The sequence below is a fragment of the Vulpes vulpes genome, chromosome 12, assembly GCF_048418805.1.
Source record: "Vulpes vulpes isolate BD-2025 chromosome 12, VulVul3, whole genome shotgun sequence".
NCBI classification, from domain to species: domain Eukaryota; kingdom Metazoa; phylum Chordata; class Mammalia; order Carnivora; family Canidae; genus Vulpes; species Vulpes vulpes.
Window position 1 is genome coordinate 120,537,004 of NC_132791.1, and position 288,358 is coordinate 120,825,361.

At 43.1% G+C, this 288,358-nt stretch overlaps 5 protein-coding genes and 2 non-coding genes across 22 annotated transcripts; 4 read left to right on the forward strand and 3 right to left on the reverse strand.

The window, feature by feature from the left end:
• Positions 1-12,445: 12,445 nt before the first annotated feature.
• HTR3B (5-hydroxytryptamine receptor 3B) lies at positions 12,446-70,977 on the reverse strand. 4 transcript variants are annotated; one of them, XM_026006890.2, is made up of 11 exons: positions 70,233-70,977; positions 65,120-65,222; positions 64,569-64,689; positions 47,708-47,868; positions 28,957-29,001; positions 28,527-28,636; positions 27,927-28,096; positions 27,247-27,404; positions 18,474-18,684; positions 18,157-18,339; positions 12,446-17,045 (listed from the first exon to the last, which is right to left on the reverse strand). In XM_026006890.2, exons 3-11 carry the CDS (start codon positions 64,600-64,602, stop codon positions 16,795-16,797), a joined length of 1,323 nt encoding a protein of 440 aa, XP_025862675.2. In that variant the 5' UTR covers positions 64,603-64,689; positions 65,120-65,222; positions 70,233-70,977; the 3' UTR covers positions 12,446-16,794. The 4 variants fall into 4 exon arrangements, with proteins under 4 accessions (XP_025862675.2, XP_025862673.2, XP_025862672.2 ...); XM_026006888.2 differs by having other exon boundaries at positions 70,123-70,977; XM_026006887.2 differs by lacking the exon at positions 70,233-70,977 and adding an exon at positions 69,711-70,017.
• LOC112926004 (U6 spliceosomal RNA) lies at positions 17,680-17,783 on the reverse strand. The gene has a single exon (XR_003236233.1). It is a non-coding gene; the product is annotated as a U6 spliceosomal RNA (small nuclear RNA).
• A 157-nt stretch (positions 70,978-71,134) lies between the features above and the next one.
• Positions 71,135-135,503, forward strand: USP28 (ubiquitin specific peptidase 28). Of its 13 annotated transcripts, none has more exons than XM_072729766.1 (26): positions 71,135-71,350; positions 90,354-90,431; positions 91,679-91,811; positions 100,286-100,391; positions 101,340-101,499; positions 106,346-106,432; positions 107,143-107,280; positions 108,143-108,216; positions 109,100-109,179; positions 110,593-110,741; positions 112,545-112,672; positions 115,529-115,624; positions 119,205-119,384; positions 120,923-121,143; positions 122,291-122,361; positions 123,716-123,944; positions 126,161-126,355; positions 126,970-127,109; positions 127,269-127,454; positions 128,523-128,618; positions 129,327-129,505; positions 129,625-129,703; positions 130,729-130,808; positions 131,363-131,486; positions 132,973-133,168; positions 134,259-135,503. In XM_072729766.1, the coding sequence occupies exons 1-26, from the start codon at positions 71,294-71,296 to the stop codon at positions 134,432-134,434; spliced, it is 3,438 nt and encodes a 1,145-aa protein (XP_072585867.1). In that variant the 5' UTR covers positions 71,135-71,293; the 3' UTR covers positions 134,435-135,503. The 13 variants fall into 13 exon arrangements, with proteins under 13 accessions (XP_072585867.1, XP_072585868.1, XP_072585871.1 ...); XM_072729767.1 differs by having other exon boundaries at positions 109,103-109,179; XM_072729772.1 differs by lacking the exon at positions 132,973-133,168 and having other exon boundaries at positions 71,177-71,350.
• A 2,774-nt stretch (positions 135,504-138,277) lies between these two features.
• LOC112926005 (U6 spliceosomal RNA) lies at positions 138,278-138,380 on the forward strand. Its single transcript, XR_003236234.1, has one exon. It is a non-coding gene; the product is annotated as a U6 spliceosomal RNA (small nuclear RNA).
• An 8,464-nt stretch (positions 138,381-146,844) lies between these two features.
• On the reverse strand, positions 146,845-147,531 carry CLDN25 (claudin 25). Its single transcript, XM_026006739.1, has one exon. It carries the CDS (start codon positions 147,529-147,531, stop codon positions 146,845-146,847), a length of 687 nt encoding a protein of 228 aa, XP_025862524.1.
• Positions 147,532-151,342: 3,811 nt separating this feature from the next.
• Positions 151,343-186,638, forward strand: ZW10 (zw10 kinetochore protein). The gene is made up of 16 exons (XM_026006877.2): positions 151,343-151,598; positions 155,054-155,188; positions 160,285-160,386; positions 160,581-160,658; positions 160,817-160,976; positions 162,255-162,407; positions 162,856-163,047; positions 172,798-172,961; positions 173,534-173,716; positions 177,359-177,597; positions 179,831-179,902; positions 180,518-180,687; positions 181,532-181,662; positions 182,568-182,699; positions 183,506-183,708; positions 186,029-186,638. The coding sequence occupies exons 1-16, from the start codon at positions 151,494-151,496 to the stop codon at positions 186,147-186,149; spliced, it is 2,340 nt and encodes a 779-aa protein (XP_025862662.1). The 5' UTR covers positions 151,343-151,493; the 3' UTR covers positions 186,150-186,638.
• Positions 183,678-219,616, forward strand: TMPRSS5 (transmembrane serine protease 5). The gene is given in 15 exon segments (XM_072729778.1): positions 183,678-183,708; positions 205,494-205,555; positions 209,278-209,401; positions 209,719-209,817; positions 210,332-210,454; positions 211,544-211,676; positions 212,043-212,156; positions 212,904-212,947; positions 213,641-213,718; positions 213,721-213,802; positions 214,772-214,950; positions 216,960-217,058; positions 217,535-217,677; positions 217,927-218,079; positions 219,012-219,616. Coding segments are annotated over 13 exon segments (1,374 nt in total). The 5' UTR covers positions 183,678-183,708; positions 205,494-205,555; positions 209,278-209,283; the 3' UTR covers positions 219,021-219,616.
• The last annotated feature ends 68,742 nt before the right edge of the window (positions 219,617-288,358 follow it).

A 288,358-nucleotide genomic window follows, 5' to 3' on the forward strand; every position in this document is an offset into this window, starting at 1 on the left:
TGCACGCCCCCTCCCAGATATTCCAAGACCCGCTCCCTCTTCCCCACGACACAGTTATAAAAATCATTAATTCATGTGTCATGAAAAAAACACAGACACGAGTCAGACTTGACCTGAAAGCTCGGTGGCTCGTTTTACCAGTCGTACGAGGACCCTGGTCAAGACACCTAATGTGGCCAACCTGAGTTTTCTGGAGCTGAGAGTGGGGATAACACACGTATCCCCCCCGGGGGCTCGGGGGGCCTTAAGGAGCGAGGAAGCCAGGGCACGAGCACAGCACCCCGCACATAGCAGAGACTCAGAAGCTATTAGTTTTCCTTCCCATTATAAACAAAAGGGATCAATAGAATGCATAAATAAATGAAGTAATGGCTTGCGAACTCTCTAGAAGAGTTAAATACAGCAACGGAACCTGGACTGGACGGGGTGGCTTTGGAGCAGCTGGCCTGCAGCCCCAGCGGGGAGCTGGGAGATGGGGAGGGAACTGGGAGGCAATGGTGCGTCTGTGAGCCTGGCTGCCATCACCTGCCCCCAACGTCGACGCCCTGTGCCCCTTCTGCACGGGGTTGTCACCGTCTCACGCCCAACGCCGTCGGTGTGTAGATCTTGTTTATCATCTGTTTCCCCCACTAGAATGTGAGCTCCGTGGAGCTGTACTCAGGTGTAACTGAGAAATAAAATTGTGTACATCTGAAGTGTGCAAAGTGGTGATTGGATACACATATGCATTGTGAAATGATGACTACCATCCAGTTGAGGAGCATATCCCCCTTCACAACATTATCTTTTTGTGTCTGTGAGAAGGCTTAAGGTGTACTCTCTTAGCAAATGTCAGGTATACAATACAGTGCTGTTGCCTGTAACCACCAGGCTCTACACTAGATCCTCAGGACTTGTTCATCTTGTAACTAAACGTTTGGACCCCTGAACAATGTCTCCCCAGCCCCCCAACCCCAGCCCCCGGCAGCCACCATCTAGTCTATTCTCTGCTTCATGAATTTAACTTTTTTTTTTTTTTGATCCCACACAGAGTGATACCATACAGTATTTGTCTGTACTGTCTGGCTTATATCACTTGACATAATCCCCTCCAGGTGCATCACATTGCAAATGGCAGGATTACCTCTTTTAACGACAGAATAATAAATACTGCATTGTATGTATAGACCATATTTTCTTTGTCCATTCATCCATTGATGGACACTTAGGTTGTTTCCAATCTTACTTACTGTGAATAGTCCTGCAAGGAACATGGGAGTGCAGATATCTCTTCAAGTAGTTATTATACCCAGAAGTGGGATTTCTGGATCATAGGGTAGCTCTATTTTAAATTTTTCTTTAAAGATTTTATTTATTTATTCATGAAACACACACACACACACACAGAGAGAGAGAGAGAGAGAGAGAGGCAGAGACACAGGCAGAGGGAGAAGCAGGCTCCATGCAGGGAGCCCGACGTGGGACTTGATCCCGGGTCTCCAGGATCATGGCCTGGGCCAAAGGCAGGCGCAAAAGCACTGAGCCACCAGGAATCCCCATTTTAAATTTTTTGAGGAACCTCCATACTGTTTTCCACAGTGACACAACTGATTTACATTCCCACCCACAATGCACGAGGGCTCCCCTTTGTCCGCATTCTCACAAATATTAATTTTTTTCTTTTTTGATAACAGTCATTCTAGCAGGTCTGGAGTTATACGTCATTGTGGTTTAGATCTGCATTGCTCTGGTGATTAGTGAGGTTGAAAACGTTTTCATGTACCTGTTGGCCATTTGAATATCTTTTTTAGGAAAATGTCCATTCAGGTCCTTTGCCCATTTTAAAGTCAGATTATTATTATTATTATTATTATTATTATTATTACTATTATTTTGCTAGTGAGTTGTATGGGTCCTTTATGTATTTTGTACCTGGAAATTTCATCAGATAGATGGTTTATGGGTATTTTTTTCCCATTTTGTTGGTTGCCTTTCAATTTGTTGAGGGTTACCTTTTCCGTGCAGAAGACTTTTAGTTTGATGTACCCCTATTTGTTTAGTTTTGCCTTTGCTGATTGTGTTTTTGGTATTATATCCAGAAAATCATTGCCAAGGCCAATGCCAAGGAGCTTTTGCCCTATGTTTACTTCTAGGATTTTTATGGCTTCAAGCCTTACATTGAAGTCCTTAATGCATCTCAATTTAATTTTGTGAGTGATGTAGGGAAGGGGCCCAGTTTGGCATGTGGATAGCTAGTTTCCCTAACACCATTTATTGAAGAGATGGTCCTTTAGGAGCAGAGGTTTTTATTTGTTTTGTAGATTGTCGAATTTCTGGAACCTAGAGGAGTGCCCACCACATAGTAGATGCTCAATTAATATTTGTGTGTAAACAAATGAGTGGCATTAGTAGAAGGGAAGAAAAATGGGGCCAGTTAGCAAAAGTCATCTCTGCTCTGGAGCTCTCCTGACCTTCCTGGAGCGGGGGTTGGGGGGGCAGGTAGCTGTCAACTGAGGTTATGAGGATGCTGCCAGCCTGGTGCTGGGATCCTTGATCACCTCCTCTGGTTCTGGGGATATATTGAGCACACTGCAATGGTCCTACCGTGGGCACAGCTCTGGTCTGTTACTCTCTTGGGCAGTGACACAGGGCGGCTTGGCTGGCTACCAAGTGGCTTGGAAAGTAATGCATTTCTTGGAATGGGGACCACCTGGGTCCCTGAGGTGCCACTAACTGGAGAGAGGAAATGCTCTGTGACATAGAGCCTATGGTCCTGTGTGAATAGATGGAGAGATGGACAATGGGGAGAGGGCAGGCATGGGAGAAACTCCAGCATTGTTCCTAACAAGAGTGAGGCAGTGAGACCCCACAGGACTCAGGCTAAGGAGTGATCTTCCCACACCACCCAGTAGAGAGGCAGGACCCAACAAGGAGGTCACATGGCCCTCCTACTTCAGGGGCCACTGTCTCATTCCTCTCGACATTTATGAGAAAACAATCTGCCTAAAGCGAGGTCTTCAACACATCTCAGCAGACACAACCTGTCCTTGTGTCAACGTCCTCCAGAGTTAGAGACACCAGGCTCCCTTTGGCCTTAGAAACTGTCTAGTCCAGCCTCCGTCTGGCACCCAAATCTCTATGACATCTCCCACCAATGGTCTCTCAGCTTTTGCTTGCACACCTCCAGTGATGAGGAGATCTTTCATGACAATCCATTTCATTTTTGCAGAGGTCTTTCTCATCCTGTTCCCCAAATGTTTTTCTCTAAAACTTCTGCCCACCCAGTGCTATCCTTTGGGATATTCAAAAGTCTAATTCTTCATCGATACCAGGCCTTCCACCATCATGCCTTCTCTTGTACAGGCCAAACCCTTCACGTCTGTCAGCAGAGTGGATCAGGAAGGATGTGGACAGGGAGAGAAGAGGCTGTGGATGACTCACCTTGGAATCTGCAGGTGTGTGCCATCTGCCGGGGGACTGAGCATGCTTGGTGGAGTCCCCTGAATGGATGGATGAGTGAGTGAATCAGTGCAAGCTTCTCAATCTGTAAGTGAGGAATGTGAATCTCAGAGAGGCTAAGTGACCTCAGCAAAAGCCCTGCAATCCCCAACCCTGGAACTAGCTCCTAGTTCAGAGGACTTTCCAGAGTTCTATACTGGAGTGTTCAGAGACGTTGTTTTACTGTATCTTCTCTCTTTTCAGGTTTGGCCTGGTTAGCGCCACAGAAGTAGCCCACTTGGATCCTGTTCCTTCTCTGTGCTCACTTGCTGTGGCCCTCCCACCATTCTGTCCACTCCATCTAGAACCTTTGCTCTCGATCTTTCCTCTCCCCAGAGCTCCATTTTCCCAAGCGTCCACTTGGCTAATTTCTCCTCACCTCCTTCAGGGCGGACACAACCTGTCCTGTTCAATGAGACCTCACCTGTTCAATGAGACCAATGCTGACTAATCCACTTAGTACTCTCACCAGCCTGCTCCCACCTGGGCACACCTGACCCCTCTTACCTGGCCTTATTTTTCCTTTTGTTCTATAGTTCTATCACCTCCTAACATTCTATGTGATTGACTTATGATGATTCCTTATTGTCTGTCTCCATTGATAGAATGTCAGTGCCATGAAAGCAGGGAGCTTTGGGGGTTTTGTCCACTGTTATATTCCAAGTACCCAGAATAGTGCCTGACACCTAGTAGGGGATCAATAAATATTTATTGAATGAATCTCCTACTTGGGAGAACCTGGTAGGGCCCCAGGTTTGAATCAGCTCCCACAGGACACAGTAGGTGCTGAATGCGTATTTGTTTTTTTTTTTAAGATTTTATTTATTTATTCATGAGACACACACACACACAGAGAGAGAGAGAGAGAGAGAGAGAGAGAGAGAGAGGCAGAGACACAGGCAGAAGGAGAAGCAGGCTCCATGTGGGGAGCCTGACGTGGGACTGGATCCCGGGTCTCCAGGATCACGCCCTGGCCTGAAGGTGGTGCTAAACTGTTGAGCCACCCGGCTGCCCACATATTTGTTAATACATGGATTAATTGATTATATGACAAGTCTTTGCTGCTCTGTAGCACTGTGTATCATGTGCTGCCTACATGGTTGATGGGACAGATGTGTCACAGGCCCTTCTGGCGTTGCCCTACAGGTCCCACCATGGCCAGGGCTTAGAGGATGCCCCATGAGAGATCTGTGGAGTGCAGCTGGTTCATGGTTGCTCTTTGGCTTTCCAACCCAACAGATGCCGCATGTGGTAGGCTGGGTCATGGCCCCAAAGAGCCTCAGGTCCTAACCCCTGGAACCTGTGAATGTTACCTTACACGGCAAAAGGGAGTTTGCAGAGGTGACTGTGTTAAGGATCTTGAAATGGAGGGATTATTCTGAATTATCCTGATTGCCCTACATGGAATCACAAGAGTCCTTTTAAGAGAGAGGCAGAGGAGGTTTAATGATAGAAGAGGAGAAAGCCATGTGGAGTCAGGAGGCAGAAACCAGAGATGAGCTTGGAAGGTGAAGGAAGGAGCCCTGACCCAACACGCTCTGGTAGCCCCTAGAAGGTGAAAGAGGCAAGGAAACGATTCTCACTTTAGAAACTCCCAGAAGAACCAGTCCTTCCAACATCTTGATTTTCACCCAGTGACCCTGATTTTGGACTTCTGACCTCCAGGACTGTAAGAGAACAAATTTGTGTTGTTTTAAGCCAATAAGTTTGTGGTGATTTGTTATGGCAGCCCCAGAAATCTAATACACATCATTCTATAGGCAGCTCCCTGCTTCACTGCCACCAGCATAAACCTCAGGTATGCTTTTCACATCACCCACACCGCAGACCCTGGGAGACCGAGGTTAGGGTAGGGGGAACGCCACAACGTCCGGGTGATTTCACCCCGGTAGCCTTGTGTGGTTCCCAGTAGAGCCACCCATTTCCTCCTCTAGAGCTCTCCAAATGCTGTAAATAGGCCCTGAAGCATCTTGCTGGCCTAGAGTAGCTTTTCAGAGCGGACCTTTCAATCTCCTGCTTCCAAGTATTTAATTAGTCCTAAATGAAGAGTCCTCCAAAAGCGTACAGCACTTTTGCACATTTGCTGACATAATCGCATTTGCTGTTGCCTCTGATCATCATCCTGGAAATGTTCCTTTCCTTCTGGCTCCCCCGGAGGTGGTTTTATGGGCACTGAGAGCCACAGTGTTTTTCAAAGCATGAACCCTTGTCTCCTGGGAACTTCTGAATTCTATAGCGAGATTTGTCATTCCACAGAGTAATGGCTGAGTTGATCAGTCCAGAGTATTTCTGAACCCCACACATGATCACCATGTTTCTATGTTCCCAGGCTTGGGATTCTTGTGGACTATGTCCTGTAGTCAGCATGACCATCCTGAAAGGTAGAATTGTTATTCCTTCCTTATAGATGAGGACACTGGGGTTCACTCTACTGTGGGAACCCATCAAGCATAAGGATTAGAAACTGGATATGGTTGTCATTAGTGTTATGCTACAAATATTCTGGCTATCTCCTTCTCTGGGTAGTTGGAAAGATTGCCATTACTGGCGACATGGTGGTTGAGTGGGTTGCATGATGAGGACAATGGAACAATGAGTTAGTTTGTGAGTAGAAGAGAGAGGTATGTCTTCCAGGCCTATCGTGACCCTTTGAGGTCCTTTCCCTCTGCCAAGGTGACTGACAGTGTCCCAGATAGAAGCTGTTCCATCGGTCTGGGTTTCAGAGAGAGGACATGGCCCAGAACTGGAGCTGACCTATGATGGGCACCCAACATGCTGTAAGCCACTAAGATTTGGGGGTCCTGGGTCACCATAGCATAACCTAGCCTCTCCCAACTAACCCAGTTCCAGTGTCAGCTCTGTGACTTTCTAGCTCCATGGCCTTGTATGAGTCCATTAGCTTCTCCAGGGCTTGGCTGGATGGAATCTAGCACAGAGTTCTGGGGATGAATGAGATAAGATGAGTAAGATGCTTAGTATTAGGGCAGCTCCAGTGGTGCAGCGGTTTAGCGTCGCCTGCAGCCCGGGGTGTGATCCTGGAGACCCGGGATCGAGTCCCACGTCAGGCTCCCTGCATGGAGCCTGCTTCTCCCTCTGCCTGTGTCTCTGCCTCTCTCTCTTTCTCTCTCCTCTCTCTGTCTCTATGAATAAATAAATAAATAAATAAATAAATAAATAAATAAATAATCTTACAAAAAAGATGCTTAGTATTATGTCTGTCATGTAGTAAGTGCTCAGTAAATGAAAGTTGTAGTCACTATTGTTACTACTGTTATTATTATAAATGAAATTAATTATCCCGAGTCCCTGAGTTAGGAATGGTTGGTAGGGTGTGAGAAGAGGAAGGCACCATACTTTTTTGAGCAACTATTATGTCTTTTATGCCTTCAGAGTCTTCATTCTGAATGTTGGACATCAAAATCCCTGTATTTCAGATGAGTAAACTGAGGTTCAGAGGATTATTTAAGTTGTCCAGCATCATTAAGTGGTGGAACCAGAATTTGAATTTATGTTTGGGTGACTTTCTCCCTATTATCTTCTTTATCTTCCTTGAAAGAGAACTCACCCACCCTCTGGCTCTTTTGGTGGGAATGCAAACTGGTACAACCACTCCGGAAAACAGTATGGAGGTCCTCAAAAAGTTAAAAATAGAGCTACCTTACGACCCAGCAATTGTGCTACTAGGCATTTACCCACAGAATTCAAAAATACTAATTCAAACTGATACATGTATGCCAACGTTTATTGGAGCATTATCTCTAATAGCCCAATTATGGAAGCAGCCCAAGTGTCCATCGATTGATGAACGGATAAAGAAGATGTGAGATATATATATATATATATATGTATATGAGAGTGAGTATAATATTAATCAGCCATAAAAAGAATGAAATCTTGCTATTTGCAGCAACATGGATGGAGCTAGAGAATATTATGCTAAGTGAAATAAGTAAGTCACCAGTCAGAGAAAGATAAATACCATGTGATTTCACTCATATGTGGAATTTAAGAAACAAAACAAACAAGCAAAGGAAAAAGAGAGAGAGAGAGAGCAAGACAAATCAAGAAACAGATTCTTAACTCTAGAGAGCAAACTGATGGTCACCAGAGGGGAGGTGGGGCATGGGGATGAGGGAAACAGGTGATGGGGATGAAGGAGCGTACTTGTCTTGATGAGTACCAGGTGATATATGCAAGTATTGAGTCACTATATTGTACACTAATATAACACTGTATGGTTACTCACTGGAATTAAAATAAAAACTTAAAGGAAGAATTCCCCCAGTGCCAGGCACATGTTACCCCCTTAAGCCCCACCTCCCCCACTCCACCCTCCAGCCAGCCCCATCACTTTCCCACATCAGCTCGGCTTGTCAAGGGCTCCAAGATGCCAGCCTTCTGCAGCCTCCTCCTCGAATCTGGACCGTGCGCATCCTGATTTGACCTGCAGGAGCCCAGTCTCATTTGGGATCCCTCCCCTGCCTTCACCTGCTTCTCTTTGCCTGGCCAGGGGAGCACATGGGGTTCTCAGGATTCTAGCCTAAGACAGCTTGCGTACCTTCTAACCCCAGGGCACTGGGGCTGGGGCCTCCTGCCCAGCAGGATAAGATCTCAAGGGAAGCACACTGCACTGGGAAATAGAAGAGCCTACATCTCCTCTGGGCTCTACATTGAGAATAATAGTCTCTTACCTTTGTAGCTTCAACCCCCAGGAGCTCATTTAGCTCTGCTATGCTCCTGTGACAGGGAGGCCAGCTGCTACTACCACCATCTCTCCAAACACAGAGATACTAAATCCACCTAGATCCCGAATTTTTGGATGCTCTGTGAGGTAATCCTGAGTTCAAATCCTACTCTTTCATCTACTCATTGTGTGATATCAGGCAAGCCACTTAACCTGTGTGGCCTCAGTTCCTGTATTTATTTATCCTACTGTAAAAACTAAATTGGATACAATATGAGAAGTCCTCATTTGTAGAGTGACACACAGTAAGTGCCCCACAGCTAGTGGCTATCCGTAATCAGCATCATTACCATCATCTTTATCATTATCTAGGGTTTATTGTTATCCTGTCCCAGCCTCATCTGCAAAACAAGAGTTTGAAACAAGCTGGTCTAGTTCCCCTCCAACTTTGAGTGACCACCTCAAACACACACGCACATGTGCATGTACATAAAGGCACACACACATGCAAGCACATATGCTGCCCAACGAGGCAAAACAAGGGGCCCCAAGCCCACAAAGCCAAAATGACAAGCCTGGGCTTCCTCCGTGTCAAGTTCAGGTGGCAGGGACAGTGCCATGGTGGCTGAAAGGCAAGAGGGTAGGGAGCAAGGGGAGGTGGCCAGAAGGAACAGCAGGCTGGAGAGACCGGGGGCCTTGAGGGGAGCCCCAGAGCCTTCCCCCACTCCCCGCAGGCCTGGAAGCAGTGCCCCATAAAACCTAATGGATATGTGAAGTATCAGCATAAGGGAAGGTCTGGGAGGCAGAGAGAGCTCTCATCCCTCCCAGGAACCAGGGCTGAGACACAGTGGCGGAGTGACAGGCCACTTGCAGCCTTGGGGACCTGGCTGAGCAGACAGTGTAGGCTCCACCGAGTGGAGGGGGGCAGGAGCTGTGACAGCAGCATGGCTTACCCTGTCACCTGGGTTCCTCCCCTCCCCACCCCCATACCTAGGGCTTTGCTGGGAGAAAGCGACAAAGCCTTCCCCCACTGTAGCCTGGCTTTCCGGGAAACGGGCGTGCCTGGCCCTTCACCTGTATTCTGTGTCCCCAGTGCTCTGTGCCGGGCTTATCCTGGACCCAGGAAGGATGACCGTGCTGGGGTCCCTCCAGCCTCAGGGCCATCTCACTGGATGCAACAAGCTCTGGGGAGAGGCAAAGCTTTGGATCAAAGAGCTACATCTCTCTGGGAGGCTACTTTGTTAGAGGAGGCTCCTCCCTGAGAAGAGGGAGTCACACGACTGAAGTCCCTTGAGATACCATGGCCTGGACCCAGCAGGCAGGAGGGCTCGGCGGTTTGCCCTGTGCCCCGGGTGGGTTCCAGGGGAAAGGGGTCGCCAGAGCATTGCTGCCGGCAGCCTGGCCCTCCAGAAAAGAGGGTGTCTGCTGTCAGGGGAAGGAGGGCCCTTCATTCCCTTCTCCCCTTGGATGGCACACACAGAGCCATCTCCGCCATCTGCCCACAGCCTATAATTCAGCCGCCCAGCTGCACCGAGTGCTTGACTGCTCTGATTGCGGGGAGGCCAGATTACTGAGTGAGCGGGGTGATTGGCAGGTGCCCTGCGGGCCCAGCTGCCCAGGGAGCAGAGGCGGGCTCCACGTGACGCCGAGCTGCCCACGAACCCCAGCTCCCAGGCCTGCCGTGAGGCCCCCTCCAGGAACTCCCATGTGTCCCTGACCATCATTCTTAAGTCCGGGCTTCTGCAACTGCAGTGTGCAGACAGGTCCCCTGGGATCAGGTGAGAATTCAGGTTCCTGATTCAGTAGGTCTGAGAGGAACCAAGATTCTGCATTTCTAACAGCTCCCATGCTGCTGAGAATGCTGATGCAGAGACTATACACCGAGTAGGAGATGTTTAGAGTTTATGTAGCTTGTGTGTGTGTGTGTGTGTGTGTGTGTGTGTGTGTATAATCTCAATCTGTCTGGGCTCTGGTAACAGCCCTGCGGAAAGGTGGTGAATAATAATGATGACGATGATGTTGATAATTGCTATCACTCTTCATGCCTCCGGTGCAAGGTGCTGTGCTTAGCACTTTATAAATCTTACCTCATTCACTCCTTACAACACCTCGGTGATAGCGTTCTTGTTTCAGAATTTACAGATGAGAAGAAAAACCTGACATTCTGAGCTAACTCAGTTACTTGCCCCAGGTCGTGAACCTCACGAGTGGTAGCATTAGAATTCAAGCTCATCTCTTCTATGGCAGCCCCCTCCTCTAGCCACATACAAGGTTAGCAAAGATGAGCCTCTTTTAAGAAGCCAGGGTCAAGGGTGCAAGCTCTGGAGTTAGCGGGTGCCTGACTCTAGCAGGATCCCCAAAAGCATGGAGTCTGGAGCCAGGCTGCTTATACTTGAATCCTAGCATTGCCACTTGCTAGCTTAGAGATCTCAGACAACGTACTTAACCTCCCTGTGCTTTTAGCTTCTTCAGCTGTGAAGCAGCAATGATAATACTAGGGTTATTATGAGGATTATATACACCATGAGGTCTCATTACACATACATATCTTGTAATATATATAATCTTCACAATAACCCTGGTATCTATCTATCTATCTATCTATCATCTATCTATCATCTATCTAATGAGATTACCTAGAGAGAGCAGTTAGAGAGTGTCTGGTGCAGATATGAGTGATGTTGAGCACTAGGGAAATGGGAATATTGATACAATAGAAACTATTACTTAACCAAGTTTTTATTAGCATGTGCTGGACACTTTTCTAAGCATTTGACATATGGTCACTCATAATTCTCCTAGGAATGCTATAAACTAGGTGTAATATTAATCATATTTTATGGACAAGGAAACTGAAGGCACAGAGTTCAAATGACTTGCCCAAATCACACTGCTAAGTAGTGGTAGAGAGGAATTTGAACCTTGTGTGGTTCACCCAACATATGCTGCCACACTAACTGTTTACTATGTGTCAGGCCCTGTGGTAGGTACTGGAGCACAGCAGTGAGCACGATAGACTCCCTGCTCTCCTGGGGCCGACACTCTCCGGTCCTAGAATACTATCACCTCAGCACTCTGCACAGTACTTGGCACATGACAAAGCCTCAATAAACATTAGCTCTGCTTCTCCTCTTACCCTCCTCTCTCTCCTGGGGCAGCCATCACCAATGGATCACTGCCTTCTTTCCCACAGAACCCACTTAGGGCCCCCAAAGCTGTCTCAAGACAGCACTCCAGGCAGCCTCTACCAAACCTTTGGGTTTGCACGGAGGACAAAACCATGTCAGCTCTGAGCAACCATCCTCTAACAGAACAAATGAATGCTTCGGACTCCAAAGCCCATGCTGTCCACCCCCTTGGGAGGAAGCCACAAGGTTCAGAGACAGGGGTGCCGAAGGCTTGTACAGGAAAGAGCTGAGAAGCTGAGATTAGTCAGGGAGGTGGGGAGAAAAAAATGCCCACAGCACCTCAACTCTCTTGCTCTTGGCCTGGAGGTCTCCAGAGAGGAGGTCCTGAGCAGGTTGACCAGGAGCAGGGTCTGATCAGGGTCTGGCCAACCATGTGCAGACCTGGTCCCTAGGGACACTGAGTATCACTGATAATCCCATGAGGCCCAGGTCTTTGGAGGCTGGCACTAGGCTGGGGGAATGATAGAGGGGCCAAGGCAAAGTGGAAACAAGGGGCTCCCCCCCAATCTGGAATCTGTTGCCTGCCACAGAGCCCGCCCACTGCCCAGCAGTGCATTCCCACCCCTGCAGAAAGCCTCACTGCAATGCCTGCTTTATGGCCTCTGCCAAATGAAGCACAAACTTAACTACATCACCCCCCCGACAGGACAGGGGAGGGGGCTGGAGGTGGCACACTGGGCTGCCTCAGCCCCCTAATCTAATCACTGGCGTGGGTCATTTCAATTACGGACACCAGAGTGTGGTGGGGGACCTGGCTGCTCATAAAAGCCTCCATGCTGTTGCTCAGCTAATTATGAAGCTCTTACTGTCTCAGCAGGTAAATAACTCAGGACTGAAAGGTTCGGGCTGCTGAGATGGAGCATGAGCCAGGGAACAGGACAGGGAGATGCCTGGGATGGGAGCCCGGGCACAGATGGGGTCGCAGGGAGGGAGGCACAGCCGTCCTGGAGGGAACAGGAGAACTGGGGTCTCTGCCCTGGGACGATCACCCAACATCCAGGAATTGGGGGAGGAATTCCCTACCTTAAACACAAGATTGAAGTTTTCTAGAAACCTTAGCGCCACACCGTTGGATAAAAATTTCAGCTCCACCTCCTTTTGCTAACCTTGTCTTTTTTATTTTTTTTTAAAGATTTTATTTATTTATTCATAAGAGACACAGAAGTAGAGGCAGAGACAGAGGCAGAGGGAGAAGCAGGCTCCTCACAGGGAGCCTGATGTGGGACTCGATCCCAGGACCCCGGGATCATGCCCTGAGCCCAAGGCAGATGCTCAGCTCAACTGCTGAGCCGCCCATGCGTCCCTAACCCTGCCTTTATGTGTATATTTAGATCCTTGGGAAGGGAGAGGGCCCCGGGGAGCCAGGGGCAGTTCCGTGCTGGCTGTCCCTGGGGTTGGAGCTGTGATCTCTTTGGTTTGCCTCCTGGTCTGACCTGTCCAGGCTCAAAGCTGGAGCACAGAAGCTGGCCAGGTCATGGAGGTGTAAGGCGAGGGGCTCAGCTTCCTCCACCACAACAGCTCCTCCCCTGGAGGACACGCAGGGAGCCAGAGCCCCCGGCTATGGGCTGTGCACGGGGCGGCAGGCAGGCTGTGGGGGAGCACGGCAGCAGCTCTGGAAGCTATTCTGAGATCCAATGACATATAAAATAGAGGGCTGCCTGTCTAGCCTGGGTGCTTAGCTCAGCCTTTACTCTCGACGTCAGCGAAGTCCCCAAAATTGGAGCTGCGATTTCTTGGTGAGTTCTGAAACTACCTTAGATTCTGGGAAACGGCAGATGGTCGGAGCATTCACAGCTGGGAGAATCCCATTTTTGCTCTGTTCCTCAGTTTCCTTCCTCTGTGAAACAGGAATCGTGAAACTTCTAAGCATTTGGAGGAGCCGAGCTGAAGCTGCTCTGTAAATAACGGCTGCGGGCGCCTTGTCTTCCTCCCTCTGCACAGGGCCTCTGGGCCCTGGCTGCCAGGTCGAGGTCACGGCCACTCGGTGCTTGGACGGAGGTCCAAGGCTTCCCTCCTCAAGGGCTGACCCTTCCAAGCAGACATAAAGAACCTGAAGACGTTCTCCGGGGAGGAAGCGAAGGGGGGCTGCATGGAGAGTGGAAGCCCCACCACCCACGGCCCCTGCTAGAAGGCCTGCGATGGCTTCAGTCCTTGGCCTGTGGATCCTGGAATGAGGGCGCCTGCAGGGAGAACCAGAGCCCGTAACTGGACTCTGACTGAAGTACTGGAACAAGGACCTCACACCACAGACTTAGGACGAGAATCCATCTGTTGACAGCAGGCAGGTCTTGTTGTTATTTTGGGATGTATCATCTATTTTTCAAAGTACCACTAAATACATGGCTTCACTCTGATCCTCAGAGTTCTGTGATTTGGGTAGAGTGAGTCGGAGCAACCCCAATGCCAAATAGGGTAATTGAAGCTCTGAGAAGTTAGCTCCAGGTCCCCTGGCTAGATAGTGATAGAGCCAGGACCCAAACCAGGTGCCTTCTCCAGGGACAGCTGGAAAGGAAGGAGACTTGGTAGTGAGGAGCTCACGGCAGGCCTTTGCCCCTCTAATAACCAGGGAAGTGAAGAGCAATCTAGCAGGTGGTGGCAGCAGGTAGAGGCAGAGGAGGCCAGGAACAGAAAGGAGGAAGTGAGGAGGGAAACAGGTGGAGGTTTGCATGGACACTTCCTGTTCACAAACTTCTTATGTTCCTCATTTCATTAACAGCAGCAGTGGAATTTCATGGACAATTGGCGTTGAGCACTAACTGGGAGGTAATGAGAGAGGGAGGATGCAGGTAAAGGCTGTTTGAATTTAAATTCTTTTTCTTTAGGGGGAAGGGGGGGTAGGTTTTTTTTAAAGGCAATTTTAGCGCCGCAAAAAGTTCCTAGCAAACAGCTTTGGACTTTTGAGTCCTCCACTGACAGCATTAGGAGTGCTGATTCTCGCTCAGCCTACTGTGGTCTACCCAGCAAGCTCCCCATGGCTGCCCTGACAGCGGACAGAGGGACGCAGGAGGACAGGGAGTCTGATCTTGGGGCGACTCTCCCCTCAGACCTGGGAAGACACACGAGAAATGTGTCCAACATCAGCAGTGAGCTAGGATGAATTGCTCTGCGATGGTTATTGCACAGCTGCCATGAGCAAAACTCTGTGTGGACCCGGGCAGAGATGGGACAGAAACTAGAATTAGAAAACAGGGTGACTCTTCCAGGAGTATGTGGTCTGTGTGACAGGTGATGCGCATACACATGTACACACACCCCACACATGTACACATACCCAACAACACACACCCCAACACACACATATCCACACATACACAGCACACATGTACACACATACCCCACATCACACACCTCTGTACACACACGCATATAAATGCACATGCACAGCACACATGTACACACAACACACTCATGTACACACAACCACAACACACACCTACATACACATGTGTATACACCACATGTAGACATGCATCCCACATCACACACACACCTGCGTACACACATGCATACACACGTACATACCCCACAACACATACACCTATGTACACACACTCCACACACGTAGGTACACATAAACATAGGAGGCCATAAAATATTCAAAGGAGGAAGGATATAGAAGAGGATAATACCAAAGATAGAGAGAAAGGGACAGAGTCATGAGATGATCAGAGGAAGAAGGTGGGGGAAGGCTGTTCTGAGCAGGGTCCTTAGACGGAGTGGCACACAGATTGGTGAAACAAAAGAATATGTCAACTAGCAGCAGAGGTTTGGGTGGAATGGCAAGCCGGTTAGGCTAGATGGAAACCTCCATAAAAAGAAGCAATGCGAAATGAAGAAAGTCGAAATAAGAGGAAGGAAAATTTGTGGAAGACTTGAGCTCTAACCTTAGAATTCAAGCTATGGGGCCACGGGAACTGTCATAAGATAAGCTAGTTGGTGCAGATTTGGCTACTAGAGAGTAAGAGCCAGAAGTTGGTGAGTCACCCAAGTGCCCTGTCATTAGGGCTCTTCTGTCTTAACAAATAAATGTGGGCATAGAGGGAAGGTACAGGACCATTGGGACTGTCATGGTTAGTTTTGTGTGTGAATTTGGCTAGGCCACAGGACCTAGATATTTGGTTAAACATCATTCTAGGTGTTTCTGTGAAGGTATTTTTAATATGAGATTAACATTTAAATCAGTAAACTTGGGTAAAACAGATTCCCTTCCAGAATGAGCCTCATCCGATTAGTTGAAAGCCTCAGGAATAAGCGGGAATCCTGCCAGCAGACACTCCTGTCTCTACTTTGGACTCAAACTGTAACTACTCCATGGGTCCTGGCCTGCCAGCCTACCTGCAGATTTTGGACTTGTCAAGCGTCCACAGCCATGAGAGTATTATGGTGTTACCCACCCTCAAATTCATGTTGAGGTCTTAACCCCCAGTACCTCAGAATGCATATCTGGAGTAGGGCCTTTAGAGAGGTGATTCAGGTTAGGTGAGGTTATTAATGTGGGCCCTAATCCAATAGTTGGTGTCTTCGTAAAAGGAGGAAATTCGGATACAGATATGAACATGCACAGAGGTAAGGCCGTGTGAGAACACAGGGACAAGGCAGCCATCTGTGGGTCAAGGACAGAGGCCTCAGAAGAAGCCAACTCTGTTGACACCTTGATCTCAGACTTCCAGCCTCCAGAGCTGTGAGAAAAGGTATTTCTGTTAAAGCCACAAAGTCTATGGTGTTTTGTTATGGCAGCCCTTGTAGACTAATAAAACGATAGTGGATTATAATCTCCTTGAACCCAAGGACCATGCATGAAGCCTATCACCCAGCTCAGGGCCTTACACATAGTGTGTGTTGGCTAAATGTTGTGCTAGATTGGGTGTGATGGGCTTGTTACCCGGCTTCTCTCCAACAGTGATGTGGTGCAGGGGAAGAGACGCTCATCTGAGACACCGGGAACAAGAGCTTCAGGAAACAGATGTGCCTTGAATCTTGCACCCTGCTTTGTACAAGATTGTCCTTAGGAATCAAGTCAAGTGAAGAATGACATATTTTGTATTCTCTGGTCTGCCTAACATAACACCTAGGACTTAACTGACACTCAGTAAACTGAGTCATTCAGTTTACTGAATGACCAAGATAGAACTGGGAGATGAAGTGATCTTACACTTAAAAAACAAAAAACAAAAAAACCTAAACTGTCAAAACATGTATGTATGTAATGTACCTAGACATTTTCTGAAAGAAATTGCTAATGGCGGTCAGTTTTGGGGAGTGGAATAGAATAAAAAGGCAAGCTTTCTTTTCACTGTATACCATGAGATTTCTGGACATTTTTGTCATGAATACATTCATCCTAGGTCATTCAGTACCTCAGCAGGTGTGAACACCTGCACTGCAACAAGAGGTGAGGAGCTTTTTAACCCATTATGCTCCATTCCCTCCTCTCCACAAAACCCATTAGCCTGCCCTGAGTCTCCACGAGCTGCCCCACAGGGCCCAGAGGGAGCACAGGGTGATGGCATAGAGCCCCAGCATGATGGTGTAGGCTTGAAAGAGCAGTCGGTCAAAACGTTCCAGGAGGGCCAGCCATTTAACCTCCTGTTGGTCTGACTGGTCCCAGGTTTGGAAGTAGGCGCTGATGGATTTAAGCTGGAACCAGACTTCCTCCAGGGTTCCTGTTGGGGCCAGATGCTCTCGACAGATGGGCTCTGTGTGAGAGAGGAAAACATCCTAGGTGAGCCAAGGGCTCCCAAAACCCCCTGGGCTTCCCACTGGAGCCAATGGAAGCCAGTGGAAGCCTTGGTAAGCTGCTTACCAAGGAAGGTTTGTGGGCAAAACAGGGTGGCAGATTGGGTTGGGGTTGGGGCCTCCCCCCTACCTGCTGACGGGAGGATAGGCTGTGCAGAAGGAAGCAGAGCTGTGTTGTGCAGAAAGGACATCTAGGCTAGATCCATCCAGGAGATTTTCCGAGCTGGGGGCCAGCCCCACTGACTCAGTTGGAGCTTTAGGGACTGGGATGATTATTTTTGTTTAATTGTGATATATTTTACATATGACATTATATTTCAGGTGTACAGCATAATAATTATATATATACCAAAATTATGTCTTGAACATAACCCTGGCACAGCAGGTGGGTGGTAGGTAGAAGGTCCCCAGGTCCATAAGCATTAGGAAAATGCTGGGAACCAGCAGACTCACGACATAGATGAATGTACATATATACCAATACATCAGAATAAGTCTGGTTAACCTCCACTACCACACAGTTACACACTTTTTTTTTTCTTGTGATGAGAACGTTTAGGATATACTCTCTTTAGCAACTTTCAAGTATACAGTAAAAATACAGAATGCTTCACAAGTTTGCCTATCATCCTTGCACAGGGGTCATGCTAACCTCTGTATTGTTCCGATTTTAGTATGTGTGCTGCCAAAGCGAGCAGTGGGGTAATTCCTACATTGGTTCCCATTAAGCAACAGGGATCCAAATGCATACAAGCATGTGTGCACACACACCAGTACTCTATGATTCTGGGGCCAGTCGCTCGGTCACTTTAGCTAACCGGTTAAAACTGGAAAATACAAACAAAAACAAGCAAAGTCAACTGAAGGTCTGACCTCTGAGCTAAAGTGCGGCTTTCTGGAAAGCCAGCAGGTCTCCAGAGAAGTAAGATAAATGCATCACAGAAGCAAGGAAGCAAGTGTTTCAAACTTTTTGCACAGCAGGACACATGGCCTGGTGCTCCACTAATGGGACCCGGTGCAGAGAGTGTGATAGAGCAAGCCTGGGTAGGGACCTTGAGGTTTCTCACTAACCTGGGACCCCAGCAAGCTGGGCTCTGGGATCTACTCTAGGCCCATCGACATCAGTGTCCCCTTGAAGGCAGAAGAGGGGCCGCTCCTGCCCGCTGTTCCGCTCATCATGGAGCAATTTGACCAACAGGATGGACTTAAATAAGCTGATAACCAGGAAAGCCATACTGACTGTGAAGAAGACCCCTGAGGGAAGGAACCAGAGGAGGTGGAATTAGCCAGAATGTCTGGGGCTCTCCTGCCCCTGATCTGAAATGCAACATCAGGTCTGTGACAGGAATGATGGAAGTTGGGTGTCTGGTGTCCCCGTGGGTGCTTACCAATCAGAGGGGTGCTCACTGCACTCCTTGGCATCTCATCAGACATGTTGACCCTGAAGACGGTGTAGCCTACCAGTACGCTGGTCTTGAACATAATCCTGGCCCGGCAGGTGGGTGGTAGGTAGAAGCTCCCCAGGTCCACAAGCATTAGGAAGATGCTGGGAATCAGCAGGCTCACGATGTAGACCAGCGGGCGCCTGCGAATCACCACCTGGCCAGGGACAAGGCGTCTACTGAAGAGAAGGTCTGCACTGAGGGGCTAAAATCCAAAGCCAGGGACATCTGGGTGGCTTAGTGGTTGAGTGTCTGCCTTCAGGTCAGGGTGTGACCCTAGGGTCCTAAGATCGAGTCCTGCATCAGGCTCCCTGCAGAGAGTCTGTGTCTTCCTCTGCCTGTGTCTCTGCCTCTCTCTCTGTCACTCTCATGAATAAGTAAATAAAATCTTTTTAAAAACTAAATAAAAGTTAAAAAAATAGAATCCATAGACATCCCAACATTTTTGCATAATGTGAAAAGACCGTAGGTTAGAAAAAGATTTTGTGGTTTAGAAAATAGAAAAAAAAAAAAAAACCCTTTAAGCTTTTATGTGGAACTAACATTACTAATTATAAGAAGAAGCATCAGCATCTATTTGTTTGCCACCGGCCATGTGCCAGGCACTAGCCTAAGTGTCTCCTGTGTCCTGTCCTGTTCAATCCTCACACCCACTTGAAGGGCTGGGCATTAGTATCTCCATTCTACAGACAAGGAAACTGAGGTTCACAGAGATTAAACTGCTTGTTTAAACTCACATAGCCAGCGAGTAACTGTTTTAAATCCAGGTCTTACACTAAGATCTTTCTCCTTATGCCACTTATGCAACATCTGGCACTGTTCTCGGCTTACCCTGACTTCCTCTGTGGAATGTGAGCACCTCAGCACTTGTGTGTCCGTCAGAGTTTGGGCAGGAACAAATGGCACCCCTGGGAGATCTGAGGAGAGCTTAGCAAAGAGACCGCTTACAAGGTGTGGGCAGGCAGAGGGCAACCACAAGAAGGAGGGTGGTGCCCTGGATGTTTGAGAGGACTGACTGAGTTATCCTTACCCTTAGCCCTGATGGGGCCCAGGGCTGGGAATGTGACTAGAACCTGAGGAGAGAGAGCCCACACAGGATCTGGGGCTCCCTCTTGGGGGCACAGCCAGCCTGGTGGTGATTCCACAGGGAGAAAGATGGAGAGATAACCATCTTACTCTCCCTCCCCCTCCTCCTGCCAATCCATTCCCTCTTCCTACTGGTCAATGAGGCTGCAGCTCATCTCCAGAAGCACAGGGCAGCAGAGGGGCCAAAGTGGATCTAAGCAGGGGGAACAATGAAGATGCCCAGCAGCATGGCCAGGTATACAGAGCTGCTGAGTGGGGTTTTCAGCTGGGGATATGAGACTCAAAGTTGCTCTGCTACTGCCATTTTTTGTATGCCTCACTTCTCTGGGATGGTGGTAGGAAATGTCTTTAATAAACACAAACTATTTTCATCAGGGAATGACAGGACTGCTTCCCGTAACACTTTGAGGGCAAGAGCAGCAATGATGAAAAAAATCCCTCATGGGGCCAAAAATAATCCCTATTTTATAGTGGGTATTCAGGACATGTCTACTGAACAAATGAAGGTTCTGAGCCCTTTTCTGTGGGATCTGGGAACAAAATAGTGTCTGGAGTCTCCCATTTCTCTGATTCACTACACAACTGAATGCTTTCTAGGTGTCCAATTAACATGTGAGATGCTTTGACACATGTGACGTGGTTTATTTAATTTTCACTGTGAGCTTCTTGGCAGGTCATGGAACACGGCCATTCTAGAGTCGAAAAAATAAAGCTCGGTTCCTGAAGTAAGTTGAGTAAATGGCAGAGCTGGGCTGTGCCCGGTTCTCTTCCACCACAGAGTCGCTACAACTCTTGATCTGACCAGACATCAAAGCTGAGTTCTTCTCCCTCATCTTTGCCTCCTGCTGTGTGAGGCAAGCAGATAGGGAGAAGCCCAGGCAGAGGCCAGGTGGTGGGAAGAGCTTGGTTGAGACCAGATATCTAGCGCCTTGCAGAAGAGAACGGGGTGGGGGCTCCTCAGCCACTAAGTCTGGGAGCATATCCCGACTCTGTGGAGCTCGGCAGGTCAGAGCTGTTTGGAGGATTATAGTCTATTAGGCATAACTGGGCGCAAATATCTGAACAAAAGCAACACTCAGGCTTTGTAATAATTCAGTTAAAACACATTTCTACCAAAGCATGGTCAACAAGGAAAACAACAACAAAATGACCTGTCGTCCACTTCAGCCTCTCAAGCTGTCTTCATCATGCCATGACAGAGATGGCAGTGGTTAGCTGGGGATGGTAGGACGGGAGTCAAGTGGTCAGAGTCCACTAGGGTCTTTGTGGTGTGCCCGGCGGGGTGGTGGGGGGTGACCAGGACTCCCCTAGACTTCCTGGCAGATATGACATGAAGAGGTTGGAAAGGGTAAGAACACCACCCTAAAGAATGTCCAAGTAGCCACGATGGTTAAGCAGAAACAGCCCAGACTTAGTCAAGAGAATCAAGCTCCAGAGGCCTTCAATTCCAAGTGCCCTGATATGTGCCAGTTTAAGTGATCCTGGGTATATGCCTTGATTTTTCACTTTTTAAAAGCACTTTATTGGGAAGGCCGTAGGGTGTAGGTGGTTGAGCATCCAGCTCTTGGTTTTGACTTGGGTCTTGATTTCAGTGTCATGAGATTGGGCCCTGCACTGGGCTCCGCACTGGGCTGCGCACTGGGCGTGGGGTCTGCTTGCGATTCCTTCTCTCCCTGTGCCCTTCCTCTCTCCCTCTAAAATAAATAAATAAATCTTTTAAAAAGAACATTTAAAAAATTAAAAAGCACCTTGCTTTTGCTTGCTGAACATCTTGGCTACCATTGAGATGGGCTGTTGTACTGTGTCAATAACGCTCCTGTGTAATGAGCACATGGTTAGGTGGTTCCTCTCTACCCAGAGGCTCATGTAGAGAATGAACATAAACCTGGGCCAGAACCAAAGATTGCTCCCAGTTTTACCAGACCATGTGCCCCCCATGGTGCCAGGGAAGAAGTGTGGCAAGAGCCAAGGGACTGGGAGAGGGAGGCTGGCTCTGGGAGCATGCGGCTTGGGAAGGTACACAGGGCCCAGCACTTAGAAGGGCCTGGCGCTTGGTTGCATGCTCTGCTGGTGCCATTTTGAAACTCATAATTTTTTAACAGGGAGCCCCACATTTTCATTTTGTACTGGGCCCCACCAGCCAGGCAGCCAGTGCTATCAGGAGAATATGTGTCCCTGGAGATCAGCAGTGGCCAAAGGGGAAGGGAGACATGTAGCTACAAGGATACACAGCTCCTCGACATAAAGTAGCAATCTCCCCCGCCTGTGTTTGGCTCATAAAATTATACAGCTAAATAGACCCCTCTTTGGTTTTTTTTTTTTTTTTCAAGAACAAAGGACCTTCCTTTTTACTTAGTTTGACTTAGGGGAAATATTACTTATGGACTAGACTAATTTTCTCTACAAGCCCAGTACAGCCTAAAGAAATTCTTATTTTATCATATAGCTTTCAGAAATGGCTTGTTTTCGCATCTCGTTTGATCCTCAAATCCCTTTATTGTCTTGTTCAAGAGACATTAATTGAGCATGAACAGAGGGTCAAGTACTTTTTTTAAGTATTGGAATTAGAATAGTTAATAGGATAGGTTTCTGCCCCTCCCCATCCCATGGAATCTGCAACCAGACTCTGGTGGTTGGATGTTTTAGTCTGCAGATGGAAGACTGTCCCAGAATGGACTATACCCAGAGCCTGTACCTGATTTAGATGAAGGGATTTGGGACCTTCTGAGTTTATATTTAGATTATATTTTGGTCTCAGAGTGGTGCATGAAATAGGTTAAGACATTTAGGGATGCTAGGATAGGGTGAATGCATTTTGCACATGTGATGAACAAGAATTTTGGGGAGCCAGAGGGCAGTGGACTGTAATGGGTTGAATAATGGCCCCAAGAACTAATGTCCTTCCTGGAAGGTAAGAATGTGACCTTATTTGGAAATGGGATCACTGTAGATATAATTAATTGGTTCAGATGAGGTCTTATTACTCCAGGAGGTGGACCCTTATTCCAAAATAACTGGTGTCCTCATGAGAAGAAGAGAAGAGATACACAAAGGAGAATGCCACACGAGGATGGGGACAGAGACTGGAGTGATACATCTACAAGCCAAGGATTGCTGGCAGCCACCAAAACCTAGGAGAGAGGCATGGAACAGGGTCTCCCTCAGGGTTCCCAGAAGGAACTAATGCTGACACCCCGATTTCTAGGCTCCAAAACTGTGAGAGAATGAATTAGTTTTAAGGTACCAGTTTGTGGTACTTTGTTATGGAAGCCCTAGGAAACTATTATAGGCAACTCGCTCAGTAACACACAGTGGACAAATGCCAAAGAATGGACTGGAATATGCTACATTATGTTGATTTGTGAGCTACATATAGGATTAGCATGTAGTTTCTGGAGTCAGACTGCCTGGGTTCAAGCCCAAGCTCCATAGTTACCCTATACACTTTGAGCAAGTGACCTAGACTTGGGCAAGTTAACTTCTCTGTACTCTAGTTCATCCATTTGTACGATTTGTACTCAGAGCATCAATCTCATAGGCACGTGAGGTTGACACGTACAAACTCTTAAAATGGTGCCTGGTGTCAAGTAAATGCTCGGTTTTGTGGTTATTGTTACAATGTCTCCCTAGGCAGCATTTTGAGGAGCCCTGTTTTACTTATGCTTGTGTCCTCGGTGGGTTCACTGAGACTAGTACATGATAAGAGCTCAAAAGATATTTGCTGAGTTATACTGGAGTCCATGAGTACTGCTACTTTTAGTTTCAGTAGGGTGAGAGTGTGGAGTTAGCACAAATGGGGGTTCCCCTCATGAGGTCAGTCCTCCAAGGGCTACCTCTTTGCAGGTCATGCCAGAGACAGTAACTGCCTGCGGATACTGGGGAGGAAAGTACGTCACCAGATTGGTGAGACACTGCTCTCTGCGGAACTGCCCCTACCTGGAGCCCATCACTTCTAATGGACTAAGGGAGCTGGTGCCTTTAAATTCCACAGAAAGGGAAGAAAAAGCACTTTAGTTTCAGTCCGTGTTCTCCATTAGACACCCTTCAGGTGTTAGCAATATTATGCCACAATTTCATTATCCATTAAAGCCAGGTAATAATAAGTACACAAAGGTATTTGGAGCCTATTGATGTTAATGAAAGAGATCAATCTAATTCAGAATGTGTGTGTGGAGAGCTCCTTGGAGATGGAATAGGCCCCAAGGTTAGCCTCTAATTGCCTCCTTGATGGTAGACCCCACCAGTACTCAATTTTGCATGACCGTCTTTATGACATAGCTGGAACTTTTGACGCCCAGACTCACGCTTCATACAGACGCCTATCTTCCTTCTCTCCCAAGCCCCTCCCAACATTCCCAACTCAGAAAGAATGGGAAAGTTACTGCCATCTAAGTAAGATCCTTGCACAGGAGGGAGAGTTTCTTGGGTCTGGACCATGGGTCAGGCTCAATTAGCAGAAAGTTCATGATTCCAGGGATACTTGAGTGACCCTAGAGAGATATCTAGAACCCTAAATTCTCTTTCTTTTCTGTCTCTCTCCCTCTCTCAATCTGGTGGAGCTCAGAAAGATCTTCTATCAAGTTTATGAGCTGCATTCAATAGATTGCTCAACAAAACCACTCTAGAAAGGACAACTATGTTAGAGAAAGAGGATAGACAAGGCACCTCTCTTTCTCCAGTGCCCTTCTGCATTTTTCTAGGACTCCCCTGCATGGCCCCCACCTCCCGCCTACATGAACACTTCACTCAGTGTGAGGATAGCTTAGTGTTGGGCTCACTTTACTTCCCACAGTTGTCCACCCTCTTACATCCAAAATGAATTCTCACATTTTTATTCCTACGTCCTCCCACTTCTACCCTCATTCTTAAAAAAAAAAAAAAAAAAAAAAAAAAAAAAAAAATTCAAACCTAAAACCCAAAACCCAAAAAACAAAAAGCTGCCATACAGAAATCAAATCCTCACCCTGCTGTTTCTGGGAACCAGCACCTCCGATAATGTATTGGAGGTAACCTCCCCTCCTATGGCTATTGGATTGGGAGCTGGGCTGCACACAGCCATCTCTGTAGGCAGAAGTGCCTGTGCTCTGGGCCCCCTGTGGAATGCAGCCGGACTCCAAAGTGTTAGCTGTGCCCTCTGATAAATAATGTGTGTCCTGGAGCCAGCAGATATGATTGCACATTCGCTGGAACCAACAAGGCATTCTGAGCATTTGATTTCATATCAGGGGCAGCAGTATACATCAGGCCCAGAGTGACAAACATATTTGGAACAGATCATTCTTCCTCCTGCCTGCCCCCACTTGTCTTCAACCCTCCGCTGGGCAGCCTGGACTAGGAAACAGCACATGATTAGTTTAAGAGGGAGATGGCCCTTTGCTGTCAGGACCCTAGTAGACCCAATGTTGGCATGGAACCAGGTTCTGAATTTCACATCATTGTCCAAGGGCTACTGAAGGACACCAGGATACTTGAGTTGTTGACTTCAGAGTATGATGATTGGTATGGAGTAAAAGAACATAAGCCTAGCCATGGTACACATAGCAGGCATGGGGAGGCATGGAGGCTGAGAGAGGTCAAAGGAGACAGAGGACTGAGATAGTCACTGAATCTACTTTAAGTCTTTTCAAAGTTGTAGAGCTGCTGCTGAGCCTAGCTCCCTGCCCTGGGAAACATGATCTGTGACTATTCAGGCTTCTTTCCCTACCCTGTTCCAGAGGGCCAGGGTGGAAGCCAGCCCTGCTAGAGAATCCACATTAGCCCCAGGGCAAAGGGACCCAGGGGAAAGCTCCAAAAGCATGAAATCCTATCAATGCCCACCTCTAGCATGCCTCAGTATGACCCTGTACATGGAGATGAAGTATGACAGTGAATGGAACAGAAGAATGGGATCACCGTTCCTGACATGCAGAGAAGCTTCTCCTTTCCTTAAATAATCTGTTATGTCTCTGTTCATCATATTTAAAATGGAGCTACTACAGAGAAAACCTTTTGCCACTACTGAGAGGACAAATTAATATTCAGGGTAAGGGGTGACATGTAGCCACAAATAGTGGCTGCGTTATGGAGAGTGTGTGTGCATGCATGTGTGTGTGTGTGTGCGTGTGCGTGCGCGTACTCCTTTATCTGTCCCATCTCTTGCCTGTGTTTGTCTCCGTCGTGCAGTGTAGGTAATGGTGTGTGCAGCGCTCTCTGGAGTGCTTGGTAGGTGACTATGTTCCACCTTGCACGTGCTACTCCCTCACATTTCCCTTTAATGCTCTCCATTATTCGGGCTGCATTAATAATGTTTGTGGGCTGATATCTTTAAAATTAATGAGGTGTTTACTCTTAGCCAAGAAACTCATTGAAATTAAAAAAGCTTTCTTTTCTTCCCCTCCTTTTCTCTTGCTTAAAAAAAAAAAAAAAAAAAGGTGGACAAACAAGCCACAATGCCAGCTTTGTTAAAATCCAAGCAGAACAGGGAAACACCCAAACCCCACCACCAAGAAGGTGTGAGTTGTGATTAGTTAGTTATCCATTGAGTCAGGTTCAAACCACAGCTATTTCTGGGAGGCCCTGATTTAACAAGAGCTTCACTAGAAAACTGCATGGGACACCTATTAACAATGGAGGGGCAATCTGTGGCCTCAATAATAGCTTATTTCAATACCACCCTCTCTTAGCATAGAATTATCCAGCATAACCATAGCACCTAGTCTAGTCTGAATTTTCCTTCTTATTCAAAGGGTTTGTTTCCAGAATTCATCCTGTGTATGACCCTGACTTGTCTATAGTCTCTGTTTTTCAATCAAACATCATCGGGCATGAAGGACTTTTCCCCACCCAACTACCACCACCACTAGCTGACTTGGTGCAGAAAAGCAGAAATTAATACTAATCATGGGTCTACCAGTTGCATGAACTTGCTGCAAACCACTTATCAGAACAGTTTGCCAGAAAGGCCAGGGAAGGAAGGGTGGCTGCCTCTGGAGTGTAAAACATTAGGCTTCACTGTCCTGCACCCCACCTCCTAAGCTCCTGCTGGAACAAATTTCTCCATGACAATGCAGCCAAGAATATCCCTGGTGGTGCAACTGAGAAGTCTGGCTTCTCAATGAGTCCTTTTTGAGCAGTTGTTCTCTCTGATTCAGAAACCACCATAGTCTCTGAGGACCCTGTAGGTTATCTGTTAACTAATTGCTCAAGATAGTCCAGTTAATAACGATAATCTTATAAATTTGTATCTGGGATTAATAATTTACTTAGTTAAAAACAGAACAATAATGTTGAAGAGACACTCTTCTCCCAATTTTTTGTTGTTGTTGTATGTGGGTTTTCTTTTTTCCCTCTCTGTAGCAATTAGGAATGAGGATGTTAGTATGTACTGAAGGCTTGAGGATGTCTGCTATGGTGGGTGGCTCAGGTGCCTGAAAATCATTCTTTCTATACCCACATACAGAAGTCCTGCATCTGTGACTAAATCTCTGGGCTGTGAAATGCCTTAACACAAGGGGATGTCCAGAGCCTCCAGAATCATCTGTTCTCCGAGGTAATGAGTGAGAATATGCAACAGAGCAGTGACTCCTCAGCCCAGCATGGCAAGCCTAAGCCTGCAGGGAAGTGGCCAGCGGGATCAGGGAGGAGAAGGACCTACATTAAACTGAATCTGCGCAAAATCTCCAGCGCTGCTCTGCAGGATGTTGTATGTTGAGGACACAGAAAGAAGTTCCCACTCACTGTCATTCAAGAATTCTTTCTTGTCTTGCTTAATGTCTTCTCTGCTCCTCAGGAAGGCCAGGTTGACATCTTCCACTGAAAACAACATAAACAAGTGACTTCCCCACAGAGAGAGGCACCGGTAATAGCCCCCTTTCCCAACTTCCAGTTTAAATTCTTCCCTTTCTTTGCTCCTGCCGCCACGTGCACAATCTCCCTGAGATGGGGTTCCATACAACCATTATGAATGAGGGATAGATATGTGGAATAAAACCTTTCTAGCAGCGAAACAAACAAACAACCTAACCGTGAATTTACAGTTTGTACTCCATTATCCGTAGAATGATAGTGCTGGTCCTGACTTCTATAACCTTCTTGATGGCAGCAGAGGGTGAATATGGTATTCCCAAACCAACAGCAGCAATGAGCTATGTATCTGGGCACAGCACTGTACTTTGTCTGAATTACAACAGAAACCAAGTAACTATAAGAAGATATTTAGGTTCTTGTCACTTCTGTGCAAGAATAAAATAAGCCTCATAGACAGAATCTCACCTATGTGTGCCAACCCAGCACGAGTGTGTCTCCCACCAGCAGACTAGGCCTGTCGTGGTTTACCTGTGTGCAGGATGCTACTGAAGGTCAGGCTGCAGTTCTGGATGTCAAACGGAAAAGCGTATGTCTCTAAACTGCATGTAGTAACGACCTGCATAGGCTTAGAGTTCTTAATGGTCCCAGAAGAGTTCACATAGACATATGGAAGGTCAGGTGACCCCTCAACGTCCACCCTATGAGAAACACAGGAGAGCTTGCTGTTACAGAGAGGGCCTTCGTCATTTCAATCCACAAACGGAACTTATTATGAGATGGTAGTGACCATGATATCCAGAACTAGCCTAGAAGTGCAAAGACAGATTCACATTTCCCATGATAGAATTCACCCTGGCAAAGATGGATTCAGGAATGCCTCAAAAGTTAATTTACTTGCTACTCTTGCAACACAGGCATAACCCATGGGTAACCTCAAGCATTTGTTGTAATCAAATCTCTATCTATCTTAAATGATGTCAACCCATGGTCCTTCTAACTTGAATATTCCCAACACTGTGATTCTCTTCAAGTTGAGAAACAAAAAATAGCAACAATGACCAAAACAGCAATGGACCTGAATAGTCCAAGCAGCTTAAACCCCATGGAAATACACCCCGGAACACTTACAATTCATTAATGATGATGTCAGGGGCCCAGATGTCACTTAGAGGTAGAGAAATCTCTCTAATCTCATCAAACATGCTGGGGTTCCAGGATAAAAACTCATCATCCCAAACCTGTTAGCAGTAGCCAGAACAGAAATTTATTAAAAGGGGGAAATGTCAAGCTCACCAAAGAACCGAAGAGGGATTTGGATGAATAACCCAACTGATCTGCTTGTTGGCACTATTAGGGGAGAGGACTTTCCTTCCAGCTCCTAAAGATGGTGCCCCAACCAGAAAACATGGCTATGTATCTTACACAGATTCTAATAAATTAGGTCTGCTGCAGAAGCTAACTTGCAAACACAAAGAAAATATCTATTCCTTAGAATAATTATATTTTGCAACAGATTAAGATCAAGAGTCCAGCATGTATGGAAGGAAACATCATTTACCTCTTGGTACCATATACTTGTCTTTAATTTTTGGTTCTGTGCATCCTGCAAAGCAAAAAGAAAATGGGTACCAAATATTAGAATGTCAATAAATCAAAGTCCAATTCAACAGTATGATAACTCAGAGAAAGAAAATCAAATATAACTAAAAATGTTGATGTTAAAAGCACCTCCTTAACTGTTTAAATCTGAGTATTCTTGGCTCCTATTTATTACACACGTCTGTCATTACAAACTTTGCTATAGCATCTCTGACAAAATGGTGCTATGACTACACCTGACATCTTGAATGATTTGCTAATCCCTTTCCACCCCAATTAGTTATTCTGCCATTAATCAAATTAAAAAATGACATGTAGCCTTAGCCAACTCTGGGCTAAAAAGATGAGACCAAGCTTTTATTTGTAATCAAGATATTATTCATAATATTTTAATGAGTGTTATCTCAACTGCTCTTGGCAGCCATTCCTGTGAAGTTACCTTATGTTTAGATTTCTCTGCTTATCAAACAGACTGAATGAGCTTAATGTAAATGAAGTGCATTTTTGGTGATATAAATAGATGTGATTTCTCTATGTCTGCAATGAGTCAGTAAATTTTTTTAAAAGGCCCCAAAGAATAACAACCAAAAAAAGAACCCATTCCTTACTAACTTTTTTTCATATCTACTTTAGTAAAGCGCATTCTAAAACTACTATGTTCTTAGGAATTAAGAGGAATATCTCACACCATGTACAAACATTAACTCATTAACTCAAAATGGACTGTTTTGAACCTAAATGTAGGAGCTAAAACTATAAAACTCTTAGAAGAAAACATAGGAGGGGTGCCTGGGTGGCTCAGTTGGTTGGGCAGCTGACTCTTGGTTTCGGCTCAGGTCATGATCTTGGTTGGAGTCTGAGGATTGAGCCCCTCACTGGGAAGTCTGCTTGAAGGTTCTCTCTCCTTCTTCCTCTGCCCTTCCCCCCACTCAAGTGTGCCGGCTCTTTCTGTCTCAAATAAACAAATCTTTTTTTTCTTTTTTTCTTTTTAAAAAAAGAAAACATAGAAGTAAATCTTTGTGACTTGAATTGGGCAGTCAACTCTTAGTTTGGACACCATAACCACATGAAACCAAAGAACACATAAATGGGATTTCATCAAAATGAAAAACTTTTGTGCTTTAAAGGACACATCAAGAAGTAAAAAGACAACCCACAGAATGGAGATAATATCTGCAGATCATATATCTGATACGGAGTTAGTATCCAGAATATACAAAGAATTTCTACAAATTAAAACAAAACAATGACCCTACTTCAAAATGGATCTTCCTTCAAAGTGGATATACAAATGGCGAATAAGCATATGAAAAGATGTTCAACATCACTGCTGTGGATCAAATTAGGTTATTATGTCCTTCCAAAATTCATATATGACTAAATTTGGAGATGGGACTTTGTTTTTTTTTTAAGATTTTATTTATTTATTCATGATAGACATAAAGACAGAGAGAGAGAGAGGCAGACACAGGCAGAGGCAGAAGCAGGCTCTATGCCAGGAGCCCAATGCAGGACTTGGTCTGGGGACTCCCAGATCACTCCCTGGGCCAAAGGCAGGTGCCAAACCGCTGAGCCACCCAGGGATCCCTGGAGATGGGACTTTGAAGAGGTAGCTAAAATTAAATGAAAGCACCATCTATTAGGATTGATGGCCTTAGAAGAAGAGGAAGACAGAATGATCCCTTTCTCTCCCCCGTGTGGGTATACAGGAAGAAGGCAGCTATCTGTAAGCCAGGAAGAGAGCTCTCACCAGGAATATAATTGGCTAGAACTTTGATCTTGGACTTCCCAGCCTCTAGAACTGTGAAAAATAGAGTCTGTGGTATTTGTGACGGCAGTCCAAGCTGACTTATACAATCACTAATCATTAGGGAAATGCAAATTAAAGCCACAGTGAAATACCACTTTACTCTCATTAAGATGGCTGCTAAAACAAAACCAAAAAAAAAAAAATCAAACAAAAACAGAAAATAAGTGTTAGTGAAGATGTAAAGAAATTGAAATCCTTGTGCACTACTGGTGGGAATATAAAATGGTACAGCTGCTATGGAAAACAGTGGCAGTTCCTAAAAAATTAAAAATAGAATTACCATATGGTCTAGCAATTCCATTCTTTGGTATAAATCCAAAAGAACTGAAAGCAAAGGCTCAGTTATTTGTACACCCATGTTCACAGCACCATTATTCACAATAGCCAAGGGGTGGAAGCAACCCAAGTGTCCATCAAAGATGAATACATAAGCAAAATGTGGCATATACATACAACGTAATATTATTCAGCCTTAAAAGAGATGGAAATTCTGACCCATGCTACAGCATGAATGAACCTTGAGGCGACACCACTTCCTTCCAAGTTTTACCAGCTGAGAGATTCTGAAATAGATCATGTTTTTTACAATCAGCATTATTTAGTTAGATTTGATTTTCTTCCTCTAAGCTCTCATACTGTTGAACTAGGCTTTGATTTACTAACATTGTAAGATGTGATGTCTCCCCCCACTAAAGCACAAAGGGCTCAGTTCTAGGCTTAGTGGCCATCAATGAGGGGTCCCCCCAAATAGGGGGGTAAATCAAGTTCAAAATACAGTTTGTATTACTGGGAAATATAAGTTTTAACTATTCTTTCACAACAAATATATTTTTAGAACTGTGAAACATCCTGACCATTTTTTAAAAATCTCTGTCATGCCAAGTCCTGAATGTATCACTGACTCAGTCATGTGGCTGGGGATACTATTATTTTATCCAGTTGATTGTTATTAACTGCCATGTTGATGCCTTAGCTCATTTTCCTCTTCCTGCCCATTGCTTTGTCATATTACATGTAACAAGTGTTAAGAATTTATCCCCAATATATTGGGGGGGGGGGTGTCTGGGAGCATTTGTCATTCAGCCCTAAAGAACACAATGTCAAAAAGGAGTTTGAAACTAAAACTGAAATCTTTTTTTTTTTTTTTTTTGTCAAAGGAAACAAGTTTCTCAATGCCAGCTGGTGAACATAATTGGTTCTCTGGTGGCATTATTCACAGCTTTTCCCTCTGTGTATCTCTCTCTCTCTTTTTTTTTCTTTAGATACCTTCCATCTTGCTTGTTAAAAGCAAAGGATATTTCAGAGAATTGGAATTCATTAGTCTTCCTAACAGAGGGAGTCTATTTAGATCTAAATTGGTGGTTAGCAAATATACAGATAATTCCCGCACATTCTTATTTATCTTTCCCAGTTCCAAAGACTATAGAAACAGATGCCTCAACGTCTGGCTGGGAGGCTCTAGTCAATGGACTGGAATACAAAGGTATCTGGGATTCGGAATTGACAAAACTCAATAGAAACAAATTGAAACTCTTCACTGTTGAGTAGACTATCTCTATAATCAGATTTCCCTAAGGTACTCATAATACTCAGAAATTCTAAGACGAGACTGTAGTCTTTCATATAAACAAAACAGGAGGCAAAACATTATAATGGGAGCGAGGTGCCATGGTGAAAGCAGGGCTGAAAGCTCTTCACTCCAAACAAAAGTTGCCAGAAGCTCAGCTGCTGGCAGATGTACCCAACAAGTTATCTATTCTTGTCCGATCCTGTGCAGGATTTCATCAAGTCTTTCAGAACTGGCCCCACCTCCACAATGAACTTTAGACTCAGCCCTGCTGAATGTAATGGAGACATTTGCGAAGCATATTAGACTATTTTAATCAATTAATTGCTTGATGGGTATCTATCCAGTATGTTTGAAGTAAGATATGCTGCACTGCATATTATGGGGAATATGAATATTAGTAAGCCCGTCCTTCCCGCAGGCAGCTTATTAGTAAATTAGTGCATGTGACATCTTAACAAATAGCTCTGTGTGTTACGAGATATGTAGACTTCAGTGGATTTAAAGGAAGGAGACATTGCTGTCAGCTTGCAGATATGAGGGAAATCTCTTTTGGGAGCTGAGATTTGAAGTACTGTTATATTTTGCAGATGGAGAATGAAGACAAAGACTTCCTGTGGAGGAAAGAGCGTACAGGCAAGAGACAACAAGGGGTTGGTTTCTTTGCAGTATTGAGGAGATGAGGCTAAGGTAGTAGACAGGGATAAAACTACAGGGATGGGCTATGAGATTTTTCCAGATTTCTGAAGGAAAGTCAGCCATATCCAATAAGACACATTTACTGTCATAACGTATTCTAGTAAGAAATCAGGCTATGGGCACCTGGGTGGCTCAGCTCAGGTCATGATCCTGGGGTCCTGAGATCGAGTTCTGCATCTTGCTTCTCCCTCTGCCTATGTCTCTGTCTCTCTGTGTGTCTCTCATAAATATATAAATAAATCCTTTTAAAAATTAGTATATTCCATGATAGTGGAGAAAAACATATCTTTGAAAAAATAATGGTGTTCTCCTTAATGACCAGAAAGAATCTGGTTTTATTTTCATTTATCAGGATAGAAAGAAACAGATTTTTAAAAATTCAATTTGACACAGTTGTCCTAAGGGAAAATATTAATATAGAAACTTTACTTCTTTTCTATATTTATCTCCAAATAATCCTCTGGAGGAAAGTGAAGTATGGGGTAGAAAGAGGGAGAATGAGGATTGACCTAGGGTGGTCTTATTCCTTTATCCAAAGTTGATCATCAGCATGTCCTGGGGCTTTGCATGACATGGCTCACATCATGTGTCTTTATTCAGACCATGCTATTCCCATTGTACTATGTCTGTAAGCACTGCAGGCATGAAAAACCACTGACAAGTAGCAAGGACTAATATCTCTTAAGTACATGAAGATACAGCTCCAGGAAATTTACTCTCAAAAATTTTAGTTCAATATCCAATTACAGAGGAAATTTAAGGAAGTTTTCTGTTGAAGCTTTATGTAATACCAGGCCTTTGGAGTCGGGTGGATATTTCCTGGCATTTAATTAAACAGTTTCCAGAATCTTAAATCTAGAACTTTTGCTAAAACTGAGATTTGTGTGTGTGTGTGTGTGTGTGTGCATATCATTTAAAGTTCCTGTTTACAAAGAAATAATGATTAGGGATTTATTTATCTAAGCTGGAGGAAAGTGATGTTAAAATAATTTGTGGGGCGCCTGGGTGGCTCAGTGGGTTAAGCCGTTGGCTCTTGATTTCAGCTCAGGTCATATCTCAGGGTTGCGGCCAATGTCGGGCTCTGTGCCCAGCAGGGAGTCTGCTTGAAGATTCTCTCTCCCTCCCTCTCCTTCTGCCTCTCCCCCTGCTCATGCACATGCTCACTTGCTCCCCCAAGTGAATAAATCTTAAAAAAACAAAACAAAAAAACTTGTTGTGTCAATTATACTTTTAGTTTCAACTTTTTTTTTATCAATTACAATGCCTAATTCTCAGTAAAAAAATCAGAGTCTATGATTCACAACACAGCATTAGACAGTGACATAGGAAAATATCTCCATTTCAATAAAAATAAATTATTAACTTATTTTAACTAAATACATTAAAATAGTAACATATTATGTATGTAAATGTAAAATTGAAGACAAAAAATAATACAAAGGACATAGGAGCAGGTAAATGGAATTTTACTGTTGTAAGATTTGTACAGTTTATGCGAAGGGTAATAACAATAATTCTAAGTACACTGTATGAAGTGAGTGATGGTTATAGAAATCCCTAAAATAACATCTAAAATATAATACAGAGGGATACTGAAAAGCCAACAGAAGAACTAAAGTGAAAAATTTTTTTAAATGTTTAATTTACTTAAAATAAGGCAAGAGAAAAGGAAAAGAACAGCAACAACAAAAACAGATGGGACAATTAGAAAAGAAATAGCAAGATGGTATTGGTAAATGGACAAGATGGTTCAATTAAAATGTATAGATTGACAGGTTACAATTTTTTTAAAAGTGCAATGCCCTGGAATCCTACTCAGCAATAAAACCAATGAACTCAAGAACTGCACAACATGGGGGAATCTGAAGGGAATTACACTGAATGAAAAAACCTATCCCAGAGGTTACTGTATTGCATGTTTGCATTTATAGAATCTTCTCAAAATAACACAATTACAAAGATGAAGGAAAGATTTGTTGGTTGCCAGTGGTTAGAGACAGGGGACAGGGACAGGGGTGCGGCTATAAAAGAGCAGAACCAGGCAGCTCTACGGTAATGACTGTGTAGCTCCATTTGTGGTAGTGGTGGTCACACAAAGCTACATATATGATAAAGTTAACACATACACACACACATGAATATATGTAAAATTGGAGAAATCTGAATAAGTTCTATGGATTGAACCAATGTTAATTTTCTAGTATAGGTACTATACGACACTTGCCTAACATGTTAACATTGGGGGATATTGGGTGAAGGGTTCGGAACCTCCCTGTAAATTTATTTGCAACTTCCTGTACATTTATAATTATTGAAAAATTAAAGTTAAAAAAGGAAAGCAAGAACCGACTATATGCTGTCTCCAAGGAATGACTTTGAATATGTCACACAGAGACTGAAAAGTCTCTTCTTCTTCCATGTAAAAAGGAAGCATGAGAAAAACTTTAAGGAAAAGATTTTAGCAGACATGAAGAGGGGTATTTCATAATGATAGAAGGATCTGTTCATCCAGAGGACATGTAACTCTAAATGTATACTCACCTAATAACAGAGGAGAGAAATAGACAAAGCACAGTTATAATTGGGGATTTTAATACTCCTAACTATGAAATTAGTAGAATGACAAAAATTTAAAGAGTTAGGGAAGATTTTGATAATACTATTGAACACATTTGTCAAATTGACATTTATGGGATAGTACACCCTTCTATTCAACTGGAAGTCTGAGCCAGTGCAACAATGAAAGGAAATACAGGTATGAAGAATGGAGATAAAGAAGCAAAACTGTCATTATTCACAGACAACATGACCTTCTACATAGAAAATCTGCAAGAATCTACAGAAAGGCCTCTAAAACTGGATAAGAGATGGTAAGGTCCCAGGATCCAAGGCCAATACATGCAAATCAACTGTATTTTTGTATGCTAGCCATAAACAGCTTCATTTAAAAATACCATTTATAATAGTACCAAAAGTGTGAAATGCTTAGGGATACATTTAACCAAATATGTGTAAAACACTGACAACTACAAAATATTAGTAGGAGGAATTAAAGAACTAAATAAACAGAGAGATAAAATGTGCTCATGGATGGCAAGACTAAGATTAAGATCACCTTAATCCAAATTCATCTATAGATTTAATGTAATCCCAATAAAAACTCCAGCACTTCTTAAAAATAGAAATTGATTCTAAAGTTTATATGAGAGGGGAGGGCAAGATGGTGGAAGAGTAGGTGCCTCAACTTGCCTGGCCCCACCAACTTACCTAGATTACTTTCAAATCATCCTGAAAACCTACCATTTTGACCTGAGATTTGAAGAGAGAACATCTGGAATGCTACAGAGAGAAGGATTTTTGCTTCTAACAAGAATCATCTAGGGTGAAATTTACTTAGGTCGTGGTTGATATTCTTGATGCAGCCCACTCATACAGCCACTCTGCACTGAGCAAAATGACTATAAAGAAGAACTCACCACAAAAGAAAGAATCAGAAACAGTACTCTGTGCCAGAGTTAAAAAAATTTGGATTACAATTCGATGTCAGAAAGCCAGTTCAGAAGCACAGTTATGAAGCTACTGGTGGCTCTGGAAAAAAGCATAAAGGAATCAAGAGACTTCATGACTGCATAATTTACATCTAATCAGGCCAAAATTAAAAATCAATTAAATGAGATGCAATCCAAACTGGAGGTCTTAACAATGAGGATTAATGAGGTAGAAGAAAGACTGAGTGACATAGAAGACAAGTTGATGGCAAGGAAAGAAGCTGAGGAAAAAAGGGAAAAACAATTAAAAGACCATGAGGGAAAAAAAGACCATGAGGAAAGGATAAGGGAAATAAATGACAGCCTCAGAAGGAAAAATCTACATATAATTGGGGTTCCAGAGGGTGCCAAGAGGGCCAGAGGGCCAGAAAGCATACTTGAACAAATTAGAGCTGAAAACTTCCCCAATTTGGGGAGGGAAACAGGTATTCAGATTCAGGAGATAGAGAGGTCCCCCCCCTAAAATCAATAAAAACCATTCAACACCTTGACATTTTTTTTTTTAATGATAGTCACAGAGAGAGAGAGAGAGAGGCAGAGACACAGACAGAGGGAGAAGCAGGCTCCATGCACCAGGAGCCCAACGTGGGATTCGATCCCGGGTCTCCAGGATCGCGCCCTGGGCCAAAGGCAGGCGCCAAACCGCTGCGCCACCCAGGGATCCCAACACCTTGACATTTAATAGTGAAACTTGCAAATTCCAAAGATAAAGAGAAAATCCTTAAAGCAGCAAGAGACAACAGATCCCTAACTTATATGGGGAGAAATATTAGATTAATAGAAGACCTCTCCACAGAGATCTGGCAGGCCAGAAAGGGTTGGAAGGATATATTCAGGGTCCTAAATGAGAAGAACATGCACCCAAGAATACTTTATCCAGCAAGGCTCTCAATGAGAATAGAAAGAGAGATAAAGAGCTTCCAAGATAGGCAGAAACTGAAAGAACATGTGACCACCAAACCAGCTCTGCAAGAAATATTAAGGGGGACTCTGTAAAAGAATGAGGAATCCCAAAGAAATAATCCACAAAAACAGGGACTGAATAGGTATTATGATGACACTAAATTAATATCTTTCAATACTAACTCTGAATATGAATGGGCTAAATGACCCCATCAAAAGGTGCAGGGTTTCAGACTGTATAGAAAAGCAAGACCCATCTATTTGCTGTCTACAAGAGACTCATTTTAGACCTAAGGACACCTACAGCCTGAAAATGAAAGGTTGGAGAACCATTTACCATTCAAACGGTCCTCAAAAGAAAGCAGAGGTAGCAATCCTCATATCAGATAAATTAAAGTTTATCCCAAAGACTGTAGTAAGAGATGAAGAGGGACACTATATCATACTTAAAGGATCTATCCAACAAGAGGACCTAACAATCATGAATACTCATGCCCCTAATGTGGGAGCTACCAAGTATATCAATCAATTAATAACCAAAATAAAGACATACTTATATAATAATACACTAATATTGGGAGACTTCAACATGGCACTTTCTGCAAATGACAGATATTCTAAGCACATCATCACCAAAGAAACAAGAGCTTTAAATGATACACTGGACCAGATGGATTTCACAGATATTTACAGAACTTTACATCCAAATGCAACTGAATACGTATTCTTCTCAAGTGCACATGGAACTTTCTCCAGAATAGACCACGTACTGGGTCACAAATCAGGTCTCAACCGATACCAAAAGATTGGGATCGTCCCCTGCATATTTTCAGACCATAGTGCTTTGAAACTTGAACTCAATCACAAGAAGAAATTTGGAAGAAACTCAAACATGTGGAGGTTAAAGACCATCCTGCTAAAAGATGAAAGTATCAATCAGGAAATTAGAGAAGAAGTAAAAAATTCATGGAAACTAAGGAAAATGAAGAGACAACCATTCAAAATCTTTGGGATACAGCAAAAGCAGTCCTAAGAGGGAAATGCATCACAATACAAGCATACCTCAAAAAATTGGAAAAAACTCAAATACACAAGCTAACCTCGCACCTAACGGAACTGCAGAAAGAACAGGAAATAAAACTTACACCAAGCAGAAGAAGAGAGTTAATAAAGATTTGAGCAGAACTCAATGAAACAGAGACCAGAACAGATCTACAGATCTACAGAGCTGTAGAACAGATCAACAAAACCAGGAGTTGGTTCTTTGAAAGAATTAATAAGATAGATAAACCATTAGCCAGCCTTATTAAAAACAAAAGAGAAAAGACTAAAATTAATAAAATCATGAATGGAAAAGGGAGAGATCACAACTAATACCAAGGAAATACAAACATTTAAAAAACATTATGAGAAGCTATACACCAATAAATTAGGCAATCTAGAAGAAATGGACACATTTCTAGAAAACCACAAACTACCAAAACTGGAACAGGAAGAAATAGAAAACCTGAACAGGCCAATAACCAGGGAGGAAATTGAAGCAGTCATCAAAAACCTCCCAAGACACAAAAGTCCAGGGCCAGATGGCTTCCCAGGGGAATTCTATTAAACATTTAAAGAAAAAACAATACCTATTCTACTAAAGCTGTTCTGAAAGATAGAAAGGGATGGAATACTTCCAAACTTGTTTTATGAGGCCAGCATCACCTTAATTCCAAAACCAGACAAAGACCCCATGAAAAAGGAGAATTATAGACCAATATCCCTGATGAACACAGATGCAAAAATTGGCAAGGATCCAACAGTACACTAAGAAGATTATTTACCATGACCAAGTGGGATTTATCCCTGGGATGCAAGGCTGGTTCAACACTCATAAAGCAATCAACGTGATATATCGTATCAACGAGAGAAAAAACAAGAACCATATGATCCTCTCTATAGATGCAGAGAGAGCATTTGACAAAATACAGCATCCATTCCTGATCAAAACTCTTCAGAGTGTAGGGATAGAGGGAACTTTCCTCGACATCTTAAAAGCCATCTACAAAAAGCCCACAGCAAATATCATTCTCAATGGGGAAGCACTGGGAGCCTTTCCCCTAAGATCAGGAACACAACAGGGATGTCCACTCTCACCACTGCTATTTAACATAGTACTAGAAGCCCTAGCCTCAGCAATCAGACAACAAAAAGAAATAAAAGGCATTCAAATTGGCAAAGAGGTCAAACTCTCCCTCTTTGCAGATGACATGATACTGCACATAGAAAACCCAAAGGACTCCACCCCAAGATTGCTAGAACTCATTTTTAAAAAAGATTTTATTTATTTATTCATGATAGTCACACACAGAGAGCGAGAGGCAGAGACACAGGCAGAGGGAGAAGCAGGCTCCATGCAGGGAGCCCAACGTGGGATTCGATTTCGGGTCTCCAGGATCACACCCTGGGCCAAAGGCACGCACTAAACCGCTGTGCCACCCAGGGATTCCGATTGCTAGAACTCATACAGCAATTTGGCAGTGTGGCAGGATACAAAATCAACACCCAAAAATCAGTGGCATTTCTATACGCTAACAATGAAACTGAAGAAAGAGAAATGAAGGAGTCAATTCCACTTACAATTGCACCCAAAAGCATAAGATACCTAGGAATAAACCTAACCAAAGAGGTAAAGGATCTATGCCCCCTAAAAACTACAGAACACTTCCGAAAGAAATTAAGGAAGACACAAAGAGATGGAAAAATATTCCATGCTCATGGATTGGAAGAATTAATATTGGGAAAATGTCAATGCTACCCAGGGCAATTTACATATTTAATGCAATCCCTATCAAAATACCATGGACTTTCTTCGGAGATTTGGAACAAATAATCTTAAGATTTGTGTGGAATCAGAAAAGACCCTGAATAGCCAGGGGAATATTGAAAAAGAAAACCGGAGCCGGGGGCATCACAATGCCGATTTCAAGTTGTACTACAAAGCTGTGATCATCAAGACAGTATGGTACTGGCACAAAAACAGACACATAGATCAATGAAACAGAATAGAGAACTCAGAAATGGGCCCTCAACTCTATGATCCACTAATATTCGACAAAGCAGGAAAGACTATCCACTGGAAAATGGACAGTCTCTTCAATAAATGGTGCTGGGAAAATTGGGCATCCACATGCAGAAGAATGAAACTAGACCATTCTCTTACACCATACACAAAGATAAACTCAAAATGGATGAAAGATCTAAATGTAAAACAAGAATCCATCAAAATCCTAGAGGAGAACACAGGCAACACCCTTTTTGAACTTGGCCACAGCAACTTCTTGCAAGATACATCTATAAAGGCAAGAGAAACAAAAGCAAAAATGAACTATTGGGACTTAATCAAGATAAAAAGCATCTGCACAGCAAAAGAAACAGTCAACAAAACTGAAATACAACCTACAGAATGGGAGAAGATATTTGCAAATGACATGTCAGATAAAGGGCTAGTATTCAAGATCTATAAAGAACTTATTAAACTCAACAGCAAAGAAACAAACAATCCAAACATGAAATGGGCAAAAGACATGAAGAGAAATTTCACCAAAGAAGACACAGACATGGCCAACAAGCACATGAGAAAATGCTCCGCATCACTTGCCATCAGGGAAATACAAATCAAAACCACAGTGAGATACCACCTCACACCAATGAGAATGGGAAAAATTAACAAGACAGGAAACAACAAATGTTGGAAAGGGGAACCCTCTTGCACTGTTGGTGGGAATGTGAACTGGTACAGCCACTCTGGAAAACTGTGTGGAGGGTCCTCAAAGAGTTAAAAATAGAACTGCCCCACGACCCAGCAATTGCACTGCTGGGGATTTACCCCAAAGATACAGATGCAGTGAAACGCTGGGACACCTGCACCCCAATGTTTGTAGCAGCAATGTCCACAATAGCCAAACTGTGGAAGGAGCCTCAGTGTCCATCGAAAGATGGATGGATAAAGAAGATGTGGTCTATATATACAATGGAATATTACTCAGCCATTAGAAACGACAAATACTCATCATTTGCTTCAACATGGATGAAACTGGAGGGTATTATGCTGAGTGAAGTAAGTCTATTGGAGAAGGACAAAGATTATATGGTTTCACTCATACAGGGAATATAAAAAATAGTGAAGGGGATTAAAGGGGGAGGAGAGAAAATGAATGGGAAATATCAGTGAGGGTGATAGGACATGAGAGACTCCTAACTCTGGCAAATAAACAAGGGGTAGTGGAAAGGGAGGTAGGCAGGGGGATGGGGTGACTTTGTGATGGGCACTGAGTGGGGCACTTCACAGGATGAGCACTGGGTGTTATGCTATATGTTGGCAAATCTAACTCCAATAAAAAATATACAAAAATTAAAATAAATGCATAAATACATAAATTACATAAATAAAGTTTATACGAAAAGGCAAAGGACCTAGAAGAGTCAAAATGATTTTAAAACAGAAGAAAAAGGTTAGAAGACATACTCTAATTTCAAGACCTCTGTAATGCTGCAGTATTTGAGACAGTGTACTGGTGTCAGAGACACATTGATTAGTTGGCTAGGATAGAGTTCAGAAATAGACCCAAAATAAATAAAGAACTCGTGCAACTCAGTAAGATAATAAGCAGCACTTTTTAAAAAATCGGGGAAAGATTTGAGCACTTACCAAAAAAAGGTATCAATTGGCAAATTAGCACACAAAAAGATAGGCAATGCCATTAGTCTTAGGTGAAATACAAGTTAAAAACCACAGTGAGCTATCACCACAAATCTATTAAAACGGTTAAAATTTAGAAAGACTAACAATAGCAAGTGTTGACAATCATATAGAGGAACTGAAACTCAAAATGATGCAACCACTTTGGGAAACAGTTTGGCGGTTTCTTATAAAGTTAAACACAGGTTTATCATACATATAACTCAGCAATCCTCCATCTAAGTATTTATCCAAGAGACGTGAAAACATATGCAGATGTGTATAGTGGTTTTGCTCATGATTTTGCCCACATTGGAAATAACCCACATGTCCAACACCTGATAAAAACATAAACCAATTGCAGTACACACACCTGCACAATGGAATGTTACTGACTCTATGGCAAAACATATGTAATTTCCAAGGCATTATGCCACATGAAAGAAGCCAAAACAAAGGGTAAAATACTATAGGATTCCATTTATGTGGCTTTCTGGAAAAGCAAAACTATAGTGAGAAAGATAAGATCACTGATTGCATTGGTATTGGGGGTAGGGGGAAGCAATCAGTCTTAGTAAGATGTTTCATTTTACTCATGTCTTGATTTTAAAATAATGCAAAATTTTATAGGATATAGTTAAATCAGTACTTAAAGGAAAGTTTACAGCTATAAATGCTAAAATTAGAAGAGAAAGGCATAAAATCAATGATCTTAGCTTCCACTTTAAGAAACTAGGTAAAGAAAGACAAATTAAAAGAAAGAAATTAAATAAAGAGCAGAATGTCAAGGACGCCTGGTGGCTCAGTGGTTGGGCCTTCAGCCCAGGGCGTGATCTGGAGACCTGGGATGAAGTCCCATATTGGGATCCCTGCATGGAGCCTGCTTCTCTCTCTGCCTGTCTCTGCCTCTCTCTCTCTGTGTCTCCCATGAATAAATAAATAAAATCTTTTTAAAAAGAGCAGATATCACAATGGAATATTACTCAGCAATTAGAAACGACAAATACCCACCATTTGCTTCAACGTGGATGGAACTGGAGGGTATTATGCTGAGTGAAATAAGTCAATCGGAGAAGGACAAACAGTGTATGTTCTCATTCATTTGGGGAATATGAATAATAGTGAAAGGGAATATAAAGGAAGGGAAAAGAAATGTTGGGAAATATCAGGAAGGGAGACAGAACATAAAGACTCCTAACTCGGGGAAACGAACTAGGGGTGGTGGAAGGGGAGGAGGGCGGGTGTTGGAGGGGAATGGGTGACGGGCACTGAGGTGGACACTTGACGGGATGAGCACTGGGTGTTTTTCTGTATGTTGGTAAATTGAACACCAATAAAAATTAATTAAAAAAAAACAAAATAAATCTTTAAAAAATGTTTAAAAAAAAAGAGCAGATATCAGTGAAATAAACAGATAAAATTCAACATGAATATTTGGTTCTTTGAAAAAATAAGTCAAATTGATAAAAGTTTCACAATATTGAACAAGAGAAAACACAATTTACCCACATGAGGAATGGAAAAGGCAATATTATAAACAAATAAATTTGAAAATTTGGATAAATAGATAAATTCCTTGAAAAATACAAATTACTAAAAGCAACACAAGAAGAAATAGAAAATTTAAACATTCTTATACATATTGATGAAATTGAATTGACATTTGAATATCTTCTCACTAAGAAAACTCTAATCCTATCTAGATGGTTGTACTAATGAATTCTATCAAACATTAAGAAAGAAAAATATCAATATTACACAACTCCGTCAGAAAATTGAAAAGGAAAGATGTTTTAGCAGTTTTTAAAGACCAACATAACCCTAACACCAAGAGAGACATGTACATTACAAGAAATAAAAGCTATTGCCCAATACTCTTCATTAACATAGATGCAATCTATATTAAGCAGGTATTTGAATCCAGAAATATATAAAAAGGATAATATGTCAAGATTAAACGGAGTTTATCCTAGGAATGCAAGGACACTTTAACATTTGAAAATCAATCAAAATAATTTACCCTATTAACTGCATAAAACAGAAAAATTATCTGATCGTTCAAATAGATGGAAAAAAAACATTAGAGGTAATTAAATATACATTCATGATTTAAAAAAACAAAATAAAACTCTTAGTTTACAAGAAATAGGAAGGAACTTCTTCAACCTGATAAAGAACATCAACAAAAAATAGCTATAGTTAACATTATACCTAACAGTGAAAATTTTTCCCAAGAATGGGAATAAACAAGGATGTCTGCTCTCACCATTTCTGTTAAATTGTAGGAGGGATCTTAGGTGATACAATATGACGATGAAAAAATAAAGAGTAAAAACAGATCAGAAAGGAAGAAGTAGGGCCCCTGGGTGGCTCAGTCCGTTAAGCATCTGCCTTTGGCTCAGGTCATGATCCCAGGGTTCTGGATCAAGTCCTGCATCAGGCTCTGTACAGGGAGCCTGCTTCTCCCTCTGCCTGCGTCTCTGCCCCTCTCTCTGCGTCTCTCATGAATAAATGAATAAATCTTAAAAAAAAAAAAAAGAAAGGAAGAAGTAAAAGTATCTTCAATTGACACGATTGTATATGAAGACAATATTCATCTATAAAAAACTACTAAAATTAATAAGTGAACTTAGCAAGGCCACAGTATATGAAGTCAATATGAAAAATTAATATTTCCCTATTATAATGACAAATAAGTACAAAATAAAAAATTTCAAGTAATATTTATAGCAGCATCAAAAGCACTTTGGGATTCATTTAATAGAAATATATGTAAAGCTTCTACATTGAAAATTATAAAACACTGCTGAAGACCGAAAAAAATAGAGAGACATGACATAATCAAGAACTAGAATATTTGATATTATTAAGATGTCAATTCTCCCCTAAATTAGTCTGTAGACTCCATACTATTCTAGGCAAACTCCCAGCAGTTTTTTTTTAAAGATAGAAACTACACCAATTAAAAAATAAATGTATTATTAAAAAATAAATAAATAAATAAATAAATAAATGAATAAATAAAAAGATAGAAATTGACAAGCTGATTATAAAATTTGCGTAGAAATGCAGAGGACTTACACCGCCTGATTTCAAGAGAAATAGCCTGACACTTATCCGGCAGTTGAATTTTCAACCAAGGCACCAATCAATTCAATGGTGAATTGGTGCCTTTTCAAAAAAACTGCTGAGATGACTCCTGTCTGAATGCAGACAAAAACAAAAACAAAATACAAAAACAACAACAAAAACTTTGACTCATACCTCACACCATCACAAAGATTAATTCTTACTAGAGCATGGAACTAAATCTAAGGAGCTAAAAACTATAAATCTTTAGACAGAAAATATAGGAAAATAACTTCTGTGGACCTGGAGTCATGAAGATGTCTTAGTCAGTACCCAAAGAGCACTAAGCACAACTAAGGAATTGATTTTTTTTTTTTTAAAATGATAGTCACACACACAGAGAGAGAGAGAGGCAGAGACACAGGCAGAGGGAGAAGCAGGCTCCATGCACAGGGGGCCCGACGTGGGATTCGATCCCGGGTCTCCAGGATCGTGCTAAGGAATTGATTTTAAATGGACTTCATTAAATTTTAAAATTTCTATTCATCATAAGACCCACTAAAATAATTAGTACACAAGCCAAAGGCTGGTGATAAATATTTGCAATGTATACATATGAAAACATAGAAACAATGCCCACGAGTCTATAGGGAAAGGACTTAAAAAGGTACTTCACAAAGAAAGATACGTAAGTAGCCAATAAGCACACAAAAAAGAATTCTTGGTCACTAGCCATCAGAGAAACTTGAAGTAAAACCTCAATGAAATACTATTGCATCCTCAACAGAATGGCTAAAATTTAAGAAGACGGATAACACCAAATATTGATGAGGATGTGGAGCAATGGGAACTCTCGTAGCTGACTCATAGGAGTGTAAAATATACAACCACTTTGTAAATCAGTCTGGCAGTTTCTCAATAAGGGTACACCTGTCTCGGCCAGTTATTCCACTTCTAGGTTTTACCAAAGAAAAATAAAAACATGCGCATAAACAGACTTGTATAGTAATGTTCATAGTAGCTTTATTAATAACATCCCAATACTGGAAACCAAATGCCTAGCAACATGAGAATGGATCAACAGAGGTGCCTGGGTGGCTCAGTTGGTTAAGTGTCCAAATTTTGGTTTTTGGCTCAGGTCATGATTTCAGGGTCGTGAGATCCCCATGTTCGGCTCTGTGCTGGGCATGGAGCCTGCTTAAGATTCTCTCTCCCTCTCCCTCTGGCCCTCTAGTCCTCCTCCCACCTGGCTCACCTTCCCTCCTTTCTCTAAAAACAAAGAAAAAGAATGGATAAACAAATCATGGTATAACCATAACCAAATACTATTCATCAATTAAAAAAATACTACTGATTAACACAACAACATGACTGAACCTCAAAACACGATGCTGAATGAAAAATACAGACAAAATAGAGGACATACAATAAAATCTCATTCATATGAAATTCTAGAACCGGCAAAAATAATTTATGGTGAAAGCAATTGGAACAGTGGTTATCCCTGTGGATGGAGGGATGGGGATTGGCTGAGAAGTCAATGAAGGACCTTCTTAGGGTGATGGAAATATTGGTTATATTGATAGAGGGGTGAATTTTCTGGGTGCACCCAGTGCACTATATACTTAAGATCTCTGCATTGCAACATATGTATATTATAACTCAATTAGAAAAAAAAAGTTTTGAGTAGTAAATTGAAAAAAAATATTAAACCACATTAACAAACAAGTTCAGTAGAGTCAGTTTTTAAGAAAAATCTAAATAAATCTGGAAACTACTGATACTGAAGGCTTTACAATGAAGAAAAAAGAAGAGGAAGCAGGAATAAGCCATCATTTCCTGAAGGTGTCCTAAGACCTCTGCTAACTGCTTTCCATGGAGTCTCTCATCTAATTCCCACAACAACCCACTTTCTAGATATAGAAGGAAAGACAGCTTTATGAACAAATCTTCCCTTACCATCCTTAGCAAACACATCGGGTATACACTCTAGCACTAGGGCACTTTTTTCTCTTTTTCTCAATTTCAGGCAGTAAGTGGTAGATGTTTTTCTTAAATCTACAGCTATCACTAAGAAATATAAGCCACAGGAAAAATAATTACCTATTATCATTTTTGGTTTCAGCAAACTCATAAAATAGTACAGTGATCTATGACCACAGGTCTTAAAACCTCTGAATTCCATGGAACTCCTGTTTTGAGACGATCTGCCTCTCACATCGCAAGTCGAGGGCTAGGCAGCATGATTTACCTAATAAATATTTTACCTCCTGCTCACTGCTAACACGAGTCTAGCACAACTTCCCCACCAGCTCAATTGGGCTCCTGCGTTAACAGCAGGTGGTTTTACAAAGGGGAAACAGGAATTGGAAAGGGTAAGGTGGTCCTTACCACATCCAATACGGCATGGACAAGCACGTTCAGGTGTACCGTGGTGGCCACGGTCCAGTCGTGAACTGGCCTCACTTTCTTGTGATGTTTCTGTAATAGCTGCTTCGTGAGACGATACAGAGCAGAATTCCTGGAATGAGGCGTATCTATGGCTAGGATTTCTGAAAAACAAAACTGTCATTGTGAGAATGAAAATAAGAGGAGCTTAGCATCTTTAGGAGATCTCAGACTGTTCAGGACTTGGTGGCTCTTAGCAGAGCATAGTGTTCAGCTTATCCCCAATCTGCTAAAGTTCACAGCCAGCTGGTGGGCTTTTTGGCAGACACTTATTTAAAGTAAGCTGATGACCTAAGTGCCCAATAGAGACATCGCATTGTAAAGATAAATAAATCAACCCCGTCTCCAAGGATCCAAACTGCACCTACAATTCTGTTTTCACAGCAATCACGTGTCTTGGAGACAGAATCCTTTATTTCTGTATCACCCCCTCCTAAAACACAGGAAAAAAAAAAACTACCCTGTACACTTAGCCAAAAATGATCTCCTCCTTGGATTTTTCCATTCATAACTCAACAGTTAAATAGGAAACCCAAGCAGAAATGGGGGCAAACCAGCGAGTCCAGAGATCTGTGAGGATTCCTAAATAATGGAATTAATGAGATTTCAATGCATACTCTTCTCCTCAAAAAAATTTTTTTTTCTTTTCTCACTCAACCATCTTTAAATAAAATGCACTTGTCAGAAAATGAGATCTTCGTTTTGGGAAAACTCTTTCTGGTTTCAGAGAACAACCATTGTTTTTTTGTGTGTGGGTTATTTTTTATTTTTTTATTTTTTTGTTATGACCTGGGAAACCTGATTTGTAGAAGAGCAGTGATTGGTGTTGAGGTAGGGGCGGCCAGGGGAAAAGAAGCAAGAGAAACGAGCACCAACAATTGGAAGTGACAAATTTGTGAGGGCTTCCTCTGAATTGCAAAAAGATATTTTGCTCACAAACCCTGCCAGCTCCTGGGGGATTCAAAGCTTCGCTAAGTCATTGGACTGAAGCAAATTGCACACCTCCTGCCACAGTGCGTGAGGGAAATCTATCTGTAGTGTCCTGTGCGTGAATTCACCTCACCTCTCAGTGGTTTTGATGGTTATTTTGATGAGCTGCTGAAGGTGTGCAGGATCCAGCAGGAAACTGTAAATGAGATATCTTCTCTCTCTGCGACAGGCCTGTTTATACCCATTTCTTTATGAACGATGTCATGTCACCTGCCGCCACAGGCAGCAATTTCTATGATTTATCAATGTCAGTGTGACCAAAATGCTAACAACGACGCTGGAGGTGCAATTGCAGACTCATCGTGGGCAGTGGAATATTCACTTTCATTACCACCAGAACTGTGAAGCTAATGAGCATTTTAACTCCCTAACTATTCACCCAAGAAGATGCCTAAAATGGCATCAGCTATTCAGGCGTGCAGGACTAAGGTAGGTGGCTTGCATCAGGCATCATTTTTAGGTTTTTTTGTGAACCACAATCGTCAAAAAATGTGCTGTGAAGCTCTCTACCTGAGACCATTTCTTACTGGTGTACCCCAGGGGAGAGAAGTCAGGAGGAGCACAAAGCAAAGCTTGTCTGGTGCTTTTCCTGTGAACTTTGCTTTGGGCAACTTTACTTTCACCTCGCTTGGAAGCTCCCAATTCAAGTCCCAGTTGGGGAAACACCAAAATGTGCGCGTTTCGATATAGGAAACTATCTGAGACAGAGTTAAAAAACATAATTCTGAGAAATGAATGTGTTTTCTCTATACCCTCTGCTCATAAAGACTCAAATTCCCTACCGCTATCTTTTCTAGGAAACAATCCATAGGTCCCCTTAGGGTGAACATTTTTTTCCAGATCATGTCAAAGTCTTTGGGTAAAAAGAGAAAGTCCTAGAGTCTAGGACTAGGAACGACAGAGAAACAGGCAATGGTAAGAGGAAAAATAAGAAAGGAAATGCAAGTATGCTTAAATAAACTATAAGGGTAGAGAGTTCTTTGTTTCAAATGGGAAGAAATAATAAATTACATTTCTACTATGAATGCAAATTTGCCTGAGGAGAAAGATCAATTACAGGAGAGAGATTAAGGATTTAAGTGACCATTAATTAACAGTAAATTATGCCCCTTGAAAGCTAATGTGACATTCACACAAGCACTAAATGACTCACAGTTCAGTGATGTTTCAACAGACACTGATGGGAGCTATCCACAGACCCAGGAAAGATTCCTCGTTAGCACTGCCTCTATGGATGCGAATAATTGGCTCCAAATAATTCACTGGTAAGATTTCTGGAAAGTAGCATGTGTTAGGGACTGAGCTATGAAGTACTTTTAAGAGAAGAGAGACTACAAAAAAGATCAGAATACAATAGAATTATTCTTTTGTTTGCCTTGTTTCAACAAATTCTATCCTAAAGTGTTCTGGCACTCTCATGAAAAGAGCTGTTCTCACTTTAGTATGTCATCTTTAGGATTATAAAAGAGTTATACATATACCTGATAAGTTACAAGGAAATTGAGATTTAGGTGTGTGATCTATTGAATTCCCAAATCTGACTGAGTACATGCTGTATGCCACACACTGGGCTAAGAGCATTTTACGCGAATTATCTCATTTGGGTTTCACAACAATAGCCTTACGAGAGAGGTACTCTCCAGCCCTATGAAGAGTCACTTTACTACAGGTGAGGGACTATAGGTTTAGTGAGGCTAGTACCACCCAAACTCATACAGCCAGCAAATGAAGAAGCTGAAATTTAAACATAACTGCTCTGGATCCAAAGCCCATGACATTACACCGACCTGGCTCCCTGAGAATATTAGGGACAGCAGTGAGTAGCCCTTCAAAAGAAAGATTGGCATGTTGCATGGTGTACATCACTGGGCAAAAACAGCCCATTGTTATTTTTTTTGTGTATGTGTGTTTTCAGGTCAAAGATATCTTCTGTTTGCATTGTACTTTATACTTTCACAATGCTATCTTATTTGATCTTCGTGATATACAAAATAAACATTTAACTTACAGGAAAACTGAATCTCTAGAAGATTAATTGACTTGCTCAGGGTCACATGGCTGGTGAGTGGTGCAGCAGAAACTAAACGGGTGTCCTAATCTGGGCCTCTTGCCCGGGACACTACCTTCAGGCAGCGGCCTTGAATTGGTGATTGGTTTAGTGCTCCTGTATTTACAAATCATCTGGATATTAACCCAGCAAAAATTCCAAAGGGCAGATTTTTCTGCAACACATGTTCCCAGTATGATTTATGGTCAAGTGCTGATTACTAGACACCATTAATACACATTTTCTGTCACATTTAGAACAAAAACCAAGCATAATACAAAACATTAGAAAGAGACCTCATTAAGAAGAATTTCTTCCTTTTCCTTACCTTTATTTTTCTATTTTATCTTACTTAGCTTAATGTTCACAATTATTTTCTGCTAAGAAACCCATTTGGCATTTAATGAAATTTCCTGTTTTCATTTTTATAATTAAGATATGCTTTTATCCTTTCTGTTCAATATTCAGGATTTTTCTACTTTAACGATAAGTGGCTATTTTTCTTCTCCACCCAATAAAAAATCAATTCCAGCTGCTGGGTTACCAAATTCCTTCCTCATCTCCATAATTGACTCATTCCACTTCCAGTTATATTTTAAAACACAGAAACTCCTAGATATGAGCTCTAGGAGGCCTCTCAAGAAAGTGGGGGTTTTAGGGGAACACCAGAATAAGCATATATTCTCGACCTATATATGTTTTTAAAGAATCAATTGGATCCTAATGCCAATGGCCCAATTCAGTAGAGTTAATGTTGGCACCACAAAAGCTTAGCTCTAGAAATTTGAAGTATTTTAAGGGGAATTGCACACTCAAAACATGCAAGTTTCTAGTACTTGTCTTTAGAGATATACTCATTATCTATATAGACTTTGTTCAGCTGGGTGAAACCCCTGATACCAAAACGATATCTAGGTGTCTTAGCCATGCTGTATCCAAGAGACTCTTTCTCTGGGCTACTGAAAGCTTATAACAAAGCCAAGACTATTTTGGATAATAAAAATATATTGTTCACACATAAAAGCAAATATGAAAAAGAATGCCCCAAACTATCAGGGTAAATTGCCGCAAAGAGAGCTTGATTTCTAAAGGAGCAGAGATTTTATCAAACAATTATAATATTTCAGACCGTATTTTCAGCCGTGTGTAAAGAGTCCCACTGTGTGACTCTGTTTATATATATGTAACTGTAATTGTAGGAGCAAAGACATAACAAATCACTGGGCTCCACGTAGCCTCACAGGACTGGCATTTTACAGATGATAAATAAAAAAGAACACTTGTAAGGAGTTATACAGCACAATATAGAAAAATATTGTCTTTCACTTCTAAGAATTAATATTCAGTGCCTAATATAAATCATTAAAAGGACCCACCTGAGGCAGCCACCAGGATGAAGGGCCACAGAGGAGCCATGGCACCTGCCAGTGTTCCCGGGCACAGCCCAAAGAGAAGAAATGCAAACTTGCCTATCGGATGGACTGCCACTCAATTTTCCCTAAAGGGGCTCCTCTTCACTTCATTCTTCTGTTTGCCAGTATATGCTGTCCTTGCTGGTGCTATTTTGTAAATAATAACAGGACCAAAGGCAATGCCAGCACCACACAAACGTTTTGGAATCAATGCCATTGCGATACCCCTTAACTTCTCCATTTGGTTCTGCCCCAGGATCAGATCATGGCCAACATTTCAATTTCCCTGACAGGAGATAGCTAAGTGAATAATGTAATCTAAGAGGAGCCCCTAAGGAGAGGAAATTCCACACTAATATGATTTCCTTTACAGCCTTTACCTAAGGCAGTGCTCTTGCTGACATTCAGGACACTAATTTCATTAATAATTGAGATCTAAATAGCTGTTCTAAATCAGACTTATGCAGCTACATCTTCAGCATTTGACCGTGGTTATTGGACTCTGGAATTACACAAAGCTAATGGAAACCTGGTATTGTCTAATGAAGAACAACTGCTAACAATACAGTGGGAAAAGTGCTTTTTGTTTTTCCTAAGCCCCTTTAATTAAAAGAAACATTGATTTTTGATAAATGAGAGTGCTTTCTTAAATTGTCAATGTGTATAATTCAGAAAGTAACTACGTATGAGAGGATGCTCCCAGGCTTACTGAAGATGAGAGGCACTGAAGTTTAACATCATTCGATAAATTTTTTTTTCACTTTTTGATTGAGTACCCATCCACTCTTCATTATTAAGGAATAAGAGGCATGATTCTATATAAGTCTATGCACCATGGGTAGACTTCCAGCTGCTCTAGAAACAGAAACTAAATTTCATACCATTTCCAGCATCTGTCTCTTTACTACAAGTGGGATTGAGATGAGTTTCACAGAGCAATGTGAGTGAAAAAGTGCATACCTAACCCCTGTTCTCTTGCCTATTCAGTCCTCTTGTTTAGAATCTATGATGCTCTCATCTTAATTTTCATCTACCAGTAAAATGTAGCCTGATCAGTTTCCTACTGTTGGTGACAGGAGTTACAAATATGGAAAGGGAGAAAACTAGGACAAACCCTGTGGTGCTGAGTTGGTTTTGGAAGTACTGGTGTGAACTCATGATTCTCAATACATGTAGCTAAATATAGAAATAAACACAGGGATCCCTGGGTGGCGCAGCAGTTTGGCGCCTGCCTTTGGCCCAGGGCGCGACCCTGGAGACCCGGGATCAAATCCCACATCAGGCTCCCAGCATGGAGCCTGCTTCTCCCTCTGCCTGTGTCTCTGCCTCTCTCTGTGTGACTATCGTAAAAACAAAAACAAAAACAAAAACAAAAACAAACAAAAAAATAAATAAATAAACACAGAGTGTAAATGTGTGTGTACACATTTCTTTACATGTATATATCTCTAGCTATGTCCACCAGTGGGTCTGGGGCAGAGACACCCCAGTATCAATGAGTGTATCCAACACCCAGCACTTAGTTTCTAAATAACATACAGACCTAAAAGTAAGAAATGGAGAAATAAATGATCTCAGGGATTGACAGGGGAAGTTCAAGAAGAGCCTAGCTAGAAAGTATAATAGGGACATGATCAAAGGGCATGATCATCTTGAAGGGTCTTCCGCTAGCCAAATCTGGGACAATTCAAACATCAGAATCAATATGATGGTGAAGAATTATAACTCACTAAATAAAGTACTAATCCACAAGCCCATGCTGATTTAGATAAATGAATGGAAAGAAGAAATGGCGTTTTCTTATGTTAGAATGCCAACCAACAAATGTAGAAGGTATGCTAATATCCTTGCAGTAACAATTCACTCAAGAAACATCGATGTCTGATAAAAACTAGTTGGTGAAAGTTTGATGAGAAACAGGAGACTTACACAAGATACTTATTAATCACAATGATTTTTAAAAAACTTTCCATGGAGAAATCTGGCAGACAACACCTTAATCAAACAATGAAAATTAACATTACCAATCATGGGAGTTGTATGCAACGAGATAGGAGGAATTGAGAAGACAGCTGCACTTCTGTTATCATCCTGCCAAAAATTCAAAATTTGAATCCAACCAGGAGGAAATACTAGACAACCCCATATTGTGGTACACTACAAAAAAGGCATATAGTCTTCAAAAATGTTGAGGTTATGAAAGTTAAGGAAAGACCGAGAGACTATATCACACAAAAGCAGATTAAAGACACATGATAACTCCGTGCAACGTGTGATTTCGGCTTGGATCCTGTTGTTACAAAAGAACATCTTGGGGAGAATTCGTAAAACTCTAACTGGGGCCTGTAGATTAGATGGTAATGAGGTGGTAATGCTAATTCCCTGACTTTGATGGAATTGAGATCATGTAATGTTCTTGTTTGTAAGAATCACACACTAAGTACTCACAGGTGACAGAGCATCCTGTTGGCAGTCTATTCTCAAATGGTTGGGGGCGGTTCATTCTGCTAGTCTTCCAGTCTTGCTGTGTGTTTAAAAATATTTCAGAAAAAAAAATGAAAAGAAATCTAACCTGGCAGAGGAAATTTGATACAAAGTTATGGAAAGTTTATTTGAGAAATATCCTTTAAAGAGGATGGTCAGATAAATGGGGGTTTATCAAGAGAGAAGGTCACCAAGGATTGATCTGGCCATCACCAGCACTGTCCAGGCAGCATATCTACGTACACAGCCCTTTTTATGGGAAGGCAACACAGAAGCTTGCCTTCATGCAAAGGTTTAATCGAGATGATGATCAACATTATATTCTTGCCACGCATTTTAGTAAGCCACTGCTCTAAGTCAAACCTTCTGGGACATGCTTCCCCTCCCTTTTCTTCTCACTTCCTCATATACCCATCTGTTACTGGAAGGCCATTACTAATGATGTGTAATACAGGTACATTACGACCTTCATTAGCTAATTTAACAACAGTCTGGTGATCCTGCCCATTACAGCTCTTTATTGGCTGATGAATTCTGCCAAGATGGGAAAGGTTATGTGTGAGTGACTTGTCTTCAAAATAGTTTATATACACACGCTTCCCGATCTTTCTTGATCGCCCTGCTCTGCACCACCAGATGGCTCAGATATTTCTTTTTTCTTTTTTTTTTTTGGCTCAGATATTTCTTTTTCCAACCTTACCGTCCTGTCCTGTCTACATGTAGTTTGTTTACTTAGTGCCTTTAGATTTGATATCTCTTCCCCCATTAAACCTTTAATTTTTCATGAAAACTGTCTCTTCTCCTTAATGTAGTACTTTTTACTCACATTGTTTCTTTTTTTTTAAAAAAAGATTTTATTTATTTATGCATGAGAGAGAGAGAGAGAGAGAGGCAGAGAGAGAGAGAGAGAGAGAGAGAGAGGCAGAGACATAGGCAGAGGGAGAAGCAGGCTCCCTATGGGGACCCTGATTTGGGACTCAATCCCAGGACCCCAGGATCACGACCTGAGCCAAAGGTAGATGTTCAACCACTGAGGCACCCAGGTGCCCCGCTCCCATTCACATTGTTTCTTATAATCCATTACTCAAAGATCTCACCACCACCACCACCCTGCCCTTAGCTTCTTAGGAAGGATGAATGTGAGGTGAACCCCATTCAAGCTGTTTAAGGAGATCAGTGTATTCAAATAAAAAATTGGAATTGTCAGGAACTGGATGTCAGCATCCAGGCTTCTTAAATATCAGCTGGGAAAAGAAAGACTTATTAATCTGAGGTTTGAATGTGTTATTTCCCGAACATGGTCTAGACCAGACCTACCATTAAGAGAGTAGAGATGTATTTCTTTCAGAAGCCCCTTGCCACATTCCCATGAGCCCTTGCACTTTGTTTCTCCATTATTCCCAAGTAAGATATGACACTTTTAGCTGGACCAGTGTCTTTTGGAAGAAGGAGGGGGAAAGGGCTTATTATGCAAACATAATAAGGAAGTGTTTATTATGCAAACAGCAACTGAGTTATGTGTCCTTTAAGACTACTAAATAGTTTTTAATTACTGCTATATCAGTAAATCCCATAAATATGCAAATGCAATTAGTTCACAAAATAGACCTTAAATATCTTTATTCCTCTCCAACAAAGTTCTTTGAAGTTAATCGCTAACTCTCTTTGTTCACTCCCTTGGCAGTGGTGCTAAAATTGACAGGAATTTTGACAGATGTACATATTTGGGGGAAACCAAATTTTCTGAGCACATCTGGTCAGGCTGGAGGAGAAAAGTAGAAATGGACATACTAGCCAAAATCAAATATTTAATGAATAGAGTCCCACATGAAATTTCTTTTCTCCATAGCATTATCCTCTGAAATAAATATTAAGGTAACCACTGGGGCACCACTTCAAGTCCAAAGCTATACTCTACATTTTCTTCTGGTTCAGCATTTCATTTTTTTATAATGATACACAATTTTTCCTGGTCCTTAAAAATGAATGAATGAATGAATGAATGAATGAATGAAAAAAAAAAACAGAGGAACAGTATCCCTCATGACTCTGACCCTTCATGGTTTTCCAAAGAACATGGGTGAAAGTTTCCAGGCTTTGGAGTCTGATACATCGCATTTTCCCTCCCAGCTCCACCATTTGCTAGATGCTCATGGCCTTGGTCAAGTTGCTTACTGTTTCTAAGCTTTAGTTTTCACATCTATATAAAGGGTAGAACAGGCTCTATTTAGCTTTCTATGGCAACATAACAAATTACCACACACTTGGCAGCTTAAACCAAAACTCATTTATGAGCTCATGGTTCTGTAGTTCAGAAACCCAGGCATAGCTTGAATGGATTCTCTGCTCAGGGTCTTAGAAGGTGGAATCATGGTGGTATACTGGAGCTGGCTCCTACTGCATCAAAAGAGCCAACTCTGTGTTTAGTGACATCAGGTTAGTAGCTTGAAATCAGCCATGATGGGAATGTCTGCCATGCTTGGAAATCAGCAAACACTACCGATCAGGGCTCCCCCCACCAGCTGGCCACTGGACATCTGCTAGTGCACCATGGCCCACTCCCTGAACCTCCAGGCCTCATAGAGACCTCCTATATTATAGCATTTATTTGAGTATATTTGACTATTTGTTTTTTTTTTTTTAATTAAGACTATTTGTTTACTTTCCTATTTCTTCAGAATCCTGTGACTTCCCTGAAGATAGAGTACTGTGCCTTATTCATCTTTGTTATCTCCAGCACGGAGCTTGGAACCTAGTTTGTACTCACTAAACATGTGAGAAGGGGCAGCCCGAGTGGCTCAGTGGTTTAGCACCACCTTCTGCCCAGGGCCTGATCCTGGAAACCCGGGATTGAGCCCCACGTCAGGCTCCCTGCATGGAGCCTGCTTCTCCCTCTGCCTGTGTCTCTGCCTCTCTCTCTCTCTCTCTCTGTGTGTTTCTCATGAATAAATAAATAAAATATTTTTTAAAAAAATAAATAAACATGTGAGAAGGATGGAAGAAAGAGAAAGAGGGAAGAATTAACAAGTGGGCAGAAAAGAAGTTTGGTTTATGCAAGAAAGAGGACACCAAAAAGGACAAGCTTTTTCACAACCACATCCAGATGCCACTTTCACACCATCTCACAAAGGACGGGTGGGATCTTTGCGGCAAGATTGCTTTTATTTGGTTTGCTCCAGAACCAGCTAACAAGCAGTGCAAAGGATAAATGTGGGACACAGACACAGATAGTTCATGCTTCTTTGGTGGTCTCAGACGATAAAGTTCAGGGTTCTTGTAAATTACCTGGGGTAAGATGTCCCCACCAAAAAAACTGGAGGAACATGGAATCATGGGTTTGTTGTTCCTCTTCATACTTCTGGCCTACATCAGTTCCAGGACAATGTGTCACATGTAAGGCAAGTAGCCTTCCTCAGCGATCCATGCTGTCCAAGCCTTCTGTACAGATTATGGGCCTTGAAATCTTGCTATGCCAGCTCTGGGAATCTTTCCTGATGTGGCTCATGGCGGACCCAGGGCTTCTCCATTTAGGCCCATTTAGAACTTTCCTGTGGAGAGGCCATGGTCAACCACAGCAGCCAGTATGATTTTCTCACTCAGGCCTAAATTTTTGGATATTTCTAATTGTGCTGTGGACTTAAGATGGGGCAAGGGCTTCGATCCAGTAGAGCTTGTTCTATTTACTTACCCATTCACTTGCTCACTATGTGGGGAACTGTGGTTGACACTGGGGAATACAAAGTTAAGAAAGTTCAAGGAACTTGGAACAGAGGTGATAGATAAGAAACACTTAGAATGCAATGAGATGAACACTAGCAAGCCAATGAGTGAACTGGCGACAATGGAAGCAAAAACGTGAGCCAGACTTGGGGTGGGGTAAAGACAGGTTTTTCATAAATACCACTTGTGTTGGGAAAAGGCAGTCAAGTTGGTTAAGGGCATGGAGAGCGGAGCTTCTAGCAGAAGGACTAGGGTATGAAAAGGCAGGATGGTATCTTTCCAGGGGCTGCAAACCTCACTCTATAAAACTGGGGGGCAGAAGGAACACAGGTTTCTACATGAATCTGTTGTCTTCTGAATTGCAATTCCAATTGCCCAAATAAGTGCCTGTTGCTTTAAAAATAAATAAATAAAAATAATATTAGGGAGAAGATAATTCTAGACTCACGAGATGCATGGATTAACAAACTCATGTTGCAGAGTGGTGAGGGGGGGGGATAAACAGGAAAGAGAAATACTGTATAAGTCCGCATAAGTGCCATTATTATAAAGCTGTCTCCAAATGGCCTGTAGCAATTATTCTAAAATGCACAACAGCTGTATTTGTCCCCTTTCTGCCATTGCTGAAATTTACACTGTCATTGGTCCAGGAGGAAGGCTTGGCACTAATAATAGGCTGGCTGACGATGGCTGGAGTGTGACAGACCTTTAGTTAGAACCCTTAAAGACGGAGAGGAGCGGGGGAAATGAAAAGCACAGTGGAAACCAAAGCAGATGTAGTCAGAGCACCGCCTCGTGGCAGCCACCGCACCTGCAGCCTCAGAGAACTCGGACCTACCGGGTGTTTTATTGCACCGCGAGCTTTTCCAGGATTCCTCCAAAGTCTTGTCACACCTCTACTCACTAGTCTTCTTTCTTTGCTCTAAAGGTTCCTCTTCAGGTTCCCCAACACCAACCCACCTGATCTACTGTCAGCAAATGCCTAACTTTCTAACTACTCTTGCTTCTCCAAACTCTTGGTCCCTAGGAGTACCCAAATTTTCCAGTGACTCAGTAGTTACTGTAGGTAACCTCCCTACTTTCCCTACTTTCTTCCTAAGAGTGTAAATAAATAAAGCCTTGGTTCTCCACTCCTGGGAAGTTATAAACAGTATTACTCAAAACCATATAGGATTTTGATGTGCGAAAGTTTTGCCTTTTCTAGAATGTCATTTGGTGAGAACCATACAGTATGTAGCCTTCTCAGAATCAGACCTATAAATACAGAGAACAAATGGATGGTTGCCAGAGGAGTGGGGGGTGGAGGGCTGGGCAAAACAAGTGACAGGGAGTGGGAGATACAGGCTTCTAGTTACGGAATGAACAGGTCACAGTATAAGGAATATAGTTAATGATGTAATAGTGACATATCAGGACACATGATAGCCTCACTTGTGGTGAATGTAGCATAATGTGTAAACTTCTTGCATCACTATGTTGTACATGTGAACCTAATGTACCATTGTGTGTCAACTGCACTCAAATTTAAAAAATAAAATAAAACCATACTTAGTTTCCTCTAAGCACTGGGTTAGTGGCATTGCACAAATTTTGATGTCTTGTATATTCATTACTTTTCTAATTTCTCTTGTGATTTTTCTTGCCTTATAGGTTATTTAGAAGTTGTTTATTTTAAACATTTGGGATGTTTTTCAAGATATTGTATAGATCTTCCTTGACTTATGATGGGGTTATATTTCCATAAACCATATAGTTGGAAATACCATTAACTGGAAAATGCACTTAATACACCCAACCTCTCAAACATCATAGCTTAGTCTAGCTGACCTGAGGCAGGCTTAGAACACGTACATTAGCCTGCAGTAGGAGAAAATCATCTAACACAAAACCTAGTTTATAATAAAGTGTTTAGTACTTCACGTAATTTCACTATCCTGAAAGTGAAAACCAGAATGATTTTTGTATGGGTACAACCCATTATAAAATGATTATAAGTGGATCAGTTGTTGACTCTTGTGATCTGACTGGAGACATTGCTGAAATTTACAGCTCACTGGGGCTGCCCAGCATCATAAGAGAGAATCAGACTGCAAAGCAGTAGCCCAGGAAAAGACAAAATTTCAAAGTATAGTTTCTAATGAATGTGTATCACTTTCACACCATCAGAGGGCTGAAAAAATCGTAAGTGGAATCATCACAAGTTGGGGACTATATATATTGTTCTTGATTTTTTATTTTTATTTTTTTAAAATTTTTATTTATTTATGATAGAGAGAGAGAGAGAGAGGCAGAGACATAGGCAGAGGGAGAAGCAGGCTCCATGCACCGGGAGCCTGACGTGGGATTCAATCCCGGGTCTCCAGGATTGCGCCCTGGGCCAAAGGCAGGTGTTAAACCGCTGCGCCACCCAGGGATCCCCTGTTCTTGATTTTTTAATTTTGTTGTGGTTGAAGAACATATTCTATGATTTCAATAATTTTATTTTGATTGAGACGTGTCTTATGGGTTGGGATATGATTTGTTGTAAAAGCACCATGTATACTTGAAGGGAATGTGTATTTCACTATTGTTGGATGTAACATTCTGCAAATATCACTTAGATCAAGGTGATGTATAGCATTGCTGAGATTATATTTTCATTATTTCTTTCTTTCTCTGGCTCCCCACTTCCTGTGGGGTGCTACAGTCTTCTATTGTGGAATTGTCTGTTTCTTCTTTTATTCTTCCAATTTTTGCTTCATGTGTTTTTGAAGCTGTGTTATTAGGCACATACACATTTATGGTTATTATATCTTCCTGACGAATCAATGCTTTTGTCATTACAAAATGAACCTCCTTGTTTCTGATAATACTCTTTGCATTGGTCTATTTTGTCTGATACTAATAACCACTCTAGCTTTTTTATACTAACTGTTTACACAGTGTCTTAGTTCGTTTGGACTGCTGTAACAGGATACAGACTGGGTGGCTTATAAAGAACAGAAACTTATTTCTCACAGCTCTGGAGGCTGGAAGTCTGAAGATCAGGATGTGAGCAGGATCAAGTTCTGGTGAGGATCTCCTCTGGGTTGCAGAATGCTGACTTCTTGTGTCCTCAGATAATGGAAAGAGGACTAAGGAGCTCTCTGGGGTGTCTTAGAAGGGCACTAATCCCATCACAAGGGCTCCATCCTCAGGACCTAATCACCCCCAGGACTCATCTCCTACTAAAATCACATTGGGGGGCAGCCCCGGTGGCGCAGTGGTTTAGTGCTGCCTGCAGCCCAGGGCGTGATCCTGGGGACCCTGGATCGAGTCCCACGTTAGGCTCTCTGCATGGAGCCTGCTTCTCCCTCTGCCTGTGTCTCTGCCTCTCTCTCTCTCTCTCTCTCTCTCTCTCTGTCTGTCTCTGTCTCAATGAATAAATAAATAAAATCTTTAAAAAAATAAAATAAAATCACATTGGGGGGTAAAATTTCAATATATGGGGATGCCTGGATGGTTCAGTGGTTGAGTGTTTGCCTCCAGCTCAGGTTGTGGCTCCAGGGTCCTGGGATTGAGTTCTGCATCAGGCTCCCCACAGGGAACCTGCTTCTCCCTCTGCCTATGTCTCTGCCTCTCTCTCTGCATCTCTCATAAATAAATAAATAAAATATTTACATAATATTAAAAATAAAATAAATAAAATTTCAATATATGGATTTGGGGGAACAGAAACTTTCAGTCCATGGCACATGGTATGTCCTCTATTTCAGCCTACATGTGCCTTTATATTTTGAGTGCGTTTCTTGCATATAGCATACCTGGGTTTTCCTTTTAGTTTTGTGTTGTCAATTTTTGCCTTTAAATTGCAATATTTGATCCACTAATATTTATTTATTTATTTTTTCTTTTTTTTTCGCCGCCCGCCGCCCACCGCCCGCCGCCGCCCGCCCTCGATCCACTAATATTTAAAGTAGCTATTGATATAGCTGGATTTAAACATCCCATTTTATAGTTTGTTCTCTATATTCTTCTGTTTTTTTATTCCTCCTTTTCTGTCTCCTTTTGGATTTTTTGATTTTTAATATCCATGAAAGATTACCTATTAGCTTTTTAGCTATGCTTTTTGCACAGTTTGCTTAGTGGGTACACTAGGAATTAAAATAAACATTCTTAACTTCTCATAGTCTACTTTTAGAGTGACTACTGTATGTTCCCATAAAATGTAGTAATCCTGCAATTATTTGGTTCCATTTACTAGCCCTGCCATCATTTATGCTCTAGTTGTCATCTGCATTACACCTAAATACACACCACAAGATAACGTTATCGTTTTTCTATTACACAATGTGTACCTTACTACAAAGCCAATTCAATGACTTTCTAATTTCAGAGACTGAGTGTTTAAGTTTGAAATTTTTTTCATTTTGTTCTTGTTGATATTTTATAATTATCCAGTGAGGTTTTTCTCTTTTTTCATTTGTTATGAGTATGTTTTCCTTTACTCCACAGAGGGTAGTTATCATAGATCCTTTAATGTTCTTGTCTGATTAATCCTAACATCCTGGTCTGGCTTCTCTGTCTTTTCTCCTGATAATGGGTCATATTTTCCTGGTTCTTTATACATCATGTAATTTTGGATTATAACCTGCATATTATGTTTTACTGAGACTCTGAATTCTGTTATGTCTAAAGGGTATAGGAGGTGTATGTATGTGCGTGTGTGTGTGTAAAATCTTCCTACGATGAATGTCGAAGCTTTTGTGGTTTAGAAGTGAATTTGGTGAGACTCAAGCTGCAAGCTGTCTCATGTAGGCAACAGCTCAGAGCTCATCTGATTTCTTTTGTCCTTTTTGCAGTGCTCTGTGTCTATGGAAGAATGTCAGCCAGAGACTTGGAGAGGGTCTGCAGAAAAACCTAGGGATCCTTTTCTCTACCTCTCTCCTTTTCACAATCCCCCTTCTCACTTTGGGGTGACTGTATTTGTCTTAACTTCTAGTTTTTGGTTCTTCAGGCTGTGAGCCTGGTTGGTCTTCTAGGAGCACTTCAACCACCTCATGTCATGCTGTGACTATGGCATGTTCATGTTCCCTGAACGATGCTGCAAAACCAGGGCACACACCCCTTGTCAGACCTTTTGTGTTCTGACTCTGTTTTGTTTTTCTTTTTTAAGATTTATTTACTTACTTTAGAGAGTGAGCGAGCATGTGCAAGCAGGGGGAGGGGCAGAGGAAGAGGGAGAGAGAAAATCTTCAGCAGACTCCCACTGATGTGGAGTCCAATGCGGAGCTTGATCTCAAGACACTGAGATCATGGCCTGAGCCAAAATCAAGAGTCGGACACTCAACAGACTGAGCCACCCAGGCGCCCTCAGTGGGATTTTTCTTTTTTTGAGGTAGACTCCACCCCCAGCATGGAGCCCAACGTGGGCCTGAGCCCTCAACCCCAAAATCAAGACCTGACCTGAACTGATATCAGGAGTCAGACACTTAATCACCTGAGCCACCCAGGTGGCCCCAGATTTTTAGTTTTTATGATAACCAACTCAGAGATTCCCAATTAATGTATGTATGTGGGTGAGAAAGCCAAAAGATGTATCATAGCTTTCCAAGTATGGTTAAATACTGAGAATGAATTCCTAGCCAAGAAAAGAAACAAAAATGTCACTTCTGTTAAACTTTTGTTTCAAGAAGCCTCCCCCCAGGAATCTCAAGAATCTATTCTGAACCTAAATGTAGGTTTACTTGGTAATGTCACAGAGTGATAGAAAAGGAGCTCTTTATCCTATCCAGTTTTTTAGTTTTTGTAGAAATCAAAACTTATTTGTCACTTCTAATGTTGAAAATATTTTCATCAGGTTCTCCCAACTAGCTTATAACCAGATCGTGTACTATTCACCATAATCAAATCAGTGTTGTCATTGTCCGATTTTCTTTGTCTTTGTCTTGCCAATTAAATGATGAGATTTAGCATACAACTATAATTGTTGGGATCACTGCTTATCTTTTTTTTTTTGCTTATCTTTTCATAAAGTGGGAATAAAAGCTGAGAATCCTCTGCCTCAAATAACATGACTAATACTTTTAAGCTAAGTACTTTTCTAAATCTTGTGTACTCCCTGGTAGGTAGAGCACTTTGATTTGCACAGACCAACTCTGTGAACTGCCTGCTCAGAGAATACAATACTTGCCTGCACTCTGTAAAGCAATGGACATTCCCTCCATAGGGTTGCAGCTCCTCACAAAAATGGCTGAAGAGTCCAGAAGGTCTATTCAGCACACCGTTCCTTTAGTTTCAAGTTTCTTCTTACTCTGGAGAAGTAGAGGAGACAATAAATACTGCAACAAAGAACTGCTTCAGAATGTTAAAGTTCTTACTGTCAACATCCCCACATCTAAAATTCTAAACTCTCTTCTCCCATGGGGACAAGAAAACCCTATTCGACTTCTGCCCCTTTGACAGAGACCTTCAAAGATTTTCCTTCCTTTTAACTCTACATTGTCTCCAACTCTCCAGGAATGGCTCTCAGGCCCCTCTAAGTCTTAAATGCCATAGAAGTTGGCTTACAAAACTGAAAAAGCTAGAGTCCCTTAAGGCCATGGAACTGCAGGCAGTGATCCCACCCACTTTCAATGCAGTACTCTCTACTCCCTTTGGCTATGCTCTTTATAAACAGATTAGCCAATTCTTGTTATTGAGGCATATTTATCAGACTTGACTAGATTTGCATTTTAGCTATACCTCAAGACTTTGGGATGTACTATGGTGAGATTCTCCAGGCATTCCTTATGTTCAAGATAAACTGTTCCATAAGTAGGATGACCATACAATTTATTATCCAAACCTAGAGATTTGAGAAAGGAGAAGTTACTAATAATCATGCTGAGAAAACAGGGGTAAACCATAATTGCCCCAAGCAAACTGGGGCCAGTGTTACTCTGCGAATAACTCCTTTTTGATGGAGTGCCAAGACTCCTATTGTCTTACTCAACTTTCTCTGTCTTTGTCAACTCCATTCAAGTGGCACCTCCTCAGAAAAATCTTTAGAGGCTGTTTCTTCTACTTATCTTATTTTTGACCTCAGCCTATAGAAAGAAAGCTAGAGTACTTAGCTTAGAATCATAATTCTGTCTTTATTAGTAGAAAAATCTTGGGCAAAGTATTTAACCTTTCTGAAGTGGTTTCCTCATTTGTAAACAAGATATTAATAATAATAGCACTTACTTCATAGGGTATTATGAGGATGAGTTCATGAATGCAAAGCACTCAGAACACCACCTAGTCTATAAATGCTCTGGATAGTTATTACTTCCTCTTAAAATGTTCTCTTTTCTTCCAGAGTTAAGTATCAGATCAGTAAAAACATTTGCATTTCTGAAGGCAAGTTTGTATTAATTACTTTTGCCTCATCTATTTTTTTCAAATTCCGATATTTTGAGGAGAAAGATTTTTCGCTTCAGTGGCGTTCTGGGTGAAAAATTAAGTCATCTTGAGTTCCAATTTATGCTCTAGTGCTTGCTGCATTATACAAGTTTCTATTTGCTTTTCCTGGGTAGCTTTCTGGCTTTTATCTTAAAGCTTATTTCTGGTTTCTGTAGGAAGCCATGACTTTGACACAGAAGTCTTTCCCCAAATCTAGAAGCTAAAAGGGAAAATGTTTTATAAAATGACTTTCTAACTCATTGGACATCACCTAAAATCTAGATTTTTGGCACACTTTGCATAAAATGGAATGGTAATATTTTTCATTTGTTTTATCTTGAAGATAGTCAATTTATAATTTCTACTTATTAAGACAAAATGTTAAATCTCTGCCTAATGCATCAGCCAGCATAAAAAAGTAATCTTTGTAAAACTACAGAGACTTGTGTTTTTCAGTATTTCCTGTGGGCAGAGAAATGTTATTAGAATGAAGATGATATATGCTTTTGATCTTAATTTTAGAATGGTCTTTTTTTTAAAAAAGATTTTTAATTTATTTATTAGAGAGAGAGAGAATCAGGCAGAGGGAGAAGCAGGCTCCATGCAGGGAGCCTGACATGGGACTTGATCCAGGGTCTCCAGGATCACACCCTGGGCGGAAGGCGGTGCTAAAAAACCGCTAAGCCACCAGGGTTGCCCTAGAATGGTCTTTCAATGTTTAGTTAATAAAATGTATGTAAGATGACATGACAAACCCTCATATATCTACCACTTGATTTATGAAAATAGGGCATTGCTAATATCCATAAGTTCCCCTACACGCCCCTTCTTCATACCATCCCTTCATTTCCCTTTCCTCAGTGCTTCTATCCCAAATTTTGTGTTTATAACATTCAGGCTTTTATTAGTAGTTTAACCATGTGTTATGTCCCTCGACAATATATTGACAGTTTTAATAACATGTACAAATGAAATATTGTATGCCATTCTTCTGTGATTTGCTTTTTATTCTACAACACTATGTTCCTGAGATTCATCCATGATATTGCATAGCTGTAATTCATTTTAACTGTTGTATAAAGTTCCATTTAACGGCTACAAAAAAAAAATTGATCAATTTTACTGTTAATATATTTGTCAATATATCGATATATATTTATCAGTATGTCAATATATAATGATTCCTATTTCATCTGCTATTAGAAGTGTTACGACATTTCTGTACGTATATCCTGGTAACGATGTTCAAGAATTTTTTTTTAAGGTTTTATTTATGAGAGACACAAAGAGAAGGCAGAGACATAGGCTGAGGGAGAAGCAGGCTCCCTGCAGGGAGCCTGATGTGGGACTTGACCCCAAGGCCCCGAGATCATGACCTAAGCCAAAGGCAGAGGCTCAACCACTGAGCCACCCGAGCACCCCTATTCAAGAATTTTTCTAGGATATTACTTAGGATGTGCTGGCTGTGTGGCATGCGCAACTTCAGATTTTAGTAGTTGATGTCTAAGTTGTTTTCCAAAGTGGTTGTGCTAGTTTACACTACCAAAGAGTATTCTCTCGTGGCTCCGTATTGTCAACACTTGTGATTGTGGTATTTTAAGATTTTTGTCAATTGTATGCATGGCGTGGTATCTTTGTGGTTTTAATTCCTGTGTTCCTGATTATCAGTGAGTTTAGCATCTTTTCATACACTTGGCTTTCCTTTTCTGTGAAGTACCTATGTAAGCCTTTGGCTCTTTCTTCAATTGCATTGCCTGTGTCTTTTGTAAGGGTTTTTCACCTAGTTTAGTTCAGTGGTTCTCAACTGGAGGAGAATTTGCTATTTAAGAAACATTTAGCAATGTCTATAGATGTTTTGATGGTCACAAGCGGGTAGTGCAGAGCCACTGGCATCTAGTAGGGAGAGGCCAGAGATAATGCTAAAACATCCTACAAGGCACAGGACAGCCCCCAAAACAAAGAAGTCTCTGCCCCAATATGGTACCAGTACCAAGGTTTAAAAATTTTATTCTAGATACTAAAATGTTACATGTGTTGCAAATATTTTCTCCCAATTTGTGGATATTTTATTCTTTTTCATGGTACCTTTTGATGAAATTCTTAATTTTAACATAATTGAAGTTATTGATCTTTTATGGACTCTATGTCTCTGATTTAAGAAAGTCCCCCATCTTCAAAATATATCTTCCAATTGAGAGTTTTAAAATTTAATTTTGTTTTTTTACCTTCAAGTCTTTAATCCACCTAAAACTGATTTCTATTTATGATGTAAGAGTCCAAATTAATTTTTATATGGATAACTGGCTGTCTAAGCACCATTTGTTAAAAGTCTTACACCCACTGGTCTGCAATGCTGTCAAAAATCAAGTTTGCAGGAATGGGTTTATTTCTTGTTCTTTTATTATCACCTTTCAATCTGGAGGCTAAAGTTATTTTCACCTTCCTATAAAAGAAAAACCGAATCCCACGAGTTAAAGGTTTTCACGAATTCTGAAGAAAACAGATCTTAAAAGGTTTTTTGGGGGGTTGTTTTGTTTTCATTTTTGTAGTGTTTGTTTTTATTTTCTAGAGAAATGAAAAGAAGGGGACCTGAATTATTTTGAGTAGCAAGGCCAAATACCTCAAAACTGGAAATGAACTCACTTCACTGAAAGCTTTTTTTTAAAGATTTTATTTATTCATGAGACACAGAGAGAGAGAGAGGCAGAGACACAGGCAGAGGGAGAAGCAGGCTCCATGCAGGGAATCTGATGTGGGACTCGATCCTGGAACCCCAGGATCAGGCCCTAGGCCAAAGGTGGCACTAAACCGCTGAGCCACCCCAGGATCCCTGAAAGTTTTGATCCTAGAAACCACATTTGCCTACGGTACATTTCAGGAAGGCTAGAAATGCATTTACTTTTCAAGTAGCCAAAGGGAGGCATTTCTGGAACACTTTCTTAACGCCTGTAATTTAACCTTGCATATCATCTAATTGTTTAATTCAGGGGCTATAACAAATATTCATACTCTTTGCAAAATTAGTGAGAAAGGCCATTTTCCCAACTGATAAGAAACTTGCCAGTAAGGCTATTTCTGACTCAGTCTTTCCTGGAAAGGAATCCATAGCGCAAAGAAGAGTCGTACCTGACTGTCAGCCCCAGCCTTCAGATCCAGTTCCTTCAAAGCCAGTGGCAAGCACCAGTTACACAGAGAGGCAGAGAAGAAACAGAAGTAGACATATCCTTCTGCCCCTTTATTCTCTTCCTCACTTACTCTTCATTCTCATTTATCCCACACAAGCTCCACACAAGTATTCAGTAACATCGAAACGGGATCATTTTATTATAATACAAACTATATTCTGGCTTTGAGGTAAGTCAGAAGCAGAACTATAAATTCACTGACTCAGAAAAAGTAACTTGGCATGGGGACCGAAGATTTCCAGAAAAAGAAAAAAAATTCAGTTTCTCCTTTAGGGAAATACCTGGAAAACGATTCTCTTTTTAAAATATGTCAATTACTTGCTATTGCTCCTTATTTTTTCCCCAAACACTCTTGAAATGATTATCAACTAATGATGTAATTATTCTGGAGCCTTCACATGTGCGTTGTAAGGAGTGAGCCGGGATTTTCTGTGGTGAGGGCACATGTTCCATGATGTCTACTTTTGACATTTGATCACCATGAAACTCACCGATTGATGGCCAAGCACTGACTTAGACTGTTCATCAAATACTCTGGTAGAACGGGGTGTCTCTAGCTGATTACCCTGTCCAACATCAGGGGGTAGTTAAACCCCAGGAGGCTGAGAGGGTTTATCAGATCTAGAGACCTCAAAGTGATTATATAAAATTTATTAGATCTGGACTTCTGTTTAGAACCACACAGCAGAGAGACGCTTAACCAAAATTCAGAGACCTTTATTTACCAAATGGCCTGTATATAGCTCTTTCAGGAATACAGGAGGTCTCTGGTGGGTCTTTTAAGGAAATTTTCATGAATAAGTTATGTTTCCACTCCCATTTGCTCACATTAAATCGGCGACTTCCTACGATGAATGTGCAAAGACAAACAGGAGTTGCCCCGGAGACATGGCAAAGACATACAGAAATAGAGCTTCCCAGTCATTTAGAGGTATGTAGTGCTGTGAATACACCAGGCTGAGAAATCAACTTGTTTTGCAATGACCCCTGAGTTGAGGCCAAGCACAGCTTTTGATTATTCATGGGGGGGGGGGGGGGGGGGAAGGCCAAGACATAAACATAAAAGTTCTGCAACCATCCACGCACGCACAGTCAGCCCGGTGACTGCGTTAGATTCTGATCCCTCTGCCGGTTTACCTGCCAGGGGAAGGGGCACCTGTGCGCGTCCAGGTAGGACGAGCTGGCGGGTCTGCTCCCGGGCGCTGCAGCTGCGCCGTACCGCGTGCTCGCGCCTTAGCCGTGCTCACCTGCAGACTCGGAAGCCCCGGCGGGGGGGGGGGGGGGGGGGGGGGCCGGTGCTCCCCTGCAGACTCGGAAGCCCCGGCGGGGGGGGGGGCCGGTGCTCACCTGCAGACTCGGAAGCCCCGGTGCTCACCTGCAGACTCGGAAGCCCCGGTGCTCCCCTGCAGACTCGGAAGCCCCGGCGGGGGGGGTGGCCGGTGCTCACCTGCAGACTCGGAAGCCCCGGTGCTCACCTGCAGACTCGGAAGCCCCGGCGGGGGGGGGGGCCGGTGCTCCCCTGCAGACTCGGAAGCCCCGGCGGGGGGGGCCGCCACGACCGCAGCGCCCGCCACGCCAGGAGCACGGGAACGGCCGCCCCCATCTCTAATGCCCGCCCAGGACAGGGTCTCACCCGCCGCACACGTTTGGGGCAGCCGAGGCGGAGGTGCCACCGCACTGTGGCCGTGATACACGGCAATAAACGAGGTTCACGGCCAGTAGCCGCATTTCCACCCAGTTGTAGGCAACACGGTCTCAGGTGTGGCGGCTGCGGGGGGCGGGGCGCCCCCGAGCTCTGAATCCGCGTTACGGCGCTGGCCTCCACGGCCGCGAGCCGCGGGGCAGAACTGGGGCCGGGGGCGCGGGCACCCCAGCTCGAGCCCCGCGCACGGGTGGGCCCTGGGGGCAGGGGGGAGAGGCAGGCTCGGGAGCAAGGCCCCCCGCGCCCTCCCGCCACCCGCGCCGGCCGCCAGCGCCCCGGGGCGGCGCCGCTGCCCGTCGGGCGCGGGCGGGGCCGGGTCACGTGGCCCGCGCGGGGTCAGAGCCCGGCGTGCGCGGGAGCACGCTCAGCCGCTCGGGCCCGGGCCTCGGGTGCGCGCGCAGGCCGGGGGCGGGGCTTGTGGGCCGGGCGTCGGGCGCGCTCGGGGGGCGGGGCCCGGGCGGGGCGGGGCGGAGGGCGGAGGGCGGGGCGGGGCTTCCTCCTCCTCCTTTTCCTCCTCCTCCGCCTCCGCCTCCTCCTCCTCCTGCGAGGCTGGGCTGGCGGCGGCGGCGGCGGGAGCCGGATGACCCGCGGAGGGGCGCCTCGGCCATGACTGCGGAGCTGCAGCAGGACGACGCGGCTGGAGCCGCCGACCGACACGGCTCGGTGGGCCCGGCGGCGGCGGCGGGGGGGGGGGCCGCGGGCCGCGGGGCAGGCGGGGGCGGCGGAGGGCGCCGGGGCGGCCGGCGGGGCGGGGCGGGGCGGGGGCGGCGGAGGGCGCCGGGCGGGGGTCTGAGGTCCTCGCGGGGCTCCGGGGCCGGGGCGAGCTCCAGTTCGGGAACCGTAGGGGCTTCGCGGAGCCGGTTCCGCGGGGCGGGACGTGGGGCTGTGTGCGTCGGCGATGCTCGGGGGCGCTCCTGGGCCCCGACCTGGGTGGGGGCTTCCGAAGGGGGCGGCTGGCTGGGGGGGCGGCGTGCAGCCTGGACTCCCCTTTGTGGCCGCCGGAAAAGTGTCGGAAGCAGACCGAGGCGAGCCGACACACAGCCGGGATGGGCCGACACCTTGCGAAAGAGCGGGGGTCCCGCTGGCCACTCCCCACCTTCCCTTGCCCCCCCACCCCGGCCTCTTCTCTCTTCTTTTTTTGAGTGAACTTGAGAGCCGCCCCCCCGCCCCCCCCCGCACTCATCAGTGGAGTCTTAGGGAGGGAGGAGGGACAGAGCGATGAATAGAAGGTATTCTCATAAATGCCTTCTTGTTCCTGTTATCTAGGAAGATCGAAATCAATACAAGGATTTCTGGGCTCAGTCGGTGAGAGTGGAACACTGGTTTGGGGAGAGAAATCAAAAGGCTGGTAATGCCGCGTGTAGGAGCTTGGTGAAGTGAGCCATTTGAGAACCTCTTCTAACGTTACTTTGGAAAAGTTACAACTTAACACCACCTCCTCACCCCCCCCCCCCCCAACTGCTGTGCTTTTTCGAGACCGAATGGGAGACCTGTGCCAAGTATTCCAGCCAGAGTCTGGAAAGGAGGAAATTCCGTAAAAAAATATTTACAAGGCAAAACTGTCAGACACCTCCACGTGGGGAACCTTTTGTGCCTGTTTATTCTTCTCCTGCACACGGGAGACCCCCGGGGCTGGAGGAGCGCACACATTTCCTTTTATCATCTCCTCCAGGTCCTGGGCTCCAAAATGAAAGTAACATGGATGGTACTTCACGTGCTTCTGATTTCTAATGGAGATGCTATTGTTAGGAGTCCCCAGATACCTATTGGGATCTGAGGCAGGGTTTTCCCCTGGTTTCACAGATCATTTCTGTTTGTTTTTTAGGACACTGACTTCGAAACAGGTGGGGAAAATCTTTTGAGTTTTGAGACAGTTGTGTTGATTTAGAGAAGAGGCTATTTTAAGGGAGGGTAGGTCATATTTAAATTTGTCCGCAGCCATGTGCCTGTTCATCAACGGGCATCTTCGTTTACCTCTGCCACAGTTTAAGTAGTGACCCCTCTCTCAGCACTCTGAGAGTCTGTATGCGAGGTGTTTGATGAGCACTTGTATGTAAGTCATAGCTATTTTGGGAAAACTTGGAACCCGGTTGGCTGTGGCTGGCTGGAGCACCCCTGACTCCTGGCCACCTGCAGAGTGATGACATTCACTGTTCTTTCCAGTGATTCGCCCCATAGAGACAGATGATAAGCTTGGAATGCTTGATAATGTTTGCCCCTTTTGTTTTTGCTAATGAAAATGCTTGAAATCAGCAGGCTAGGTTGAAGGAATCTCATTTAGGGAAAGTACCTTTCACATCGTAGAGGAAAGGTTTTAATAACTTCCTCATCTTGAGGAGTTTCTTGTTAGAATGGACTCTGTTTGGGATTCTCTGAAAAGCAGAGAATCTTTAATTCTGCGTTTCCCTTAAAGCATCTTTAATTGTTCTAGTTGAGAGGAGCTATCCTCCCCTGACACTCACAAGCTATTTAAAACCTAGAATGCTTCTCCTCCCTTACTGGTCAGTTGTCCACGGGACAGGCAACCCTTTATAGCCTCCCAAGAATTTTAGTGAGAAAAATGCAGCACCTTTGGAATATGTTCTCAGTATGTACTAGAGTCTGAAAGAGAATACTTTGTGATATTGCTAAATACCGCATACTGCAGACTGATACTCCAATATCTACAGAGATTTCTTCCAGACAGGTTTCTGTGTTGTTGTTGTTTTAAAATTTATTTATTTATTCATGAGAGACACACAGAGAGGGGTTACGGGCAGAGACACAGGCAGAGGGAGAAGCAGGCTCCATGCAGGGAGCCCGATGTGGGACTCAATCCCCGGTCTCCAGGATCAAGCCCTGGGCTGAAAGCGGTGCTAAACCGCTGAGCCACCCAGGTATTCCCAGATTTCTGTGTTTTAATCAGTTCTTGACTTAGATAAAAACCAGCAGCACCATTTACTGTTTTTCTAGGATAAACAACTTGAAGTCAGGTTGGTTCTTATAAACCTGTCATCCCTGGCAGCTGTACTAGGATTCATCACATGCTCCTTACCACTAACTGGAGCCCTATGAAAACCTGCCAGTTTCAGTAAAAAGTTAATGTCCTTTTTGCTTTCTCTTGACTTATTGGCTTTTCATTCACGTTTACCTTGTCTCATTAGTTGTGATTTTTGGAACATCAGTCAGTCTTGGTTGGCTTTCACAATTTTAAGGCCTCTTCAGCTACAGTCTCTGCTCACACAATGAGTACAATATTTATGAAAAGCATTGACAAGTACCGCCTCACCAGGCAAGATCTTTCCATGTGTTATATTTCATTGAAGAAATTTAAGCAGTAGCCAAGTGAAGCAGATGTTTTTTTAAGGAAAATAATGATGCTGGTAATAGTAGGAGCTAATGCTAATTGAGCATGTACTGTGTGCCAGACCCTGTGCTCAGCGCTTAACATATACTATCTCAGTACTTAAAACAACTCCATGAAGTTTTCTTTTTTTTTTTTTTTAATATTTTATTTATTTATTCATGAGAGACACACACAGAGAGGCAGAGAAAGAAGCAGGCTCCATGCAGGGAGCCCAATGTGGGACTCGATCCCCGGTCTCCAGGATCAGGCCCTGGGCTGAAGGCAGGCGCTAAACCGCTGAGCCACCCGGGCTGCCCTTCATGAAGTTTTCATACAGGAAGGCTTATATTTGCTAAATAATTTGCCCAAGATCACTCACCTAATAAATCAAGGAATTCTGAGAGACCAATGTAGCCTTGATCCTACTTTTTAGTCAATGAGCCTGTTGTCATAGGTCAGAGCCTTTTACTGTCCAGAACTCTCCTGATGTTTTAAACTTTGAATCTTCTCTGCATTCTTCCTAAACATATAGCTGCTTTTCTACTTGGCTGAGCCTGCTACTGTCCAAAGAGATGAGTGGAGGGTTTTGTTTTTATAAGGAGGTATCTTATATATTTTTTGCTTTTTGTTTTTCCTCTTCAGCATCTCTTTTTCTCGTGGTGTAAGAGGTAAACCCTCCCCTTCCTCATTTCTTAGAGATGAATCTAGATCTGTGGTGTCTGGAGAGCTTTTTATTTGTGACTGCTGGAGGAGGATGCTACTGACCTCAATGGGTGGAAGCCAGGAATGCTGCCAAACATTCTGTGATGTGCAGGGTAGCCCCCCAAAACAAAGAGTTATCTGGCCCAAAATGTCAGTAATGCTGAGCTTGAGAAACCCTGATCTAGGTGATGTCTCTCCCTGCTCTTCTAAATTATCTCACATTTCCTTTATTCTAGCTTAAGCGCCAGACACCTTCATTGTCTTCTATTCTCTTGTTGCTCAAAATACCGTCTGTGGACCAGCAGCACCTGCATCACCCAGGAGTTTGGAAATGGTAGAGATTTGTGTGTGCGAGAGCCAGCTTGCACTGTCTTTCCAGCTGAATGGGTTCATCTCTTCCCAACTCTGTGTCCAGCGACCTCATGTTGGTAGCTTGAAATCATCACGGTGGAAATATTTATACCAAGGAAATCAAGAGGCTCCACAAATCAGCACACCACTGTTGGGGCCTCCACTCTAGACCGCTTGCATCGAGGCTTACCTTTTGGTAGCATCCCTGGGTGATAACTTGGAGAAACTCTGTCCTGCTGTGCAGAATTCCCATTTTCCATTCATCTATGGCGCTGTGTCCCAGAGTTTCTCAGTCCACCTGTTTCTTTTTTTAAATGTTTTCTCAGTCACATTTTGATTTCAGGTCACTGTGGAAAACTCAGAAAACACAGACCCTTGCAAGATTAGCTCTTGGCTAAGAGAGGAGGCACAGCCCCCAGACCGAGGCAAATTGGTTCCCAGATTGCACCGCAAAGCTTGTGGTGGCAGCAGCCGTGGTGGCAGGAACCCAGTTAGGAGGTGCCTGTGGGGACCTGTCCAGGCTCCAGGGAGAAAAGGGCTGATTGCCCAGAGGCCTGCAGAGAGGCTGACCAGGCAGCAGAAGGTTAGATTGTAGGGCAATGACTGTTTTTATGGGATCAGCATTCCCCAGGCCACCCAAGGAGAGCCTTGCCAGTAGTAGGCTTTTAGTATTTGTCTCTTGGGAACGAAAGGGATCTCTCGGAGGTGACCAGTGACTAACCACCCTCTGGTGAAATCTGTGGCATTACAGAAGTAGTTCTTTTGCCCATTCCACCTTGGTTATTCAAGTATCAATTGAAGCCTCATTCTCCTGCTTTTGTATGTGATGATTCCTCACTTCCACTGTTTGGCTGATGGTTATTTTGGCGTTTGACTTTACTCCTACTTACTATCAGTTGTAGTAACCAGACACTGGTTTTATATATATATATATATAAACTTCTAAAAACTTCTAGTGTGTATTTTTTAATCATTTGCCACAGTCTTATCACAGAAATACTGTCATTTGCCCTCACTTCCAAACGGCTACATCATTTTTACAACTTTCTTAGGAAAATTAGCCCTGGAAAAGATGTCTGAGTTTATCGTCTTCATCTTAAAAACACAGTAATGGGTTTAGGGAGTTGATTTAGTGTTGATCTCATAACCTAAGACAAAATTCTGGCCTAAGGCTTCAGTTCCAGGACCTCTTCTACCTTGCCTCTCATTTAAGGGCTAACCTGTTAGCTTTCTTTTTATTAACTTCTTCCCAATCTGCATGGGTAATCCCAGCTTGCAAGTGATTTCTCCCCCTCTCTTTGCAAATGCTTATTAAATAGTTCTGCTTGTGTATCCGCTTCCTTGGTAATAACCATGTGCTGTATAGTGACTTTTGTCACAGAGCATGGAAATATATACCTGTCATAATAGTATCTGCCATATGCCAGTTATGGCCCTAAGCACTTCTTGGTGTGTTTTGTGTATTTACAAAAACTGCAAGTTATGAATTATTATGTCTTATTACCAATGAGGATACTCAGACTCGGCTCCTAATATAGCTTGTAAAGGCCTAATGTGAGATTTGAAACCAAAGTCTCTTAGCCTTCGTATTGCAGATGGGAAATGTGGCTTACTTACTCAAGGTTAAATGGTAAGTAGCCGGACTGGGACTTCAAACCACTCTACCACATCCTACCTGGAAACACATGCCTTTCTAAAACCAAACTTTTCAACTGTCACTGGACGGAGGGATGACATGCTTTAGGGTATGTTCTCATTGAACCCACAGAGCAACCTTGTAAAGTAAGATTTAGTAGGAGGAAGTAGAAGTTGCTACGTTGTACAGCTAGTAAGTGATCTCACCAAAACCAAAGCGCAGGTAGTCCCCTCCCAATCTCTAGGCGGGTTCTGTGGGACAGGCAGGTCACAATATTTGACATTTCTATATTTTTTTCATTTTACTAACAAATCCTGTACGCATTACTTCGTTTGATGGTGGTACCAGGGCCGTCACAGCTTATAGTGTACTTTATTTTCCAGATGTGGACATTGATACCCTGGAAAGCTGAGATGTCCACAGAGGCTAATGTGTGTTGGGATCTGGTGTATGTAGCGCTATCCCCAATGTCTGGGCTTTCTACATAAAAATGGAGGTCAAAATACCAGACAGATAAAGCCAAATCAAAGATCTGCGGGAGTAGGGGCACCTGGGTGGCTCAGTGAAGCATCCAACTGGGTTTCCGCTCAGATCATAATATCAGGGTCCTGGGTTTGAGCCTTGCTTCAGGCTCTGTGCTCCTTGGGGAGTCTGCTTGAGGATTCTCTCTCTCCCTTCCCCTCTGCCTCTCCCTCTGTTCTCATGCTGTCTCTCTCAAGTAAATGAATAAACTTAAAATCTGTATGAGTAAGTGCTGGCAGCATGCTATATAATGGTTGGTGGTCAGTTTAAACTGGAGGTATCCCAAACAAATGTTTTCTCTGTAATATTCTTGTCCAAGTTAGTACTTCCCTGCTGTCCTCTTTCATTTTTGGTGTGTGTGTGCCTGTGCAAGGACAGATCTCTCTTGATTTCATTCAATTGAAGTGAAATTCACGTAATCTAAAGTGTTTAATTAAAAAAAAATTTTTTTTTAAGAGAATAGAAGCTGGTGGGAGGTGCAGGGAGAGGGAAAGAGACAATCTTTTTTTTTTTCTATTTAAGATTTGTATTTGTTTTAGAGACTGTGAGACTGAACGAGCATGCACATGGGTGGGTAGGAGGGAGAGAGAATCTCAAGTGGACTCCACACTGAGCACAGAGCCTGCCACAGGACTTGATCTCACAACCCTGAGATTGTGCCCTGAGCCAAAACCAAGAATTGGTCACTTAGCCAACAGAATCACCCAGACATCCTGGGAAAAAGAGAATTTTTTAAAAAAATTTTATTTATTTATTCATGACACAGAGAGAGAGAGAGAGAGAGACAGGCAGAGACACAGGCAGAGGGAGAAGCAGGCCCCATGCAGGGAGCCCGATGTGAGACTCGATCCCGGGTCTCCAGGATCACACCCTGGACTGAAGACGGCGCCAAACTGCTGGGCCACCGGGGCTGCCCCCAAAAAGAGAATCTTAAGCAGGTTCCACGTTCAGCGCAAAGCCCGGCAGGGTTCAGTCTCACAACCCTGAGATCATGACCTGAGCAGAAATCAAGAGTCAGATGCTTAAACTTACTGAGCCATCAAGGCACCCCCAAATTAACTATTTTATTTTATTTTTTATTTATTTTTTTTAAAGATTTTATTTATTTATTCATAGACACACACAGAGGGAGAGAGGCAGAGACACAGGCAGAGGGAGAAGCAGGCTCCATGCAGGGAACCCCATGTGGGACTCGATCCCCGGTCTCCAGGATCACATCCCAGGCTGCAGGCGGCACCAAACCACTGCGCCACTGGGGCTGCCCCCCAAATTAACTATTTTAAAGTATACTGTCCAGTGACATTTAATATACATATTCACAATATTGTGACCTCTCTGTAATTCTAAAAACATTTCAAAACCCATATCCACAAAGCAGTTACACCTTTCTTCACCCAGCCCCTGGCAACACTGATCCTGCGCTGTCTGTTCATTTACTTATTCTCGATATCCCACATAAATGGAGTCATATGATATGTGACCTTTTGTGTCTGGCTTCTTTTACTTAGTATAATGTTTTCAAGTTTCACCCATGTTGTAGCATCTATCAGTACTTCATTCCTTATAATGCCTGAATAATACTACAATCTGTGTATTTACTACATTTTATCCATTTTTCCTTTGGTGGACGTTTGAGTTGTATCCAACTTTTGGCTCTTATGATTAGTGCTGCTGTGAACATGTGTGTACAAACATTTGAGTACCTGTTTCCAGCTCTTTTGGGTGTATTCCTAGAAGTAGAATTGCTGGGTCATATGGTAATTCTGTCTTTAACTTTTTGGGGAACTGCCAAATTGTTTTCCACAGCAGGTGTACCATTTTACATTCCCACCAGCAATGCACAAGGGTTTTGATGTCTCCACCTCCATCCTCTCCAAATACTTATTATTTTCCATTTTTGTTTTGTTTTGTTTTGTAACAGCTATCCTCGTATGTGAAGGGGCATCTCATTGTAATTTTGATGTGCATTTTCCAAATGGCTCATGTTGAGCATCTTTTCATATGATTATTGGCATCTTCTTTGGAGAAATGTCTGTTCAGGTCCTTTGCCCATTTTTGAATTGCATGTGTTTGTCTTTGGTTGTTTGAATTGTTGAGTTGTAATATAATCTGGATATTAGACCTTTATCAGATTTATGATCTGGAAATATTTTCTCCCATCCTGTGGGTTGTCTTTCATTTTCTTGATAATGTTGTTTGATGCACAAAACTTTTTAATTGTGGTGAAGTCCTGCTTACCTATTTTTTTCTGTTCATGCTTTTGGTGCCATATCTAAGAATCCATTGCCAAATCCAAGATCATGAAGATTTGCCTCTATGTTTTCTTTTAAGAGGCTTGTTGTTTTAGCTCGCATACTTAGGTTGCTGATCCATTTTGAGTTAGGTTCTGTGTATTGTGGAGGTAGGCGTCCAACCTGATTCTTTTTTTTTTTTTTTTTTAAGATTTTATTTATTTATTCGTGAGAGACACAGATAGAGAGAAAAAAAGGTAGAGACACAGGCAAAGGGAGAGAAGCAGGCTCCATGAAGGGAGCCTGACATGGGATTTGATTCCTGGTCTCCAGGATGACGCCCTGGGCCAATGGTGGCGCTAAACCAGTGAGCCACCCAGGCTGCCCCAACTTGATTCTTTTGCATGTGAATGTCTACTTGCCCTATCATTTTTTGATGAGACCATTTTTTCCCCATCAAATGATCTTGGCACCCTTACCAGACCATAGATGTAGATTTTTCTAAATTCTCAATTCTAATTCATTGATGTCTATGTCTTGTGCAGTGTTAAATTGGCAAGATTACTGTAGCTTTTTTTTTTTTTTTTAAGGATTTTATTGAGAGAGTGAGAGAGAGCATTGGTGGGAAGGCAGAGGGAAAAAGCAGGCCCCCTGCTGAGCAGGGAGCCTGATGTGGGGCTCCATCCCAGGACCCTTGGATCTTGACCTGAGCTAAAGGTAGGTGCTCAACCAACTGAGCCACCAGGCGCCAATTACTGTAGCTTTTAAATAACTTTTGAAATCTAAACATGTGAGTGCTCTGACTTTGTTCTTCATCAATATTGTTTTGGCTAGTCAGGGCCCATTGAAATTCCTTGTGAATTTGAGCTTTTCCATTTCTCCAGAAATGGCTGTTAGAATTTTGACAGAGATTGCATTGAATTTGTAGATTATAATATTACTATCCTAATAATATTAAGTCTTCTGCGATCATTAATTTTGGGTATCAACCTGACTGGGAACCAAGGTACCCAGATATTTGGTCAAATGTTATTCGAGGTGTGTCTGTGAGGGTGCTTTTAAATAAGATAACATTTGAACTGTAGACTGAGTAAAGCAGATTGCCCTCCCTAATGTTTGTAGGCCTCATCCAATCACTTAAAAACCTGAATAGAACAAAAAAGGCTGAGTAAGAGGGAATGTCACCTACCTGACTGTTCAACTGGGCCATTGGCCTTCTGCCTTTAGACTGGAACTACATCTCCAGCTTTCTTGGGTTTACAACTTGCCAACTGAAGATCCTCGGACTTAATCAGCCTCCATAATTGCAAGAGCCAGTTCCTTATAATAAATGACTTCTTGGGGCACCTGGATGGCTCAGTGGTTGAGCTTCTGCCTTTGGCTCAGGTCATTATCCTGGGGTCCTGGGATTGAGTCCCTCATCAGGTCCCCACAGGGAACCTGCTTCTCCCTCTGCTTGTGTGTGTGTGTGTGTGTGTATGTGTGTGTGTGTGTCTTGAGAAAATAAATAAAGTCTTTAAATTAAATAAATAACTCCCCACCCCCACCCCAACAGAAACTAGGAATACAGGGTTTCTTTACACACACACACACACACACACACATACATACATACACACACACACACACACACCCTCCCTCTTCTTTTTTCTGTAGAACCTTGACTAATCCAGTCTTCTGGTGCATCAGCCTGAATATCTTTCCATTTATTTAGGTTTCCTTTAACTTTTTTTTACAGTGCTTCACACTTTTCAGAGTACAAGTCTTTCACCTGTTTGGTAAAATTTATTACTAGGTATTTTATATTTTTCCAAATACTATTATAAATGGAATTGTTTTTCTAATTTCCTTTTCAGATTGCTCATTGCTGCTGTATGGAAACCATTGATTTTCACCTATTGATCTTTTATCAACTTTACTGAATGTGTTTATCAGCTCTAGTAACTCCTGTGGATTCTTTGGGGTTTTATATATCCTGTCATCTATGAATAGAGATAATTTTACTTTTTCTTTTCCAATTCTGACACCTTTTACTTGCCTAATTGCTCTGGCCAGGATTTCCAGTATGCTGTTGAATAGCATTGCTAACAGTGGGCATCCTTGTCTTGTTCCTGATTTCAGGGGACTGGCATTTGGTCTTTCACTGTTGAGTATGATGTTATCTGTGAGTTTTAATTTTTTGTTTTTGTTTTAATAAAGATCCTTTGTCATATTAAGGAAATTCTCTTCTGTCCTTAGTTTTCTGATGGTTTTTATCATGAGAACATGTTGAATTTTGTCAAATGCTTTTCCTACATCTGTCAAGGTGATCAGGTGTTTTGACCCTTCATCTTGGTAGTGTGGTGTATTATACTGGTTGGTTTTCCCACCGGCGGCTTTTTATGTCATTGCCAGCAGCTTTCTCTCAGGCATCCAGTTTCAAATATTTGACTAAAACTTTATTTCTCCATTCTCTGAGATGTTCCCGAAGGTGTCCTACCTTTTCATTTCTCCTCCCAGCATCCTCCTTATCTCACACCTGTTTATTCGTTGTCTTCTCATGCTTGAACTTTCTTTCCCTAGTCCTTATCTCTCTTTGAACTAGATGTTCAGGCGCGCGAGATCAATCCTCTTAAAGCACCATCATTTTCCCTCATATTTCTGCGCTATCCAGGGTCATGTGATGATTTTCCATTGTTCATCAGATCAAGGCCAAACTCCTGCTTTTAGAGCCTTTCCTAACCCGTTCTCACATCACCCTCTCACGTCCCTCCTGTTTATCACAAATAGAAACTGCACTCCGAGTCCTACCTAATAATAACTTTTAATCTTGGTGTTAGATTTGTGACACTATAAGCATGTAAATTTGATTCCTATATCTTTACCCTTATTTTGCTAGTTTCTCAACCTTTGCGATATGTTGCTAAAAGTGGTATTTTCTTTGATTTGTGAAGATGCATTCCATATGTCCTTACTGTAAAAACTTCCCAGCTTCATTTCTTATAGTTGGCTGGAGCATGTATTCAAAGAAATGAAAAAGTATTGCTTTAATGTGTTCAACAGCATGAAAAAAGCAAGTTGCAGGACATGATGTCCAGTATGAAAAGATATATTCATGTGCAGGGGGGCCACTTCTAGAAAGATATATCAGAAACTATTGATAGTGGTTACTCCTGGGAAGTGGAGCTAGGATAGAGAGGAGACAGAAGTTCCTTTTCGCTGTATATCCTTTTGTGCTATTGGATTTGTTTAGTGCATTCGAAAAAGAGATGAGAAACAATTAGTTCCTTTTTTTTCCTGGCATTTAATTCTAGTGTCAGCCCCTTCTTTGCCATATAAGAGCGGCAACATCTTAAAAGCTGTTTTAAAATTTTTAATTTTTAAAATTTTTAAATTTTATTTTAATTTTTTAAAGATTTTATTTAATTATTCATGAGAGACACAGAGGCAGAGACATAGGCAGAGGGAGAAGCAGGCTCCCTCCAGGAAGCGTGATGTGGGACTTGATCCTGGGACCCTGGGATCACAACCTGAGCCAAAGGCAGACACTCAACCACTGAACCATCCAGGTTCCCCACATTTTTTATTTTTAATTTATTTATTTTAGAGAGAGAGAGAGAGAGAGACCACAAGCAGGGGAAAAGCAGAAGGACAGAGAAAGAATCTTATGCAGGCTTCACGCTGGTCGCAGGGCTGGATCTCAACAACCCTGAGATCACAACCTGAGCCGAAATCAAGAGCTCCACCGACTGAGCCAGCCAGGGGCCCCCTTCTTAAAAGCTTTTAATGCTTTTTGAAAACTTTAGGTCAGTTGATGAACTGAAACAGTCCTTTTCACTGTGTACCTACTTTTCACATCATTGAAGTAAGTTATCAAGTAGCCTTATTTCTGGGGGTTTAGTTTTTACCCACCAAAAACTGCTGTCATTTTTAGAGAGTCCTAGCCTTCTGGCGTGTTGTGAGTAAATTGGAGTTGTTGGAATAAACATGGATTTATTGCTAAAAGGAAAACAACATGAGGGCTTCCATGGCTGGTCCTTATTTTGTGGGAGGTGGAAGAATCATTAGGGCAGTCTCTGAATGCATTTCAGACCCTGATATCCAGACTAGATTTCTGGAGTTGCTGCTGTATAGTGTCTTTGATTCCTAAAGCTGTTCTTTTTGGTTTCCTTGGCTACTTAAGTTTCGTTTTAAAATTGGAAGAACAGATCTTTAATTTTGGAGGGAATTCTATTGGGCAGACTCACAAGGAACTTAGGTACTCTTTGGAGTAAAAGAACATTTATCAGTTCGCTAAGTTTCAAATTTAGAAATGTCTTTGGGAGAATAGACAATTAAAGTCAGGAAATGTGATGTCAGAATGATAATAGTATCTCCATTTGAAGGTATGGAATAGTCTATAAAGCTCCTCATCATGATGCTAAACTTGGTGTTTTAGAGATAAAACTCTTAATTAGTAATCTCACAAATTTGCCTCATCTGATCAAAGAATTTGATTTTAGTTGTAGTTAGTGTTTGTTATAAAACTCGATGCTGTAATGTTTTTGTTATGTGATTAGTCCTGCTCACTGCTTTTATGAGATGAATTATTCTCTTTGCTCTAAGAAAACTTCAGTTCTGGGGTGCCTGGGGAAGTCGGTTGAGTGTCTGCCTTCAGCTCGGGTCATGATCTTGGGGTCCTGGAGTTGAGCCCTGTGTCTCCTTCTGCTCCCGTGCCTGCCCCTCCCCCTGCTTGTATTCTTTCTCTCTCTCTCTGTCAAATAAATAAATACAATCTTTTATAAAAAAGAAAAAAGAAGGAAAAGAAAACTTCTGTCCTGAGAAGTGGACTGGATTGAACCAAAATCACTGAGTAGCTGAGATCAGGAAGCTTGAGTTTCTTCTTTCTAGAGATTTGTGTATACCTGTCTTTTTTCACTGCCTCTGGGCAAGAAAAGAGAGTCCTTTTTGTTTTAGTGAAAACAATGTGAATTTAGCCAAGGAAATAAAAACCTGTCGGCTCTTGCCAGTTATTTGACTTCATTATGCCTGGAGCACAGGCTTTGTCTTGTCTCCTGTTGGGTGTGTACTATGTATATAATGCCGTAGTTATGGTGAAGTTAATATTTAAATCAGCTTCTTGTGAAGTACCCGGAAAAACTAAGTTTGATACAGTAGGACTCTAATAAGCTTAATATGTCTGTTACTGTAAAAGGAATACTTAACATATAGCACTTTTTAGGATTTGGATTGAGGGTCCTACATAGAACATAGGTTTGGCTAAACATTCATGAGACTTGAGTCATACCATAGCTGTTATTTGTGTGTATCAGTAGTGTGGCTTAATCCTTGGGGAATTTATTCCAGCTTGTAATAGTCATCTGTGATTTGTCTTTTTGAAAAATCTTATTTATTTTTTTGAGAGAGGGGGAGAGAGAAAGAGCGCGCGTACACGCACGCTAGCAGGGGGAGGAGCAAAGGGAAAGAGAACCCTCAGCTGACTCCAGGCTGAGTGGGGAGCACAGCATGGGGCTCGATCTCATGACCCTGAGCCAAAATTAAGAGTCTATGCTTGGGCAGCCTGGGTCGCTCAGTGGTTTAGCCCTGCCTTCAGCCCAGGACCTGATCCTGGAGACCCAGGATCGAGTCCCACGTCAGGCTCCTTGCATGGAGCCTGCTTCTCCCTCTGCCTGTGTTTCTACTTCTCTCTGTTTCTGTGTCTCTCATGAATAAATAAACTCTTTGGGGAAAAAAAAGCGTCTATGCTTAACTGACTGAGCCACCCAGGTGTCCCTGATTTGTCTTTTAAGACATTTGATGACAAAATAAGTTTTGTAAACTCTGGTTTCCTGGTCTGCACAATGAAGAGGATGATTCCTACCGTTTTGGGTTCGTACAAGGATTACAGGTATGCAGGGCACCTAAGGTTCCTGACACAGAGAAGGTGTTTGTATGTTCGTCCCAACTGTTACCATCACTGTCCTTCAAATTAAGTAGGATGTTGTATGATTCTTGCCTTTTACATGGGCAAGAATTTCCCGTTTGAAACATTAAGAGGACCACATGATAAGAAATATCAGGTAGAGATGGTGAAGTCCCCTCCTTCATGGGAGATTAGAAAGAGAGAGAATAGTGGGAACCAGAGTTCTTGGGGATGACTTTATTTTTATTTTATTTTATTTATGATAGTCACAGAGAGAGAGGCAGAGACACAGGCAGAGGGAGAAGCAGGCTCCATGCACCGGGAGCCCGACGTGGGATTCGATCCCGGGTCTCCAGGATCGCGCCCTGGGCCAAAGGCAGGCGCCAAACCACTGCGCCACCCAGGGATCCCTTGGGGATGACTTTAAAGGGGAGGTAGGATGAATAAAGCCTTTGACTGGGTTGCCAGAATGTAGGAGGCATTTTTGGAGGTAATAGAAGGAACGCCTGACAGCATGAGAGCGGGTGCATTCGTGAGGTAAGGAAATGAGTAGGAGAAAAGGTTCAGCGGGTTAAGGGTAGAATCAGATAATGGTTTTCCAATAGCAGGATCAGAGATTTGGATCTGAATTAACATGTAGAGTATTATTCTTAGAGTCGTGCAAAATGATTTTACATAGTTGTCATCTGTGCCTAGTAGCTTTTAAAAAAGGGAAACCAAAAGTTTATTTTCCTTCCGCGTGTATTATTCTAGATGTATTAATGTTCCACTGTTTATCTATTACAAAGTGGAGAAAGGGGAGTGGAGCTTTAATCCACAGCCAAATATAAGGATTGGTGAATTGTTTAACAGTTGAATACTGTATTTCATTGATTTACTTTTATTTGGCATTCTGAGATCTCTGAAATGGAGACATTCCTTCCATTTACTACCTGCCAGCAGCAGATATGATATACTTAATCGTTGTCTGCATGTGTATGGGCTTGGTCATAGCTGTTCCTACTGTCATGACAGGTGAGTTACAGGTACCGTTGGTACCACATGGTTAGTTTACTTTTCAATTTAAAAGATCATACTGTGATTTAACATTTAGGTGGGAAAAAAAAAACTGGGTGAAGAAAGGCATAGAAGCAGAACAGCAGGGTATAAATTTGATTTTACCTGAGGCAAAATATCTGTCACTGGAGGAATGAGCACAGTGTCAGATTTTCGTGCAAAGCTACAATCAAGTGTTTTATGTGACCTAAGAACGGAAAATAGCCTAGGTATATTAGTTTCGTTACTGAGAAACATGCAAAAGAATTGCCTGTCACGTGCTGGGCAGTGTCCCTGGGAGCAGAGGAAACTGCTATATTTCTCAACATAAATGAACTGTAGAACTGCAGGAAGCTGGTGTGACCACTTCATGTGTCTCCTAGGACCATCGTGAAGGCCTCGTGTCCTAGTTTTAAGTGGCCACAGTTTTTCTCCTTAGTGGCACAATAGATAAGTGTGCTCCTTATAACTGATGGCCCCTTAGATTCATTCAGAAATAGCATTTACTTCAGAGGCAGTACTTTGCTGGTGGTAGCTGCTTTAGAACTGATTGTACTATTGTGTTATCAAAGCTGTGATTGTTGAAGGCAGGCTTGTGATCATAGGGAGCTTGGGAAGATGCAGAGACCAAGATCAAAATACAGGAATAAAATCATTACCTGGCTTTGCATTAAATAGAAGCTCTTGCCTATTTTCCTGTCTTCTCAGATACAGCTGGGCATAGAGTAGCATGTAGACTCTGGAGCCCAGGGGCCTAGAGTCAGATCCCAGTTCCAGCCCTTAACTAGTGATAATCTTGTGTACGGGACCTCCCCATGCCTGTTCTGTGTTACACGGGCTTAACACCTATCCCAGTCTTGTTACAAAGGGGAAATTAGTTAACTTAGTTAATACAGACGAAGCATTTTTAACAGCACCTGGCTGAAAGTAAGCAGTATATGTTAGCTGCCATTTTGGACTGGAATTATTTTCTATGAACCCTAGGTGTCATTTGGTACCCAGAGTAGTTTGAGATGTGAAGGTATGGTTATCAATCCCATTGCTACCTCACTGGTTCCATTTAGGTTAATAATGCTACTCACTTGCTTCTCCCAAGTATTGACAGTCCCTGACTTATGATAGATCTACTCTACAATGGTACAGAAGTAAAAACCCTACTTTGCATTTAGAATTTTGATCTTTTCTCAGGCTAGCAGCGCTGTGTGATATGCTCCTCTCTGGAGATGCTGGGCAGGGCACACAGCCATGCTGTCTTGGGGGTCAGTGACCAGTAATACACTGCCAACGCTTCTGCACCCCTACAACCATTCTGGTTTTCACTTTTAGGACAGTATTCGATATATCACATGACAAACTCGATGCTTTATTATAAAATAGGCTTTGTGTTAGATAATTTTTCTTTCACTGCAGGCTGATGTTCAGTGTTCTGAGTCATCTAAGGTCAGCTAGGTAGGCTGGGTTAGGTGTATTAAGTGGATTTTCCACTTAATGATATTTTCAACTTACAATGGGTTTACTGGCATGTGACCCATCATAAGTTGAGGAAGGTCTATATCATCCCACCCTTTTTGGGGCATGTTAGTTTTGATTTTTTAAAAAGATTTTATTTATTCATGAGAGACACAAAGAGAGAGGCAGAGATGTAGGCAGAAGCAGGCTCCCTGCAGAGAGCCCAATGCGGGACTCACTCCATCCTAGGACCCTGGGATCACAACCGGAGCCAAAAGCAGACACTCAACTGCTGAGCCACCCAGGTGCCCCTTGATTATGATTTTTTGGACAATTGTGTATGATTGAGATTAATATAGATTCACACACTTTTACACAATAAAATAAAATGGAATTAGAATTCGTTTGGAAGAAAAATCGTATTTATTTTTTTTTAAGTTTTATTTTTATTATTTTTAGAGAGAGTACATGCACATGCAGGAGGAGAGCCAGAGGGAGGGGGAGAATCTCAAGCAGACTCTGTGCTGAGCAGGGAGCCTGACTTGGAGTTCGATCTCAGGACCCTGAGATCATGAACTGAGCTGAAATCAGGAGTTGGATGTTTAACTGTCTGAGCCAACCAGGTGCCCCCCAAAAAACTTTTTAATACATTATTTTTCTAAAAATGCCCTGATTAGTTTCCAGCATTTGCCCAGGGTAAATCTGGACACTTTTTAGTGTGAGAGCTCTCCCAGTGTGTAGGCAATGACTCCCTTTGACAAGACTCTACCCTCCAAGACTGCTGGTCTCAGCAGAGTCGGCTTCCATTTCTAGCCTGTGACCATGGCCCATGACTAGAGCAGAAAGGCTGTTGATGCTTTTCTGAGCACTGTGCAGGGCTGTTTCAGTTATTTATTTCTTGTTGTGTGATATTTAAGTGTTGCATTGGGCCCTCAGCTGTTGAAAAACATAGGATCCTATTTCTGTTACAGCTGACAGTGAACATGGACTGTGTATCACTCACTGAAAGGTAGTTGATGAGAAGCATCAAGGATTGAATTGGAGCTTAATTCTAGAATAACCTTAGGCATGTTTATAAATTTGATTTCCTCTCAAACTTGAACTATTTTTCTTTTTTTAAAAAATAATTATTTGAGAGAGAGAGAGAGCATAAGCAGGGGTTGCAGCAGAGGGAGAGAGAGAAGCAGGCTCCCTACAAAGCAGGGAGCCCAACTCCAGGCTCGATCCCAGGACCCTAAGATCATGACCTGAGCCGAAGGCAGATGTGTAACCCACTGAGCCACCAGGCGCCCCCTGAACTATTTTGTTTTCAATAATCATCTAAAAGAATTGGGCCAGCCAATTTTTTATATTTACATTGAGCTTGCTTGTAAAAAAAAAACCCAGGTGTTCTGTGCAAAACACGATGGAAATGTTCCATTAAAGACTTGAGAGCTGCAAAGGGGTTATATACTGATCTTGTGGTAGCTGAAAGTTAACAAGATAGGTTTTTCCATGATTCAGATTAACGAAGAGAAAGTATTCCATTTTTTATTCCTTCTGGAATTTTTAGTATAATTCAGAAAATCTTAGTTTTGTCCATGCTTCTTTTTAAGCAATCAAACCTGTAGTTTTAAATATGATGTCGGTGGTATCATTTGTTAATTATATGATTAGAAATTTATTGTCAGTGAAAAATGACACACAAAAATGGCATGTGCAGTGAAGCTTAAAATAGCACATCTTCACATCCATGCAAATTCCCTGGACTCCTTATATGACCTAGTTATGTGTTACTCAGAAAGAAAAAAACCTCAGGCACTTTCAGCTAGTACAAGGGCTAAATATTACATTTAAATATTTTATATACTTACTAGTTTTATTGTTTATTCATATTTTTTCCACAGGTGCCAAAAGCATTTTTTTATGATTAAGCTTTTATTTGTTTTTTAAAGATTTTTTATTTATTTATTCATAAGAGGCAGAGACATAGGCAGAGGGAGAAGCAGGCTCCTTGCCGGGAGCCTGATGCAGGACTCCAATCCAGGGAACTGGGATCACGACCTGAGCCAAAGGCAGATGCTCAACCACTGAGCCACCCAGGTGTCCCTCATGATTAAGCTATTAAAAGAGTAATAGATTTGGCATTTTATTTATTTATTTTTTAAAAATTTTATTTATTTTTTGTTTGAGAGAGCACACAACCAGGGATAGGGGGTGGGGGATGAGAGAAGGAGAGAGAATCTCAAGCAGACTCTGTACTGAGTGCGGATCCCAATGTGGGGCTCGTTCCCACAACCCTGAGATTGTGACCCAAGCTGAAATCAAGAGCCAGATCCTCTACGGACTGAACCACTCAGGCACTCCAAGATTTGGCATTTTAGAATGTGTCTGACAGTACCTTCTTGTTTGGAGCTCGTCAGTTCCTTAAAATAAAATACTCCAGTCTTAGGCCTGATTAGCCAGGCGGCTTGTACTAAAATTCTTTAAATGTATCCAGGTTCGCTTTCTGACTGACCTGTGTGTGTTTTTTTTTGTTTGTTTCTCAAATACAGAGCTGCCAAATGCTGTTAAACCAACTAAGAGAAATCACAGGCATTCAGGACCCCTCCTTTCTTCATGAAGCTCTGAAGGTTAGTTTCAAGGCCGCTGTTAGCCAACAGGCTTTAAAACAGTTGTCCAATATCATAGTTCTGTCAGGGCAAGCTATTTTTATGCCAAAATGAAAGTGCATATAGGAACAGAAGCTCTACAGGACAGATGACCCAGTATCTTCAATGTGTCAATTATAAGGTTTGGGGGATGTTGGGGGTGGGAGACTTAACTTGGGGGGACCCCACAGGTCAGAAGAGATTTAAGAAATATATCAGCCAATTCATTGTAGCCTTTATGTGGATCTTGACTCAAACACGCTAAAAAAAATCTTTGAGTTAGGCAAATTTGAGCTGGTGATTTGATATTAAAACACTGATGAAGTATGGTAATAGCTTTGTGGGTTATGTTTTTGAAAAGGTACATTCTGATGTACTGATGAGATGCTTAGGATTTGCTTCAAAATGTCTGAGAGAGAGAAAAAAAAATGTCTGAGAGAGGTTAAACAGAATAGAATAGTTAAAACCAGACTAACCATAACTTGATAATTGTTGAAGCCAAGTGATGGGTGTCTGGAGTTCAGTTAGACATTCCCTCTGCCTCTACCATTGTATATGTTAGAAGGTTGTCCTAATACAAAGTTTTTTTTTTTTTTTTTAAGATTTTATTTATTTTTTCATGAGAGACACACAGAGGCAGAGACACAGGCAGAGGGAGAAGCTGGCTCCCTGCAGGGAGCCCAATGTGGGACATGATCCCAGGACTCTGGGATCATGACCTGAGCCGAAGGCAGATGCTCAACCACTGAACCACCCAGGCATCCCTGTCCTATTAAAAATTAAAAACAAATAGAAATACAGTCACCACCCTGGAATATGGTAACTGCTTGGCATGTTTATTGAAGAGGCTGACTTCATTTAGAATCTCTGTTTTCATTGCCGACCTGCTTTTGACACATCATGCCTTAGCTAGTCTGTGAAATTGGCAGTAGTAGCATCCAGAGCGGTGAGAACAAATCTCCAGCAAGATTTCATTCTTGTTTGCTTGTTGTGGGAAATCAGGGCGCAGCAACAACCCTCTTGTAACCAGGAGTTTGGTATATGCTTTGAGCATGGTATACTCACTATCCAACACCATACTGTCTTTCTTTGACTTTCTACCCTAGAATTACGCCCTGACATACTCAGTCACTCGGGTAGTAAGGAGTTGAACCAAAAAACAAACTCACCATTTATTTTAAATGCTGAGGTGCTTTACTTTTGAAATTTCTGTTTTTCCCTTTCTTTAGGCCAGTAATGGTGACATCACCCAAGCCGTCAGCCTTCTCACTGAGGAAAGAGTTAAAGAGCCCAGTCAGGACACGGTTGCTACAGAACCATCTGAAGTAGAGGGGAGTGCTGCCAACAAAGAAGTATTAGCAAGTAGGTATATGCTGTCTTAGTCCTGCTGTGAACTAGCAGAAAATATGTGTATTTCCTATCAATGCATCAACTCTTTCAGAATAATGCTAATAATAGCTAATTATTGGACCATCGTTATCTGTTAGGCACAATGCTAAGCAATTACATGGATTCATTCATTCATTCATTCATTCTGCATTTATTTAATGAGTACCTACTATGTGCTAAGCACTCTGTATGGCACTGGAAATAAACAGAAGCAGAAGAACCCCAGTTTTCATGTAGCTTATTTTCTCACGGAAGGGATCAACAAGTCGGTGAGTTATATAGCTTATAAAAATGACGAATACCATAGAGAAAAGTAGAGGATGGAATGGAAGAAATGAAAAAAGGAGCACCAGTAATTGGATTTTTACCAGGTGGGGCCTTCTGAGAAGATACAAGGGAGATGAGAGAGTGAATCAGTGAGGTCCTAAGACTGATATATACACCATCTGCTCAAGGACAGCAAGGAGGCCAGAGCTTAGGCTTTAGTGAGTAAGAGGTGAGGCTGTGGAGGGACCAGGAGGCATGGCCTGCAGAGCCTTCATGCACACTTGGCTTTCCCTTTAGCTAGAGGCTAGCCAGTGGAGATCTTGGAGCAGAGGAACAATGTCCACTGGTTTCCATTTTCTAAAGGTCATTCTGACAGCTCTGTTCAGAACAGAACTGCAGGGGTGAGGTCGTGAACATGGGTCAGAGCGGGGAGCCCCAGACAGTCAGGAGGTTTTGCGGGTTCTGGCGCCGTGGGCCAGGGAGTAGTGGTGGGGAGGGTGAGGGGCACCTGCTGAAGGGGCTATACTTACCATGGAATAAGTGGCATGAGAAAGAGAGGACTTAAAGATAGCTGCAGGGTTTTTTTTCCTAAGCAATGAAAATGCTGGAGTTATACTAAGCACCCTGGGAATGACTGCCGCTAGAGCAGATGGGTGGCAGATGAAAAGAATGCTGAGTTTGAGGCACCTGCCAGACATCAGGTGGAGTGTCGGAAAGGCAGTGGGGATCCAAGTATGCAGCTCAGGGGAGAGATCCGGCTACAGAGAGAGAAGACTTGGAATCATAAACCTGTGACTGGGATGTGAAGGAGACTGGGTGAGCTTTTGGAGGGTGCATGGGAGGGAATGGGTTCAGTGACTAATCATTGGACACTCCCAGTGATCAGAGGCCGGGGCAGGTGGACAGTGTCCAGGGAGGTCAGAGAAAGACCAGGAGAGCTGGGAGAGCTGGGAGAATGGGACTCTGAAAGCCAAGGAGACTTCCAGGAGGAGGGAGCCATCAGGGCAGATGGAGTTGATGGATAATTGGACTTTTTGCAGTTTTGAGCTACTCTGAATAATGCTGCTAAGAGTATCCTTGTATATATATTTCAGTGCAAATAGTGATTCTTTTCAATCAACATTTTTCATTTTTAAAGAGTTTTAAAGTTTAATTTAGAGAGGGGGGAGGGGCAGAGGGAGAGGGAGACAGGGAATCCCAAGCAAGCTCTTGGGTGAGTGTGGAGTGCGACATTGGGCTCCATCTCACAGCCCTGAGATGGTGACCAAGCCAAAACCAAAAGTTAGACACTTAACCCACTGAAGCACCCAGGCATCCCAACATTTTTCTTTTTTTTTTTTTAAGGCAATTTTTTTTTAAATTTTATTTATTTGACATGACAGACACACAGAGAAAGAGGCAGAGACACAGGCAGAGGGAGAAGCAGGCTCCATGCAGGAAGCCTGACGTGGGACTCGATCCAGGATCTCCAGGATCACACCCCAGGCTGAAGGTGGTGCTAAACCACTGGGCCACCGGGGCTGCCCCTTTTTTCTTTTTAAATTTTATTTATACATTTTTCTTTTTGAAACTCCTTTCTGTTGAAGTTTATAACTAGTTCCTCTACTTTCACTGCTGTGTAGTATTTTATGGGTGAATATGCTACAATTTTATGTATTTGTTTATTGACTTGGGGTAGTTTCCTTTTTTTAAAAAAATATATTTATTGCTATTATAAAAAAAGGCTGCTGTGAGCCATTTGATTCATGTTTCTATTACATGTATGCAAGGGCTTCTTTATTTTTTAATTTTTTTATTTTTATTTTTATTTTTTTTTTGCAAGGGCTTCTTTAATTTATGTACCTAGGAGTGTAATTGATGGGTAGTAAAATACGCTTGTCTTCAATTTTATGGGCAATATTTTCCAAAATGATTCTTTTAACTATTTATTACAATCCCACTAACAGGATTTGGCAATAACTATTGCTCTCAAACTTGTTACTCTATAAAATCATTGCCCATATTTTTGATATAAAATGTCTTGTGAATTTTCAATGAATTTTTTTTTTACATTGGTAATGAGATTGAGCATCTTTTTCCTTCTGACCATTCATGTTTCCTTGTGAGACATGTGACTATGCATGACATGTCTCCTTCACATGCTCACCCAGTCTCCTTCACATCCCAGTCACAGGTTTCTTTGTGTCTTCTGCCTCAATTTTTCTATTTGCTTGCTTTTTTCTAATTGATTCCTGATATTATCTTACTGATAATAAGATACATCTCTTGATACTGACCTTATACATAAGTGATATTAACCCATTCTTTTGGATTTATGTGTTGCATACATCTTTTCCCTATCGGTGACTTGTGTTTTCACACTATGGTGATGTACTAAATTATAACTAAATAGCTAAATTTTATTGTAGATACATTTATGTCTTTTTCTGTGATTTGTGTTTTTTAAGAACTCCTTCTATACCCTGAAGTCATAGGATATTAAAATTGTGATGGTTTGATTTTCACATTCTTTAACTTATTTAAAGTGGGGGAGGGGGCAAGGCATACAGTAAGGATAGGGTTTGATTCCTCATTCCCCTTACCCTCCCATACAGCTACTCAGTTATCCTGGTGCTTTTTATTAAGAAAGCTTTATTTGACCACGATCTGTAGTATCAGCTATGCATCACATTGGATTTTCATGTTTCCCATTCTATTTCTTTTTCTTTTTTTTTTAAAACAGATTCTTTTTTTTTTTTTTAATTTTTATTTATTTATGATAGTCACAGAGAGAGAGAGAGAGAGAGAGAGAGGCAGAGACATAGGCAGAGGGAGAAGCAGGCTCCATGCACCCGGAGCCAGATGTGGGATTTGATCCCGGGTCTCCAGGATCGCGCCCTGGGCCAAAGGCAGGCGCCAAACCGCTGCGCCACCCAGGGATCCCTTCCCATTCTGTTTCATTGAGTATCAGAGAGACCATAAGCAAGGGAGAGTCAAAGGCAGAGGGAAAGAGAGGGAGAGGCAGCCTTCTTGCTGAGCAGGGAACCAGACTCTATCCCAGGACACTGGGACCATGACCTGAGCCGAAGGCAGATGCTTAACCATCTGAGCCACCCAGGCACCACGAGTATCTGTTTTTAATTCTTTGGGTTATGTACCCATGAATGGGATTACTGGGGCATATAACGGTCCTGTGTTTAACTTTCTTGTTTTAATATTTCTAAAAGGGGACTACTTTCATAGCTGCAACATTGTCACCCTTTAAAAATGAGTAATTCTTTAATCTGGCTCAAATACCAATGTAGAAATCTCCCTGATTGTCTCAGTAACAATATGTTTGCAGTTGGCTTGTGAAAATAATGATTCAGATGACATTGAAGCATTAAATATGTTTGAATGTCTTTTAAGAGACTCTTTATCAATAATCCCCCCTTTTTTCTTGCAGTTTAAGGTCCAAAGAAATTAAATCCTTTGTTCTGTCATATTTTACATGTTCTGAAATTTGGTGATTTCATTCCTATTTTATTTTTCTTTTTTTTTTTTTTTTTTAATTAATTTTTTTTTTATTTATTCACGATAGGCACACAGTGAGAGAGAGAGAGAGAGGCAGAGACACAGGCAGAGGGAGAAGCAGGCTCCATGCACCGGGAGCCTGATGTGGGATTCGATCCCGGGTCTCCAGGATCGCGCCCTGGGCCAAAGGCAGGCGCTAAACCGCTGCGCCACCCAGGGATCCCCCCTATTTTATTTTTCAATGGATTTTCCTGTCCCTTGTCTTTCCTATAGACTTAGATGCTTAATTGGCATGACTGTGTTACAGATAGTGTTGCGTGTATAGTCTATCTTCTGTTTTGTCATATCGAAGAAGCAAGCTCCGTCCCATTGCCCTCTTTTTATGTCTTTAAAATCGTTAGTGTGTTCAGAATATTATCAGCTATATTTGTTTATAAAATCCCCCACCTACTATTTTTTGCAGCCATTGGTGTTTATTGCTGAGATTCTTTATTTTATTGGAGATTTCAAAATGGTAATATTCTATCATCACTTCATAATTTATTAGTTGGGATTCTCTTTCTTAGTTGTAAAAAACAAATGATATAAAATTTACCATCTTAGCCATTCTTAAATGTGCAGTTCAGTAGTGTTAAATATATTCATATTGTTGTGAAATCTATCTCCAGAACTTTTTCATTGCAAAACTAAATTCTGTATCCATTCAACAGTAATTTCTCATTCCTTTCTCCCTTCAGCTCCTGGCAGCCACCATTTCACTTTGTATGATTTCGACTACTCTGAATGAATACCTCCTTTAAGTGGAATCTTTTGTGACTAGTTACTTCACGCAGCATGATGTCCTCGAGGTTCATATTGTAGCACGTCAGAATTTCCTTCCTATTTAAGGCTGAATTGTACTCTGTTGTATCTATGTACTACTTTTTTTTGACCCATTTATTCATCGGTGGATATTTGGGCTGTTTTCACTAGTTGGCTGTTTGAAATAGTGCTTCTGTGAACATGGGTGTGTAAATACCTCTTTGAGACCCCGCTTTCATTTCTTTTGGATGCATACCCAGAAGTGACATTGCTGGCTCATGTGGTGGCTCTATTTTTATTTCTTTGACAAACCTCAGTACTGTTTTCCAGAGCAGTTGCCGCACCATTTTACAATCTCACTAGTGGTGCACAAGCATTCCAGAGTTTCACCACATCTTCACCAACACTAGTTATTTTGTATGGTGTTTTTTGTTTTTTGTTTTTTGTTTTAATAGTCATCCTGATGAGTTTGCGGTAATACCTCATTGTGGCTTCAATTTGCAGTTTCTTTGATGATTAGTGATATTGAACATCTTTTCATCTGCTTGGTGGCCATTTGCATGTTATCTTTGGAGAAACATCTATTCAAGTCCTTTACCTATTTTTTAATTGGGTTATTTTATTATTTTGTTGTTGTTACTGAGTTGTAGGAATTCTTTATATATTCTAGATATTAATCCTTTCATCAGCTATTTGATGGGCAAATATTTTCTCCCATTCTGTAGGTTGCTTTTTTATTCTATTGGCTGTAACCTTTCATGCATAAAAAATTTTTAAGTTTGATTTAGTCCCATTTGTCCGTTTTTGTTTTTGTTCTGGGGCTTTTGGTTTCATATCCAAGAAATCATTGCTAAGTCCAGTGTCCTGAAGCTTTGTATGTTTATCATTTTGAAGGACTGCCAAACTCAGTTCTTCAAACTTCCATAGCAGTTGTACCATTTTGTAGTCAACAACACATAAGGGTTCTAGTTTCTCCAAATCCTTATCAACACTTGTTACTTTTCCTGTTTTGTTTTTTGTTTTTGATAGTAGCCATCATAATGGGTGCAGACTGATACCTGATTGTGGCTTTGATTTGCATTTCCTTAATGGCTAATGACGTTGAGCATCTTTACATGTATTTATTGGCCATTTGTATATCTTCTTTGGAGAAATATCTATTCAGATTCTTTGCCCATTTTTAATATTGGGCTATTTTTTTATTGTGTTGCAGGAGTTTTTATTTTATTTTATTTTTTTAAAGGTTTGGCTGAGCATGAACCTCAATCTTTTTTTTTTTTTCTTAAATTTTTATTTATTTATGATAGTCACACACACACACAGAGAGAGAGAGAGGCAGAGACACAGGCAGAGGGAGAAGCAGGCTCCATGCACCGGGAGCCCGACATGGGACTCGATCCCGGGTCTCCAGGATCGCGCCCTGGGCCAAAGGCAGGCGCCAAACCGCTGCGCCACCCAGGGATCCCGTTGCAGGAGTTTTTAAACCATATTCCATATGTAGGTGTCTTAGCAGATACATGATTTATAAAAATTCTGTGAGTTATCTTTTCATTTTTTTGATGGTGTCCTTTGAAGCCTAAATGTTTTTCATATTGATGATGTCAAATTTATCTATTTTTCTGTGGTTGTTTATCCATTGCCAATGTAAAGTGTTTTCCTGTTTTATTTTTCAATGGATTTTCCTGTCCCTTGTCTTTCCTATAGATTTAGATGCTTAATTGGCGTGACTGTGTTACAGATAGTGTTGCGTGTATAGTCTATTTTGTCATATCGAAGAAGCAAGTTCCATCCCATTGCCCTCTTCTTATGTCTTTAAAATTGTTAGTGTGTTCAGAATATTATCAGCTGTATTATAATTATATTATATAATATAAGGTATTATATATGTGTATATATTATATTATAATATTAATATTAATATTAATATTAGTGACAGCCTTTGGCTGTCGTCATCATTTCTAAGACACCATTGTGTAATCCAAGATCACGAAAATTTGCACCTCTGTTTTAAGAGTTGATCTTGAGGGCCTGTTTCACTTTGAGTTCATCTTTGTAAAGGGTGGGAGGTAGGAGTTAAAAGTCACTATTTTGCATGTGACTATCCAGTTGTCCCAGTGCCATTTGTTGAAGAGATATTTTTTCCCTGTGGAATTGTCTTGGCACCTGTGTCAAAAAATAAATCCGCCATTGGGGCACCTGTGTGGCTCAGTCAATTGAGCATCTGATCTCAGCTCAGGTCTTGATCTCAGGATGGTGAGTTCAAGCTCTGCATTGGACTCCGTGGTGGGCAGATTGTGTACATTTAAAAAAAAAAATCAACTGACCATAAATAGGAGGGCTTATTTCTGGACTCTTAGTTCTTTTTTTCCATTGATCTATATGCCTGTTCTAATGCCAGAAGCATACACTCTTGATTACTGCAGGTTTATGTTCTTTGTGAGTTTTTTCCTTTTTAAATTAAATATTCTTCATTGCTCATATGTAGAAGTTCACTTAACTTTTGTACATTGATCTTTTAGCTCATCACCTCTTATTATTTATAGCTATTTTCTGTAGATTATTTTGGATTTCCTTCATTGGTGATTATTATCTGTGAGTTATGACAGCTGTGTTTCTTATTTTCTGATCCTTCTCTATATTTTTTTAAGTTTTATTTATTTATTTGAGAGAGAGACGACGGAGGGGTAGAGGCAGAGGGAGAAGAGCACAGAGCTTGATGCAGGGCCTGATACCATGACCTTAAGATCATGACCTGAGCAAAACCAAGAGTTGGACGCTTAAGTGACTAAGCCACCTAGGCGCCCTGTTTCTTTTATTTTCTTATTGAACTAGCCAGAACATTCAGAACCCTGCTGAGTAAAAGTCATGGTGGTAGACATTTTTGTCTCAGTCTTGGTTTTATTTTATTTTATTTTTTATTTTGAAAAGATTTTATTTATTTATTCATGGGGGGGCAGAGGGAGAAGCAGGCTCCATGCAGAGAGCCCGATGGGGGACTCGATCCTGGGACTCTAGGATTAGGCCCTGGGCCGAAGGCAGGCGGTTAGCCGCTGAGCCACCCAGAGATCCCCACAGTCTTGGATTTAAGTGGTTTTACCTTTGGTTTTACCTTTCACAGTTAAGTATAAAGTTTGCTGTGAGATTTTCATGGCTACTTTTTCTAAGCCTAAGAATATTCTCTTTTCTTTTCAGTTGGCTTGGGTTTTTATTCCTGAATAGTGGGTGAATGTTGTTATTAAATACATTTTCTGTATCTGGTAAGGATGATGATTCCTCTAAGCATATCCTGCTGGTCTGTTTTCTCATGTTAACTCAGTATTGCATTCTGCAGTGAACTCAACTTGGTCTTAATATCTGATTTTTGAGGTACATTATTGGATTTTATTTGCTAATACCATGTTTCTCTTTTTACATCTGTCATTGTGTGTGAGTTTGTTGTTTCTCCTTTCTCTTATTATTCTTGGCTGGTTTGGGATAGGTGTTATGCAGGCTACATAAAATGAATTGGGGAGTATGTCCTCTATCCTCTAAAATAGTTTGTGTGAGATTGAAAATATCTGTACCTTGAATGTTCAATACTTAGCTGACATTTTATGATGACAGGTAAAGAGACAACTTAACCTGCAAGATACAGGAATAAGACTGCAGAAGCGGGTATTCATTGCATTTTCACAGCTTATTGGCTCGTCTTAAGTTTGCCGTATAACTGTGAGTTACACATGTGACTTTGACATAGAGTGATAAAGTTGTTCCACAGATGAGCCACTGTAGTGAGAGCTAGGGAGCATATCAGGTTCTGTGAATGCTTTTGTCTTTTTTCATACCATGCAGCCAGAAGGGCATTGGTGCCTACATGTAGACTAATTAAATTTCTATTTATCTTACAGAAGTGATAGACCTTACTCATGATAACAAAGATGATCTTCAGGCTGCCATTGCTTTAAGTCTACTGGAATCCCCCAAAATTCAAGCTGATGGAAGAGATCTGAACAGGTTATTGTTATAATTTGTCATTAGCTCCCCACATTAGTATGTAGGTGGAAGGGTTAAGAGCTGTGGATGCCACTGAGGGACCATTCTGCCGACCTCTTTTATTTGCATCCAAATGAAATTTCTTTTAGAGGATAATTTAAGTTCACATTAGGCTACTTACTCTTGGGTTTACTTTTTGGCAAAGCCAGATATGATAAGGGTCTTACAGTAGCTGGGAGTCTTTGAATAGAAGTCTGTAAGCTTTTGTAGTTTACAATTGCTAGAGGTAGAAACCCCATCCTGGTGCAAGCATCTAACATTATATATTCCCTTTATAAACCCAGAGCCTTTGTAAACTTCAAGGGTCGTGTTGTCAACTCTTTGAAAATGAAAGTTATCACTCAACTACCCTGTCTCAGGAGTGACCAAGGATATCTTTTTTGAATTGGTGCCAATTTGGTGATCGTCTGGTATTGCTCATAAACATCCAGTTCCAGTGGTGGCCTGTCAGTTTCTGGACATGTTTGTTTATTCCCTCACACCACTGAGTTGTTCTTTTAGGGAAACATAAGGCCGTTTTGTGTGCTAGGCAGTTTAAAGGCTCTTATCTTTAGTTGAGTGTCTCTCTTGCCTCTCTCAGTGGCAAGGTCTGAGATCAGGCACTGTTGCTGAAATCTAAAACTTTCAATACAGTAGCCGTAAATAGTCTTGAGCATCAGCTCGCTTCCATCATGGGCCTTATAAGTAGTAATCTCTGATGGAAGGATTAACATCTAGGTCTAAACCTTACTTTTCACTTGCATTATAATTTTATAGTTACTGTATAGCCAGCAATGACCCAGCCCAGTCAGTAAATAGTTTATCTGGCATTTTGAATTATCTATGAAAGATTACCAACATTCTCCATATATAATACATTGTTCCTTAACTTTTTCCTTTTTGGATACGTGGTGTAACGGCATCATACAGGATGCATGAGGCAGCCTCTGCAGAAACTAAACGCTCCAAGAGAAAACGCTGTGAAGTCTGGGGAGAAAATCCCAATCCTAATGACTGGAGGAGAGTTGATGGGTGGCCAGTCGGCCTGAAGAATATTGGCAATACGTGTTGGTTTAGTGCTGTTATACAGGTATGATTTTTTTTCTTTAAAAATTTTATTTATTTGAAAGAGAGAGCACAAATGGGAGGAAGGGGTAGAAGGAGAGGGAGAAGCAGACTCCCTGCTGAGCAGAGTCCAACTCGGGACTCCATCCCAGGACTCTGAGATCATGACTTGAGCCAAAGGCAGATGCTTAACTGACTGAGCCATCCAGGTGCCCCTTAGGTATGATATTATTTTTAAGAGACAACTGTGTCTTCCAGAAACAATTTTGTAATTTATTAAACTGAAATGTGAGAAACATATCTTTAAAAAATGAAAATAGATATGTAAGACTGGGGTGTTTTATTTTCTTCATGGTATTATTGTGTTTTGGTTGATTTCCTGTGTTTGGATTTAGATGCTCTGGTGTCCAAATTGGGCAATACTAAAAACAGAATATCCTGTAGTTGTAAAGATGGTGAATAGGTGTTTTGGATCAGCATTTACTGAATCACATATTGCAGCAGAGCAAGCAAGAGTTTGTAAGGAAAAAGCATTGGCTGGGAAGCAGTCAGAAATATCCAGGCAGGAAATGATGGTGGCTTGCAACAGAGAAGTGTGTAGCCATGGAAGGAGAGAAATACAAGCATTCTAGAGTTAGGTAGGAGATCAGATCTACAGGATTTGGTGAGGCAGTTGGATATAGGGTTGAGAGTTGAGAAAGACTCCAGGGTTTCTAGTTTGAGGAACCAGGTGGGTGATAGTACTGTTTGAGGCCAGAAGAGGAATGTTTGGGTGTGCGTGAAGAGTGGGATCTCATTTCAGTTTTACCTGTGCTGCTTTCAGAGTGTCACGTGAAGAAACATGTAGGCAGTTAACTACATGAATCTGTAGTTTGGTAATAAGAACTGGACTATAGATGCAGCTCTGGGAATCAATAGTATATAGATGGTGATAAAGCCAAGAGAGTGGACGAAATGCCCTAGAGAGAGTTTCTAGAAATAACTCCCAGGTGCCTTTAAACTTAACATGGCCACAGAGCAGCAGATAATCCTGCCCCTCCAGTCTTGTCCTTCACGGCACTTGACATCTACCCAGCTGCTCAGCCAGAAACAGAGACCTCCCCTTCCACACGCCAGATCTGGACTCATTCACCTGACTGTGCCTGGCACTGTGTTTGCACTGAGGGAACAGCATGAATAAATCAGAGCCATTGCTCTATTAGAGTTTCCTTTGAAAAGAATGGGACAGAGAGTAAAATATGTATCAGGTGGTGAGAAGTGCCATAAACATGAGTGAGGGTAGAGAAGCTGGACGGAGAAGGAGGCCTTTCTGATCAGATGGGTGTTTGCATAGAGGCCTGAGGAGGTGAGGGAATGCGTCCTCTAATTACAGAAAGGACCCTGCAGACAGAGGGAAGAGCAAGTACAAAGACCCAGGTTCAAGAACTTGCTTAACGTATTGAGAAATAGGAAGAAGACAGAACTGAGTGCTCAAGGGTGGGGAACAGACAGTGACGATATCAGAAAGGTAGTGGAGGTGAGGGGGTGCTGGGGGTCATGATGGGGACTTAAGATTTGTACATGAGGTGGGAAAGCATTGGAAGGTTTAGAGCAGGGAAGCGAGATGATGCCATTTCTATTTAAAGATGACTGGTGTTTGTGTTGTGAATAGCACGTCAGAAGGAATGTGGAATTAGAGACATTGGTCATTCCTTTTGTGGGGTGAGTAGAGAGGTTGAGCACCTTACCTGCATTCACAGCCTCCTCAACCTTCACACTTGTGGGCATGTTGAAAGGAGCAGAGGTCATCACTGAGCAAGATTCTTGAGTGAGCCTGGGCAGAGGGCATGTAAAGCCCCCCAACGAGGGCTTGGTCCTAAGTAGGAAAGGGGCAGGAGAGTGGTGGGGGTGGGAGGAAGGAAGATGAGGGCTGCAGACTACAGTTGAGGTACTTTAAAGTCATCATCTTTGTGACCTGAGCAGCCACTTTCTGAAGCCATGGAGAAAGGATGGACTCAGAAGTTAAATGAGGCTTGCCCGTGGTCAGGGGGAAACCCGTCGGCACCAGGATACAATAGTGGGATTTCTAGAATCTGCATGTCTACTTGAGTGTGTTGACCTTAGATGCATAGCGATGTCAGTAGGGCATGTTTTCCTCAGGACTACTTCTTAGCAGCACTCTGAGACTCTTCAGTGGAAAATGAAACTTAATTTAGGTTTTCCTAAATTTCCTGGGTTTGATGAAAGTCTGAGGAGTTAATGAAGTATGGTTAAAGACCATGGAATCAAAGCTAGAGAGAGAGAGAGAGAGAGAGAGAGAGAGAAATGAAAACAGGAAGGACTAGTGATTTGGGAGAACAGGAAGCATCCTTTTGCTTGGGTCCTTGATGAAGTTACAGAACAGATGTCCTGGGGGTGCTTGGGTCAGTAATGCCAGAGGATAGGTTATGGTTCAAGAGCAGAGTTTTTGAATTTGAGGTCTGAGAATTGGCCAAGTCTCAGGAATTGACATATCCTGGGTGTGACCTTAGATACCGGTGTAGAGATGGAATAGAGGACTGCCTCACTAGAGAGAAGATGCTTGCGTAGCCAAGGGGTCCCTGGGCTGTAAGTATTTGTGTTCCTTCACCAAATATCAGTTGAACACTCAGTGTATGTCCAGCTCTATTCTAGGCCCTTAAGATAAAGGAATGAATAGAACCAAGACAGGGCCTTGCCCTTATGGAACTTAAATTTTTGTGAAGCAAGACTGACAAGGAGCAGTAAACTGCAGAAGTAATTAGTTAATTAAGCAGCTAAATGTATATAACATGTTAGGTTGCAATTGGTGTGATAGAAGTAGGAGCAGGTTAAGGCAAAGCAGAATTGCTGCAGGAGAGATTGGAGCAGGGCGCAGCAAGGTAGGTTAGGCCTCCTTGCCCAGGAGGATGAGGTTGGAGCAGGTGCCAGATATCTAAGAGGTGAGGGAGTGAGGCCGGCAGCTTCTGGGGGAGAACATTCCAGGTGAGGGAAACCCCAGAGCACGGGCCCCAAGGTCGGAGCAGGCTTGGTGTGCTCTTGGGGCATCCAGGAGGCTCGAGCGGCTGGGATGCTAGGAGCAGAGGGAAGAGTCACTGGAGGTGAGGCTGGGGAGTCACTGCAGGCCCTGAGCAGAGGAGTGACTCTGACTTGTGTCTTAAAAGGCTCGCTGTGGCTGCTGTGAGGAGTGCAGAATGGGGGCAGGGGGTGAGGGACAGGTGGAGTGAATGTTGCAGGGGGCTGCCACACTTGTCCATGGGGCAGGTGATGCTGGCCTGGACCTGGCTAGTAGCCATGGAAGTGCATTCTTGATTTATTCAGAGGGCAGAGCTAACAGGGTGTCCTTTTGGGTTGGATACAGACAGGACTTGGGGAAGGAAGAAGAGCTGTTAACCTATGGCAGGTGTCAGTGAATCAGGAGCTTTATTTCAGTCCTGTTAGGAAGACAGAGGAACCTGTGTGGCAGGTGAAGTGGTACAGGGGAGGTCCTGGAGGCAGAGAGACCCTGTGCAGTGAGCCAGGTGAGCAGTGAGGGGAGACCCATGAGGGCACTTGATAGGGACAGTAGGAGGAGGTGGTTCTAAGGAGCACCCCAGAGTCCAGGTGACTTCTTCATCCTTGGATGTGCATGGTTAAGAAAGAGAGGGGATTCGAAGATTCTTCTGAAGTTCTGAACTTTGATGAGTGGAGGAGGGGGATGGAATTAAGTGACACAGGAGAAGAAGCAGATGCCAGAGTGTCATGTGGATACTGGATTGGGAAATGTAATCAGCTCACACTTGGAGGGTTTTTAAGAATGGCGGTGTCTTTGGGGAAATCCAGATTTGGGTGAGGAGAGGAGGTAGAGAGGAGTGACTTGGAAATGCGAAGCCAGTTTTCCCATGGCAGAGCAGAAGTTCTGGGAAGAGTCAGGGCCACGTCAGCAGAGTGAGAGTGGCCCCACATGGGAGGGCACAGGTGAGGTGGGAAGAGGAGAGAGCAGGTTCGAGTTGAGAGCAGAGCAGTCTCGCCCTGGCTCCAGGTAGCACGTTGATGGAACAGTGTGACCTGATCCTAAAGGCACCACCCAGTTGTGTGCTCACCCTGCTGGTGGAATCCCCGCCTCGCTGGGGGAGTGGGAGGGAAGCCAGAGGCTGTTGTCTCCCCAGGACGTTCATTCCAGAGTGGTTCATCTGGGTCTTTCCTGAGGGGTTTTCGTCTGAGGAGTGTGTTGGGATGTGGAGTTCTGTTCATACAAGGGATTTTTACAAACATTAATCTTCAGAAGATATTCATAGTAGGATTACGTATGCTTTATAAATAAGCCAGAGATTACTGCTACTGAATTTTTTTTTAATGCAGTTCTTGTGACAGAGTGGAGAGTAGCCCACATTGCTGCACTCAGCGCCCGGCTTTAGAAATAAATGGTGGGTTCCCTGTGCTCTCCAGGCCTTGCTGTCCCCATTCCAGTCACAGCCTCCCTTCCCCACAGATAAGACCACAGCTGTACGCCTCCCTCAACACACCGGATATAGCTCTGAGATTTCTCCATGTTGATCCTATAGATCTCCGGCATTCACTTTCACAGCCGTGTACTAGTTCATTTTAGGAAAATATTTTTTTCTGGAATGTTATTTTAATGACTACATAACAATCTGTTGTATACATGAACTTTACCTTGTTTAATCCATCCCTCCTGTTACCCGTGATGTTTCTGGTTTTTTTCCTTAAAGAATTACTATTCCGTTGGCTCAGTTTGTACACATAGCCATCATTCCCTCAGATGTCACAGCGGTAGAAATAGCAGGTGACAGTCACGTGCACTTTCAAGGTAAAAGATCTTTCTGCTGCAGTTATCTTGAAAGCAAGGCTATGAATATCTTTCTTTATTTCAGTCTCTCTTTCAACTGCCTGAATTTCGAAGACTTGTTCTCAGCTACAGTCTGCCGCAGAATGTTCTCGAAAACTGTCCAAGTCACACAGTAAGTTGGTGTGGAGAAGTCCTCACTCGTGTTTGGTCCCTCTCATCCCAAAGGCTTTTAAGTTCTGGCCCACACTGATAGCTGTGATGTCCTCTGGCTTGTGCTAGTATTTGTTTTCATTTCCAGATGGCTTTTTTCCTTCTTTGTGACATGAAATGAAAATGAAGTAGGAATAAAATGAGAACAGTTCCCAGAAAGTGGCAAGTCATCTGACAGCCTCAGCTCTTCTGCCTCTGGGCAGGAGATTCAGAAATTCTAAGTCACAGAATGTTAGTGTAGTGTCCTTTCCTTTCCCTCCCGCTCAGGCATGGATTGCAAAGTGGGTGACCCAATGCTGGAGGCCTGGACCCTTCTAGAAGAGCCTATGGTCGGTCAGCTCTCGCCACAGGACATGGCTTCCTGCCAGCGATCCAAGCCTCGCCAGGATCTCACTTTGGGGATGCATTTTCCTAATGCGAGGGAGGGCAGCTTCAGAAAATAAGCATTTTGCCTTTCCAACAGCACTCCCCTCCTGGCTTCCACATGGATATTTCAGTTTAAGGTAATCCCCTCCATAGACCGGATCAGAGGGCCTGTGGGGTAGTCTGTGTCCTGACTGACCTAGAGCTAGGTAAATGTCAGGGAGGGTTCTCTTACAACTTTTCTCTTTCATGCGTTCTGATTTCCTACATGGGGGGTTGTGAGAGCACACATTGCCATCTTCTCCACAGGAAAAGAGAAATATCGTGTTTATGCAAGAGCTGCAGTACTTGTTTGCTCTGATGATGGGATCAAATCGCAAATTTGTAGACCCTTCGGCAGCCCTGGATCTCTTAAAGGGAGCATTCCGATCACCTGAGGAACAGCAGGTACGAAAAGCCTGTTATCCCCATGTTTCCCTCAAAGTCTGTGAAGTTTGAAGTCACACCTTGTTGCTATCCAGGTGATGTGGGTCCGGGTCAGCTCTGAACGTGACTACACAGGACGGGAAGCAGACTGGGGCTGTTGGAGTAGAGAGGAGGAGGTCAGAAGATACCTCGGTGAATCAGAGCAAAGGGTTGCTGACAAAAGTAAAGCCCTGTGACTCCCCCTGGGCCTCAGAATGGCCCAGATAAAAATCCCATTTGCAGCATCATCTAGACCCTAAGTTGAGCAGCTGTTCTGAGCTATTTCTCTCTCCTAGACATTAGTACTTGCCTTTCTCTATCTTCTGTTAGAAAACACAGCCACTATTGTTAGCCACTTCTGTTAGAAAACACTATCACTATTGGAGGAGCACCTTCTTCATAAAATTTAATTTTCCCTTTGATTATTCAAAGGTCCTACAGTTCTATCGAACACTCAAAATGTTTCATCAGTGTCCTTTCTCCATTCTGACCTCCTCCTGTTCTACAGCACTAGAATCTGTTCTCCCAACCTTTTTAAAAAATTTTTTTATTTTTATTTTTTATTTTTTTTAAGGCCTACCTAGAATATTTTGTGTGTTGTTACAAATAGACGTGGCTGGAATTGGTGGTGTTCCAATCTCCTTGTAGCCACATGCTGGTCAGTGGCTGCTCATCTCTGCAGTTAGCTGGCTTCCAGTGTTCCTTTGTCTCTTCATGCTGCTTGTCCTTAATAAATCCTTCCATAGTAATAGAATCTTAATCATTGGTAGGATTAGGGCAGATTTTTGTGTCCCTAAGTGTGGTACTGGGTCTAACTCTTATGCAATTTGTGCCTCTCTTGTAGCAAGATGTGAGTGAATTCACACACAAGCTCCTGGATTGGCTAGAGGACGCATTCCAGCTAGCTGTTAATGTTCAGTGAGTGTTGAGGATTTTTTTTTTTTTGTATAGCCTTCCTACTCACAGTGGTCCAATGAGAATTATGACATTGAAGGAGGGAGGGCAACTACTCTTCTCAAGTAGGAGTTGCTGGTTTTTGCCAAACTTCGAGGGGGTAACCATTCAGATACTTGTCATTTTTTTAATCCTCCTTGCCTTTGGTTTTTCTCCCTAAAGATGCAGATAATCATCTTAACCTGCCCCCTTTTACTGAAAGGGCCATAACCCTGAACTTTGTAAAATCATAGCCTGTGCTACCCAATGTGTTAAAAGGTCGAACCAATCCTAGATGTGAACGTGGCGGTATAAAACGGGTAAATCAACTTTAATCGTTGCAGTCACTGAAATGAACTTCAGAAGTGAAATTCAGGGCAAAGAATATTCAAAGAATCCCCTTTTGAATGTAGATGGCGAGAAATTTTCTAAATTCTTTTAACTCTAAATAAAAGAAATATACATGATGTTAAGGTGGGCTTGTCCATTTCTGTTGTACTACTGGGAAAACTTCTGTTTATTTGCAGAACTGCGCAAAGAGGGTGGATTCTTGTTGCTTCTGTCCTATTCTAGAATTTATATACATCTGTCACTGGGCGTAGATGCGTTTGTTGAATGTATACAGATACAAGTATTTCTCTGCATGTAGGACTCTCCCGTTAGACTTTCAGCTCCTCACAGCCAGCTCTCATGCCTATATATTTGCTCAATGAGTATTTAAACTGAGCTAACCTGTTACTTTTTGGACCATACTTGGTTCTTCGGAGGTTGATGAAAATGTACTATTTTTGCTTTTGAATGGTGGTTAGGTTTCGTGTAGTGCTTATCTGATCCAAATGATAGAGAACTGTTTTCCTTTTCTTAAAAGCAGCAATCCCAGGAACAAATCTGAAAATCCAATGGTGCAGCTATTCTACGGTACTTTCCTCACTGAAGGGGTTCGTGAAGGTAAATTCTCTGCTGTAATGTTAGTTCTAGACTTGTGTGACTATCTGTATTCGTCAAAAAGGCTTTTGAGTCAGACATTTACGGGTATGGTTCTACCTCTTAGTATGTGTGTAACATGGACAAACTGTGTGAATGCTTGGATCCTCAGTCTGTTCATCTATAAAATGGGCATAGTGTTTATCGCAGAGTTGTTAATTAAACTGTATACTTTGCACAGCCCAAACCTAGTATTAATGTCAGACCTGGTGATGCTACTCAATTTTCTGTGTTGTTTTTTCCAATGTAGTATTTATTTATTTTTTTAAACTTTTTTTTTTTTAAGATTTTATTTATTCATGAGAGACACAAAGAGAGAGAGGCAGAGACATAGGCAGAGGAGGAAGCAGGCTCCATGCAGGAAGCCTGATGTGGGACTTGATCCTGGGACTCTGGGATCATGCCTTGAGCTAAAGGCAGACGCTCAACCGCTGAGCCACCCAGTTGTCCCCCAATGTAATATTTAATCTCAAAAGGTTTTGATGAGTTAGACTGTCAGAGATCTTTCTCTATTTTAGAGACTTATCAAAGCTGCATGTGTAATTGTAAATTTTTTTTCACAATGGAGAATTTTTATCATCTAGATAGAGCATTCTAAAAACCCCCATGAACTCAGCAACCATTAGTCCATGACCAAACATCCCCAAACTCCTTTTTCCTCTTACGCTTCTGATATTCTCTGTATAACAACCCAATACCACTATTCACTCCAAAAAAAATAGCACTTAATATCAAATATCTAGTCAGTGTTCAGGTATCCAAGTTGTTTTATAATTTTATATACGGGGCGGGGGTGTGTGATGTGTTATTTTTACAATTTATTTTATTCAGGATCCAAATGTGGATCATTTATATTTAGTTGATTTTTAAGTCTCATCAAAATCTTGGTCTTTAAGTCTCTTATCAAAATCTCTGCACTATGCCCCCAGTCTCTTTCTCCCTTGAAATGGATTTCTTAAGAAACCAGATTGTTCTCTGAGATTCCCCACAGTCTGAAATTTCGCCGCTTGCACATCTATGATACAGGTTAACACGTTCCTCTCTACCTCTCTTTTTATAAATTGGTAGTTGGATCTAGAGTTTGACCAGATTCAGGTAAGGCTTTTCTTGGCAAGACTAGTTCGCAAGAGGTGGGGTAGTCTTTGATCAGGAGGCACGTAATGTCTGCTGGTCTTTCCTTTATGACAGTAGCAGTTATTTATGGTCAATGCCTGGACCCACCGGTTCATTGGAAGTTGCCATACAGGCTGAAGGACGCTTCTAAAGCTTCTCAGCGAGTTACTAAATTAGGAAGATACTGTCTGTGTGGTGCCAGAAAAAAAGTCTTTAGATAATACTAGTGAGGTCTTTAAAAAAGCAATCTGTTTCTTTGCCTAGGAAAGCCCTTTTGTAACAATGAGACCTTCGGCCAGTATCCCCTTCAGGTAAATGGTTATCGCAACTTAGACGAATGTTTGGAAGGGGCCATGGTGGAGGGTGACATTGAGCTGCTTCCTTCCGATCATTCGGTGACGTATGGACAAGAGGTAAGCCGGATATTTTTTTTTATTTGCTGTGCCAGTGACAGAGCCAGTTAAGCAGGGCTGAGGCTTTTTGGCAAACTGTCTTCCCATCAGATGTTAAATAACTGTACACTTACCAGATGTCGAACTAGCCTGAAGTCTCTCGTGAGTTGATATGCATTAGTCAGCCTGAGTGTTTAGTAAATAAATTCTTTACTGAAAGTATGAATTTGAGTTAATCATATAAAGGTTGTATGCTGCTTCTGATGATGTTTTAAGTATGATCAAGTTTCTCTTTTTCTGTTGAAGCCTACCTGTACCAGTAGGGAGAACCCACTGCCTCCATATTTTCGGAGGGTAAAAGTACAGTGATTAACTCCTATGGTATGCCATTTAGAATATTTTCCCTATTATAATATTTACTGTTCTTCATAGTAAATTCTGCCTTTGCTTTAAAAAATTTTCAAATTTAATATTCATTTATTTTTGTGGGTTGGAAAGAAAAGGGGAAAGTTAGAGGGGGAGAGCAAGAGAAACTAATGCCTGAGAATTCCAGTTGGGTTAGGGATGAGTGAATTTGGAGCATAACTGTGGATAATAGCATACAGCTTGGCTTGATCTCCTTTCATATATTTTGAAATAAAACTGTGGGCTTATGGGAGTCTAACTCAGTCATTACTATAGGAGAAAGCAGAGCTTTTCCTGATTGATGTGAGCGTTGTCGAGGGCATGAGTTCAGGGCAGCGTGAGCACTAGGAGAGAGCTACTGCTTCCCCTAACACCTGCTTGGGGGGCACAACGTCAGTCCTGCCTGGACACAGCTGAGGCATGCTCTTACAAAAGAGAAGGGATGTTCACCAGCTCCTTAGACCTGGAGACCTTTATTCAAGAAAGGGAATGCTATTTTAAAAAAAGAAAGAAAGAAAATCATTATGCTTATGTAGATTTACCCCGAGGTAGTCAGACAGGCTGTCTGGATTCACCTCATGCCAACAAGAGAAGGGAACTTAGCTGTTTATACCTTTGGTAGAGTGAGTGTCTCAAAGCTGTTCTTGCAGACTGCTGGCATACAGGTGAATTGAACAGAAATGCCTCTCCTGGTTTAGCTCTTCCATATCTGTGGTCAGGAGCAGTTGAGATATTTTTTTATAAGTCAGTGCTTTCTTTTCTTGAAGCTCAAAATCACACCCTGGGTTGATTTGACCAGGTCCCTCCTGAGATATTTAAAGTCTTAAAAATCAAAGATTTTCTCAGAAACTTGAGCACTCATAATCATGAGGCTATTTCAAGTTTCTTGTTTTAGAAATAAAGGGGATTCAAATTATGGTTAATAGACTGTAAATAGTATATATGTTCACACATATATACTCAATATATTCTCTGAGCTGATTTCGTGGAGATAATTGACTCCTTAGGTATATATATGCTGCTAAGGTCCTACTTTCTGATTCTTCGGTTAGGCTAGCTGATATCTTCTAGGCTTTGACCCTCTTTTGAATACTGATGACTTAGTGAGTAAGTGGTATAGATTCTTGGTGCAATTTCACCTATTTAAGGGCAGTTATTTCCAAGGATGATAGTTGAGTAAAATGTTGTTGACTGGCTCATAAATTTGAAGTCTTGAGGAATGTTTAACCACATTTTCTAAGAGGGCATGATTCTAAGTGGTCATTTTAATATTTGGGATAAATAAACCTGTAAGGTGAATTTGATTTGAATATAAATTCTATATGAGAAGAAGAAAGTTTGATGAGGGATGTTTTAAATGTGGCTTTTGCTATTTCCTAAAATTAACTTCTGTCTTTCATATTTCTGCTTCTGACACAGCGTTGGTTTACAAAGCTGCCTCCAGTGTTGACCTTTGAACTCTCAAGATTTGAGTTCAATCAGTCCCTTGGTCAGCCAGAGAAAATTCACAATAAGCTGGAGTTTCCTCAGATCATTTATATGGACAGGTGAGTTCTGTGATTGTCTTCTTAATGTATTACAGAAGAAGAATGGGGAGCATTTACTAGTATATTGTGCATAGGAATCATCTAGAGGTCTTGATAATTGCAAATATAGAGTCACTGGATTCATTGGATCTAGGTTGGGGCCCAAGGGTTGTTGGTATTTCTGAGAAGCTCTCGAGGTGATGTGCAAATGCTACATTTGATCTCGGGACCACAACTTGAGTAGGTAGGCTTCAGATGAAAGCCCTGTTCCTTCTAGGGCAAAGAACAGTATGTGGAGTAGCCACAGTGTATTTCTTTCTAATCTCAATGCTATTTGTATTCCTGGAAAAAAAAAAAAAAAAAAACTACTACTTAGACTTATATTGTACACTTTTATTCTTTTTAAAGTCCAGTTTATTGACGTATAGTTTATACACAAAGCAATATTATCATTGTTTAGGTGTAGAGCCAATGAGTTTTGACAAATGTATATAGTCAAATAACCACCAAGGCAGTTGGATATAGCACATTTCCATCCCCCAGAAAGTTTCCTCATGCTCCTTGCAGTCAATCTCTTTTCACCCCTAGGTTCTAGCAACCATTTGTTTTCTGGCTCTATAGTTTTGCCATTTCTAGAATGTCACAATAGTGACGTTATTATTCAGAATACACCCTATTGTGGCTATATCTTCTTACACAGCAGTGTATCTTCTTACATTGAGAATAATGTTTTTGGGATTACTACTCCATATTGAGTAGTATCCCACTATAGTAGTATTCCAATATTTTTTCCATTCACCAGTTGTTGATAGACATTTTGGATGTATCCAGTTTTAGGTTATGAAGAAAGCTACTATGAACATTCACCCCCAAAGTGTTGGTGTGGTTTTTAGTACTTCTGGGTAAAACACCTAGGAGTGAGATTGCTAGGTTGTATGAAAAGTGTATGTTTAATTGTATAAGAAATTTCAAAGCTGTTTTCTAAAACTGTATGATTTTGCCTTCCCACTGACAGTGTGTGAGAGTTCTGTTTGCTCCAGATCTGCCCATAATTGGAATTGTCAGGCTTTTAAATTTTAGCCATTGTAGTGGGTTTGTAGGAATATCTTATTTTTCTCTTGACATATATTTCCCTGATAACTAACAATGGGTTTCTTTTTGCATGCTTAATTAACAGTTGTTTGTATATTTTCTTTGGTGAAGCATCTTTTCAGATCTTTTGTCCATTCTTTAATTGAGTGGGTTGTGTTCATACTGAGTTGTAAGAGTGGGTTCTTTTATAGATTTTGGAGACAGATCCACATAGTCCCTGCCTATGCTGTCTCTTCCATTTTTTTACCACTGTCTTTAGGAGACCAGGAGTTTTTAGTTTTTATGAAGTCTAATTTATCAGTTTCTCTTTTACAGTTTGTGTTTTTGTGTTCTAAGAGATCTTTGCCAACCCAAGGTCACGAAGATTTTCTTCTTTTTTTCCCCCTAGAAGTGACTTAGTTTTAACTATTATATTCATGTCTATGACCCATTTAGAGTTTATTTTTATATATAATATGAGAGAAGGGCTTTTGTTTTTTGGAAGGCAGGGAAAGGAGGCATGTGGATGTCCAATTATCCTTTCCCCCGTTGAATTACCTTGGTACTTTTGTCAGAAATGAATTGAGCATGTAGTTGTGGGTCTATTTCCAGAGTCTGTTTTATCTGTTGTGTCTAATCTTAAACCAGTGACACATTGTCTTGATTACTGTGACTTTACTGTAAATTTTGGCATCAGATCATGTAAATCCTCCAACTTTGCCCCCCCCCCCTTTTTTTTCTTTCAAAATTGTTTTGGCTACTTTAGTCCTTTGCATTTCTAGGTAAGTATTAGAGTTAGCTTGTCAGTTACTCCCTAGTAACTAGTGGGATTTTTTTTTTTTAAGATTTTATTTATTTATTGATGAGAGACACAGAAAGAGAGGCAGAGACATAGGCAGGGGGAAAAGGAGGCTCCCAGTGGGGAGCCCAGTGACGGGACCCTGGGATCACAACCTGAGCCAAAGGCAGATGCTCAACCACTGAGCCACTCAGGTGCCCACTAGTGGGATTTTTTTTTTCACCAGTGGGATTTTGATTGGCATTATGTTGAATGTATAGATGAATTTGAGGAAACTGATGTCTTAACTATTTTGAGTTCTTTAATCCATGAACATGGTATAGCTCCATTTATTTAAATCGTTAATTTCTCTCAACAGTGTTTCTTAATTTTAAGTGTACAGGTCTTACATATATCTAAGTAAGTTTATACTAAAATAATTAATGCTTTTGATGTTACAATGGTTTCTAAAAAAATCCAGCTTTAGATTTCCACCCCCCTTCTTTTTTAATTGACTTTATATCTTTTGACTTTACTAAACTCCCTTACTAGTTCTGATGCATTTTTGTAAATTCTTTGGTACTTTCTGTGTAAATGATTATGTCATCTGCAATGAAAGGCAGTTTTACTTTTTCCTTTGCTATTTGTATGCCTTCCCTTTTCCTCCTTCCCTCCCTGTCTCATCCTCTCTCTCTCTCTCTCTCTCTCTCTCTCTCTCTCTCTCTCTCTCCCCCCCTCCCCCCCTTTCCTCTCCCTCTCCCTCTCCTTTCTTTTCTTCCTTCCTTCCTCACACTGGCCATGCCTCCAGTAAAACAGTAGAAGAGATAAGAGTGGACATCTTTGCATTGTTCCTGGTCTTAGGGGGAAAGCTTTCAATCTTTTACCATTAAGTATGATCTTAGCTATACATTTTCATAGATGCTCTTTGTCTGTTTGAGGAAGTTCCCTTGTATCTCTGATTTGCTGGCACCGTGTGCCATTAATGCTTTTAAATATAAATTGTGTTTGTGGTGTTATCATTTGCTTAGGTACATGTACAAGAGCAAAGAGCTTATTCGAAGTAAGAGAGAGTGTATTCGAAAGTTGAAGGAGGAAATAAAAGTTCTGCAGCAAAAACTGGAAAGGTAAGTCATGACATCTTTGTGCTTAGAAATGTGAAGGAGAGAGTAGAGCGTTACAATTGGATAATTTGCTTAAATTTAAAAATTGTTTTAGAGTTTTTTTAAGTATTAATGAGTGTGTTTTTATACACACATTACACATATACACACATTTTTATATACACAAAATAGCTAAGAAAACTTATTCTCTATGCATGAAGCCACTTATAAGATGATCTGTAGTATCCATGGGTGAATAGTAGTCCCAAGGACTGGTGGGATGCAGAGGCACGGAGTCAGTCCCTGGCATACACGATGGGAGCTCAGCTTCTGAGTTCATAGCCCTTTACTTTTTCTATTTCCCTTGTCATCTTTCTCACAAACACAAGAGAGGTAACTGTCACCATACTTCAGGCCCTCTGTCTTGGGAAAATGTTTTCTTAAGGATCTGGAAGAGATAAAAACACAAACAGAAAGTGCTGTTCTACCTGGAGCAGGTGCTAAGTGATTCCAAGGGCTAACAGTTCTGGCACAAAGTCTTCTCTCTCATGGAGGGAAATCTTCCCCTTTTTTGTTGATTTGTTTCCCACTGATTATTTCTTTGGAATCACCCCATGACTTCCTAAGGAAGAGGAGTCAATGTAATTTCTTTCTATCTATCTATCCCATTGATTTGGCATTTAGAAGGAAATCCCATATAATGTCAATGGTGTTTTTTTCCTCCTTTAGCTACCCCACAGTTTTGCTGTCACCACCACCCTAGTTCTACTCACTCCATTGCTAGGTCACTTACTTCCCTAAGAGGTAACACTTTCCATACCAGCCCAAGGTAGACTCTGCACCCATAAGTCCCCATCTCCAGCATCCTCTCTTAGGGAGAACTTATCCAAGGTGTTCGGTGATGAGTTCTCTCATTGTCTTATATAGACTTAAGCTGAGGATTGATTCCTCAAATACCATCCTCTAAGTGATTTACAGGACTTGATTTGCAGCTATATTTTACTTTTAAGGTTTTAGTGATGCTTTATAAGATAATAATTATTTTTATAGCACCAAATGTACCTGATGCATTATAACATACAAAAACTCAACTTACCAGTAACCAGCAGGGCATTCTGACTTACTTCGATTTTAAAGTAAGTATAGGAGCATTTTCTGTACTACGATGTTACTTCAGGAAAAAAAATGACTTTTAAGGACACCTGACCGGCTCTTTCAGTAGAGCATGTGACTCTTGATCTCAGGGTTGTAGTTTCAAGTCCCATGTTGAGGGTAGAGATTGCTAAAAAAAAATAAAATAGAATCTTTAAAATAAATAAATAAAATGACTTTTAAAATCTCAGATACTTTTAAGGGCAGCCCTGGTGGCCCAGTAGTTTAGTGCCGCCTTCAGCCCAGGGTGTGATCCTGGAGACTCAGGATCGAATCCCACGTCGGGCTCCCTGTATGAAGCCTGCTTCTCCCTCTGCCTGTGTCTCTGCCTCTCTCTTTCTGTGTGTCTGTCATGAATAAATAAATAAAATCTTAAAAAAATAATAAATAAAATAAAATGTCAGATAGTTTTATTTGGGTAATTAAAAAAAAAATCGCTTGTCTCTAAGAGTGACTTGCTCCTGGGAAAATATACAGAAACTGTTAGTGGATGCCAGTAGGAAGTAGAATCGAGATGGGAGTGGGTGACTTTTATGATTTATTTTACACTCTTTTGTATTTGGGTTTTCATACCAGGTGTGTTGCATTACTTTCATCATTAAGCAAAAAGTTCACCATTTCTTCTGTAAGATACCTTGATGTAATGTGAAAAATAAGATGTCATGCATATAGTGTAAACACCTTTTTTGAAACTTTTGCTCTGATTCTACTAACCGAATACAGATGCTGCATTGTATGAAGTAGTGGGTTTAAAGGAATTCATTCAGTAGAACAGAACAATGATTATGTCAGAAAATTGAAGATTAGTTTCTTAGAGAAATATTTTTCCTGAAGTTTTATATAAGTATCATATTAAAATACAGCAAACCTGGGAAGAGTTACAGTGTAAAATGATGGCTTAAAATCCTATCACCTATTACATCTGTGCTGCATTTCTAGTAAGAAAATGTTTTCCTTTGGTCCAAGCCAGTCATGTGTAAAGTAATTGCTTTCCACAAACACTGTGTTTCTGAAGACCTATTAACCATGCCTGAGGTATAGATACACAAGGTTCAGGTCCTGTCTTTAGAAGTTCAGAGCTGGGAGATGGAGAAACTAGATCTTGAAGGGTAAGTAGAGTTCAATAAGCCGGTAGTAGCTGAAATAAAGACAAGAAAATACATCTAAGGAGTAGTACAGTTTTCTTAGTTACATATTTGATGTCCTTTTCAGTAAAAGCCGCAACGCTCCACAGCAGGCAGCTGCTTACTTTTACTTCCCCTTCAAATTAGTGAGGATGAAATGTCTTCTTTGCTCCCTACCCTCTAACCATGTGGTTGACTTTGAATAATATTCTTTTATTTCCCACTGGTATTTTCATTTCATAATGTCCTTTTTGATATGGACACAACTTTCTTTCTTCCCAGTCCTATACCTGTTTCTTTCACTTAAATGGGGAAGAAAAATATGCAGTGCCTCCCTCTCCCTCTCTAATGGAACCCTATAATGATAGGGTTTACCTCTACCAGCCAGTCACCCAGTACTATTTAATTGCTGTCATTACAGAGTTCATCAAAGTACATATTTTGTTTGAGTCTCACTCATCCTGGTAATGCCAGAATATTGGATAGCATTAAAATAATTTGTTAATTATTTTGGTTACATGTTAAAAATATTTATTTATTATTTATTTAATCCCAAAGAAATAGTCAATAATTTATGGTTGGCCTATGCTGTTGAATGCATGAATAAGAGGGTACTGAGGACCCCCTAGAAGAAAGATTTGCCAGTTTTCTTAAACTCTGATCTTTATTAACACCTTTACATTTCCAGCTTTCTTTCATTGTTCCTAATTTCTTTTTTTTTTTTTTTTTTTAATTTTTATTTATGTATTATAGTCACAGAGAGAGAGAGGCAGAGATACAGGCAGAGGGAGAAGCAGGCTCCATGCACCGGGAGCCCGATGTGGGATTCGATCCCGGGTCTCCAGGATCGCGCCCTGGGCCAAAGGCAGGCGCCAAACCGCTGCGCCACCCAGGGATCCCCTTGTTCCTAATTTCTAATTTCCAAGTAGGAGCCTTAAGGGGAGCCTTGGTTATAAAGCCTTGGGTACCAGTTCACCAACATTATTTTCAGATATGAGTACTGCTAATATATCTGTTTTCCTTTAAGACAAAGAATTTACTTTTATTATGCCCAGAGCCTGGATGTGATGCAACATCAAGAGAAAGCGTAGCAGACACGGCTTCAAGCAGGAGCCCGTTTGAAATGTTTTCTCCCAGATGTAAACATGTAGATCATTACCAGTTTTAACATTTGTACTTAGAGAATTCTCACTTTGCAGACTGACGCATCAAATACTGCACAGCCTTTAGGAATAAGTCTTTTCTACACAGTAAGAGATCTTTTGTCAGCAAGCCACAAAGTACTAGATGCACTTGGCCAATAGAGCACCATTGTCTTTGCCTCTTAGGTATGTGAAGTACGGCTCAGGCCCAGCTCGGTTTCCACTCCCAGACATGCTGAAATACGTTATTGAATTTGCTAGCACAAAACCTGCCTCAGAAAGCCCCACGTGTCAAAGTGATGCACACATGACGTTACCACTTTCTTCCGTGCACTGCCCAGTTTCTGACCTGGCATCCAAGGAAAGGTAATGAAAACAAGTGTTTAAAATAGTACACATTTGGGGGGTGGAGGGGCACCTGGCTGGCTCATTTGGTGGAGCATGTGACTCTTGATCTCAGAGTTGTAAATTCAAGCCCCATGTTAGGTATGGAGATTACGGGACGCCTGGGTGGCTCAGCAGTTGAGCATCTGCCTTTGGCTCAGATCATGATCCCAGGGTTCAGGGATCGAGTGATCGAGTGCCACATCAGGCTCTCTGCAGGGAGCCTGCTTCTCCCTCTGCTTGTGTCTCTGCCTCTCTGTGTTCTCATGAATGAATGAATAAAATTTTTAACAACAACAAAAAAAGGTATGGAGATTACTTAAAAATAAAATCTTTTTTTAAAAAAAGATAGTGGGCAGCCCGGGTGGCTCAGCGGTTTGGCGCTGCCTTCGGCCCAGGGCCTGATCCTGGAGACCCGAGATTGAGTCCCGTGTCAGGCTCCCTATGTGGAGCCTGCTTCTCTGCCTGTGTCTCTGCCTCTTTCTGTGTCTCTCATGAATAAATAAAATAAAATTTTAAAAAGATAGTACACATTAGGGCTTTTTGTTTTATTTGAACTGTGTACCATCTTCCCACCTGATAAGCACTCACCCCATGAAGAGGGCAAAAGCCATGAGTTCCTTGTCTTAAAGGGAAGGGTTTGTTCCCGTGTAGTTGGGAATGTTTCTGATTCCCACCAGGGTGCTCACTTGTCTTGCCCACAGGATAGTTAGGATTATTTCAGAGGCTTCTTGAACTGCCTGCAATGGTGTCCATGCCCCACCAAGGTCACCTTGTTTTGAACCAGCAGTACGCTCGCTGCCTCTCAATCCCTGATCTTCCAAAACCTCTCATTCTCACATCCCTGAGAAGGATGCTCAACCAAGTCAACCTCAGGGAAAGACTTACTCATGAGTAGACAATTAAAACAGTTAAAGAACTGGCTAGAAATTGAAGAGGACAGCCAAGAGGGGCTTACTTGTGTAAGAACCAAGAGACCAAGTCACATGAGCCCAGATCAGATATGATGTGTGTGTCCTGGCTAATACCATCACTAGAACCCATGGTGAAAAAAGCCCATACTTCATATTTATTGCTTCTGTGTGTTTTATTCAGTTATCTGCATCGTGGAAACTCTGTTGTGATTCCTTGATTCTTCCAGTCCAGTCTTCTTTGTATTCTTCCTTCATGTTCCTTCTTAGAAGAAGTGGTTAGAGAGCATGAACCATAGACTCAGATCTGGGTTTAAATCCCATAATTTACTAGTTGAGTGAGCTTAAGTAAGTTACTTAACTTCTCTAAACCTTGGGTTTGTCATTGGTGAACTAGGGATGGCAACAATATCTGCCTCATAAGCAAGTTGTATTAAATGAGGTGATGCATATAAAGAAATGGTTTGGTTCAGTGCCTTTATAGAGCAAATATTCATTAAATTATAGCAGTACTTTTCCATGTAGCAGTTAGTTTTACAAAGCACACTAATTGAGGCCAAGGCATATTTTGGAAATTATCATGCAAATACAATTTTTCTCTTTTTTCAGTACAAGTAAGGAAAGCTCTTCTCAGGATGTTGAAGGTACCTTTTCTTCTCCTGAAGATTCTCTACCCGAGTCTATTGCAATGAATAAGCCACTTACATCTTCCCGGTCTTCCATGGAAATGCCTGCACAGCCAGCTCCTCGAACTGTCACGGATGAGGAGATAAACTTTGTTAAAACCTGTCTTCAGAGGTGGAGGAGTGAGATTGAACAAGATATACAAGGTTGGCTCTCTAAAAACTTGTTGGACAACTAACCTTTCCCTTTCTGCTGGAAGTTAGGCATAAATGATGGAGAGGCACAATTCAGGCACACGGTGATTGGGACTGCTTTTGTACTTTCAATTCCTTCCAGCATACAACTGCGGAAAGATCCCTCCTAGAAACCCTCCCCCAGATTTCTGGGAACTCCTGGGACTCTTAGACATTTGTGATCACTGTCAGGATTTTTCTGCATATGCTGGTTTCTGTTCCTATAGTTTATGTGAACCCAGGCTTTACTTGACCCAGACTTAGAATTTAGCACTCCTAGGGGTGCCTGAGTGGCTCAGTGGTTGAGCATCTACCTTCTGCTCAGGTCGTGATCCTGGGGTCCTGGGATCGAGTCCTGCATTGGGCTCCCTGCATGGAGCCTGCTTCTCCTTCTGCCTGTGTCTCTGCCTTTCTCCGTGTGCCTCTCATGAATAAATAAATCTTAAAAAAAAAAAAAGAATGTAGCGCTCCTAGATTTCCCTTTTTTATGAGTCTTGTGTATATGAAGCATGTTTTTACTGAAAGCGAATGAGGCAGAGAATGTTTGAGCAATGTACACAATGTAAAATGGAATTATTCAGTGTTCTGTTTTTAAAAATCCTTTGGCCTCATCATGTTGCTCAGACTTCCCTCCTGTTCCTTTCTCCTTTTATCTAGGGAGCTAAATAAATAAATTAAAATAATCAGATCAATCAAATCACATAATCACATCAGTCAGATCAAATTAAATCATCAAACCCAGATTCCTCCCAAGTTCTTACCACATATATTTTGCCTTGCCTTTTGCCTTGCCTTCTCCTCTCTCGTCCTATCTTAGGGACATGTATTTTATACCCAGAGTGACCCATTAAGGTCTTTTTCTAAATAGAGGTGGTTTCTTTTGGGAGAAATTCTGGTGCCAAGTAGAAGAGATAATTTTTTTAACCTTTGATGGAATTATGTTAAGCTAAAAGCACTAGGTGCCTTGAAAGCCTGTACTCCTTCGTGATTCATAGAGTATAGCTGAAATTGTCAGAACCCAGGCACAGAGAATCCGTGCTCTTTGCTTAGCTGAAGCACCCTGTGTGGCATAGAATGACATCATTTTAACTATGTTTCTTGTTTTTTGTTTCTTTAACAGATTTAAAGAATTGTATTGCGAGCACTACCCAGACTATTGAGCAGATGTATTGTGACCCTCTCCTTCGTCAGGTAGAATGAAAATTGATGGGAAAGTAGTTAAGGCATGTCCCCCTGTACTGATGGTAGATCCAAAAGAAAATTTGATAGTTTTCTTTTAGACTGACTGGGAACCTCCCTGAGTTAGAAGAATAAACTTAGGACAGAAATAGGTATTTTTCGATTTCTTTTCAGGCCAAAACAAGGATTGTATCTTCTACTAACAGTAACATTTAAAACAGATTTGTTTTGATTCTGCCACATGTTATTTTTTTCATATAGTAGAAAGGTTTGCTGTCAAGTGTTAAGAAATTTCTCATAAAGTGATAATTGAAATCGTGTGGTGGGGAAAACCCCAGGCAGGGATTGGTTCCGCACCCTTTTCCCAAAGTATCATCATCCTTGGTGATGCTTGGCTTAGCAGCGTGCTTTCAAGCTTTGTTTCCCTGAAAATCCCAGAAGGGAATGTGGTCAGGGCAGAAATTTTTATTGTCCACATAAATTTTTGTTTGGGATAACATCGTGAGCACAAAGAGGATAAGATGCTGCAGTCAGGGCCCGAGTGCTCAGTGTAGCCTCTTTGTGCGTGGCTGGAGGAGAAGAACCCTGTCAGCTGCCAGGTCTCATGGAGGCACAGCAGGAATGCGCTGTGTAAATCTTGGGTTTTCTTCACTGACCCTTCTGTGTTTCAAAAATTTCCCCACCAGGAAAACCTGTGAAGGTACTGACTGAATGATTCTCTGGCTGATTTTTCTTTTTTTTCATCAGTACCTATAGCATTGCTGTTTTTCTCCATCTCAAAACAAATGCTTTTCAAACACAAACAAACAAGTATGGAATTGAAAGGGTCCTCACCCCAGATAGGTGGATGAGTCACTCGGCAGGTGAAATGTAGGGATCATATGACTGATTCATGATGAAACGTGCTAACGTGAAATTCGGTACCAAATAAAATCAGTGTAGAACAAGAGAGCCGCTAAACATGCTGTAGGTCCTAAATGCAGCGCATGTTTCTCAACGTGAGTGGTGAAGGTGATTTCTATTTTTAAATAAACTGAATTTGGGATTAGAGGGATGCATAGATCTGTGTTATCTTTGACTTGAGATCTGCAATTGAAGACTTTAAAGAGTCACCAAAGAGGTCGTCTCGTTCAGACGTGTGGTTTTAAAGATTCAGGAATTGAAACACAATTGGTAGATTCCAAGACTGTATTTTTGTTCATACTGTATCGTCAAGGTACTTACCGTTAACCCTATCTCAAACATGTGTATAAAATAGTCAATTTTCTTATGTCTGCTAGCTGGCCATAAGTTTGAATTTTAATTACCTAAAATTTCTCATTTACTTTGCTTAATCTGACTCAGGAAAGTATCTTCTCCTTGGCAGGTGCCTTACCGCTTACATGCTGTTCTCGTCCATGAAGGGCAAGCAAATGCTGGACATTACTGGGCCTATATTTATAATCAGCCCCGACAAGTCTGGCTCAAGTACAATGACATCTCTGTTACTGAATCTTCCTGGGAAGAACTTGAAAGAGATTCTTATGGGGGCCTGAGAAATGTTAGTGCTTACTGTCTGATGTACATTAACGACAAGCTACCACACTTCAACGCAGGTAAACATAGTGTAGTGGAAGCCAGAGATGGGGAAAATCTCTACTGCTCACAGAAGGGAACAGTCTTGTGGTTTAAAAAAAAAAAAATGTTTTTTAACTACAATTTATTATAAAATAATAATGTATTTTACAAATAACAGCATAAAAGAGAATTAAGAAAAAATAAGTTTGCTTTCCTGTTTCTATCCTGGAGCCTGGCATGTATTTGTTCTTAGGTTTCTTACGGAGTATTCAGGAAGTGAGATTTTATCAATATATATCCCCACCCGATTTTCCCCCAAATGGGACATTTTCGTTCGAGCATCTTTTTCATCACTCATATGTATTAGGTAATCTCTCTATTTTTTTAATCTTTGTATTTTTATAAATAGAACCAACTCACTCTTTTTAACAACTGCATCATAATTCCATCCATAATTCCATATATAATTTTTTAAGCCAGCCTCCATTGACAGACCATTATATTGTCTCTAGTTTGTTTTTGTTTTTTAATTTTTTAGGGACATCCTTGTGCACATGTTTTTGAACCCTTTGAGAATAGCTAAATTTTAGTGGCTTTGCCTGAACAATTTCATACTTCTCATGATACTATAATTGTGAGAGCAATCATTATCATTTATATTGGAACTTTACTACTTACTATGTGCTTTCAAACTTTATTTCTCTCATAACTGAAAGCTCTAAAAGACAGGCTAGGAATTATTCTTGCCAGTGCCAATGTGTTCCAGCTGAGGTACTCTGCTCCTCCAGACTCACGGCCAGTGAACAAATGGCAGGCCCAAGATTCAGATCCAGTTCTGACTAAATTCTGTGGTGTGAGGGGTGCCTAGGGAGCTCAGTTGGTTAAATGTCTGCCTTTGGCTCAGGTCGTGATCCCAGGGTCCTGGGATCCAACCCTGAGTCTGGTTTCCTGCTCAGTGGAGAGTCTGCTTCTCCCTCTTGCCCCTCCCCTTATGCTCTCTCTAGCTATCTCTCTTTCTCTTTCAAATAAACAAGTAAAATCTTAAAATAAATTCTGTGCTTTCTTCCATTTACATTATTCTCTCTTCCTTTTACATTTTCTGGGAGAAGTCTTGTGAGCAGCATTTTGCATCTAAGATCATGGAAGACTTTTCCGTTTCATATTCAGACTGTACTGGGTTGAGTAAGTAAGAAAACAGAAGGCATTTTGTTCAGGCGTGCACTGTCTTTCTGATCTGCTGGTGTGGCCAGGGACAGGGGAGAGAAAGAATGATCACTTAGCAGTAACTGCTCTTCATAATTGCATCTCTGCAGCACCAGAGCAGGGACAGCTGCTTGTGGGAGTTGTACAAATGACTGGACTATTGTTGGTAGTGTATAGGAGCCTTGTTATTACATATATGGTTCATTTTTATACTATAGAAACTGATAAATGGAAACTGTCATTTACTTAATGAAAAGACGAATTAAAGGCAACCCGGGAGTGGATGTGTTGTTCTACTGTAAGCTTCTTGTTTTTGATTTGGTCACAGGATTAGAAATGAAATTTCGAGGTTCCTGGCTGGCTCAGTCGGAAGAATGTGCGACTCTTGATCTCCAGGTCATGAGTTCGAGCCCCATGTAGAGCTAACAAAAGTAAAATCTTAAAAAAAAAAATGAGATTTCATATGTTCTTGATATCCTTGCCATTTTTCTTCCAAACCTTAAATTATCCCCCAGGTATTATTTACCATCTAACCGTTGTATCACATTGCTTTCTGATAGCACCCACTTTTGTGGACCTGAAGCAGTATAGATGTCTTGGAATTCATCTCTAACCATCTTGAGAAGGGTATTTTTATCCGTAATAGTTGTGGTTACACTGATAAAACTGTTCAACTTGAAATTTCCACTGGATCTAATGTTCTGGATTTCTAAATGTTGGGTCTGTTCTTGCTATTTTGCCAGTGATTTGGCCTCTATTCCAAATCCCTGCTTTCTATCACTCATCCATTCATTCATTCATTCATTCATTCAACAGATACCCCTGCATGTCTACCTACTAATCTGCCAGGCCCTGTTACTAGTGTGCTATGACAGTTGGCTTTATACTGTCATTACTTCTGATGGATTATGTATGTATGTATTTTTTGTGTGGAGTAAGAAAAAGGACAAAGTGTCTTCTTTTGTTTTCTTTCTAGAAAGGACCTTCTAATTCCTTGTGACCTTCGGCTGGATGGCGCTGCATTTTAACTCTGTTTTCGTTCTCGTCTCAGAGACAGCCCCAAGTGAACCAGATCAGATGTTAGGAGAAGTGGATGCCCTGTCTGTTGAGCTGAAGCATTACATTCAGGAAGATAACTGGAGGTTTGAGCAGGAAGTCGAGGAGTGGGAAGAAGAGCAGTCTTGCAAAATCCCACAAATGGACTCCTCCACCAGCTCAGCATCACAGGATTTCTCTCCGTCCCCAGGTAACTGGGGAGGGCCCTTGTTTCCATGATCTGGCGGTGTTCACCATGCCCCCCGTCAGCCAGCTCTGGCGCTTCCGCTGAGTGAGGGCTTCCACGGTCTGCACTGTGTATAGTCCAAGTGTAGCTGATGTTGCACGAAGCGTTGCTGGTGTTGCACAACTTGACAGAATAGCTTGTGGCTTGAGGGTGTCCTTTGCGATGAGCAGAAGTAAGAGCAGAAAGACCAGCTCCCTGTACTTCTCATCTGTTCGGTTTTCATGGTTTCCCAGGTTGCCAGAGAAGCTATGGTAGGATTACTAAGCAGACTCTATGAAACCTGTTCCCCAGAGGCAGTCTTCCTAACGGAAGGCCATTTGTCGGAAGCCTTCATTAACGTAAAGCAATACGACAAAGTTGGGAGCACATTCAATTTTCCGAAACCATCAGTGGGTTCTTTCTGAAGTAGACATTTCTTTGAGTCACTAGGTTCTAGGGGAGATTTGCAGATTCTACTTTAAATGTTTGCTAAAAGGGTTGTAGATGAACCTCTGTGTCTGTCTTGCTTGCCCTTTTACAGAGTGTTTTAGACGTCACTCACCATCAGATGCTAATCCCTTTGTACCATTCATTACCAGAGCCTTCAGCAGCATCTTCTCACGGGGTCCGCTGCTTGGCATCTGAGCACGCAGTGATCGTGAAGGAGCAGACGGCGCAGGCCATTGCCAATACCGCGCGTGCCTACGAGAGGAGCGGCGTGGAAGCGGCGCTGAGCGAGGTGACAGTGATGCAGAAGCCCACACTTAGGAGGGGGGGGCTCGCAACCATGACTGCCACTTTCTCACATTTCTATTACTGTGTCTCTGCTGCATTTAACCAGTCCCTCTCTCTTTCTCCTGTTTTGTCCTTACTCTTTTTCTCCATCCTGCTGCCACAGCTTCAGGAAGCTGAACCCGAGAAGCCCCCGCCCCCGGAAACAAACCTTGCAGAGCAGTCAGAGCAGCCCCCAAAGGCGAAGGACGCAGAGTCTGCCGCCCAGCCTAATTCTGAGGCCTCTGAAGTCGAGATTCCCAGTGTGGGAAGGATTCTGGTTAGATCTGATGCAGATGGATATGATGAGGAGGTACACAGATGAGTGCAGGATTCAGCTGTCTGTCTCCAGTCTTCTGTTCCTTCCCCTGTGACTGATATACTTGTCTAAGATGTTTGGCAATAGTTAATATTGGAACAAATAGTTATAATTGAAACATGTAATGAAAAGAGGGCCCATCTGGTTTTGACCTTATATGCTGTTTTGTAAAAGATAGCCTCATTCCCACTGAATGCTGCGCCTGGTATATATCTCCCCAGGCATATACTGATGGAGGCACCTCAGAGTCTAGATGTCTCAGAAGAGTAGCACTCAGTTACTTTTTTGGTATTTTGAGCAAAAAAAAAAAAAAAAAAAAAAAAAGCCTTTTAAATTAGGAGCCTTTGTCTTTGGAAATATTAGTTTATTGTTTTCCCTCCAAATATAAAATTTTCAGTTGTCTAGTGAGCAAAACAAATGTGAATTGAAGTTGTTTTTGATTCCAAAGCTTTTGGAAGAAGCTGTGGGATCCCAAGCTCCTTGCGGTTGGTCCCTTTCAGTTGGCACTGCATGTAACAGTTATGAATCCTAGCCCTTGGGGTTCTTTTTATTCCTGTGGGATATTTTTTTTTCCCAAATCATTGAAAAGTTTTGGTTTTATAAAGTCATGTTTGTATATCACCTAATTTCCAGACTGTTTTAAGCGTACTGATTATTTTAGTAGAACTCTAATAAAATATTTGTGTACTGGGATACACAGCCAAATTACAGAACTCCACTGGAATTCTCACTGTGGACACTTCCCCTGGGAGAGCTATCATTTAGCTTTATTTTTTCGCAGTGCTGTCTGTAGATGCTCTCAGATGTCCCTCTTTATTTATCTGCTAAATTAGAGTATATAGGAACAGCTCTTCCTGGGCCAGCTTTCACCACAGGGTACAGGGACGGGGCCGTGGGTGTGCATGGGGGCAGGTGCACAAATCTGGACCGCTAGCAGTTGCTGCCCGTGGGCACACTGCCACTCTTCCCTTCAGCAGCCTACTTGCCTTTCTTCCATTCAGTCTTCTTTTGAACTTCTCTTCTCTTCTTTTTCTCTCTGTGTTTTGTGCCCTCTTGTGGTAGGTGATGCTGAGCCCCGCCATGCAAGGGGTCATCCTGGCCATAGCTAAAGCCCGTCAGACCTTTGACCGAGATGGGTCTGAAGCAGGGCTTATTAAGGTATCTCTTTTTAAAAATCTAATCTTTATACCACCGGTATCATAGTAATAAGACCATAATTCTATTAAATGGTAAAAAATGGGATGAAGAATGTTTTTCCTTCAAGTAACACCTAAAACTCCATTTCCAGTCACACTAATGGACAGGACAGCTCCTCCCATGATACCGACAGTGCCTCCCCTCAGTGCTAGCATAGCATTCGTGAGCTATACCCAACTATGTTAGGCCTGGCCTGGGGGGCTTGCTGTTGTCCTTAGGAGATAGATATCTGTTAATAAAGCTGGGAGTGAGGCATTGCTTTTATGGTTTGGGAGCCATAAAACAAGAAAGTAGGCCATTTTTTTAAGGTACCTGAATAAAATTTAAGGTACTTGAATAAATTGCATTTATGTGCATTTTTAAAAGTTCAGGTCCTTGGAACCCAAGGTTAGCCTGAGCTAGTTAGTACTAAATACTTGATTTTCTTAAAACCTTATGAGAAAAATGAATTTCTGATGAATGCAGTACATCTTTGGTGCCACAGGAGTTCTCGCCCTTATGAAATGCAAACAACTTACAGATTCCGTGGTTGCCTCTGTAATTCCCCAATATGAATTTCTCAAAAGTCTCCTTGGAGTTACGAGAATCTCTCTAGCCCATAGGCATCAGGTTCTGTGAGCAGAACCCCACAGCGCACCCTGTTCTGACTACCAGTTTTGTCCCTAATAGGCATTCCATGAAGAATACTCCAGGCTCTACCAGCTTGCCAAAGAGACGCCCACTTCTCACAGCGACCCTCGGCTCCAGCATGTGCTGGTCTACTTTTTCCAAAATGAGGCACCCAAGAGAGTTGTAGAACGGACCCTCTTGGAACAGTTTGCAGATAAAAATCTTAGCTATGATGAAAGGTGAGATGCAGCGCTCAGGTGCATTGCCCAATGCTTCTGGGTTGGGCCCCGTGACCTCCTCTGACTTTGGGAAAGCTGTGCCCTGCACCTCACAGTTTTTTGACCCTTGTCCCACACAGATCGATCAGCATCATGAAGGTGGCTCAAGCTAAACTGAAGGAGATTGGTCCAGATGACATGAATATGGAAGAGTACAAGGTGAAATCTTTTAAGTCTATAAAACAAAATATTACTTCTTTTTTTTTTTTTTTTTTTTTTTCAAAATATTACTTCTTAAGGCCAAGCTAACAATTTTGTGTTATCGCAAACTGACTTGCCCCCACCCAACCCCGCAAAAATCACAAGTGGGTGAGAATAGATAAATGATCTTTTCTGACCCTCAGAATAACCTGTTTCTTTGTCCATTTTTCTGTTAGAATAAATTAACATTTTGTTTCCTTTTAATACCTACTTTAGTCTTGATTCCTGGTTTTGGTTTGTTTTAAAATCATTGTGTGGCTTTTTATATTTCTATATTTTAAATGAAATTTCTCTTCATTAAAATGCATATATAAATACAAATTTCCCCAAAAGCATTGTGTTAGAAGTGAAACAGTGCTTTGTGACACCCAGTGTGCCTCTGACACCTGCTGAGCTGAGTGTCATTCTGTGTAATTGGAACGGCCTTGTCCTTCGGTGGTTCCTAAAGGCGCACAATTTTGTCACAACTCAACAGGCATCTGTGTTTTTTTTTTTTTTTAAAGATTTTGTTTATTTATTCATAGACAGAGAGAGAGAGGCAGAGACACAGGCAGAGGGAGAAGCAGGCTCCATGCAGGGAGCCCGATGTGGGACTCGATCCCGGGTCACCAGGATCACACCCTAGGCTGCAGGCAGCGCCAAACCGCTGCGCCACCGGGGCTACCCGACAGGCATCTGTTTAAACCAGAGCTGCAGGACCTTGATGGGGGTGTTGGAAATTAAGATAATACATTCTAAAGCTCACATGAAATAAATATTTCTGTCCTTCAGAAGAAGTAACAGGTCACTGAAAATTAAGGTCAACAGTGGACTTCATTGTAAATGGTGACTGTGTCATGATCAGAAGCTCTTGTGTTTGTGATTTTTGTGCCTGGCCATATGTGCTGGATAAGCACTTGTACGCAGTGTCAGACTTACCATGGTGGGAAGGGTAGTGATGTTTATGGTGACCGTAATCGCTAATGGCATTCATTCCTTTTCAGAAGTGGCATGAAGATTATAGTTTGTTTCGGAAAGTGTCTGTGTATCTCCTAACAGGCCTGGAGCTCTACCAGAAAGGAAAGTATGTGGGCCTTTTATGTCTTTTGGATTATTGGTCACGGCCCTCTTAACTACCCACACAGATGCCCACCTGGGAATACCAAGAACTGTGGCCGTGCATCCCCTCCCCTGCCCCACGCACCAGGGTGCCCCTGCCTTGCCCACTGTTTCACTGAACACACATGCTAGGCCATCCTTCAGGCAGCGGTAGATATGTTGGTGAGGATATGTAATGGCCAGATTTTCTTTGTGATAAATGAAGATGAATTCAGAAAATGAATTTTAGAGTTGGAATGGACCTTAGTAATCACACAGTCCCCTCCTTTGGTTTAGAATCCAGGAAGCCCAGGGAAGTTTCATGGTTCACTTTGGGTTTCTTGACCAGTTTGCAGAAGAGCTGAGAGTGACTGCAGTCTCTGGGCCTCTGGCTTTTCCCAGGGCACCGCACTGCTTCTGTCCTGAGGACTTGGCTGTAACTGCAGCCATGTAAATGTTTGCACTGAGGGACAGAGGGGTCGAAGCCCTGGGTTTTGGAGAAAGGAGCACTCAGCTATTGATGATCTATCATTCTTTAAGGTACCAAGAGGCACTGTCCTACCTGGTCTATGCCTACCAGAGCAATGCTGCTCTGCTGACGAAGGGGCCCCGCCGTGGGGTGAAGGAATCGGTCATCGCTCTGTACCGAAGAAAATGCCTTCTGGTATGTACTGCTCATTAAGCCTTAACGATCTTTATTATTTTGTCCTCATCTCTGTTCCTTGAAGCCACAAAGAATTACAACTTAAAAACTAATCTTCGATAGGTTTTAGATTTCTCTAGATTCTTGAGAGCAGCTGTAAATTGAAACAGATTCTTTTAAGTTACTTAAAATAATCTCTTAATGAATATCCTTAAATGAATACTTAAATGAATATTCTTCTTCAGCCCCTTCTTAGGACAAGAATCAGTTACCCCTTTCTTTGTGCCCTCTATGTACAACTGCATTATGGTGTTTATCATTACATTGCTTCTCTACTGGATTGTGAATTCAAGCACAGACCCTTTTCTTATTTTGCTGTTTTCTCTGTGCCTGGCATATCGTAAGCATGCAACAGATACATGTTGAAGGAATGCAGTGTTTTTTCTACGTTCTGTGCAATGCTACCTGCTAAGCTAGTAGATGGGAATTTTAGCAACCCCTAAGAGACTCCAGTTTTTTTAAAAAAAAGGTATAAACCATAAGACTTGGTCCTGCTGTTCTGTTAATCTCACGGTCCTACAGCACTGAATGTCTAGCCTGGCCTCTTTGGCATTTGGCCTCTTGGACAATGGCAGACCTGTATGCCCTCTGCCTCTCCAAGGGTTTGGACAGGTACTTGTCCTTCAGAGAACCACAAAAGGCAAGCTTCTCCCCACATTGGGAGCCTGGATTTGTCCTCCCTGACATCCCTCACGATTGCTCTTCCTGAGAAGAGTCCAGCCAACATTGCTGTTGCTGCCTTGTTAACACCAGATGGAAGAGATTAAGTCATGACACATATTCATCTCAAGAGCTTCATTTTCTGATTTATACCTTGATTTCTGCTTCAGTTGGAGGATGTGGCAGGGCGTTTTGGAGCTGAAAAAGAGGACTTGTAGCTGTGATGTCTGAATTTTATTATGCTTTAAATCACCAAGTACAGATTACATTTTGAAGGTCCTGCTCATCTTCCTTTGGTCGGTGGTAATAGTGATTGAGGTTCTTTGCATCACAGGCTCACAACCCCCAGTGTGTGTTAGAGTCACTTAGGGAGCTTTCACCCTGTGGTGACTCCTCCCCAGACTGTCAAACCAGAGGCTCTGGAGAGAGGCCTAGGCATCAGCGTTTCTTCTGCAGATGATTCTGATGCTCAGTGGAGATTGAGAGCCATTGAATGAGCAGTTTAGTAGAACAATGATAGGCAAGACCTTGACTTGCAAGTTTAGGTAAATGGATCACAGTCCTTGCTGTATTAGAATCACCTTGGGAGCTTTTAAATAAAACCCTAGTGCCCTAGTCACCTGCATACCAATCAAATCTGCATGCTCGGGGGTGGGGCACCAGTAGTTTGTAAAGATTCCCAGGCAACATGCAGTAAATTTTGGGAACCGCTTGTTTAGGCTCTTCTGAAATAGGTTCTTATCTGTTTCAGACTGTTTTTCCCCCCCAATCTGCCTTTTACCCATAGGAGCTGAATGCCAAAGCAGCTTCTCTCTTTGAAACAAACGATGACCACTCTGTAACAGAGGGCATTAACGTGATGAATGAGTTGATCATTCCCTGCATTCACCTTATCATTAATAATGACATCTCCAAGGATGACCTACATGCCATTGAGATCATGAGAAACCATTGGTGCTCTTACCTTGGGCAAGATATTGCTGGTATGTTGTTGTTGGCACTTGCAATAACTTCTGAGGCTCTTCACAGTTTTAGAAATGACAGTGTTTTCACTCTACAGCCCTGGTTATCAAACCTTTTTAAAGGATTATTGAAGCCTATAAGTGAGTTAAAAGTGGATCTGCTCTAGTGAAACAAGGGATAGGATCCTAGACCTTTGTCCCTGTTAGCTTCCCTTACCTCCTCTGTGGCCACTAAAGCACCTCTGCAAACAGCCTGGCTACAAGTCCTGTTCAGAAAAATTACCCTTCTCTGGGAATGTCAGACTTATATTACTCTTTGATCTGTCAGACTCTTTATGTAGCTTGATTGCCTGGTGGTGCCATAACTAAACTTTCCCATGACTTGAAATTGTAAGACAGAACACCTCTTATTAGCTACGATGCCCTCAGAATTAATAAAATGGTAAGTGGAATAGCCTTGCTTGTCCACAGCATTTTGGAGAGGGTGCCAAAGAGTTTGGGTGAGTTTTGATAGACATAGAAAGTTGGTATATGTTCTAACATGAAGCTTCTTTGTTAGTTTCTCACTGATGTAAAGATTCTATTCTATTATATTGACTTGTTAAAGTATTCATGTTTATAATATTTACTGGAAAATTCTGTAATTAGTAGTTACAAATTTCCTTTTAAGGTCTTCAGTTTTTCTTTAGACTGTATGGTAGAGCTTTACTTAAGGTCATGTGTACAAGCTAGTATGTTTTAATCATTGAAAGGAAATAGCACTATTGTGTTAATGGCATAGAGTATGAAATCCACTTTCTCAAGTTTTAAAAGGATGATACATTAGAAGGCCTGACAACGAAATGAATATTTAGTGTTATCCTGTCACACATCACATGGCTTAAAGCAGTGACCTAGTGCTTTGGTTTATTTGACCAAGTATTCTTTGTTCCTGGTTTGGACTTAAGGAATCATCATTTGTTGTTAGCTGGCCAGCACCATGCTCTGACCTCTGAGGTTGGAGAATGAGTGGGCTCTATGGAAGGTTTTCCCATTATAGTTGCAGACTTAACTAGTTTGTACTCAGAGAACTGTTTAGTTGTATATGTAACCATTCATTTTCCTTCCACAGAAAATCTACAACTGTGCTTAGGGGAGTTTCTACCGAGGCTACTAGATCCTTCTGCAGAAATCATTGTCTTGAAGGAGCCTCCAACTATTCGACCTAATTCTCCCTATGACCTTTGTAGCCGATTTGCAGCTGTCATGGAGTCAATTCAGGGGGTTTCAGCTGTGACAGTGAAATAAGCCCCCACATGGTCAAGGTCCAGTTTGGTCTCCGGCTGCCTGCCTGTTGCACAGAAGTCTGTTGTCACAGTGTTTACCCTGGGGAAGGGATTAGGTGGGAAAGTAAGATTCAGATCCAGACCCAACCATGCTTTGTGTGTAAAGAAGGATTGAAAATAAAATTGCACTTTTTAGGTACAGAATCATAAAAGCAATTTCACTAAAAAAAGACAAGAACCATTGTATTAAGGTATTGAATTATGTCAGAAGACCTTAAATGACTCTTGTACCTTCAAAAGTGCCTGGGCTTTTGTAAGCCTCTTGCCACTTTTAAAATTATCCTTCAGGCATAAATATTTTTGACAGTGAATAGAAGGGTGATCCATCAGAACCTGAACCAGATGAACAGCTACTAGTTATTTTATCAAATACAGGTGACATTTAAAAGTTCTTAACTGCAAGAGATGAGAAATCTAAACCTCGCCTGTCTCTTGACAGGAGATGACAGTGAGTTGCTGATGAACTGCTGCCCTTTTACATGTGGGTAGAAATATAAGGGCATGTGGCAGCAAGATGCTGCAAAATCAAAAGAAAGCTGCCTTTCCTCTCTTCTCTCTCTCCCTTATTTTTATATTTTTAAATAAACCAGAAAACCTCACACTCAGTCCTGAGTATAGGAAGGAAAGCACTAAGGACCGTAGACAGAACGGCGTCATGAAGCATGATTGAGTCACGATAGCATTGTGAGAGTTGTTCACTGTTTCAGTAAAATCTTGTAGCATCCAAAAATTGTCAACAATAGATGTCAAAGGCTGCTGCTGGCCCAAAAAAAGAAAAAAACATTTGAATACCCCTCCCCTTTTTTTGCTTCTAAAAGATAAGGGATATGGGTTTGTAAAAAGAAAAGAAAAATCTATATATATATGTATATGTAGAGAGAGAAATATCCCCTGTTGACCATTTTTAAAAGGTTCCAGATTGGATACGTGTTTCTACCAAATTTTAACATGAATGAGAGCATAGTAGGCAGGAAGAACACTTGATACAACTATGCAGATTTTATAAATGTGCAATAAAAGTATTTGTTGTACCTTTGGCGTGCGGAATGGCTTTCATTTAAACACACATTTTTCTGGAAATAGACTCAGTAAGCATTTGTCAAGTTTGTCGTTTTCGAGAAAAAAAACAAAACAGGTGACGTTGAGAGTCTTGTGGGGGGGGCGGGGGGAGCACAGACTACAGTCGATTCTTGAGCAGCACCTAATGGTGACTGCCGCTTTCCATTGCATCCGCCCGTAGGCCCATCTACTTTATAATTTGTCGAATTTAGAAGGGGGAAAAAGTATTCTCTAACTTAAAACAGACTTTGTTCCATTTTGACTAAATTAGGGGTAGGCCATCTTTTACAGGATTTCAGAGGTGCTTTTGTGTTTCAAAGCTCACTGCCAAGATAATTGTCTCATGGGAAATTGACCAATTTTCTTACCATTGATTTGCTTTGCTGCTTGAGATTCCAAGGACCACCATTTGCTGTTCCCTTTTTAATTTCCGCCATTATTTGAGAACTGCACAGCTATAGTCTTAACGTAACAGCCCTGGGATGATGGGACTGGCTTGTCCAAGGGCCTAGATGTCTTAAGTAGTGAAGCCAGGAAGCTAACCTGTGTCTCCGCAGCCTATTAACAACTGCTCACCTGCCCTTGGTAGTCTTGTAAAATCTTTTGCTTTGTACCTTTCCACATTCATCACTTCCTGGTGGGCTGTTGGGAATCTGTAGTTGACCAAGAAAGGAACAGAGGGACATATGTATGTGTGGTGTTGGGTACTTTCTGTCATTTGGATCCACCCACCACCAAGTGCAGTGCTGGGAATCCTTTCTTTTTCCTTACATTTGCTGGCTGCTTTAGGGACAGCCTAGTTTCTTAAGTCCACAAACTGAGTGGACTAAAGGATTAAGAGCGCTTAAAGGATTGTGGAAAAGCAGCATGAGGGCCACAGAGGTAGGGGGGTGGGGCCTAGATGGGGTGGGGAGAAACCTACATGGTTCTTAACCTGAAGTGTTTCAGGGCTTGGCCAGGGCACTTGACCTCAGCATAAATTCCCTTGACACTGGGCTTAGACTTTCTGGGGTTCACCAGAATCGCAACCTGCTTCTGTGTGGATTTCTTAGCTCCTTTAAGAACTCTTAAGGCATTACAAACTCATTTTTACCCTACTTCAAGAGAGAAGTATGAAGTAGACACAACAGTTTAAATAATGAAGGAACAAGAGGCAAGGGCTGGTGCAGCAGAGCTGGGATAGAAGGGGCGATTCATTGTGTAGTTTATCCACTTTCATTGCTTGGTTTACTGTGCTCTGTATGACTATCTTACAGTTTATTCTGCTAATTGTCATTTGAATTGTTTGCAATTTTTGGCTATTACCCATAATGCTGCTAGGAGCAGTCCTTTGCATGTGTTTTTCAATGCCCACACGAATGCATTTCTGTTGGCATGAACTGAGCAGAATTGCTTTTTTTTTTTTTTTGCAGAATTGCTTTATCGTAGGGTACGTGGGTCACAGGTAGAGGGCTGTCTTTACTAGGGACTGCCTGACAATTTCCCAAAGTGGTCATACCGACTGAAACTCCCACCAGCAGTTTATGAGCTCCAGTTGCCCTGTATCCTTTTCAAGATTTGGTTTTGAGTTTTTTTAATGTTAACCATTATGGCAGGTGCATGATATTGTTTTAATTTGGACTTGCTCACTAATGACGACAAGCATCTCTGTATATGCTTATTGGCCTTGGGCTATTCTCTTCTGTAAAATACCTAATTAAGTATAAGTGCCTATTGTTGGATTTACTGACTTGCTATGTGTTGATTTATAGGAGTTTTTAAAAAATAGCCACTTACAGTTTTTTGGACATATGCATTGCATAGATCCTCTGGCTCTAGCTTTTCACCCCTGATGGCTGGATGAAAACAACTTTTTAATGTTAATGTAGTACAGTTGACCCAATCTTTTCCTTCAGGGTTAATGTTTATTTTACCCTGTTGAAATCACTATCCAAGGTCATGAAGACAGTGTGTTGTTACCTCCCAGAAGTGTCTGCTTTTTGACTCTTCCCATTCAGGTGATGGACCCAGCACCATTTACTGTATTTTTCCCAGTGCTGCGCCTTTGTCATAAATCAAGTGTCTGATGTAGAGGCCTGTTTCTGGACCCTTCTGTTTGCACCAACGTCATACTGTCTTAGTTCGTGTAGCTCTATCAGTCTTGATTTCCAGTATAGTCAGTCGTCCAGTTCTGAATATCCTCAAGATTATCCTGTCCTTAATTTTTTGTACTGCCATATAAATTTTGGAATCAGTTTGTCAGTTACACACGGACACAGATTTCAAGAGATTATTATTAGGTTTACAGTGACTATAGATAATTTGGAGAGAATTGACATCTTCTAATCTATGAACACAATATATCCTGTTTATGTAGATTTTCTTTTAATATCTGTATAATGTTCTTCCATATATTCCTAGATCTTCAGTGTTTTTCAAGCTCTTTTTTTTTTCTTTTCAAGCTATTTTAAATGTCATTTTTGTAATTATATCTTTTAAAATCTTTTTTATTTTTATTTATTTATGATAGTCATCACACACACACAGAGAGAGAGACAGAGAGACAGAGAGGCAGAGACACAGGCAGAGGGAGAAGCAGGCTCCATGCACCAGGAGCCCGATGTGGGATTTGATCCCGGATCTCCAGGATCACGCCCTGGGCCAAAGGCAGGCGCCAAACCGCTGCGCCACCCAGGGATCCCATTTTTGTAATTATATCTTTAATTGTTTTTTGCTGGTATCTAGAAACAAAGGGATATTTTTCTGCTTGCTTCAGCAGCACATATACTAGAATTAGAACAACATGGAGAAGGTGATCATGGCCCCTGTGCAAGGATGAGACACAAATCTGGAAATAAAATTATGTTTTCAACTCTGTATCCAATGACATAAGTTCACTTTCTAACAGTTGATCAGTAGTTTTTAAAGATTTTCTCTATGCATAATTATGTTATCTGTGAAAGATGACTTTCATTCGTTTCAACATTTATTTTTCTTGCCTGATAACACTTACTTGAGGGCCTCAGTACAATGCTGAATAGAAGTTGTGGTAGTAGGCATCTTTGTCCTCCAATATCAGAGAGAAAAGTTTTCAGTATTCCGCCGTTAAGCATGCTGTAGGCTTTTAGTAAATTCCATTTATTATATAAATAAAGATTCCCTCTTTCCTATTTTGCAAAGAGTTTTTAAAATATTACAAATAGATGTTGAAATTTATCAAATGCTTTTTCTATACCTATTAGAATGATTACATGGATCTTTCCTTTATTCTGCTCATGTGTGAATTACATTTATTAATTTTATTTATTTTTTTTTTTAAAGATTTTACTCATTTTATTTATTCATGAGAGAGACAGAGAGAGAGAGGCAGAGACACAGGCAGAGGGAGAAGCAGGCTCCATGCAGGGAGCCTGATGTGGGACTTGAGCCTGATGTGGGACTTGATCCCAGGTCTCCAGGATCAGGCCCCGGGCTGAAGGCGGCGCTAAACCACTGAGCCACCCAGGCTGCCCACATTTATTAATTTTAAATGCTACGCCAACCATGTGTTCCCAGAATACACTGATCGTGGTATTTTTATATGTACACAGAGTTTTTCATATTTCGTTTAGGATTTTTTGCATATATATTTATGAGAGAGATTGGCCTTTTCTTATACGTCCTTTTCAAGGTTCTGGTATCAAGGTTATTCTGGCCTTATTGAATGAATTGGGAAATATTCTCTTATTTTCTGCGTTCTGGAAGAGTTTGGATAAGATAGGATTATTTCTTCTTTAATGTCTGGAAGAATTCATTTTTTAAAATCATCCAAGCTTAGGGGATCCCTGGGTGGCACAGCGGTTTGGCGCCTGCCTTTGGCCCAGGGTGCGATCCTGGAGACCTGGGATCGAATCCCACATCGGGCTCCCTGCATGGAGCCTGCTTCTCCCTCTGCCTGTGTCTCTGCCTCTCTCTCTCTCTCTGTGTGACTATCATAAATAAATAAAAATTTAAAAAAAATAGGGATCCCTGGGTGGTGCAGCGGTTTAGCGCCTGCCTTTGGCCCAGGGCGTGATCCTGGAGACCCGGGATTGAGTCCCATGTCGGGCTCCTGGTGCATGGAGCCTGCTTCTCCCTCTGCCTGTGTCTCTGCCTCTCTCTCTCTGTGTGACTATCATAAATAAAGAAAAATAAATAAATAATAAATAAAATAAAATCATCCAAGCTTAGAATTGTGTGTTTTTTTTACTAGAAGAAAGTTCATAATACCTCATGATTTTTCTTTTTTTTTTTTCAATGACCATAGGATCTATGATGTTTTAGTGATGTCTCTTCATTACTGATATTGGGTGACATGTATTTCTTTTTTTTTTTGGTTAGTATTATCAGGGGTTTATTAAGTCTTTTCAGAGAACTATATTTTGCTTTTGTTTAGGTCTCCCTTTTGTAAGGGCTTGTGGGTTTCTTTTCCTGCTTTTTTTTAATCCAGAGCTCTTCAGCAGTGGTTCTTAACCTTGGCTGCCAATCCAGAGTCAGCTGTGTCACTTAAAACAAAACAAAACAGCAGCTGAGCCTCAACCCTGCAGATACCGACTTGTTACATTCGGTCTGGGCCCCTGTTGCTCATGCTTAGAAGGCATCACAGGTGATTTTGATGTACAGTCACAGCTGACAGCTAGTCCTTTAAAGAGCTCCTATGCCTGCTACGAAAGTGGCTTTTACATGGTCAACACACCCAAATTCTGTGGGTTCATAAAAAGGCTATAGAACCTCCTTCAATGAGACTTTACAGGCTTTCATGCTTTTTGAATATATTTTAACTTTCCTCTTGTTGCGCTTGACTTTGATAGAGATACAGAAAAATGTATTTCTGTATAATTCACCTTTAATTCCTATAAATATATCAGTTCCTTAAAATTTGCTCAGAAGCTCAACTTCTCAGCTACTTGTCATTGTTACTTTTTTCTGAACCTTGAAAAAAATTCACATTCTTTCTAAATTGTTGAACAATAAACTGACCTATTAACCTGCAAGTCAGAGTAGAGCTCACTTAAGAGGGATTTTCAGGACATTTCCATATCTTCCCTCTTTCAACTCTCTTGCTTGTTGTGTTGCCTATTAGGTTGTTGGCTAGTTATGAGGACCCTCAACCACCTATTGACCATTTATAGACAGGTGAATGGGTCCTACATGACAGAGACCTGGTCTTTTCCCTTCTCAAAATAAGATCAGCCTGATTGCCCCTATGATACCAGGAGGAGGAGAAGTTGTGATAATGAGCAATGAGCAAGAATATTAACTTTGAGAAGTAGAGGATAAACCTTCTGTAAAATGTAGGGGACTTGGAATTGATAAGCTGGCACAAAAGTGGTGCCCAGGAACTATGAGTAGTTAGCTTTGAAAATTAGATGAGTCTTAGTCCTAGTGTTAATCATATTCATAGAAGGATGGTCAGTTTTTCTCTCTATAGTCTTGATGGTGGGCTAGAGGTATTGTTGCATGTGGGAGATGGTCTCCCCAAATTAGCATTCAGATTTTAACAATAAGGACAGATTTCCTAGTGATGACCTAAAAGTGGCACGGTCACTCACTGAGTCATCATGACTGTCCCTGCTTAAGGAATAGCCAGATCTCCTCCCTGAGTCAACCAGGTCCCCAGCTTTTCTGATTTATAAATCACTGCTATACCAATGTCTCTTATAAAAAGATGTTATGAAAAGAATATTGACATCGGAATCTGACCTGAGTACAGATGCTGGCTGAACCTGTTTTCCTGGCCTATAAAACAGGAAAATACCTCGTAGTTATGTTTTAAGAGTCAAGGAGAAAAGAGAAGTAGCAATGACTCAGTGTGAGTAGAGCCCTAGATGCAGTTCTTGTGGGGAAATCTGTCTGGGTTGAGAATTTTAAGGGTTGGCGTAGCCTGTACAGGGCCCGCAGGTGAGTCCTAAGGATTGAGGCATATGTAGATGCCTAAGGGCCTCTGGCAAAAAGAAGTGTTGGTATTGGCCAATCTGACGGGGAGAGAGGTGTTGAAAGGATATGTTGGATAGATAGAAAAATCACAGCATCCTCTATCTAATTCTTCTGTTTCAGATACATTTTTTTTTCTTTAGTCATGTTATTTAAAGGCTTGAACTCAATAAGGTAGAGCAAGTCAATAGCTTTCATTTTTTTCCACTGCCACTTTCCAATATAGTCCTATGGATCTCCTTCTTCCCTGCCCCTGATAGCATCCCAGGAAGATGGTATGGCTTTCTTGTCACGTAGGAGTATTAAAACAATGATTTTCATGTATTGCAGAGCCCAGACCCACCTAGATTGAAAATGTACTCATTCATTTTTAAGTGCTTCTCTTGGCTGAGTTCAGGCCGAGGCCTGAGGGTCAGAGCCTAAGAGGAGGGAAGGAGCCGCAGAATGTTCCTCCACTCTCTCTGTTCCATGCCCCTACTCCTCCCAACGTCTGGCTCCCCTAGAGTCTGGGGGAGGAGACTTTTTAAGAGAAGGCAAAGTGTCTACTTTTTATATAAAAACAGTAAATATTCTCTTGGTTCTCAAACATCCTTTGTTATGTCAGGAATGCGATTATTAATTAGCTCTTGTGTCAGGTATTTTATGGGTTCTCCAGAGAACCCTGTAGGAAACCTCCACTCTGTCCTTTGATGTGGCTTTTGGACCTCCTGGCTGACCTCTTACAGACTTTCTAAGTTCCTAGTTAAGTCATTTACCCCTCCCAACAGTGCTCTGGGACTGTGTCACCCAGGCTGCCTGCCCCGCATCCACTGGGGCTGTGGAAAGCTCACCCGCCCCCCGAAAAAGGCCAAGTGCAGCTGCTGCCTCTGTGCCCCTCTGGCCAGCCTCCTATTGCATACGGCCCTAGTAGGCATCAGGTACCCTTCTCTGCCTCCACAACACAGAGCAGGTTCTCTCAAGAACTTTCTTGGGCATCATCCTGAGGGCAGCAAGTGTGGAATGAGTGTGTTTCAGACACTGTCTTCCCTCTTAGAAAGAACCCCCATCTCTGTGTGGTTCTCTTGAGATCCATCTCCACCCTGTTCCTCACATGGATGGGTAGGGAACATCACAATACCCACCAGTTGCTATGAATTCCCTTCCAAGAATCCTCCCTAATGAATCTGTGTGCTTCTCTTATGTAGTCTGTTGGGTGTGGGGCTGGCCAGGTTAGCTCCTTCTTAGAAGCAGTGTGTTGAGCCTCTCTCTTTAGAATATGGGACACATAGCACCCATGGGACTTGACTTTGAGGCTTTACTAAAAATTCTGGACAACAGAGAAGTCCATTCTACATTTTATAAACATGGATGGAATAGCAAAAAGAATGGCTTAAAAAATTAATCCATCAATTAGTAGAGTGGAAAGTGACTTCCAGGTTCTTTGTTTCTATGTTCGAGGCCAGTGACTACAAACATTTTCCTAACTGTCATAATTGTCTTAGTCCTGCCTGCTAAGACACATTTACCGTCCAGAAACTCATGAAACTATTTCTGACTTCTCTCCCATCCCAAAATGTGTCTAATCCACATTGGCTTCCCTTAGGATGCTTTCTCTAGATCTAGTCTCAGAGGCTGACAAGAGTAACAGATGAGTATTTTATTTTATATTTTAAAGATTTAATTATTCATTCATTATAGAGAGAGGCAGAGACACAGGCAGAGGGAGAAGCAGGCTCCATGCTGGGAGCCCGATGTGGGACTTGATCCCAGGTCTCCAGGATTGCCAAAGGCAGGCGCTAAACTGCTGAGCCACCCAGGGATCCCCAACAGATGAGTATTTTACTAGAGGCCTTCTGGAATGCCTTATCTGCTAATGGTGAAATTTTCAGACCCGAAGGCAGGCTATTGGAGAAGACAGCACTGAGACACATCCAATTCTAACAACATCAAATTTGGGGAGCCCCTGAATTATTTTCGTACAATGCTTTGCGTATAATAAAAGCTTTTGATTCGGAATTCTGATTGACTGGTGTCCTTTGCTGTTTCTAATACACATGACAACACAGCTCTCCATGGGTAATCACAAAAAAGAAATGTTCCTAATGTTAGAATAATATGCCACACGTCTTTACGAGAAAAGGCTGAGTCGAAGATTTAATTACTTCTATTTTTATTTCTCATTATTTCCCCTACAAAACAGGTAGATGAAAACAGTGGCAGTTGTAAGTGAAACACATCTTCCTCCTCAGACTCTTTCTCTACAAGTGGATTTACATTTCCTTCTGGGAGTGACATGCTGTTGATTATTTGGGAATCAATCAACAATTTCCAACCCATCCCCATTTTAAAAAAATGCCTTGTGTCCTCTCTAAGAAGAATTAGGAAGACAAAATATTTTCCTAACAAATCTTTAGTTTGTAGTTTGTGAGGTTTTTTGTTTGTTTGTTTTGTTTTGTTTTGTTTTGGCAGTGGAAGCCATAATCACATGCTGATGATAAGTATACCATTAGCATCTGCAAACATGGGATTAGGATAAGCGCTGTGAGCCACCAGCAGGAACAGGTGAGCCACCTGGCAACAAAAATCCTGTTTAGGTCTCAACAGAGCACAAAGGACAAGATTTTTCTTTGTAGGTCTTTGATTTTTTTCTTCTGCTCCAGTGCTAGTTTTTTCCTTTGGTTTGGCGGATTGTCTCAGCAACCCATCTTCATGAAGCAATAGGATGGGGTGAAGAAAGACTGCCCTGGCATCAAAGCCTTGGATTCAAGTCGTGATCAGCTAATGACTCACTGTGGGCATGTTGCCCAAATGCTCTGAATCTCAATTTCCTCTTTAGCAAAACAGATAATATCTGCTCTCCCAACCTCAAAACAACTCTCATGATGTGTTAAATAAAGCTACCAAGATACATGAAGATGTTTTATAAACTCTGAAACCCTACACAACTGTGTAATCGGGAAACTGGGGATGAGGTATGAGAGGAGAGGGAGTGGGTAGAGCTGTGGTCACCTGGGAGCTGAGTTCCTACTCCTGGGCACCTGCTCGGCCTCCTGTGGTCCCAAAAATAGAGACAGTGCTCCATAATGTGATCTACAGGTTCTGCAAGATCTGGCTCCTTCCTATCTCACTAACCTTGCCTTCCACACTCCTCTCTTCATCCAGAACTGCTCTCCATCCTTCAGCTTTTAGCCAGTTATCACTTCCTTAGGGTATCCAGCCATGACTCCCTGACTAGGTTACAATTTCTCCAATTGCATGATCTTATAGAAGCATGTACCCTTCCAAATTCGTAAAGTTTGTCATGGTTACAATCTCCCTTTAGCAAATGATCTCATATTAATGTTTGTCTCCCCTATTTGCCTGTATTGGGGGGGGGGGATAAATTTTGTCTTTAACCATTTTATTCCTGGTTCCTATCACAATGCTGGGTATATGGTAGGTGCTTAGTGCATTTGTTAAGTGAATGAATAAATGACCAGATGGATGAATGATGAGTCCATCCTGTAGATCCCATGCGATTCAAGTGTAACTCTTGGGTATTTGAGCCTCATTCCTGAGAGGGAGTAGTTGACAAAATGGGCATTGGAACCGTAGAAAGCCAGAATATGACTTTGGTGCAAACTGCCCTTTTATGCTCAGAAATTTATTTATCTAAGGTCATGGACTTAGATACATTTGGGCTTGTGTACATCAAGTGGACATAGACCTATGGACATGCATCTGGAGAAAGTAGGACTCCTAGAGAGAACCCCACTCCGTGTAAGAAGGTAAATGTTGCTGGAGATAAAGTTGCACCTGAAAAGATTCATTTTCTCAGGAAAACAACAAAAAACTCATGTTATTTCTCTAAGGAGGGAATTGGCTTGGCCTATGCTGGCAAACTTATGTATACTTGTGTTGGTGTGTGCATTCTTGCTTGAGCAGCAGCCATCTGAAGATGCCAGGGCTACTTGATGGAGAACAAGCAGTGCTGCCTCAGAGCTCAGCCCGTGAGGCTGGAGGGAAAGCACTGGCTTGGAGGGAAAGGCGTTTCCCCAGCCCTGCAAGTAATCCGGCATGCCTTTGAACTTGGTGAAGTGACCTGCTTGGGGACATTGGGAGCCAGCACCTTTTTTCTCCTACAGGAATTGTCAACTCTATTGACTGGTTAAGGGAGTGGGGGACAGATGGCAGTGAGAGGAACAGGGTGGGTAATGCATGGTGATTTCAGCTGACACACAGGTTTATGAGTAAGCATGAGGCTTCTCCTTGAGGACTTGCACAAATGCCTGAGAAAGACCTGGGGGTGAGGTAGTCAGTCTGAGGGCCTGCCAGAGCAGGTGGGACAAGCAAAGGAACTTGGATCATGGTCATGAAGGGGACTTTATTTGTAGCCACTGCCTGGGTAGATCTGCTGACGGAGTTCCATTTTAAAGGATTTATAACGTCATTTTGCATAGGTAAAAGACATTTCTGAGAAACTGCTAATTTTCTCCACACACCCACCCACCCACATTGGGCACTTCTTGGGCACAGCCATTTGGTGGTCATCGATTTGCCCGGGTTTGCCTGGGACTTTCCTAGCTTTAGCACAGAAAGTGCCCAGTTCTGGGCAAACCAGGACAGTTGCTCACCCTACTTCTCATTCACACTGTTTCTTAACTTCATGCTGGGAAGACAGAGCTGACCACTCACAGCCTCATAATATAGCAGAAAGGGGAATATATCTCCCTTCTGGGATAGTAAGAATCTACAAAACCACACAGATATATTGTGAAACCCCCCTTCAAATTGTGTACCTGAGGAGGAAAATAAACACAAGGAAGCTTCCTCTCAAGGTATTATCCTGGACAAATAGTTCGTTTTCATTTGCCAAGACTATTCTCCAGAATTTTTTTGAAGATTTTATTTATTTATTTGAGAAAGAGCACGAATAGGGGGGAGGGGCAGAGGGAGAAGGAGAAGCAGACTCCCCGCTAAGCAGAGAGCCCAACTCGGGGCTCGATCCCAGGACCCCGAGGTCATGACCTGAGCCACAAGCAGATGCTTAACCTACTGAACCACCCAGGTGCCCCACAGCATTATATCTACAGTGGCTGGTCACACTAGGTTTTTCCTATGATAGAAGCAATTTTGCAATATATTTAGTAATGAATCAGGTATACAATTAATGTTATGAGTTTAAAAACATTTTATACAAGTAAAATCTAAATGAGAAAAACACATTTGTCAGAAATTCTACCTTGATTTTTCATTCTGAAGTTATGAATTACCGTATCACCAAGATAGCCAAATCCTTAACAAAAGGGAGAGTGACTACCACCCCCAAAGGAGGCAAATAAATGTAGAGTGGTGAAGGATAAGGAGGAGAAACGATTCTTCTGACATTCCTTTATTCCAGAGATTCCGTGGAGGAGGCCGGTCCTAGATGAACAGGTTCCTAGGTCTTGGTGTTAGATAGAAGGAGTCACTGGACCTGTCTGCTGGGGCATAGAATGGTGGGGCTGTAGGACCAGCCATCCGGAGAGAGGACTCCTCTTCTTTTCCCAGACAAGCTGAGAAGATGAGGAACAACCCGCCGAGGGCCAGGAAAATCCCAGCAGCCCAGCCCAGGTAGAGGGCATCTCCAAACTCCCAGCGAGGCACAATCTGAGGGATGCTGTCATCCCAGAAGTCTTGGATTGTGGCGTAGGCCACCCAAGAGACTGGAAAGAGGGTGGTGGCTGAAGCGGATGCTTCCAAAGTCCCTCCCAGGAGGCAAAGCCACCTCTTAAATACCCATCTGTTCCTGTACAACTGGAAGCATTCAGACCCAAAGCCAGAGAGCAGAAGCCCCAGGAGCCCCAGCCCATGGGAGGCTACCATGAGGATGCGGGATACCTGGAGGTCCTGGGGCAGAGATAAGAAGGACTCAAAGGCCTTGCACACGACAACTTCCTCCTGATTCACGCAGACCTCCCAAAGCCCCATAATCCAGGTCTCCATTTCGTTCAGTTCCAGATTAAGAGTCTTCCACTGGGGCAGGATGGTGGTGACACAGGAGCAGACCCAGCCGAGGAGAGAGAGGAGCAGCCCTCCAAGCTGGGCTTTCTCGCGGAAACTCCAGGCCATGGCTGCTCCCACTACAGTGGCAGAAAGCAAAGGACAGGTGGCTCGGTGACTGGTTAGCGGGCAGTACTTTTGGGGAGGCCCAGTGGAAGGTCATTCACATTTGGAGAGGGCTCTTGTTTCAGTTTTTAGGCAGCAGCTGAGGCAGGTGCCAGGAACTTGGCAATGTTGGGTTTGGGGGTGTGCCCGAGATGGGATGTGGGCGTGGGTTATGGAGGAGGGCCCCGGGAGAGGCAAAAAAGGCCAGACAGTAAGCCATCAATATCTATTTGATGAGTAAATTCATAAACTTGAAGGTAAAATCACTCCCCAATTCTAAGATGAGAATGATGTCCTGGGAATACACACTGATGTAACCTTTCTGGAGGGAAACATGATTTCATAATTCATATTTTAATTTTTTTTAAGATTTATGTACTTATTTGAGAGAGAGAGAGAGAGAGGAGGGGCAGATGGAGAGGGAGAGAAATCCTCAAGCAGCCTCCCTGATGAACACGGAGCCCCATGTGGGGCTCAACCCGGGGACCCTGATGAGATCATGACCCAAGCCAAAATCAAGAGTGAAACACTTAACCAACTGAGCTACCCAGGCAGCTCTCATGTTTCATACTTTCATTTTTATTTTTTTAAAGATTTTATTTATTTATGCATGAGAGACACACACAGAGAGAGGCAGAGGGAGAAGCAGCCTCCTTGCAGGGAACCCCAGGATCACGACCTGAGCTGAAAGCAGATGCTCAACCACTGAGCCACCCAGGTGTACCATCATATTCCATACTTTTAAATATACTTTGACCCACTACCTTACCTCTAGAAAGTTAACTAATTTATTGTGAATATATACAAAGATCATGAAAATGTCTGTGGAGATAATTATCGATGATTATACATTTTGGTTAACACTAGGTAGCTATTTTGAAGTGACGTAGAAGAAATTTCAATGACATGAAAAATATTCTTGGCGCGTTGTTAAGTGAGACAGGCAAGTGACCAGTGTTTAGAGTATGTAGGGTACAATTTCACTTTCAAAAAAGAGCGTATATTTATATCTATGTAAATACATATCATCTACCACAAACTGTGAACCATGGTTATCTTAGTGGAAGGATTATGGATAATTTTTATTTCCTTGTGATTGCATATGTATTTGACACATTTTACAAGTTAATATTTTTGTAAGCAGGAAAAAAGATGGAAAATGCCCCATCCAAGGAACCTGTCCAGACCCAGGATCTACCAGGAGGGTAGTGCTCCCTCCCCAACCTCCTGCGGCTGAAGGGCAGTAGTAGCTAGAGTATCTGGTACTCAGGCCTGCTTTCATTCCTATTTGCTGTTGCCAAGAAGCGCGTTCTGACAGGAAAGGAAATAATTTGCATTTACTGAGCATGGCTAAGTGCCAGACTTTGACTAGATACTTTGTCCTTATTTAATTTTCACACCACCACTGCGAGATACATGTTAGGTCATGTGCCAAGGTCCCCCAGCTGGTAAGCAATGGATCCAGCTCCTGAGCCGGGGGTTTCAGATTGTCACTTCGTGTTGTGGTCTCCTGGCTGCCGCAGAGATTTCTTCTGCACTGTGCCTGCACCCTGGTGACACAGCATGTGGGGAGGGTTCATCTTTATAGCAAAACACAGAGGAAAGTTGAGATCTCTTATAACGAAGACGTAAATGTTGACCAGTGTAGCCCCCTATTCATATTTTAACCTCCTAATTATCCTGTGGTGCCCTATGAAGTGGAAGCAGGGGTGTGGGGAGGGGAAGCAGGGAGGAAGGATCTAAGACAACATGACCTTGACTTTACCTGCATGATGTCTCAATACAGTCTGATCAGATTATCAGTGGTGTGGGGGTGCAGGGAGGTGACCAGAATCATCTTGAAGGCCCTTTTTTCCTTTTTAAAAGATTTTATTTATTTATTAATGAGAGACACAGAGGGAGTAGCAGGCTCCCTGCAGAGAGCCCAATGCGGACTCGATCCTAGGACCCTGGGATCATGACCTGAGCCAAAGGCAGACGCTCAACTACTGAGCCATCCAGATGTCCCCCCTTGTTTTCCTTTTATGTTTTATTGTAGAAAATTTCAAATCTGTACAAAAGTAGAGCAAATGGAAAAAGAAATTTCATGTCCTACCACTGAGCTGCAGAAATTATCCACACATACCAATCTTATTTCATCCATGCCCGCAACCACTATCTGCATCCCTCCTTCCACACTGTTTTGAAGCAAAATGGGGGGCTCTTTCAAATTGTAGGCTCCTTCTGCTGCTTTTGTAACAACCACATGTTCTAATCAACACAGGGGCAAAATATTATGCATCCCTGAAAATGCTGTCTGGTTGTACTATATTCATCCAGGTTTGCATTTTTTATTTTGGTTCTTGAATGTACAGGCATGCCACATGTGTATGAGCTCTGATAGGTCAGGAGAAATTCCTTCAGGTGCTGCTCTTTATTCCCCTGCCTTTTCTCCAGAGCTCGCTCTTTCTTCTCTCTTTCTTTCTTTCTTTCTTTCTTTCTTTCTTTCTTTCTTTCTTTCTTTTTTTCTTTTTCTTTCTTTCTTTCTCTCTCTCTCTCTCTTTCAAAAAGATTTGAGAAAGAGAGAGAGAGTGCATGGTAGGAGGAGGGGCAGAGGGAGGGAGAGAGAGAGAAAGAAAGAGAACAAACCTCAAGCAGACTCCCTTTTAAGAGCAGAAGCAGAGCTTGACTCGGGGCTCAATCCCACGGCCCTGGGATCATGACCTGAGCTGAAATCAAGAGTTGAACACTTAACCGACTGAGCCACACAGGTGGCCTTTTCAGAGCCCTTTCTTGACAATTTGTGAAAATCTGTGAGTTGAGAGACATAAAAACCTGTGAACTGTGTAGGAGATCAAGTTAGTGAGGGAAAACAGAAGCCATTCATTTTATTATTTTTTTATTTATTCAAATATTCCTTCATTCATGTTGGCATGGACTGTGTGTGTGTAGCAGTACCACTCCATTCCTGGGACGCCTGGGTGGCTCAGTGGTTGGGCGCCTGCCTTCAGCCCAGGGCCTGATCCTGGAGACCTGGGATCGAGTCCCACGTGGGGCTCCCTGCATGGAGCCTGCTTCTCTCTCTCTCTCTCTCTTTCTCTGGGTCTCTCATGAATAAATAAATAAAATCTTAAAAAAAGAATCATCATGTACATAGTATATTGTGAATATCTTTCAGTATGTAATACATGTAAATAAGAAACAATTTCTAAAAACTTTTGATAAAGTCGATTTGTAATGTCAGAAGGTGTCAAGTATCTTGTTCTCGTCTACACAGTTCTAATGATATTGATGCTTAGGTAATAGAAATAATATTAATATAAATATGTATTACATAGAAAAAATACATGTGTATCTGCACATAGATTACGTAATCTATGTACTTAGATGGCATTGTAAACTGCAGCACGAAAGGAGTGCAATTTAGACTTTCATTTGCGGGGTGATGCCGCTTGCTTTGCACACCTCCAGAGGGCACTGCTCATACGGACTCTGATGGATGCTGCAGCCCTCGAGGGTGAATATTTCACAAAAAAAAAAAAAAAAAAAAGATCAAAGTGCGTTCCTCGGGTAGTCTGGCTGGATACATTTCACAGGTAAACGCTCTAAAGTTGAGAGAGGTTCATTTACGGCCGGTTTTTAAGTTAAAAGATTTCACTTCTTTTAGGGGAGAAACTGGCGGGAAACGACAGACTATTTGAAAACCACCAGGGAGGAAACGCGTCTTCCCCAGTTTGCCAACTATGGGACACCGTGGAAATTCCACGCTAGGACAGTCGCGGTGCCTGCCGGGAGTTGTAGTGCGGCCGCACCTTCCGAGCGGCGGTCTGGCCAGCTCGAGACTCAGTTTCCCGGCAGTCCGCGCGCCCACGCCGCCGGCGGGCCCGGGCTGCTGCTGCGCTGGCGGCTGGAGAGTGACCCGGTCGCTGTCGGTTCCGGGCGCGGCGATGGCCTCCTTCGTGACCGAGGTCCTGGCGCACTCGGGGAGGCTGGAGAAGGAGGACCTGGGCACTCGGATCAGCCGCCTGACCCGGCGGGTGGAGGAGATCAAGGTGAAGGCCCGGCAGCCAGGGGCGGCGGGGAAGGGACGCCGGGTGGGTCTGCGGAGGGCCGGGGAGAGGCGTGGGCGCTGAGCGCGGGCGGGGTGTGGGCCGAGTCGGGGGCAGGCTCAGCCGCGAGGAGTGCGAGGTGGGAGGGCTGCGGGCTGTGTGGACGGGGGAGCGGCTCGGAGGGGGCCCCGGCTCCGGTCGGGGGGAAAGGAGGCGCGGACGCCCCGCACCGAGGGGAGGGGAGGCGGTGCCTGGGGGTGCTGGGAGTGCTCGGGGTGCTGGGGGTGCTGGGGGGTGCTCGGGGTGCTCGGGGTGCTGGGGGGTGCTCGGGGTCCTGGGAGTGCTAGGGATGCTGGGGGTGCTGGGGGTCCTGGGGGTGCTGGGAGTGTTAGGGATGCTGGGGGGTGCTCGGGGTGCTCGGGGTCCTGGGGGTGCTAGGGATGCTGGGGGTGCTGGGAGTGCTAGGGATGCTGGGGGGTGCTGGGGGTGCTCGGGGTCCTGGGGGTGCTAGGGATGCTGGGGGTGCTGGGGGTGCTGGGAGTGCTAGGGATGCTGGGGGGTGCTCGAGGTGCTGGGAGTGCTAGGGATGCTGGGGGTGCTGGGGGTCCTGGGGGTGCTGGGAGTGCTAGGGATGCTGGGGGGTGCTCGGGGTGCTCGGGGTCCTGGGGGTGCTAGGGATGCTGGGGGTGCTGGGGGTGCTGGGAGTGCTAGGGATGCTGGGGGGTGCTCGAGGTGCTGGGAGTGCTAGGGATGCTGGGGGTCCTGGGAGTGCTAGGGGTGCTGGGGGTCCTGGGGGTGCTGGGAGTGCTAGGGATGCTGGGGGGTGCTCGGGGTGCTCGGGGTCCTGGGAGTGCTAGGGATGCTGGGGGTGCTGGGAGTGCTAGGGATGCTGGGGGTGCTGGGAGTGCTAGGGATGCTGGGGGGTGCTGGGGGTCCTGGGGGTGCTGGGAGTGCTAGGGATGCTGGGGGTCCTGGGGTGCTCGGGGTGCTGGGAGTGCTAGGGATGCTGGGGGGTGCTCGGGGTGCTGGGGGTGCTGAGGGGTGCTGCGGAGTGATGGGGTCCTGGGCGGTCCTGGGGGAGCTGAGGGGTGCTGGGGAGTCCTGGGGGTGCTCGGGGTGCTGGGAGGTGCTAGGGATACTGGGGGAGCTGGAGGGTCCTGGAGGAGCTGAGGGGTCCTGGGAGTCCTGCAGGCTCCTGGGGGAACTGCAGGGTCCTGGGGGTTGCTGAGGGAGCTGAGGTGTCCTGGGGGGTTCTGGGGGTTGGGGCTAGGATGCAGATCGGCAGGCTGGGCTCCGGGGATTGGGAGGAAGACAGGAGACCTGCAGGGCAGGTGGGACTGGAAGGTGGGACCCGAGGTGTCCAGGGAGGGAGCATGTAGAAGGCTAGAAAGGTGGACAGGACCACTCCCTGATCTGTGTTCTCCTCCGCCCACTCCTTTTTATACCTTTTGCTGAGGAATAAAATAGCTTTGGGGAGAATTGTTACCATTCTTTCCTCTGAAATTTATGTAGTTCCAGTCTATCCACATGTTGATGAAACTCTGGGCTTCATCGCCCAGTCGCTTGAGGCTGCTCTGAGTGTTGTAAAACATTTGCAAAGAGCACTTCAGTGGACCCTGCTGTCTAGAGATTGATACAGACACAAAAAGCACATTGCTAGTCACAGTTTCGCTCTCTCTTGGTATCTTACCTTGCAAGTGTTTGCCCACATCTTTGTTGCTTTCATTTAAAATTGTGTGCACTCCTCTTAAGTCTGGATTTAAGGGAGCAAGTCTGCCACCCTGTAATAAAGGCACAGGAAGTAGGTCTTACAGACAACGAAATTTTACAAAAATGGTTTCCTCACCTGTACATACTCATGTTGTGAGCATCTTTTCTTTAATGGGCTTTAGGATTTTTCACCACTTTTATTATTATTATTATTATTATTTTAAAGATTTTATTTATTTATTCATGAGAGACACAGAGAGAGAGAGGCAGAGACACAGGCAGAGGGAGAAGCAGGCTCCACATAGGGAGCCTGATGTGGGACTCGATCCCGGGTCTCCAGGTTTAGGCCCTAGGCCGAAGGCAGCGCTAAACCACCGAGCCACCCGGGCTGCCCTTCACCACTTTTTAAATGGTGGAAAGACTGTTAAGCTACCTTAGCATGGCACTGAAGGCTCCTACTGTTCTGGACCTTTCACTCAGTTTCCTTCACCAACTTGGATTTTCACCCAACTGGCAATTTATTTCTTCTCTTTTCTTTCTTTCTCTCTCTCTTTCTTTCTTGATTTTATTTATTTATTCATGAGAGACACAGAGAGAGGCAAAGACATAGGCAGAAGGAGAAGCAGGCTTCCCACAGGGATCATGACCTGAGCTGAAGACAGACGCTCATCCACTGAGCCACCTAGGTGCCCTTGGCAATTACTTTCTATGCTCCAGACTCAGTATTTTTCCTGGTTCCCAGATTTTGCTTATGTTGCTACTTCTCCACCATTACCTGTAGTATTTCTACCCATTTTTCTTTTTCTTTTTTTAATTTTTATTTATTTATGATAGTCACACACACAGAGAGAGAGAGAGAAAGAGGCAGAGACACAGGCAGAGGGAGAAGCAGGCTCCATGCACTGGGAGCCCGACGTGGGACTCGATCCCGGGTCTCCAGGATCGCGCCCTGGGCCAAAGGCAGGCGCCAAACTGCTGCGCCACCCAGGGATCCCTCTACCCATTTTCATGTCCCATCTCAAATCTAGTTTCCTGCACAAAAAATATCTCCATTTTTTCCTCAAACAGAGGTGATCTCTTTCTCATTTGTGTTTCTGGAGGACATGAATGCTTTTTCTGAATTACATTTTTATATTCCGGTTACTTAAAGTATTTGTCCTACTTTATATTCTGGTTACTGAAAGTATTTTTCCTACTTAAAAATAACTTATTTGTGGGAAGGCATAATTTTTTTCTGGTATCTTCCAAAGCATTCAGTGCAAAGTATTCAATAATTTGTTTATTGATGAAGCTCAGATTAAATTAGAGTTTTAAGATTAGGCCTTAAAATTTTATAAGCAAGAAGATAGAAATTCATAAATTGAAGTATACAGATTGTAGATTTAATTTATCCATTTGCTTTTCTCGTTGCTATATGATTAAATTGGTGGCTATAGTCTGAGCTAGTCTAGTTCAATATGGGAACTTCTGGCTTCCCCCTTTCTTTTCCAGAGTTTGTACAACTTTTGGGCACTGGTGGAATTTGGTGATCACTGTCTTCTTGCATCCTAATAATGCTATAGAATCCTTAAGGGTGAGAGAACTGTGTTTTTCAAGAAAACCAACCATTGGCTTGGAGGAAAAGGGAAGGAGTGTGGGTAACTGGCAAGAAGACTCCCACATGGAGGATTCCTTATGGAAGACAAACAGTGTATTTTTAATAGAGTTCTCCACTCATCTTACTGTAATTCTTCTGTGTTATATTATAGGGTGAGGTGTGCACTATGATCAGCAAGAAGTATAGTGAATTCCTGCCTAGCATGCAGAGTGCCCAAGACCTGGTTACCCAAGTGGATAAGCTGTCTGAGGACATTGACCTGCTGAAATCCAGGATAGAGAGTGAGGTAAAAATGGTTCATTATATTGGTTAGGTTTGTAGGGTGGTGGTTCAGCTTCCTGATTCTTAAGACAATTCAATTCTGTGTGTAAGTTTTCAAGACCTCACTGTCATTGGTAAATGGAAGTTGCATTAGATAATTTTAGAGTAACTTCCAATTTTAAAATAGAAATATTTTCCAAAACTATAGTTTAAATGATTTTCATAGTAAAATTTTATTTATTTTTTTTTTTAATTTTTTTTTAAATTTATGATAGTCACAGAGAGAGAAAGAGAGAGAGAGGCAGAGACACAGGCAGAGGGAGAAGCAGGCTCCATGCACCGGGAGCCCGACGTGGGATTCGATCCTGGGTCTCCAGGATCGCGCCCTGGGCCAAAGGCAGGCGCTAAACCGCTTCGCCACCCAGGGATCCCTAAAATTTTAAAGCTATAATACTAATGTCATGCATTTGAATAGCACTTTGTAAATCAGAAAAAAAAAATCTCAGAATTTTATTGTCTTCAAAATAAAGCTGGATCATTTGGCCTTTCTCTTGTCTCTTAGTTTAAAATACTTTCATCTCTTAATGATCAACATTCTTTTATATCTGTAGCTGGCCTCCACACATTCCCACTTCAGCATAATCTTGGTTATTTGGCCTTCTTCTGGAAGATTGGCTTGATTTGCCAGTTACAGCCACTCTGCTTCCTGTCATAAAGCCACTTTATCTGGATGCCTAGAGAATTCTTGCCCTCTTATACCGTATCACTGTGTAGGGCCAGTGCTTGCTATTCTTATGGAGGGTCTGGTGGGGTTTAGAAATGCTTATCATGTTTGCCAGAGTGCGGTTGTCACGAAAAGAAGTAAACCAGTCTGGAAACAAAAATAGCCACTTTAATTTCAAAAACATTTTTCACATTATTTCACCAGGATTTTTTTTCCTGTACTTTACTTTAAGGAAACATAGTCATTTGAAGGAAGTAGAGCTGATATTAAACAGGTATAATCTTAGAAGCCTTCTACATCTACTGCTATATTATTGGACAGAGCTCATTGATACCCCAGATCAAGATGGTGAAGTGTTTTCACAGTCGTCAAGGAAAGACATCCAAGTCTTTTCTCTATGTGATAGTTACTAAATAAGGAAAGTGAGCAGATATGTTTTTCAAAAGTTCTATATGAAACTTTAATCACAAATGGGGATTTCTAGTTACCTAGAAAATCTGTTTAATAGGCAGTTCATCAATAATTCTGATTAAAGATTTTATTTTTTTAAAGATTTATTTATTTATTTATTTATTCATTCAGAGAGAGCGAGGGAGAGGCAGAGACACAGGCAGAGGGAGAAGCAGGCTCCATGCAGGAAGCTCAATGTGGGACTCGATCCCGGGTCTCCAGGATCACACCCCGGGCTGCAGGCGGCACTAAACCACTGCACCACCAGGGCTACCCCGATTAAAGATTTTAATAAAAATAAATTTATTACTCTACAACTCTGGCACAGTTCAAATAATACTTTGAAGGTATATTTGTAATGAGTTGATTGATCAGTGAATCAAAAGTGTAATCTTAGACTGTACTATTAGAAATGTACTATTAGAAATGTATTAGAAACGAGAGTCAGGTATTATCTGTACCTTTCCCTAACCAGATTATGATTGTTGAAATTTATTCAGTTCTTGTTGTTATTTTGAAAGGTGCCTTGTCTAAATGAGGAGGTTCACGCCTAACCATTTTGTTGTTGGAAGAACAGTGAAAGAAACAGAGGGTTTTTAGCCTTAGTAAGATTCAAGCTAATGGCTGGAGAAAGAGAATGAGATTTATTAGGTAAATATTATAAAGTGATTTATTCAGTCATTTCATATACTTATTGAGCATCTACAAGGTGCTAGTTACTGAACAGGAGAGCTTTGTGTTTGTTTGTTTTTTTTTTAAAGATTATATTTATCTGAGAGAGAGTGCATGCATGAGCAGTGGGGAGAGGGGCAGAGGGAGAGGGACAAGCAGAATCCTGAGCCGGAGACCGATGTGGGACTCGATCCCAGGACCCTGAGATCACGACCCATGCTGAAGGCAGATGCTTAACCAACTGAGCGACCCAGGTGCTCCAGCGAGAGTTTTTATTTCAAAATGTGACTCTCATGACTAAAATAGTATGATACACATTAACTAGAAATAATTCAGTTACAGGGGGAGAATACAGCTAATTTGGCTTCCTGTAGGAAGTACCATCAGACCAAAACCTGAAGTGATAGGTAGTTAGACAAAGAGGAGGGAAGAGTATTTTAGGTGGACATAGGGGACAGCATTGCAGAGACATAGATGTAATGGAGAGATGTTGCTTTTGGAGAGCTGTGGGGATTACCCATGACTCGTGTTCAGAGAGGAGTGTGGTGGGAAGGGACACAAGAGAATAGAAAGGTAAGCAAAGACCTTGTATGTGGTTTAGCAGTGTGGACATTATCTTGATGTCTCTGTGGAAGCCATCGAGGATTTTAAGCAGAGTGATGACATCAGGTTTGGATATTAGGAATCCCATTCTGCTTGCAGTTTGAAGAAAGGATGGGGGCCTACTCTCAAGTCAAAGGCAGTGAGAATGGAGAGGAGGATGAGGATGAATTCTAGTGACATTTAAGAGATGGGATCTTTGGGACTTGATGTGGGGAGTGAAAGACGGATCTCCAAGGATCCAAGGATCATGGAGAACAAGGTCATTGATATGCCATTCCCTGAAACAATCTAGAGAAGGAGTAGTACGTTTTCGTGGGGGTACCTGTGGGATATTCAAACAGAGCTGCACGGTTGGAGTGTATTAAGATGAAGGCTAGACTTAATGAAAAGAGAGGAGAACCTGGGTGGCTGTGTCAGTTAAGCATCTGCCTTGGGCTCAGGTCATGATCCCAGGGTCCTGGGTTCCTGAGATGGAGCCTTATGTCTGGCTCCCTGCTCAGAGGGGAGTCTGCTTCTCCCTCTGCCCCTCCCCATGCCAATACTCACCCTTGCTCTCTCCTCTGTCTCAAGTAAATAAATAAAATCTTTAAAAAAGAGAGACAGACAGACAGACCTTGAAATGCAGCAGCTCAAATAGCTTTTGAATTGTAGTCGTCTAGGCTTCCAGGCTGATTCTCCACAGTTCTCAAGAACTGTGAAGGGATGTGAGGTGTTTGTTTGTTTGTTTTTTTAAGATTTTATTTATTTATTTATGAGAGACACAGAGAGAGGGGCAGAGACACAGGCAGAGGGAAATAGTAGGCTCCATGCAGGGAGCCCAATGTGGGACTTGATCCCAGGACCCCAGTATCACGCCCTGGACCGAAGGCAGGTGTTAAACCGCTGAGCCACCCAGGGATCCCTGGGATGTGAGATTTTAATCTACTTGCAGGTTAGCCTGCCACAATTTCATGGATGCTACTAGAAGACATGAGACTCCTTGAGTAAGAGATGGACAATTGATTACTCACAGCAGTGGGCAGACTGAACATTTTGTACAGAGGTTAAGAACAAAGAGGGCACGGAGGACACACATCTGTTTTCTTGACTCAGACTTGGAAAGGGTGCACATCTCTGCTGCTGTATTTCATTGGTGCTGCTGTATTTCATTCCCATGGTCACATTCCACTGGGAGAGGCTACAGCATATAGTCTCATTGAGTAGCCCTGTTACTGTGGGAGAATGGAGAAATGGATTTTAGTCAACAGTTTGCATGTGCACGTCACCCATCCATACATGTGTTTGGAGCTTAGGAGAGTAATGGGACTTGAGATAGGAGTCCTTAAAAGCAGAAGCTTTTATCATGAGCCACTGATTGTCCAGAGAGAATTTATAGAGCAGAGTTTCTCAACCTCGGTACTGTTGATATTTGGGGCTGTTGATATTTGGGGCTGTTGATATTTGGGGCTTTCTCAACCTCGGTACTGTTGATATTTGGGGCTGGATAGTTCTTTGTGGACTATCCTCTGCATTGTGGGGTATAGAACAGTATCTCTGGCCTCTACTCACTAGATGCCAGTAAACTTCAGTTGTGACAACCTGAAATATCTCCAGACACTACCAGATGTCTCTGGGTCACTGGATGGGAGGGAGGCAAAAAAAAAAAAAAAAAAAAAAAAAAGAAGAAGAAGAAGAAGAAAGGTTGTTTTTTGAGAACCACTGGTTCAGAATAGGAAGAGGGTCAGAGAAGAGCACTGTCAATATGTATGAAGTGGTCAGAGGGGAAAATGAAGTTCCCCAAAGAAAATGGCCAGAGAACTAGGAGGAAAATCAATGGAGAATAATTGCAGAGAAGTAAGGGAAGGCAGTAACTGTACTGATATATAGTTAAACACTGATGTTGTATGCTTTGGATTTCACAAGGAGTTGATTGGTGTTTGGGGCACTGTTTTGGAATAGTTTTGATGGAATGATCCGGGTAGAAACAAGATCTTGGTGAATTGTAGAATGAATGAGGTGAGAAAGACAGTATGGATCATTCCTGCAAGAAGCATTTTGTGAGAGAGAGGAGAGAAATAAGGTAGCCACTGAGAAATAGGGGGTTGCTGAGATGGAGGAAGTTTTTCTCAACGATGGGGGAAATTTTAGCATGTTGAAGCCTGAATGAAGAAGCCTTGCTGTAGTGGGTATTCAGTCAGTGTATATTTCATGAATGAAGAATGAATAGGAAGAGGTAAGGATATAGAAAATAGGAATCAATAGTGTACAGTTCCTGAAAAAGGGAAGACAGAATGGGAGGTGGCTTCTGATTCAACATAAAATCTGTTAGAGCTATCAGCTGTAGAATGAGTTGTCACTTGGCAGTGAGGATACCCCTCTAGTCATCCAGGTGGATGGATGAGCTCTCTAATGAAAAATACTGCTTAAATTAAGGTTAGGGGTAACACGAGCCTATTATGTTCATGGCAGTGGGTATTGCTGCATAGGATAATGGTTTGGACTAAGTGAACTGGACCGTTTAAGATCTCTTCCTAATTCATTCTGTGATTTTTTGTTGTTATTCCTATCTTAACCAGCATTTAAATTTCAGCATGAATTATGTTCACATAATAAAGCTTATTGATTAGCCATAAATGTTTTATTTCTTAGATATAGTATAGCTTAAAAGCACTTATCTTTGATATGTGGATTAGGTTCGCCGGGATCTTCATGTATCAACTGCTGAATTTACAGACTTGAAGCAACAGCTGGAAAGAGACTCAGTAGTCCTAAGTTTGCTTAAGCAGCTGCAGCAGGTCAGTAAACTCAACTCAAACTTCAGTGTTTTGCTGGTGAGAAAGTCATTTTTTTCCAATTGGTCTCATTATTAAATGTGTATCTCCCTGATTCTAAGGTATTTTTTTTTCAAATTTTAAAAACAAAAAGCAACAGACTTGAAATTATAGGATGTATAAAATGAAATACCTAATGACTATGCTTATCGTTTTAGTTTTCTGCTGCTATTGAAGAATATAATTGTGCATTAACGGAGAAGAAGTATGTCACTGCTGCTCAGTGTCTGGAAGAGGTACTAAATGCTTTCTCCACAGTATAAGCAATTAGCACTGTTCTGTTCTTGTTTTTAGTAAATTTTGTGTTCCATGTATCCCTTATCATTATACAAATATATTCTCATTGCCCTGAGTCCAGATGGAATGTCTAACGATGATTCCATTTCATTGCCAGGCACAGAAATGCTTGAAGTTACTGAAATCCAGAAAATGCTTTGATTTAAAAGTGTTGAAATCTCTCAGCATGGAGCTGACAATACAAAAACAGAACATACTTTATCACCTTGGAGAAGAGTGGCAGAAGCTGATTGTATGGAAGTTCCCACCATCAAAAGGTGCTGCTGACCTCAGGTGGACTGCTTTGCTTAATCTGCCTGAACCAGTGTGGCCTCTGAATATGTTCTAAATATTTTATATTGGTGGATAAGATTGTTTCATTTATCAGCCTGCATGGACTGCTCTGTTCTGCAGAATGCTTGTTAGGATCAACTCACCTGGAAACCTAATGTGTCCTCACTTTACTTTCCTTACATCTCTTTCTCTATCCCCGTCACGAGGAAGGAGCACAGGAGGGGAAGATGATTGGGTGGATGGGATTCACGTGATGAGAGTGTAGTGGAGGAGGTGGTAGCAGTTTAAGACCACACAGTTTCCACTGCTTTGTAGATACACCCATTCCCAATAGCCCTAATCCCAGCAGTTTACCTTGGTTAGAAAGCTTTGAAAAGCTCTTCAACCATTTTTTCTCTTGGTGAGGAAAGAAGACTGGGGGGGTTCGGTGGGGGGGGGGGTGTCAGTAGGATAGGGGTTTGGTGCAGATTTTTTCAGTCCTTGCAGAAAAAAATGGCAAAATCATGACATAGGGGGTGCTTTGCAAGATGAAGAAATAGGATTATTTTGGTCCTGGCTTTTGCTTTATGCTGCTTGGCTCTCAGCCTCTCTGCTCACTTGTAGGTATGAGACTTCTTTGATCTGCTCTGAGAGTATATATAAAGGACATGCCATTATACCTGTTATATTTTCTAGCATTGAATCTTGAAATTTAGTTTGTTTCAGTCTACCTACCCCCTTTTTCATATCCACTTGGGCCTCCAGATTCATTGAATATATGTGCGCATATATAGACACACACACGTATGTATTTTGGACATTTTGAAGGAAGTAATCTAGAAAATTTTGGGTATATTTCCAAGTGGACTTTAAAATTAAGAGAAGATAGCAGTCATATAATTCTTTGTTAAAATACACCCTTGTAATTAGGCAGGGTATTTTCTTTCTTTACTTGGTAAAAAGAACATTAAAGAGATCCTAAGTGAGATTAGGACCCCACTCGTCATTCCTTTTACCTCCATTCAGTACATGTATAATAAACAATTTAGGCACATCATTTTGCTTTTTCACTTAGTTTGATTCTTTGAATATACCAGAAAGTCATTTCCTGTTTTAAAGTGATGCCAAGGACATGTATGTCATAATTAAAATTTGGTTGCATGAGAAGTGTATTGTAACAAAACCACATATTTAGGAATCTCAATAGAGAATGACCCCTGAGGAATAGAAGTGAGAATATCTTGTATTGCTGAGACAGCTGATGTTTTCCCCCTTTTTCTTAGATACCAGCAACTTGGAATCTTTCCTACAAACAGAACTCCATTTATGCATTGAACAGTCTCAGAAAGAAGAGAAGACCCCTGTGCCACCAATCAGTTCTGTCCTGTTGGCATTTTCTATTCTTGAGGAGCTACAAATGAAGCTTAAATCATTTGGTAAGGCATACTATGTTGTTTCATTTTCATGAGATCTCAGAAGGTTCAGTGTTAAAGGAATGACAGAGAGGTTTGTAAAATTATTCTCTAGATAATATTGATGATGAAACCTAAGGTTTGGCTTTCTGATTCATCAAATGGAATTCTTAAAAATACTACCCATTTTATTAAGGGCTTGGATCCTTTCTTGTCTTTCCTTTTTTCCTTTCTTCAAACCAGCTACTGCTGTTTATTTAATTTGACTTTTTGAATGATTTAAATAAAAATCTTTAGACAGCCTGGGAAACGTCAGTGGGACAACCTGTAGTGCATAATGAGTGGTGTGTGATGTCACAGTATAGGTATTTTTATTATTAGGTTCAAAGATCTTTTTTGATATGGTGGGGGGGGCATGCTTGCTTTTTAAAAGTTCCAGTGATTTCTGATGAGTGTTCACACAATTTTTCAGGTCAGCTGCTGCTGAAGTATATCCTTAAGCCTCTGGCATCTTGCCCATCCCTTTGTGCTATTACAGAAAGGCAGACTAACATCATTATTATTCGTTTTGAATCTGTAATGACTGACTTGGAACATCCGTCACCATCTGAAGTTTTTGCAAAGATCAAACTGGTACTGGAAGTGCTCCAGAAACACCTTCTAGGTATGTAGCCCCATGGTAGTGCTTTTATATTTTTATATTTAGGAAAAGTCAGTATTGTTTTTAAAAGTAAGTAATATTTTAAAGTAGATAAAAATGCCCCCAATCTGAATATATAGAGGATTGGAGGGGAGTAAATTATGCTACAGGAGTAAAGTTATCACCTGCTTACTTCATGCCCTGTTTTACATTCATTCTCCTCCCTGTATTGAAAATAGGGTCACCAGTGCTACCCCGGATTCTGCATTTGTAATATTTAGTTGAATTCTAGGATATATTTGTCTCACTGGACTTCTAGTAATGTCACATTTTGGGACTTTCGCTTTAATTATTGGAGAAGCAGAGGTGAATTAAGTACTGTTTTTTTATTTTTTAGAGAGGGAGAGAAAGAGAGGTGGGGAAGGGGCAGAGAGAGAGAGAGAGAGAGAACTTAAGCAGCTCCACTCCTACTCAGTCTTTTAACCCTGCCATCTCATGACCTGAGCAGAAATCAAGAGTCAGACACTTAACCAACTAGCCACCCAGGCGCCCTGGACCAAGTATTGTTTTACATATTTCAATAGGAAAATCCCCATTAATCTGATAGAAACAAACTAGATTTAACATAAGAGATTACATTCCATCTTAGCCTATTTGTTAGATCTTTGTATATTCACAAGTGAAATAGCCAGTTTCTGTATTGCTTTGAATAATTTTTTTGGTTGTTATACTATTAAAAATAAAGTATTTCTGGTATTTTAATACTTTTTAGTTATTTGACTTACCTTCTTTTTTTTTTTAAAGAATTATTTATTTAGACTTATTATGCTTTTCTCAGTTGTCTTACTGAATAGTCAAACTTTCTTGCTGTAGAAAAGAATTTTAAAATGCTCTTGGTGTTTTTATGCCTTCCTGGTGGTCATTTAACTTACTTATTTATAAAATAACTTCTGTGTAAAGAAAGGAATTGGTTCTAGTTTTAACAGTAGTAGAGAAGGAAAAAAAGTCTTCAGACTTGTATAAACTGCAGAAATCCAAGGTATTTTTCTTGTGCCTTCAGTTAGGGACATAATGCATAGGTATAAACAAAGTTGTAAACAAAATATCCAAGGACTGGAAAGAACCAGAGCTCTCCAATGCTTGAATATCCTCTCTGACACTCTGGTCAGGTCCGTGGTCACAGAGCCAACCTGAGCACTGTTAATGAGGGCGAGGTCCCTTCTTCTTGTTGCATTCTCTCCTGCCTCTGGGAAGCTCTCAGTTTTATGGAGTTTTTGTTTGTTTTTAAAAATCATGTCTCCTGTATCTATAGTAAATACTATAACCTCCATTTTGCAAATTAAATCAAGGTGGTTGTTTAAAACATTTGTTCAAAATACGTTGCTCTGTAATGCCTGCTTTACTGATGCTGTTTCTGTTGTGTGGAGTTGTAGAGACCACATCTAATTCCTATTACACGTGATGGACTTTTAAACTCTTTACAGTAGCTGTTACTTCCTCTGTATCTTATTACCAATAGAAACACCCTTAGGTGTTTTTGAATGATGTAGTTTTAAGTTCTTCTTTTCTTTTCTTTTTTTTTAAGTTCTTATTTTCATTGCTCTTCTGTAAATATATTCCTTTTCTTCTATGGTCTTATTAAAGTGTGGTATTCAAAACAGAACAAAGTGTTCTGGTGTGAACCAATTCAGAGTAGTTTGGGAGCATTCCTGCCCTCCTTCTCAGTTCCATGCCTGTGTGAGTCTAGCCAGAGGCTTTTTTTATTACATAGTTAACTCACCAAGCTTAACCTAAGTGAAAATCCTGTGTCATACTTGATGTAGTGCAAACTGCTTATCTCCCATCATATGTGTGACTTTTGGGAATTAACATTAATCTTTGTTAAATTTTACTTGATAGAAGTTTGCAGTGTGTGTAACTGTCCTTTCCCCATTATGTTGCATGCATAATTGATACCCATGCTTTCATATAGTTTAAGTCAGCAATGATATTGTTGCCTGGGATAGGGTTACATTCAGAGGGTGCTCTGGGGAGTCTGGTACAGTCTTCTATACAGTTTTACTCTGTTCCACTAAGTCAACCCATGCTATACCTGTTGACTTACATATTAGTTTTCTTACACCTAGGATTCTCAGAGCAGAAGACAACTCATGTAGTGTTGCTAGATGCTTTTCTAATCTTTTTATACATATTAGGCTCTAGTTTCTCTTTTACCATTTATTCTTTCTCTTCTGGCTTAGAGACCACTACCTTTGATAAAGAAGAGGGTAATAGAAGGAGTTTAGGGATTTTGTGTTGTCTCTGATATCGGTCAGCCAGCATTCATTCCCTTCCTTCATCTTCTTGATTTAAATATAACCTGAGAATCATATTTTGAATTCCTTAATCATATCCTTAATTCTTTTTGGAATCCTCTATTTTCTTTGAATTTTAGTTTTTCTGAGACTTTGTAAGGACTTTTGCCCTTCCTTTTATATTTGCCTTTGGTTATATGCTCTTCTTTTTACCTTTTAAATCTGTATTTTTTTCTTCACAGCTTTCTTTATTAGAAAGCATTGTCATAAAAAAAAGAAAGAAAGCGTTGTTATACCAACAATAAAGGAGCTTTTATTTTTTTAAATTTTATTTATTTAGGTTCATTTTAATTCCAGTATAGTTAACTTACAATCTAGATTAGTTTCAGGGGTACACAAAGAAGAAAAGAAAATTTATTTGGAAAGAATTTGGCAAAATATATAAAAAGCCTTAAAAATGTCTAAATCCTTTGAACCAAGATTTCAACTTATAGGAGTCTGCCCTATAGAAATAATCTTAAATTCATAAAACTATTTATGTATAAGGATGTGCATCATAATGTTACTTCTAATACTAAAATACTGGAAAATAATGAAATTTTGAAAAATAGGGAAATGATTGAGTAAATTACATAGCTATGTAATAGATTACTTTGCATAATAATGTTATACTTTATTGGATTTTTAAAAAAAGATTTTATTTATTTATTCATGAGAGCACAGAGAGAGAGAGAGGCAGAGATACAGGCAGAGGGAGAAGCAGGCTCCCTGTGGGAAGCCCAGGATTATGACCTGAGCTGAAGGCAGATGCTCAACCTTTGAGCCACCCAGGCGTCCCTTATATTGAATTTTTTTAAAGTAATGATTGGTTTTAAAACTAATTGCTTCTAAAAAGCCAACAATGAGCATTCCATTAAAGGATTAAAAACTTTATTTCCATTAAAATCAGTAATAAGTTGGGAATGCATGCTATCATTAATATTCTTTGGTATTATTTTAGGGGTTGTGCTAATGCAAAGAAGAGAAAATAAGTATGAATATTAAAGAGAAGAAATTATCTTTACATATAAATGATATGATTGCATACTTAGGGAACCAAAAGGCTCTATTAAAACATTTATAATTGGTATGAAATTTAATAATTGTTTAGGTGCAGTATGGAGACATAAAATCAATAACATCTTTGTGCACTAGTAATGATTGGTTATAAATTAAAATATAGAGATATTAGGCTAATAAAATCATAAAATTCTTAAAGATAAGTTTATTTTTTATTTTTTATTTTTTAAAATATTTATTTATTTATTTTTGATAGACATGGGGGGGGGTCAGAGGGAGAAGCAGGCTCCATGCCGGAAGCCCGACGCGGGACTCGATCCCGGGACTCCAGGATCGCGCCCTGGGCCAAAGGCAGGCGCCAAACCGCTGAGCCACCCAGGGATCCCCTTAAAGATAAGTTTAATAAGAAAGGAGGACATGTGAAGGAAACCATAAATTTTGAAGGACATAAAACCTGAATAAAAGGCTTTTGTGGATTAGAAGACCGTCTCAATAAAATTGTTAGTTCATTCCAAAACAGTATATAAATCTAATATATTGTCAATCAAATACCCATTATATATTTTCAAACTCCATAAAAGCTTCAGCGAAAATATATTTGGAGAATTGCTAATAAAGATTTAAGAAACATTAGTAGGACAATTTTAAAATTAAAACTGTGTTTTTGGTACAAGGAAATCAGTGGAATGAAAAAGAGTCCAGAAGTAGAGCCAGAATAAATGAAAACTTGAGGGATGCCTGGGTTGCTCAGTAGCTGAGCATCTGCCCTCAGCTCAGGGCATGATCCCAGAGTTCTGGGATCGAGTCCCACATCGGGCTCTGCATGGAGCCTGCTTCTCCCTCTGCCTGTGTCTCTGCCTTCTCTCTGTGTCTCTCATGAATAAATAAGTAAAATATTTAAAAAAAGAAAAAGAAAACTTGATGTGTGACCAAAGTCACATTTCAGTTTAGTGGCACAGATCATTTAGTAATGGTGTTAGCAAAATTGGCCATCTCTGCAATAAAACAAAGTTAGATTCCTGCTTCATAGTTCATACCAAGGTAAATTCAAGATGAATTAAAGCCCTCCATGAAAAAACAACAATAAAAAAGTTAGAAGAAAATTTAGGACATGTAAATACTCTGAGGAAGCTCAGACTGCATAAAAGGAAGGATTGACAAATTTGACTACGTAAATGTTAAATTCTGTGTGGTAAACAATACTGTAAAGAAAGTCAAAAGACAATAGTAATCTGGGAGAAAATTCTTACAAAATGTTTGACAGGCGTTAGTATAAGGACTTTTTCTAAAGAAAAAGAATAATAGGCCAAAAATATGAATAGTCAATTCACAGAAGAGAAGGTGCAATTTGTTCACAAATAAAAATAAAAATGTATTGCTTAACCTCCCTAGTAGGGGAATGGAAATCACAGTATCAAGGTGAACTTTCATCCTTAGGTAGGACTGACATTAAAAGATCTGTATGAGACACTTCTGGTAAGAAAGTAGAAAGGGGGATCCCTGGGTGGCTCAGCAGTTTAGCACCTGCCTTTGGCCCAGGGCGTGATCCTGGAGACTTGGGATCGAGCCCCACGTCAGGCTCCCTGCCTGGAGCCTGCTTCTCCCTCTGCCTCTCTCTCACACATGAATAAATAAATAAAATCTTAAAAAAAAAAAAAAAGAAAAGAAAAGAAAAAGTAAAAAGGTAGTTTCTTTCAGTGCTTTTTATGAGTGCCTTGTAGAAAATCATATGAAGCTCTATTATAGTATATATATATATATGTATGTATATATATATACACACACCCCTTTGACCTAGTGTTCCACTTTTTAGTTCTTTACAGAAGTGATATCAATAGGTTATATGTTTGAGTGGTGTTGTATACTTGCATACTGGACTGTGCATCATTTGGGCAATAGTTACATAACATGTGTCTGAGCCATACTTGGTACATTCTTTTCCAGGGAAAAGAAATGAAGCAGACATGGAGATGTTGGCTTAAGAGATGGCTATGATTTGTTTGTTTGTTTTAAAGATTTTATTTATTTATTAGAGACACACAGAGAGAGAGAGAGAGAGAGAGAGAGGCAGAGACACAGGCAGAGGGAGAAACAGGCTCCATCGGAGTCTGATGTGGGACTAGATCCCGGGTCTCCAGGATCATGCTCTGGGCTGAAGGCTGCACTAAACCGCTAAACCACTGGGGCTGCCCTATGATCTGTTTTTAAGTGACAAAAAAGTTAAGTGTAAAATCTATGGCATGAACCCATTTTTTTTAAGATTTATTTATATTTATTTATGATAGACATAGAGAGAGGCAGAGACACAGGCAGAGGGAGAAGCAGGCTCCATGCAGGGAGCCCAACATGGGACTCGATCCCGGGACTCCAGGACCGCGCCCTGGGCCAAAAGCAGGCACTTAACCGCTGAGCCACCCAGGGATCCCCGCACGAACCCATTTTTATAAAAAAGAGAGCAGTCCCTTATATGAGTATTTTATTGGTTTGCTGTGGCCGCCATAACAAAATGCCATAGGCTGTGTGGCTTAAAGAACAGAAATTTATTTTCTCATAGTTTTGTAGGCTGGGAGTCCAAGATCTTGGTATTAGCAGATTTGGTTTCTCCTGAGCCCTCTCCTTACCTTGCAGACAGCCTTCTCACTAGTCTGTCCTCTGTAAGAGTGCATCACTGGTGTTTCTTTGTCTTCTTATAAGGAGACCAATCCTATTGGAATATGACCTCTCCCTTATGACCACATTTAATCTTAATTATCTCTTTAAAGGCCAGGCCCTATCTCCAAATCCAGTGACATTGGGGGTTAAGGCTTCAACATACAGATTGTGGAGGAGAGTGTACAATTCAGTCCATATCAAGTACGTGTGTGTGTGTGTGTGTGTGTGTGTGTGTGTGTATACACATTTTTTTAAAACTGTAAAGAAGAAGAATACAAACCAAAATGATAGCATTGGTCACTTGGGCATGGAGAAAGAAGCTTGTGGATATAGAGAAAGAAAATTTAGCTTTTTCTTTATAAATCTTAGTGGTTTGGGACTTGTCATAACAAGCAAATTTTGTTCTTGCCATGAATGATTTTCTAGAAAGTATCGATTACACATTTTTACCAAGGAGCAGAAATTCTGAACATACAAATACTTGTAGAAGAAATTTGAAAGGTTATCATAGACTTGCCACTAAAAAGGTCACTAGTCAGGCACAGAGAGTTTATACTCATTTCTGTGTATACTTCAAATTATAGATAATCCCTGTGTTAATCAAACCCTTTCGGTCAATAGAAAAATATGTCTATGTCCTACGTAAGTTTTTAAAAAATAGCATGGGGCGCCTGGATGGCTCGGTCAGTTAAGAAAGTGTCTGCTTCCAGGTCCGGTCAGGACCTCAGGTCCTGGGATCGAGCCCCATGTCAGGCTCCCTGCTCAGTGGGAAACCTGGTTCTCCCTCTCCCTCTGCCTGTCTGCCCCCTGCTCATGCTCTCACACTCCTTCCCTCAAATAAATACATAAATAAAATCTTAAAAAAATAGAAATAAAAAAACAGAAGCCGGCATAAACAATACCAAAATGTAATAATGTTAGTTTACACCCAGAGAAAACACTGTAGAACAATTTTACCTTTGGGTTTTAAATGCAAACATTTACAAAATGTAGTAAATTAAAAATCCAATATCTTTAAAAAAGAGACCTTAGGGATCACTGGGTGGCTCAGCAGTTTGGTGCCTGCCTTTGGCCCAGGGTGCGATCCTGGAGTCCCGGGATCGAGTCCCATGTCAGGCTCCCAGCATGGAGCCTGCTTCTCCCTCCTCCTGTGTCTCTGCCTCTCTCTCTCTTTCTCTCTCTATGTCTATCATAAATAAATAAATAAATCTTAAAAAAATAAAAAAGGGAGACCTTGCTGGGGTGTGGGGCGCCTGGATAGCTCAAGTGTTTGATTTTCTGCCTTGCTCACATCGTGATCCTGGGGTCCTGGGATCGAATCCCACATCAGGGTCCCTGCAGGGAACCTGCTTCTCCCTCTGCCTATGTCTCTGCCTCTCTCTGTGTCTCTCATGAATAAATAAGTAAAATCTTTAAAAAAAAAAAAAAAAGAGCCATTGCTTATTCTAGGAGTGCAAAGGTATTTAACATAAGAAAGCTATCAACCGGGATCCCTGGGTGGCGCAGCGGTTTGGCGCCTGCCTTTGGCCCAGGGCGCGATCCTGGAGACCCGGGATCGAATCCCACATCAGGCTCCCGGTGCATGGAGCCTGCTTCTCCCTCTGCCTGTGCCTCTGCCTCTCTCTCTCTCTCTGTGACTATCATAAATAAATAAAAATTTAAAAAAAAAAAAAAAAAAAGAAAGCTATCAACCAGTTTATTATGTCAGCATATTAAATTGTATTTAGTAATAGATTTCATATTAAATTCCATGTCATTAGATATGGAAAATATGACAAAATTCAGTTACGTTTTTTTAATAAAAAGCTAAAATAAGAATAGAGTACTTTTGAACAGTATAGTGAAATATGTATATTTGCTAAAAATGTCTCAATATTGTTTACTTTATTCTCTTTTTAAAAAATCAGATTTGTTTTGCTCTGTGTTAGTAAATTGCATCTGCCATTTATTGTGAAATGTGTGATGTTCTCTTTCAGTTTTTTTTTTCCTTTACTGTTCCCATGATACTATTCACTTTTACATCTTCACTTAATTCTTCATTGGTAGTATACCTTGTCCATGGTTATTTTTCTTAAATTTAGAAAAATAATTATAATTACAATTAGCATTTCAATTTAATTGCCTTTTACAGTTTATCTAGGTACCAGTGTAGCTTGTGCTGTATGCATAAGTATTCAAATAAATGCATTACAGTGTTACACTGGTGCATAGAAAAAAATAATTAGAATGGAATGGATCTGTTTATGCTGACTGGCTTGGTGAGGTATTCATGTGACGTACTAGAAATGATGTGTGCCTCTGACATGAGCACTACAGACAGTGTAATAGCTTACATGGTACAGTAGTTAAAGTGATGTTGCAGTCTTACCGAAACAGCAATGTTGTGCTTAACAAAACTACTTTACACTACTTCCTTTTTTTCTTTTACTTCAAAATTTTTATTCAAAAGATATACAGGTCCCATGTACCCTTCAGCCATTTCCTTCAGCATTAATATCTCATCTACCTTTAGTATAATACCAAACCCAGCAAATGGACGATGGTCCAATTCAACAGAACTTATTCAGATTTCACCAGTGTTATCTGCTCTCATTTGTGTGTGTGTGTAGCTCTGTGTAGTTTTATCATACGTAGGTCCACATAGCCACCACCATAATCAAGATATGGAACTATTCTATTGCCACAAGCTGCTTTGTGTTCTCTCTTTATAATCACATACCCTGACTTCCATTTTTTAAAAAGATTTCATTCATTCATTCATTCATTCATTCATTTATTCATTCATTTAGCAAGCACACAAGCAGGGTAAGGGGCAGAGGGAGAGAGATGCAGGGCTTGATCTCATGACCCTGAGGTCATGCATGACCTGAGCTGAAATCAGGAGTCAGGTGCTTAACCAACGAGCCACCCAGGTGCCACTCCTCTTTGCATTCATTTTTAAACTGAAATAGATTTAAAAATCTTAAAAATTCGGTTCCTCAATCACACCAACCACATTTCAAGTACTCAGCAGCAAAATGTGGTTGGTGGCTGTACAAATCTAGACTTTAGACATCGTTAAGACTCTCAAGGCTCTGAGATAATATGGTTACTTTCTTTTAAGGTTCTTATCCTCTAAGGTTGGTGAATTGGGACTAGGTTAAAAATAGCTTATGTCTTTTATGGTTCCTCTTCCCTCTATGTTGGCCACTGTTTCTTAATTATTTAATTAATTAATAATATATTTTCAGTAATTCCATCCAAATATGTTGGGGAAAATAACCACCATACAATATACTATAGAGGTATTGAAGTATTCTGTTTGCTAGGTTAGTTATCATCCTGTAATGTAAGGTGTTTTTTGATATTTCACTTAGGATAAACATGCAGCTCCTAGGCAAAGATGACAGAGGATGTTCATTCATTATTAAAGAACTGGGATTTTATTGAAGTGAGTTTCAATTTGATATGCAGAACTTCGGAGTGCTTGTCGTGTAACTCGATCGGTAGATTTGCAGTAGATGATTACTGTATGATGTGGATAGCTTAATACTTTATTGTTGTAGAGTACAGGCAGTAATACAGTGCAGATTGCTCAGTTCAGCAATGAGACTAAAGTAATAATTGTGTGCCATGCTTTGTCCCACATAGGCAGTTGAGATAGCTGTAGAATGATCTGTGCTGTTTTCTTCCCCATGCTAAAATTTCTAGAATTCTAGAAAACTAGGAAACTTGAGAATAATCTTAACTGTGAATGGCGTCTTGTTTAAAATTTTTTTGTTTGTTTCAGATTTATCTCTTGATACTGACCTAGAAAATGAAAAAACATCTAAGATCATATTGGCTGAGATGCTTGGTGACATGATCTGGGAGGACTTGTCTGAGTGCCTCATTAAAAACTGCTTGGTTTATTCTATCCCAACTAATAGCAGCAAGTTGCAGCAGTATGAAGAGGTGAGTGCAGAGATATTACAGAAGGTTGGAAGAGATTGTAGGTACCTATTGGTATCTTTTGTTTTTCCCTGGGGACCTTTTGCACTTTAGTGAGATTTTTAAGGAAATTATTAATAGGGAGTGAAAGCAAATTCTCTATTACTTCATTTCTCTCCCTGCTTTCTACCTTTTGATTGGGAAGTATGTTTTCTTTTTAAGTATATTTTCATTAGTAAGATACCTTTGGAAAACAATTGTTCTTTTATACTTGTATCAACTATTGTAGCTACTGTGTGACACTTTACTTTTTTGCTTTTTAGCATTTCCTTGAACACTAAAATAAGTGTATTTATTTTAGAGATCTTTGCACTTTTATTAAGTAGAATCAGAAGTTCATATTGAAGATAGTATTCCTAATGGATTTTGGGCCAGAAGAATACCTAATATATGTATACCTGCTAACTGCTGGTCTGTTGTAAAACTTAAATGCCTACCTGGTCCCTGTTAGTTTTTGTGTGTTGGGTTTGAAATTCCAATACTGAAATGGAATATGTGTATATAATTCTTTCTTTTTTCCCCCTTGTCTCTCTCAGATCATACAGTCCACTGAAGAATTTGAAAATGCCCTAAAAGAGATGAGGTTTTTAAAAGGAGATACTACGGATTTGCTGAAATATGCCCGCAACATCAATTCTCATTTTGCTAACAAGAAATGTCAGGATGTGATCGTGGCAGCTAGAAACCTAATGACCTCTGAAATTCACAACACTGTGAAGGTACTGGGGCTTATCACGTATTATGTTGTGTTTAGGAGCCGCGTGCATTTTTGAGACAAATTTGGTAGAGTGGAAGAGAGTATGACAGTTGCTGAGCTCAGTGAGAGAAGTTACTCATCTTGCAACGGGTAGTTTTCTCATCTTTCAAGGGGTCCTGATAGCTGCCTCTTCCCTAGGTTACTGTGAGGCCCAGATAAGATAGTGTACACGAAAGCGTAGTATACACTGAAAAACCCAAGTAAATATCATAGATTCCTGTTGTTGAAATTAACTTTATTACTTGAGTTTTTAATCCACAATTTTGTGACAGATGTAATTTGGCTTCTGAGTCCAGAGATTATACATTGCTGTAAAAATGTTGACTTCATCTCTTAGGCTAGCGGAGGCACTAGTTTTTGTTGTTGTTGTTGTTGTCGTTTTAAGATCTTATATATTTATTCATGAGAGACAGAGAGAGTAGAGACATAGGCAGAGGGAGAAGCAGGCTCCCTGCAGGGAGCCTGCTGCAGGACTCCATCTGCGGACCTCGGGATCACAACCTGAGCTGAAGGGAGATGCTCAACTGCTTGCTGAGCCACCCAGGTGCCCAGAGGCACTAGTTTTGAAGTCAGAGTAATAAAACAAACAAAAAAGATACAATTTTTGTACAGTACCAACAGTTACCTGCAAAGTCAGTGGGCTCTTTAATTTGCATGAAGGGTAATTTACTCCTTTGACCTTAGATAAGTCGATGTATTTTCTTTTTATTTTTTTAAATTTATTCATGAGAGACACACACACACAGAGAAAGAGAGAGAGAGATCCAGGCAGAGACACAGGCAGAGGGAGAAGCAGGCTCCATGCAGGGAGCCTGATGTGGGACTCGATCCTGGGTCTCCAGGATCACGCCCTTGGCTGAAGGTGGCGCTAAACCGCTGAGCCACCCAGGCTGCCCTCGATGTATTCTATTTTTTTTTTCAAGTTTAACATATATCAAATAATATTTGGTAAGTGTAAGGTATTACTTAAAGTAAAATGTAAACTAAGGTAGTCCCTTAATAGAACATTTCTCAGCTCTTTTTCTCGTGTCACAGTCATAGGGATGAGGCTCTTCCCTTCGTCCCTTCTTTTTTTTTTTTTTTTTACCCTTTGTCCCTTCTTTTGCGATATTCCCTTGGAGGTGCCCTGTTACTGTGTCCACCTAACAAAATAGTTCATCAGCCATTTGAGAGGCACAGGTTTGAACACATTTTGAGGTATTTTGGATAATTAAGGAGCTGTAATCCACTCAGTACCAGCAACTGTGCTGTGGGGTCTTATTTATTTTTACATAAATATCATTAGATTATGTAATTATCCTGCACAAAATCCAGGGGTTTCCCATCTCATTTAGAAAAAGAGTAGCCTGACTGTAGCCTCCAAGGCTTTGTAGGGTTTGTCCCACCATTCTGCTCTACCCCATCTCCCATTGCATTCTTCTTCAGTTACTCTGCTGCACACACTTGGGACTCATTGCTGTTCCCTGAATTGGCTCAGCCCACTCGGTTGCAGAACCTTTGAATCTCTTGTTCCCTCTTGTTGGAACATGTTTACCTGTATGACTAGGGGTATGACTGTTCCCCTTCCTGGCAATTCTTTTTAAAATTGTGACCTCCTCCTATTCTTATGCCCTTTTTTCCTTGCTTTTATGTTTCTTTGAATCTCTTATTATTTATTGTTTCTTTCTCTCTGGAAAATAAGCTCCACGTGGGCTTTTTTTTTTTTCTTCCCCACTGTTTTGTCTACTGTCGTATCTCCGGTACCAAGAGAATACTGCTACATAGTGCTATGTACTTAGTGCTCAGTAAATATCTGGTAAATGAGTTCATATATGACCCACTTTCCTGTCTCGTGACTTCTTGATGTAAATAGGATTGTTACTGGATTGCTCTGTGGCCCTGGGCCAAATCTTTTAACCTTTTGGACCTCATTTTCCTCTTCTGTAATGTGACAGAATTGAACAAGACAATCTCTGAGCTCCCTATACTCAACTAGCTCTGACACTGTGACTGCATTTTCCTCAAGAACTCAAATCCTAATAGTAGCTTTCTCTAGGTCAGGGTTTCTCAGTAGTGGCACTGTTGACATTTGGGACTAGGTAATTCTTTGCTGTTGGTTGGGGTGGGGGTGGGGGGCTCTTTTGTAGGATGCTTAGTAGTATACCTAACCTTTACCCACTAGATGCCAGTAGCACCTCTCCCAGTGGTGACAATGAAAAATATCTCCAGACATTGCCAGATGTCCTCCAGAGGGCAAAATTGTTCCTGTTTGAGAACCACTGCTCTGGATTTGATCCTGGTTCTTTCTGTTGGCATTTAGGCCCTGGGATTAGATCTTCTCCATTGCCCAACTTTGAAAAGATCCTCTTTCTTTTTCTAAAAACCATTTTCAGCTAAATGGCCTTTCATGGTTTTCATCTAAATTCCCTCTAAACCATTCCTTGTATATAGCCACTATTTTCCCCTAAGATCTAAAGCTACGTTTTGTTGTGGGTCTTGTTTTGACATTTTAACCTGACAGGCAGCAGATTAGATCTTACATGCTTCCATCACGGGTTCCCTCACCTTCCTTAAGAAGTCACTTAATTGGGTCACGTGTATTTTGGGCCCACTCTTTTTCAGACAAACATTAGCATTTTTTAAATCACCTCTATAATGTTTTCCTTCTACTCTCTTAGCCATAAATTTGACTGCCGACCCTGAGACATTTGTATTGTCACTTAAACTTCTTAATAGCCCTTTGAAGTAGGTTTTATTATATCATTTTATAGATCAGGAAGGCAAATTTGGTGACATAACCATTTTTTTTAGAACTTGGAGCTTTTTCTGTTAGAAACGTGGTGGGGAGTCCAGCAAGTGCAGAACAGGACTGCTGCTCTTGCAGTGGAGCCTGCTGTTCCCACCTGCTTAATCTCTTTTTTTTTCCTTGGCCCTTCTGGTATGTTTGGAAAATGAGGTTTGAAGACCATTATTGTAGGACAATTTCTTCACTTTACTATGAGAAAATTGAGGACTAGAGAGATTAAGTGACTTTGTTAAAAGTCAGATTTAAAATTATCACTGATGTTTGCAGCCTAGCAGCCTGGTGTTCTTTCAGGGTCTTGATACATCTAGGAATTTCCATTCTGTATAAATGTAAGGGAAGCTTTTTCGGGTTTTGATTTGAAGCTTTGTTTTGTTTAGTGGACGATATGCTAGCCTGAATGGGTTATTTTTTAGACTGAACCAACACACGTTCCTGGTAGGAAATAATGTGTTTAATGACAACAGGACACACAATTATACTTGTCTGCAATAATTTCATAGTCTGGCCTGAGAAAGATGATTTCTGGAGGTCCTTTTATTTACCTGAAATCTTGGGCCAGTTTCCACCATTATGAAGAATACACAGAAGAAATGGAAGAATGCCATAGTAAAGGGGATTCTTTATTTTCTTATGACATGCTCTCACCCAAGATTGAGCAGTCATTAAAATCATTTCCGCATTTATTCAAATCTTTTGATTGTTCTGTAGAGCCACAGCTGGGTCATCATGCAGGCCACCAGCATCTTATCCTTTCTGTATGTTTGCCTTTGCATTATTCTCAGGACAATACATTTTCTGTGTTTTGTGTTTGAATCTTAGATTACTCCTGATTATAAGATAAGTGTGCCAGCCTTACCCTGTCCTGAGAAGGATGAGAAGCCACAAGTACAGAATATGTCCAAAACTCACTTTAATGAGGTGGTGAATTTAGAGCCTGAAAATACATTGGACCAACATTCCTTTTCTTTGCCCACGTGCCGCATCAGTGAATCTGTGAAGCAGTTAATGGAACTTGCCTATCAGACTTTAGTAGAGGCAACAACCAGCAGTGATCAGTGGTAAGCGTTCTGAAAATGGCAGTGACTGGGTTAAATGCATACCGAACCTAGACATTTATTAAGAAAATTAGTTGAAATTCTTTGGGTTTTCTTATCCTAACATTAGTTAGTATTTTTTTTCCTAGAAAAACAGTGCAGCACACAGATACATACTGATAATTAACTTTTATTTACAGTAGCATGTAGTTCTCACAGCATATGTTTAAAGTGGAAACGTGTATGGATGATGAGTGGAGTTTCTTTAACATTAAAGTTAATCACTTTTTTTTACAAAAAGCTCTTTTAATTTTTGTTTGACTTTTACTTTTTATATGAGTTGAATGATGTTCTATGAGAAGGCACACATAAAGAAGTTAAAATACCACCTCGAAAATGATCAATACTCAAATGTTTATTTTATTATTACCGGTGGCGGTGGTAATAATGGTTATTACACCATCTACTCCAGTCTGCCCCGGCCGTTTAGCTTAGAATTCATTTTACCTTTTGAAAAACAGACCCTAATTATACTTAATTTACATTTTTAAAAAAGATTATATTTATTTATTCATGAGAGATACAGAGAAAGGCAGAGAGACACAGGCAGAGGGAGAAGCAGGCTCTTCAAGGGGGGCCCTATGTGGGATTTGATCCCAGGACCTCAGGATCACAACCTGAGCTGAAGGCAGATGCTCAACTGCTGAGCCATCCAGGTGCCCCTACGTTTTTGTTTTTAATGCAATAATAGTTTGTTGGAAGGCCAAAGGTAGAAGAAAAAGCATGTAATGTTCTGGAGATCTGATTTTACCCTTGTAGGATGATTTCTCTTAATCTACACTATATTCAGGTACTTCCAACTCTAGTCCACATCTCGTTCTGAATCTCTTTTTGCTTTGTGAGCACCTCTCCTACTCTTAGAATTGAGAAGATGTAGAGCAGACTGACAAAAGTCTCTCTAGTTTGAATCTATGGGTAGCAGTTCTTTACTTTTCATCCTCACAGGAGAGAACAGTCCCACCTGGACCTGACTTAGCCACATTGCATCTCAGGTGGGCTTCCAGAGCTTTCATTTCGATCTCTACCTGCAAACAAACTCCTTTATTTTATTCTGCACTAGAAAGAATATATTTACCAAGATATTTCCATGACTTCAGTGAATTGTGTTCACAAGTCCATCCAGTTTTAAATATAAGTAGGAAGAAAAATACATGTAAAAAGTATATACTCCTTTGGCAAAATAAATTTAAGAGTAACTGTTATTTCACCTGATATATGTTAGACCAGAAGTTAGAGATACAAGGCAGTATTTCCTCCATTTTTTGATAACACAGAACACCAAACAGTCATTTTGTGTACTGTGTATCTATATGCATTCTTTCCTCCAAAACAAATAGTTTTTACCAGGACAAACACAGGCATGTTATAACTCACTTCCCTATTACCAAACCTTATATAGCAACACGTGCAGCAAAAATAAAATGAAATAATTTCATCAGGTATCTTAGTAATCAGGTAATAACAGTGTTTTGGGATCTAGTAACCATGAGTTGCTTTTCTAAATATTTGTGGAATTCCTGTGACTTATTCAAGGTACATACATAGTTTAAGATATTCCTATGTGAAAAAAGAAAAAAAAAGATATGCCTTTGTGGAAGTAAGCTGTACAAACCGTATATTTGCTCTGAGTGCATTTTAATAATAATATTCAGGTGTTCTAAGGCCAGATTTAAAGGGCAAAAAATTTTGAGGTTAGATCCTATCCTAGAAATGTTGATTCATCTCCTTGCATTGGGGGAAGAAGGAGAAAAGGTGAAAGCTGAAAGTCAGACTGATTCTAAAAGAACCAAGTGAATGCCTTTATTGATACCTTGCCCTTTGCAGAGTGCGTCAGTGAGCAGGTGACATTTGCTTGAGGCTTAGCTCCATTTGTTACTGAAGGGATACTCTGGGTATTGGCAGAACACAAATTGATAATGGGAAAGAGGCTTTGGGCTAATGCTGCTGTGCTTAAATTATTAGTAGATCCAGGTTTTTAGAACTGCAGTCTAGTTAGCAAATACTGGTGGAGAATATTTTTCTACCTAGATTAAGGGTGTTTTCAGCACTGACCAAGGCAGTGTTCTCTTAAACCGTAGTTTAGTTAGTGCACATTAGTTGATAACTAGGTTAGTTATCAACTAATGTGCACCGAGTTTGACCTTTTTTCTCATTGTCAGTATCCTTATGCATTTCTGTTGAAACTTTTTTTCTTCAGTGCTGTTCAACTTTTCTACTCCGTGAGGAACATCTTCCATTTGTTCCATGATGTTGTGCCAACATATCACAAGTAAGTGATATGTGTCTGATTTCTGTATGATATGATGTGTCTAAAATGGAAGTTGGGTTAAAACCACCAATTTTATATTCCCACCAAAAATATTTGGGTTACTGAAATTCACAATGAACTGGAATAAACCACTAAAAAACCACGTTTAAAGAATATTGGTTATTAAAGTCTAAACATCAATATAGTTTAAAATTTCCCAGGTGACTCTGATCTGCAGCCAATTTGGAAACTAGTGAATTAGAAGAGTTGGTTGTGTAAGTGAAAAAGGGAATTTGGAGGAAGAGGAAGTGAGTCCCCACTTCCACAGACTTGTCAGCCTTAGATTTGAAGGGAATTACTGTGTACCACTCTGCTAGGTTTGCATACATAGAGTCAGACACGTGAACATCTGGGTTCCCTTGCTCTTTCTTTTTTGTTAATCTGGAATAGTATTTCAGGACCTAGTTGCACTCAGAACAGCCTCACACTGCCTGGGATGTGAGTGATGAGACTATATCTCGTCATGTATTTGTACAGGAGACAGTTGTTAAAGCCTATAAGTATATTAAAAGAGAAGTAACTTTTCATCCATCTCAGCTTCAACAATTTGTGATTTCTTTCTTCCTTTTCACCTAGGGAAAACCTTCAAACACTGCCCCAGTTGGCTGCCATTCACCACAACAACTGTATGTATATTGCTCACCACTTGCTGACCCTGGGGCATCAGTTCAGATCACGTCTGGCCCCCATTCTTTGTGATGGCACTGCTACTTTTGTGGATCTTGTACCCAGCTTCAGGAGACTCGGTAACGCATACCTTAAATTGGGGAAAACATACTGATTATGCAGCTTTTCGGCCTAGTATCTTTGTAATTTGTGAGTTAGGCAGGTAGAAGTTAGGTGGTGGTCCTGAGGTATATTGGAAAGTGGGAGAGCATTTAGTTTGCAGCTGTTCCCTTTTATTTAATTTTATAAAGTGAATGTAGTCTTTGTGGAAGTATTACTTTTTCATGACATGGTTTCATGGTACGTTAGAGATCCAAGCTGCATTGCTGGTGCACAGTGAATTCACCAAATCAGAGTCTTGTCAGCAGAATAACACGTAATGAGATTTGTATTGTGATAATTCTGTTAGCATTATTGGTAAGAGCTTACTAATGTCAGGGCTTGTTTTTTTGCAAAACCTTAGGGTAGCTCTCCATTCTACTACCTAGCTTTACTTGGGATTATTAAAAATCAAAAGAAATGAAGTGTGGGATGAATCAATATGTTTACTGTAATGATAGCCTAAGAAAAGCAGAGAACGTATATGATTCACTTAGCTTTTTATTTCATGACTTTTCCCTTAGGTGGCATAGATATATCAGAAAAATAAGTAGCTGCTTCTGAATAAGTAATGTTACTTATCTGACCCTGTACAGACTATTGGGAAAGACTTATCATCCTGAGAGTGGGCTTGGAGGGACTGGCTAATGTATTAGAAGTGATTATTTCTAGCAACCTTAAAACAGCTTTATGATGTCATCTGGCAAGCAGTTTCAAATAAGCACAATAATGTATGATTCATGCTTGTCTCCCATCTTCCACCCTGGATTTGTAGTGTGTAATTGAACAACTTTTAGAATTCTTTATTCTACTTCCCCATCATAGGGACAGAGTGTTTTTTGGCTCAAATGAGGTCACAGAAGGGAGAACTCCTGGAAAGATTATCAAGTGCTAGAAACTTTTCCAACATGGATGACGAAGAGAATTATTCTGCAGCAAGTAAAGCAGTCCGGCAGGTGGGCAGCTGCTTTCAGCTCTGAAATTTGTGCTCTTTCTCTAGATAATCTCCCCCTTGTGTTTTAAGCAGCAAAGAAAATAGCTCACTTGATTCACCACAACCCCCATCAGAAAATACAGATACCTTTTACAGTCACGTTTACAGTCTTCCCTTTCCTTGTCCCACCAAGCCAACAGGAAGCTATCTTTCTACCCACCCAATAACGTGACTAGTTATTAATAAGTCTGTCATAGCAAGGTTTTGATCCATAAACTTGAGTTTGAGAAATTTGAAATACTAGCTTTTATTTCAGTGTCCCTCTCTCCTATATGATTTGTCGTGGTTCTTTCTGTTTTGTGTTTTTTTTTTTTTTAATGAGCACATGGTTTTTATTTATTGATTGATATTTTTTATTGAAGTGAAAACTACATACAGTATTATATCGATTTCAGGTCTACAGTATAGTAAGTTCACAATTCTGTACATTTTTCAATGCTTGTGATTTATCTTTTTTTAAAAAAGATTTTATTTATTTATTCATGACAGAGAGAGAGAGAGAGAGAGAGAGAGAGAGGCAGAGACATAGACAGAGGGAGAAGGAGGCTCCATGCAAGCCTGATGTGGGACTCGATCCCGGGTCTCCAGGATCACGACCTGGGCTGAAGGCAGACGCTTAACTGCTGAGCCACCCAGGCGTCCAAATGATTTATCTTCTTATAGTGGTTTCCTGTTCTCAGGATAAATGTACATTTCATCCAGCAGGGATATCACCAGAGTCATATATTCAAGAAGCTCATACTTTTGATGACTTTACCTCACCTTCATATAATGCCTCTTTTCCCATACACGCGTGATAAATGTGAATGTAAAAAATAGAGTTGCAACAGTCTCTCTTTCACATCAACAGCTATATTCTCCTGACAGGTACTACACCAGCTGAAGAGACTTGGAATCGTGTGGCAGGATGTCCTGCCAGTGAATATATATTGCAAGGCTATGGGGACTTTACTCAATACGGCAATTTCTGAGATCATTGGCAGAATCACTGCTCTAGAGGTAAAGGCCATTAGGTGTTTCACCAGACTTGGGATGGCAGTTCTTGCCTCCGATTGTTGCTTTACTAAGAAAATGATGTTGAAATCTCATTTCTAGTCAACACAGATGGTAGAAGAAATTGCTCATGTTTTATGTCTAACTCATTATACTGTTATTTTTTTTTTCAGTTTCGTCTTAATTCTGTTTTGCTAGAGACTTGCTAATTTCTATCTTTTATACTTAAATAAGAAAGTAGGATTATACTGCTTTTCCCTTTAGCATCTATGTGAATTATGAAGGAGGAGTCTGGAAACTGGGTAGTCCCTAGATGTATTGTAAGGTAGGAAGTCCTATATTTATTTAATTTGCAAGTGCATGAAATTTTGTGGTAAAGTGAAGTGCAGCCTGGTGCAGGTACTTTTGTAACACACTGTTGCAGTTGGGATTTTAAATGTGAGCCAATGTGCAGGTTGCCTGGACTCTGCCAGCTGATGTCTCTAAAGCATAGATTGGTTAAGTCCTTGTTTATAAAAATATCCCTTGCTTTGCAGCAAGTGGTGCAGCATTCTGCTGGAGAAATGGGCTCTTTCATGCAGGCAAACTAAATTATTGACAATCTGTTGAAACATATTTTGTGTCATTCTAGCTTTAGAAGTATTGTCAGAAAGCTGCTGATACCTCCTTATGTCTGTTAAGGTGTACTAAATTGGTTGGAAAACATGTTGCTGTAGCTGACCCCTTGGATAGCATGCACCAGAGATTTGCCCTTTCCTTACTGGTGAGCTGGCCCAATTCTTTTATTTTGTGTTCCCTCTCTGCAAAACCAGGACATCTCTACTGAAGATGGTGATAGATTGTATTCCTTATGCAAAACAGTGATGGATGAGGGACCCCACGTATTCGCACCTCTGTCTGAAGAAAGCAAGAACACAAAATACCAAGAAGAAGTTCCAGTCTATGTGCCAAAATGGATGCCATTCAAAGAATTGATGATGATGTTACAAGCCAGCCTGCAAGAAATTGGGGATCGGTGGGTATAACCCTTTTTATAGGGGATTATCACTCACATGCTCTCTCTTTCTCTCTCTCTGTGTCTCTCCAAAGATAGCTACAAAGTATTAGTGCCATTGATAGCAGTACTTTTCTCTGTTTCTTAATTTTGCTTAGGAAAGAGTTTCATATTGAGTAGCAGTAGTTGAGGCCTTTGCATGGCCTGTAATAGTGTAGATTTCATTACCACTTTCCCATATTTGATAACATAAAGGCTTCTTTTTCATGTTATTTTGGTCTTGAGCATATTGTTCTGACACACTGCACCAATGATCTTACATTTGTAAGAAGTACAACCTTCTGACACCTGGATGGAAATTGTTGCCTTGTTTTAACCCAACAGTGGATCCATTTTAATATTGGCTTTGATTTGTTAACACAAAAGTGACTTTTATTTGTACGGAATAGTCAGCATCAAACCACTGTTTGATCGACCAGCAGTACTTCTGTAGGGAGTACAGTGGCTTTAGAGATTAAGCATCATACACATAGAGAAGATTCATCTTTTCTTAATTCACCTTTTCTTAAAGGTGCCTGATATTTTTCCCCGACACCAGAGACCATCAGTTAATGTTGCCATGTGCAGTAGTTGTATGCTTTATTGCATCATACTTAGTGTGCAGAGCTCATTGATGCTGCACAGAAAAGATAAGATATGGGTTAGTTACACATTTATGGATGCTCCCATTATTGTCTGGTAAATTGTTGATGAGTATGCATACTTTGCAGAGGAAACTCCCTGAGTAGGCCTTAAGGTCCTTCTCCGTCCTTACAGCTACTTGTCTGCCTGCTTTGGCTTGCTTTATTACTTTATTAAAGATGCTCCAGTGCATTAGAGCAGTCTTCACAGATGTGTCTGAGTTGTTCTCAGCATATGTTGTCCATCTTAAAAAATGAAAATGAGATTTCTGCCTGAAAAAAAAATCAAATCAAAATACTTGCAATTACATTAGTACAAAATTTGATTTATTTATTGTTATTTACAAGTCCTTAGCGGGTAATAAGATGTCTTTAGGTAAGACTCCAGAGGCAGCAGATAAGACATTTTCTTTCTGCAGTTATAAGGGACATTGCTGCAGCCTCGTAATCATTAATTCTTTTTTGTGAGAACAGTTATAGTACTAGTGTATTTTAGCTTCTTGTTTTCTGCCTATAAGGAATTCAGTAAACACAGAGATCTCAGTAAACATAGGGATGGTAACTAATGGGGAAAATTTTTTACTGAAGAAGCTACCTCCAGTTGTGTAGTTTAAGTGTTTTAACATTATAAAAATATACATATGAAGGAATATAGTATATATACATAATCTACTTACAGTTTAAAGAAAACCAGTAGTGTTTGTGTACCTATTACCTAATGTAAGAAAGATATTACCTGTCCTGTGGAGACTCCCGTATTCCCCTCTCCAGATGTTTCTCACCAAACAGCCACAAACAGTCTTGAATTTTGTGGTACTTCTCTCCTTTCCTTTATAGTTTCACCACACTTTCACATATCCGTGAACAATATAGTTTAGACTTGCTCATGTTTGAACTTTCTATAAATGGAATTTTCTATCACCTGCTTCTTTTGTTCAATATTTTGTTTTTGAAGATCACTCATGCTAGTACGCAGAGCTGTAGTTTGTTTTCACTGTTGTATCATATTCTATTTTACAGATATTTCATTATTTATCCTGTTGCTTGACAGTTTCACTAATTCTTTGGTATTATCAGATGCTAAAATTTTTGCTAGTTAGTGTGAAATGGTAGTTCCTTGTCATTGTAATTTATATTTCCTTAAATTCTAATGATTTTGAACATCTTTTTACTGATCATTTATTTTTCTTCTATTGTAAAATGCCTGTTCGTGGTTTTTGCCCTTTATCCTATGGGGTTGTTTGTGATTTCATTATTAATTCATGGGAATTTACTGTGTATTTTTTATACCAGTCCTTGGTTAAAGTTTGTTGCCTGTGGCTCATTTTTAAAAATAGTTACTGATCCCAAGATTCCATGTAACCATATGAGGATGTGGCCATAATTCTCAAGTTCAAACAGGACTTAGTATAGAATAAGAGGAAATAGTCTTATCTTCCCAACCTGATCTCTTCATCTAACTGTGCTGATACCAGGATGCCTCCAAGAAGCAGAAGAAGTTAAAGAGATAGAGTAGTAGAGCCGTCAAGAGGGAGAAGGATGCCAGGATTTGTTTTAGTTTTATTTAAGACAAATAAGCATTTGGGAACAGATAAGCAGTTTTAAAATTTTGCTTATACAGAGACATAAGAGGAAATAGAATTTTATCTTTTATTTTGCAGGTGGGCAGATGGAAAGGGGCCCTTGGCAGCTGCATTCTCTTCCAGTGAAGTAAAAGCTTTAATTCGTGCCTTGTTCCAGAACACAGAAAGAAGAGCAGCTGCCCTTGCTAAGATTAAATAGCTGTATCTTCCTAAGAAAGCCATGTCTTGACTGTGTGGATTCCTCTCTTGGCCTAATTATCTCTTAAAGACTTCTTGGAATCATCTGCTAGTTTCGGTGAACCGGTTTATCATGGAAGTTTGATTTCACCTAAGAACGCCTTACCTTCTGGCTTGTATGAGGCTTTGTTGAAGAACTGGATGTTAAGATGAGCTGTCAAGCAAAACACCCCAATTTGTTGTTTTTCTGGCCATCATCCCTTGATAAGAAAGTATAGGGTAGCACTATTTCATGTTGCTCTGGGCCTTGTGGGAACTGACTCCATTGCAGATGGAGGCCCTGGCCTCAGATCGACAAATTCAGGGAATCCCAAGAGATTGGGGCAGGGGGAGAACTTGTGAGCAGATGGGAGATATATTTTGGGGGATAGGGGAACTGTATTTGTCCTTGCTGGATTAAGGAGACTTCCTTTAATATTTCTTTCCAATAAATAATGCTTTTCAGAGTTAAGGGTGAGCGTCTTTAATAACCTGGGAGCTTTGACAAAAGAGACCAATGAGTTTTCTTGACTTCTCTGCCATTCTTTTTATTGACATTTATGATCCTCACAGAGAACTCACTCATTGTTGTCTTCTTCATAACTCTCTGGTAATTTCTCAGAAGTCTTAGGACTCTTAGGACTTCTCTTCAGTATACATTTTTGGCACTTTGCTCTTTCAACTAAATTCTGTTTTCTTGGTTGGAATTTTTTTTTTCACCTTCTTTTCTTAAGCTCCACTCTTTCTGTACCTTATCAAATGGCAAAAGTTTTAAATTGATGATGTTCCTTTGGCACATATATATGCCCTGAGATGCTAACTCTGGGCTCTGTATCCTAACCCTTCATTTGCTGGACACAGGTAACTCTTCAGCTCAGCTGAGTCTGTTTTTAACTCATTTTGGCCATCGGAGGTATGCATTATGTCTAGGTTATCCTGAACCTTGGTAGGACTCTTAGTACTGAAATACGGTTTCCTGTCCCCAGAAAGAGGGCAAAGGGTGTGATTTTTTAGGTGCTGTCCAGGCAGATGTGGCCTGGAAGAAGTTTTAGGACCGTGGGCATGCTTCCTTAGGCTTAACGCCTTGATTCCTGGCACACAAGAACAATGTTTTTTCCTCCTGTCCTCACATGTTCTGTCTTTCATGTTTGGCCCATACTCATAGCAGTTGCTTCATTTTTCCTTTTCTTGCTCAAAGGGTCGCAGAATAATGAATAAGAAAGAAGGTGGTTTTTGTTTTTAATAACAGAACTCCGCTGTGGTTAATGATAAGCTGTTTGTCTATACTGAGCACGTCCTACAATGGGAACTCACAGAACAAAGAATTGCCTGAACCAACTTTAGTTTTTTTGAGAACAAAGGAGTTGTCTCTCTCCTGAGAGAGAAAGGAGCCATTTTCACAGGTGAAGAAAATATCTGTTTTTGAAAATGCGCACAATTTCAGGTAGCATTCTTCTTTCAGCAATTGAGAGAATGGGGAACTAAGGACAGAACTGAAATAAATGCATCACAGGACTATTACACCGACTAGCAGATTTCTTTTGTTCATAGAAGCTATTCCTGTTGCTTGACAGGTACAGCAATTTGGGGGTGGGATCTCTTGTAACTGAAAAGCACACTTTGCATTCTTTCCCTCCCCTCAGCAAGAAAATTGCATTGCAGTTCTTCTGAGGCTGTGTCGACTCTGGTCTCTCAGGACTGTTTTCCCCTAATGAATAGTTTGAATACCATGGCACACAGAGCAGGTGCACTGCATCTTTCTCCCTGGCCAGTGCCATGGAGAGCCGATGATTCAGTGGGTGTTCATTTCAGTTAGAGATGAGCCATCTGAGCATGTGGGAGTGGGTCTGCCTACAAGCTTTTACAGGGACCTTGAAGGTACCTGTTCTGACCGGGAACCTGAGTTGAAAGGGGAGTGGAACCTGCTTTTAGAGAGAGCTTGCAAATTATGGGAGGAGGCGGACTTGACCAAGAACTCTAGTGGCTCTGTGCGCCGACTAGAAGAAACCTCTTTCCAAATAACAACCAGAACTAGACGAATGTCTGCAAGAATGAAATTCAAGGAGGGTTCCCCAAGCTTTCAGAGGAAAGAAAAATTTTTGTTAAAAAGGCGGGACTGGGGCAGCCTGAGTGACTCAGCAGTTTAGCGCCGCCTTCACAGGGTGTGATCCTGGACACCCCGGATCAGGTCTCACATCGGACTCCCTGCCTGGAGCCTGCTTCTCTTTCTGCCTGTCTCTCTCTCTCTCTCTCTCTCTCTCTCTCTCGTGTCTCTCATGAATAAATAAAATCTTTAAAAAAAATAAAGGCGAGACTGTAAATAACTTGAATCTACTTGCTAATGACTTCTGGCCCTATGTGGATACTGAATTGTTGGTGATTTTCCTCTTGGTTTTTTCAATGGTCAGTTTTGCACAAGGATTTCTCTCAAAAATGGGGATCCTCCAGATGGCACTCTTACCTCAAGCCTGGGAGCATCACAAGGCATGTAGGGCTGGTCTGTGGAAATTTTGCCCTGGATGTATATGTTGGCCTGGATCAGCCCAGGAGGGTCATTCAGACTCTGAACAGCATCCTTAGTAACTATAACCTGTGAAATCTCATCGAACAATCACCTGTGAATAGATCATGGTATTAGAATGAATAGATTCTGAATAGAATGGTATTTTCTTTGGATGATCTGCTTCCCGCACTTGCAAATACTGATGCTATCCTTTAAGGCAATGATTCCCCCGGTTTCGTTCTATTGTTAATTTAATTTGTCAAGATTTTGTCTATCTTCTGAAAGTCCTGAGTGGTATGTGTAAAACACACACACACACACACACACACACAGACACACACACACACCAAGGATAGTTTTGACATAAAACTAGCCCAAAGTAGTGTGCCCAGGTTCCACAGCTAGTTAGTACCATGGATCAGTGAGGCTGTGTATAGGAGTAATTTCTTCACGAAGGGAGATAGTTATAAATGCAGGAAGAGATAAAGCTATTGGAAATTGCCTCACATAAAAAAGTTTTGGCACAAAGTAGTCTTTTCTTTTTTTTTAATTTTTTTTTACAAAGTAGTCTTTTCAAATTGGGTTTTGGTGCGCTCATTCTTCCTTATAGACTTGATTTTGAACATTTGTGATGACTTCCTCCTGAGTATGTGCATTGTACTGAAGCCTAAAATTTCTTGAAAGCAACAAAGCTCTAATTTTGAGTTTTTCAATTATCATATGGTTTAGACAGAATTTCTCACTGTGTCATGAGGAGTGTGGTTTAAGAATTTTGTGATGTCACATGACATGACTGGGGACAGCCTTCGAGGTCTCAAAACCAAGTTATGAAATCCCTGCCTAGAGGTTGGGAGGAAGGCAGTAATTCTGATGAGCTATGTATAAGTTCTGCACTCCTCCTCAGGAACCAGGTGCCCTAGATTTCTTGTTTAGTGTGAAAGAGTGGGGTGGGAAAAAACTGGTACCAAGACCAAAGACACCTACCCCCTACCTTGTCTCAGCAGTTCTAAAACTTCCTACATTCATTCCACTTCTATTTATTGGGTGCCGAGCCTTGCCCTAGTCACTGAAGGATGCCACTACCCCACCCCAGAACCCAAATTTCCTGTCCTTTTAATGATTTAAATTCTAGTGACAAAGACAGGTAATAAACATAAAGTAAGCAAATTAGGATGTTGGAAGATTTTAAATGCTATGGGAAACATCAATGTAGAGGGATAAATGTGAACTCCACCAGAGTTGCAGAGAAAGAGGGAAGAGGGAGTGAGCTGTCATTCTAAATTGGATGGTCAGAGTACATCTTGAGAAGGCCAGCAAGCTTTGTGGCTACCTGGGTGTGGATAATTCTGAGCAGAGAGACCAGCCCTTGCAAAGCCCTAGGGTGGAAGGAGTGTGCCAGGTGAACTCCAGGAATAGCAGAGAGTGAGGGAGAGAGTGGGAGGAAGGGAGGTTAGAGAAGTAACAGAAGGTATGCTCATGTAGCCCATTAGAAGGATTTTGTTTTGTTGTTTTTCTTTTTTTTTAAGTTTTTATTTATTTTTAATTTATTTTTAAAGATTTTATTTATTTATTCATAGAGACACAGAGAGAGAGACAGAGGCAGAGGGAGAAGCAGGCTCCATGCAGGGAGCCCAACGTGGGACTCAATCCAGGGTCTCCAGGATCACGCCCTGAGCTGCAGGCAGCACTAAACCACTGCGCCACCGGGGCTGCCCTGTTATTGTTTTTCTTTTTAACTCTAAGTAAATGGAAGAGCTTTAGTAGCTGCAAAAAAAAAAAAAAAAAAAAAAAGGTAGGGAGAAGCATATATAAAAGTACAGAAAACATGGGATGCCTGGGTGGCTCAGTGGTTGAACACCTGCCTTCAGCCCAGGGTGTGATCCTGGAGTCCTGGGATCAAGTCCCACATTGAGCTCCTTGCATGGAGCCTGCTTCTCTCTCTGGCTATGGCTCTACCTCTCTCTGTGTGTCTCTCATGAATAAATAAAATCTTAAAAAAAAAAAAAAAAGAGGAAACAGTATGGTGAACCCCTAGGGACCCATCACCCATCTGCAACAGTTATGATCATACAAGCAATACAACTATGACCGTCTGATCTGTATGCCCCCATCCTCCTTGCTCCCACAAACACACCGGGGGTTGGAACAAATGCCAGACAGCATATCTATTCAAACCCAGGGCTCATTCCTGTGTAAAGTCTGAATTTTGTTTCCTTTCTCAGCTCTTGTCATTCCCCGGTCTCCACCAGCAGGAGTGTCCTCTGGTTGCCTGCCTCCCTGCCTGTGTCCCCATCCTTACCTCTCCACTCAGGCTCAAACTGTTCCCCTCAACTCTCATTCCCTGAACACTGGGTGTGAGTTCTGTGTATGCACCGAACTATGCTTGACAGCCAACTCACACCACCACTTCCCCACGTCGAGTCCTCTCTGCCCCAAGCTGCTCACTCCAGCTAACCCAACCCCATAGTTTCTGAGTGTTGTGAAGGTGACCAGTAAAGACTTCATCTTGTTGATTATTTCATCAGAGGATATCCTCTGCCCTCTTAGAACAAGATTTTCCTGGGTTTCTTTCCCAAGAGACTCCAGCAGATATGGTGACCCAGCTCCAGCTAGTGGATCCAGGGACTGATTATGGGCTAGAGTCTGGGGCTGGCTCAGTTTAAAGCAGGGCAGCCCCCTCTCCTTAAGGACCCTCTGGAGGGAGTGATGTGGGGTGTGGAGCAGCCACTTCCTGGCTTCTGTCTCCCATTCCCATTTCTCTGACTTTAGAAATGCTGCTTTAAGAGAATAGTAATTGTTTTCATTTGCATGAAGGGCTCCATTTATGCTTGATTAACGTGTAGTATGACAAAAATTATGCGTAACGTGATGTTGGATTTTTTTTTTTTTTTTGGCACAAGAATGCCCGTGATGTCAGATTAACCCAGGTTATAAATTTCATTTCATTTCAATACCAAGCTCTGTTCCTAAATGCAAAGTTGAGGTCATTTGGCATATCTCTATCTACATTTTCATTATTATTTAAAACTAAAAAATAGGACTTCTTGCTCACCAACTGTCTATTTATTAATGTGTCCTAGGATCTTTTTTAAACTAGGGCATTAGCCCATCACATTGGTCCGAAGTACCAGTAGATCATTTGCCTCCTTCAAAGTCAGGGCACTTGCTCATGCTCACTAATAGCCTGGGTGTGCAACTACACATGCAGTTTCTTTTATTAAGTCCCATGGGATAGAATTCATCTGAGGCTAGAATTGTGAGCTCATCTAAAACCCAGTTTTCCTTTTTCTGTCTTTCCACCCACCCCGGGCTTTATTTTTCCTCCAACTATGTTCATTCTATCCTTTCCAGGCTGAATTCAGAGAAATTCTCCTTGGTAGGAAATACAGAAGCACAACAGTGTCGGAATCGCTCAGCCTGCTCTCTGTTGGATTTTAACACCACCCTGTCATCTCCCAGCAGAGCTGAGCTCTTTCTGTTCCTTTCCTTTCACTGACTACCCTCCCTCCCTGCTCCCCCCCCCCCCCCACAAATTTCTTGAAATAATGTTTTTCATAAACTTCAGCACATCCTGGGCTTTGATCTTCCTGACCTCTGTCCAGGCCATTCGGATACTTTGGCGTATGAAGGGCCCGTTTGTTTTTTTGTTGTTTGTGGTGGTGTTTTGGAGAACACAATCGTCGGTTTCCATTTGCAGCCATACTGCTGTTTTTGTATGATAGCAGCATATTTTTTTAATATCATCATATTTTATTGTCAGATTTTCGGTTTTGAACTCCCTACCCCCCTCCCTTCATTCATAGAATGATGTCTGTCTTTTAAAGTCTGTGGCAGCGGCCATGAAACCGGTTCTGGCACCTTGCTGTGGTCTTTGAAATATGCTTTCCTAGAGCTAGGGCCTGCGCCAGGCCACATCATGTCTTCCCAGCCTGTTGTGAAATTTGCAATTGTTCTCCGGCGGATGTCTTGGATAAAATGTTCCCCTGTTTGCTTCCTTGACTTTCTGAAAGCAATTATTAGCAGGGCTACTGGTTAAAAAACACATCGGGCATTCTGGTTTTTAGCAGATTGGGACTTCTAGCAGGCTTACAGAGAGCTTCTGAAATCGCCCACAGCCCTGTATCACCTTCTTGTTCATTTTAGGAAAACACCAGCTACCTCGTCCATCTAGCTGGGTGGCGCTGTAGTACACGCACGAGGCAATGTTACTTCTGATTCTCTTTCTGTATCCCTTTACCTCATGTGCCTGGTTGCTTCACATTCACTTTATCAACCTACGATCATTTAACTTGGGGCCCCTGAGAGAACTCCATAGAGTCTTAACTTTCTGCATTTTGTTTGTCTTAGTAATTTTTGCCAGCAAAGCAGTAAGATGGAAAGAGAGATTCAGTTAGAGGAGAAGCAGACCTGATGAGGGAACAGGGCTAGCTGAGGACAAAGCACAGCTGATAACCCACAGAGGACTGCCCAGGGTGGGATGTGTGTCACATTCCTCAGGAAACTTGTTGTTCTAATGTTAATACCTTGCTAGAGGGAAAGGCAATCTTTAACTTGACGATGGCAAGATGGCAAGGTCTCCAGTATCCTGTGGGTCGTCGTTAGCATATGAAAATCCTTTTGAAATCTCCCTTTTGCTTACCTTCCCAGCCTCTGGGTGTAAAATCAACCACTCCCCACAGGCCTTAGGCAGCAGCTTTATCTGCCCATGGGTCCTGTCTCCATACTTTAATAAAACAGTCATTTTGCACCATAGACGTCTCAAGAATTCTTTCTTGGTCGTCAGCTCTGGACCTTACCCCACCAAATTTCACCTATATTCCAAAACCATCAGACCCATAAGACAGTTTTCTTTTCCTAAAGACAAAGTCACAGTCTCATTAAGAAAGCAATATTAGGGGCACCTGGGTGGCTCAGTGGTTGTGCATCTGCCTTTGACTCAGGTCATGATCCGGGGATCCTGGGATCAAATCCTGTATCAGGCTCCCCGTGGGAAGCCAGTTTCTCACTCTGCCTATATCTCTGCCTCTCTCTCTCTGTCTCTCATGAATAATTAAAATCTTTTTTTTTTTTTTTTAAAGAAAGCAATATTACTCTTCCATGAAGTGAAGACAATAAATACCTTTTTAAATTTGCACTGAAGTATATTTTGCCTTGGACTTTGCTGTGGAGTAGGAGAAAGGAGCTCCCAAGAGAACCTCTAGTTTTAGTTTTCTGGTTTTTTGTTTTATCTTATCTTGGGAAAGACTAGTGGGAACTGTTGGTGAGAGCATGAGGATAAGAGGGAAGGGAAGAAAGACGGACAGGGATTTCAGTCTGGTCCTGTGATGGGTTTTCTTGGTAGCTGGTCTGGCTGGGCTCGTGAGGGAGGAAGGGCAGAAGAGGGTGGCTGTGGGGTCACACTGTCCCGGGTAAGCGAGTCTGCATTTCCTTAGTTCTGTGACCTTGCACAAGCTGTTGATTCTCTCTGACTCAGAATCTTCCTTTGTAAAGTGGAGATAATAATGTGACAGAGCTCATGGGCCTGCTAAGAAGATTGAATGAGATAATCTATGTAAAACACACAGCCCAGAGCCTGACTTAGCGATCACAGACCTGCTAATGCCAGTGTTCAGAGCTTTGAGCTCAGTGTATACAGTTTAGAGGTTATTTATGTAGGTGGTTCCCCAATGAAACTGGAACTCCTCTGAGGGCAGAAATGGTGTCTAATGCCTCTCTTGATATGGAGCTGGACAGAGTAACCTTAGTGATAACCTTGAAGCGGTTTCACGTCAGCCCCAAGCAATATGGGACATTGCAGCCCACATGCAGAGAGAACGGACATCTTTGCCGTGTGGGCTGGACTGTCCTTCTAAGTAACCCGTGAGACCTCTAACATGGGAAAGGGTTGATTTTGGGTCCCAGGGGGACTTCTTCTCTAGGCTGTGAGTGGATATTAGTGTATATATATATTTATATTCATATTCATATTTATATATATATTTAAGATTTTGCTTATTTATTCATGAGAGACACAGAGAGAATGGCAGAGACACAGGCAGAGGGAGAAGCAGGCTCCCTGCGGGGAGCCCGATGTGGGACTTGATTCTAGGACCCCAGGATCATGACCTGAGCCAAAGGTAGGTGCTCAACCACTGAGCCACACCACACAAAATACCTTCAGTTCTTGTTATCCAGGAGTCCTCGGCACTAACTGAAGCCCTGAAACACTGCCAAATTCTGCAACGCTTCTGGACTGGTGAAGATGAAACCATCCAAGTGTACTTGGAGTTTAGCATATGTGATTTATATTCTAGTTCTTTGAAAATGGGTCTTCAACTTTGATTGAGCAACTTTGATTATTGATTGATTGATTATTTTTTATTTATTTATTTTGGGGGGGCAACTTTTAAATAGAACAGGCAGGCAGTTAACCAAAACAGCCAGTTTGCCAGCTACTCTGAACAAACAGGTTAGTTGGGGTTATTATTATTATTGCTATTATTATTATTACTACTACTACTACTGGAAGTGGTTTTCCATTTGTTTTTTTTTTTAATTTTTTTTTCCATTTGGTTTTATTACAATGATTATTATTTATGGGTGGAAGTGGGAGGATTTAAGTAACAAGCTTTTTTTTTTTTCTTAAAGCAGGGAACAAAAACATTTTTTTGCAAAGTCTGCATGGCTGTCTCCAGAAATGAGCATGAGAGGGAAGTGATGAGGGAGAGAGGCCTTGGGGGCTGCTGAGCATACTCCCCTTCTGTTCCAAGTCTGGCAGGAGAAATGAAGGAGGTGGACCAAGGAGCAGGAAGCTGAAGTCTTTAGTCAGAGAGACAGGAGGAAGAGCAAGTGTGCAATAAATTCAGTGGGGCAGAAGGAATCAAGATGGGAAGCATTCATCATAATGTTCATAGAATCCCGTAGATGGCATGGTAATAATCAAGGTAATGTGCACTTTGTAGTTATTTTACAAAAGGGACTCATGATCAGTATCATCAGTCTTTGCTGGGTGGTCAGAATTTACAGGGGCAACTGTGCTTAATTGCTGAGGGGCCGTGTGCAACCTGAGTCTGTATAAGCCAAAGAGTGTGTTTTCACATTTAATTCTAAAACCACTCCTTTGAGGAAGATTATTATTATTATTATTTTAAGATTTTATTTATTTATTCATGAGAGAGACAGAGACATAGAGGGAGAAGCAGGCTCCCTGCGGGGAGCCCAATTCAGGACTTGATCCCAGGACCCTAGGATCACATCCTGAGCCCTGAGCCGAGGGCAGATGGTCAACCACTGAGCCACCCAGGTGCCCCAAAGAAGATACTATTGTCCCTGTTTTACAGATGAGGAATCAAGGCACAGAGAGGTTACGTGTCTTGCCTGAGGGCACACAGCTGGTAATAGGAAGTCAGGGTCCCAGCCCAGGTTTGTTTGAGTTCAGAGCTGGTGCTCTTTTTATTGTTCTTATGAAAAGTCCTCACCCAGGCGTCTTTCTGCCTTTTATTGTTCTTATGAAAAGGCCTCACCCAGGCGTCTCTTATATGTCTTCAGATGTATTAGTTGGCAAGAGCTGCTATAACAGAATGCCAGAAACTGGGTGGCTTAAACAGCAGAAATGTCTTATTTCAGTTCTGAAGGCTAGAAATCCAAACTCAAGGTGTTGGCAGGACTGTGAGGGCAGGATCTGTTCCAGTCATCTCTCTTTGGCTTATAGATGGCCATCTTCTGCCTTTCTCTCTTTGTACATCTTCCCTTGATGTGTCTCTATCCAAATTTCCCCTAATTTTCAGGATACCCGTCATATTGGATTAGGGCCCATCTTAATGGCCTTTTAAAAACTTGATTGCCTGTATAAAGTCTCTCTCTCTAAATAAGGTCACATTCAACATAGGTATTTGAATGGGGGGGGGGGGCAACCCACAGTTTACCCCAATTCATGCCCAAGACACATCTACATGTCACACACCCTGGCAGCTGTGCTTCACACACTTTGTTTACAGTAACAAGACGTTTCCTCTTGCCCATCGTTATCTTTGTCTGTTTTATTTAATCTGTTAACTCATAGCCATGAACATAGTCACCTTTTAACTGGGCCTGCTCACTGGAGTGAGTTTCAGGTCAATAAAGCATTCAGTGGGCTCTAATTTAATTAGTCAAGTTACTGTGACAGCTGCTTTGTAACCCCAGTTCACAGGCTGGCAGAGGACAGAGGCGAGACTGACAGAGCTCACTGCTGATTCCAGGCATCTTTATGCAGCCCCGGGCCCCAAGAACTTTGCTCCTGTTCTGGCAGGAAAAAGAGAGGAGAGCTGAAGGGGCATTTGGGGTTCTCCACCCAGGATGTATCTTTTATTTTATTTTTTATTCTTATTTTTATTTTTTTTAAGATTTTATTTATTCATGAGAGACACACAGAGAGAGGCAGAGACACAGGCAGAGGGAAAAGTAGGCTCCATGCAGGGAGCCTGATGTGGGACTTGATCCCAGCACTCCAGGATCACGCCCTGGCCAAAATCAGGTGCTCAACCACTGAGCTACCCAGGCATCCCTTATTTTATTTTTAAAAGATTTTATTTATTCATGAAAGACACAGAGAGTAAGGCAGAGACACAGGCAGAGGGAGAAGCAGGCTCCATGCAGGGAGCCTTCTACCCTTCCCTCCCACCTTCCCATCCAAGCTGATATGGTTCCCCAAACCTCTCCCCGTCTCCCCCACCTCAACCCAGTCTTAGGCTTGCCTCTCCCTTCAAGGGGTCCTCATCTTGTCAGTCTCTCACTGGCCTTCCCAGATCTGTGGGGGGCGGGGCAGCCCTCTAGACGGGGTGGAAGGAGCTGTGGGGGGCGGCTCTGGAAGCAGGATCAGAACACATGATTTTCTTCCTGCTCCAGTCACTTGGCCCAGCAGCATGAACGTGGGCAAACCACTGAGCTCCTCTGCCCTCTGAGTGTGGTCACTTGCCAAATGCAGATAGAAGTCCTTGACTTTTCAGGATGGTCACCAAGACAGAATAAACGTCAAAGGAGCTGCCCCTACACAAGCCCATGTGAAAAAGAAGAAAACTCTCATTTTGCGTATGTTGGATTTACCTCTGGGCGTATTTCTGAGGTCATGACTGGTCTCTGTGTCCTGCACGTGGAGCGCCGAGCTGGACCAGATGCCAAGAAAGCAGAGAACTGAGTGTGGTGCCCCCAACTGCATGATGCACAGTCAGGCCTGAATGGGCTTCAGATGATGGATGACAGCCAGTCTTAGGAGAAGAAAGGAAAGACCAGTGGGTAACAATGTGGATTTCCAAAGAAGGTGGCACTTGGAGAGAGGGACCTATTTTCTTTAAGTCACAAAGGTTTACAGTCCTATCGGTCATTAAACATTGACTTAAAGTGTCAGATGGCTATTGCTGAACTACTTCAGACATTGCAGTTATTTTTAGTGAACTCTATGACTGATATTTTTTGTTACTCCTTTTTGTCTTAATTAAAGCAGGATGAATAATGTCCTTTTGTCCCGTGGTGACACCACCAGCTTACCATGTGGGAAAATCTTCTCACAGTCCAGACCTGGCTGTGTATTCTACAAGCTTAAATCCTCAGGTAGAAATGTGAATGGCTCCCAAAGTAAAAATGGCTTTCAACGAAATTAAACAAACAAACAAAAAAAGTGGTTGCTTAACAAAATTTGGGAGGCGGGGGTACTTTCATTTATAGCATGTGAATTACAAACTTCGTATTTTATCTCTGAGCTTGAGAAATCAGCCAGAAACGATGGACAGATCTTTGTAGGCTTAGAAATCATTTCCTAGAATACAACTTGGGTAATATTTTGTCTGAATATTTGAACAACGGAGGCCTTGTTTGCTATCCTCTGGGGAATGCATGCTCCTGCGTGGGGAGGAGAGAGCTGCTTTTTCTGTCCTTCCCACTTTTTATGGCTGCCACAGTGGCTGATGCAGGGACAGTACAGTGCAGAGGAGATGATGGGCTGTTTCCTGGGTAAAGTACTAGGAATAACTCCATCTCTGCAGGCATACCTTGTTTATTTGTTTGTTTTTAAAGATTGTATTTATTTATTCATGAGAGACACATACAGAGAGGCCGAGACACAGGCAGAGGGAGAAGCAAGCTCCCTGTGGGGAGCCCGATGTGGGACTCCATCCCAGGACCCTAGGATTATGCCCTGAGCCAAAGGCAGACGCTCAACCGCTGAGCCACCCAGGTGCCCTGACATACTGTATCGCACTTCACTTTATTGTAATTTGCAGATACTGTATTTTTTTGTTTAATTAAAGGTTTGTGGCAACCCCACATCAAACAAATCTATGACACCATTTTTCCAACAACATTTGCTCACGTAGAGTTTTAGTGTTACATTTTGGTAATTCTTGCAATACTTCAAATTTTTTCATTATTATTTTATTTGTTAGGGTGATCTGTGATCAGTGATTATAGCTTGCTGAAAGCTTAGCTGATAGCATTTTTTAAGCAATATATTTTTAACTAAGGTATGTGCATTGTTTTTTAGACATAATGCTATCATTGCACACTTAATGAACTACAGTATAGTGTGAGCATATCTTTTATATGCACTGGGAAACCAAAAAACTCATTTGGCTCATTTTATTGTGATATTTGCTTTATTGCTGTGGCCTAGACCTGAACCAGCAATATCTCCAAGGTACGCCTGTACAAAAAGAAGCCACTAATTCTGGATTTGGGAATTAGGCGAGAAGTTTGGTGATGGGCTGGCAATTGAGCTGTATCTTGAGCAGTTTTCTCCTTATGAAAACTGAGTGAAGGACATTCTAGGCTGAGAGCACAGGCTAAGCGAAGAGTTGAAGTGGGGGTGGTGGTCTACTTGAGGAATATTCTAGGACTTTGACTATACTTGGAATATAAGGTACAGAAGGAGAAAGGATGCAATGCAACATGAGGCCAAAAAGATTAGTTTGAGATTAGATCATGATGTGCATTGAATAATTAGACTAAAGAATTTGTATTTGACCCTGAGAGGAATGAGGTGTCAGTGAAGGTTTATATAAGGAGCAGAGTGGCCTGGTTTGATCTTTGCTTAGAGAGGAACCCTGGTAGCCACATGGAAGATGGGTTGTGTGTGGTTGAGAAGAAAGGCAGGGAGATTGTTTGGAAAGCAAGAGATGACAGATCTGAACCCCACCTGAACTCAGGTGGGGTGGGTGGGGAGTGGTGAGTAGAACTTTCTTGACTGAAAGGATGGTGGAAGAGAGGCAATAAAACAGACTGGCAACTGCACACGTTGATTGATTGCTTCAACAAACCTCTACTGAGCACTTAACACGTGCCTGACACTGTGTGCAGCAGAAAAGACAAAGATGAAGATAGAGTGTCCCTGATCTTGAGGGCTTAGCACCAATTAGCCCTCAGCCATGTCCCACATGCATGTGATTCATGAGCTACTAGTGCAAGGGCTATTGGGGGAGGTAGAGGGACATTCAACTTGGTCTTAAAGGATGGTGGCAATCTGATTATGTCCCTGGGCTGCTTTTTAAAAATGGTAGTCATGGGGTGCCTGGAGGCTCAGTCAGTTACACATCTGCCTTGGGCTCAGGTCATGATCCCAGGGTCCTAGGATGGAGCCCCTTGTTGGGCTCCCTGCTCAGTGGGGAGCCTGCTTCTCCCTCTATCCTTCCCTACTCCTCTGCCCATGCTCTCTCTCAAACAAATAAATAAAATCTTTAAAAATGATTATCATGGTTCTGGGAATAATGACTGGTCTACCAGTCTGGTCTGGTCTACCCACTGCTCCTGCCTCTGCGCACATCATCTCTTTTATGCTCTCGGCTTCCTCTTCTTTTAGTCCCTTGGTATCAGCAGACACTCTCATGCCACGGGAAATTTGCCTGTTATCTTTGCCTGGAGCAGTCTCCCCCCCTCCCAGATCCCATCTGAATCATCTCTTCCTTGGAGACATCCTTCATAGGTCTTCAGACTCAATCACGTCTCTGTTACATGCTTCCATTAGTACCTTGGAACTCTCTCTCATAGCACTTTTTCAGAGCTATAAGTACCTTCTGTGGTCCTTTGATTCATGTGTGTCTCCTCCCATGAAATAGTAAGCTCTTTAGGGCAGGAATTGTGTCTGGTTTTGCTCAGCATTGCTACCTTCAGTATATGCACAGTGCCTTACACATAGTACATTTTCAATGAATGCATTTTGGCTGATTGATGGACTACAATAATTAATTAGTTAAAGGAGGAAGGGCATTTCAGGAATGGGGAAACAGCATGAACAAAGGTGCAATGGTTTATTCTAGGGATATTCTGGAAACAGCTAGTGACTGGCTTATGGGAGGGAGGTTAAAGGGGAGGAAAAACAATGAGACTAGAAAAGTATGTTAGGTAAACTTGGGAAAAACCCTCTGCCATGATAAGGATACCCTGGGTGCAAGTTAGATGTACCCTTTATACCCTGTTCTTCCTCCATCAGGGAGTGCATTCTTATTGTTGGCTTGACAGTAAAAGCCTATAAGCTCCTCGAGGGCAAGGGCTATGCCTGACTTATTCATTGATCTACTTTCAGAATCTAGAAAAGTGCCTAGCACTTGATAGGAACCTGCAAAAACACTTGTTGAATGAATGAATGAGCACATGAATCAATGCTTTTATCGTGGGAGCTATGGTGATCTATGAAGGTTTTTTTTTTAAATATTTTTAGGTTTGCTCTAGAAAATGTAACTTTGGCAGCACAGTAGAAAAGAAGAGGCAGTCCATTTCACTAATTTTATCCTTCCATATTGATAGTTGAACATCTAGATTTGCTCAAAAGGAGTGAAGGGACACAGACTGATTAGAATGGAATAGACAAGAGGCAGGAGATCCTTTGGGCAGCTGTTGCAGTAATTCTGGGGAAGATGCTGGTGGATGCTTAGGGTGGTAGCTGTGGAGCTGGAAGAAAAAGGGGTAGATCTGAGAGATGTCCAATTTGAATGACTGGATGGAAGGCCAGGAATTGGGAGCAGGCAAAGGTGACCCCTAGATATTCAAGATTTCTATTTGCCAAGGAAGAGTCAAACTTCTTGCCAGTGGGGTCTTGCTGGATAGAAGGGGGAGTGAGGGGAGAAGGGAAAGTAGGAGCCATCTCTAGGCTCTTCAGGACCCTTCTGAAGAGGCTGCCCTCCACACTCACTTAGGCATCCTCTATTTTAGATTTTGGTTAGAATAAGACAGAAGAGAGTACTCAGAAAGCAGTATGCTAATGATTAAGCAACTGATTACCATATGAGACCACATAGCTATTCTTTTCATTCTAAATACACTTTTATCTATTTCTTTGTATTCAAAGCAAGCAAAATGGCAACAGACAGGGTTTCTTCACTGCCTACTAAGACACAGTAATGGCCTGGAATAAGTTAACTGGATCTTGCTTTTTCCCAATTTTCACATGTTAAAGCTTCTCTTATATTAGACTTAGGAATCATTAATTTCTTCATTGAGAAAACCACTCTCCAGAGGGCTGGAGGGAACGAGATACATAGTTGGGCCTCATTAGGCTGTGGGATGGCATTAGAGAGTCTGGTGGCTTGAATTAACCCCAGTGGGATGATCTAAACCCAACTGGGAGGCAGTGGGACTTGTTTGAGGGGACCTGGGGATGTTGTACATACAGATGGACTGTGCAGCAGATGGAGGCTAGATGAGAGTGAGAGATGTGTTCTTGGTAGAGACGAAGCTTTTAAAGAGAGGAATGGGATTGTACTGAAAGGATGTACAGAGCTGTTCAGAATCTTGATCCTGCATCTCATCCCACGCATGCTTTCACAACCTCCACAGAGAGCACCAAACTTTCTTTCTCTGGGAAAAAAAGAGAGAGTGATTATCAGGGCTATCTAAGCAAGTCTGAAATCTGTGGGGTAGGCAGTCAGGAAGAGAAGATTATGAGCAGGATGGAACTCCACAGGCACTGGCTAGAGCAGTATTCCATAGGTGGAACTTCTCTCTGAGCCTGCCTGTTCTATGAACATATGACTTTTGGGGTGTGTATGTGTGATAGGAATGGGAGAAAAATCCGGGCCAGATGTCAGGAGACCTGGTTTTGGATGGCCTCCAACCTCTTGCAGCATAAATGGTAGATTCTTTTAACAAACTTTCTGAGAATTCTGTATAACTTGAACTCAGGTATTTCCATTTGGACAAAGGAGAAATACAACAGTGTGATCTGTCCAAAGGACAAGTGAGAAAGGCCCTTGTTGTTTTTGAGAATGGTGACTGAATTAGGAGAGAAAGCAAACTTTCAAGGTTCATGATTCATAGCTTATCTGTAGACATGATTCTGGGAGTCGAGTTGTCAGGGGGAAGAAAGTAGGGGAGTAGGGTCAGGATACATATGAGTCACCATGGTAAAAATAGAGATCCCAGGACCTTCATGCAGAGGGGTCATGCTTCAGTTGGTTTCAGATAGTGCACCCTAGGGCACAAAATTTAAGGAGACATTACTCTTAGGATATTCAAATACTGACACTCCATTTACTAGTGAGTGCCTTCTTAAAGTTTGTACTGTAGGCCTCTGCTACCTTACCTTAGAGGTGGGTATCCTCTTCAAACCAAGGAAACAGCCAGGGTACTTAGCTCACCTGGGAAGGAAGGAGTAGAGAGAGAAAGAGAAGAGAGCTTTCTTAGGTAGCAAAGCAGAGAAGGATGGCTAAAAAAAGGCCAGTCCTAGCTTAATCTAAAACACATTCTTTTTTTTTTTTTAATGACTGACAAAATTATGGTTGTAAAATTAGGATGTACATCTTAATGATTTGATATTTATATGCATTGTAAAAGGGTTCCTCTCATCTAGTTCATTATCATATCTGTATCCCACATATTTATTTACTTACTTTTTGGTGAGAATATTTAAGTTGTATAGTCTTAGCAAATTTTAATTATATATTGCACTGTTACAGACTATAGTCACTGTGTTATAACTTATATGAGTTATAAGGTGAATAAGGTGCTCATACCTGATAGTGGATACCATGGATGCAAGTTTCATTCACTTTCAGAACAAGGTGTTTGGGAGCCTGTCCTTCAGATGGAAGTCTTAAAAGTTGGAGTGCAAGATGTGGGGTCCAAACGCTTAGGGAGAACTTGAGAATTCTAAGTTCCCTCCTGATTATATGTTGCTGTGCCATGAGTAGAGTTTATGGCAAGAGTGTGTCTCAAACTTCGCTGCCAGTTATGATGTGGATATTTCCTTGTTAGCCTTATTGTAAGAGTCACTTAGCTAGTCACTCTTTCAGAGAGAATTGTTCTCTGTGTAGCCATAGATTTGGTGTGTCTTGAAAGAAGTGAATTCAGGAGCCTTGTATTCACTATCTTGAACCAGAACCTTTTACTGATTCCATTTTCTCCCCCTGTATATGGGCCATACTTTCTTATTTTTTGTGTGTGCCTCACAATTTCTTGTTGAAAACTGGGTTTTAAATAATATAATACATCAACTCTGGAAATCAGATTCTCCCCATTCCCTAGTGTTTATTGTTTAGCTGTTTGTTTAGTGACTTTTCTGAATGAATTCTGTAATGTCTGTATTCTTTGTCATGTGTGGCCACTGATGGCTCTGCTCAGTTAGCTTAGTGGTCAGCTAGAGATTGGACAGAGGTTTGCCTTTGATGCCTAGAAACAAGAAGTCTCTCACTCTTTGCAGAAGGACTCTATGGGCATGTTGGGGGCATGCCTTCAACACTCAGCCAGAAAGCTTACAACTCTGCCTTAGCCTTCACTTCCTTCTTTTTCAGAATATCAAGATTAGTCAGAGATGAGAGCCTAGGACCTTTTCGAAGTCTTTCCTAAATATGTACACAGCCCTGAGTATGTGCCATTCCTGTGCATGAGCCTGCTTTCTAGATTCTCTGGAATATTTCAGAGCCTTTCAAAGCCTCTGTGGACACCTTTTCCCCTGGTTTTAAAGGTTTTTTGATTAGCTTATTGTTTGCCCCAACCGTTATCCATTGTCTTAGGCAGCCATAAAATTCAACAACTGTCTTTGATTGTCTTCAACAAATCTTAGGGAAAAAGCTGTTCATACTGGGTAAGCTCAAAGTCCAGTCAAAGTAAGATGGTCTCCATAAAGGGATCTTCCAGACAGTTCAAATAATGCCAATTCTCTGGAAATGAGACTTTGAAGGAACTTCCATCCTGTTCTACCTGTGGTGCCAGGCTGCTGGTTTTCCTTTTTTTTTTTTTTTTTTTTTTAGGATTTTATTTATTTATTCATGAGAGACACAGAGAGAGAAAGGCAGAGACACAGGCAGAGGGAGAAGCAGACTCCATGCAGGGAGCCCAACATGGGACTCGATCCTGGGTCTCCAGGATCAGGCCCTGGGCTGAAGGCAGTGCTAAACCACTGAGTTACTGGGGCTGCCCTTAGTTTTCCATGTGACTATGGGATGTTTGTTTCTAAGACTACTTCAGAGCTGGAGAGAGGGTGATGGAATACAACAAATTAAAATGCCACAAAGCTCACTGTTCTTACCAAGATTTCCACATTGCTGTAAGCCTTTGGTTAATTTCCAGACTTTTAAAAAGTTGATTCTGATCATTATTTTGTCAGTTTTCTCCTTGCTTTTATGGAGAAGAGAATTTTCAGAGGTCTTTGGCATTTTCACTGATATCACCTGTAGTGTATTTGAAATGCCCTTCTATATGATTGCCTTCTCATTTCTCAAAACACCGCTCAAATGCCTCCTCTACTATGAAGTTTTTTTCCATGTCCTCTGGGCAAAGGAGTCAGCTATTTTTTTATCTTCCTACACCTCTGTGTTCATTACTCTGTTATTTCACTTTTCACTAATAACAGTTATTTATATCTGCTCCCATGTCTTCTCTCAGCTTACAGTTTCCTCGCTTGTGACTTATTCATTCGCCATGCCCAAACTCGTTCTGGACACAAGGTAAGCATGCATATTTGTAGGCTGAGGGGTCTTTGTTTTAAGAGATCTCAGAGCCTAACCAGGGGTTTCTCTCAGCGCCAGCCACCAGTTCTCTCCTCCTGCTTCTATGATTCATAGCTGACCTCTGTCTCTTCATTGTCTTAGAAGTGTGGGAGCTCTGTGTGATTACCGTAAGCTCAGAATTGACTGACTATGTGAGGGAAATAGACAGCAAAAATAAAACCTGTGTGGATGGGGTTCAGTGGTAATAGTAATGATAGCAGACAAGATTTACTGAGTAGATACTATGCTAGATGCCAGACTGGGAGCTTTATATTCAGTTATCTCATTCATTTCCAACATCAATCCTATGAGGTAAGTACTATTATCCTCATTTTATAGGTGAGGCTAAGGAAGGGAAGAAGCAGAATGGGACTTAGATGAAGGCCTGACTTCTAAAGCCTATATTCTTAACTGGTCCAGCTGAGGGATCTCTGAGAAGCATTTGGAGGAGGGGAACCACACAAGCCTTTTTCATCCCTGGGACCTGTTCTGACTCCCTGAAGAGATGTGGTTCCCAGGTGTGTTCAGCCTACCCTGGGCTCAGCTGGGCCACTTGTGCTTTGAAGCAAGATGGCGCTGAGGGTTCCTGTAGTAACTGCCCCCAGGAAAGCTGGGTGGAGAGGCCCCATCTCCCCAGCATGGGGGTGACAGGTGTAGCCCTGAGGACAGAAATGGCAGAGATTCCTCATTATCATCCCGATTCCAACATGATGACAACCCCAGACTGCTGGGAAAGCCAACCCACACAGAGATGAGATGTGATCCAGAGGGCTCAGAAACATTTCCAAAAATCCTCTATCAGTCCCTCTGATACAGTCCTGTCAGCAGGAAGGGGGAATTGTGCTAGCATGCATAGGGCACACTGTTTGGCACAAGGGACCTGGTTGCTAAGCAACAGTAGCTGGCCTCCCCTCCTCCCTGTAACCTTTCTCTCTGTTTCTAAGCTTCTAGTTAGTAAATGGGAGGGGCTGGGGCTGCCCAGCCCAGCCCGTGGCCCCCTCTCCTGCAACAAGGGGTCTATTCATGGTTTCTGAGCAGATTGATTGTCTCTCTGGCGTGTGTGTGTGTGTGTGTGTGTGTGTGTGTGTGTGTGTGTAGAGGGGAGGATACAGGGAGGGGCCCATATGTGAACTAGGGAAACCTCACCCTCCAACCAAGCTGGCTGGGCTATTTAATCAGTGCTGATCCAAGAACAGGAGCAGAACTCTGGCTAGCAGACCCTGAGGGCTTACCTTGGTGCCACTGACCCAGATGGTAAGGCCGTGCATGCATCTGGGGCATCCCTGACCTGGCCTCTCTCTCTCTCTTTCTCTCTCCCTGCCCCCACCCTGGGGACTTTAGGCAAGTGGAAAGAGCCTCCTCTGGCAGCTCTGGTGCAAGTGCTAGATCCTGGAGGGGGCCCTGTGTGGCCAACTTTCTCTTTATTTCTCCAGGGACAGATTTTTCTTTTCTCTTATCTCCTGTAGGCCTATCCAAGTGTTTTGCACATAGACAGTGCTTCGCAAATCATAATTACATTGAACTGCTACTCAAAAGGAGGACCAGGAGATCCTGCAGCATTACTGATCATTGTTCCAGGCTACTGCATAAGCTCAAACATGGGGGTTTTGAGGTAGAGCAATTCCTGGGGTGAGGCTAGTTAGTCCAGAAGTTGAACTGAAAGCCAAGCTCCCTTGATACTGAGACAGGAGGAAATCCTGGGCATGCCCTAGAATTCTCTCTAGACCAAGCATTGCCACTTTGCTCAGAAGGATGTCAGTTCAAGAGAAACTATATTCTCAGAGAAGAAACCCAAATCCCAAATGCTGTTGCCACTTCTCTGCTTTCTTATGGGTACTTGAGTCATTCTCCCCCACTTGTGTTTCTTCAGTTTCATTGCTTGTACCCCTGAGGCTCATCTTTAGACACAAGGAGTATCTATGGTAAGGGGCAAGCCAAGACTGCATGTTTCCTGTGGAGAAGCAAGCCCTTTTGTTGGGGGGAGGTCCAGCCCTACAGATCCTGGGCTGTAGCTGGTGTAGGTGATGGGAGGTAGGAAGTGGGGTCTTGCTTCATATGAAAGTTGGGGCTGCTGCCCTACTTGTGAGCTGTACTGGCAAGGGTGTTCACAGTCCCAGTAGAGCAGTTTCCAGGGTGATTTAGAAGTGACTGACCTGGATGAGTCTTCAAAGTCCTTTTCTTCTCCCAGCCTGAGGGGCAGGAGCATGAAGTTCAATTGAACAGGACTGAGGAATGTGACAAGAACATTCCACGTGACACATGGAAATCCCATGTAAGCCAACATTGTCTTGGAGTCAGTGTTTCAGGTTTTTATGATCACTGGGTATAACTCTAGGTGTTGACAGGGTAAGTTGTGGTCTTCAGGGGAGATGGGAGTCATTTTAACTTTTTTTTTAGAGAGAGAGAAAAAGTATATGCACACATATGGGTGGGTGGAGGTGGAGACAGGGGTCGAGGGAGAGAGAAAGAATCCTAAGAGAAAGAGTCTGAAGTGATGTGGTCAGTCTCATGACCCTGAGATCATGACCTGAGACAAAATCAAGAGTTGGATGCTTAACTGAAAGAGCCACCTAGGTGCCCCTGGAATTATTTTAACTTTTAAGAGGTTCTATCTATTTTACTGTGTCCTAAGTTCCTCAAAGAAAGGATCCATAGCTTTTACATATTTCTTATTAATATTATTATTATACTTAGCATTTGCATTGTACTTTGTAATTTATAAAACCCTTTTGATCATATAATCTTTTGTGGTCTCCCCACCTGCCTGCCTTCCTTCTTTTCATTCAGTGGACACACTGAATTCCCACTTTGTGGTGGGCCCTGAGCTAGGCTCTGGGACCCTAGTCCAGTGAGGAAGGACAGAGAGAAAGAGAAGTAAATGAGCACAATATAGGGACCCAACAGGTGCCTTCTAGATTGAAGAAAGCTTCTTGGAGAAGTGACATCTAAGCTGGTCTTAAAGGGTCATGGGAGTCAGCCCCGTGGGCAAAAGGCCAGTGCAAAGTCTCTAGCGTGAGAACTCGTGAAGGCCCTGAGGACTGGCATGTGTATTAGTATGACCTTGGGTTCTATGCTGGCAGGTGGTGATGGAGAGGCGAGGAAGGGTGAGATCACAGAGGATTTTGTGGGCCAGGCCACAGGACTTTGGATTTTTCATAAAAAGTATGAAGATTCACTGGGTACTTTAAGGATGGGATTAGCTTGCTTATGTTTGGATTATAGGAGGATTGCTCTGACTTGGAAAGTGAATGGAGATAAGATACTAGAGGAGGGAGATTGCTTGTTGGGTAGTAGTGGTTATCACTCTTATTTTAGAAATGAGAAGATTGAAGTTTGGAGAGCTGTTAAGTGCACATAGATCTAGCTTTGAGCTGCTGGTCTGGTATTTCTTCCAAGATCTTATTTTCCATTACTCTTCCCTTCATGGCACATGAACGACAGGCAAACATATAACTTACTCTGCTTTATGCTTTCCTACCCATATGCTTTTGCCTCTTCAACTGCCTGGAATACCCAAAGCTCATGTATGTCCAGTCCAGCCCATTTCACCTATGAGGGACTGTTTCAGGCTGCTTTTTCCAGGAAGCCTTTTTTGATTTCCTGATGAGAAGTAAGCTCTCTTTCTTTCTCCTCCCCTTGGTGTGGAGATCCTGCTGAGTGACCAACGGTTATTTCCCTAGAGCCTGATGCCGGATGGCCAAGCTGACATGGAGGCTCAGTATGCAGAAGAGACCCCAGGACCTGGGATCTTCAAAGCAAAGCCAGGAGACCCACTGCAGAGTCCCGAGGCCCAGCAGCAACCCTGTAGGCCAGACTGGGCTATAGGGGAATGACAGGGTGGGGACAGTGAATGGGTAATCTTCGTACATTCCCCTAATATTCCTACATTTGGGACAGCTCCAAATCACTGATGGTGAGAGGCTGCCTCATTGTTTATCCCAGACCTGCTTGTGTTCTGTTCCTAGCTTGGGGATTGACTGGGCTCGGTGGGCTTCAGGGGTGATGGGGTAGGCGGTAATGGGCAGGGGCAGTGGGGCAAACTGGCCCCATGGTGGTGCCTCAGGGCAGAGGGGGACTGGCAGACAGGGGTGGGACACAGACTCCTCTGGCCTCTCCCACAGGCTCTCCGCTGGGGTGCTGGTGCTCAGGGCGGCGCTGCTATGTGGGGCTGGGGGCCTTGGCACTGCTGGCTGGTGCGAGTGTCGGCGTGTGGCTTCTTGGTCAGTGCTGGGACCCATCAGTGCTCTGGGAATGGCTGAGGAACCGAGTCTGGGGGATGCCTGTTGGAAGATACAACCCGATATAAGAGGCAGACAGGACAAGAGCATCTTTCTCACCTACTCTGAGCTGACAGCAGGGGAGAAGGGATAGAGGCTGCAGGAGGGATTTAGGCTTAGTGTAAAGAATGCTTTAGTCCTACAGTGGGAAGTGGAAGGTACTTGAATGGATAACCCAGGGAGGCCCAAGCCAGACTTTCTCTAGAAATCTTTCCCAGTCAGAGAGAGAGAGAGAGAGAGAGAGAGCAAGAGGGAGCAAGTGAGCTATTCCCCCTCCTCAGTGTGGTAGGTGGGGACCTGTCTAAGGCTGGGTGGCTCATGAGGAGTCCCCAGGCAGCTGCTTTTGTCTCCCTCTGTTACAGGGGTTCTGTTCTGTCCCTTGGCCCTTGCATGTGGGAGTCCCTCCCTTCTCCTAGTGTCTTCTCTGTGACCCTCTTCCTACCCTTGTCCTTTGAAGTGCTGTATCTGTGGCCAGCAACCTCTCCGCCTACTCCCGGGAACTTGCAGGATGAGGAGATGCCTTTGGGTTGCTCTGAGGCCAGCGGTCAGGAAGCCCTGCTCCCCTCGCTCCCCAGAACAGGTAGGCCACACCCCCAAGCCTGCAGACTGCCCCCCAACCCCAGCCCCACACCCCTTCACAGCTCTGGGATCCTCACTTCCAGCCAGGGGCAAGAGTATCAGAATGAAGGGCCATGACATCACTGCCAGCATCTGTGGCTTTTCCTCTGGTGGGAAGGGAGTGATGTGGTCCAGCCTTGAAAAGTCCATCTCTGATGTGGAGTTTTCAGCACTACCTGAGGAATGGGGCAGGGCCAGGACCCCAGGCCAGGAACCCAGGTGGGGAGTAGGGATGGCAACTTGTCATTTGGGCCAGACTGAGCCAGCAGGATGGGAAGGGGGAACAGGTGCATGTGGGGAGCAAGCGTGTAGGCAGCAGGGGCCTCACCTACTGCACATTGCCCACCCCCCTACCTTCCTTTCATGTTGTTCTCTCCCCACCAAACATGAGCCACTGAGGATCAGAAGATCATCTTCCCAGACAGGGGCTGGAATCAGTTATAGAAGTTAGAATAAGCGTGGAGTCTGTCTTTCGCTAGCTGTGTGACTTTGGGCACACTGCTTCTTGGGACCTCCGTTTCCTTCCTGTAAAATGGAGACAGGACTATTTACTACTTAAAGTTGTAAGAATAATATGAATTAATGTGGAAAGGAGCCTTGCACAGAACCTGGAGAAAGCATATGCTCAGTGGTAACCATCATTGGTATTACCGCAAGATTTGATACCAGAGGACCCGGACCAAAGTCCTGGATCCATCACGTGCAGATCTGTGATCTGGGGCAGGTTTCTTAACCCTCCACACCTTAGTTTTCCCTCTGCAGATTGGGAAGACGGTCACACTCACCCCACAGGGTTGCTGTGACAATGAGTGACAGAGCAGTTTAAAAGCACTTGGTGAAAACACAAAACTGGAATGCAGCACAAATAGGGGTTATTTTGTTCTTAGAACCAACCTGATGCCATGGGGGACAGGGAGCCTGACACTGGGTGACCTAGAAGCTTTGTCTTGAGGCCTCTTCAGTCTCAGCATGGCCAGGTCCAGCTCCCCCTGCCCACCCTGCCCCTCCATTCTGCGGCAGGCAGGATGTGACTTTCATGCTGCGCCTTCAGTATCTTTCAGGATAAACACGGAGGACTTGCTGGAAGTGCAGGTGAGGGCACGGCCAGACTGGCTCCTGGTCTGCTACGAGGGCTGGAGCTCCGCCCTGGGTTTGAGGATCTGTCAGAACCTGGGGCATCTCAGGTAATTGGGGCCAGGGCTCCCACTTGGGGTCCCTGGGGGAGGGCGGAGGGCTGGTGGGGAGGTGGGGAAGGAGAGTTGGAGACCTCTACCTGCCTGTCCCCATCAAAGTGATCAGGAAGTGGCAAGAGGTCATTCTGGCCATCTCCTGGCCTCTGGGCACGATCGTGCCCCAGCTTGTTTCTCTTCTTTGAACATCCCTGCTTTGTAACAAATAGAAATCCCAGAAGAGGTCATTGTCAAAGTCTTGTTCAGTGACTGTACTGCTGCATGGATTGTATCTTATGCACATCTTGGTCATGACTCTAGCATCTCCCGTGCTGCAGTGTAAACCAGTTTCTTCCTGTTCTGTTCTTCTCTTCTGCCAAGACTCACTCACCACAAGGGAGTGAACCTGTCTGACATCAAGCTCAACAGCTCCCAGGGGTTTGCGTGGCTCTCTCCCAGATTGGAAGGCCTCCTGGAGGAGGTGTGGCAGCCCAGGTAGGGCTTCTGAGGAGGTTGAGTGAGGTCCCTTACTCCCTGGCGGACAGTTCAGCAAAAATCTTCCTGTCATGGGAGCCTGGTGGTGAGGACACTGGCTGTGTGAAGTAGGACATAGAGGACCATTTCCCAGTCAGAAATCACAAACTCTGTTCACGTGAGTAGGGACGGACTCTTCCAGGAAAGCCAGAGCACTGTGGGTTTGGGCCACTAGAAGGATCAAGGCATTGGGCTGCTGGAACCAGAGATGAGTAGGAGAGGGAAGAGGGCTTTGGTCCAGCAGCGATTAAGATTTGCTAGGAAGGAGGAGGAAGAGGAGGGCAAGGACGTGTCGGCCAGGCAAAGGGCTGGAGATAGAGAACAGAGTAAGCCCAGGAAGGGCATAGGGCGAAGCATGCTATTCTTCATTCCTCCTTTATCCATCCCCTGAACACATGTTTATTTAGGGGCCCTCAGTGAGCACAGCTGGATTTCCTATCTACAAATACTCAATTTGTCACCTAGGGCCCTGCCCAAGACAGCCCTCAAGGGCCACAAGCTCCTGCTGGTGCCCTGGGCTGATGGAGCAGAGTAGCACTGCCGACCTGGAGACCTGTTGTGGGGAGGGGACTACGGGTGTGGATGGGGCAGGAAGCAGATGGGGGGCTGCCCCAGAGGCCTCTTCTGGCTCCATCTGGCAGCTACCCATGGCCTCCATGCCCTCAGGTGGGTCTTGCCCAGCCTCCTGCTGCCACCTCTGTTTTGTAGGGACAGCTGTGCTTCCGGTCTAATCGTTTCCCTCAGATGCTCCGGTGAGTCACATCTTGGGTCCAGGAAGGTGGTGGTGGGAGGAAGGAGTCTCCCTGCTGTCCTAAGCATGGAGAGCCCCACAGATAGGCTCAACTGGGTCTGAGGTGGAGCTCCTTGGCCACCTGCCCCTCTGCCTGCAGGTCCCCTTCTTACAGACACAGGTCTGCCCCAACAGAGCCCTGTCCAAGCTTCTGTCCTGTCCCCCACCAGCCACTGATCTGGGCAGATTTCCTGGCTTCACTTCCTGGCACTACCTGCTGTGACTTTGGAAGCTCCCACCCCCTTTCATCTGGAGGGCCCCAAAGGAATTACTATTGGCTGCTAACTGGTTAACACCTCCAAGAGACAAAGGAAGTTGGCAAACTTAGAGCCACGCCGGAGAGTCTGGAGCTCCTGTTGTCTGACCCCCAGTCCTATATGCATCTCTTCACCTCTCCTCTTCCAGCCACCTGTCCATTTTGGCCCCTCCTGTGGGATAGGCTTTTTGTTAGGGGTTGGGGCTCCATGGACAATGCAGGCATGGTCACCCCTGATGGGGCAGACAGATGTGTCATGAGCACTTTTACCATCCCATCCCCCAAACTTAGGGGCAGGAGTGATAAATGAGAGCTGTTCACACTCCCGGAGAGTTAGGACCATGCTGACACCCACCTCCCTCCTCGCTCACCATCTCCTTCCTGCTTCTCGGTTTGCAGAGTGTGGGGCGAGGCCCCTGGCCTCCCGGATAGTCGGCGGGCAGGCCGTGGCTCCTGGGCGCTGGCCCTGGCAGGCCAGTGTGCCCTGGGCTCCCGGCACACGTGCGGGGGCTCTGTGCTGGCCCCGCGCTGGGTGGTGACCGCTGCACACTGCATACACAGGCAAGTCTCAGGGGCCGCTGGGGAGCAGAGGCCTTGGGGGGCCTTTTCTGTTTGGTCGTCGGTATGTCCTGTATAACATCCACGTCGAATTGTCTGCTGCCCCGTGCCCGTTCTGAGAGGCTCGGATTGTGAAGTTCTCCCCATTCCATGCCAAGAACAGCTCTGCGTGAATTGCATTAATACAAAGATTGGTTCTTTATATTTGCTCAGTTTTGAAGTTTTTCAAACGCTCTCACATTCACAGCACTCTGTGCTTCTTAATGTTTATCACAGCTGTAATTAAATCACCTTCCGTGTAATTATTTGTTTAATGCCTTTCTTCCCCTTTAGACTGGAAGCTCCATGGGAACAGAGACTCTCTATCTTGTTTACCACTGAGTCTCTTTGTTGATTTTTCCCACTACTATGTCCCCATGGCCTAGAACAGTCCTGGAATATAATAAGTGCCTCATAAATACTGGTTGGAGCAGCGTAGGAATGAATGATGAGTGAACGATCTCTTTGGGCCTCTTTTGGCAGCAGGCAGGGCAGATAAGGCACTATAATGAGGAGACCGAGGCTGGGAGAGGAGGGGTGACTTCCCCATGGTCACAGGTAGTAAGTGGAGAGACAGGACTCCTAGAAGTTTTCCTGCCTCACAGTTAGGCTATCACAGAAGCCTCTTTGATGTTATAAAACATGGAGGATAGTTATTCAGGACAGAGAGGGTGGGAGTTGAGATCACCCACAGTATCTGACTTCTCTGGTAGTTCTAGAACACTTATTAAACACATGCTGCGTGCCCAGTGTCTTGCCAGCTGCTGCAGGGACACTGGGAGTCACAGTCCCCGGGTTTTGGGAGCTCCCAGCTTGGTGATGGGGGCATCCGCTAATGGCTTCTCTGGCCAGCTTCCCCCACCTGCCACCTCACTTAGGCCAACCTCTTCTTGCCCCGTCCTTCCCCGGGCTCAGCATGGCTCCTGTGTGCAGTTTTAGGCTATTCCGCTTGTCCAGCTGGCGGGTGCATGCTGGGCTGGTCAGCCACAGTGCCGTCAGGCCCCACCAGGGGGCTGTGGTGGAGAGGATCATCCCTCACCCTCTCTACAGCACCCAGAATCATGACTACGACATCGCTCTGCTGCGGCTCCGGACACCACTCAACTTCTCAGGTGAGGCGCTGGCTCTGGGGCGAGCAAGCTAGCAAACTGCAGGCTGTGGCGAGGGGGGCAGGCCCTGGGGGAGGGCAGGGTGAGCGGGGAGGCTAGCTCATTTCTGAGGTTCCCTCCCAGGGGTATAAACCTTAACACATTCAGTTCATTTGGGGACCACAGTGAGCTTTGGCATCACCTGGACCTAGGCTTGCACCAGCTCTTGTGTGGCCCTTTACAGAGCTGGGCTGCAAGTGGGACCTGCCTCAAAGTCCCCAGCAGAGCTTCTTTGTCGCTCTACCAACAGGCTGCTCGGCCCCTGTCCCCAGGCAGGCCCCAGGTCCCAGCCACCGTGTGGTGCATTACAGTTAATAGGCTTTGTTTCCCCCTGGTCCTCATAAGAGCCCTGCCAGGTAGATGAGGCAGGTATAAACAGAGAAGGGCAGTGACATTTAGCAAGGAAGGTGACTCTTTGTAAGATCACGCAGCCAATAGTTTCTGAGCCTGGTGTCCTGACTCTGGGTCTGGCTTCTCCACAGCTGCTGCCCTGGAAGAGCACCGCCTCCCCTCCCGCCGACACACCCGTGTGCATGCACCCTCACCAACAAACACACACGTGCACTCACACGTGTGCACACTCATGTGGTCATCACCCAAGTACACATGCGCACACTCACTCACATGTACACACTCATGCACATAGGCACACACTCGCGTGCACTCTATGCTCCTCCCTCCCACCACCGCCTATAGCCTCAGGCTTCCCAGATCACGGTGCTTGCTGCCTGCCTTTCACAGATTCTACCACTTACCTGTACTCTCTGAGCTGTTGCTCAGCAGTTAATATTTCTTTTTTTTTTTTAAGATTTTATTCATTTATCCATGAGATGAGAGAGAGGCAGAGACACAGGCAGAGGGAGAAGCAGGCTCCATGCAGGGAGCCCGATGTAAGATGTAATCCCGGGTCTCCAGGATCAGGCCCTGGGCTGAAGGCAGATGCTCAACCATGGAGCCACCCAGGCATCCCAGCAGTTAATATTTCTAAATTGACTTAAGTACATTTGAAAGGGGAACTAGGTTACAACCTACCTAGGAGAACCCATCTTACTCGTAGCAAAGTAACAGCCGGAAAAATACAATGTGCAAAGTAGGGGCATTTGGGTGGCTCAGTGGTTGAGCATCTGCCTTTGACTCAGGGTGTGATCCGAGGATCCTGGGATTGAATCCTGCATTGGGCTCCCTGTGGGGAGCCTGCTTCTTCCTCTGCCTATGTCTCTTCCTCTCTCTGTGTCTCTCATGAATAATTAAATAAGAAATCTAAAAACAAAACAAAACAAAACACAGTATGCAAACTAGACAGCCTTCCAGTTCCAGCGAGGTGCCCTGTGCAGACTCGCAGTGCCTGGGCGAGTCTGTGAGGCCGGCCCCCTTTGTGTTAGGTGGAGGTTGACAGGCCTTGGGTGAGCCACAGAGGGGCACTCGATGGAATCTTTCTCCTTGGTACAGTTTGAGGGACAGAAAGCATTGAGAAGGACATCCTTTCTTCCCATGTGAATTAATGTTTATTGAATGGCACGTCTCTGTGCTATTAAGAACAACAAGTCTGGGCCCGACCTGTGGGACTTGCCACACGCTTTTGGAAACAATGCCCCAAGAGGGATCAGACACCCTAAGGAAAATCCAAAATGAATCCTCATTAGGAGAAGCTGGGCATGAGCACCCAGAAGGAATTCCCACTCTTTCTCAGTCCCCAGGTTGGGGGTGCAGTGTGTACCTTGCCCAGCCTAGAAGGTACCATGCACATGGCAGTTTATGCATTGTCCTCTGTGTGAATGGTGACCTCCGTGCCAACATGGTGCAGTGCGCAACCTGCCCCCCCCTCCCCGGGCCCCGTGGGGGCCTGGTTGGTGGAGGCCAGGAGCCAGGGTGGTTTGAGAGGGAGTGAGGAGCACCCGCCAGCCCTGTTTCTTCCCCCAGGCTGAGGGTGAGGTGGTAGGGAAGGGAAGCTGAGCCTGAGTGCCTCTCCACAGACACAGTGGGTGCTGTGTGCCTGCCAGCTGAGAAGCAAGATTTTCCAAGGGGCTCTCATTGCTGGGTGTCTGGCTGGGGCCACACGGACCCCAGCCACAGTGAGTCAGCTCCCAGGGCCCCAGGGAACCTAGAGGTGGGAGGGTGGGGGGACATTCGCCCCAAGGTGAGGCACCTCTACTACCCACCTCCATTCCCCAGCCATTCGGCAGTACCAGCCCCCTTCATCTCTGGGGACCTCGTCTCCCCTGCCTGGGTCTTTCTGGGAAAACATTCCTTAAGTTTCCCCAGAAGCCAGGTGTTTCACACAGCTGCCCTCCATCCTGGGAGTGCTGTGGCCTCAGCATTGCGGGCGGGGGGGGGGGGGGGGGTGTGCATGTGAGTTCCACCCCCTCTTCACTCTTGTTCTGACAGCCCCGTGCCTCCTTCCCAACTCCCACCTTGGGCTCCCCTCTTTGGGTCTTGTGTCTCCGGGGCCTCTAACCACCTTCCCTCTTGCCATTGTGTCTTCTTGGCCTTGCCCTGTGCTCCGCGGCCTGGCTCTGTGTTCCTCCATCTCCACGTCTACCTCCCACAGCCCACAACTCAGATATGCTCCAGGACACCATGGTGCCTCTGCTCAGCGCCCAGCTCTGCAACAGCTCTTGCATGTATAGCGGGGCGCTCACCCCCCGCATGCTGTGTGCCGGCTACATGGACGGGAGGGCTGATGCATGCCAGGTACTGCAGTGAGGGGGACCAAAGTGGAGGGCGGGAATGAGGGGGATCTGCTGTGGCTTGGCCCCTGCTCTGAGCAGCCTCTCTAGGAGGAGGGGTGCCTGGGCAAGTCAAACTGTGTGCTAAGGATTTAAGGGGGGGCTAGGCAAGTGGAGATCCCAAGCTGGAAGCAGGAGGGGTTGGGAATGGAGGGTCTGCTCCCTCTACCAGGGAGGACTAATGGCCTATTTCTCTGTGTCTCTATGGCCTCAGGGGGATAGCGGGGGACCCCTGGTGTGCCCAGATGGGGACACATGGCACCTGGTGGGGGTGGTCAGCTGGGGCCGTGGCTGTGCGGAGCCCAATCACCCAGGTGTTTACGCCAAGGTTGCTGAGTTCCTGGATTGGATCCATGACACGGCGAGGGTGAGTGTGGAGGTGGGGGTGAAGTGGGCGAGTTTGTAAAGGTCCCAACCCTTAGAAACTGTGACCTTCACCTCTTAGACCTGGACTCTGCTCAGGGCTGGAGAATGTTCCCTAGAGTGGGAGGAGGAAATGATGCTTATAACACCGAATCCATTGGATTTCTATCAATTTAAGTATTAACTGAGTAAGAGTAGACCTGGGTTCGTAGCCCAGATCTGCCATTTACTGTGATAGCTTTGGCAAATCCCTAACCCTGGCAAGCTTCAGGTTCCTGGTAATAGCACCACAGCTGCCTGGAATGCTCCTGCGATGAGTGAGTAAGGTAAGACCAGGAGCAGCTAGTTGCATGGTGCCACGCTGGTTAGCGAGTGGTTAGCAAGTGGTCCACGTGGTTTTCGTGTGCGTGTTTTCTCCTGGTTTCTAAGGCGGTGATGAGTGCCCGTGCCCGCATTTCCTGCACTTTGGAGAGAGCCCGGCATTTCACAGTTTGGGCTCAGCAAGGGATTAATTCTTGTGGGACGCTGGGCAGGGCACTCAGCTTCCTCTGTTTAGCGGGAGGGCTAAGATCGTGTGTTATTTATATATATACAGAACTTTACAAATGCAGGGCGTGATGACAAAGAGCATCTTTTTGCAGGGTTAGGCACAGGCACTGTTAGTTGATAATACAGTTTAGAATTTACGGGGGACTATGCACCCACTTTCTCATTCAAGCACATATTTTTAGCTGCATTTGATACAAGTAGCAATCAAGGTTCCGAATGGTGAAGTGACTTATTAGACTTACTAGAATGAATGTTACTGGGCTGGGAGGTGATGGGGCTGTGCCATGGGTCTGGCTCCTTCCACCGTCAGCCCAGGACTCCCTCCCCTAGTCCTACTGCTCCTCCATCTGACTGCATGCAGCCTTATGTTTCCTGGGTCTCCGGCAGGTTCACTAGATGGAGGAGAAGCAGCACCCTCAGATGCAGAAGGCACGGACCTCCTATCACACCAGACAGTCACCAGCTGCGGGCCAGTCCCTGGAGCTGGGCCTGATTTCAAGTCCCTGTTCCTCACCAGAGAGCCTCAGTAACAGGAGAGTGGGTGGGGCTGGGCTGGGCAGGTCGGGGAGCTGGGGGGTGTGGGAATGGAGTCGGAGAGGAAGAAGCTGCTGGCAGCAGCTGGGTGCCTGCCCTTCTGCCCTCTTCCCTCCCCAGCTTTTGTGTACATCTTTTGGGAGGATGCTCAGGGATGCCCTGGGACCACCTCTTTATGTTCTCTCAGGCAGGGGCAGGTGCCTCCCTAGAGGAGCCACTAGCCCTGTGGCTTCTGGGCAGATGGGGTCAAGGCAGGGCCGAGCCCATGGAGACAGGATCTTCCCCATTCTTCAGTCCTCTCACCCACTGTCTCTTCTCACCTGGCTCTGGCTGGCCCTGCTGAGGCGGGGGGGCACTGCAAGAGCACTCTGGTTGGCACTGGGTAAGGGTGTTGGCTTTAAAATGACAGTTCTGTGAACTGGTCTAAGGAGCACTGTTATTAAAGTGAAGTGATGTACGGTCTTGGTCCACCTCTCATTCTCCGTCTATCTCTGTCTCCCATACACCCACACACCCTCCCTCTCTCATTCTCTCTCAATCTCTCTCACATGCACATACACACACACGCTAAGGGATACAATTATAATTTTCCTCCCATACGTGTTTCTTAAAGCTCTGCAACTGACTCCTGCTCATCTCTCTAGAATTTTGGCATTCCTTAATTTAATTCTTTACATTTCTTAAATCTACATGTCACAATCTGCAGCTAAAAGTCCCATCTGTCCGGGTGGGCTGATGTCACAGGCCTGAGAACCATTAAGTCAGTGTTCTCTTAAGAGGTTCTGGTTTCCCAAGACCTATGTCTCCTTAGGTCCTACCTCAGCACTGGGCCTTCTTTCTTGGGGAGATTTCTTTCTGAGTTTATGCCCAGTTAGCATTTTCCTGGTTCAGCTTCTCCCCAACTCTCTCCTCTCTAGCAATTAAAACGCGGCCGGCATCTTGTTTCTAAAAACTGCAATGAATTTTTTATGGTGCTTACCCAAGGAAATGCAATTAGCATTTAGCAATAACACAACTTTTTTGTGAGTTTATCAGCACTTTTTTTTTTTTTTTTTTTTTTTTTTGAGTACAAATGAATATTCTGTCCTGGAGGATCTGCTCCCTTTGCGTGAAGTACACTAAAACATAAGGGCCTCGATTTACTGTCACTCTATTACCTGGGAGGTGATAGCTGGGCGTTGGCTCTCAAACTGCAGAAGCAGCATGGGAGAGGCTTTGGCGGGTGGCAGGTAGCCTCACCCTGTGTTCTTAGACTCCAGCCCCTGCCCTGAACTCAAGCATTTACTCCTTGACTCTGGAAAGCCCCCATCCCAAGAGGCAGGTTCAGGGCAGCTGATCCCCCTGAGCAGGGAAGAGTTACCAGGAAATCCATCAACTAGGATCGTTTTGGTATTTCTCATGTCACCGAGAAGCATTGGCTTATTTAAAGGGAGGTTTTTATTTATCACAGTCCTTATAGCCAGTTGATAATCAGTAATGTTTGGGTTTTACAGTTTATCGACGCTGCTCATGTATATCTCACTTCAATCTCATAATACCTACGTGATGAAGATATTATTATTCTTGTGCCCATTTTACAGGCAAGAAGATTAGTTCAGAAAGATTAAGTATCTCCCCAAGACCCGCCACTAGTGCCAGTGAACCGTGGGTCTTTTTACTCTACAGCCACATCACTGTTTTGCACGTGGGTGAACGGGATGGTCCAGTGTTATGCAGAAGTGGACACTGGAAGGTGCTTTACCACCTAGTTGAGTCACCTGTCTACACGAAGCATTGCCATCCTTGTTTTTTATAGGTGAGGTAAGCAAAACCTGGGAAGTTAAGTGGCTCCTGCCAGAAATCCTTCTTAGGCAATATTCTTACAGATTTCTAGTTCTCCGTGAGATTCATGGTGTGACTTAAATGTTACAAATGAGTATCTTCCACAGGAGGACGATAAAGAGAACCCTAATTAGAGAATTTGCTAATAGCGGGTTCCTGTTTACCTACAGAAGCTCCTAGTATCTTTTGCCAGGCTACCAGTCTGATCTGCAGACTCAGAGGCTCCCACCTGCCTTTCCTTTGTTAGCACCTGCCAATTCGGCTCTTAGGAAAGTGAGGAAGTGTGCTAGGGAGTGGAGGGGGCAGCCCTGTTCCCCTGGGCCAGCTGCCAGAGTGCAGCATTGGAGATGGAAGCAAGAAAGGGTGGGGAGATTCGGGTCCAGAAGGATTTTAATGGAGACCAGCTGGGTGCCCAGCTGTGTTAAGCTCTGTAGGGGATTCAGAGGTAGAGAAGCCGACTGCCTTATTGGAGCTATGAGACTTATTTGCAATAAATTATTGTGGCCAGCCAGGCACAAAGCAGTAATTGCTAAGGGAGCTCCAAGGGCCTATCGTGGAATAAGTCAGGGCATTTCTGTGCAGGAAAACTGTCTCTCCTGTCCAAGGATTCAGTGTCCCACCTGCCTAGGCAGAGCTGGCGAGCTCCCTGAGACCTCCCAAGTAGGTTGTTCCTGGCTGCCATGCCCACGGTCTACTCCTTCTCCGTGCTTGCAAGGTCTGTAGGGTACAGTGGGCACAGGCTCTCTGTCCTTATTAGACCTTCTGTGGGGTCCTGCTTTTCCTAGAAGCATTGCTGTGAACAAGGGGGCAAACTTGTCATTCCTCGGAAACATTTCTCAGGCTCTTTCCTACATTTTACTTTTGGAAGTGCTGGGTTCACCCATAATAGGACAAAACTGGAAATGCTATGAATGCTAAAAGCGGGAACGGGAGCTGTTGGGAGATGGTTTTCCCCAGTCTCCATTGTTTTCCGTGCCCTGCCTTCTCCTGGCCATGCACTTAGGGCCCTTTTGGCTACTCAAGAGAGAGCCCAGCTACACCTGCTTGCACTATTCAGCCTCTCTCAGCATCCCTGCTTTGGATACCACCCCCCCACCCCACCCCTCCCCCCACACAACACCTTTCTACTCAGACACATCAGAATGTGCTCTGGGGGTATGCCTTGCCCTTGGGACTCTGCTTCCTGCTAACTGATTGGAGCCTAGGGTTCGTTCGTTCTTTCTTTTTTTTAATTTTAAAAATGTATTTATTTAAATTCAATTTGCCAACATATAAGACCCAGTGCTCATCCCATTAAGTGCCCTCCTCAGTGCCCATCACCCAGTTGCCCCATCCCCCCACCCACTTCCCCTTCTGCAGCCCAGGGTTCTTTTTTTTTTTTTTTTTTTTAAAGATTTTATTTATTTATTCATGAGAGACATGGAGAGAGAGAGAGGCAGAGACACAGGGAGAGGGAGAAGCAGGCTCCTTGCTGGGAGCCTGATGCGAGACTCCATCCCGGGACCCCGGGATCACACCCTGGGCAAAGGCAGATGCTCAACCACTGAACCACCCGGACATCCCGTCCAGGGTTCTTAACAGCTATTTAAACTGTCTTAAATGCCACCACCCCCAGGGGGGTTCCTAGTAGCAGATGGGGCATAGCTTCCTACTGCTGAGGGCAGGCTGATCTTTCTTACATATTCCAGCACCTGGCAAGTGAGAGGTGGAGCAGGCCAGCACCTCTGCAGACTCACCACTCTGCTCCAGAGGCCCCGGGAGCAGAGTAGTCCCAAGGCATCTACTGGAGGGTTTCCACTGGAAGCCGGTGCCAGAGCTGGTGCTGGAGCCGGTGCTGGAGCAGACCAGGCTGTGGACTCTGACAGAATGGAGAGAGCAGCCTTGCTCCAGAAGCCGTGGATCTCCCACTCATGTGCCTCTCGTAGAGCAGTGTGTGGACTCCAGGAAGGCAGGGGCTTTCTCGGGCTGGGCTCATCTTCTGAGCCTCCTCCCTTCTGAGGGATTTTTGGCTGTGGCATCCGATGGGGTACAGGCCCAGTCTGGGACTCCAACCACGCAAGAGTGTGTGTCCCTGTGCGAGTGACTCAGCCTCCTTGAACTTGGTCTCCCACCTGTCAAATAGGAGTCTGGGCCCAGTGGTCTCCTTGGGATTTGTCTCCTTGGTATTTGCCTCCTCAGCTTTAAGTGAAACCTCTGTTCCCTCTGGAGGCGTCTGCCCCAGCGTGGGGGGCACCATAGGTTCCGTAGGGTGGTGCTGGGACAGATGAAGGATCAAGCTGGCTCCCCAGGCTCACACCAGGACCCCACTCACAGCTGATCTCCCTAAAGGCCTGCCCTCTGGCAGCAGTGGGCACAACACCAGGCAAACAAATTTATTTTTTAAGATTTTTATTGATTTATTTATGAGAGACACACAGAGAGAGGCAGAGACTTAGGCAGATGGAGAAGCAGGATCCCTGAGGGGAGCCTGTTGCAGGATTCGATTCCAGGACCCTGGGATCACACCCTGAACTGAAGGCAGATGCTCAACTACTGAGCCACCCAGGTGCTCCAGGCAAACTGTTTTAAAGCTGTTTTTCCCCATGTCCATCTGTCCAGCATTTGTGTTGGGGTGAAGGGCTCCAGGATGGGTAGTGCCCCTTGACCGGCAGTATTACACGTGCTCTCTGAGCTCCCTCCTGACACCCTAGGCTCTGTGTAGGGCCTCACAGGCCCCAGCTTCCCAAAGACAGTGAGGTGATTTCCTCCCTCCCACAAAGACCACAGATGCTCTCCTTCTGCCTGTTTTCTCTTGGCAGCTCCTAAGCCAGCCTCAGGATGCCCTCCGCTCCCCTGCCTACCCCTGCGGACAAGGAGGAGCAGCGAGGAAAGGTTTGGTTAGAACCATTAACAGGCATGTTAAAAAGCTGGTCCAAGCTGTCCTCTGGCCCTGGCCATGTGACAGGCGAATCCTTTCCCATGGCCCCTCAGATTGACCCTTCCTTCCCGTTTGCCTAGGATCGTCCTGGTTTTAACACTGAAAGCCCCATGTCCCCAGAAACCACCGTCTGGGCAAACCAGGACAGTGGGTCACGCTAAGTCCGCTGCCTGACTTCCATATAAAAGGCGTTCTGTAAAATCTAGTGCCCCTAGGCCTCTTCTAGTCCTCTTTCATTCTGACCGAGCTTAGAAGAAGCCTGCCCTGGTGACCCGGCATTGGAGGCAGAGAAGTTTCCCAGGAATTCTTGAGGTCTGGCTGTTCTGCAAAGGCTACAGCATGAGCAGATGCTGCCTTGGCCCTGGGATCCTTGGAACAAGAGTGCCCTGGTGTCCTGGCTGCCCCTCCTTTCTGACGGTGGTTCCTCAGCAGGCAGCCAGCACAGCTGTACCTCCCCTTGCCAGCCTGGCCCCCGCCCAGGCCCAGAAGCTCTCCTGCACATTGAAGGAGGCTAGGAAGGTGAGGTGGATGTAGTGTCGTTCCTGGAGGCCACAAATGGTGATTTCCCAGTTTCCCCAGGTCTCGCTGATTTCTGCTCCCCAGAACTGGTATGGGGCTCAGCATGGGGTGCCCACTGAGCTCACTGGGGCGGAGGAGGGTGTGTGTTGTCTGGGTGGGCCTCTCCTCCGGCCTCCACCATCCAGAGAAGAGCAAAGAAGAGGCTGCCAGACTGCTGGAGCCCACAGGGATTTTGTGGGGTTTGTTTTTCCTCAGCACCGTCTGCAGAGGTAAGGCCATGAATAAAAGAGTGAGGGAAGATTTACTGTTCCTTCAGTTGGCAGTGGCCCTGTATTTGCACAGCGGATCTGGGCGAGGAGGGGCTGGAGCAGGTGGGGGCGATGCTGGCACAGGGAGAAAGTCTGACTCCTGGCAGTCTTTTCATGAGGACCCTGGCTAGAGCTGCAGGCAAGGCTGCAAGGGGGCTTTCTGGCCATGTCTCCAACCCCCGAGGCTGGGGCGTCTTCTCCCCTCTCCCACCTTCTTGCCACCATGAACCCATAGCAAGCAGCTCAGGTCCCAGGACCTGTAAACCCAGGGGCATGTGGTGGGCCTTACAGGGTGCTGCCCATGAGGACCCCAAAGAGAGGGCTCCAGCTGGGCGCATTCATCATCCATGGCCCTGGTAATGACACAATCGAGAAATAACTTTCATCATGGCCTAGCCTCATCTGGGGCTGGGTGGGCCTGGGGCTGGGGCTGGGCCTAGGAACCCTTCAGCTGTGAGCAACCTTGGACAGGGTCCAGTATTACCTCCCCATACACGTCTAAGACCATACAACCATATATTGGTGACATTGTCCTGTTTCTGGGGCCAACAAAAGATGGACAACTTTTTAATTAATTAATTAATTAAAGATTTCATTTATTTATTCATGAGAGACACAGAGAGAGGCAGAGACACAGGCAGAGGGAGAAGCAGGCTCGCTGTGGGGAACCCGATGTGGAACTCGATCCCAGACCACAGGATCATGACCTGAGTCAAAGGCAGACACTCAACCACTGAGCCACCCAGGCATCCCAACTTTTAATACAGTCAATCCCAACAGGTCAGAACTGGTGGTGGGAGGGAGTGGAAGAGATGGAAGTCTTAGAGACTGGGGATGGCCCCTGGGAAGTGATATCCATATGGTGTGTGTCTGTATCTGTGTGGTCTATGTGTGGTTTTGTGTGTATACCTATGTGTGAGGCTCTACAGAATTTCTACCCTCACCCTGAAGAGGTGGATCTAATTCTGGCCAGTTTCCATGTACAGGGCCCCCACCACCTTTAGCTTTTCTCTCCCCATTGTGCTCACACTTTGTGCACACATACACACACACACACCACCTCAACATTTTACCCTGCCAGGCATGATCATAAATTACTAGGAAGTAATTATTCATGGCCCTGGTAATGAACACAATGGCCATCACAATGGTCATATGTAGGAAACAAAGACCTGTAGTCACTTGTTTGTACATGTGTGTGCATGTGTGTGCATGTGTGTGTGTGTGTGTGTGTGTGGTTGTTTCCCCACAGGGGCTGCTGAATCTTAAGTCAGCCTCTCAAGACTGCTCCCCCCAGGTCCACTTTAACATTTGTGGGGCTTAGGTCAGGAGTGTGGGTGGAAGGCCATATACCATCTTGTCTAAAGAGTTAAAAGTAACATATCAAACTAGCAAATAATTAAGTCAGGAATGTCTTGCCATGACAAATAAACCTTCTTAAAGATGTGGAAGGCCAGATTCAAATTTAGAATCCTAGAATCCCTGGATTCTTCCCCGGAATGTGGCTGGATGGGAAGAGTCGGCATGTGGCCACCTTTTCTTCCCACATCCTGACCCACCCCCTCCTACGCAGAGCCTTGTGGACAGCCCTGTGGGCATTCCTCCTGCCTAGGGCTGTGTCCACCTGTGGGGTCTGCCCTCCTGGAGAGACCTGTGCAGCCTCAGGGCCACTTGAATTCTAGGATCTAGAAGGGGACACATGGGCTGTGGGTGGGCACATTGCCTCAGCCCTGTGAGCTTCTCCCTTGAGGGAGGGTATGGTAAGAAAGAGCAAGGACAGCAGGATCAGGCCTAGGGTGAGGCAAGTGAGGCAGGGCTCTCGGGATCACACAGGATGGGCCGGCTCCTCCCTCATGCTGGTACTGGCCCTACAGGACAGGATCTTACAGAGTGAGCAGCCCAAAGCAGGGTGGGCTTCTCTCTCTGGTCTCTATGGGAGCTGAAATTTATTGCAGCCCATTGAGTGAGACAGAGGTTAAGATTGCAGAGGTAGATCCCCTCTTCCGTGTGCCTCCACTCCTCTAAAGTACTAGAAAGCACCTTTGGCCACAGTTCAGGGAACTCTCCTTCACATCAGCTCAGCCCTATGGCAGCCCCTGCGCTCATGCTCAATGGAAAAATAGAGACATTCATTGTGATTCTCACTCATGTGGCCACTCAGAAATTAACTGAGATAAGCACAGGGGGAAACTCTAGTGGACAAATGGATTGTATTCCAGAACTCTGTCACAGAACCGAATTAATTTAAATGAAGATGAGTTGGGATGCCTGGGTGGCTTAGCAGTTGAGCATCTGCCTTTGGCTCAGAGCACGATCCTGGTCCCGGGATCAAATCCCGCATTGGGCTCCCTGCGAGGAGCCTGCCTCTCCCTCTGTCTATGTCTCTGCCTCTCTTTGTGTCTCTCATGAATAAATAAATAAAATCTTAAAAAAAAATGAAGATGAGTCAAGGCTGATTAGAAAAATGGCTGAGTAGGGTCAGGGAAGGTCTGTAGGAGAGGAGCCAGGATACAGTCTGTAGGCATTCTGGAGAGATCTGGATTAACCTTGTATGGACAGATTGTCTTCCCCAAATGCTTGTGTTGAAGTCCTAACCCCCAGTGTGATCGTATACTGAGACAGGGTCTTTGGGAGGTAATTAAGGTTAGATGAGGTCTTCACTGGTGGCCTTATAAGAAAAGGAAGAGACACCGGCACAGAGAAGAGGCCATGTGAGGACACCGTGAGAAGGTGCTCACCTGCAAGGCAGTAGGAGAGTCCTCACCAGGGACTGACCTTGATGGCATCTTGGTCTTAGACTTCAGGCTTCAGAAATGGATTTCTGTTCTTAAAGCCATGTGCTCTGTGGTATTCTGTTAGGGCAGCCCTTGCCGATTAATATCAAACTAAATCACCATAGAAGATGCTCATAAAACAGGAGAATAAATACAAGAGCAAGCATGGGGTGTCGCAGTCTGATGTGGAGACTGTGGCTCAGGTATCTGTTGCACCATGTGTGGGAGGCAGTTAGGGGAGGCCCGGTCAGTGGGGAGAGAAGAGTGCTGGTCCCAGGAACCCCAGAGTCTGGGCTCTTTTTCTTTTTCTCCCTTTTTAACGATATTTTTTTATTCATGAGAGACACACAGAAAGAGAAGCAGAGGGAGAAACAGGCTCCCCACGGGGAGCCTGATATGGAACTCGATCCTGGGACCCCAGGATCACGCCCTAAGCCAAGGCAGATGCTCAGCACTGAGCCACCCAGGCATCCCCAGAGTCTGGGTTCTGATCTAGCTTTCATTGCCTGTTATTGAGCACAGCTGTCTCTGGATTTTGTTACGTTCCTATTTTCTCCTCTAGGTAATGGGACTAATAACATATGTCCTGTGTAACTCACAGAGTCAAGGCAAATTAAATGACAAGAAAGCTTTAGAGATCATGTAGAGCTAGGCAAATGTAAAAGGTTATTGATTCGAATCTGTACTGGCACATCTGCCAGTTGTCATGTTTATCCAGTCAAACCCCATTTGCTGGATGTCTCCTTGGTGTCATGACCCATCTCAAGCCTGGAGCACCCAGAACTGAATAAAATAATGCTGCCTTCAAGGGGTTCATGATCTGGTTGCAGACAAGCACCAAAAACTGGTCTGAGAGCAGTTTATTTGCTGAGAGAGCACAGATATGAAATATTTTGAAAGAGTTTGCTGCAATTACTGTACAGCTATTTACAGACAGATGCTCGTTGCCAAGAAAGGACTGAAGTGATAAATGTAGAAATTTCCCACCTATTATCAGCATGTAGGGTTTTAAGAAAACCAGTGGAGGCAAATGATGTTTCGATCGTAATCTCCAAAGTGTGGTTTCCATACCAACATATTTGTGCAGACTAGAAAGCCCAAAACAGAACAGCTGCCTCTGATTCACAAGAAGGCGAGCCTTGGTCAAATCAAGTTTTTAGTAGAAAAGACTAAGCCCCCAGCCCCTTCAGCGCCCTGCCATGTTGTCTGTGCTCCCGTACGCAGACACATAAGCATACAACGGTAGGTGAGCTGGGGCCTTTCCAGGGATTAGATCAGGCTCTCAGTGGCATCTGGGCTCTAACCCTGGACCATCACTGTATGTGTCTGGGGCTCAGCTTCCTCATCTGTATAGTAGGAGTGATCCTGCCTCATCGGTTTTATTATCATGAAACTGAAATCACATTAAAGTTTTTATTATCTTGAAAGAGCAAGTAACAGAGTAGTCACTCAGTCCAGAACATAGCTTAATCACACTCCTAGGAGGCAGGCAGCGTGGCATGAGAGGCCGTGTTCAGTTTTGTGTCCACCTTGTGAGGACGTCACCATGGAGGATCCAATCCTCCCTGATTTGTCCTGCTGGCCTCTGCCCACCCACCCTCCCTCCCTTCCTCCCTTTGTCCTCCCTTCTCCTGACTCCCCATTTGCCTTTCCTTTGTTTTTATCACGTGCCTCATGTGTACCAGAATGTAGAGATAAATATCTCACTATTTCAGCAGAAACTCCTAGTCATGTGTGGATCCCTTATACCAATCATTTCAGTACTGGGCCAAGGGTCAGGTGCTGCAGGAGCATGAATAAGGCATGAGGCTGGGTAAGGAGATTCTGTGAATGTCAGAACTGAGCTGAGGCAGGGGCAGGGATACAGCTGGGGGTGGAAAGAGAGAACAGAGCCTTTGGGACCAATGGAACAATGTGAAATACCTGGTATTTCCTGGGAAACAGCAAGTGGTTCTTTGCAAGTAGTTCTATGATTGTGGACCCAGAACAGGGTCTGATTCCAGTGAGTATGTGGCAGCCAGACCAAGAGGTCTTCACTTTATCTAATGGGAAGTGGAGAGGGAGCCTCTGAGACTGTTAAATCAGGAGAGAGTCATAGTCATATATAGTAAGAGTATAAATGTATAATGGAGAGAGTATTCTGGAAGAAACGGGCAGGTGGGCTTTGAGGGGCACCGGCATGCCATCATAACCATTAGTGTAGGGTTTCAAACTGCTTTTGAAGATAAGATCTTTATTTGGAGCCCTTAAATATATGATACAAAGCAGTGTTTTATTAGCATGCCTTTATTTTATCATTGCAAATTGGCAACATGTACTTAGTATAAAATCAATCAGTGAGAACAGTAGTGTCATTTTGATGAATATAAGAAGTATAAGGGGATCCCTGGGTGGCGCAGCGGTTTGGCACCTGCCTTTGGCCCAGGGCGTGATCCTGGAGACCCGGGATCGAATCCCACGTCAGGCTCCCGGTGCATGGAGCTGGCTTCTCCCTCTGCCTGTGTCTCTGCCATTCTCTCTCTCTCTCTGTGACTATCATAAATAATAATAATAAAAAGTATAAGAAGTCACAGGCTATGCATCAAATTACAGAGTTATATTCACTTCCAGATCCACTTTACTAGCAGATTTTGGTTTTGGTTGCATAGCACCAAGGAATCCTGACTTACCCGGCTAAAGTCATTGCTAATAGCAATGAGTTTTGCGCAGCTTGACTTTCAGTCTCAGGACATGCGTTAATTAAAAGAGGAAAATTTCATTCAGAGGCTTGTATAAAAATGAGTTAATTTTGTAACCTAGGTTAATGGGCTGGTGGTCTCCAAATACCAAAATTGGGTATAAGAAAGCACATTTTCTTTCTTCTTCTTTTTTTTTTTAATATATAGCACATTTTCATTGTGCTATATATTTCATTTCATTTTTTTAATATATAGCACATTTTTAAAATATATAGCACATTTTTTAATATATAGCACATTTTTTTAAATATATAGCACATTATGGTTTAGATGGCTAAAATATGTTTAAAATGAGATTTAAATAAACTGTTCGAGAAACCCCAAGCCACAGATGGAAATTGAAGACATGATTTTATTCCTAGCCTGAGTTAAGGGTATTAAGTGGCTTATTTGTGTTGGGCATTCACCAGGTGACAGCAGCTGGTCCTACCATGGCTGAAGTTGAACAATTAGGTTACATTAATACTTTTTGGGGTGTGGGTTATATTAATACTTAATATACTTCTTCAGTTGGATGTTGACAGGCACTTCTCTCAAAACTGGCAGGAGTGGGAAGGTGGGGTGGGGTGGCATTAGGTTTGTCTTTCCTTTGGACAGCATATGGTATCTGTATAATCTTGGTACTTAGCTGTGATTTGTGGCATTGGGAGAATCCAAGCAAAATGTCAGAATATTGGGAGACCTCACATCCATTTGGAAACTTCTACCCATGTACACTTGTGGAGCTTCCATGAAGCACAAAAGCCCCCCAAGAGGAAACTGGTAACAGCTCCTTTTACTAAACACCTGCTATGTAGTGGGCACTGTTTCATGCATCTTATATTACCGACACTCTTCATCTTTGCAACAATCCTAGAAGATGATTGCTATCATTATCCCCATTTTGAAGATGAAGGAATTGAAGTACAAGGAGGTTAAGTGTCTTGCTCAAGGTCAGACAGCTAGTAAGTGGCAGAGCTGGGCTTCAAATCCATAGTCTGGCCCTAGAGCCTGCATACCCAACCCTGTCCTGTCTTGTTCTCTTCAAGGTGAGAGTTTACATTAGATGCCTGAGCTCCAATACCTTTTAATTAGAATGAACATTGCATTTGTCCCTTAATTTTTCCCAGGAATATCCTCAGTACAAGTCATAGAACATGTTTTTCTTCTTTTTTTTAAAGATTTATTTATTTGAGAGAGAGCGCACAAGCGTGAGTATGCACAAGTGGGGGAGAGGTGGAGGGAGAAGGAGAAAGAAAATATCAATCAGACTCCTCCTGAGTGCAGAGCCAGATGCAGGGCTTGACATAGGGCTCAATCTCACAACCCTGAGATCATGACCTGAGTCAAAGCCAAGAGTTGGATGCTTAACCGACTGAGCCACCCAGGCACCTGAATATAGGTTCTTTTGATGATGTTCAGAATGGGGCTTTTAGTGGAAATTATGCAGTGTGCAGTGTAGATGGGGAAATGGATTAACATATATGTGAACTTTGTTGAAATGTATTTTTTGAAGATGGGCTTGAACCCTCCATGGTCTGGATTCATGATACTATCATGAAGCATCAGGTGTCATGGAGTCAATAAACTGTCCCGGGGTCTGTGAGCCAGACAGCCTTTCTTTCTCTGTTAATTGCAAGATCTAAGATACCAAGGGAGTAGGACAGACCCGGTACAGAGAACGTGGTGGGATGCTGAGGCTCTGGGTGAAGTGTGGTCCTGGTTCTCAGGCCCCCTCACATCCACAGTTTCCTGGCATTGGTCCTTCCAAGTAAAGAAAAACAGCCCATTAAGCCTCCACTGAAGGTAGGGGGCTGAGAAGCTTAAGAGGAGATTATAATGAAAGTGAATTGGCAAAGCAGCTAAATTGATAGGAAACAGCAGGGTGGGGGCAGCCATTGCAAAACCAGTCTATTAAGACAAGGTCCCGAGAGGCCAGGCTGGATTTTTCTCAAGAACAATGCTGAGCTGAGCAGACTGAATAAATGAAGACATGTAAGTCTTCGTTGCACGGATTGGCATGAGCAGCACACTCTAGAAGCAGGTCATGGTCAGAATAGCAGCTGACCTGTTGGCTGGGTCTCAAAGCTGAATTTGGAAAGAGTTTATTTCAGGATGAACAAAAGGAATCTCCTATTGGGAGAGCTTGTTATCTCTGGTGCCCACACCAGAGCATGAAAATCACATCAAGGAAGGATTTAATGAGTTCTTGGAGCTTAGAGAGCAAAAGGACTAGTGAGGGGAATAGAGAGGTTTGGGGAAGCTTCTTGACCCTGTGGGATCACCATTGGGAAGTTCAGCAGCTTCCCTGGACTCCTGGTGGCACTGTGACCCTAGTGAACTGAAGCCATGATTGCCACGTGACCCTCGAGGGCCTCTGCTCAGGTTCCAGTGTGCTGTACATATCCCTGGGGGTTAGTCTGAGCATCATGTTCAGAGATCTCATACCTCTACTCACAGCCCACACACTTCTAGGTGTCAACTCCCAGAGAGTGTGCCGAGCTCAGGTCTCTCTATAAGCAAGGAGCTGGTTCCAGCCCAACTACAGCTCTGAGAATGAGTGTGTGGTCTCTTTCCATGTGGCCAGACCACTGCTCCTGGTTGAAAGGAGCAGGGTGGGAACCAGTGCTCTTGGGGCACCTCCTTTGTATCAGGCACTGAACCAGACATATCAACTACACTGGTTCAATACAGCTACCTCCACTTGGTCCTCACCCTACACCACCACCACCTCATGATTTTTCTAGATACACACTTCCCCATCTCAGGTCTGTCTACAGCTCCTCAGTGTCCTCAGGATACCGTTGAGCTCCTGAGTTGGGTACACATACTCATAGAAATTCCAGGTCCTTCCACTTCCCTAGGCCAATTTCCCTCACTTCATCTTTTGAACCTTTTGTGATATCCAGCCACCTGCAGATTTGGTGTGTCTGTCACAGCTGCCAGGCCCCTGCCATAGGGTTCTCTTCCTTCACAGCAGGAGGATGGGATTCACAAAGGAACCAGAGTCATCAGTGGTTCTCAACGCTGGTGTGTTAGGTTGCCAGGGTGTGTTAGAATCACCCTGGCAATCACCCTAAAAATACCAATGATAGGCCCATTTCAGAAATGTTGATTTAATCGCTCTGGGCTGGGGCTCAGACTTAAAATTTTTTTTGAAAGCTCCTCTATTGGATCTAATGTTGAGGATCGATAAAATGTGTGATCAAAGCTGCTGAGGGCTGAGGAGTGAGCTGGTTTTGCACCCAGGTCTACCATTGAGGTAAGAGTAGAGGTGGAACTGTCTCTAATTGACCAAGGCAATCCTGAACATTCTAGTCCCAGATTAAGGGGGATAAGAGACAGAACCGGGGGGAGGACGACTCATTCTCTTGCTTCTACAATCTTGAGTTTATGTTGAAATCAGCACAGTGCAACTTTGATCAGCTAGAAAACTAAGGTGGGAACCTATAATAATGCTAAGATAAATCTGGATCTAGGATGTTCTGGATCCCTCCACTCACTGAGGGGCTCAAGTTCATTGCCCTTACCACATGCAATGCTCCCCTCTCTATCTCCTTCCTCCACACCTCCTCCCTAAGCCAGTGATGGAGAGGCACAGACTCCTGTGACCAGGAGTGAGACTTCCTCAGTCTTAGCCACATGCAGGTGGGCTCATGGAGGGTGAATGTCTCACCTTGCCAAGTTCTGTGCATATGTCTCTCTAATCTACCTGGGCTTTTCCTCACTAGGTTCAAGCAGAGACCTCTCTCAGCTGGTGGACCTGAGGTACTTTAGCATGCATCAGAATCACCCGGAGTGATTGTTAAACACAGAGATTCTATAGGACTAGGGTGGGGCTTGATAATTTGCATGTCTAGCAAATTCCCAGATGGTGCTGATGCTGCTGGTCTTGGCAGCACATTTTGAGAATTTCTGCTTTGAAGAACAGACCCGGCACCCCTGGGTGGCTCAGAGGTTGAGCCTCTGCCTTTGGCTCAGGTTGTGATCCCAGGTCCAGGCATCAAGTCCTGCATCAGGCTCCTTGAGAAGAGCCTGCTTCTCCATTTGCCTTTGTCTCTGCATCTCTCTCTGTGTCTCTCATGAATAAATAAATACAATCTTAAAAAAAAAAAAAAAAGAAAGAAAGAAAAAGAACAGATCCTTTCAGTCTGGATTCTCCAGGTATTAACCCAATTTAGGGAGAATCAAACCCTGGCCTACTGGAAATCTAGGATATAATGCTGTGCATGGCCCTCTCCTCACAGAAACCACCAGAGCAAACGTTTTCCAGATTCCTCCAGCATCTCCTTTAACGACTATGAAATACAATCCTTGTCTTTCTGACGATTTTTCTCCTGCCACTCAGTCTTTTCTGGCTCCCGTTTTCTATCTTTTCAAACACTCCAGTCTGTTTTATGGCTTGGCTATGCCATTGCACATGATGAATTCTGTGGCCGGGATTTCCTTCCCTTTTCTCCATCTGGATGTTTTATTTGCCTCTTTTGGTTAGAAGGAACAGCTCCTCACTCAAATTACTTCATTGTATAGGGACTTTATTTTAAAGATCCCAAGGGAGGCTGAGCAGATCTCAGGGAGAGCAGGAAGAGGTGGGTGGTTGTGATTTCAAGGTATCTGGAGGGACATTCGCAGCAGAAATTTGCGTGCATTTCCTCAAATGTTTGGCCACTGAGTGACTCAGCAACTCTGTGTGTCTACTCCTTATTCTGCCTTCTACTAACTAACATGCTTCCCCAGTACTCTGTTTTTCATCCACTTTATAGCTTTTGCCAGCTCCTCCTCATCTTACTCCATTTGTTTTTCCTTATAACTTTAGCTTGAGCCATGGTTTATGTTCTACCTCACTGATGATCTTTCAGATAGGGCTACAACCAGGGTGTTCAGTTTAAAGCACTTCTAGAATGGTGGAGGAAAGACTTCCAAAAATCTTCTTCATAAAAGCAATGAGAGGGGCATCTGGGTGGCTCAGTTGGTTAAGTGTCTGCCTTCAGCTCAGGTCATGATCCCAGGGTCCTGGGATTGAGTCCCAAATTGGGCTCCTTGCTCAGGGAGGGTCTGCTACTCCCCTTGCTGTACTCTCTCATTCTCTCTCTCTCTGTCAAATAAATAAATAAAATCATGCTACTCCCCTTGCTGTGCTCTCTCATTCTCTCTCTCTCTGTCAAATAAATAAATAAAATCATAAAAAAATAAAAGTAATGAGAACACTGGCAAAAATAGTCAAAATCAACTTCAAGAATTCTGGAATTTAACCAAGTTATACAACAATTTGTGGATCATTTACTCAAGAAATGGCCTAATGTCAGCAAGAACACTGTGTTTCTTTAGTATTTTTATCTTGCCCTATTTCCATTCCCCTTTCCCCAGCTCCACAGTAACCGTGGAAGCCAACAGCCTCACAACTATGGTTTCTGTGAAAACCAGCAGCATAGTAGCCACAGAAGAGGGCAGAATGGGTTCGGACTCTCCAAAAAGAGAAATGTTATTATTTGAGTCATATGGAAGTTCCCTGAAAGACAGCCATTCTCAAGGTGTGTCTTTAGTTGCCTCAACTCAGAGCTCAGACCTGTGGGACACCATCAAGTCACCAAAATGTACATTAATGGGAGTCCCAGAAGGCGAGGAATGAGAGGAAAAGAGAGAAAACTTATAATGGCTAAAAACTTAACATACTTGATTTAAAACATTAATCTATACATACATACAAAAGCCTGACAAACTCCAGGAAATTCATGCCTATACTCATTATAGTCAAATGATCAGAAGCCAAAGACAGAGAAACTTGAAAATGGCAAGAGAGAAATGACTCATTTAAAGGGATCCTTCGGGGATCCCTGGGAGGCTCAGCAGTTTAGCGCCTGCCTTTGGCCCAGGGCGTGATCCTGGAGTCCCAGGATTGAGTCCCGTGTTGGGCTCCCGGCATGGAGCCTGCTTCTCCCTCCTCCTGTGTCTCTGCCTCTCTCTCTCTCTCTCTCTCTCTCTCTCTCTCTGTCTATCATAAATAAATAAATCTTTAAAAAAAAATAAAGGGATCCTCCATGGAGTTGACAGCTAACTTCTCATGAGAACCCAAGGAGGCCAGAAGCAGTGGGATTACATATTCAGAGTTCTGAAAGGAAGATTGTCAGCCAAGAAGTTTATATTCAGCACAAAAATCCTTTAAAAATGAAAGTGAATTTAAGAATTTCCCAATCATGTCTTCATTTGACCTCTTTGGGTGCTTTAGAATATGATCTCTTTCAGTGTTGATTCCACTCCAGTACTGTACACTGCCACCTGCAGGGAGGACAGATGAAGGACACCAGGTGGAGGAAGTTGCTAAGTCCCTTGTCTTGGATGGTTGAAGACTAACCCGAAAGAATATGATGTCATCATATCCATCAGAATCAAGAGAAGACATTATTAATAAGAAAGGCCTGTTGGCATGGTGGAACTGTTATCTCTAAAGCTGTAGGAGGAGATGGCCCAGCCATCCCCAGAGGATGGTCTGATATGTGATATGGGGTTTGCAGAAGGCAAAGGTGCTAATTATGGGAGAGCATGGGTGCCTCCCTGTCCTTGGATGCTGTAGACTGAAGGGAGGACCATGGATGAACACGGATGAGAGCTGATACATGAGCCCAAGGATTGGTGGTAGACCTTTGGTTGCCTAACATCCTGGATTCATCTTATGTCGACACAAGTGAGTGGCAACAAAAGAAATGTGACAATACCATCCTGGTCACCTAAACTTCTGTAATTCCATGAAGGAATTACTGCATTGGCCAGCAGATCATCTCACCAGGCTGCCCTCCTGGAGCCAGGACCCACCTATGAGAGCCTGTGACAATCGCATTGCTCTGAGCCTAGAGCTTTCTGGGAATCTGGTTAATCCCACATATGAGGTAGAGCATCTGTGAGCTTCCCAAAGGAAAGAAATGGAGAACAGACCTTTGCAAGTCCTAGTTCAGGCTGGTGGTGTCCCATCTAGATGATACTGCTAGCCCTTCTCACCACAGGTCTTAGGCTTATGAAAGAAAGCACTGGCCCCCCTGAGGTGTGAGGCCCACCCAGGACAGGGGCCTATTGGCTCTGATCTAAGGGTTCTATTGTTCTCAAGTTTACCTCTTCCTATTAGTTACCCTGTTGGTTAAGTGTTTCTCACTTTAAACAATTTCAGACAGGGAACCTGGTTGTCCTAGCTATTATTTTTGGTCTAGCCCAGTAGTACTCAGAGTATGGTCCAAGGACCCAGGGATCTGAGACTCCTTCAAGGGATCTGTATGTTTAAAACTTTTTTCATGATAATACTAATATTTTGTTTGCCCTTTTTATAATATTGGCACTTCAAGAACAGTGGTGGATAAAACCACTGGCACCCTGGCATAGATCAAGGCAATGCCACCAACCTGTTCTAGCAGGTTTTCACCACCACATACTCACATTAAAATAAAAAAAAAAAATCCAGTTTCACTAAAGAGTATTTTTTTTAAAGATTTTATTTATTTATTCATGAGAGACACAGAGGGAGAGAGGCAGAGACACAGGCAGAGGGAAAAGCAGGCTCCATGCAGGGAGCCTGATGTGGGACTCGATTCTGGAACTCCGGGATCAGGCCCTGAGCCAAAGGCAGACGCTCAACCACTGAGCCACCCAGGAGTCCCTAAAGAGTATCTTAGATGAAGCAACTGAGCACTAATTGTATTAAATTTTGACTTTTGAGACAAGACATTTACATCTTTTTTGAGCTTGTGTGGCGCACCTGCAGAGCCCTTCTGCTGTGCACTGAAATATGGTGGGTGTGTCTAGGAAAAGCACTGGTATGACCGAGTTCCAAGCTGAACTAGCCACTTTTTTCACAGAATGTCATTTAACTTATAGATGGAAAAACTATGGTTATTCAGATTTGATATTTTGCAGGGATTTAAAAAAATGAACAGAGTGAGTCTACTAGTTGAGGGGAACAACTGATGAGTTGATAATGATGGCATGTGAAATTTCAAGTGAACATTAGGGTTTTTGCATGCTTGTAACCACCGGGAACTGGATAGCTTCCTGGTACGTAGAGACGTTCTGGTTGGTGGTAATATTAAGGAGTGTGAGCAGATAGAGGGGAAGGTCAAATGTTCTGATTTGGACTTGCTAGGTGTGAGGTGCTTTCGTTACAGAAGGCAATCTTAGGGAAGGGGCTGGAAGTCACACTCTGAGAGCCTGAATATGTAGGGCTGAAGTGTTCCTGGGACAGGCACTGCCTGAGGTGACACAGGTGGTCTGTATCCTTTGTGGGACCATGTGAGCTGCTTCCTCATGTGGACGAGAGTTTCTCCAGAAGTTTACAAGTATCACCAAGCTACTCCGGAGCTCCTATGGGGAAGGCTTGGGAGAGGTTAGCAATTGAGGCTGGTCTCAACCCTCTCCCTTTACCCTGATTCCATTTGTCTGGGAGCTGCTTCCTCATGTGGACGAGAGTTTCTCCAGAAGTTTACAAGTATCACCAAGCTACTCCGGAGCTCCTATGGGGAAGGCTTGGGAGAGGTTAGCAATTGAGGCTGGTCTCAACCCTCTCCCTTTACCCTGATTCCATTTGTCTGGGAGGCTCTGGGCATCCTGGAAAGTGACCTCTGAGACCCAAAGGGGAGAAGGGGACATAGATGGGCTCACTTACCCTGACCATGACGATGCTAAAAATAAATGGCTCAGCATCTCAAGCTCTGCTCAGAAGTGAGCTAGACACCCCCAACCTTCTGCAGCATATCAGATACTGTGTTTTTTAGAAATCCCAACTGAATCCTGAGCATTGCTTGCACAAACATTGCGGGCCAAAATGCAAGGGAAGACAAACAAGTCCGAAGCCCTGGCAGAGTGACTGAAGCCAATAGAGCAAGAGAGAGAGTGAGCTGGCAAAGCATCAAAGTAAAGTCAATTTTCTTCCGAGACTCCAGGCTAGTTACAAATGCAGTAATCAAATATCTGGAGGAGCAGAGAACGTTTCCTGGGCTAGGGCTGTAGCAAAGGGTCCCCTCTGATAGAGGTGCTCTTACTTAACACTTTTCTGCAGATTTCTACCCCTGAGTGAGGTGGTGCCTAGCTTAGGCCTGTGGTCACAACCCCCATACCCACACCAGTCCCAAACTGATGACAGTGGTTTAGAGGTGTGGGGAGTTGTGGGGTGGAGTTTGATGCGAAGGGATTTTAACTAAAACAGAGATACTGGTCCTGAGTACTGTGAAGTCCTTAACAGAAACCTTTCAGATGTAAATGGGTCTTATTTGTCTCTATCTACTCAGTCTGGTGCTGGCTGGCACAGGCAGCCCGTGCTGGGTAAATATTTGTGGCATTGTCCTGGGAACTGCTTTACAAGAGTAATGTAGAAGGGATAAAACATCCTAGGCTGGGAGGGAGGAAAGTCATCATGGGGCCAGCAGCAGAGTATTTTCCCTCCCCTGATGGAGGAATAGAAGAGGGGGCTGCAGAATTGTGGCAGAGGGGCTGACCTAGGACAGCAGGGAGAGGGATGAAAGATCCCTGATGGGGATAGAAATGCAAGGGTGGATGGATGTCCTGGCAGGTCTCCTGCATGCTGGAAGGAGAATGAGAGAGACCAGGCCCCAGGCCGAGTCTCCCTGGCTGCCCCGTTCTTGGACAGAGGCATTGGAAACTAGAGAGGACACTGTGCCCTAAGCGGGCAATTTTGCCAGCAGGGCCTCTCCTCAAACCACAGTTCTACAGACCTTTCTCAGCACTTATCCTCAGATACTTCTGATGTCCTAACATTCACCAACTCCGTGGCTCCCCAGTACGTGCAGCTGTAAGTCACCCACCTGCATCCATGCAGTCATCCACTCACTTACTCATTAATTCATTTGAAAACCCTTTATTGAGTGCACCCTGTATGGCCAGGCACATGCTAGGGACCATGAGTCAAGTAGTGCAGTCATTCTGGGCCAGCTGTGTCAGCACCATCTGATGTGTTAGTTACCTAGCCTGCCTAACACATGGCCCCCAGACTTCATGGCCTAAGTCAAAAGTGACCATCTATCATCCCTCATAGTTCCTGGAGTTTCTGGCTTAGGGCCTATCAGGAAGCTGCTCAGGTTGCAGTCAGGGGGCTTGGGTGGGGTTGAAGGACCCGCCTCCAAGGTGGCCCATTCACACAGCTGGCACGGCGGTGTTGGGTGCTGCTGGGAGGCCTCACTTCCCACCCCTGTGCACCTCTCCTCAATGTTGCTTGAGTGTCCTTACAGGATGGTGGCTGGAACAGCCCCAGATAAGCGTGGCAAGCTGCAACTTCTTTTGTGACCTCGCCTGGAAGTCCCACACCATCACTTCCACAATATCTTGTTGGTCACACAAGCCAGCTCTCTGTTCAATGTAGGAGGAAACCCCCTCATGAAGCAAAGATCACAAGGGCCTTTTGTGAACCTGGAAGCAAGGATCACGAGGGTCTTTTGTGAACCTGGCTGCTTGTGAGAAATGCAGATTCTCAGGCCTGACCCAAGACCTACTGAATCTGTGCAAGTGGACCTTATAATCGGTGTTTGAGTAAGCCCTCCAGGTGCCTCTGATGCACATGCTAAAGTCTGGGAACCACTGCAGGGATGTAGGAATCGGTTCCCACTCTCACGTTGCTCCTGGCTTAGCTTCCGTTACTGAGCAATCAGGAAACAGCGCTGTGGCAAGCATGTGGGAGGTTAGGGATGCTTTCCCAGCCCAGCATGAGAGCTGGGAGGCTCATGCCTTAGCCTGAACTCCTCTGCCTCTGCCTCTCATTCCTTTCCTCTCCTACCTGGGCCCCCTGCTGTAGTCTGATGTCTCCCCTGTCGCCATGCCCTCCCATTATGCTTGTTCTCTCTTCTTTGGAATGAGCTCTTATAGATGGGACAGCATCTGTCATGGTGCCGGGCACATAATAGTTGCTCAATAAACCCATCCTGCTTCCATTTCCCTTGTTCTGGATTTCATGTGGGGAAGACGCAGCCCCTGTGCCCTTCACTCAGCCAGATTCTAACCTTTCTTCAAGCCCAACACAGGGCTCCACGTCCATGAAGTGTCTCAGACCTCATCCGCCCTAGTTTCTCCTTCCGCAAGTTTCTGAGCACGTAGCGTCTGACTCACACAAGAGTCCTTGATTCCACTGATGCATTCTGTCCTGTGTATTTCCCCTAAAATTTCCCATGTGTGACAATCTTTGCAGCTCTTTATTATGATCTGAACTTGCCTTATTATTCTGTTTTCTTTTTTTCCTTTTTAAAAAAGATTTTATTTATTTATTTGAGAGAGAGAGCAGGAGTGGGAGTGAGAGGCAGAGGGAGAGAGAGAAACAGGCTGCACACTGACCAGGAAGCCTGTCAGGTGGCTGGATCACAGGATCCTGAGATCATGACCTGAGCAGAAGGCAGATACTTAACCGGCTGTGCCACCTAGGCACCCCTTATTCTGTTTTCTTGCTGCTTCCTCTCACCACTGCCTATGTAGCAGCCCCTACCTCTACCATTAGGCTTAGATCACCTCCCCCACTCATCCCCTGGCCCCTGTGAGAGAATAGCCTCCAAAGTCAAATACCTCTAAATTGGTTTATCTTAGCTAATGAGCTCCTACAATGTGCGTGCATGGCCCCAAGGTAGGTCCTGGACTGTGGGAAGAAGTTCGATTTTATTTTATTTTATTTTATTTTATTTTATTTTATTTTATTTTATTTTATTTTATTATTTTATTTTATTTTTCTTTAATTTTTCTTTGAGAGAAAGAGAGTTAGAGAGAGAGCATGCACAAACAAGCTGTGGGGAGGTGCAGAGGGAGAGAGAGAATCTTAAGCAGACTCCACTCCTAGTGAAGAGTCCGATGTGGGGCTCCATCTCAGGACCCTGAGTTCATGACCTGAGCCGAAATCAAGAGTTGAAACTTAACTGACTCAGTCACCCAGGTGCCCCAGGGGAGTTCCCTTTTAAATGCTATTCTGTGGAACATCTCAGGACAGGGAGGCACATGATGGGGGCAGAGAGCGGACAGGCCAAAAGAGCTACTGGATTCCTGGCTTTTCTGGCTACCTGGTGATCCAGGGCCAGTCCTCCTCACTGATTCAAACTTCAGTGTTCCATCCGTGAAATGGTGCTCAGGGCCACCCACATCTGAAAGGTCATAAAATATCCAAGTAAGGAGTAGGTACGATAGAATTAAGCTATAAAGTTGCCAGGGAAATGAATGCTAATACTTGACAGCAATTATTTAACACTTCTTTATTAAATGCTCACTACACACTCAACCTGTATCAGGCTCTGGATATCATAGGATGAGAGAGGTCCCTCAATTCTCACTTGAGACTGCAACAGCTCTCAGGAAGAATGAGATGGTGTGGAGAATGAGTGGACTGGGTGTGAGGGCAGGGAGAGGGCAAGGGACCCTGCGCAGGTGGTCAGGCTGGGGCTGGGTCCACTCGTAGCTTCCAGACCTTCAGTGTGCCCCACGCCCCCTGGGGCCCCAGCGTGTTCACTTCTGCTGCACGTTGCTGTCCTGTGTCTTTTTGGTGTGCTGGGTCTGGGAAGAGAGGGCAGATGGGGCTCTGTGTGCTTTCCTGAGTTTGGAGAGCCTGGCCCCAACGGCCACTATCCCTCCAGGAGGGTCATCTCTCAGGCCCCATGTTCCTTTTTTTTTTTTTTTTAATGTGGCAACTGCACTGTGACTCACTTAAATATCCCTCAGCTTGTTTTTGTTATTCAAAGCAGGTGTCAGTTCTAATTGTGTCCAGGATTATGTCTCCTGAATAGCTGGCTTTGTTGCAGATGCAAAATTGCTTAACAACATCAATCCCTTCAAAAGCCAGGGTAGAGAGCGGTGGCTGGGGAGTCAAGAAGAACAGGGATCTGTTGGAGCGCAGCCATGGCCCGCTGCATTGCCTTCTTTCTCACAAGGAGCTGTGCTTGGCTCTCTCTTGCTAAGTGATGTTCTTGGGGTCCCTCTGGCCTGCTCGGGAGGGAAAGCAGTCATCTGCTTCTCTCTGATGAATTCATGTTCAAGGAACAGGACAGCCAGGTGTAGTGGATCATCCAAGTGGACTCAGGAGACTACACGTTGTCCCAGCTCTGTCACTAGGCAGCCAGTGGCCTTGGCCAAGTCACGGAGCCTCCTTGGACCTTGTGTGCTCATCTGTCAGATGAGCAGGAAGCCTGAGGGTGACCTCCTAAGCCCCTTCTGCCCTCGTGGTCTCGTATTATGTGCGGAGCCTCCAGATTCGTGTCATGCCCTATGATTTTATGAATTCTCCCTGCGTCCCCCTCAATACCTCTCCCTTCCTCTTCACAACTTGGAATTGCTTTGCACGTCAGCATTGCTCCAGGAAGGATTAAACAGTGCACAAAAGATAAGAGATGAATGTTGTAGCGCTAATACCTGACCATCTATGTGTAATGTTTGATCTCTTATGTCCTTAAGAAAAATTCAAATGAAACATCATAAAGGCAAACTTCTGGAGACTGTCCAGGTATAGACTTCCTGGCTGGTCTAGATTTGGGTCTCTGTCAGTGCCCAAACTTAAGTGGCCACCTCTCCAGCCCAATGTCCCTGTATAAGGTCACGTTCTCTACCAACTGTCACCCGAAATGGTTCATCCTTGGTTGTTAAGGAATTTAACTCCATTTATCAAATAGCTGCTGAATTCCTATTGTGTGTAAAACCTTATCATGCATGCCATAGGCAATAAAAAGAACAGAGCACTCTTCTCCTTGGGGACACAATCTTATATAGTGTATCTCATGCGCTGATTTTCCAAGGAGATAATCATGTTTTGAGCACCTCAAAGTCTTAGCACATTGGCTTCATAGTAACAGCAATGACTAATCTTAGAGTTCACACAGAATCGTGTGCCCTCCGTCAGTAAGTGCTTTGTAGGCGTTTCCTTCTTTCCTCTGCACGACTATCCTATCCTATTCCAGAGAAGTGTGAACTGAGGTCCAGCGACCTCAAGTAACTTAACCAAAGTCATAAAACTGTAAAGGACAGAAAAGGGACTCAGCCCGGGCCTTCCTGCCTCTAAAAGCCATGACGTTTATCATAGGAAGAGTCTGCTTTGAGTAACGTTGACAGTCTAGAAAGATTAGCTGAGTAAGTGAGTAAGTAAAGAGTAAGGCCGGGGAGAGTGAGTGAGTGGAAGAAGACACTCAGGGGCAGGTCCTGAGAGGCCTGAGGCGGATACAGGCCGCCCCCTTCACCTCACTGAATGGGGCCCAGGCCCTGGAGCTGGGAAACTGTCTTCTGGGTCCCTTTCAATTCTGGTCTCTGCTCTCACCTCAGAAAGGACTCCACACCCCCTCCCAGCACCTTCACCCGTATCTCCTTTTTCATTTGAGTGGAGCCTCTGCTTTGAGTCAATCAGGTTTTTTTTTTTTTTCCTGTTTCGTCTTCACTCTACCTCTACCCCAAGTCTATTTCCAGCTAGGCCATTATGCAGCCTATCTCCTGGACTGAAACCTGGAGACAGCCTGGCTTGTGTCCTCAGTTATTTACTCAATCTCCTTTCCAGACGCCCAGAGTGCAGACCAGTCAGAGGAGCAGGGAGGCAGCCTGAGTTACGGCCCTCAGCCCCATCCCAGCATGCTTGTCCTGGCTCCCTGGCTCTACCAAGCCAAGGGGAGACCCAGTCAGGCACAGCCCTGGTGTTGGGCCCTCCAAGCTCAGGACAGCCTGGCTCCATGCCTCCAGCCATCAGCTTCTGCAGGTTCACTGAGGGAGGAATGCCTCTGGGGGCTGGCCAGGAAGTCACCACAGACCATGCTAGAATATCGAGGGCTTGCTCTTGGCCTTTTCAGCTTGGCCTCATGCCTTGTGCTATCTTTGTGTTCCTATCAGGAGCCCATTTCTGTCGGGCCTCTTCAGCCTGTCTGTGACTTCAGGCCGGCTCTGAGATAGACTGAAAGTTCCATTTCCTCTGAAATGCTGTCCTGGAGATGGGACCAAGAGAAGGGCAGGAGTGGGACCAGTACAAGCCAGTCCGAGGAGTGATGCTGTGGAGCAGGGAGGAATCAGGGCACCTCTCGGAGGTTGAGTGTCTCTGGGGGCCCTGGAACTAAAAGTTGACCCAGGCAAGCCTGCCTTCTTGGCCAGCTGAGGGGGGATGAGGGTAGAAGGAAGGAGGGAATGTGATTTATGGAGACCTTGCTACCATGGGACTTTATCCATGGTTTATCCTTTGATTATCACAATCATCTTCTCAGTTGGGTTTGACTACTCTCATTTGCAGATGAGGAATCTGGGTCTCAGGGAGGTGAAGTAATCCAACTGCCTTCTCACAGCAAATGGGGGAGCTTGAATTTGAACCCAGATGTATCTGACTTCAAAGCCCATGCTGCTTCCCTAGGAGGGGGCATTACACACCTGGCTCTTTTCATTCCCATTGCTTCCCCCTTGCTGCTTGGCTGCCTCCCTGCAGCTGGCTCAGACTGGAGCTTCTAGGGCTAGGAAGCCAATCCCGTGCTGGGGGTCCTCGCAGGCGTGTGTGTGCTCACCTACAGCACACGTGTACGGTGTGTGAAGTATGGAGAGATGGAGGAGGGTGTGGGGTATGCAGAGATGCTCCCTCCTCGCCATACCCTAGCTGCTGTTGCTGCTCTATACCTCCCCCCTTCAGGCTGTCCCCAGGCTCCCCTGGGCTTTGGGGTGGGGGCTTGTTATTGTCCTGTAGGCTCTCCTCTCTTTCCCCAATAGGGCTAATTGCAGATGACTCACAGGTGGAATAGGATCAAAATTAAGTTTATTTTACTGAATTCTCCCTTCTTCTATGTGCAAAAAGCTTTAGGGTTGGGGGGAGGCTTTTCCAGAAAATTACACCCTGCATCTCCCTTTCTGCTGCTCCTAGGAAGTTATTTAAGATGGAAATTAGAGCCCATTATTGCACGTTTAATTACCCACCAAGTGAATGGCATATTTAATGGAAATGGCAAAAATCCTCCAACATGTGTAAGATTTTGAGTTCATGCATCTCCAGACGTGTTGCAAAATAATTCATTAACTAGAGACGTGAACTGCTGGAGCTGCCTCAGGGGAAAAGCAGGGCTAAGGAATGGGGCCAAGATGTGTGAGCCAATTAGTTGACATCCCTGCCCCTGAGGTGCGGAGGTAATCTAGAATTCACTTCGGTGCTCAGAGGTACAGCCCACCCCACCCAGGGGTGGGGCAGGGAGGATAGCCTGGGGGCCTCTGGAGCCTGTACAGGCTGGTCCTTGGCTGAGTAGGAAGAAGAGGGTTGGGGTGGCCCATCTCCAGTCCTCTCCCCACCCCCAGGTCCTATTGCAGCCCCAGGCAACGTGCATACGCAGCTGTGGGGTAGGGGGGAGAGCTTCAGAAGTGGCAGGCAGAAGGGAGCCTCCTCTGAGGCAGTTAATGGGGGGCAGGCTCTATCAGCCCTCTCCTCCAACCCTCTAGCTGTGGCCTCTCTGGCTTTGGCTCCAGGCTGTTGTTATATTTTAGGGCTGTTTGTTCATTCACTCAACCAAGCCAACATTTATGGAACATCTGCTATTTGTGGAAAATCTGTTTGTTAATTCAACCATGAAAACAACCAACCTTCTTATTAAATACCTATTATTCATTCATTTCCTTGTTCATTCATTTGTTTCAAGCGATGAACTAACCAGCCAACATATATTGAATAAATACTGATTTACTTATCCATGCCATCAATAAGCAACAACGTACCTACTATTGGACCACCTATCCCTCTATACATCCAACCAATCAGCCAACCAACCAACCAACGATCAACCAACAATCAATAAATTAACTCAGCATTTATTGAATATTAAATGCACATTCATTCGTGCAGCTCACAGACATATACTGACTATCTACTATATACCAGGCATTGGGTAGACAGCAGGGAAACAAAGATCAAGATGTAGGTCCTGTCTTCAGGGAGCTTAGAGTGAAGTTTTAATATTAAGCTAACACTTATTCAACATTGAATATATATGCCCAGCACTGTGCTAAATGCTTTACATATATTCACCCATTTGCTGTGAAAGGTGCCATGAAGAACAGGCTTAGAGAGGTTAACTAAATTTCTCAGTGTTACACAGTTTTTGAGTTGAGAGAGTTTTAGGGTTTGAACTCAGATTTGAATGTGTGTGCTCCCAACCACAGCACTGCCTCCCTAGGTGGAGTAGGGAGCCAGGTATACACTGTCCAGCTCTCTGGATAGAGGGATTAGCAGTTGATTGGATCTTAAAGAGGATATAGAAATCCGTGAGCTAGCAGAAGAAAGGAGAGACAACTTGAGCAGGACAGTGTTGAGAACCAGGGAATACAAGATAGAGTTTCTACCCTCCAGGGTCTTTTAATCGAACAGTGGAAGTAATAGACATGGATGGCGGTATGGCATGTGATGAATCATATAAGACCCAGCTATGAAATTTGTAGTAGCAGAAGGAAAGAATCCTTCCAGCTGGAGGTGATCAAAGACGTGATGGAGGAGACAGAGCTCAAGACAGACCCTAAATTAAGGCTGAGTAGGATCTCCTAAAACAGAGCTGGGGCTGGGGAGCACATTCCAGCAGGTGGAATGACACCAGAAGGCTAAATGTGTTAGAAAAGAAGTGGTGCCAACTGACTCCCATTTCAGACTTAAGTATGTGAGCAGTGATTGGAGGAAGACTCTAGAAAAGACCAGAGCATTCAGCTAGGGAGTTGAGGCTTAGTTTAGTAGGCAATAGGCAGCCACTGAAGGTTTTGAGAAGGGGAGAGTGCAAATTATTGTGTTTATCCCTTTGTTTGTATATGCCAGGAGAAACACTCCCAGAAGCTGCCTCACCTACCTTCCATGGTGGCCAGCTTCTGGCTAGGTTCAGTCCAAGGGAGCCCTGGCAGGACCTCCAATTGGTCAGTAAACATGTTCCCGCTCTGCCCTGGCTAGTCAGAGCTGTGTCAACTCTAGAAATCTGTATTTTTAGCCCCACTCTAGGTAATATTAGTATTTGGGTATGCCTGGGAATCACTGATCTGTATACCGTTTACCACTTTCTTCTTTAATCTTGGAACCCAAACCAATATTCTTTTTTTTTTTTTTAAAGATTTTATTTATTTATTTATTTGAGAGAAGGAGTATGAACAGGAAGAGGGGCAGAGAGAGAGGGAGAAGCAGGTTGCCCACTGAGCAGGAAGCCAGACTCAGGACTTGATCCCAGGACTGTGGGATCATGACCTGAGCTGAAGGCAGGTGCCTAACTGACTGAGCCACCCAGGTACCCCAGCCAAACCAATATTCTTATTCATATTTTACAGTTGAGAAAACTAAGGATCAGGAAGGTTGTGATGTGTCCAATGTTACTAACGTTTAAACAGAAGAGCTAGGGGGCATGTGGGTGGCTCAGCCAGTTAAGTGTCTGACTCTTTTTTTTTTTTTAAGTGTCTGACTCTTGATTTTGGCTCAGGTTATGATCTCAGCGTTGTAAGATGGAGCCTGGTGTCAGCTCCATGCTGGGTATAGAGTCTGCTTGAGATTCTCTCTCCTACTCCCCTTACCCCCGCTCATGCTCTCTCTCTCTCTAGATAAAACAACAACAACAACAACAACAACAACAACAACAACAACAACAGAATAGCTGGGATTAAAATCCACATTTCTGATTCTATATTCAGCTTCTTGGGAGAACCAGAACCAATAAAGGAGAGCTTCGCAATAATTGAGTCCTCATGCTATTTTCTCAAACTTGTCTCCTCTAGTCTTTGCATTGCCGCAATATTGGCCATCTGAACTAGCATTGGCTGCACAGAGTGCTCTATGGTCCCCCAACTAACCATAACCTCATAATCTTGTGGCTGTACCTGGTTTGTATTTGCATGTCTTCTCTTCTCTTTCCGATTATCTAAACTTTTTTTTTTTAAGATTTTATTTATTTATTAATGAGACACACACACACACACACACACACACACACACACACACACACAGAAGCAGAGACACAGAGGGAGAAGCAGGCTCCATGCAGGGAGCCTGATGTGGGACTCGATCCCGGGACTCCAGGATCACGCCCTGGGCCAAAGGCAGACGCTAAACTGCTGAGCCACCCAGGGATCCCTGTCTAAACTTTTTAAAAAAATATTTTATTTATTTATTCATGAGAGACACAGAGCGAGAGAGAGAGGCAGAGACACAGGCAGGGGAAGAAGCAGGCTCCATGCAAGGAGCCCGATGCAAGACTCGATCCCGGGTCCCCAGGATCACAACCTGGGCCAAAGGTGGGGCTAAACTGTTGAGCCACCCAGACTGTCCAACTGTCTAAACTTTTAAAGATAGGCAGTATGGAGTAGTGGTTGGCACATGGCCTCTGGAATCTTCCATCCCTTGTACTCCATTACAAGGAGTCTCACTTACCCCCTCACTCAACCCTTGTATCTTATCATCTACTGGATGATGAATGGCTTTAATTATGAGACTCTAGGACATCATTTTTTTTTTCTCTAGGACATCATTTGTTGACCACTCTCCCCATCCCTCCAGATTTATTACTCACCATTTATGGTTTCCTTGTTAGTGACTGCTCAGTAAATACTCACCATTTTCTTATTAGGGTGGATAGGAAGGAGATGAGCCAGCCAACTAGACAGAGATAATTTCTGGGGCAAGGAAAGAGCCCTGAGGGTAGGACATATTTTATGTCAAGTGGAGGCAAGAAAAGACCATTGTTGCATACCTATTATGTGCCAAGTACTCAACGACATTAATTTAATCCTCACAACAGTCTTGTGATGTATGTGTCTATTTTTATTTTACTGAAATAAAATGAAGTTCAGAGATGTAAAGTAAAATTCTCTACATCCCTCAACTTGTGGTGGCAAAGCCAGGACTTGAACTCACATGTGTGTGATTTGAAAGTTCATCATGCCCCATCTGTCACAGCATGGCCTCTGACATAAGGGTGCTGAAATGAACAACCCAAGACAGAGGACCACAACTAGACGACAGGGTGTCAGGCCACAAGTTATGTCCAAGAATCTCAGCTGCATTTTCTGGTTGCTGGTGACTCCCTCATCCCATCTGCTCCTGCCCTTCCACCTGCTGATTTCGGCAGAGAGGCCCTGGGTAATGACTCAGCTGGGAACTATCCAGCCTCATCTTCCAGACCTATTGGGAAAGACTTCTGAGGTAGATAATGGCTTTTGAAATGTAATTTAACTTAATACACTGCTGTATTGTTACCATGTAAGCCCCATTGTGTGTCTCTGAGGCAGCCAATTATTGAAACTTTCATAAAGAATATGTCTAAGCCACAGCAACTGTTACTTTTCTGAACAAATGGGATGGGGTTTAAGCCATCTGGCCAAAATTGGCATCTGAGGCCTCAGTGACTGTAGTTGAGATTCCAGGCTTCCAAGAAAATATCAGGAAGAAGGTCCCCGTTATCTTCTAAAGAGTAGCACAGGGACAGGTACTGAGGATCCCTCTGCTCTCACGCCTTATCCCCAGCCTTCCAGCTCATCATGGTAGAACAAGGCCGCCAACATCGGCATGGGGATTTCTGTGTGCACAGGGGCTGAATTCTTCATGTTCCTCAAACGACATCTCAGAAGAAAGAAAAAAGGACTTGTAATAAGAATTATTCAGTGTAAGTGATTAGAGGGGGTCTTGTAACAGATTGCTGGCATCTGGGGACACTGAGTCAAGTCACAGTTCAACCCTCATCTGACTGGTATACAGAGAAAATGCTTAAATACACACAGGTGGGGGACTCTACCTCCCTTCTTTCCAATTTCTGATGTTAATCTCCCCTCCTCTTCCCTCCCACACCAAAGTGGTCACCAAGGAGTCCCACTAGGTTCCTGCAGAGAGCCATCCTCCCTCTTCCTCTCTGGCACTCAAGCCATACTTCAACAGGTCCTGCACTTGAAAGGCAAGGGTGTGACCCAGTTCCCAGAAAAGTGTCTGCCCTGTCACATCTGGGCTGTAGGCCCATTTACTCTGAGATTTCTGAATGTCCCACCCTGAATCTCCTAGCAGCTTGCTTGAAATACTCATTTTTTAATATGATGATGGGAACAAATATCAATCTATGTGTTTGGTGTAAAATTCTCTTTAAGTGTGTTAGCTTGGAGAGGTTTTTCCTTTGGGACTTGGGGGGTCAAGGGCCTTTAGTGCTGCCATGCATGTCTTGGAGTGTACGTGTCTATATGAAGTGACTAGAGCCAGTAAGAAATATTGGATGGACAAAGGAAGCCTCTCTATGTTCTCAGGATGAGCTCACATACTGGAGAGAGCACTGGGTCTAGGGGATTAGGCTCTTCTTTGCTGTTGGCCTTGTGGGACGAGGCAATCAGAAGGAGAACAAAACACCACAGCCTCCAGGGAGCCCAGCTTGTAGGTCTGCTTCAGGCCTGGCTGTGATATCCAAGACCTTCCCATCTGCCATCACTTCATCAGTCCTCCAATTTGTTCATCTTTCCATCCTTCCAGCCTTCTACTTTTTCCAAATTAGGCAATGACATTATCTTCAGAGGGCCCAAACTTTAATGAAGGTTACAAGGCTCTTCAGTCCTGCCTTGTCTCCTCTCTTGCCTTTTTCTCCTGACCCTCTGCTTCATGCTCTACACCCTATTGAATTGTCCACATTCTTACCTCCTTGCTGTGGTACATGTTGTCACCCCTACCTAACATCCTCTTTACTTTGACTTCTCTACTGGGTTCATCTTTCACTCACCCTTCAGGCTTGAGTTGAGGTATCATTTCCTCCAAGAAGCTTGTCCTCACACCCTCCCCTTTGCCCATGTCTGAGTGAATTCCCCTCCTCTACTGTGCTTCCTTAGCTCTTAAATTACTCCATGAGGACGTTTGTCACCCTATAGAGGAAGGCATGAGTGTGTCATCTCACATCGACCAGATTGTTCATGGTCTGTGTCCGTGGTTCTCTGCCTTGCCCTTGGGACTGTCAAGCTGGCTGAAACCTCTCACAGAGTGATCCTGATTAGTGGGATGCCCTAAAGGGGCAGATTCTACCCATGAAGGAAATCTTGGATATTGATCTGCGATTGGTTTGGGACATAACAGGGGTTAGGGGGTTAGGGAAACAGGGATGTGTGATGATTAATTTTATATGTCAACTTGAATGGGCCAAGGGATGCCCAGACAGCTGGTAAAATGTTTTTTTCTGGATGCGTTTAGGAGGGTGCCTACAGAAGAGATTAGCATTGAATTGGTAGACCGAGTAAGGGAAAGTACCCTAACCAATATGGGCATGCATCATCCCACCTGTTGAGGGCTCAAATAGAACAAAAAGGCGGAGGAAGGAATTACTCTGTTTATTTGAGCTAAGACATGCATCTTCTCCGGCCGTTGGACATCAGTGCTCCAGGTTCTCAGGCTTTCAGACTCAGACCAGAACTTTCTGTTTCAGCTTTTGATGCACAAGCCTTCAGATTTGTACTGAATTATACCACTAGCTTTCCTACTTCTCCAGGTTGCCTACAGCAGGTCATGGGACTTCTCAGTCTCCATAACCACATAAGGCAATTCCTAGAATAAATCTCCTCTTGAATATGTCTGTGTAGATCCTACTGGTTCTGTTTCCATGGAGAACCCTAATACAGAGGGGATATAGATTCTTCCTTTTGTGCATCACTTGGGTCTGGTATCATGGCCAATCTAGCCCTCTTTGAGCTCTGTATTCAGGTGGGGTAGTTATCAGAGGGCCCACATTTAGCTGTTTTGAAAGTCCAGGGTTCCTTCCTGCTGGGGAAAAGTGTGAAAGTGGGAAATCTTGGAGAGGAATTTTGGGAATTTAGGATCGCGTAGAGGGAGGCAGGCAATCTCACTGCCTGTTCGCCTGTCTTTGTTGGTAAATGCATTGTCTCATTCCATGTTTCCTGGGTCCTGGAGCTTATCTCTCCCGTCCAGGTGGAATTTCAAAGCCTATTGGAGCAGAGAATCCTGGGACAGAAGCAGGAACATGTTACAGGTTTTTATGGCAGTCATCCCTGGAATTTTAATTACCTATCTTCACACTATTATGTATTTACATATCCTAATGACGAGATTACACATTTCAATTAGCATGTAATTATGAGTTCTATTACTTAAAGAAAAATACTTGGGGATAATTACACAATTATGAAGTACAATTAGAAAATGACATATAATTAAATTTAGAAAAGCTTTTGAAACACTCCTCCTACCCTCCCATCTCACCGCCTGTACAAGAGATTTCTTGTATTTATTCTCTCTCTCTTTTCTCTTCTTCCAGTATAAGTGTAGTCCTGTCCAGTCCAGTGTGAGCAAGGGGTCTTGGGACATTGTAACTTGGGGATGCCAGCCCTCATGACCTCTTGTGGGTTGAGGGGCATCTCTTCACTTTGGAAGCTCTACCTGGCATTGTGGAATCATGGGGCATTTTTTTCAGGTCTGGGAGTAGTTGTCCAATCTTCCTGGCTGGAGAACTGCTGGGAGTGCAGAAAGTGAGGGAGTAGGGTGGGACTGGCAATTCCAGGGGCTGGGAATGTTGCCGGCAGGCTGGGTTTTTGACGGTGGCAGGAAACTGATAGGGTATCAGAAGTCATGTCTTCCATGGCTACAGCATTTTACCACTTTGGAAATGCTTCCACTTTCCTAGCTCATTCAATCCTCTGAACCATCTGATGAGGCAGGAAGACAGATTAAGTCTTCTTTCTCTTTTGGGATTCCTTTCTATGAATGAACCCTATGCATCCACATTCATGGTTTTTGTCTTTAGTTCTTGGATTTCCTCTCTCCACCATCTTCATTGCTTCTTTTCCTACTTGGGTCACAGATTACATGTTATATTTCTCCAGGATTCCATCCTCTCTCCTGTTTCATTTTCTCTCTTTGGCAACTGAAATGGGGAAGGGGTGGGGAACCTGGGTGGCTTAGTCGGTTAAGCAACTTGCCTTTGGTTCAGGTCATGATCTCAGGGTCTTGGGATCAAGTCCCACATCCGGCTTCCTGCTCATTGAGGGGTATACTTCTCCCTCTCCCTCTCCCTTTCCCTCTCCCTCTCCCTCTCCCTCTGTGCACTCTCTCTCTGTCTCTCAAATAAATACAATCTTAAAACAAAAAAGAAATGGGTGGAGGGAGCAGATAGGGTAACGTTGGGTGGTAGCAGGGAAGGTAGCCAGGGAATGTTAAGAAGCCTCTGTGGCACAGACTGGATGGATGCTGCTTACATACCCCTCCCTCTAGGGCACATGGTTGGAGCACCTTCTCCAGACTTCCCTGCAGTTATATGTGACATGTAACCGTGGACGGAGGTAAAGTCCCCTATTTCCAGGTGTGGCCCATAGAACTTCCCTCTCAATCCTCCACTTTCTCTTCCATCATCTTCTGGCTGAATGCTGATGTCCAGGATGACTTTCAGAGTCACTTTGAAGAAGGCAGGAGGGACCCTGCCATCTTTAGAGCAGACATTCTTATCATTCTGAATGCTATTTAGAGTTTGGGCAAGAAAAACTTTTAGTTTATTAAACCATTGAAATTTCTGGGTTTATCTATTATAGCTGCTGCTTGAAAATGAAAACAACCTTACTAATATGAAATAAAACTTGGGCCCTGATATTTGTATGAGCAGTGTTTTTATTTTCTCCTCAGGTAGGTCTAACTAGGAAGCCAGCTTGTATTCAAAGTTGGTAAAGTTGGTTTGTCTAGTGGAAGTCTTTATTGCCTCCCTGACATCTGCTTCCCTGTCATTTAGAATTATCCTGGGTTTTTTTTGTTTTTTTTTTTCCGGGTCCCCAACCCTTGTCTACTCCCATGTGCTGGAGAGGAAGCCAACCCTGCCCTTAGCTCCAAAGACGGGCCTATTGGGCCGAAGAATAGGCATTCTCTTGACTTTAGGAATCCAGGCCAATGTGGATTAGCCCAGGATTTGTTCAGGAGGGGCTGTGACCCACTTGGTCCAATGAGACCCAGGGGCAAGTTTATTGCAGTCTTCTTGGAAAGATGCTGCTTCACTCTTTTTTTTTAATTTTTCTTTTAAAATTTTATTTATTTATTCATGAGAGATACAGACAGAGAGAGAAGCAGAGACATAGGCAGAGGGAGAAGCAGGCTCCCTGGGGGGGCTCGATGTGGGACTCGATCCCACAACCCCGGGATCACGAACTAAGCCAAAGGCAGATGCTCAACCGCTGAGCACCCAGGTGCCTGAGGAAACCCAACTCAAATAAACTAAAAACAGTAAAAGAAATTTATTTGATTAGGTTTACTGAAAAAGGCTAGGGGTGGAACATGATGCAAACACGGCTCTTGCTTGGTTTCTTTGAGATGCTCTTGAGACACTGACATGTCTTCAGGCTGGTATCCTGCAGCAAGCCCAGGCCTCATAGCTATAGACAAGGTTCAAAGGAAGGGGGTCACATCAGGTTGTTCTGATCAGTGTTTAGGCCTTCTCAGTTCTTGGGGTGCTTGACTACAGACGTCTTGGTTAACTCTCACAGTTAGCTCCTCATACCCGCTGTTTATTACTATTTCATTCTTAGAAGACTGTATTTCTCTCATCTCCAAGTTCTTGGGCAGAATGAGCATCTGGCCATGGCTCCCATGCATGGCAAATCCAGGTCACCTTCTCTCCCTGACTGATGGCACCCTTTGCTGTGGCTCAAGCCTGTCATTGACAACCCCAAACCTACAGCTCCAGGATTGGCTCTCCTACAGGCTCTTCACAAATTCTTCTAGTTTCAGCCAGCAGCTGCACAGCTCGCTGTGCACACTGGACAAGTGTCTCCAGCATGTCTAGATGGGAAACCTTCATGTGCTTTCAGGCCAGTGTTTTTTATACTCAGTTAGTGGTGCCTTTATTTACCTGGGCACTCAAGTCTGAAACCTCAACACCATCTTTGCCTCCTTCTTCTTTTCCCCTGACACATCCAAGGGATTCAACCTTATGTTAGGATCCAACCTTAGTTGAAACTTTTCTTGTATTTTACTTGGACTATGAAGGTAGTTTCCTGACTGGCCTCTCTGCTTCTGGTCTTACTCCTTTCAAGTCCATTCTTCCTACTAAATATCCATTTATTGGATTCAAAGAGAAGCCTTCACTGGGTCTCTATTACTGCTAGAGAATTAGATCCAAATTCCTTAGCCTGACACTCAAACCTATTCATGTCTGGCCCTGGCCGCTGGCTCCAACCTTTTCTACCATGATTCCCCCCACCATGATTCCCCATCATGATTCTACCTTCCAGTCAGACTGAATTATTTGCTGTCTTTTTTTTTTTTTAAGATTTTATTTATTTATTCATGAGAGACACAGAAAGGCAGAGACACAGGCAGAGGGAGAAGCCAGCTTTTCACAGGGAACTTGATGCAGGACTTGATCCCAGGACCCCAAGATCATGCCCCAAGCTGAAGGCAGATGCTCAACCATTGAGCCACCTGGGTGCCCCTATTTGCTCTTCTCTGAGTTGCTATATCCTAACTACGGACTTTCCTACATACTTACCTCCCTGCTAAGATGTCCAAGCTCTACACTCTCCCTCTTTCAGCCCCACGTAATGGATCACCTCTTCAGTGCATCTTCCCTCACCCTTCCTCCCATGACCAGCAGCTTCCCCTCACACTCCCCACTGCCACACACTTATCATACCTTCCACAGCACTCATCTCATTGCCATTATATGTATGTATGTCTCTCTTCTGCACTGGACGATGAAGGCCTTCTGATCAATCTTGCCCTCAGCATTATTGAGTGCTCGGCATGTGCCAGACATGGTGCTAGGTGTCGGGGACAGAGAGATAAGCAATAGCAGCTAACATTCATATACTGCTTACCGCAGGCCAGGCTCTGCTTAAAGCACTTTGTATACTGGAACTGAAAGAGCCACAAGCTGTTGGGAGCCATGGAGAGAATGTGACTTGTGTTGCTTGTGTTACCCCCATGCCTGGGGGTAGCAGTGAGGGGCCCATTCCCACCCCAGGAACTTGGAAATAAGGGAAATAGAGCCATTTTTGCCAGAATTAATACACAATTATTACTTCAGATTTGGTTGGTGGAGAGTCAGGGCTTGATTCTCGATTTTTCAGACCGAAATCTCACATCCTTTGTGCCACACCTATTTTGCTTCACCTCCTCCCATTTCCCTCATCTGCCAAGTGGTAATACCTTCCATTTTTACTTCATCTGGTTTGTGAAAACCCAATGTGGTGACGATAAAGTTTTGCAAACTCTAAGGCTCTATACAATCATGAGTTATCAATGCATGTATGCTTGTGTCTCTAGAGCCTTTTTGAGCATCCATTTTCACCTAAATCAAGGGGTCAACCTCTAGGAGCTCTGAATTGCACAGGAAATGTATAAACCCCTGATAGGGTCACAGGTCTTTGGTTGCTTCAGGATTCCTGTTGGTACCTGGCAATAGATTGTTTCTAAGTAAGTGGCCCATTTGTCTTGGTTAGAAGAGTTTTAATTCATTCTTTACTCTTCTCTCACTGCTCCATGCACCTCCATACTTTTCCATGTCTCCTTCAGGCCACATGATCCCAAACCCCCACTTCCAGGTTCTTGTCATGGGTGTGGGAAACCTGTCCAGGCAGAGACCTGAGGGAGGTTGCCCAGAAGAGCCCACGTGGGGCCTGGCCCGGAGTGGCCTCCTCACAGTGTCCACTAGCAGTGTCCCCATCTGCAGAACAGGCAGCAGGCAGGTCCGTTAGGAAAGGTGTCAAATGCACCTACCAACAGTAGCTCAATGTTCAGGCCACGTGCTCCCCAGGGATGTCCTGGAGCACCCCAACAGCCACCCTCTGGAAATATGCTGACTCTGGGCAGGAGAGAGGGGCTGGTTTCTAGGATTGCACTGACGGTGGTGGAGCATGTGAAGGGAGTCTCTGGGCATCTTCTATGAACACAGACTCGACCTAATGTGATGGGGAGCCCCTGGCCAGAAAACAGTGGAATGCTTACCCAAGGCCCAACTGGTGGGCAGGCTGTATGAGGGAGCCCGTCTGTGTGCAGGAAGGGTGGTGGCCTGGCCTCTCCTGGGCATCGGAGGTAGTGAGGGCTCTCCCTTCATATGTGGATTCTAGAGAGCCTTGGACCTTGGAGGCCTTCTGCTGGCTCCCACAATTACACTCAGACAATATTAAAGGACTCCTTCCATCTTCTGCCTCCTATCTCCTGCCTTTTATTTTTTTTTTTAACTTTAATTTTTTTATCAATTGCCGTGACCCCGTGCTGAGCATGTCAAAGATAATGAAGAGCTCAAGGCCAATGTGCTGCTTCTAAGAGAAGTGATTCTAAATTGCAGATCTCATTATAGAATTTGCTCTCCATCTCCAGTTTGTCCCCCACCTCCCCCTTACTTAAGACTATCCAGATATCCTTGGGAGGGTGTCCAGATTCCTTAAAGCACTGATAATCCACCACCCAGTCTCCTCTTCCACCGATGTGCCTCCCCTTTCCTTTCTGCTCCAGGTGTAGACCTTCTTTCAGTGTCACAGAATATGGCCACAGTCACCATCACTTCTGCCACACTCTGCCTCTCCTTCCTCCTTGTAAGGTCCTTCTCTATGTCCAGTTCTCAGGTTAGACATGACTTCCTCTAGGACACCCTCCTGCCTTGGGCATTAGACCTTCCTCCTTCTCTGTGTACCTCAATACCTCAACTTGCATGTCTCCGAGAAAACAGGTATTTTATGATCACAAATCTTATTTTGTCTTCCTGTGAAAGTTCTGCTAGGACAAGGACTGCTGTAACCCCTGACACACATTAGGTGCTGAATGGATAGATGGATGGATGGGTGGATGGATGGATGGAAACCAGTCCAGTGTGGAGCTATCTGAGTGGGGCGGTTCTTGGATTTCATGTCCCTTGCCTCTGCCACTGGCCTCTGATCTCTCCTCATACACACAACTGTTGTGCCGCTGGGGGCCATCCCTAGCCTCATCAGGGGTTCCTGGAAGCTCTGAGATTGAGTGTTTTTGTTTGGCTTCTCAGTATTTGTGAGAACAAGGCAGCCCTGGGGAAGACATTGCTTCTAGGCTTCCGAATAATGACTTGCAGAAACTCCTCAGGGCAAGCTTATCACAGCACAACTCACTGGATTCCTCCCCCTTCCCCATTTGATATTTTTTCTACTTCCTATGGTTGATGAAAACTTTTGAATTCTGCTGCCAGCTCTTGGGGGAGAGTGACCCTGTGGCCTCCCTAGAGTTGCCCTGCTGGCTGGGCTTTGAGCAGGGAGGATGACTTGGGGCTGGCTCTGCTGCTCACAGACCTGCTGGAGTAGGCGGTGAAGCACCCGCTGCCCTGTGCACAGTTGGAAAAGAGAACACGGTTGCTGTTCTGGTGAAGACTAAGGTGATCAGCCACTGCAGAAGTTTCCAAGCCAGCCCACAAGGGAGGTAGGGAAGGCAGTCACAGGATGACAATTATTTGAAGCAATTGATCCCTGGAATCCACAGGGCTGGCCTTGCCCCTGGACTTGTTCTTGAGGGTATCACACAGGCCATGTTTGGGCCCCAGGCCCCTGCAGGCAGCAGGGTTATTATGTGCTTGGTTTTGAACTGAAAATCTAGTGTTTGAGCTTGATGTCTGCTGGAAAAAAAACCACACACAGGTTTGTCTTTTTTTAGTTTTCTTCAAATTCCATATAGATTCTATTATAGTGATTTGATGTGATTTGAGTGCACACAAACCAGTGCCTTTGAATGCAAAAATAAAGCTGTAGTAGTAATAGTTGTTGATTTGCTTTCCATTTCTGTCCTTTTGGTCTGGTGTACGCATTGTGTGTTGTGGTTTTTTTTATTTTTTTATTTTTTTATATCAAGCATGACCAAGTCTATTTTTGGTTGGGAACCATCTGCCGCCTCTAACAGAGAAGGCACAGAGACCTATAGAAAGTTCTTTCTCATCTTTCTCACTTTCTGGCTGGTAACGTGATGAGTAAATAATAGCATTTGGAATCAGGCTTTTGTGGTGCTTTACTAAGAATGCTGGAGTCCTCTGTGTGTCTTCATTAACTAATTATAAGGTTAATTATTGGCAAGGGAACAGGAGCTGAATAGAGGAGTTAAGAATTCTGCTCTGACTCCTTCAGAGGGGAGGTGAGAACCAAGTGGGTGGGAGTAAGAAGTGAGGAGTCCTGCCTGGAGGCACAGATCTCCAAGAGCCAGGAAGGAAGGGAGCCCAGCCCCACAGACGGCCCTGGAAGGGCAGGAGAAGAGGATGAGCTGGCTCGCATTGCGGGGAGAAGATGACATATCCCTGAGCAGGAGAGTGAGGCCAAGTGGAGGTCTTGCAAGAGGGATGTGGTTTCCCAGCTCAATAGCTTCAACTCTGGCTAGAATTTAGGGACCTTCAAGGTCAACTGTCTGCTTCCCCATCCCCCCATCCCTCATACCAAGCAGGGAGGTGGGGGTAGGGGGGAGATGGAGATGAAGTTAGCATCAGGAAGTCACACACTACATAGTGAAGGCAACAGAAGACTGGCCAAATCTCTGCGGGATTATGAATAGGGTGGATGAGGGGAGGCTTCCAGGAAGCCTCAAGGAGTAGCATGGGATTTGGTGAACAGCCTGGCAGGCGGAGGGGAGCAGAGCTTTCAGGATGAGGAAATGCGTTTGCTTCCTGTCAACATCTATGCTTCTCAGGGTCCCGGCTTTTCTAGAAAAGGTTAAGGACATCTTTTTGCTGGTGGTAACTTGGAAAGTCTTCTCAAGTAGGTAAAACTAAGGAACATTGCATGGAAGAATAAAATGACATTCTTAAGATGGGCTCCAAGGGATACCTTTAGAGCCAGGTTTGTACAGATGGCAGGCATCTCTTACTTTCACAGCGTCAAGGAGGGATAGGGAGTTGAAAGGTGGCCCCCAAAATATAGGTCTGTGTTCTGACTCCTGGATCCAGTGAATTTGACCTTTGTCAGAAAAATGGCCTCTGCAGATCTAAGTCACCCCTGCTTTTCCACTGGCCTTTTTTTTTCAAGAGATGCTCAGAGGGCTCTGTGTGTGGGAAGGTTAGTGTCCTGTTGATGGTTCCTCCAGGCCCCAGATCTCTCTTCATAATGAGGATGAAGAGATTCAAATAAATTTAACTTTGAGGGTTTATTCCAACATTCCAGAGATTTGCTTTGGGCAGGGAGTTGGTAACTTGTTGAATTCTTCAAAGTATTTGATTCCCCAATGAGCCATTTCCCACATTCAGTGGGTCCACATGGTGTTTTAAGAAAAGGAGCTGACATTCTAAGAGCAAAGGGTCATGATCTCTGCCTTCCCTGTTGAAGCCCCCTTATAAAAGTCCCTGGGAAATGCAGTGATTTCTACAACATGGGGAGCATCATGTTGATAGAGTCTCAATAGTGGCTGAAAAGTGGGAAGTTAGTGGGCTCTTGTGATAGGGTGGCTTTAGGGAAGCAGTTAGTAAGTGAGATCTGGGCAAGGATGGGTCAGAATTTGCAAATAAGTGAATTGTCGGTGGTCTAGTCTCTGGAACTTGAGTTCATATGGAATTACTGTTAAATCATTTTCATGATCTTATGGAGTCCACTGGGTCCACTGGGTCTGTAGGAACCAGTGTGAAAATATTTTGATCTTAGTTTGGATTGTAGGATACGGTTTCACACAATTGATCTCTTTTGAGTCAGTACAGTTTTGTAGTCTGTGGCTTCATTTTTACTTCCTATCCCTCAAGACAGGAGAACATGATTTCCAAAGAGCTGCTGCTTCTTAGATACAGTCCACAAAGAAATCCCTGATGAGGGACGCCTGGGTGGCTCAGCAGTTGAGCGTCTGCCTTTGGCCCAGGGCGTGATCCTGGAGTCCCAGGATCGAGTCCCATGTCAGGTTCCTTGCATGGAGCCTGCTTCTCCCTCTGCCTGTGTCTCTGCCTCTCTCTCTATCTCTCATGAAAAATAAATAAAATCTTAACAAGAAAAAAAAAAAAAAAAAAAAGAAATCCCTGATGAAGGCCAGAGGGAATGCTTGTTCCCAATGGAACCTTCCCATCTTCTGTCTCCTCATTCTCTACCAGAGGTAGTCTGAATCTTCTTGCTGAGTTAGCAATCTCCAAGGAGCTGACTTCTACCACCTGCCAGTCACCACCATCACTCCCCACTTCCACTGGTGTGCCCCACCCTCCATCACCATTTCCCACCACCATCCTAGCCCAACCCACTCCCATCCACATCACCATCTCACCATTGCAACCAGAGCCACGTGGTAAGCAAACACTGGATGCCAGGAACTGTGCTCTGTGGGTTGCAAACCATTGTTTTGTTGAATCTCCACCGCATTTTTTAACATGGGTTAGTGGTTCTTGACTAGACAGATGCTGATGGATCCTCACCCAGAAGTGCTGAATCAGAAGTTCTTGGATGAGAGCTTGGGAATCTGTATTTTAAAAATATTCTATCGATGATTTTGATGCATAAATAATATTCAAGAACCACAGACCTAAACGATATTATTCTTGTTTTACAGATGGGCCAAAGGATGGGGGATTAAGAAATGATTTCCCCTGTGACCCCAGGAATGGCTGTATCTGAGATGAGTTTGGGAAATAGTCTTACAGGTCAAGGAAAAGCAATAGCTTCTGTTTGGTGACCTATCGTTTATCTCATTTATGGAGAGGGAAACTGAAGTTCAGGAAGGTTAAGTAAATTGCCTAAGCTCACACAGCTCACTGAGGGCTGAGCCAGGATTCAGAGGCAGAGCTGCCTGATGCCAGGTGCAGGCTCTTTCCTGAATACTTTCCAGGTGTCTCCAGGAAGCTTCTCTCAGGCTGGCCTAGGCGTTTGTCTGACAGACACACTGCTCATGTTCCTGCTTCTCTGCCAGGGGAAACATAGCTTTCTGACCAAATATGACCTCCCTGCTCTCCCAAAGCATCTCATCAACACCTTCCTTTCTATTCTGCAACCCCTTGCAACACCCCTGTCAGGCTTGTTCTTCTCCCTGGCACCCAGGTTTAAGATTTTAATTATTTTGTCTCCTTTACCTCTATCCAGCTGTCACTTCTGGTCTGTCTTCTTTCCAATGTATTTCTTTCCTCTTTCCAATGTATTTCTTTCTCCAATTCCACTGCTATTGTTCTAGTCCTCATGCTTTCTGAATCCTTGTAAATCTCTGAAACTGGCCTTAGTGACACCTCTAGTTTCTTCTTTATGCCATCTACTGTGAGATAATAGAAAATATACAAGTTGATCTCTGTTCCTGGTTCCTGACACAGAGCCCCCTAAATCCTTCTACATTCCTAAGTGATAAGAGCAGTAGGGGCATCTTTTGTTTTGATGAGGTGACTCTGGGTGGGATCCTGGATGGCTTCTGGATGGGGGCTGGTCTCCAGAAAGACGGAGCCATGATTAGAAGCTTGGAACGTTCAGCTCTGTTCCTCATTCTCTAGGGAAGGGAGAGGGACTGGGAGAGGAGGTAATGGTTGATTGTGCCTACATGGGGAAGTCTTAGTAAAAATCCCTATGGTGCGGGGTACCAAGCTTCCAGGTTGGTAAACATACCCATGTGCTGGGAGGTGAAGCGCTTCTACTCCACAGGGACAGACGCTTCTACTCTCAGGACCTTCCAGTTCCCTATGTATTTCTTCGTCTGGCTGTTCATCTGTATCCTTTGTCATATCCTTTAACAAAGCCATAAAATGCAAGGAAGTGTTTCTCTGAGGTCTGTGAGCTGCTCTACAAATTAATTGAATCTGAGGAGGGGGGGTCCTGGGAGCCTCTGACTTACAGCTAATCCATTGGAAGGACAAATGAGAGCCTAAACTTTTGATTGGCCTCTGATGTGGGGCAAGGCACAGTGTTGTAGAACTGAAACATATCCTGTGGGACCTGAAGCTGTCTCCAGGTAGAGAGTGTCAGACTTGAGTGAAATTGTAGGACACACAGCTGGTGTACAGAGAATTGCTTGGTGGGAACCTCCCCACGCTCTCACCCCACATATCTGGTGTCAGAAGAATTGTGATTGTGGTAGTTGTGTGGGTGCAGAGGAGACATACAGGAGAGAGAATTGGTTTTGTAACTACTCAGGGAGAAAGGGCTGAATTTTTTCCCCAATATATCTACCCTGCACTCAATGAAAGATTTATCCTCCAAAAATACTTCTGCTATCGTTTCTGGCCCTAAAAACCCTGTCAAACCCAAACTGCTCATCCCAAGTCCTCCTGAAGGGGGCTCCACTGAATCCACAGGTTCCTTACAAAATAACAAATTATAACAAACCTGTGTTTGTTTAAAAATTATGGTACAAGCAAACAGCTAAACAGTCTTGACAACCACTTAATATTTTGACTCTTACTGAAACATTAACAGATTGTCTTCAACATAATGTCCGTGTTGATAAAAATCAGAGTGAATTTGGACAGAGTGAATTTGGACACTTGTTCTAACTTCATAGAATACACACACTTCTAATATTTAGTTTCCTTTCTTGGAAATAAATTTCTTTCTGCACATTTATGACTTTTTGTAATTTTCAATATCCAACTCTCAAAAGTGTCTCTTATATGCACTCTTTGCTATTGCAAGAAATGGCTGCTTTTTATTTTACATTTCACTTGAGATAAGATTTCTAACTTAGCACAATTGTATCCAGTTAAATATATAAAATAGGGCTATTAATTCTAACAACAAATATATAGTCAACGTTTATGAAAAAAAAAAAGACTCTTTGGCTGTTTCTGGAAGCATCTAAATACTGAATATTTTGCCAACCTCTCCCAACCCTTGCAAATAATCACTTGTTGTATTACATTGGTAATTCTCTAACTTTAGATATGATTTTCATCTCTATTGTAATGCAGAACCTTCATTTACCAGTTGTGAAACTCATCTAAACACATAGTATAAAAACCAATGAGACTTTAAACATTATTTTCTGGCAAAGTTTCATTCTGTGCATTAGAGGAACCCTGACTAATATACAAGCGATTACTTTCACTTACTCTTGTCTCATATGTTCAGAAAATCTTACTTTTTTGGCTTCTTGGGCTGGATTCCAGCTGGCATGATTTTTAGTAAAGCTATCTAGCCTTTGTAAGTAATGGTGGCCACTATAACAATCCTTGAATCTCAGTGGCCCATCAATGTAAAACTTTATGTTGATGGGGTTGGGTTATGCTCTTGGGCATCTCTCCTTCAAGTAGTGACTCAGGGGGAGCCAGGCTCCTATTTTGTGGTTCTGCCAGCGTGTCAGATGGAATTTGGTGTGGGATTTGCTGGGGGCCAGGTCTGGAAGGGGCACACATCACTGTCTCCTCTACCCTACTGACCAGAACTCTGTCACTTGGCCAATCGATGACAAGGGGACTGGGAAATGGTGAGGAGCACACAGATTTGGATAAGGTCTACCACCTTCTACAATGAGGCCAACACATTCACCATTAGAGAATCTGGAAGCTTTGGGAACTAGGGTAGGAAGGTTTCACTTTCTGAGTCTTTGTCATAAGACTGGAGATTCAGGGGCACTTGGGTGGCTCAGCGGTTGAGCGTCTCTGCCTTTGGCTCAGGGCGTGATCCTAGGGTCCTGGGATTGAGTCCCATGTCAGGCGCCCTGCATGGAGCCTGCTTCTCCCTCTGCCTGTGTCTCTGCCTCTCTCTCTCCCTCGTCTCTTATGAATAAATAAATAAAATCTTTTTTAAAAAATAAAAGACTAGAGATTCAAATAGGAGGCCAGCAACTTGCCACTCTGATCTATAGCCTAAGGCACCTGATGAGGTCTACCTTTAGGGTCTCACCAAACTTTTAAAACATTTGATTAGCTAACACAAAACTCATGCACAGGAAGAATAGGAAGAATAGTTGGGCAGAGCATTTATGTGAAGACGCTTGGATCAATTAATAAGCTAACATTTAGTTATTTACAGAGTGAATCGGTTGTGTCATTTTGAACTCTTCAGGTTTCAATGCACCGAAGTTGCCCTGACTTAGGCCCAAGATCCTGCATTTTTAGTGAGCCTCCATGCCCGTGGTGCTGGTCCGAGGAGAACACTGAGCAGCAAGGGGCCCAAGTAGAACATAAAACAGGGCATTATAAAAGATCACTAACATAGAAAGAATAATTGTGAACGTTCTTGACTCTTTTTTTCTTTAGAGAGAGAAAAAGAGCATGCGTGGCATGCACATGCAGTTGGGGAGGGGCAGAGGGAAAGGGAGAGAGAATCTCAAGCAGGATCCATACCCAGTGCGGAGCCTGACACGGGGCTCGATCCCATGACCCTGAGATCATGACCTGAGCCAAAATCAAGAGTCTGACACTTAACTAAATGAGCCACCCAGGCACCTCTCTTGACTCACTCTTGAGTCATGTTCCACATTAGTACTAGTGTGCATGCTCACAGAGATACAACATAACCTAAAGTATAAAAATAAGTGCTCTGGAATTAGTAAGACTTGGGTATGAGTCCCCGCACTGTCATTTGTTGGCTTTGTGAGCCTGAGTGAGTAATTGAACGCTCCAAGTCTCTGATTCCTCCTCTGTGAAGACCCGTGAACAATACCCACATCCAGTGATCTGAGATTTAAATGAAAGTCTTGGTTTAGTCTCTGACACTGAGCTGGCAGCGAACAAGAGGAGGTTATTACTCTCCCCTTGTATTTGCTAGCAGTGAAGCAATCATGTGGCTGGTATGCAGAAGAATTTCTGATCCTGGGGCACCTGAGTGGCTCAGTGGTTGAGCATCTGTGTTTGGCTCAGGTCATGATCTTGGGCCTGGGATTGAGTCCCACATCTGCCTATGTCTCTGCCTCTCTCTTTTTTTTTTTTTTTTTTTTTTGTGTGTGTGTGTGTGTGTGTGTTTTAATGAATAAATAGATAAAATCTAAAAAAAAAAAGAATTTCTGATCTTGCCTAAGATTAAAAAAATAAAATCTATCACATGCCAAGCAGGGTGTTGGCTGGTCCTTACAGACGTAGGCAACTGAGTCAACTTCTTCCATCACTAGAACCCAGGATTCTGTCTTGAGTTCTGGGATATATTTTGACAGAAGCATCCAGAACCTTTGGGCTTTGTCTCTTTCAGCTTGGGAGCCACATTAATCTTTCATGCACTGTATTTACTGACTGCTGTGTTTCTGGGCACAGTCACAGGAGCCCCCTTTCTGGGACCACATGAAAAAAGCTTATTGCTTTGTTTGTAAGACACCACATGCTAACCCTGTGGGTTTTGTAATCCACTTGTCCAATTTAAAAAAATTCATTTTTGATTTTGAAAATAATACAAAAATATATTTTCCTCAAACACATACACAGAGGCAAGAGCATTACTAAGAAGGCTAGTTTCTTTCTATTCCAATTCCTTGTCCCCCTAAAGGAACATGGTTATGAATCTGATCTCTCTTTCTCACTCCCTCTTCAATTTTTTAAAAAGATTTTATTATTTATTTATTTATTTATTTATTTATTTATTTGACAGAGAGAGAGAGAGAGAGAGCATAAGCAGGGAGAGTGGCAGGCAGAGGAGAACCAGGCTCTGGCTCCCCACTGAGCAGGGAGCCTGATGTAGGGCTTGATCCCAGGACCCTGGGATTATGACCTGAGCCCAAAGCAGATGCTTAACTGACTGAGCCACCCAGGAGCCCCTCCCTCTTCAGTTTTTAAGGTATCTGTTTGCAGTCTGAAATTCTGCAAATGCTTAAAAGTGTTCGTTATGAATTAAGGTTTGTTCTATCGCTTGCTTCTTTTCAATCTAAATGTATTTCCTAGGCAATCTCATCTAGATACACGCTTTCCACTGCTACCAGTGATACCTTCAGAATTTATGTCTGGAACCCAGATTTCTCCTTTGAGCTCTAGAACTGTCATTCCAAGTGTCTCTTGGACATTTCCATCTAGAAATCCCACGGGTGCCTCAAACCCAAACTGTCTAAATCTGAATTATTAGCTTCTGAGCAGCTTTGGGTGGCTCAGAGGTTTAGTGCTGCCTTCAGCTTAGGGTGTGGTCCTGGACACCTGGGATCAAGTCCCACGTCAGGCTCCCTGCATGGAATGGAGCCTGCTTCTGCTTGTGTCTGTGCTTCTCTCTCTCTCTCTCTCTCTCTCTCTCTCTCTCTCTGTGTGTGTGTGTCTCTCATGAATAAATAAATAAAATCTTAAAAAAAAAAGCTTCCTCCTAAGCCTGTTCCTTCTTCTTTTTTTTTTTCTCACAGCTGGATCACCCAATCACCCATGCCAAAAGGAAATAGAAGCAAAACCCTAAAATACAGTGATATTAATTGTATGCAAATTAACTGCAATTCATAAGAGTTGGACAGTGTTCAAAAAGCAAAAGTCCTAAAATATAGATGACTTCTATTAAATTAACATTAAAATAATGATACCTAGTGTTGGCAAGGATGGTGAGACACATGGTATTGAAAATTGGTACAAGCCTTTGGGAAGGCAATTTGGCAAGTGTGACAAGCGCCATGCAAGTGCACATTTATTTTGTTTGATCTAGTCATTTCTTTTCCAGAATTCTAGCCTAAGGAAAGAATCCAGAACTTAGGGGAAATTATATTCATGTAGATATTTACCTTGGTGTTATCAATAAGAGAGAAAAAGGAAACAGTTTCTATCAATAAAAACATTGATTGAGTGCTTACTATCTATTAGGGTCCAGGCCAAGTGCTTTACACATATTAGCTCATTTTCTCCTTATAGCAAACTCTTGAGTTAGATACTATTATTATGCTGGTTTTAGAAAGCAGAAAAGTAATGTTTAATGAGTTTAAGTATCTTGCACAAGGTCACATAGCTATTAAGTTACATGTTGAGATCTGAACCCAGGTCAGGCTTCATGGACTGAGTTCTTAACTGCTGTAGTCCACTGGAGTAAATGATGTAATCTGCTTATGAAGCATCGTGCAGCTATTAACAAAGATAGATGCACAGAACACGTAGGAGCATAAAAATATAATTAATTCATTGACTCAATAATATTTACTGCCAGATACAGTCATTTGCTGAATGAATAAAATATTAAGCAAACAGAATGAAAAAAGGCATATATGTAAAATATGTAGGAAAAAACCCAGGAGGAAGTACAATAAATCATTAACCCTGTTCATATTAAATTATGGTAATGGTAAAAGTATTGATATTTTTCTCTGATTTTCTACTTTTAATAATGAATACTATGACATTTAGCATTTGAAAAATCTTTTTGTGATGGGAAATTTCAAACATATACAAAAGTAGAATAGTATAACAAGCAGCCATGGACTGATCATCCTGCTTTATCAATAATTAACTTGCAGCCAATCTCATTTCATACTATCACCACTCCTATTGCTCTATCCCTAGACTGTTTCCAAGCAAATCCTAGAGATCCTACCATTTTATTCATAAATATTCTGTTTGTAGCTTTAAATGATGAGCAATCTGTAAAAATAACTGTAATACCATTACCTAAATTATGAATAATTCCTTCATATAACCAGATACCCAGTTAGTGTTCAGATCAATCCTATTGTATTCTAATTTATTTACTTATTGTTATGGTTCTTTCAAGACAAGATCCAAATAAGGTCCACACCTTGCAATTAATTGATACTTTTTTTTTTAAGTTTTTATTTATTTACTCAGGAGAGACACAGAGAGAAAAGCAGAGACACAGGCAGAGAGAGAAGCAGCCTCCCTGTGGGGAGCCCGATGTGGCACTTGATCCTAGGACCCCAGGATCATGACCTGAGCTGAAGGCAGATGCTCAACCGCTGAGCCACCCAGGTGTCCCAGTTGATGTTTTTAAATCTCTTTTCACTGCTAGGTTTCCTCTTCCTCTTTTTCCCTCCCTTGCAATTTCTCCGTTTTACAAACAGGACAATTTGTTTGTAGAGTTAGTTTCTTATTTTCACGATTTTGTTGATTACATGCTCATGGTGTCATTTACCTTGTCTTTCTGTCACCTGTATCTACTGAATTTAGCAGCTAAATATAAAATCTTTATCAGAGCCAGGGTCAACTTTTTTTTTTTTTTTAAATAGGCTCCACACCCAATTGGGGACTTGAACTCATGACTCTGAGGTCAAGAGTCTTATGCTCTACCAACTGAACCAGCCAGGAGCCCCCAGGGTCAATATTTTTAAGTAAGAATACATCCTTGGTAACGTTGTATACTTTTATCAGAAGGCATATAACATCTGGTTAGCTGTTGTTTTGTATTGTTAGTATTTACTGTATTGCTGGGTAGAGCTTTAATCTGTGCTACCAATATAATATATATTATATGTGAAATATAATTATATATGAAATAGAATTCAAGCCACATAAGTAATTTAAAATTTTCTAGTAGCTATATTTAAAAAGATAAAAAGAAATCGGTAAAAATCTTAATATATTTTATTTAATCTATTTCAAATATCATTTCAACATGAAATCAATATAAACATTACTAATGAATTATTTTAATTCTTTTTTATATGTCTGTGGAATTCAGTGTGGATTTTAGCTTAAAGCATGTCTCTCTCTCTTTTTTTTAAAAGATTTTTATTTATTTATTCATGAGAGACACACACACAGAGAGAGAGGCAGAGACACAGGCAGAGGGAGAAGCAGGCTCCCTGCAGGGACCCTGATGTGGGACTTGAACCCAGGACTCCAGGATCACGCCCTGAGCCAAAGGCAGATGCTCAACCGCTGAGCCACCCAGACATCCCTAAAGTACATCTCAAATTGAACTTGCCACATTTCAAGTGCTAAATAGCCACTACCATATAGTAGATGGAACTACATTCTCTCCCCCAAATTCTTACATGCCTTCTTCATTTATTAGCTGCCATATACCTGAAAAGGAAATGTACCCTCATCAATTATTTGCTTTTCTTGAGATAGTACATTTAAAAAGACAACATAGATCTTGATTTTTTTTTTTTTTTGGATTATTTGCCAGCTTCCAGATAATGCATTGGTTTCTTGGCATTCTCCAAAGATAACTAGCTGATGAGGTTTTCAAAAATACAGCATTATGAACTCATGGCTTTAAACATATTTAGTGTGTTTAAATAATTGTAGTTACTCTTAATAAGGCTTACATTATTCCATCTCTGGCCCATAGGAGCCTTTCAGGTTGGCTTCTGAGTGTTCTAGACATGGCCCCAAGTGTCTTTGATAGATTTCTGGTATGATAAGATATTCTAAACTCATCTTGTAAATTATCTAAGACTGAGTATCAACCATTTCTTCCTGGAGTCCTGGTTCATTTTAGTTGGGAATGACTTTAAAGATCATAATCTAGTTCTAAGGGTGCTCATTACTATAGGCTTAGCCATTGTTTTTAGGTCTTTTCAGGGGCAAAGCTAGAAAATATTTAAAAAAAAACCAATATCATTAGTTAATACTGATACTTCTTTCAATTCAAATTCAGGACTACAAGGGCTTTCATTTTTTTAAGACTTCATTTTTTTGGGAGCCGTTTTATGTTGCTCCAAAATTGAGGGGAAGGTGAGGAGATTTTCTGTATGTCCCCTACCCCAACTCACACAGAGCATCTCCCATTATCACATCCCTCATCAGAGAGTGCCTTTGTTACAATTGATAAACCTACACTGACATATCACAATTGGTATCGTACATTCTGTGGGTTTGGACAAATGTGTAATGACATATATCCATCATTACAGTATTATGCAGAGCATTTTCACTGCCCTAAAAAGTACTCTGTGCTTTGCCTATTCATGCTTCCCCATCCCAACTACTGGCAACCACTGATTGTTTTTTTTTTTTTTTTTTTTTGAGCTTTGTCCAGAGCTTTGTCTTTTCCAGAATGCCTTATAGTTGGCATCATTTAGTGTGTAGTCTTGAGAATGGAGACTCCAGAGCTTTGTCTTTTCCAGAATGCCTTATAGTTGGCATCATTTAGTGTGTAGTCTTGAGAATGGAGACTCCATCTGATTTCTGAACTTCTTTTCCAAACTTCTCCTTTCCCTTCCCTACACTGCTTCCCTTCACTTATCTTGACTAAGAAGCCAAAGTGAGCTTTCTGGCTACAGAGCTAACATCCCTGCTTATTCCTGGTTCTCTAGTTTACCAGGAGGGTCCTGGTTTTGCAAGCATCTTTGCTTTGGCTCCTGGCCATTATCTGCTGAGGTCACCTGAGAGGCCAATGCTGTCATCACGGCCACCAGACTGTGAGGGCCTATCCTGGGGCTCATCCAAGCCCTAGCTCTAGGAGGCAAACTGCAGATGGTTCTTCTATTTTTAGATCCTGGGATGTTGCCCATGAATGAGCCAGTGACCTGGAAGAGCCAATTCTCCCTCCAGTCTATGTTTCTGACTCCCTTATTTCCCTTATTGTTCTACCAGAATTTCCCTCTGCTTGTGGGACTGGGATGAAATGACCCAGAGTTAATGGAACTGCGCCTTATTCTGGAGACACAAACTGTAACGTCCCAGGCACCTGCCAATACTATGCCTACCAAGGCTGGTTTTAGGTATAACAAACTAGATTGCTTGTTACATCAGGGATCTACAATTTTTGATCATGCTTCCTGATGAGTAATACATTTTTGAGTACACACTCCAGTTTTTGCTTATGTATTTATTCTTAAATTCTATACATGTACATTTGTACTAATATGTATGTTACAGAGCTTATACAGAAGATAGGAAATTTGTAGGTTGTGATAGCTCTAAAGGATTAGAAGTTCTCATGATCTTTTCTTGTACTTCATAGATCTTCTGACAGATCCCATGGTGGAAATCACTGCTGCATAGTGAATCTTACTACAGAGTGAAATGAAGAATGGCCTTGGGAGACATTGTTTTGAGCTGCAATGTTAGCTATTGTTGATTTGAGGAATAATGGAAAGGTTTTTGTTGGCCAAAGTATTTTCTCTTTCCCAATAGATAGCAATATCTTAAAATCCTTACTAGGGAAGTGATAACCTTTGGGTTAAGCATTGCCTTCTCTCGTGAAAGAAGCTGGCAGAGGACACAGTTTACGTGTCCAGTGCTTTGGGTTGGTGTCTAAATCCTTGCTTTCCCCACTGCCCTGATGCCTGACATAGTGCCTGACACCCAGGAAGAGCTTGATAAGTATCTTCTGAGTGGGCAGGTGAGTGAGGAAAGGACACAGCATGGAAAGACAGAGGAGACCAAGGAGAAAGCATGCCGGGAGATAGAGTGCAGTTGAGTTTCCTCCTTTTCCTAATTTTGCTCAGGCTGGAGCAGTCACTCAGCACAGAGCATTTCCTCTCAGTACAGGGCTTCTCTTGCCCTGAAATTCTGTTTACCAAGACTGCAGGGGAGTCTGGATCCCTCCAGGTGTGAGAATGGGCCCTCTACCATATAGACACCTAGAAAGAGGTCCCTTCTGCCTTTCCAATAAGCTTAGCAGGGTCTCTGTTCCATTTCTCCCCACTTCACTCTGTTCTTAAAGCATTGTAAGATGAAGGAGCAGAGGTCTGTCCATCTCAGACCTCAGAGACTCAGAGGGAATCTGTGGGACCATAGAGGAATCTGCTTACTTTGGTATCTTTAAAAAAAATTTTTTTAAAAAGATTTTATTAATGTATTCAACAAAGAGAGAGAGAGAGAGAGAGAGAGAGAGAGAGCACAAGCAGAGGAAGAGGGAGAAGCAGGCTCCCCACTGAGCAGGGGGCCCCATGCAGGCTCTATCCCAGGATCCTGAGATCATGACCTGAGCTGCAGGCAGATGCTTAACCGACTGAGCCACTCAGCATCCCCCCCCACCCCCCGCCCCCCTGCCACTTCGGTATCTTGAGGACATTTCTTTGGGGCAATAGAAGGAGACTTCTTTTTCCAGAAAAGAGATGATGGTGAAATGGATTTGGCTCATCTAGTCAGCCTGGAGCAGGTTTTTGTTTGTTTCTGTTTTGATTACCTTCCCCCAAAGTAGAAAACGATTTTGGCAGATTGGGTTAAGATGACAGGTTGAGCAAGAGTATCATTTTCCCCTTTGTTCTCTAGAGTTTCTGTACATACCTAGATACAAAGGTGTCTATGTGTAAGTACATGTATATGCGTGTCTCCAGAGACAGCACAATTTAATCTGAATTGCAATAAATTTATAGATTTACTTGACAAAAATGGGCTTTTTTGCGATATGGAACTCCCACATTCAGGAAAATGGTATGTTCTGCATCTCAAAAGATTCAGGTCTTTAATATCTTCCAGCCATATTGTACACGTATCATCATGTACATCAGCTGAGTTTTTGTCTAATCCTAGGGGTTTTATGTTTTCTTCTACTGTTGTGTGTTGGTTATTTTTTCTACTGTATTTTCTATTGTAGTAAAATATGCATAACATAAAATTTACCATTTTAACAATTTTTAAGGGTATGAAGTCCATTCATAATGTTGTGTAACTATCACCACTATTTCCAAACTTTTTCATCACGCCAGATGAAACTCTGCACCCATGAACTCCTCATTCCTTCCTCCCCTTCAGGCTCTGGTAATCTCTAACCTCTGTCTCTATGAATTTGCTGATTTTAGGGACCTCCTCTCAGTGGAATCACACAGTATTTGTCATTTAGTGACAGACTTATTTCTCTTCGCAAATTTTATTGTAGCAGAATTTCATCCCATTTTATGGCTGAGTAATAGTTTATTGTATGCACATATCACATTATATTTAGCTGTTTGTGATAAACATTTGGGTTGTTTCTTCCTTTTGACTGTTGTAAATCATGTTGCAGTAAACATGGGTGTACGAATATCTGTTCTTTCAGTTCCCTTGGGTACATACCTAGGTAATTTTCTAGGTAATCAAACCTGCACAGTGAGCACCCTCTAGAATGCCGTGTGGTTCTGCTACCCCCTACTTACGCTAATGTTCACCAAGAGTTGATTGTGTTGGTACCAAATGTGCTTATGCCATATGTAACTGTACTTTGTGCTTTAATTAAATATTATATAAATTGATGAAAAAAATTTTTTTTTCATTTTTTGAAGAACTGCCAAAATATTTTCCAGGGCAGCTGCACCATTTTACATTTCCACCAGTAATTTTGTTTGCTTTTCCCTAATGACCAGTAATTTGGAGTATGTATTTTTTTTAAAGATTTTATTTATTTATTCATGAGAGACACACAGAAAGAGGCAGAGACACAGGCAGAGGGAGAAGCAGGTACCCTGTGGGGAGCCTGATGTGGGACTTGATCCCAGGACTCCAGGACTCCAGGACTCCAGGACTCCAGGACTCCAGAATCATGCCCTGAGCTGAAGGCAGATGCTTAACCCTTGAGCCATCCACGCATCCCTGGAATATGTATTTTATTTTAAGATTTTATTTATTTATTCATAGAGACACACACACAGAGAGAGGCAGAGACACAGGCAGAGGGAGAAGCAGGCTCCATGCAGGGAGCCCGACGCGGGACTGGATCCTGGGTCTCCAGGATCAGGCCCTGGACTGAAGGCGGCACTAAACCGCTCAGCCACCCGGGCTGCCCTGGAGTATGTTTTTTTTTTTTTTTTTTGAGTATGTATTTTAAGTTGATTTTTGCTAGCTGACAAATAAAGTGTAAAATTATTTGTCAGGTTTTCCAAATAAAGTGTAGAATTACTTGTCAAGTTTCTCCAAAAATTCAGTTTGCATTTTAATTGGATTACATTGATTTTATAGATTAATCTGGGAAAAAATAGAGCTCTCCATTTAGTCGTCTTCTTTGTATCTTTTAAATAAGCTTTAAAAAATTTAATAGTGTTTTAAACTTATGCCTTAGAAGGATGTACATTCTTTAGTAGCTTATTTCCTAGCTATGTTATAGATTTTGTTACTGTTGTGAATCATGTCTCTTTTCCCCCCCTATTTCTAGACAGTTATTATAGGTCTGCAGAAACGCTACTGATTTTTGTAGATTGATTTAGTATCCAGCCTCCTTGCTGAACTCTTATTAGATTTTACAGTTTGGCATTCCTCATACATAAGCATATAATTTGCAAATAATAGCAGTTTTATCACTTCCTACTCAATTCTTGCAACTTCTCATTGTTGTGCTGTTGTTATTATTATGACAAGTCATACGCAGCATTAGCCAGGATACCCAGAAATGGAGATAATGAACACCACGTCTAATCTAATCTTCTCCATTAAGTGTAACATTTGCTGTATATTTTGGGTATAAATCCTTTATTAAGGTAAAGGAGTTCTTTTTCATTTTTTTTCCTGAGGGTTTCTATCTTAAATATATGTAGAATTCTAGTCAGATTTTTAAAATCTATTGAGAAATCATTTGATTTTTCTCCTTCAGTCTAGTGTGTGGATTATATCTAATGATTTCTGGTGCCAAATGATCTTTACATTACTGGGATAAACCTTATTTAATTGTGATCTATTACCTTTTTAATATTTTGTTTAATTTGGTTGGCTTATATTTTATTTAAGACTTTGGGATCAATAACTACAAAAGAATTGTTCTGTAATTGCTTCTATTTTTTTTAGGGTTTGGAATTAATCTAATACTAATCTAAAAAATAAGTTGGATAGCTTTTACTCTTTCTCTACTCTCTGAGACAAATTGTTCCAGAAGGGAGTACCTTGTTTTTTTAACTATCATCTATAAAACAAAATGGCCTAAGGTCTTTCTTTATTTGCTGCTGATTTGTTCAAAGTTCCTAATTTTTCTTGGGCCAGTTTTATATTTTTTCTAAAATTTTAAATATTTCAATGTTTCTAACGTATTTTATCTTTTATTTTCTAGTGTATATATCCACAGTGCTCTTTTATGGTTATTTTAATCTCTTTTGTGTCTGTATTTTTCTTTTTTTATCCTGAATTTTGGAGAGCTGTATCTTTTTCCACCTTTATCAACTTGTGATGGAGGTTAGTATACTTAGCAATCTTTTCAAAGGCCCAGCCTCTGGGTTGGTTCTTAATTTTGCAGTTGTTATTGCTTTGGTCTACTTGTTTATTGAATTTTACCCTGACCTTTTTTTTCTTTCTTCTTATTTTTTTGCATTTGTTCTATTGTTCATTCTCTAAAGTCTTGAGTTAAAACCTTAGCTCATTTGTTTTTAATTGTCATGTGTGTCTGATAAATGTGTTCAGAGCTATAAATTTTATCCTTAAGGCTGTTTTAGATGTCTCAAATTCTCTCATGCACTTTTCTTCTTATAATTCATTTCCAAGTGTTTTATAATTTGCTCTATATTTTCTCATTAACCCAAGGGTTATTGAGTATTATGTCATTTACTTTCCAGATGTACAAGGCTTTAAATGTACTTTGGTGATAATTTATCACTTTAATCCAATGTGTTAAGATAATATTGTGTATAATAATGTTGATATTTGGTGCTGTGCTGAGGTTCTCTTTCTGATCTGGTAAATGGTGAATTGTCTAAATGTGTGCTTTAAAAAATGTGGTTTTTCCACTCGTTTGTCAGTTTTGTAAAGTTCTTCTCCCTTCCTGTGTAATTATTATTTTAAGTGTTTGAATCCTGTCATTTGAATATCCTCTGTCATTGCTTATTGTTTGTCTGCTCATTCTCTCAGTTTCTTAGATGGTTGCACAAGTCTCTATAATTTTTATGTGTTTCTATAGTTATATTGTTGCATTTTATATCTTGAAGCTGTATCTTTAAGGACATGTATGTTCAAAACTGTTAGGATTTCTGATTTTTTTCCCCTTTATGAAGTTTTTTTTTTCTTTGAATTTGGTTTTATTTGATATTAAATTCACTCCCCAGTTTTATTTGGTTCAAAAAGACCTCATTTCCCTTTACCATCCTTTTATTTGTACCTTTCCTGTCGCCTTTTGTTTTACAAATATCCTTTGTAGAAAACATTGCTGAATATTACTTTAAAAAAAAAAAACCAACCCCACCCAATCCATGAGTCTCTGTCCTTTGATTGGTGAGTTTAATCCATTATAAACTGTATTACTTTCCTAGGGCAGCTGTTAACAAAATACCATGAACTGGCGCTTAAAACAACAGAAAGGTATCATCTTGCAGTTCTGGTGGCTAAAGGCCTGAAATCAAGGTATCAGCCCCTAGGGCCACACTCCCTCTGAAGACTGTAGGAGAATCCTTCCTTGTCTCTTCCTAGCTTCTGGTAGTTTGCTGGCAATCTGTGGCATTTCTTGGCTTGCTGCTGGGTAATTCCAATCTCTGCCTTTGTTGTCATATGGCCTTCTCCCTGTGTTTCTGTCTTCTTATAAGGACACCAGTTATATTGAATTAGGGTCCACCCTACTCCAGTATGATCTCATCTTCATTTAGCTGATTACATCTGACACAACCCTATTTCCAAATAAGGTTACAATTTGAGATGCTGGGGTTTAAAACTTCATTGTGTCTCTTTGGGGAGGGGGAACAGAATTCAATCCATAATATAAATTGTGTAACTAATTGTTATAGTAAGTATAAATTAGAAATAAGGAGTGATATTAGTATTTATTTCACTCCTTATTTCTAATTTATACTTACTATATTTTACCTTTCTCTCTTTGCTTCTTTTCCTTTCTTGTCTTTCATTGGATACGATTTTCTTCTGCTGGTTTGAAAATCCTGAGTTTTACTTTTATCAATGGTGGTTATATGAAACTTATTCAAAGTCATATTTACATTTTTCTCATCAGTTCTCTATTAGTATTTATACATTTCTCTATGACAAAATGAGTATGTGCTCACTTTGCACTGGACTCCTTTACAACAACTATTTTTCATCCACAGCTCACTAGTAGTGCTGGTATTGCTCAGAGCTTATTTCCACGTGGTAATGAATATTCTTGGTATTCTTTTCTCTCTCTCTCTCTCTCTCTCAGTCTATCTCTATCTTTCCTCCCTCTACCTTTTAATACTAGAATTAACTTTTCTAAGCTATTTATCATTTCATTTTTATCTTACAGCAGTCTCATGGATTTATTTCTCTTCCAACTGGAGTACCTTCTGTAAGAGAAAGTTTTGTTTCAAAGAGAGTTTCATGTGTTAACTTCTTTGGCCCTTTTATGCCTGAGATTATTTTTATGGCATATTTTTTTAAATCTTTGTTTTTGTTGAATGTAGATCCTTGATTTGAAGTTCATTAACACTTTGAAAATATTATGTGCTGTCTTTTGACCTCTTTGTAACTGTTGAATAGAAATGGAATGTCTATCAGATTCTCATTCTTTCATGAAAGGATCATCCTTTTTTCTTTGGCAGCCTTTAGAGTTTTGCCTTTGTCTTTGCGTTTTTAAATGTTCTTCTAGTATGTCTAGGCATGAGTTTTCTCTTGTCTTTCTCATTAGACACTCCATGAGCTCATGTGTAGTCTAATATTTTTCATCTTTTTTTAATCCTGGAAAACTCCTTGGTATTTTTTCTTCTACATAACTGTTTTTAAGATTTCTTTCTTTGCTTCAAGACTTCCTATTATGCAGATGATGACATCTGTTTTTTTAATTAGCTTATTTTTCTGTTTATTAGCTTCTAATTCTGTTAAATCTTTCTTCCTTCCCAGTGTCATCCTGGGGAATCCATCAACCTGATCGCCTCTCTCACTTGTCTATGTTCAATGGAATCTGTTTTTTATTTTTGTGACATTTATTGAAAGCTTTGTTTCAATGATTAAACTTTTTGCATCTAGTGGTTCTATTTGATTTTTTTGATAACTGCTTTGTCTTGCTTCATCTTACCATTGCCTTCTCTTCTTTATTTATTATACTTATTTTACATTATTAATTAATTTGTACCAATAGTTCTAATTTATCCTGTATTGGTTGTACAGTTTGTTGTCTTTCTTTTACAGTGATGCTTCTCAGATGGCTGGCGGATTTTGTCTGTGAGTTCTTTTCCCCTGGGGGTATCAGAATTTTGGCTTGAATTGTGAAGGGGGAAGAGACCAAGACCCAGGCCTCAGTGTGAACTGCTCCAGTTGGGTTAAGAAGGGAGCTGGACAAAGGGAGGCGCACAGGACCTGGGCTTGCGCTCCCCATTTTTGCCTCAAGATGGTGACCTAGAGGTCCTTCCTGAGTTTCTAGATGGCCTGACTTATGGATTTGGGTCTTGAGACTGTAACATCAACTCTCACCTGATTTTCCAAACCTCCCAGCCTGCTGCTGCTCTACAGATTTAGGACTTGCCAACCCCTACAATTGCTTTAGCCAATTTTTAAAAATAAATCAATCTCTCTCCTTTCTTTTTTCTATTTCATTATATAAAATATAGTGTTGTGCATGGATATATTTGGTTCTATTTCTCTGGAGAACTTTGACTGATATAGTGATCATATTTGGAAATAGGGTGTTTGCAGATATAACTAAAGTAAGATGAAGTCATTAAGGTGGACCCTAATCCAATATGCCTGATGTCCTTATATAAAGAGGGAAACTGCACAGCCTGTGAAGACAAAGTCACACAGGGCCAAGGCCATGTGACAATGGAGGCAGAGGCTGGAGAGAGGCAGCTGCAGGCCAAGGACACCCAGGGTGGCTGGCCACTACCAAAAGCTGGAAGAAGCAAGGAAGGATTCCACTCAGAGTTTTAGAGGGAGCCTGGCCCTGCTGACACCTTGATTTTGGACTTCTAAACAGAACTATGAAAGAATAAACTTTTTATTTTTTAAGACACTCCTCAATTTGTAGTACTTGTCATAGCAGCCTAAGGAAACTACCACAACCCCTTATCTAATGCCACACGTAGAAATTCATTCCCAAGGAATTAAACAGAGAAATATTTTAAAAATCCTATACAATTATTTTAATAACAAAGAATAATATCTAAAATGTAGATGGCTTGCCAGATGCAAGTATGGTGCTAAGTGCTTCACTGGGCAGGTCTTCTCACTGTCTCTGTTTTGCATGGAGCCAGAGACAGAGTCAAGATTTGGCAGTTTGGGTGTGTTAATGCTTGCCAGCTTCTGAGCAGGAGTTTCGGAAGGGCCCCTTCCTAAGGGATTATCTTGAAAGCACCCAGAAAGGGCAGGGCAGAGCTGGGGGAGGGTGAATGCTGGAGACAGCCCTGTGTGGGGTGCTGGAGGGCCTTTTATCTGGCCATGTTCTGGTTTTTAAACATGTATCAAGCATCATGCGCCAACCATGGAATCTCACAGAAACACACTTATTAAATGTGGGGATGTTCTGGGGATGGTTACTATTACAGCTTCCATTTTATATACAAAGGAACTAATGCACAGTAGGTTTTAAAATTTTATTTATCTGTTCATGAGAGATACAAAGAGAGAGGCAGGCTCCCTGCAGGGGAGCCCAATGCAGGACTTGATCCCCAGGACCAGGGATCATGACCTGAGCCAAAGGCAGACACTCAACCACTGAACCAACCGGTGCCCCTGAGGCTCAGAAGTTTTACAATCCCATAAGAACTAAAGAGGAACTAGGACAGTGTGACTTTGGATCTCAAGCTTTTCCCATTAAAAGCCTCACTTTAGAATAAGGTTAATGAGCTTGTGAGGCTCATGTGGGATCACACCTGAAGCACAAAGCTGCTCCCTTCCTTCATCCTTGCTCACCTTGATGGTCCAGTCCATGTTTAAGCTTCTGTAAGGGAAGTCTGAGCTTCCTCAGTTAGCCTGGAATAGCTCCGCCTTAGCTCTTACCTCCTGCCCATCAGCTCATCTCATCCTGCCGCTCTTCTCCTCGGGTCAAAACAAGGCTTTTAAAAGCAGGCCAGAAGATGCCCCTTCCAGGTAGTCTTTCCAGACTGAGCCTGCCAAACTCCCCTATGCCCCAGCTGCTGTCATTTGTACCGTTCCTGTGGCAGGGCTGTAACACAGACGTTATGGTCTCTAGACACTCCAAAACTTGAATGTTCATAGTGATGTTATGCACAGTTGGCAAAAAGTGGGAACAACCCAAATATCCATTAATTGGTGAACGGATAAACAAAATGTAGCATATCTACACAACGGAATGTGTTCTCAGCCAAAAGAAAAAAAAAAAAAAGGAATGAAGTATTGATTCACTGTGGGAGTCTTGTGTTCTATCCCTCCTGTGGGTGCCCCAAGAGCAGGGTTTGAGACTTCATCTGGCTTTCCCTTCTGCTCTCAGCTCTGCTACCTAGGAGTCTAGAGGACAAGAGCCAGCCACCAGGGAGGTCTTTCCTGACTTGGCCACCTGCAAGGTCCACCACAATATGGTGGAAAAAGCGAGAGAAAGATTCCCCCTAAAACAAAATTTAGTTTAGCAGTTGTGTCCACGAAATAAGTCAGGAAGGGGAAGCCCTGGGCCAGCTTGTGTAGGGAACCTCCTCCCTGTTGCCTCCTCACAGACAGAAGTCTGGTCAAAGGTCAAGGCAACATGGATGCAACTTGATCCTCTTCCCTCTCTCCCTTTCTCTTGCCTCCTGGTCAACATCCAGTTCAGATGTGGCTCCTGAAAACAGGGGACCTAATGAAGCAGATGTGCGTGCAGCGAACACTGGACTGGACTCTACTTCCCACTCTCACTTCTCATCCATGTGTCCTTGGGTGAGAGCATGTGTTTCTTCATCTACAAAATACCAGAGCATAAGATCTTCCAGGGTCCATCTCACATATGTCCCGAACCCCATGACACTTAACACAGTGGCTGAACATAGCTGGTGGTCAGCATGCTGTTATGCATTTGAGGGGTGCCTACCACTACCTCACTTACGGTACAGGGATGTTTTGAATATCTAATGAGCTCACACAGGTGAAAGACCTTGAGGAATTTAAAGCCTTAGAGAACATGCAGTTGTCATGGGTAAAGAGACCGTCCCTGCCCTGGCCAAACAGTAGTCAAAGACTGGCTTGCTTTTGCATACTCTGTTGGGTGTTCACAGCAGCTTTATGTGTCTTTTAGATGTCAATAGTGGATAAGCAAATTGTGGTGTATCCATACAATGGAATGCTTCTCAGTGATTATAGGAACACAGTACCGATGCGGGGATATATACTGTGTAATTCCATTCACATCAAATTCTAGGAAAAGCAAACCAATTGATAGTGACAGAAAGCACGTGAGTGGTTGCCTGAAGGTGGGGGTGGAGGGAAGGATGGATCACACGGGCACACAAGGAAACCTTTGGGTGTGATGGAAGTGTTTGCTGTCTGGATTATGGTGATGGTTTCCCCTGGTGCACACATATGTCAAAATGTATCCATTGTGCACTTCAAGTCTATGCAAGGGTGATATTTCTATGCGACCTCATAGAAACAGAAAGCTGTTACAAAGAAAGATTAGCCTAGGATGGTTGTCCTCTTAGACTCTCTTTCCCCCTCCCTCTGTCCCCTTCTAGAGAAAAGGTTCTGAGAGGTAGGCATATGGTTTCTCTTTGTGGTGAAAGGGGTTGATGAAAACTCTTTGTCAAATTTCACTGTTTCTTCCTGAAGTGTTCCCCTTGACTGACTGTAGGGAAACTATCTTCTTCCAAATTTACAGCTCTCTCTGTGCCTTCTCTCTTCCAAAGCTTTTTGGCTGATGGCCTCAGTAGATTTTTGGTTGGAGAGCAGAATTGCATGGTGTCTGCATCCTGAGCTGGTCTTGGATTCAGGCTTTAGGACCATGAATCATCCATCACCTGATCCTCCAGTCCTCCTGTACACCAGCCTGCCTTTACTCCATCACCTGTATGCCACCCAAGACAGATATCACTGAGAACATGGCATCTTCATGATAATTTTCCCTAAAAACATTGAGTCATAATGATTATTTTCATCAGAGACTAGTCCAGATAAAAGCTTCTCCAAAAACTCTGGGCTCCTTGGGGATGGGAGCTGGGGAGGAGCAGATGGCTATTAAATCTCTTGGCTCCACAGACCCCTCTGCCCACCTGGAGTCAATCCCTGGGTCCTGACAACCAACTTCAACTTCATTGAATGCCTGCCAAGTCTCTTGAGGCCACAAGTCCCTGAGTCCTTTCTCTGCCTGCTGTTTGGTTTTGCTAGCACTCTTCTGGTTTCCAACCACGTATTCCTGCAGAGTGATAACTCAAGTTTGAACAATCTTCAGCAACAAGGAGACCTTGCAAGCTTGCTGAATGCAATTGCAGAGATAAGATCATGCTTACCCTCACACCAAGCTAAGAAGGCAGGGATGGGTATCTTATTTAGTAGATAAAGACAGAGGGCCAAGGGACTCAGTCAGGATTATATGGAAGGGACCAGATGTGCATCATTTGTCTCCCTGATTGGAGCTTTCTGCTCTACTCTCCCCACTTTTGTGAAACATGGGGGCCTGAGAGAGGAGGGAGCAGTCTGAGGCCTCTGCTCCCAGACTCTAGTTGGTCTGAGCATTAAGATAAGACAGGCTGGAGGCCACCTTTCCATGACCAGTCTAGGCCAATTCAGGATGGATAATCTGTCTGTTGTAAATACCACTTCAGCTCCCAGGAGCTGACCTTACATGTCCCTTACATATAGGATGCAGATCTTCTCTGTTCTTTTTTCCACAGACTTCTCTTCACCCCACCCACCTGTCTCAGGAGCCCTGGAGCTTTCTGCATAAAGGGCAGGGCAAGATAAATAAAGGGGTGGGGGACTCACAGCAGCAAACGGTATATGGAAGTCCTGGCTGGTGTCTCAGCCATCCCAGGCCTTCAGCAAGCCATTCTCTTCAGTAGGGCGCTGTATTTGTCTACTGAGGCTGCCATAACACAGTGCCACAGGCTGGGGGGCAGCGGGGTTGTGGGAAGGGTGAGGCTTAGACCACAGAAATGTATTTTCTCACCGTTCTGGTGGCTAGAAGTCCAAGATCAGGTTTTTCAGCGGTGTTGGTTTCTCCTGGAGCCTCCGTCCTGGGTTAGGAGGCACCCACCTTCTCAGTATGCTTTCACGTGCACCTGTTTGTGCAGGCACCACTGCACCATGGCTGGTGTGTCTCTCTATGTCCTAATCTCTTCTTATAAGGACACAAGCCATGTTGAATTAAGGTCCACCTGATGATCTTAATGATTCAATTTTACCCTATTGGTCACTTTAAAGGCTCTCTCTCCAAGTATAGTCACATTCTGAGGTACCAGAGGTCAGGGCTTCAACATATGAATTTTGGAGGGACACAATCCAGCCCATAACAGGCACAAAGTCCAGGTAGAGTGGATGGGGCCTGGCTTCCTGCACTGGACATCCTGCTGCCTGTAATGAGATTGCAGCCTCCAGACTGTGGCCCTGGACTCAGTGACTATGAAAGGGGGCTGGTGGGTGTGGGCCATCTGTCCTGGGCTGCCCTTGCGCTGGGAGCACCTGGCCCCGTGTTGCACATGGGCCATACCTCTAACCTCCTGCCCAATTTTCTCTTTTCCAGACAAAACTTGCTCCCAGATAACAAAATGGTAATACAATGGCTAACATTTATTGAAGCTTACAGTGTGTTAGACCCCAGGTCATATGTATTATCCAGTTGTATTATACCCAATATACAGATGAAGAAACTGGACTTGGAGAGTCACTTGTCCAAAGCCACAGCTGTTGGAAGGGACCTTAGACGTCATGTCCTTCACTGTGCAGATGGGGACACATGGGGTCAGAGGGCCTGTGCAGAGAGGGCCAGGCCCCACTTTGAGCAAAGGGCTCCTGGCTGCTGACAGAGGAGACTGGTGTGGTGCAGACTGAAAACAGTCAAAGCCCCACAATCTTAGTCCTGGATAGACCTTCTGGACTTAATAAGAGGTTGTATGAATTAGTCTCAGGGTGTGATGCACTCAAAGGGAAAGAGGTCTGATTGGGATGGCAGGGGAAGGGCCCCATCTCTTCATCTTAATGGTCAGATCCAGGTACCCAGTCCTGCTCTGGCCTTAACTAGCTGGATGATCTTGGACAAATAGCCTGAACCTCTCTGGGCCTCAGGTTCCTTCTATGGAAGCTGAGGATGTTAGCTGCATCATGTCTAAGGCACCCCTGCTCCCACACTCCCAGATTGTATGGTCCATGGGCCAGAAGAGCAGAACAGCTGTCCAGGGGCAGGTGGACCATAAGCAGCCTCCATCCATTTGACTTAGAGTATCTTCCCCAGAGAATAACCATTCAGGTAGTCATCAGAGACCTGAAACTGTTTGGGAAGGACCATGGTGTAACCCATTATGTTGTCCATTATGGGCTATTTAGTGGTACATATTGGAAGGCAAAATGGAATAAATAAACTTTGGAACAAGATGAGTCTGGGTTGGAATCCCACCTCTACCATTTACTCATGATGTATCTTTGGGTAAATTATGTAATCTTTCTGTGCTCAGATTTCTCACCAGTAAAATTGGGGTAATAACACATTCCTTCCAGAATTGATGCAAGAAATGAATTAGATCATGTGTACAAAGTACTCAGCACAGATTCCTGGTAAGTTATGAACCCCAATTACATGGTTATTTTATATTATGATCACTATTCATTCACAGCAGGTATGGTAGAAAGAAGAGACGGTGCAATTCAGCTCGGACAGGTTTGTAATGCTCCTCTTCTGGGCCTGGCCTGTCTCCCTGGATGTTGAAGGTTTCCATGAAACTAGAATTTGAGGCCTGTCAAGTAGCCAGATGGTTATTTGGCTAATTAATGACCCAAAAAAGAGCTGAGAAGCTGAGTATAGGAGAACTTCCTGACTAATGCAAATAAATCCACAGAGCAGTGGAAGTGTAATTATATTTTTTACTGCATTATTTATGGAAATCTTTTATTCTCCAATAGAGTTCCATTTAAGCTCAAATGACTTCAAAGGAACAGTTGGAGGAATATTAAATGTTCTAATTGATTAATTAATGCAGCCAATTCTAATTATTCTGTTGACATCCACTGAGCTACAGACGATGTAGCTTGCAGACAAAAACCCTACAACCCAGCAATTAATGTGGTTAGGTGTTGATCCTGTTTCTGACTTCCTAAATAGAGCTGGACCATTTGTAAAAAGTAAGTGAATATCAATAATAATAAATGATCTTCTTGTCTGAGTGAAAGCCAGCTCTGAAAAATGCTGGAAGCTATTGAAATAGGACATCCTAGAGTTTTTTTTATATGTGTGTGTCTCTGAGAGAGGCATTTCATTGCTAAGATACTACATAAGAATTTAATAATTGGTCTCTTGGTGGAATGGCTTATGTTCCCTCGTATGGCTCTGGCGTCAGTTGGAGAGTGATGGTGGCTTGCCGCTGGGGAGCAGTAACAGGCCCACTGGCCTGGAGCTTGTAAGAAACTCAGACAGAGCATAAAAGACACTGGGGACAGTGGAACTGGTTAGGGGTCCCTGATTCCAGCATAAAATTTCATTATGGATTAATAAAGAAAAAAGGAAAGACACAACAGGCCTCAACCTACTGTCTAAAGGAAGGAATAGGTTGTTAAGAGGCATACAGCAAATCCCAAAAGGAAAGGACAGTAACATGTAAGGAGGCCTGACATGTAAATTAGGGAAAGTGGGGTAAGCTAGATCCCCTAAAGGTCTGGGGCTCGCCTGTCCCACCAGCCCCTCACACCTCCCAGACCTCCCAGACCTCCCAGACCTCCTGGCTCCTGGTTGTGTTTTTGCCCTCAGGCTGTCCCTTTGCCATCCTTTAAATTTTCTGAGCTGACTTTGCAAAACTTTTAAGCTTTGAGAGGGAGGTAGAAGGAAGGGTAGACAAGGGATCAGGTGCTGCCCACCTTCCTGCACAGGCCTTCCTTCCTGCACAGAGGACACATCTGGTTGAGGCTGAGTGTCCCTGTGCTCTGGGAGCCAGTGATGCAGGAAGGGGGTGGTGTCTGTGATCTGGAGTTGACCTCTAGTAAGCCCTGATGACCTGTACCTCTAGAGGGGCAGAGGAAAGCTTGCAGGGGGCTGCTGTCATTGGCAACCTGCCAATCTGAGATTTTTGGAGGCTGTGACCTGCAACTGGTATATTGGTGACCTAGCTTATGAATAAGAACCCAGGTTTGGGGATGCCTGAGTGGCTCAGTGGTTGAGCTTTTGCCTTCGTCCCGGGGTCTGGGGATTGAGTTCCACATTGGGCTCCTTGCAGGTAACCTGCTTCTCACTCTGCCTATGTCTTTCTTTGCCTCTCTCTGTGTCTCTCAGGAATAAAAAAAAAAAAAAAAAAAAGAGCCCAGGTTTGAGTCAAACCCTACCTGAGGTTGAATCCTGCTCATCAAATGACTTCAGTTCCTTAAGGCTCAGTTTCTTCGTGCATGGGTGAGATGGAGGTAGCCCCTCCTTCCAGGATTCTGGGAGGAGATAACGGGATAATCTACATGCAGGGCCTGGCTCATGAGAAGTGCTCACCACGTGGGGCCGATCACGACTGACATTCATTCAATCTACCTGCATAGGACTTTGCATAGGGATCCTAGAGACCCAGCATGGACTGTGGGGAGAAGGACGGTGGGGTCGTGGGGGATAATGGGGAGGAGCAGGCTCCCTGAACTGTTCCGGCAGG

Excerpts from the sequence above, each read along its gene's own strand:
- CLDN25 (XM_026006739.1), bottom strand. The coding sequence starts at position 147,531 with ATGGCCTGGAGTTTCCGCGAGAAAGCCCAGCTTGGAGGGCTGCTCCTC.
- USP28 (XM_072729766.1), top strand. The coding sequence starts at position 71,294 with ATGACTGCGGAGCTGCAGCAGGACGACGCGGCTGGAGCCGCCGACCGA. Across the intron at positions 101,500-106,345 it reads GGTTTAGTGCTGTTATACAG|TCTCTCTTTCAACTGCCTGA; the intron begins GTATGATTTTTT and ends TCTTTATTTCAG. Across the intron at positions 127,110-127,268 it reads TGGAAGCGGCGCTGAGCGAG|CTTCAGGAAGCTGAACCCGA; the intron begins GTGACAGTGATG and ends CTGCTGCCACAG.
- ZW10 (XM_026006877.2), top strand. The coding sequence starts at position 151,494 with ATGGCCTCCTTCGTGACCGAGGTCCTGGCGCACTCGGGGAGGCTGGAG. Across the intron at positions 155,189-160,284 it reads AATCCAGGATAGAGAGTGAG|GTTCGCCGGGATCTTCATGT; the intron begins GTAAAAATGGTT and ends TATGTGGATTAG. Across the intron at positions 173,717-177,358 it reads AAATTCACAACACTGTGAAG|ATTACTCCTGATTATAAGAT; the intron begins GTACTGGGGCTT and ends TTTGAATCTTAG.
- HTR3B (XM_026006890.2), bottom strand. The coding sequence starts at position 64,602 with ATGGAGGGAATGTCCATTGCTTTACAGAGTGCAG. Across the intron at positions 47,869-64,568 it reads CATTGCTTTACAGAGTGCAG|AAATCCTAGCCATAGATACG; the intron begins GCAAGTATTGTA and ends TTTGTTTTTCAG. Across the intron at positions 17,046-18,156 it reads CCAGCTTGCTGGGGTCCCAG|AGCCCATCTGTCGAGAGCAT; the intron begins GTTAGTGAGAAA and ends TCTCTCACACAG.